Here is a 288,043-nt window from a genome sequence, read left to right as displayed (position 1 = left end):
AGGATCTGTCAGTGAGCCGGGGGGGATCTGTCAGTGAGCTGGGGGGATCTGTCAGTGAGGAGGGAGGATCTGTCAGTGAGCAGGGGGGGATCTGTCAGTGAGCAGGGGGGATCTGTCAGTGATCAGGGGGGATCTGTCAGTGAGCAGGGGGGATCTGTCAGTGAGCAGGGGGGATCTGTCAGTGAGCAGGGGGGATCTGTCAGTGAGCGGGGGGGATCTGTCAGTGAGCAGGGGGGATCTGTCAGTGAGAAGGGAGGATCTGTCAGTGAGAAGGGAGGATCTGTCAGTGAGCAGGGGGGGATCTGTCAGTGAGCAGGGAGGATCTGTCAGTGATCAGGGGGGATCTGTCAGTGATCAGGGGGGATCTGTCAGTGAGCAGGGGGGGATCTGTCAGTGAGCAGGGGGGATCTGTCAGTGAGCAGGGGGGATCTGTCAGTGAGCAGGGAGGATCTGTCAGTGAGCAGGGGGGATCTGTCAGTGAGCAGGGGGGATCTGTCAGTGAGCAGGGAGGATCTGTCAGTGAGCAGGGGGGATCTGTCAGTGAGCTGGGGGGATCTGTCAGTGAGGAGGGAGGATCTGTCAGTGAGCAGGGGGGGATCTGTCAGTGAGCAGGGGGGATCTGTCAGTGATCAGGGGGGATCTGTCAGTGAGCAGGGGGGATCTGTCAGTGAGCAGGGGGGATCTGTCAGTGAGCAGGGGGGATCTGTCAGTGAGCAGGGGGGATCTGTCAGTGAGCAGGAGGGATCTGTCAGTGAGAAGGGAGGATCTGTCAGTGAGAAGGGAGGATCTGTCAGTGAGCAGGGGGATCTGTCAGTGAGCAGGGGGGGATCTGTCAGTGAGCAGGGAGGATCTGTCAGTGAGCAGGGGGGATCTGTCAGTGAGCAGGGGGGATCTGTCAGTGAGCAGGGGGGATCTGTCGGTGAGCAGGAGGATCTGTCGGTGAGCAGGGGGATCTGTCAGTGAGCAGGGGGGATCTGTCAGTGAGCAGTAGGATCTGTCAGTGAGGAGGGAGGATCTGTCAGTGAGCAGGGGGGGATCTGTCAGTGAGCAGGGAGGATCTGTCAGTGAGCAGGGGGGATCTGTCAGTGAGCAGGGGGATCTGTCAGTGAGCAGTGGGGATCTGTCAGTGAGCAGTGGGGATCTGTCAGTGAGCAGGGGGGATCTGTCAGTGAGCAGGGAGGATCTGTCAGTGAGCAGGGGGATTTGTCAGTGAGCAGGGGGGATCTGTCGGTGAGGAGGGGGGATCTGTCGGTGAGGAGGGCGGATCTGTCAGTGAGCAGGGGGATCTGTCAGTGAGCAGGGGGGATCTGTCAGTGAGCAGGGGGGATCTGTCAGTGAGAAGGGAGGATCTGTCAGTGAGCAGGGGGATCTGTCAGTGAGCAGTGGGGATCTGTCAGTGAGCAGTGGGGATCTGTCAGTGAGCAGGGGGGATCTGTCAGTGAGCAGGGAGGATCTGTCAGTGAGCAGGGGGATTTGTCAGTGAGCAGTGGGGATCTGTCAGTGAGCAGGGGGATCTGTCAGTGAGCTGGGGAGATCTGTCAGTGATCAGGGGGGATCTGTCAGTGAGCAGGGGGGATCTGTCAGTGAGCAGGGGGGATCTGTCAGTGAGCAGGGGGGATCTGTCAGTGAGCAGGGGGGGATCTGACAGTGAGCAGGGGGGATCTGTCAGTGAGCAGTGGGGATCTGTCAGTGAGCAGGGGGGATCTGTCAGTGAGCAGGGGGGATCTGTCAGTGAGCAGGGGGGATCTGTCAGTGATGAGGGGGGGATCTGTCGGTGAGGAGGGGGGTTCTGTCAGTGAGCAGGGGGGATCTGTCAGTGAGCAGGGGGGATCTGTCAGTGAGCAGGGAGGATCTGTCAGTGAGGAGGGGGGGATCTGTCGGTGAGGAGGGGGGATCTGTCAGTGAGCAGGAGGGATCTGTCAGTGAGGAGGGGGATCTGTCGGTGAGCAGGGGGGATCCGTCGGTGAGCAGGGGGGATCTGTCGGTGAGGAGGGGGGATCTGTCGGTGAGGAGGGCGGATCTGTCAGTGAGCAGGGGGGATCTGTCAGTGAGCAGGGGGGATCTGTCAGTGAGCAGGGGGGATCTGTCAGTGAGCAGGAGGGATCTGTCAGTGAGCAGGGGGGGATCTGTCAGTGAGCAGGGGGGATCTGTCAGTGAGCAGGAGGGATCTGTCAGTGAGAAGGGAGGATCTGTCAGTGAGCAGGGGGATCTGTCAGTGAGCAGGGGGGGATCTGTCAGTGAGCAGGGATGATCTGTCAGTGAGCAGGGGGGATCTGTCAGTGAGCAGGGGGGATCTGTCAGTGAGCAGGAGGATCTGTCGGTGAGCAGGAGGATCTGTCGGTGAGCAGGGGGATCTGTCAGTGAGCAGGGGGGATCTGTCAGTGAGCAGGAGGATCTGTCAGTGAGGAGGGAGGATCTGTCAGTGAGCAGGGGGGATCTGTCAGTGAGCAGGGAGGATCTGTCAGTGAGCAGGGGGGATCTGTCAGTGAGCAGGGGGATCTGTCAGTGAGCGGGGGGATCTGTCAGTGAGCAGGGGGGATCTGTCAGTGAGCAGGGAGGATCTGTCATTGAGCAGGGGGATCTGTCAGTGAGCAGGGGGGATCTGTCAGTGAGCAGGGGGGGATCTGTCAGTGAGCAGGGGGGGATCTGTCAGTGAGCAGGGTGATCTGTCAGTGAGCAGGGGGGATCTGTCAGTGAGCAGGGGGGATCTGTCAGTGAGCAGGGGGGGATCTGTCAGTGAGCAGGGAGATTCTGTCAGTGAGCAGGGGGATCTGTCAGTGAGCAGGGGGGATCTGTCAGTGAGCAGGGGGGATCTGTCAGTGAGAAGGGAGGATCTGTCAGTGAGCAGGGGGATCTGTCAGTGAGCAGTGGGGATCTGTCAGTGAGCAGGGGGGATTTGTCAGTGAGCAGGGAGGATCTGTCAGTGAGCAGGGGGATCTGTCAGTGAGCAGGGGGATCTGTCAGTGAGCAGGGGGGGATCTGTCAGTGAGCAGGGAGGATCTGTCAGTGAGCAGGGGGATCTGTCAGTGAGCAGGGGGATCTGTCAGTGAGCAGGGGGATCTGTCAGTGAGCAGGGGGGAGCTGTCAGTGAGCAGGGGGATCTGTCAGTGAGCAGGGGGGATCTGTCAGTGAGGAGGGGGGGATCTGTCAGTGAGCAGGGGGGGATCTGTCAGTGAGGAGGGGGGGATCTGTCAGTGAGGAGGGGGGGATCTGTCAGTGAGGAGGGGGGGATCTGTCAGTGAGCAGGGGGGGATCTGTCAGTGAGCAGGGGGGGATCTGTCAGTGAGCAGGGGGGGATCTGTCAGTGAGGAGGGGGGGATCTGTCAGTGAGGAGGGGGGGATCTGTCAGTGAGCAGGGGGGATCTGTCAGTGAGGAGGGGGGGATCTGTCAGTGAGGAGGGGGGATCTATCAGTGAGCAGGGGGGATCTGTCAGTGAGCAGGGGGGGATCTGTCAGTGAGCAGGGGGGATCTGTCAGTGAGCAGGGGGGATCTGTCAGTGAGCAGGGGGGGATCTGTCAGTGAGCAGGGGGGATCTGTCAGTGAGCAGGGGGGATCTGTCAGTGAGCAGGGGGGATCTGTCAGTGAGCAGGGGGGATCTGTCAGTGAGCAGGGGGATCTGTCAGTGAGCAGGGGGGATCTGTCAGTGAGCAGGGGGATCTGTCAGTGAGCAAGGAGGATCTGTCAGTGAGCAGGGGGGGATCTGTCAGTGAGCAAGGAGGATCTGTCAGTGAGCAGGGGGGGATCTGTCAGTGAGCAAGGGGGATCTGTCAGTGAGCAGGGGGGGATCTGTCAGTGAGCAAGGAGGATCTGTCAGTGAGCAGGGGGATCTGTCAGTGAGCAGGGGGGGATCTGTCAGTGAGCAGGGGGATCTGTCAGTGAGCAGGGGGATCTGTCAGTGAGCAGGGGGGATCTGTCAGTGAGCAGGGAGGATCTGTCAGTGAGCAGGGGGGATCTGTCAGTGAGCAGGGGGGATCTGTCAGTGAGCAGGGGGGATCTGTCAGTGAGCAGGGGGGATCTGTCAGTGAGCAGGGCGATCTGTCAGTGAGCAGGGGGGATCTGTCAGTGAGCTGGGGGGATCTGTCAGTGAGCAGGGGGGGATCTGTCAATGAGCAGGGGGGATCTGTCAGTGAGCAGGGGGGGATCTGTCAGTGAGCAGGGAGGATCTGTCAGTGAGCAGGGGGGATCTGTCAGTGAGCAGGGGGGATCTGTCAGTGAGCAGGGAGGATCTGTCAGTGAGCAGGGGGGGATCTGTCAGTGAGCTGGAGGGATCTGTCAGTGAGGAGGGAGGATCTGTCAGTGAGCAGGGGGGGATCTGTCAGTGAGCAGGGGGGATCTGTCAGTGATCAAGGGGGATCTGTCAGTGAGCAGGGGGGATCTGTCAGTGAGCAGGGGGGATCTGTCAGTGAGCAGGGGGGATCTGTCAGTGAGCGGGGGGATCTGTCAGTGAGCAGGGGGGATCTGTCAGTGAGCAGGAGGGATCTGTCAGTGAGAAGGGAGGATCTGTCAGTGAGCAGGGGGATCTGTCAGTGAGCAGGGGGGGATCTGTCAGTGAGCAGGGAGGATCTGTCAGTGAGCAGGGGGGATCTGTCAGTGATCAGGGGGGATCTGTCAGTGATCAGGGGGGATCTGTCAGTGAGCAGGGAGGGATCTGTCAGTGAGCAAGGAGGATCTGTCAGTGAGCAAGGGGGGATCTGTCAGTGAGCAGGGGGGGATCTGTCAGTGAGCAGGGGGGATCTGTCAGTGAGCAGGGGGATCTGTCAGTGAGCAGGGGGATCTGTCAGTGAGCAGGGGGGATCTGTCAGTGAGCAGGGGGATCTGTCAGTGAGCAGGGGAGATCTGTCAGTGAGCAGGGGGATCTGTCAGTGAGCAGGGGGATCTGTCAGTGAGCAGGGGGGATCTGTCAGTGAGCAGGGGGATCTGTCAGTGAGCAGGGGGGATCTGTCAGTGAGCAGGGGGATCTGTCAGTGAGCAAGGAGGATCTGTCAGTGAGCAGGGGGGGATCTGTCAGTGAGCAAGGAGGATCTGTCAGTGAGCAGGGGGGGATCTGTCAGTGAGCAAGGGGGATCTGTCAGTGAGCAGGGGGGGATCTGTCAGTGAGCAGGGGGGATCTGTCAGTGAGCAGGGGGGGATCTGTCAGTGAGCAGGGGGATCTGTCAGTGAGCAGGGGGGATCTGTCAGTGAGCAGGGGGATCTGTCAGTGAGCAGGGGGGATCTGTCAGTGAGCAGGGGGGATCTGTCAGTGAGCAGGGGGGATCTGTCAGTGAGCAGGGGGGATCTGTCAGTGAGCAGGGGGATCTGTCAGTGAGCAGGGAGGATCTGTCAGTGAGCTGGGGGGATCTGTCAGTGAGCAGGGGGGATCTGTCAGTGAGCAGGGGGGATCTGTCAGTGAGCAGGGGGGATCTGTCAGTGAGCAGGGAGGATCTGTCAGTGAGCAGGGAGGATCTGTCAGTGAGCAGGGAGGATCTGTCAGTGAGCAGGGGGGATCTGTCAGTGAGCAGGGGGGATCTGTCAGTGAGCAGGGAGGATCTGTCAGTGAGCAGGGGGGGATCTGTCAGTGAGCTGGGGGGATCTGTCAGTGAGGAGGGAGGATCTGTCAGTGAGCAGGGGGGATCTGTCAGTGAGCAGGGGGGATCTGTCAGTGATCAGGGGGGATCTGTCAGTGAGCGGGGTGGATCTGTCAGTGAGCAGGGGGGATCTGTCAGTGAGCAGGGGGGATCTGTCAGTGAGCAGGGGGGGATCTGTCAGTGAGCAGGGGGGATCTGTCAGTGAGCAGGAGGGATCTGTCAGTGAGAAGGGAGGATCTGTCAGTGAGCAGGGGGATCTGTCAGTGAGCAGGGGGGGATCTGTCAGTGAGCAGGGAGGATCTGTCAGTGAGCAGGGGGGATCTGTCAGTGAGCAGGGGGGATCTGTCGGTGAGCAGGAGGATCTGTCGGTGAGCAGGAGGATCTGTCGGTGAGCAGGGGGATCTGTCAGTGAGCAGGGGGGATCTGTCAGTGAGCAGTAGGATCTGTCAGTGAGGAGGGAGGATCTGTCAGTGAGCAGGGGGGATCTGTCAGTGAGCAGGGAGGATCTGTCAGTGAGCAGGGGGGATCTGTCAGTGAGCAGGGGGATCTGTCAGTGAGCGGGGGGATCTGTCAATGAGCAGGGGGGATCTGTCAGTGAGCAGGGAGGATCTGTCAGTGAGCAGGGGGATCTGTCAGTGAGCAGGGGGGATCTGTCAATGAGGAGGGGGGATCTGTCAGTGAGCAGGGGGGGATCTGTCAGTGAGCAGGGGGATCTGTCAGTGAGCAGGGGGATCTGTCAGTGAGCAGGGGGGATCTGTCAGTGAGCAGGGGGGGATCTGTCAGTGAGCAGTGGGGATCTGTCAGTGAGCAGGGGGATCTGTCAGTGAGCAGGGGGGATCTGTCAGTGAGAAGGGAGGATCTGTCAGTGAGCAGGGGGATCTGTCAGTGAGCAGTGGGGATCTGTCAGTGAGCAGTGGGGATCTGTCAGTGAGCAGGGGGGATCTGTCAGTGAGCAGGGAGGATCTGTCAGTGAGCAGGGGGATTTGTCAGTGAGCAGTGGGGATCTGTCAGTGAGCAGGGGGATCTGTCAGTGAGCTGGGGAGATCTGTCAGTGATCAGGGGGGATCTGTCAGTGAGCAAGGGGGATGTGTCAGTGAGCAGGGGGGATCTGTCAGTGAGCAGGGGGATCTGTCAGTGAGCAGGGGGGATCTGTCAGTGAGCAGTGGGGATCTGTCAGTGAGCAGGGGGGATCTGTCAGTGAGCAGGGGGGATCTGTCAGTGAGCAGGGGGGATCTGTCAGTGATGAGGGGGGGATCTGTCGGTGAGGAGGGGGGTTCTGTCAGTGAGCAGTGGGGATCTGTCAGTGAGCAGGGGGGATCTGTCAGTGAGCAGGGGGGATCTGTCAGTGATCAGGGGGGATCTGTCAGTGATCAGGGGGGATCTGTCAGTGAGCAGGGAGGGATCTGTCAGTGAGCAAGGAGGATCTGTCAGTGAGCAAGGGGGGATCTGTCAGTGAGCAGGGGGGGATCTGTCAGTGAGCAGGGGGGATCTGTCAGTGAGCAGGGGGATCTGTCAGTGAGCAGGGGGATCTGTCAGTGAGCAGGGGGGATCTGTCAGTGAGCAGGGGGATCTGTCAGTGAGCAGGGGAGATCTGTCAGTGAGCAGGGGGATCTGTCAGTGAGCAGGGGGATCTGTCAGTGAGCAGGGGGGATCTGTCAGTGAGCAGGGGGATCTGTCAGTGAGCAGGGGGGATCTGTCAGTGAGCAGGGGGATCTGTCAGTGAGCAAGGAGGATCTGTCAGTGAGCAGGGGGGGATCTGTCAGTGAGCAAGGAGGATCTGTCAGTGAGCAGGGGGGGATCTGTCAGTGAGCAAGGGGGATCTGTCAGTGAGCAGGGGGGGATCTGTCAGTGAGCAGGGGGATCTGTCAGTGAGCAGGGGGGATCTGTCAGTGAGCAGGGGGGGATCTGTCAGTGAGCAGGGGGATCTGTCAGTGAGCAGGGGGGATCTGTCAGTGAGCAGGGGGATCTGTCAGTGAGCAGGGGGGATCTGTCAGTGAGCAGGGGGGATCTGTCAGTGAGCAGGGGGGATCTGTCAGTGAGCAGGGGGATCTGTCAGTGAGCAGGGAGGATCTGTCAGTGAGCTGGGGGGATCTGTCAGTGAGCAGGGGGGATCTGTCAGTGAGCAGGGGGGATCTGTCAGTGAGCAGGGGGGATCTGTCAGTGAGCAGGGAGGATCTGTCAGTGAGCAGGGAGGATCTGTCAGTGAGCAGGGGGGATCTGTCAGTGAGCAGGGGGGATCTGTCAGTGAGCAGGGAGGATCTGTCAGTGAGCAGGGGGGGATCTGTCAGTGAGCTGGGGGGATCTGTCAGTGAGGAGGGAGGATCTGTCAGTGAGCAGGGGGGATCTGTCAGTGAGCAGGGGGGATCTGTCAGTGATCAGGGGGGATCTGTCAGTGAGCGGGGTGGATCTGTCAGTGAGCAGGGGGGATCTGTCAGTGAGCAGGGGGGATCTGTCAGTGAGCAGGGGGGGATCTGTCAGTGAGCAGGGGGGATCTGTCAGTGAGCAGGAGGGATCTGTCAGTGAGAAGGGAGGATCTGTCAGTGAGCAGGGGGATCTGTCAGTGAGCAGGGGGGGATCTGTCAGTGAGCAGGGAGGATCTGTCAGTGAGCAGGGGGGATCTGTCAGTGAGCAGGGGGGATCTGTCGGTGAGCAGGAGGATCTGTCGGTGAGCAGGAGGATCTGTCGGTGAGCAGGGGGATCTGTCAGTGAGCAGGGGGGATCTGTCAGTGAGCAGTAGGATCTGTCAGTGAGGAGGGAGGATCTGTCAGTGAGCAGGGGGGATCTGTCAGTGAGCAGGGAGGATCTGTCAGTGAGCAGGGGGGATCTGTCAGTGAGCAGGGGGATCCGTCAGTGAGCGGGGGGATCTGTCAATGAGCAGGGGGGATCTGTCAGTGAGCAGGGAGGATCTGTCAGTGAGCAGGGGGATCTGTCAGTGAGCAGGGGGGATCTGTCAATGAGGAGGGGGGATCTGTCAGTGAGCAGGGGGGGATCTGTCAGTGAGCAGGGGGATCTGTCAGTGAGCAGGGGGATCTGTCAGTGAGCAGGGGGGATCTGTCAGTGAGCAGGGGGGGATCTGTCAGTGAGCAGTGGGGATCTGTCAGTGAGCAGGGGGATCTGTCAGTGAGCAGGGGGGATCTGTCAGTGAGAAGGGAGGATCTGTCAGTGAGCAGGGGGATCTGTCAGTGAGCAGTGGGGATCTGTCAGTGAGCAGTGGGGATCTGTCAGTGAGCAGGGGGGATCTGTCAGTGAGCAGGGAGGATCTGTCAGTGAGCAGGGGGATTTGTCAGTGAGCAGTGGGGATCTGTCAGTGAGCAGGGGGATCTGTCAGTGAGCTGGGGAGATCTGTCAGTGATCAGGGGGGATCTGTCAGTGAGCAAGGGGGATGTGTCAGTGAGCAGGGGGGATCTGTCAGTGAGCAGGGGGATCTGTCAGTGAGCAGGGGGGATCTGTCAGTGAGCAGTGGGGATCTGTCAGTGAGCAGGGGGGATCTGTCAGTGAGCAGGGGGGATCTGTCAGTGAGCAGGGGGGATCTGTCAGTGAGCAGGGGGGATCTGTCAGTGATGAGGGGGGGATCTGTCGGTGAGGAGGGGGGTTCTGTCAGTGAGCAGTGGGGATCTGTCAGTGAGCAGGGGGGATCTGTCAGTGAGCAGGGGGGATCTGTCAGTGAGGAGGGGGGGATCTGTCGGTGAGGAGGGGGGATCTGTCAGTGAGCAGGAGGGATCTGTCAGTGAGGAGGGGGATCTGTCGGTGAGGAGGGGGGATCTGTCGGTGAGCAGGGGGGATCTGTCGGTGAGCAGGGGGGATCTGTCGGTGAGGAGGGGGGATCTGTCGGTGAGGAGGTGGGATCTGTCATTGAGCAGGGGGGATCTGTCAGTGAGCAGGGGGGATCTGTCAGTGAGCAGGGGGGATCTGTCAGTGAGCAGGGGGGGATCTGTCAGTGAGCAGGGGGGGATCTGTCAGTGAGCAGGAGGGATCTGTCAGTGAGAAGGGAGGATCTGTCAGTGAGCAGGGGGATCTGTCAGTGAGCAGGGGGGGATCTGTCAGTGAGCAGGGATGATCTGTCAGTGAGCAGGGGGGATCTGTCAGTGAGCAGGGGGGATCTGTCAGTGAGCAGGAGGATCTGTCGGTGAGCAGGAGGATCTGTCGGTGAGCAGGGGGATCTGTCAGTGAGCAGGGGGGATCTGTCAGTGAGCAGGAGGATCTGTCAGTGAGGAGGGAGGATCTGTCAGTGAGCAGGGGGGATCTGTCAGTGAGCAGGGAGGATCTGTCAGTGAGCAGGGGGGATCTGTCAGTGAGCAGGGGGATCTGTCAGTGAGCGGGGGGATCTGTCAGTGAGCGGGGGGATCTGTCAGTGAGCAGGGGGGATCTGTCAGTGAGCAGGGAGGATCTGTCATTGAGCAGGGGGATCTGTCAGTGAGCAGGGGGGATCTGTCAGTGAGCAGGGGGGGATCTGTCAGTGAGCAGGTGGGGATCTGGCAGTGAGCAGGGGGATCTGTCAGTGAGCAGGGGGGATCTGTCAGTGAGCAGGGGGGGATCTGTCAGTGAGCAGGGAGGATCTGTCAGTGAGCAGGGGGATCTGTCAGTGAGCAGGGGGGATCTGTCAGTGAGCAGGGGGGATCTGTCAGTGAGAAGGGAGGATCTGTCAGTGAGCAGGGGGATCTGTCAGTGAGCAGTGGGGATCTGTCAGTGAGCAGGGGGGATCTGTCAGTGAGCAGGGAGGATCTGTCAGTGAGCAGGGGGATCTGTCAGTGAGCAGGGGGATCTGTCAGTGAGCAGGGGGGATCTGTCAGTGAGCAGGGAGGATCTGTCAGTGAGCAGGGGGATCTGTCAGTGAGCTGGGGGGATCTGTCAGTGAGCTGGGGAGATCTGTCAGTGATCAGGGGGGATCTGTCAGTGAGCAGGGTGGATCTGTCAGTGAGCAGGGGGGGATCTGTCAGTGAGCAGGGAGGGATCTGTCAGTGAGCAGGGAGGGATCTGTCAGTGAGAAGGGGGGGATCTGTCAGTGAGCAGGGGGGATCTGTCAGTGAGCAGGAGGGATCTGTCCGTGAGAAGGGAGGATCTGTCAGTGAGCAGGGGGATCTGTCAGTGAGCAGGGGGGGATCTGTCAGTGAGCAGGGAGGATCTGTCAGTGAGCAGGGAGGATCTGTCAGTGAGCAGGGGGGATCTGTCAGTGAGCAGGGGGGATCTGTCGGTGAGCAGAAGGATCTGTCGGTGAGCAGGAGGATCTGTCGGTGAGCAGGGGGATCTGTCAGTGAGCAGGGGGGATCTGTCAGTGAGCAGTAGGATCTGTCAGTGAGGAGGGAGGATCTGGCAGTGAGCAGGGGGGATCTGTCAGTGAGGAGGGAGGATCTGTCAGTGAGCAGGGGGGATCTGTCAGTGAGCAGGGGGATCTGTCAGTGAGCAGGGGGGATCTGTCAGTGAGCAGGGTGATCTGTCAGTGAGCAGGGGGGATCTGTCAGTGAGCAGGGGGGATCTGTCAGTGAGCAGGGGGGATCTGTCAGTGAGCAGGGGGGATCTGTCAGTGAGCAGGGGGGATCTGTCAGTGAGCAGGGGGGGATCTGTCAGTGAGCAGGGGGATCTGTCAGTGAGCAGGGGGATCTGTCAGTGAGCAGGGGGGATCTGTCAGTGAGCAGGGGGGATCTGTCAGTGAGAAGGGAGGATCTGTCAGTGAGAAGGGAGGATCTGTCAGTGAGCAAGGGGATCTGTCAGTGAGCAGTGGGGATCTGTCAGTGAGCAGGGAGAATCTGTCAGTGAGCAGGGGGATCTGTCAGTGAGCAGGGGGATCTGTCAGTGAGCAGGGGGGGATCTGTCAGTGAGCAGGGAGGATCTGTCAGTGAGCAGGGGGATCTGTCAGTGAGGAGGGGGATCTGTCAGTGATCAGGGGGGATCTGTCAGTGATCAGGGGGATCTGTCAGTGATCAGGGAGGATCTGCCAGTGAGCAGGAGGATCTGTCAGTGAGCAGGGAGGATCTGTCAGTGATCAGGGGGGATCTGTCAGTTAGCAGGAGGATCTGTCAGTGAGCAGGGGGATCTGTCAGTGATCGGGGGGATCTGTCAGTGAGCAGGGGGATCTGTCAGTGAGGAGGGGATCTGTCAGTGATCAGGGGGGATCTGTCAGTGAGCAGGGGGGATCTGTCAGTGAGGAGGGGTATCTGTCAGTGAGCAGGGGGGATCTGTCAGTGAGCAGGGGAGGATCTGTCAGTGAGCAGGAGGGTCTGTCAGTGAGGAGGGGGATCTGTCAGTGATCAGGGGGGATCTGTCAGTGAGCAGGGGGGATCTGTCAGTGATCAGGGGGGATCTGTCAGTGAGGAGGGAGGATCTGTCAGTGAGCAGGGGGGATCTGTCAGTGAGCAGGGGGATCTGTCAGTGAGCAGGGGGGGATCTGTCAGTGAGCAGGGAGGATCTGTCAGTGAGCAGGGGGATCTGTCAGTGAGCAGGGGGATCTGTCAGTGAGCAGGGGGATCTGTCAGTGAGCAGGGGGATCTGTCAGTGAGCAGGGGGGAGCTGTCAGTGAGCAGGGGGATCTGTCAGTGAGCAGGGGGGATCTGTCAGTGAGGAGGGGGGGATCTGTCAGTGAGCAGGGGGGGATCTGTCAGTGAGGAGGGGGGGATCTGTCAGTGAGGAGGGGGGGATCTGTCAGTGAGGAGGGGGGATCTGTCAGTGAGCAGGGGGGGATCTGTCAGTGAGCAGGGGGGGATCTGTCAGTGAGCAGGGGGGGATCTGTCAGTGAGGAGGGGGGGATCTGTCAGTGAGCAGGGGGGATCTGTCAGTGAGGAGGGGGGGATCTGTCAGTGAGGAGGGGGGGATCTGTCAGTGAGGAGGGGGGGATCTGTCAGTGAGCAGGGGGGATCTGTCAGTGAGCAGGGGGGATCTGTCAGTGAGCAGGGGGGGATCTGTCAGTGAGCAGGGGGGGATCTGTCAGTGAGCAGGGGGGATCTGTCAGTGAGCAGGGGGGATCTGTCAGTGAGCAGGGGGGATCTGTCAGTGAGCAGGGGGGGATCTGTCAGTGAGCAGGGGGGATCTGTCAGTGAGCAGGGGGGATCTGTCAGTGATCAGGGGGGATCTGTCAGTGAGCAGGGGGGATCTGTCAGTGAGCAGGGGGATCTGTCAGTGAGCAGGGGGGATCTGTCAGTGAGCAGGGGGATCTGTCAGTGAGCAAGGAGGATCTGTCAGTGAGCAGGGGGGGTCTGTCAGTGAGCAAGGAGGATCTGTCAGTGAGCAGGGGGGGATCTGTCAGTGAGCAAGGGGGATCTGTCAGTGAGCAGGGGGGGATCTGTCAGTGAGCAAGGAGGATCTGTCAGTGAGCAGGGGGATCTGTCAGTGAGCAGGGGGGGATCTGTCAGTGAGCAGGGGGATCTGTCAGTGAGCAGGGGGATCTGTCAGTGAGCAGGGGGGATCTGTCAGTGAGCAGGGGGGATCTGTCAGTGAGCAGGGAGGATCTGTCAGTGAGCAGGGGGGATCTGTCAGTGAGCAGGGGGGATCTGTCAGTGAGCAGGGGGGGATCTGTCAGTGAGCAGGGCGATCTGTCAGTGAGCAGGGGGGATCTGTCAGTGAGCAGGGAGGATCTGTCAGTGAGCTGGGGGGATCTGTCAGTGAGCAGGGGGGGATCTGTCAGTGAGCAGGGGGGGATCTGTCAGTGAGCAGGGGGGATCTGTCAGTGAGCAGGGGGGATCTGTCAGTGAGCAGGGAGGATCTGTCAGTGAGCAGGGGGGATCTGTCAGTGAGCAGGGGGGATCTGTCAGTGAGCAGGGAGGATCTGTCAGTGAGCAGGGGGGGATCTGTCAGTGAGCTGGGGGGATCTGTCAGTGAGGAGGGAGGATCTGTCAGTGAGCAGGGGGGGATCTGTCAGTGAGCAGGGGGGATCTGTCAGTGATCAGGGGGGATCTGTCAGTGAGCAGGGGGGATCTGTCAGTGAGCAGGGGGGATCTGTCAGTGAGCGGGGGGGATCTGTCAGTGAGCGGGGGGGATCTGTCAGTGAGCAGGGGGGATCTGTCAGTGAGCAGGAGGGATCTGTCAGTGAGAAGGGAGGATCTGTCAGTGAGCAGGGGGATCTGTCAGTGAGCAGGGGGGGATCTGTCAGTGAGCAGGGAGGATCTGTCAGTGAGCAGGGGGGATCTGTCAGTGATCAGGGGGGATCTGTCAGTGATCAGGGGGGATCTGTCAGTGAGCAGGGAGGGATCTGTCAGTGAGCAAGGAGGATCTGTCAGTGAGCAAGGGGGGATCTGTCAGTGAGCAGGGGGGGATCTGTCAGTGAGCAGGGGGGATCTGTCAGTGAGCAGGGGGATCTGTCAGTGAGCAGGGGGATCTGTCAGTGAGCAGGGGGGATCTGTCAGTGAGCAGGGGGATCTGTCAGTGAGCAGGGGGGATCTGTCAGTGAGCAGGGGGGATCTGTCAGTGAGCAGGGGGGATCTGTCAGTGAGCAGGGGGATCTGTCAGTGAGCAGTGGGGATCTGTCAGTGAGCAGGGGGATCTGTCAGTGAGCAGGGGGGATCTGTCAGTGAGCAGGGGGATCTGTCAGTGAGCAAGGAGGATCTGTCAGTGAGCAGGGGGGGATCTGTCAGTGAGCAAGGAGGATCTGTCAGTGAGCAGGGGGGGATCTGTCAGTGAGCAAGGGGGATCTGTCAGTGAGCAGGGGGGGATCTGTCAGTGAGCAAGGAGGATCTGTCAGTGAGCAGGGGGATCTGTCAGTGAGCAGGGGGGATCTGTCAGTGAGCAGGGGGGGATCTGTCAGTGAGCAGGGGGGATCTGTCAGTGAGCAGGGGGATCTGTCAGTGAGCAGGGGGGATCTGTCAGTGAGCAGGGGGGATCTGTCAGTGAGCAGGGAGGATCTGTCAGTGAGCAGGGGGGATCTGTCAGTGAGCAGGGGGATCTGTCAGTGAGCAGGGGGGATCTGTCAGTGAGCAGGGAGGATCTGTCAGTGAGCTGGGGGGATCTGTCAGTGAGCAGGGGGGATCTGTCAGTGAGCAGGGGGGATCTGTCAGTGAGCAGGGGGGATCTGTCAGTGAGCAGGGAGGATCTGTCAGTGAGCAGGGAGGATCTGTCAGTGAGCAGGGGGGATCTGTCAGTGAGCAGGGGGGATCTGTCAGTGAGCGGGGGGGATCTGTCAGTGAGCAGGGGGGATCTGTCAGTGAGCAGGAGGGATCTGTCAGTGAGAAGGGAGGATCTGTCAGTGAGCAGGGGGATCTGTCAGTGAGCAGGGGGGGATCTGTCAGTGAGCAGGGAGGATCTGTCAGTGATCAGGGGGGATCTGTCAGTGATCAGGGGGGATCTGTCAGTGATCAGGGGGGATCTGTCAGTGATCAGGGGGGATCTGTCAGTGATCAGGGGGGATCTGTCAGTGAGCAGGGAGGGATCTGTCAGTGAGCAAGGAGGATCTGTCAGTGAGCAAGGGGGGATCTGTCAGTGAGCAGGGGGGGATCTGTCAGTGAGCAGGGGGGATCTGTCAGTGAGCAGGGGGATCTGTCAGTGAGCAGGGGGATCTGTCAGTGAGCAGGGGGGATCTGTCAGTGAGCAGGGGGATCTGTCAGTGAGCAGGGGGGATCTGTCAGTGAGCAGGGGTGATCTGTCAGTGAGCAGGGGGGATCTGTCAGTGAGCAGGGGGATCTGTCAGTGAGCAGGGGGGATCTGTCAGTGAGCAGGGGGATCTGTCAGTGAGCAGGGGGGATCTGTCAGTGAGCAGGGGGATCTGTCAGTGAGCAAGGAGGATCTGTCAGTGAGCAGGGGGGGATCTGTCAGTGAGCAAGGAGGATCTGTCAGTGAGCAGGGGGGGATCTGTCAGTGAGCAAGGGGGATCTGTCAGTGAGCAGGGGGGGATCTGTCAGTGAGCAAGGAGGATCTGTCAGTGAGCAGGGGGATCTGTCAGTGAGCAGGGGGGATCTGTCAGTGAGCAGGGGGATCTGTCAGTGAGCAGGGGGGATCTGTCAGTGAGCAGGGGGATCTGTCAGTGAGCAGGGGGGATCTGTCAGTGAGCAGGGGGGATCTGTCAGTGAGCAGGGAGGATCTGTCAGTGAGCAGGGGGGATCTGTCAGTGAGCAGGGGGATCTGTCAGTGAGCAGGGGGGATCTGTCAGTGAGCAGGGAGGATCTGTCAGTGAGCTGGGGGGATCTGTCAGTGAGCAGGGGGGATCTGTCAGTGAGCAGGGGGGATCTGTCAGTGAGCAGGGGGGATCTGTCAGTGAGCAGGGAGGATCTGTCAGTGAGCAGGGAGGATCTGTCAGTGAGCAGGGGGGATCTGTCAGTGAGCAGGGGGGATCTGTCAGTGAGCAGGGGGGATCTGTCAGTGAGCAGGGAGGATCTGTCAGTGAGCAGGGGGGGATCTGTCAGTGAGCTGGGGGGATCTGTCAGTGAGGAGGGAGGATCTGTCAGTGAGCAGGGGGGGATCTGTCAGTGAGCAGGGGGGATCTGTCAGTGATCAGGGGGGATCTGTCAGTGAGCGGGGGGGATCTGTCAGTGATCAGGGGGGATCTGTCAGTGAGCAGGGGGGATCTGTCAGTGAGCAGGGGGGATCTGTCAGTGAGCAGGAGGGATCTGTCAGTGAGAAGGGAGGATCTGTCAGTGAGCAGGGGGGGATCTGTCAGTGAGCAGGGAGGATCTGTCAGTGAGCAGGGAGGATCTGTCAGTGAGCAGGGGGGATCTGTCAGTGAGCAGGGGGGATCTGTCGGTGAGCAGGAGGATCTGTCGGTGAGCAGGAGGATCTGTCGGTGAGCAGGGGGATCTGTCAGTGAGCAGGGGGGATCTGTCAGTGAGCAGTAGGATCTGTCAGTGAGGAGGGAGGATCTGTCAGTGAGCAGGGGGGATCTGTCAGTGAGCAGGGAGGATCTGTCAGTGAGCAGGGGGATCTGTCAGTGAGCGGGGGGATCTGTCAATGAGCAGGGGGGATCTGTCAGTGAGCAGGGAGGATCTGTCAGTGAGCAGGGGGATCTGTCAGTGAGCAGGGGGGATCTGTCAATGAGGAGGGGGGATCTGTCAGTGAGCAGGGGGGGATCTGTCAGTGAGCAGGGGGATCTGTCAGTGAGCAGGGGGATCTGTCAGTGAGCAGGGGGGATCTGTCAGTGAGCAGGGGGGGATCTGTCAGTGAGCAGTGGGGATCTGTCAGTGAGCAGGGGGATCTGTCAGTGAGCAGGGGGGATCTGTCAGTGAGAAGGGAGGATCTGTCAGTGAGCAGGGGGATCTGTCAGTGAGCAGTGGGGATCTGTCAGTGAGCAGTGGGGATCTGTCAGTGAGCAGGGGGGATCTGTCAGTGAGCAGGGAGGATCTGTCAGTGAGCAGGGGGATTTGTCAGTGAGCAGTGGGGATCTGTCAGTGAGCAGGGGGATCTGTCAGTGAGCTGGGGAGATCTGTCAGTGATCAGGGGGGATCTGTCAGTGAGCAAGGGGGATGTGTCAGTGAGCAGGGGGGATCTGTCAGTGAGCAGGGGGATCTGTCAGTGAGCAGGGGGGGATCTGACAGTGAGCAGGGGGGATCTGTCAGTGAGCAGTGGGGATCTGTCAGTGAGCAGGGGGGATCTGTCAGTGAGCAGGGGGGATCTGTCAGTGAGCAGGGGGGATCTGTCAGTGAGCAGGGGGGATCTGTCAGTGAGCAGGGGGGATCTGTCAGTGATGAGGGGGGGATCTGTCGGTGAGGAGGGGGGTTCTGTCAGTGAGCAGTGGGGATCTGTCAGTGAGCAGGGGGGATCTGTCAGTGAGCAGGGGGGATCTGTCAGTGAGGAGGGGGGGATCTGTCGGTGAGGAGGGGGGATCTGTCAGTGAGCAGGAGGGATCTGTCAGTGAGGAGGGGGATCTGTCGGTGAGCAGGGGGGATCTGTCGGTGAGCAGGGGGGATCTGTCGGTGAGCAGGGGGGATCTGTCCGTGAGCAGGAGGGATCTGTCAGTGAGCAGGGGGGGATCTGTCAGTGAGCAGGGGGGATCTGTCAGTGAGCAGGAGGGATCTGTCAGTGAGAAGGGAGGATCTGTCAGTGAGCAGGGGGATCTGTCAGTGAGCAGGGGGGGATCTGTCAGTGAGCAGGGATGATCTGTCAGTGAGCAGGGGGGATCTGTCAGTGAGCAGGGGGGATCTGTCAGTGAGCAGGAGGATCTGTCGGTGAGCAGGAGGATCTGTCGGTGAGCAGGGGGATCTGTCAGTGAGCAGGGGGGATCTGTCAGTGAGCAGGAGGATCTGTCAGTGAGGAGGGAGGATCTGTCAGTGAGCAGGGGGGATCTGTCAGTGAGCAGGGAGGATCTGTGAGTGAGCAGGGGGGATCTGTCAGTGAGCAGGGGGATCTGTCAGTGAGCGGGGGGATCTGTCAGTGAGCAGGGGGGATCTGTCAGTGAGCAGGGAGGATCTGTCATTGAGCAGGGGGATCTGTCAGTGAGCAGGGGGGATCTGTCAGTGAGCAGGGGGGGATCTGTCAGTGAGCAGGTGGGGATCTGTCAGTGAGCAGGGGGGATCTGTCAGTGAGCAGGGGGGGATCTGTCAGTGAGCAGGGGGGGATCTGTCAGTGAGCAGGGGGATCTGTCAGTGAGCAGGGGGGATCTGTCAGTGAGCAGGGGGGATCTGTCAGTGAGAAGGGAGGATCTGTCAGTGAGCAGGGGGATCTGTCAGTGAGCAGTGGGGATCTGTCAGTGAGCAGGGGGATCTGTCAGTGAGCGGGGGGATCTGTCAGTGAGCAGGGGGGATCTGTCAGTGAGCAGGGAGGATCTGTCATTGAGCAGGGGGATCTGTCAGTGAGCAGGGGGGATCTGTCAGTGAGCAGGGGGGGATCTGTCAGTGAGCAGGTGGGGATCTGTCAGTGAGCAGGGGGATCTGTCAGTGAGCAGGGGGGATCTGTCAGTGAGCAGGGGGGGATCTGTCAGTGAGCAGGGGGGGATCTGTCAGTGAGCAGGGGGATCTGTCAGTGAGCAGGGGGGATCTGTCAGTGAGCAGGGGGGATCTGTCAGTGAGAAGGGAGGATCTGTCAGTGAGCAGGGGGATCTGTCATTGAGCAGTGGGGATCTGTCAGTGAGCAGGGGGGATCTGTCAGTGAGCAGGGAGGATCTGTCAGTGAGCAGGGGGATCTGTCAGTGAGCAGGGGGATCTGTCAGTGAGCAGGGGGGGATCTGTCAGTGAGCAGGGAGGATCTGTCATTGAGCAGGGGGATCTGTCAGTGAGCTGGGGGGATCTGTCAGTGAGCTGGGGAGATCTGTCAGTGATCAGGGGGGATCTGTCAGTGAGCAGGGAGGATCTGTCAGTGAGCAGGGGGGATCTGTCAGTGAGCAGGGGGGATCTGTCGGTGAGCAGAAGGATCTGTCGGTGAGCAGGAGGATCTGTCGGTGAGCAGGGGGATCTGTCAGTGAGCAGGGGGGATCTGTCAGTGAGCAGTAGGATCTGTCAGTGAGGAGGGAGGATCTGGCAGTGAGCAGGGGGGATCTGTCAGTGAGGAGGGAGGATCTGTCAGTGAGCAGGGGGGATCTGTCAGTGAGCAGGGGGATCTGTCAGTGAGCAGGGGGGATCTGTCAGTGAGCAGGGTGATCTGTCAGTGAGCAGGGGGGATCTGTCAGTGAGCAGGGGGGATCTGTCAGTGAGCAGGGGGGGATCTGTCAGTGAGCAGGGGGATCTGTCAGTGAGCAGGGGGATCTGTCAGTGAGCAGGGGGGATCTGTCAGTGAGCAGGGGGGATCTGTCAGTGAGAAGGGAGGATCTGTCAGTGAGCAAGGGGATCTGTCAGTGAGCAGTGGGGATCTGTCAGTGAGCAGGGAGAATCTGTCAGTGAGCAGGGGGATCTGTCAGTGAGCAGGGGGATCTGTCAGTGAGCAGGGGGGGATCTGTCAGTGAGCAGGGAGGATCTGTCAGTGAGCAGGGGGATCTGTCAGTGAGGAGGGGTATCTGTCAGTGATCAGGGGGTATCTGTCAGTGATCAGGGGGGATCTGTCAGTGATCAGGGGGATCTGTCAGTGATCAGGGAGGATCTGCCAGTGAGCAGGAGGATCTGTCAGTGAGCAGGGAGGATCTGTCAGTGATCAGGGGGGGATCTGTCAGTTAGCAGGAGGATCTGTCAGTGAGCAGGGGGATCTGTCAGTGATCGGGGGGATCTGTCAGTGAGCAGGGGGATCTGTCAGTGAGGAGGGGATCTGTCAGTGATCAGGGGGGATCTGTCAGTGAGCAGGGGGGATCTGTCAGTGAGGAGGGGTATCTGTCAGTGAGCAGGGGGGATCTGTCAGTGAGCAGGGGAGGATCTGTCAGTGAGCAGGAGGATCTGTCAGTGAGGAGGGGGATCTGTCAGTGATCAGGGGGGATCTGTCAGTGAGCAGGGGGGATCTGTCAGTGATCAGGGGGGATCTGTCAGTGAGGAGGGAGGATCTGTCAGTGAGCAGGGGGGATCTGTCAGTGAGCAGGGAGGATCTGTCAGTGAGCAGGGGGATCTGTCAGTGAGCTGGGGAGATCTGTCAGTGATCAGGGGGGATCTGTCAGTGAGCAGGGTGGATCTGTCAGTGAGCAGGGGGGATCTGTCAGTGAGCAGGGGGGGATCTGTCAGTGAGCAGGGAGGGATCTGTCAGTGAGCAGGGAGGGATCTGTCAGTGAGCAGGGGGGGATCTGTCGGTGAGCAGGGGGGGATCTGTCAGTGAGCAGGGAGGGATCTGTCAGTGAGCAGGGGGAGATCTGTGAGTGAGCAGGGAGGATCTGTCAGAGAGCAGGGAGGGATCTGTCAGTGAGCAGGGGGGATCTGTCAGTGAGCAGGGGGGGATCTGTCAGTGAGCAGGGGGGATCTGTCAGTGAGCAGGAGGGATCTGTCAGTGAGAAGGGAGGATCTGTCAGTGAGCAGGGGGATCTGTCACTGAGCAGGGGGGATCTGTCAGTGAGCAGGGAGGATCGGTCAGTGAGCAGGGGGGATCTGTCAGTGAGCAGGGGGGATCTGTCGGTGAGCAGGAGGATCTGTCGGTGAGCAGGAGGATCTGTCGGTGAGCAGGGGGATCTGTCAGTGAGCAGGGGGGATCTGTCAGTGAGCAGTAGGATCTGTCAGTGAGGAGGGAGGATCTGTCAGTGAGCAGGGGGGATCTGTCAGTGAGCAGGGGGGATCTGTCAGTGAGCAGGGGGGATCTGTCAGTGAGCAGGGGGATCTGTCAGTGAGCAGGGGGGATCTGTCAGTGAGCAGGGGGATCTGTCAGTGAGCAGGGGGGATCTGTCAGTGAGCAGGGGGGATCTGTCAGTGAGCAGGGGGGATCTGTCAGTGAGCAGGGGGGATCTGTCAGTGAGCAGGGGGGATCTGTCAGTGAGCAGGGGGATCTGTCAGTGAGCAGTGGGGATCTGTCAGTGAGCAGGGGGATCTGTCAGTGAGCAGGGGGATCTATCAGTGAGCAGGGGGGATCTGTCAGTGAGCAGCGGGGATCTGTCAGTGAGAAGGGAGGATCTGTCAGTGAGCAAGGGGATCTGTCAGTGAGCAGTGGGGATCTGTCAGTGAGCAGGGGGGATCTGTCCGTGAGCAGGGAGGATCTGTCAGTGAGCAGGGGGATCTGTCAGTGAGCAGGGGGATCTGTCAGTGAGCAGGGGGGATCTGTCAGTGAGCAGGGGGGATCTGTCAGTGAGCAGGGGGGATCTGTCAGTGAGCAGGGGGATCTGTCAGTGAGCAGTGGGGATCTGTCAGTGAGCAGGAGGATCTGTCGGTGAGCAGGGGGGATCTGTCGGTGAGCAGGGGGGATCTGTCGGTGAGCAGGGAGGATCTGTCGGTGAGCAGGGGGGATCTGTCGGTGAGCCGGGGGGATCTGTCGGTGAGCAGGGGAGGATCTGTCGGTGAGCAGGGGGGATCTGTCGGTGAGCAGGGAGGATTTGTCGGTGGGCAGGGAGGATCTGTCGGTGGGCAGGGAGGATCTCTCGGTGAGCAGGGGGATCTGTCGGTGAGCAGGGAGGATCTGTCGGTGAGCAGGGAGGATCTGTCGGTGAGCAGGGGGGATCTGTCGGTGAGCAGGGAGGGATCTGTCGGTGAGCAGGGGGATCTGTCAGTGAGCAGGGGGGATCTGTCAGTGAGCAGGGGGATCTGTCAGTGAGCAGGGGGGATTTGTCAGTGAGCAGGGGGGATCTGTCAGTGAGCAGGGGGCATCTGTCAGTGAGCAGGGGGGATCTGTCAGTGAGCAGGGGGGGATCTGTCAGTGAGCAGGGGGGGATCTGTCAGTGAGCAGGGGGGATCTGTCAGTGAGCAGGGGGGATCTGTCAGTGAGCAGGGGGATCTGTCAGTGAGCAGTGGGGATCTGTCAGTGAGCAGGGGGATCTGTCAGTGAGCAGGGGGATCTATCAGTGAGCAGGGGGGATCTGTCAGTGAGCAGCGGGGATCTGTCAGTGAGAAGGGAGGATCTGTCAGTGAGCAAGGGGATCTGTCAGTGAGCAGTGGGGATCTGTCAGTGAGCAGGGGGGATCTGTCCGTGAGCAGGGAGGATCTGTCAGTGAGCAGGGGGATCTGTCAGTGAGCAGGGGGATCTGTCAGTGAGCAGGGGGGGATCTGTCAGTGAGCAGGGAGGATCTGTCAGTGAGCAGGGGGATCTGTCAGTGAGGAGGGGGATCTGTCAGTGATCAGGGGGGATCTGTCAGTGATCAGGGGGATCTGTCAGTGATCAGGGAGGATCTGCCAGTGAGCAGGAGGATCTGTCAGTGAGCAGGGAGGATCTGTCAGTGATCAGGGGGGATCTGTCAGTGAGCAGGAGGATCTGTCAGTGAGCAGGGGGATCTGTCAGTGATCGGGGGGATCTGTCAGTGAGCAGGGGGATCTGTCAGTGAGGAGGGGATCTGTCAGTGAGCAGGGGGATCTGTCAGTGAGCAGGGGGGATCTGTCAGTGAGGAGGGGTATCTGTCAGTGAGCAGGCGGGATCTGTCAGTGAGCAGGGGAGGATCTGTCAGTGAGCAGGAGGATCTGTCAGTGAGGAGGGGGATCTGTCAGTGATCAGGGGGGATCTGTCAGTGAGCAGGGGGGATCTGTCAGTGATCAGGGGGGATCTGTCAGTGAGGAGGGAGGATCTGTCAGTGAGCAGGGGGGATCTGTCAGTGAGCAGGGGGGATCTGTCAGTGAGCAGGAGGATCTGTCAGTGAGCAGTGGGGATCTGTCAGTGAGCAGGGGGGATCTGCCAGTGAGCAGGGGGGATCTGTCAGTGAGCAGGGGGGATCTGTCAGTGAGCAGCGGGGATCTGTCAGTGAGCAGTGGGGATCTGTCAGTGAGCAGGGGGGATCTGCCAGTGAGCAGGGGGGATCTGTCAGTGAGCAGGGGGGATCTGTCAGTGAGTAGGATGATCTGTCAGTGAGCAGGGGGGATCTGTCAGTGAGCAGTGGGGATCTGTCAGTGAGCAGGGGTGATCTGTCAGTGAGCAGTGGGGGTCTGTCAGTGAGCGGGGGGGATCTGTCAGTGAGCAGGAGGATCTGTCAGTGAGCAGGGGGGATCTGTCAGTGAGCAGGGGTGATCTGTCAGTGAGCAGGGGGGATCTGTCAGTGAGCAGGGGGGATCTGTCAGTGAGCAGGAGGATCTGTCAGTGAGCAGGGGGATCTGTCAGTGAGCAGTGGGGATCTGTCAGTGAGCAGGAGGATCTGTCGGTGAGCAGGGAGGATCTGTCGGTGAGCAGGGGGGATCTGTCGGTGAGCAGGGGGGATCTGTCGGTGAGCAGGGAGGATCTGTCGGTGAGCAGGGGGATCTGTCGGTGAGCCGGGGGGATCTGTCGGTGAGCAGGGGAGGATCTGTCGGTGAGCAGGGGGGATCTGTCGGTGAGCAGGGAGGATCTGTCGGTGGGCAGGGAGGATCTGTCGGTGGGCAGGGAGGATCTCTCGGTGAGCAGGGGGATCTGTCGGTGAGCAGGGAGGATCTGTCGGTGAGCAGGGAGGATCTGTCTGTGAGCAGGGGGGATCTGTCGGTGAGCAGGGAGGGATCTGTCGGTGAGCAGGGAGGATCTGTCGGTGAGCAGGGGGGATCTGTCGGTGAGCAGGGAGAGATCTGTCGGTGAGCAGGGAGGATCTGTCGGTGGGCAGGGAGGATCTCTCGGTGAGCAGGGGGATCTGTCGGTGAGCAGGGAGGATCTGTCGGTGAGCGGGGAGGATCTGTCAGTGAGCAGGGGGGATCTGTCGGTGAGCAGGGAGGGATCTGTCAGTGAGCAGGGGGGATCTGTTGGTGAGCAGGGAGGATCTGTCGGTGAGCAGGGGGGATCTGTCAGTGAGCAGGGGAGGATATGTCGGTGAGCAGGGGAGGATCTGTCGGTGAGCAGGGGGGATCTGTCAGTGAGCAGGGGGGATCTGTCGGTGAGCAGGGGGGATCTGTCGGTGAGCAGGGGGGATCTGTCATTGAGCAGGGGTGATCTGTCGGTGAGCAGGGAGGATCTGTCGGTGAGCAGGGGGGATCTGTCGGTGAGCAGGAGGATCTGTCGGTGAGCGGGGGGGATCTGTCGGTGAGCAGGGGGATCTGTCGGTGAGCAGGGGGGAATCTGTCGGTGAGCAGGGGGGATCTGTCAGTGAGCAGGGAGGATCTGTCGGTGAGCAGGGGGGATCTGTCGGTGAGCAGGGAGGATCTATCGGTGAGCAGGGGGGATCTGTCAGTGAGCAGGGGGATCTGTCCGTGACCAGGGAGGATCTGTCGGTGACCAGGGAGGATCTGTCGGTGAGCAGGGGGGATCTGTCAGTGAGGAGGGGGATCTGTCAGTGAGCATGGGGGATCTGTCAGTGAGCAGGGAGGATTTTCGGTGAGCAGGGGGGATCTGTCAGTGAGCAGGGGGATCTGTCAGTGAGCAGGGGGGATCTGTCAGTGAGCAGGGGGGATCTGTCGGTGAGCAGGGGAGGATCTGTCGGTGAGCAGGGGGGATCTGTCGGTGAGCGGGGGGGATCTGTCGGTGAGCAGGGAGGATCTGTCGGTGAGCAGGGGAGGATCTGTCGGTGAGCAGGGAGGATCTGTCGGTGAGCAGGGGGGGATCTGTCAGTGAGCAGGGGGGATCTGTCGGTGAGCAGGAGGATCTGTCGGTGAGCAGGAGGATCTGTCGGTGAGCAGGGGGATCTGTCAGTGAGCAGGGGGGATCTGTCAGTGAGCAGTAGGATCTGTCAGTGAGGAGGGAGGATCTGTCAGTGAGCAGGGGGGATCTGTCAGTGAGGAGGGAGGATCTGTCAGTGAGCAGGGGGGATCTGTCAGTGAGCAGGGGGATCTGTCAGTGAGCAGGGGGGATCTGTCAGTGAGCAGGGGGATCTGTCAGTGAGCAGGGGGAATCTGTCAGTGAGCAGGGGGGATCTGTCAGTGAGCAGGGGGATCTGTCAGTGAGCAGGGGGGATCTGTCAGTGAGCAGGGGGATCTGTCAGTGAGCAGGGGGAATCTGTCAGTGAGCAGGGGGGATCTGTCAGTGAGCAGGGGGGGATCTGTCAGTGGGCAGGGGGATCTGTCAGTGAGGAGGGGGGATCTGTCAGTGAGCAGGGGGGATCTGTCAGTGAGCAGGGGGGATCTGTCAGTGAGAAGGCGGGATCTGTCAGTGAGCAGGGGGGATCTGTCAGTGAGCAGTGGGGATCTGTCAGTGAGCAGGGGGGGATCTGTCAGTGAGCAGGGAGGATCTGTCAGTGAGCAGGGGGATCTGTCAGTGAGCAGGGGGATCTGTCAGTGAGCAGGGGGGATCTGTCAGTGAGCAGGGAGGATCTGTCAGTGAGCAGGGGGATCTGTCAGTGAGGAGGGGGATCTGTCAGTGATCAGGGGGGATCTGTCAGTGATCAGGGGGATCTGTCAGTGATCAGGGAGGATCTGCCAGTGAGCAGGAGGATCTGTCGGTGAGCAGGGGGGATCCGTCAGTGATCAGGGGGGATCTGTCAGTGAGCAGGGAGGATCTGTCAGTGATCAGGGGGGATCTGTCAGTGAGCAGCAGGATCTGTCAGTGAGCAGGGGGATCTGTCAGTGAGGAGGGGATCTGTCAGTGATCAGGGGGGATCTGTCAGTGAGCAGGGGGGATCTGTCAGTGAGGAGGGGTATCTGTCAGTGAGCAGGGGGGATCTGTCAGTGAGCAGGGGGGATCTGTCAGTGAGCAGGGGAGGATCTGTCAGTGAGCAGGAGGATCTGTCAGTGAGGAGGGGGATCTGTCAGTGATCAGGGGGGATCTGTCAGTGAGCAGGGGGGATCTGTCAGTGATCAGGTGGGATCTGTCAGTGAGGAGGGAGGATCTGTCAGTGAGCAGGGGGGATCTGTCAGTGAGCAGGGGGGATCTGTCAGTGAGCAGGAGGATCTGTCAGTGAGGAGGGGGATCTGTCAGTGAGCAGGGTGGATCTGTCAGTGAGCAGGGGGGATCTGTCAGTGAGGAGGGGGATCTATCAGTGATCAGGGGGGATCTGTCAGTGAGGAGGGAGGATCTGCCAGTGAGCAGGGGGGATCTGTCAGTGAGCAGGGATAATCTGTCAGTGAGCAGGGGGGGATCTGTCAGTGAGCAGTGGGGATCTGTCAGTGAGCAGGGGGGATCTGCCAGTGAGCAGGGGGGATCTGTCAGTGAGCAGGGGGGATCTGTCAGTGAGCAGGGGGGGATCTGTCAGTGAGCAGTGGGGATCTGTCAGTGAGCAGGGGGGATCTGTCAGTGAGCAGGGGGGATCTGTCAGTGAGCAGGATGATCTGTCAGTGAGCAGGGGGGATCTGTCAGTGAGCAGAGGGGATCTGTCAGTGAGCAGTGGGGATCTGTCAGTGAGCAGGGGTGATCTGTCAGTGAGCAGGAGGATCTGTCAGTGAGCAGGGGGGATCTGTCAGTGAGCAGGGGGGATCTGTCAGTGAGCAGGGGGGATCTGTCAGTGAGCAGTGGGGATCTGTCAGTGAGCAGTGGGGGTCTGTCAGTGAGCAGGAGGATCTGTCGGTGAGCAGGGAGGATCTGTCGGGGAGCAGGGCGGATCTGTCGGTGAGCAGGGAGGATCTGTCGGTGAGCAGGGGGGATCTGTCGGTGAGCAGGGGGGATCTGTCGGTGAGCCGGGGGGATCTGTCGGTGAGCAGGGGAGGATCTGTCGGTGAGCAGGGGGGATCTGTCGGTGAGCAGGGAGGATCTGTCGTTGAGCAGGGAGGATCTGTCGGTGAGCAGGGGGGATCTGTCGGTGAGCAGGGAGGGATCTGTCGGTGAGCAGGGAGGATCTGTGGGTGGGCAGGGAGGATCTCTCGGTGAGCAGGGGGATCTGTCGGTGAGCAGGGAGGATCTGTCGGTGAGCAGGGAGGATCTGTCAGTGAGCAGGGGGGATCTGTCGGTGAGCAGGGAGGGATCTGTCAGTGAGCAGGGGGGATCTGTCGGTGAGCAGGGAGGATCTGTCGGTGAGCAGGGGGGATCTGTCAGTGAGCAGGGGAGGATCTGTCGGTGAGCAGGGGAGGATCTGTCGGTGAGCAGAGGGGATCTGTCAGTGAGCAGGGGGGATCTGTCGGTGAGCAGGGGAGGATCTGTCAGTGAGCAGGGGGGATCTGTCGGTGAGCAGGGGGGATCTGTCATTGAGCAGGGGGGATCTGTCGGTGAGCAGGGAGGATCTGTCGGTGAGCAGGGGGGATCTGTCGGTGAGCAGGAGGATCTGTCTGTGAGTGGGGGGGATCTGTCGGTGAGCAGGGGGATCTGTCGGTGAGCAGGGGGGAATCTGTCGGTGAGCAGGGGGGATCTGTCAGTGAGCAGGGAGGATCTGTCGGTGAGCAGGGGGGATCTGTCGGTGAGCAGGGAGGATCTATCGGTGAGCAGGGGGTATCTGTCAGTGAGCAGGGGGATCTGTCCGTGACCAGGGAGGATCTGTCGGTGACCAGGGAGGATCTGTCGGTGAGCAGGGGGGATCTGTCAGTGAGGAGGGGGATCTGTCAGTGAGCATGGGGGATCTGTCAGTGAGCAGGGAGGATTGTCGGTGAGCAGGAGGGATCTGTCAGTGAGCAGGGGTGGATCTGTCAGTGAGCAGGGGGGGATCTGTCGGTGAGCAGGGGGGATCTGTCGGTGAGCAGGGGAGGATCTGTCGGTGAGCAGGGGGGATCTGTCGGTGAGCAGGGAGGATCTGTCGGTGAGCAGGGGAGGATCTGTCAGTGAGCAGGGGGGATCTGTCGGTGAGCAGGGAGGATCTGTCGGTGAGCAGGGGGGATCTGTCAGTGAGCAGGGGAGGATATGTCGGTGAGCAGGGGAGGATCTGTCGGTGAGCAGGGGGGATCTGTCAGTGAGCAGGGGGGATCTGTCGGTGAGCAGGGGAGGATCTGTCAGTGAGCAGGGGGGATCTGTCGGTGAGCAGGGGGGATCTGTCATTGAGCAGGGGGGATCTGTCGGTGAGCAGGGAGGATCTGTCGGTGAGCAGGGGGGATCTGTCGGTGAGCAGGAGGATCTGTCTGTGAGTGGGGGGGATCTGTCGGTGAGCAGGGGGATCTGTCAGTGAGCAGGGGGGAATCTGTCGGTGAGCAGGGGGGATCTGTCAGTGAGCAGGGAGGATCTGTCGGTGAGCAGGGGGGATCTGTCGGTGAGCAGGGAGGATCTATCGGTGAGCAGGGGGTATCTGTCAGTGAGCAGGGGGATCTGTCCGTGACCAGGGAGGATCTGTCGGTGACCAGGGAGGATCTGTCGGTGAGCAGGGGGGATCTGTCAGTGAGGAGGGGGATCTGTCAGTGAGCATGGGGGATCTGTCAGTGAGCAGGGAGGATTGTCGGTGAGCAGGGGGGATCTGTCAGTGAGCAGGGGTGGATCTGTCAGTGAGCAGGGGGGATCTGTCGGTGAGCAGGGGGGATCTGTCGGTGAGCAGGGGAGGATCTGTCGGTGAGCAGGGGGGATCTGTCGGTGAGCGGGGGGGATCTGTCGGTGAGCAGGGAGGATCTGTCGGTGAGCAGGGGAGGATCTGTCAGTGAGCAGGGGGGATCTGTCGGTGAGCAGGGGAGGATCTGTCGGTGAGCAGGGGGGATCTGTCGGTGAGCGGGGGGGATCTGTCGGTGAGCAGGGAGGATCTGTCGGTGAGCAGGGGAGGATCTGTCGGTGAGCAGGGGAGGATCTGTCGGTGAGCAGGGGGGATCTGTCGGTGAGCAGGGGGGATCTGCCACTCATTCTCTGCAAAATCCAACATCTTTTGGTGTATTGCCACTGTTAAAAAATTAACCCACCTTCCCCCCGCCCCAATGTGTTTAAAGGTGTTCTCATCCTAAATCTCTCTTACTGATCTTATATATCATTCATTGATGCACTTAAGGGGAAGCTAGATAAAGACATGAGGGAGAAAGGAACAGAAGGTTATGTTGCTAGGGTGAGATGAAGTCGAGGTGGGAGGAGGGGCGTGTGGAGCATGAACTCCAGCATAGACCAGTTGGGCCAAATGGCCTGTTTCTGTCCTGTATATTCTATGTAAGTCTAACATTTTCCTGATGTTGACAACTATGTAAGTGATATTTATGACCAGCAAGAATGAAACTGATGACCAACCAATGGACTATGCTGGTTTCTGTAAGATTTGCATTAAAATACCATGCATGCCAAATTTTTCAACATTTGCATTTAACCAGTTTAGATCTCAATTAATTTCCATTGTTGTAAATTCCCTATCTACCCAGTTAATCCCCTTCATTGTTTCAAACAGTTCAGATCATTCCTTAACTTCGTCATCTCCAGTGCATATAAACCAATTTAGTCAAGGTCTTATCATAACTCAATCCCTTCATCCCGATGAAGCACCCACCACTTGGTCTATCTGTAACCGCTGTTTACCTTTCTAAAGTGGGATTCCCAAAACTGAGCACAATATTCCAAATGAGGTCTGACCAGCTCGACGTATAATTGTAGTCGCACTTCCTTGCTTTTATATTCTATACCTCGTGATCAAGCCCAGCATCCAATTAGCTTGTTTAATCATGTTTTGTACCTGTGAGCTTTATTTTAAGTTTTGCCTTGTTCCACTGCACTGGTATTTGTGAATGTTAGATTTTACTAACAATATTTGCAGCTTGCGATGGAGTCTGTCTGTGATCTTTCCCTGCCAGCATTTAATTATTTGATGCCTGCAGATATATTTTTAAATTCAGGGCAGGGCACCCAGACTGCTGGCTCACTGGCCAGCCAGAAGTTTGCAGAGAATGTACACTGCGGTTTGGTGAGAGTGACCATAATTCGGTGAGATTTAAGGTGGTCATGGAAAAGGACAGGGAGAGGCCGGAAATAAAGGTTCTAAATTGGGGGAAGGCCGATTTTAATAGGATAAGGCAGGATCTGGCCAAAATGGACTGGGTTCAGCTGCTTGTAGGAAAATCCGCATCGGAGCAATGGGAGTCTTTCAGATGGGAGATTGAGACCATACAATGGCAACATGTTCCCGTAAAGGTCAAGGTTGGTTCCAAGAACTCCAGGGAACCTTGGATGTCAGGGGATATACGAGAATGGATTAGGAAAAAAAGGAGGGCTTTTGGCAGATACAAAAGCCCTAGAGGAGTACAAAAAGTGCAGGGGGATACTTAAAAAAGAAATTAGGAGATCAAGGAGGGGCCATGAAATAACACTGGCGAGCAAAATAAAGGAAAATCCTAAGATGTTTTATAAGTATATTAAGGGTAAGAGGATGACTAGGGGAAAAATAGGGCCCATTAGGGACAAAAATGGCAATCTGTGTGTGGAGCCGGCAGATGTAGGAGGGGTTCTAAATGAATTTTTTGCATCTGTTTTCACTATGGAGAAGGACGATGTAGACATAGAAATACGGCAGGGGGACTGTGATATACTCGAACATATTAACATCGAGCGGGAGGAGGTATTGGCGGTTTTAGCAGGCCTAAAAATGGATAAATCCCCAGGCCCGGACGAAATGTATCCCAGGCTACTGTGTGAGGCAAAGGAGGAGATTGCGGGGGCTCTGACACATATATTCAGAACCTCTCTGGCCACAGGGGATGTGCCAGAGGACTGGAGAACCGCTAATGTAATACCATTATTCAAGAAGGGGAGTAGGGAAAAACCGGGGAACTACAGGCCAGTGAGCCTAACATCAGTGGTAGGAAAATTATTGGAAAAAATTCTGAAGGACAAAATTAGTCTCCACTTGGAGAAGCAAGGATTAATCAGGGATAGTCAACATGGCTTTGTCAAGGGAAGATCATGTCTGACTAATTTGATTGAATTTTTTGAGGGGGTGACTAGGCGTGTGGATGAGGGTAACGCAGTGGATGTGGTATACATGGATTTCAGTAAGGCCTTCGATAAAGTCCCCCACAGGAGACTGGTCAAGAAGGTACGAGCCCATGGAATCCAGGGTGCCTTGGTACTTTGGATACAAAACTGGCTTAGTGGCAGAAGGCAGAGGGTGATGGTCGAAGGTTGTTTTTGTGACTGGAAGCCTGTGGCCAGTGGGGTACCACAGGGATCGGTGCTGGGTCCCTTGCTGTTTGTGGTCTACATTAATGACTTGGATATGAATGTAAAAGGTATGATCAGTAAGTTCGCTGATGATACAAAAATTGGTAGGGTGGTAAATAGCGAGGAGGATAGCCTCAGTCTGCAGGACGATATAGATGGGTTGGTCAGATGGGCGGAACAGTGGCAAATGGAATTTAACCCGGAAAAGTGCGAGGTGATGCACTTTGGAGGGACTAACAAGGCAAGGGAATACACAATGAATGGGAGGACCCTAGGCAAGACAGAGGGTCAGAGGGATCTTGGTGTGCAAGTTCACAGATCCCTGAAGGCGGCAGAACAGGTAGATAAGGTGGTAAAGAAGGCATATGGGATACTTGCCTTTATTAGCCGAGGCATAGAATATAAGAGCAAGGAGGTTATGATGGAGCTGTATAAAACACTGGTTAGGCCACAGCTGGAGTACTGTGTGCAGTTCTGGTCGCCGCACTACAGGAAGGATGTGATCGCTTTGGAGAGGGTGCAGAGGAGATTCACCAGGATGTTACCAGGGCTGGAGCGCTTCAGCTATGAAGAGAGACTGGGAAGATTGGGTTTGTTTTCCTTGGAGCAAAGGAGGCTGATTGAGGTGTACAAAATTATGAGGGGCACAGATAGGATGGATACTAAGGAGCTTTTTCCCTTCGTTGAGGGTTCTATAACAAGGGGACATAGATTCAAGGTAAAAGGCGGGAGGTTTAGAGGGGATTTGAGAAAGAACTTTTTCACCCAGAGGGTGGTTGGAGTCTGGAACTCACTGCCTGAGAGGGTTGTGGAGGCAGGAACCCTCACAACATTCAAGAAGCATTTGGATGAGCACTTGAAATGCCATAGCATACAAGGCTACGGACCAAATGCTGGAATATGGGATTAGAGTAGACGGGGCTGATGGCCGGCGCGGACACGATGGGCCGAAGGGCCTCTATCCGTGCTGTATAACTCTATGACGAAGGCATTGACACACAAATGCGTACCTGCTTACTGTGGCCATTGTGGATTCGTCAGTCATCAATCAGATTCCTCCTGTAACTATGTGATGGCCATTGTCTTAGGTCAGAGGTCACAGGTCATTTGAAGTGTTTGAAACAGATCAGTGGTTTTCCCAGGAAGGGGGTCAAGCCATTCAATTCAAACATCCTGTATATATATATATATATATATATATGATTTTATGTGGATCTTTTAAAATAACAGGTTTGATTGACTGCTATATCTAAAACTTGAGACAGGTCTGTGAGAGGGTCAGGGGTCATGATTCTTTGTAAACACTGTGAAGGACAGCTCTGTCATCAGAAGCTGCAAATTGTGGGTTTATGTTTGGCAGCCTGCGCTCAGCTCGCGTCGGACTGAATCTGTCAGGGGCACCAGGCTAGTTAGAAGATTCCACAATAGTGAATTGCCACCTAAGAAGTTAGTGGCTGCATTTCAAGGTCAGTTTTATGTTAAGGGTCACCACAGGGGATGCATTCATTTTTGACATTTTGGGGAGATTAGTGAAAGTTTGCAAATACTGTAAATATAATCTGTTTGTGCTTTTTTTTAACCTGTTTTATATGTACAATAAATGTAGCTAGTGGTTTACAGTCTGAGCAGTGATCTGTATAGTCTTCTGCTTCAGGAGATCATATGGTGTTACATGGTACATTCCAGTAAGCTAGAGTCCAGTGGCAATGGTTCTCTGTTTGACTCCTGGTTCTTGCTAGATATTAGACATGTAAAGGCACACTCCAGATCATACGGGATGTGAGGTCCATTTACGGGAAGGTTCAGTGATGCTGAACGACAGGTAAATAGGGTAAAAATGTAAACGTAACTATGCAGAAAGGTCCCCACTGTGTTTGACCACAAAATTAATCTCCCAGACATCCCTGCGAGGAACCCGAGGCATTTCCTTCTCCCATTTCGCTGCAGCCGGACTCACAACACACTCAAGATGCAATGCAGCCCTGGCACATGCGAGCTCCGGTAACACCACGTGATTTCTGGAGCACAGATGATTGTGGATATTGTAGCCGCCATTATTGACCGATTGCCATGAGGATTGACGTGTCAGGCGACCAATGGTGGGGAACGGGGCGGTTGGAGGCAGGAAGTCATGTAATGAAATCTCCCAGAATACGGTCCAACCAGTGTTGGCGACCCTACTAAGCAAGTGATGGGGGCGGGGGAGAGTGCCACAGCCAAGCCTGATCCTGCCTTTATCCACATGCACTTTCCAGCAGGGCTCACTGAATAGGGACTGGCGTCAGGAAGCATTACTGATTCTTCATATCTTGAAAAAAGCAATTCATAGGCAGGCACAATAGAAGTGTTAATGTATCAGCAAAATTCAGTTATGTAAACCGCAGCATCAACTGGGGCACGGAGTTCACCGATCCATGTTGTACCCACAAATACGTAAGTGTTTTACATACCTGTGCAGTAGTCAGATGTTACAGTTGGTTATAGCCCAATTAAACAGCAACAGAAAAGTTTAGTCTGTGTTGGAGAGAGTGAGAAAACACTGAAATTGAAGTAAATTTCAACAGATCCCTTATACAATAAATTTTTTTTTGACAAAAGTCAAGTGCCCTGCCTCGATTTCTATATCACAATAAAATATTAACCGAATCACTTCCAATAGGATCTTCATGGCTGGAAATGAAGGCAGCTATTTGCTAAAACATAGGTGCAACGCCATTTGAATGTCACTAGGTGTCTCCTGAGGACTTTCGTTGTAGGTTTAATCTGGTGATCGGCTCAGATTCTGCACAAACAACAACAACTTGCATTTATAGTGTCGTAAAACATCCCAAGGCACTTCACAGGAATGTTATCAAGCAAAATTTGACACCGAGTCACATAAGGAGATATTAGGACAGGAAGGAGGTAGGTTTTAAGGAGCATCTTAAAGGAGGAGAGAGATGCAGAGAGGTTTAGGGAGGGAATTCCAGAGCTTAGAGCCTAGGCAGCTGAAGGCACAGCCACCAATAGTGGAGTGATGAAAATCGGAGCTGCGCAAGAGGCCAGAATTGGAGGAGTGCAGAGATCTCGGAGGGTCATAGGGCTGGAGGAGGTTACAGAGATAGGAAGGGGCGAGGCCATGGAGGGATTTGAAAACAAGGATGAGATTTTTAAAATCGAGGCTACCCATGTCCTAACTTGACTGAGAGCCAATGTCGGTCAACGAGCACATGGATGATGGGTGAAGGGGACTTGGTGCAAGTTAGGACATGGGCATCATAGTTTTAGATGAGCTCTAGTTTACGGAGTCACACACATTCTACAATAAACCATTCTACAATTAGTCACTGCAGATTCAAAAGTTCAGCAATACCCAGACAATAGAAAGCACTGGACACTGGGGAAGGTGTTGCCCACCCATCTCCAGTCAATTCAGGTTGTATGAATAATTCGGCTCTTTGGTTTGGTAGCCATGTTTAACATGTTGAGGTAAACAGCTAGTGAAGTTGATGGAAAGCCTGATAGATGAGTAAGTCATTAAGAATATTTACCCTAATTGTTATCATGGGCAAGCTCAGTGTTCATCATCACCTTACATTTCTTCACAATAAATACTGGCAGCCTTGGGTTGGCCCATCGATTACATTTTTAAAAATTCGTTTATGGGATGTGGGCGTCGCTGGCAAGGCCAGCATTTATTGCCCATCCCTAATTGCCCTTGAGAAGGTGGTGGTGAGCCGCCTTCTTGAACCGCTGCAGTCTGTGTGGTGAAGGATCTCCCACAGTGCTGTTAGGTAGGGAGTTCTAGGATTTTGACCCAGCGACCATGAAGAAACTGCAATATATTTCCAAGTTGGAGGGGAACGTGCAGGTGGTGTTGCTCCCATATGCCTGCTGCCCTTGTCCTTCCAGGTGGTAGAGATCGCGGGTCTGGGAGGTGCTGTCGAAGAAGCCTTGGCGAGTTGCTGGAGTGCATCCTGTAGATGATATTCACTGCAGCCACGGTGTGCTGTGGTGAAGGAAGTGAACGTTTATTGCGGTGGATGGGGTGCCAATCAAGCGGGCTGCTTTGTCCTGGATGATGTCGAGCTTCTTGAGTGTTGTTGGAGCTGCATTTATCCAGGCAAATGCAGAGTATTCCATCACATTCCTGACTTGTGCCTTGTAGAAGGTGGAAGGGTTTTGGGGAATCAGGAGGTGAGTCACTCGCCGCAGAATACCCAGCCTCTGACCTGCTCTTGTAGCCACAGTATTTATGTGGCTGGTCCAGTTAAGTTTCAGGTCAATGGTGACCTCCTGGATGTTGATGATGGGGGATTCGGCAATGGTAATGCCATTGAATGTTAAGGGGAGACAGTTAGACTCTCTCTTGTTGGAGATGGACATTGCCTGGCACTTGTCTGGAGCGAATATTACTTGCCACTTATCAGCCCAAGCCTGGATGTTGTCCAGGTCTTGCTGCATGCGGGCATGGACTGCTTCATTATCTGAGGGGTTGCAAATGGAACTGAATACTGTGCAATCATCAGCGAACATCCCCATTTCTGATCTTATGATGGAGGGAAGGTCATTGATGAAGCAGCAGAAGATGGTTGGGCCTAGGACACTGCCTTGAGGAACTCCTGCAGCAATGTCCTGGGGCTGAGGTGATTGGCCTTCAACAACCACTACCATCTTCCTTTGTGCTAGGTATGACTCCAGCCACTGGAGAGTTTTCCCCCTGATTCCCATTGACTTCAATTTTACTAGGGCTCCTTGGTGCCACACTCTGTCAAATGCTGCCTTGATGTCACTCTCACCTCACCTCTGGAATTCAGCTCTTTTGTCCATGTTTGGACCAAGGCTGTAATGAGGTCTGGAGCCGAGTGGTCCTGGCGGAACCCAAACTGAGCATCGGTGAGCAGGTTATTGGTGAGTAAGTGCCGCTTGATTGCACTGTCGACGACACCTTCCATCACTTTGCTGATGATTGAGAGCAGACTGATGGGGCGGTAATTGGTCGGATTGGATTTGTCCTGCTTTTTGTGGACAGGACATACCTGGGCAATTTTCCACATTGTCAGGTAGATGCCAGTGTTGTAGCTGTACTGGAACAGTTAGGCTAGAGGCGCAGCTAGTTCTGGAGCACATGGCTTCAGTACTACAGACGGGATGTCGTCGGGGTCCATAGCCTTTGCTGTATCCAGTGCACTCAGCCGTTTCTTGATATCACGTGGAGTGAATCGAATTGGCTGAAGACTTGCTTCTGTGATGGTGGGGATATCGGGAGGAGGCTGAGATGGATCACCCACTCGGCACTTCTGGCTGAAGATGGTTGCAAACGCTTTAGCCTTGTCTTTTGCACTCACATTGCCCTTTTGAATGCGTCAATCAGCACATGGCGAGTGAAGTGACGGGGTATTCGAATATCGAAAACGGCTTGTGCAAGACACGCAAGATCCTAATTTAAATAAATGATTCTGCTCTTTAAATGTTCCCGACGTGTACTTTTGATGCCTGTGCATCTACCTTATCCAATATGGCGGGTGGGGCACTTCCTGTGCAGATTCTGGCCCACTCATTTCCTACAGGGACCAACCAAGTGCCCAATTTTAATAACTTATCACTGTGCTTGGCTGGACTTGTTGTTTGAGTTAGAGATATGTCAGCGAGCTTTCATCGATCACTCGTTTCTTCTCCTCGACTAAGTTACATAGATTTGGACGCCAGCTACTTTAACTGGTCTTGCCCGAAAGTACAGGTTCTATTTCCAAATGATTCTTCTTATGCCAGGAGCATCGGTGAATCTTTTGAACAAATGGTGGACAAGACTGGTTCAAAGGCCAACATCCGACAGTGAGAACTGCTGCCACTAATAACCGCTCAGATTGTACATGCAAAATTTCAGCAAAGACTGGTCCTTTCCATTTGGGCCCATTTTGAATAAATTGCATTACTATGATTTAAACGAACATTAAACACTTCACTCGTAGCAACATTCTCGTCTCTGAGTCAGAAGGTTGTAGGTTCAAGTCCCACTCCAGGGACTTGAGCTCAAAATCTAGGCTGACACTCCAGTGTAGTGCTGAGGGAGTGCTGCACTGTCGGAGGTGCCGTCTTTCAGATGAGACGTTGAGAGGGCAGATGGGGCCCTAGTTTATGTGGACGTAAAAGATCCCATGGCACTATTTCAAAGAAGAGCAGGGGAGTAAAAACAGAAAATGCTGAAAATACCCAGCAAGTCAGGCAGCATCTGTGGAGAAAGAATCAGAGTTAACGGGGCCGATTTTCGGATGGCCGAACGGGTGCGTTGGCGGCGGGGGGGGGGGTTCTGGAAAAGATGGAATCCCGGAGCAGGTTCAGAGCCCGGCTCCGCCCGCTCACTTCCAGGTTCCCCAATGACGCGTTCGGGTGCGCGCGCAGCTCCCGCATGTGGGACTCCCACCGGCAATTAAAGCCGGCGGGATGATAATTTAGATACTTATTTAGCTACTTGAGGTACTTGACAGACCTCATTAACAGGAGATTTTGGCAGGGGTGCAATTTTGAAGGACCCTCAGTGTGTTTCCCGTGCTGTGGGAAACATTCCCTGTTGGAGCAGACATGTTTCAGCCAGCAGCCAGTGGGAGATGCGAACGATTATTTGACAGTTGGGGGGAAAACCTCATTTATTGCAGCAGGGCACTCTGTCACTTCAGACAAAGTTTTGGCTGCAACACCTCGACAAAGGTGTTGCAGTCAAAATTATTAATTTATACCCTAAACTCTGCTGTGCAAACACATTTACCTACTTTGCGGACCCCCTCAATCTCACACCTCCAGGATGGGGGACGCCATAGCTGCATTCATCACTTCATCCGAGGACGAGCAACATCACCAGCCTCGCCAGGCACGCCGTCCACCTCCACCACGGGGAGCTCCACAACACAGTGCTGCGCCACAGGCACCTGCACAAGAGCAGGGAGGGCAACAACAGAGAGAGCGGCATAGAAGGCACTACCCTCGCTGCAAGGTCCACAGACCGAGGCTCAGCTTCCTGGACCTCTCTGAGGAGAAGTGCTTACGGAGGCTCAGAGTCAATCGCCAGGTAGTCGCAGACATCTGCAGCCTCCTTCATGCCAAGCTGGCCCAAGCAGCATCTTCTTACCTGTCACTGTCAAAGTCACCACTGCCCTCAACTTCTTCACCTCCAGATCGTTCCAGGGTGCCACCAGGGACATCGCCAGGGTCTCTCAGTCGCCTGCACACAAGTGCATAAGGCAGATCACTGACGGCTTGTTTCGCAGGGCCTCGCACTATATCAACTTCCCCATGGATGACCTCAGCCAGACGGAGAGGGCAGTGGGATTCCTCGCTATGGCTGGCTTCCCACGGGTGCAGGGTGTAATCGATTGCACCCATATAACAATATGAACACCTCCACATGAGCCAGGACTGTTCATCAACAGGAAGGGCTATCACTCCATCACCTGTGACCACTGCAAGAGATTCCTTCACGTGTGCGCCAGATACCCTGGCAGCTGCCACGATTCCTTCATCCTCCAGGAGTCCAACATCCCGTCCCTCTTCCACGCACCGAACACCTGCAAGGGCTGGCTCCTCGGGGACAAGGGATACCCCCTGCACATCGTCAGGATGGAGGGGGGTGGGCGCCATGGCTGCATTTATCACTTCATCTGAGGACGAGCAACATCACCAGCCTCGCCGTCCACCTCCACCACGTGGAGCTCCACAACTCGGTGCTGCACCACAGGCACCTGCTCAACAGCAGGGAAAGCGAAGAAGTTGAGGACAGTGGTGACTTTGACAGCGACAGGTAAGAAGATGCTGCTCAGGCCAACCGGGAGCAGCTCGGCATGAAGGAGGCTGCGTGTCTCATGACACCTCTGAGGAACCCCACCAACGAGCAACAGGGTCGATATAACGACAGCCACATCACTACCAAATCTACAATTGAGCATGCTATAGGGCTGTTCAAGATGTCCTTCAGGTGCCTTGATCGTTCTGGGGGAGCACTTCAATACGCACCAGACAGAGTGGGTCGCATTATAGTCGTCTGTTGTGCCCTGCACAACACGGCATAACAGAGAGGGGTGCCGCTTGAGGAGGCCCCATCCACATCTGCCACCCACATTGAGGAGGAGGAGGAGGAAGATGAGGAGGAGGAGGACGAGGAGGAGGAGCAACCCATGGGCAGAACAGCAGCTCACCTGGCTGTTCGTGAGGCCAGGGAGTCACTGATATGTGAACGGTTCTCCTCACATCAGACAGTGTGAAGAGTCCAGTCCTCATCACCTGGACAGAGCAGCGCCCACACCAGCCCCCTCCCCCGCCCCCTGCACAAAACAGTCGTGCAACTACACCTACACCCACTTAGAGTGACCCAATGAGTTGCATCAAGTGTGGGCGTTCATGGTGAACCTCATGAAAGGGACTTATTGCACAAGCCAGTCAAGAATGGCCAAGACGTGGCAGTAGTGGTGACAATAATAATATTTAATGTGAGTTGAACAAAAATCAAATATAAATAAAAAACATGTCAAACACCCTTGTGCATCCCCTTCGTGCTTACAAAACCTTCGCCTTTCTCTTCCGACTACTCCTACATGGTGCCTCCCCTGTGGCTGCAACAGAGGTAGTGGCAGGTTGCTCTTATTCATGTCCTGACCGATTAGATGCTTTGGGCCGATGCCCTCTGGGTTTCGGTGCCCGTGAGGGCCCCTCCAAAAACTGCTCCACTTGCACCTGTGCAGGGGCAGACTCGGCCACCTGGAGAGGAGGCAGCATTGCGGGTACTGGTTGAGAGGGGGTAACTAGTGAGACATGGTAGTGCTTCGAGTGGCGTCCCCACTTCCATGTCCCCTTTCGCCATCATCCCTCTCCTGGGCCCGGCCCACATCACTCCTACCACCCTGCTGGACGACAGTTTGGAGGACATGTGATAAGCCTTGTAAGGCCAGTGCTAGTGTATCTACCTGTCTGTTTAAGGCGGCAGAAAGCTGCTCACCCTGAGTCTGAAGGGCTGTTGTCAGGGCCTCAATGGACTCATTGTTGAGCTGTGCTTGAAGCTTGATGGAGACTAGCCTTCCCTCCATCGCAGACATTCCCGCATTTACCCACGACACTATCTCAGAGATGCCCTCACGTCCCTGTGACAGTATCTCGGAGATCCCCTCCTGTACCTGTGTCACCATTCCACTCATGCAGGAGTTGGACTCCTCCATTCTCTGCGTGATTGTGGAGAGTGTGTGTGGCACTTGTTCCAGCACCTCGCAAATGTGCTGCTGCCCCTCGATCATTCTCCTTTTTAAGGATGGCCCGCAGGGTTCAGCATCTGTGTCCAGCTGAGCACAGCCTGGAAAAGAATACTTCCACCCAGGCAGACTCTCCACAGCTGCCCCTGCCACCAGTGTCTGCTCGTGTTTACATGTGTGTGGTAACTCACCATGTGTGACCCCAACTAACTGTGGACTGGGACCCACTGAGGTGTGTGTATCTGCGCTGGTGGATGATTCACTCAGATGTGACGGTGCCCCCTCAGAGGCCGGCAAGGTCCTCTGAGGAATCACCCTGCACCATCACAGCGGTCGCTGAAGGCCCTGTCAGAGAACAGAAGGCAATATTAAGCGTGATGACAGATGTTGAGGTGCTGAAGATGGCAAGGCATCATTTGCTATTGTGAGTGCTGAATGTTAAAGTTCTGTCACTAGCCATTTGTCGGGTGGCAGTCTCGGCGTCCCCGACAGACAGGCACTCGAGGGTGGGGCTCAATTCAAGAGCCTCCTGTTCCGTGTCCGTGAGGACGACCTGATGTTGCGGCCCCACTCCGGTCTTCGCCCTCTCCCGTGCATTCTGGGCTCTCTTCTCTATAAGGGGAGAAAGTAGAGAGGCGTGAGTGAGGAATGAGGCTGACCGTGAAAGAGGTGCATCAGAGGGTGAGTATGAGACAGAGCCATGACATTGTATGAGGATTGGGTTGAGTGGTAATGGTGGGCTGAGTACTGGGGAGGTGAGGAAGTGCAGGTAAGTTGAGGATGAGCTTTGAGTGGGTGTGAGGAGTGATGTGATAGAGTAGTGTTGGCAGTGCCAAACGAATTGTGGGGTGGGGGTGGTGATGTGGAAGATGGAATGTAGGAGAATGAGTAAGTGTACTCACTTTGGCTGACTCGTTAGGTCATTGAAACACTTCCTGCTCTGTATCCAGGTGTGGGAGATGTTGCTGCTGCTGGTGACCTCCTCTGCCACCTCAAGCCAGGCCTTCTTGGTGGCAGAGACGGGCCACTTCCTCCCGTCCGCCGGGTAGAAGATCTCCCTCCTCCTCCTCACCCCATCCAGTAACACCTGGAGTGAGGAATCATTAAACCTGGGTCAGCCTTTCTCCTGGGCTGCTCCATTGTATAATTCTGGTTCTTTGCTCCAGGAGCAGCCACTGAAGGACTGCCCCCTTTAAATAGAGCTCCTCCAGCTGACAGCCTGTGATGCGGGTGCGCAGTCTGCCCGCTGCGCAGGTCCCGGAAGCCACGTTAAGTGGCTTCAATTTACCTGCAATCGCGTGGGGAACGGACGGACTTTACAGGGCGGGTTACCCACGCGCCCAGTCGCCCCCCCCACTGCCAACCTGCCTCGCTGGTAATATCAGGGCCAACGTTTCAGATTGATGACCTTTCAGAACTGAATTCTGACAAAGGGTCATCGACCTGAAACATTTCTTTCTCCACAGGTGCTGCCTGACCTGCTGAGAATTTCCAGCATTTTCTGTTTTCCAGCATCTGCAGTATTTTGCTTTTGAAGAGCAGGGGAGTGCTCCCTGGTGTCCTGGCCAATACTTACCCCTCAACCAACACCCAAAAACAGATTATCTTGTCATTATCACACTGTTGTTTGTGGGGGACTGCCGCGCTCCCTACATTGCAACACTGACTACATTTCAAAAGGACTTCATTGGCTGTAAAGCGTTTTGGGACATCCTGAGGTCGTGAAAGGCACGATTGAAATCTGTCTTTCTTTTTAGTGAATATTATTATTGTGCTGAGATGTTTGTATTTATGTGTGACCTGTTGTATAGACTACGGAAACTCGTACATTGGCAAACCATTTGGTGTGTGACGTATCCTGTTTTTGTAAATCTGCTATTTGCTAAGTTAGTTTTATTTTTAGCAGACTAATACAACTGTAACATTTTCAATAATACAGAAAACAACTTGGCTTAGTACACTGGCTAAATTACACTGGGGCCCCATGTTTCAGTAGAGAGGGAGCTTAGCTGTATTAAATGTATGTTGAACAGATCATTCTGCTTTTATTGAACTGCAGATAGGTTGGTAATAATAGCTCAATTTGGTTTCAGATGCTTTTTAGTTTTTTTAAATCTTGGGACCAATTTGTTTTTATTTGCGCAATTCCAACTCAAGTTGAAGCTGAGTATTTACTAAATGGGAGAGTTCATTGCCTTTACTAAGGTGGTTTTCTGTAAATGGATGCAGTGCGGGATGTTACGTTATTTCTACATGGTCTTTCTTTCACATTATTTTGCTGATGGGAATTTAATTCCTTCCGTTATTGTTTTGCAGGGTGGTGGGTCCTGGGATCAGGTCACATCCGAGGGCTAACAATCCTGAACACTTTGGGCTCAATTTTAAAAGGGCGACGGGATGGCAGTGGTCGTGGGGGGGGGGTTTGGTGTGGTGATTTACAGGTGCCAAATCCAGAAGGGAAGTCGGCAGGTTGCGGTCTACCCTAATGGGGCCAATTAAAGTCTCTTCTGGGTTTCGCGGCTCGGATTGACACGCTGGCTGCCGACAGGAGCTGCACTTCCGAGGTGGGGGGGGGCAGAGAAAGAGAGTGAGAGAGACCTCATTGGCCATTGGTGGCGGGGCGGGGGGGGGGGGGGAGAAGACATCGGACATCGGAAGGTGGGGGGGGTGTGCAGAAGACATCGGACGTCGGAGAGACATCGGAGCGGGGGGTGCAGGTGACATTGTTTGTAAGGTATATTTATTTTTTTACAATAGGAAATGTAATTTTATTTAATTTATTTTTGCCTGATCCGGCCCTTCACGCCTGCTCCATGAATCGGAAGCAGTGGGAAAGCCGCCCAGGTAAAGGTCAAAATCTTTTAAACTATTCAATATGCCAAAAATAAAAACGACCTTAAGTACCTGAAGAGGGAATAAAAACAGGTCAGCAGACTTCATTTTTAATGAATCACCTAAAAGGAAGATGTGCGCAAAAATATTAAAGAACAGTTTTAAATGGGGTTTCAATGGTAGAAAATCGGGACCCTTTTTTGTGTTTTGCAGTCTGAGAGAAAGTATGAAGGACACAAAGCAAGTTCATGGGTTACAAAGAATTACATAGAATTTACAACACAGAAACAGGCCATTCGGCCCAACTGGTCCATGCCGGTGTTTATGCTCCACACGAGCCACATCCCACCCTACTTCATCTAACCCTATCAGCATACCCTTCTATTCCTTTCCCTCTCATGTACTTATCTGGCTTCCCCTTAAATTCATCTCTGCCATTCGCCTCAACTACTCCTTGTGGTATTGATTGATGTCTGCCAGTGCATCGTAAGTACTCCCTTCCCTTCCAAAAAAAAGTCCACAGCAGGGAGGCAGGATGGAAAAGGAGAAATGTGCACAAATCTACTTACACCCGAACGCAGAGGAACAATAGCATGACCCCCAAGCTAGTAATTAAGCACAGCATGTATGACGGCATCTTCAGAAGATGAAAGTGGAAGCGAGAATAACAAATTGCCGCTGCCTTTTGTGCTGAGGCACAAGTGAATCCAGGAATGAATGAGCAACACATTAGCTTTTTCCCTCCACCCAGGTCAGCCAGTGCACACGATGCTGGGGAAGGCCTGCACTTTATGCAGGAGGTGATCGAATTGTCCAGTCAGCAACACAGGGGACAACCGCCACCCCGGCCTGTCCAAACCATCTCCTGTCCCTTCCTTGGTAGAGTGGTACGTCCAGCTGGACCAGCACAGTTTGGAACAGAACTTTCCACAACCACCCAGTGGGGTCTGGAACTACTCAAACCGATGGATCAATGTTTGAATATTAATACATTATACTTATGTCCCAGTTTCTTCTTTTAAATTGTACTTGAATTGTGCAACACATCTTATATTGTGTACGATAGCATACATATGGACTATGGGGAAAAAGCAGGGGAGTGGGACTAATTGGATAGCTCTTTCAGAGAGCCGGCACAGGCACAATGGGTCAAATGGTCTCCTTCTGTGCTGTAAGAGTCTTATGCTGATTTACCTAAGATAGCAATATATTGAGGAGAGCGGGACCAGCGACCGAGGGCGACGGGGGCAAGAAGCGCAGCCCCAGGGCCCGGGTATAAAGCGCGGCCTGGAGCCCGGGTATGAAGCGCGGCCCGGGGCCCGGGGATGAAGCGCGGCCCGGGGCCCGGGGATGAAGCGCGGCCCGGGGCCCGGGGATGAAGCGCGGCCCGGGGCCCGGGGATGAACCGGGGCCCGGGGATGAAGCGCGGCCTGGGGCCCGGGGATGAACCGGGGCCCGGGGATGAACCGGGGCCCGGGGATGAAGCGTAACCCGGCCCGGGCCCGAGGCCTCAGCTATTTACCATCTATATTAATGATTTAGATGAGGGGAGAGTGCTACCACTGAGCCACAGCTGATACTAAAGGGCAGCTGAACTCATAAGCTTTATTTTCTACCAATTCTCGACATAAAGTCCGTGAGCTTTCACTCTGAGGTCCTGACCTTGAACCCTCCATGTGAATTGCACACGTGGTCCTGTGACGTCCTCTTCAGGCACTATTGTTCCATCACAATTGACCTCAATTGAACAGATCCTGACAGTAACATTCCAGTGCACCAAAACAAAGCAAAATACGGCAGATGCTGGAAATCTGAGATAAAAACCAGAAAATGCTGGAAAACACTCAGCAGGTCAGTCAGCATCTGGGAGAGAAACAGAGTTAATGTTTCAGGTCTGATCAGAAACCAGTTCTGATGAAAGGTTATCGACCTGAAGTGTTAACTCTGTTTCTCTCTCTCTATAGATGCTGCCTGGCCTGCTGAGTGTTTCCAGCATTTTCTGTCTTTATTCCAGTGCACCACATCCATTGTAAAGCATTCCCCACCCCCCGCCCCCCTAAGTTCAAAATATTACCAGTTTTTCTTTGACACCTTTTAGCAATGGAACTTCATTTGCATTTGCTGATTAAATCTAAATAAATTAAGCTAAAATTTGTCTTAAAAGGTTTTACACTAAATTTCAAAAAGCTTTGAGTTATTCAGTATAATCCTTCCCTCTGCCTTTGATGGGATACATTATTTATCTACATATTCACACCTTTATAAGCTACATTTCTGCAAAAATGGAAACCACAGAATTCCCCAGAAGCGACTTGTTGAAGCAGTAGTTTGTGCCAACTTTTGACGCTGTCTACAGGTTCAACACTCCCCCCACCGCCATGCCCATGCATCCGTTTCAGTTAAGAAACAATAAGATGCCTAAAAGTAATGTAAACACTTTGGTGCAGTACAAAGGGAGTGCTGCACTGTCGGAGGTCGGAGGTGTAGTCTTTCGGATGAGACATTAAACTGAGGCCCCGTCTGTCCTCTCAGATGAACATAAAAGATCCCACAGAAGAAGAGCAGGAGATTTCTCCCCAGTGTCCTGAACTATAATTATCCCTCAACCAACATCACTAAAACAGATTATCTGGTCATTATAAGAACATAAGAAATAGGAGCAGGAGTAGGCCATATAGCCCCTCGAGCCTGGTCCTCCATTCAATAAGATCATGGCTGATCTTCAACCTCAACTCCATTTTCCTGCCCAATCCCCACATCCCTTGATTCCCCTAGAGTCCCAAAATATCTATCTATCTCAGCCTTGAATATATTCAACAATTCAGCATCCACAGCCCTCTGGGTAGAGAATTCCAAAGATTCACAACTCTATGAGTGAAGAAATTCCTCCTTATCTCAGTCCTAAATGGCCGACCCCTTAACCTGAGACTATGCCCCCTAGGTCTAGACTCTCCAGCCAGGGGAACAATCTCTCAGCCTCTACCCTTGTCAAGCCTCCTCAGAATCTTATGTGTTTCAATGAGATCACCTCTCATTCTTCTAAACTCCAGAGAGTATAGTCCCATTCTACTCAACCTCTCCTCATAGGACAACCCTTTCGTCCCAGGAATTAATCTAGTGAACCTTCGTTGCACCGCCTCTAAGGCAACTATATCCTTCCTTAGGCAATGAGTCCAAAACTGTATGCAGTATTCCAGGTGAGGTCTCACCAAATCCCTGTACAACTGTAGTAAGACTTCCTTACTCTTGTACTCCAACCCCCTTGCAATAAAGGCCAACATGCTATTTGCCTTCCTAATTGCCTGCTGTACCTGTATGCTAACTTTTTGTGTTTCTCATACCAGGACACCCAAGTCTCTCAAAACACCAATGTTTAGTTTCTCACTATTTAAAAAATATTCTGTTTTTCTATTCTTCCTATCAAAGTGAATAACCTCACATTTCCCCACATTATACTCCATCTGCCACCTTCTTGCCCACTCCCTTAACCTGTCTATATCCCTTTGCAGACTCTTTGGGGGTGATTTTAAAATGGAGCCAGGAAGGGGGCGGGGGGTCAAATTGAGGATGGGAAACCCATTAGTATGGGTTTCCCGGATTACCTTACGATTTTGACGTAAGGATGTCTTTTAATTTTTTTGTTGGTTTCCCATCTGACTGACCGGCCTGATTGACGGGCTGGTCTCAGTCGGACAGGAGAGCAGCTAGGGAGAGGATGTGTTCAGGTAAGTCTGAAGGTAAGTCTTTGTTTGCATGGATGAGGGGCCGGACACAGGACAGGGGGGCATGGGACAGGTGGGGGGGCATGGGTGGGCAAGGGGCATGGGTGGGCATGGGGGTCGCGAGTCATGGGGGATAGGATCGGGGGTCAATCACCGGGGGGGGGGATGGGGGGGTCATCGCAGGGGTCCATGATCGTTGAGGGGGAGGGTCAGGGGAGGGGGTAGAAGGGGGAGAATCGGGGGGGGGGGGGGTCGGAGGGGGAGGACCGGGGTCGGGGGAAGGATCGGGGTTGGGTGTCAGGGGTCCATGATCGTTGTGGGAGGTGGGGGGTTGATGCAGGTAGGCTTGTTAGGCCTGGGGGAAGCACTCCTGCTCCTCCGGGCCCACAAGCTGTGCCTTTCTAGGCACCTACTTGTTAGCCTTGGGCCTTCTCGCCTCCTTTCACGAGGCATAAAACAGAAAGTCCGGGAATCCCGGCCCCCCCCGGGTTAAAATCGGGAATTAGTGAAAAGTGAAGGCCTGAAGCCTCCTTCAAAGGTTTCAAGGCCCAACCTGCCTCCTGGGAGCGGATTGGTCGCCCGCCCCTCGTCCCGCCCCGGTGAAAACCGTAAATGGGCGGGTTGGAGGCGGTTCTGAAATGGTGGCAATTTTCAATGTCCCCCCACCCCATCCATTTTTAAATTTGAAAATCGAGCCCTTTGTGTCCTCTTCAAAGCTTACCTTCCCACCTAGCTTTGTATCGTCAGTAAACTTGGATACATTACACTGGGTCCCTTCGTCCAAGTCATTAATATAGATTGTAAATAGCTGAGGCCCCAGCACTGATCCTTGCGACACCCACTAGTTGCGCAATTTGGCTGCTGCGTTTCCCCACATCACAACAGTGACTACAATTCAGAAAAGTACGTAATTGGCTGTGAAGCGCTTTAGAATGCCGTGAGGTCATTAAATGCGCTGTATTAAACAGGAATAATGGTGGACAGGGAAAGACCCTCTGGTACATCCAGCCTGTCCCACACAACTTCGTGCATTGTGCATCGCAATATATAGACTCCGCACCCCTCCCGAAACCCATGTCATCTCCTGGGCGAGGTGAAAAAACAGATTAAAAACAGAGTGTCTATTGACACCACTGTGTCAGCCAATGAGTTGGAGGTGGGGCGGGACTTACAGTAAACAGTATATTTTACAGCAAACAAAGTCCATTTACTCAGCAAACAGCGTCTATTTAAACCGCACTACAGCAAACAGTCTATTTAATCAGCAGTGTCTATTTAAACAGAGTCTCTACGAACTACAGCAAACAGAACTCATGACCGAAACTACAGCAACATTGTTACATAGTAGAAATTATGTGCATAAAATCAATCCCAGTCACTTGCAGCAGGGTGGTCTCCAGGTGTGATTGACGGGGAAATTACCCAATCATCTCCATTCTGGCCGGGACTAGTGGTGTCACTTGATGCAGCCAGTAAAAACCCAGGTCAATTCGGGAGAAAAAAAATTAAGTCCTTTTCTTTTTCTTCCTGCCTTTCTTTCAAATGCTTTGATGTGTTCTTTGGCTCCTGTTTTTAGCTGTTTATATAGTATTTCTGTTACTCTGTATATCAGGAGCCATCCTTTGGGCCTATCTGCAGATATAATTCTTTTGTGTCACATGCATGCTGAGGGCATTAAAGACAGATCTGTGAACCCACTCAGTAATGTAAGTAACTCGAAATAACGGTTTGCAGTTTATAGACTTTAAGTTGCATGCATCCAGATCCAACAACAACTTGCATTTATATAGCACCTTTAACATAGTAAAACGTCCCAAGGTGCTTCACAGGAGCGATTATCAAACAAAATTTCACACCTAGCCACATAAGGAGATATTAGAACAGGTGATCAAAAGCTTGGTCAAAGAGGTAGGTTTTAAAGAGCATCTTAAAGGTGGAGAGAGAGGTGGAGAGGCGAAGAGATTTAGGGAGGGAATTCCAGAGCTTAGGGCCTAGGCAGCTGAAGGCACGGCCGCCAATGGTGGAACGATTGAAATCGGGGATGCGCAAGAGGCAAGAATTGGAGGAGCGCAGAGATCTTGGCGGGTTCTAGGGCTGGAAGAGGTTTCAGAGACAGGGAGGGGTGAGATCAAGGAGGGATTTGAAAATAAGGATGAGAATTTTAAAATCGAGGTGTTCCTGGACAGGGAGCCAATGTAGGTCAGTGAGCATAGGGGTGAACAGGACTTGGTGCGAGTTAGGATACGGGCAGCAGAGTTTTGGATGAGCTCAAGTTTATGGAGGGTGGAAGATGGGAGGCCGGCCAGGAGAGCATTGGAATAGTCGAGTCTAGACCACATACATGACCTCTTGATATAAAGGCCTTCCAGATTTATGGACATTCCTCACACCGTTATGCCACAATACATACAAATTATTTTTAAATCCCAGTTTTCCTTCTACCGTTATTATTGGTGTAGCCTGTCCTGGTTAGATGCAGCTGTTCTATCTCTCTACTTATCTAGTCCATGCACCAGAAGGTCTGCACTCAAGCACAGACGCTCACTCGCTCATGCACACTCACTCACTCACACACGCTCACTCGCTCACGCACACTCACTCACTCACACGCTCACTCGCTCACGCACACTCACTCACTCACACGCTCACTCGCTCAAACACGCGCACACACACACTCACTCACTCACACACGCTCACTCGCTCACGCACACTCACTCACTCACACGCTCACTCGCTCACGCACACTCACTCGCTCAAACACGCGCACACACACACTCCCTCAAACGTACACGCTCACTCGCTCACACACACTCACTCGCTCAAACACGTGCACACACACACACTCCCTCAAACGTACACGCTCACTCGCTCACACACACTCACTCGCTCAAACACGTGCACACACACACACTCCCTCAAACGTACACGCTCACTCGCTCACACACACACACTCCCTCACTCGCTCACACACACTCCCTCAAACACGCACACACTCCCTCAAACACACACACTCCCTCATTCACTCAAACACATACGCTCACACACACTCACTCACTCAAACACGCGCACACATACGCTCACTCCCTCATTCACTCAAACGCACACTCACTCAAACACGCTCACTCACATGCATACTAACTCACACACACACTCAAACGCACACACTCATTCACTGAGGCGCACACATACTCGCTCACACACATGCACACACACTTTTCCCACTTTGCAGACCCCAGAATCATGTGGCCTTTATCCAGTGTAAGGTTACAGATTTGCAGCTACTCTCAGAACACCAAATTGCATCATTTTAACTTTTCGTTTAAATCCCATAATTATTGATATGATTTCAGCCCTTTTGTTTTCTTTGCTTTTGTAAGGTATTTAAAATAATTCTTGGTAAAACTCTTTTGGCAGAATGATTTTTTTTTAGCTGAAGTTTATTAGCAACAGTTAGCAGTAACATCCCAATTAAATTGATAAAAGATAGAATCTTCCAAACATCCTTAGATATGGGGGTGGTGCCAGAGGACTGGAGAATTGCAAATGTTACACCCTTGTTCAAAAAAGGGTGTAAGGATAAACCCAGCAACTACAGGCCAGTCAGTTTAACCTCAGTGGTGGGGAAACTTTTAGAAACGATAATCCAGGACAGAATTAATAGTCATTTGGATGAGGGTGGATTGATTAGGGAAAGCCAGCACGGATTTGTTAAAGGCAAATCATATTTAACTAACCTGATAGAGTTTTTTGATGAGGTAACAGAGAGGGTAGATGAGGGCAATGCAGTTGATGTGGTGTATATGGACTTTCAAAAGGCGTTTAATAAAGTGCTGCATGGTAGGCTTATCATCAAGATTGCGGCCCATGGAATAAAGGGGGCAGTAGCAACATGGATAGAGAATTGGCTGAGGGACAGGAAACAGAGAGTAGTGGTGAATGGTTGTTTTTCGGACTGGAGGGAGGTGAACAGTGGTGTTCCCCAGGAGTCGGTGCTGGGACCACTGCTTTTCTTGATATATATTAATACTTGGACTTGGGTGTACTGGGCACAATTTCAAAATTTGCAGATGACACAAAACTTGGAAGGATAGTAAACAGTGTAGAGGATAGTGATAGACTTCAAGAGGATATAGACAGGCTGGTGGAATGGGCGGACACGTGGCAGATGAAATTTAACCCAGAAAAATGCGAAGTGATACATTTCAATAGGAAGAATGAGGAGAGGCAATATAAACTAGAGGGCACAACTCTAAAAGGGGTACAGGATCAGAGAGATCTGGGGGTATATGTGCACAAATCATTGAAGGTGGCAGGGCAGGTTGAGAAAGCGTTTAAAAACGCATACAGGATCCTGGGCTTTATAAATAGAGGCAAAGAGTACAAAAATATGGAAGTCATGGCGAACCTTTATAAAACACTGGTTCGGCCACAACTGGAGTATTGTGTCCAGTTCTGCGCACCGCACTTCAGGAAAGATGTGAAGGCCTTAGAGAGGGTGCAAAAGAGATTTACTAGAATAATTCCAGGGATGAGGGACTTTAGTTATGTGGATAGACTGGAGAAGCTGGGGTTGTTCTCCTTGGAACAGAGATGGTTGCGAGGAGATTTGATAGAGGTATTCAAAATCATGAAGGGGCTAGACAGAGTAGATAGAGAGAAACTGTACCCATTAGCAGAAGGGCCAAGGACCAGAGGACATAGATTTAAGGTGATTGGCAAAAGAAACAAAGGTGACATGAGGAAAAACCTTTTTTTATAAAGCAAATGGTTATGATCTGGAATGCACTGCCCGAGGGGGTGGTGGAGGCAGATTCAATCATGCCCTTCAACTGGATAAGTACTTGAAAGGAAAAAAATTGCAGGGCTACGGGGAAAGGGCGGGGGAGTGGGACTAGCTGGACTGCTCTTGCATAGAGCCGGCGCGGACTCAATGGGCCGAATGGCCTCCTTCCATGCTGTAACCTTTCTATGATTCTATGTGGAGTCAGTGTTGTCAAACAACATCCAACTCTATTTTCTACTTTCAACCTGTGTCTTAATTGTTAAAGTCTTGTTCCTCCATTCCATTCCCAAGCATTTCCACATTTGTTATCTTCCATTTACTCAGTCTTTGCAGGTATACAATGAGGATTGACATTATGGAGGCCGTGTTTTTACCTTGCGCCTGTTCTAATATTACATTGCACAGAAATCTGGACCCTTTGGAACATCCGTCTGTGCCGTGAGCATTAAATTAATAACTATCACTGTTGGATCCAGTAACAGTTCCAATGTTGGGCGGTCGGATGGTTCATCTTGATATATTTTCCGGCCACCAGGTGGCAGCGTCCCCATACTGCTTAAATTCTCCAGGTGCACTGCAGGCTGTTTTGGATGATAGTCAATTAGGAAAAGTGCCTGGTGCATCCATTGAGCTTTTTTATTTTAGAAATTAGCAATTGGCTCATTTAGGTTAGGTGACAACGTTGCAAAAACAAAGGTATTTTGTGTAAATCAATTCTAACTGAATTGTGTAAAACAAGACGCACATAGCTGAACAGAATGTTATTTGATCAATCATATCAGACAGGTAGTTTGAGGGGACTGAACACCACAGTGTAAAAATCTTTTTTCTTATTAGAAATGCTTTGCAACATTTTTGGTAGATGATCATACTGTGGCCGACTGTGGTAGTTTGCAGGAATGTTTCCCTACCACAGACTTTCTCTTTCTACTTGAAATGATGGGGATCATTCAAGTTATTATACCCACTGAATGTTTGCATAGAATTTACAGCACAGAAACAGGCCATTCGGCCCAGCTGGTCCATGTCAGTGTTTATGCTTCACACGAGCCTCCTCCCTCCCTACTTCATCTCACCCTATCAACATAACCTTCTGTTCCTTTCTCCCTCGTGTGTTTATCTGGCTTCCCCTTAAATGCATTTATGCAATTCAAATAATTTGATTTTTGAGCAACATTTGCTGCATCTTAGGATTTACAGCAAACATTTTTCTGGGTTTTTTTCTCTCTAGCTGGTACAATGGAACTCAATTAAGTGTTAACTATTACATCACATTGCCGTGCTAGCAGCTGTGGGACACGGCAGTGAGTCAAAATAGTTCAGTGGCACTAACTTAAATACCCCTTTAAAACAGGTCAGCACTTGTGCACTAAAACTAGAAACATCTAATTGATGAACGTGTTTGGGCATCTCACTTGTGTTTTTTCACTGGAAGCATCTCCAGATGCAGTCTTGGTATTTCCATAGAACAGACATCTGACGTTCTGCCTCATTAACACAGAAGCGGAGTTGGTAAATGGGCTGCCCAGTGTGCTACTGAGTCACGTAGAGCAGATTCCATCTGCTTGGAATTGGCTGATCTCAGCTGGAGCGTAACAATTGGACTCATTGTTGCTAACCCAGGAAAGGGGAAAACTGACCAGGGTCTCGGGGTCCCCCCACCCCCACATTTTGGAAAGTGCACATGTGTGACTTCGGGTGAGAAGTTCTGGCTCAGCCCATGTACTGCACAGTAAAATCTAAGGACTGAACCTTAGCACATCGCAAAATATGCACAGCTTTGTTGTATAAATACACCATTACCAAACCTATTTAGCACAATATTAAAATAGAAAGATTTCCATTACTATTTGTATTCCTTGAATATTCACAGCTTGTTATATTTCCCTTACAGTGCTGAAACACTACTGCAGTTTTCAAAGGGTTAAACTCCGAATGGTCCTTTTGTAATCTGAAAGCCAGGTACCTGTTTCACAGTACTGTTGAAGTGAAGATCTGTATGTCACTATTATTCAGTATCAGGTAGTTACAATCACAGTAAACCATCAGTTGTGCACTTTTTCAAAGTGTTCACCAATGTTAACTTAACATTGTTTATCACCGTTCATAATTAGCTGATATTATGGTTGATATTAAGTCTGTTTTGTTCTATAATTCCATTATAACTTGGAGCAAATATACAGACAGCATTTCTTTACACACTGCTGGAAAAGAATTTCTATAGCGCCTTTCACAAACTCAGGACGTCCCAAAGCGCTTTATAGGCAATGAAGTACTTTTGAAGTGGAGTCACTGTTGTAATGTAGAAAACACGGCAGCCAATTTGCACACAGCAAGCTCCCACAAACAGCAATGTGATAATGACCAGATAATCTGTATTAGGGATGTTGGTTGAGGGATAAATATTGGCCAGGACACCGGGTTCCCTTCTGAACACAGAAGGTATAAACATAACTATCAATTAGCCTACTAGAAAATACATTAGGGAAGGAAAAATATATTTTTTTGAATCTTTCTATTTCTGTACAGTCCAGTTTCAGTAACGACAAGTTTATATGCGATAATTAAATTGTTGTTTAACTGTTAAATGTGACATATAATTAGGGAGTAAAACCAATTTTATTTAATTAGAAAGAGCGAGTAAGCATACAATTTGGCTGCTCCTGCTGTTGTTGATCTGCTACTCAACCATCTGATTTCAACGTGAAGCAGTATGACTGCGTGTTAATATTTTTCCCAGATGAGTGTTATATTGACTGAGCAATTATTAAACAGCTAAACATGATCATCTTTCTCTCTCCCTCAATCCCACAAAGACAAAAGCCCAATATATACGAGCCCCACTAGACTTTAAAAATCATTACCTAAATAGGTATGCTTAATGGTTTATTGAGTTTAGAGTCCAGTAGGTGGCGGTGTCTTCAGGTTTCCTGCTCCACAGTGGTTCTGCAGTGTGGATAACCAGCACCAGTGGAATGGTCGAACACATGTTGTGGAGGGGAAATGTCAGTTTTACCTTAACATTGGAAATTTGCAAACAAGGCACTCCACACGTAAAACTGTTTAATTTAATGAAATGAAAATCTAGCACTGTGCAAACAAGAGAAATGGATGTTTGTGTTTGACTTTTATAAGAGGTTTTAATTTTAATGTAAAATTAGATTCAGCATTGAGATCTGTTCCTTCCTTCAGTGTGATTGTGGTATTTCTGCATGAATCAGAGGTGAAGTATGTGTAGAATTTACACAGCAGGTGTTACAGTGCAGTGTCTCTCTCTGCAAACGGTATACACACCTCAGAAAACCTTGTGAATAAAATGAACAGCTGTGAAACATAAGATGTGATGTAAGACAGTCTAGTTAATATTGTAGATAGGACCACTGTACATATTTGATCATTGTGATTACTTCTGACTGTAAAGATTTAATAAACAATATAATATAATGAAGATATCTTTCTGTATGTTGACCTGAAAATTCCTACCTCTTGCACTCAGGTCAGCCTGACAATTTCAGAATTTAACGTTTCAAATTTGGCCAATACTCAATTGAAAGTCAATCCCTGGAATATGATGCACTGACATCATCAGACATTTCAAATGCACAGGTAACTCCTGCATTCGAAGTACCAGGCCCGCAGTAGCAAGACAAACAGACAATTTAGGTCGAAATTTGTCTTTTTTGGCCAAAGTGCAACTGTCACGGTCACAGGCTCTCCCTTACTCTCCCCGGACAGGATGATTCAGTGGATTAGCTGTTGTTACATTTTTGCGTGAAATATTTCCTTGGGTGCATCATCCTAGGTCCCTCACATTAACAGACCTCGCACTCTGTACATAATTACATCGTATTTACAGCACAGAAACAGGCCATTTGGACCAACAGGTCTATGCCGGTGTTTATGCTCCACACAGAGCCTCCTCCCACCTTACTTCATCTCACCCATCCCATACGAGCCAGAGTGGGCCTTTAGCTGCCCAAAATCTATGTACATGTAGCGATACTCAGTGGCTGAATGAAGAATCCTTTGCGCTGGAATCTATGATACCACCTGGTGACCTCATGTACAGTAGGTGGAATATACACTCGATCAGTGGAAGGAAAGGGTTAATCAGACTGTCCTGGGGTCTGTTAATGTTATATTGATTTCTCTTTATATTGTAATAATAGTACCCCTTAGTGTTTGCCTGTTAAGTGCGGCAGTATAAGTCAATTTAGATGCAGTGACCACTGAACTGTTGAATTAAAGCAATGGTCAGTTTCGACAATAAACCGAATTAAAAGACATTCCAATGAATACTGCAGAGAACTTTCATTAGCTGATAACATGTCCTGCAGAAGATAAACATCTGCGACTACATCATCCTCTCCAGAAAGCCGGAGATTGGGATAGAGTGGTACAGGTTTATAATTAGAAGTTTCACTTGGTTGAATGGCAACAAGAGTGAAACTATAAGAAAACAAAGTAAGGGAGAGTTGTACCGATGGTGGGTAGGTGGCAGAGGTGGTTCAGTATGGAGAAACGTAAAGTAGTACAATATGGGAAAAAGAACAGTGAAAGGAGGTGTACCCTAAACAGTATGGCTCTTATCAGAGCAGAGGAACAAAGCGATTTAGTAGTGCAATTAATACAGAAAATGGCAAATGGGTTTTATATGCAGTGGCGTTGAATGTAAAAGCAGGGAAGCAATGTTGAATGTGTTCACGGCAATAGTCAGGCCGCAGCTGGAAGATTACATGCAGTTCAACGGGTATCCCATTATGGGAAGGACATTATGGAGAAGGTATCATAAAGATTCACTAGGATGATACCAGGCATGAAAATATTATGCTTAAGAAATTTTGTAAAATTGGAACCTTTACTCACTGCAACAGAGGTGATTAAAGAAGGAAGGGCTTAAACATAGGTTTTCAAAATGATGAAAGGGTAAATACTGGAAGATTGTTTCCAGTGCCCTAAGAAAATGCTGGTGTCCCCAGGAAGAATGTCTGGGGGAGTTTATTAATGGAATGTTCTCTGCAGGAGGTTAGGGGCTTTGTGTTTCCAGGAACACTCCTGGTGAGTGGGGGGGGGGTGGGAGTGGGGGGGGGGGGAAGAAACATCTCAGTGGTGGATGGGGGGGGTGGAGATTTCCCTTTCCCCAAGAAGGCTGTCAGCAGGGGACTGAAATAGAATTCCGCTGACAATCGAGACCAGTGGGGTACTGTGCTTAGTGATGACGGGATACAGTGTGGCATCAGAGGCTGGCTTTGTTGGCCCGTGATTTGACAGCTCCACCAAATCGCACCGGGACCAAGGAGGAAGGAAAGTCTGTGAACTTATCATGGGTAAGTCGCATTTGGTTAAGAGGGGGTTTAAAATGAGGAGCACTAATCAGGGAAGTGGAGGATAGTTACACAATACAAATTATGTGCGTAAAATCAATCCTAGTCACTTACAGCAGTGCGGTCTCCAGGTGTGATTGACAGGGGAATTACCCAATCATCTCCATTCTGGCCGGGAATAGTGGTGTCATTATATTCAGCCACTTTTAATTCCATTAAAAACCCTGATCACAGCAACCCCCTACAGGCATATCTTGTACTGCAGGTTGATAGCAACACTTTTATAATGGATTTTGCCATTGAGTGAGCCTGACATAGGAACTGTCAATGTATTTTGACATTGTGATTTACTTATCGATTATAATATACAATAGATTTATGGCATGTGCCATATCAAAATATGTTTATTTCACAAAATATCTTTTCAAGTAAAAGGCACCAGGATATTGATACTCGTGTGGCTGCTGTAATATTGGAGTTAAAGTACAAAAATAGTTATTTGCAAAATATAACCTTCAGACTTTTACACCAAGCTCCTCTTATTTCAGAAGGGTTCACTGAATCCAAACCTCTCATTGAGATACAGGCTTTTTTAATCAAGTCATTAACTTTGGTTTATAGAAGGCAGTTTCCGTAAGCAGATCCAATGACTCATGAACTAAATCTGCATTCTTATCTGTGCTGCGAATGGGACAGCATGCTACAGGATGAACAAGCCCCCTTTAATCACGGTGTGACTTAGGAGACAACGCGGGATGCCCATTACATTGTCCTGCCTACTCCGAAAGGTGGTAAATACCATATTGCCAGATCATTGGGTTCAAGCTAAAACTGTCAGCTCTGTTTAGAAGTAAAACAATTACACAGAACATGCGGAAAAACACTGCAAGATACTGATGGTTCAAATATCTGGAAAACAAAGACGAATTAGTCCACAAAAGTTTGAAGTTGTCTTCTTCAGAACAAGTTTCTTATACAGTTTAATAATCTCCAAGATTTTTGGAGGGAGCAGCCCAATGCAACATGTGTATGGGGTTGAGGTGATATTACTGTCACAAAGAGCCTGAGTGTCATTCTCAGAAACTTAAACAAAGCTGAAGATGTAACATCCATAACATCGTCCGTCTCCAACCCTGCCTCAGCTCATCTGCTGCTGAAACCCTCATCAATGCTTTTGGTTCCTCTAGACTCGACTATTCCGATGCTCTCCTGGCCGACCTCCCACCTTGCACCCTCAGTGAACTTGAGCTCATCCAAAACTCTGCTGCCCGTATCCTAACTCGCACCAAGCCCCTGTGCTCGCTGACCTACTCCTGGTCCAGCAGTGCGTCAGATTTAAAATTCTCATCCTTGTCTTCAAATCCCTCCATGGTCTCGCCCCTCACTATCTCTGTAACCTCCTCCAGCCTTACAATCCTCTGAGATCTCAGCACTTCCCGTTTTTCATTGCTCCACCATTGGCAGCCGTGCCTTCAGCTGTCTGGGCCCTAAGCTCCGGAATTCCCTCCCTAAACCTCTCTATCTTTCTCTCCTCCTTTAAGTCGCTCCTTAAAATCTACCTCTTTGACCAAGCTTTTGGTCACCTGTCCTAATATCTCCTGATGTGGCTCAGTGTCATATTTTGTCCGATTACGCTCCTGTGAAATGCCTTGGGATGTTTTACTATTTTAAAGGCACTATATAAATGCAAGTTGTTGTTGAGGCCTGAACAAGAGATGAGAAGCAATGGGAGTCAGTACCTTTATGCCAAGAAAAAAAGCTTTTCACGTCATAGGTATTAATTAGCTGTCCTCCTCTTCCACAATCCCATGGTGCGTCAGCCATTACAGATAATGAACTTGTCACCTTCCCCCAGTCTGCATCTTTGCATACACGAACATTTCATAGAAATAGTGGCCTGTCAGAGAGACAAAGGAAGATTTTTTTTTCCAGCTACATTTACTCTATCTAAAGACATGTTCACTACTTGACAAAGGACAAAAGCTCTCCTTTTCTCAGACTCCCATTCATGTAATTTCCCAGCTGTAATATTAACGTTCACCACCCATAATTCATCCACATGGATCCAAACCCATGAGTCAAGACTTCTCAACATATAACAGGCATCTTGTTCAAGACAAGAAATGAACTGATGTCCATGCAAACCAGCTCCGAAAGAAATATTTCAACTTGCCAGTTGTGAATACTTTTATAAGGATTTCCATATGCAGTAGAATACATTGTGTATAAAAAGATGATTGAAATGCAGATCACTGCCATAGCTGAATATGTTCCGTAAATTAAAAGACATATCTATCTACAGCCATGTTTAAAAGATTGTGATTTGAAATGGATTGTAGTCTTAGTCAAGTCACTTGTATTGCATTCACACAACAGGGTCAGACCTAATTAAAAAAGGCATGGATATTCATCCAATTGTGACTTTAGTTAAAGGTTGTATTAATAATACTTAAAAATAAATCTTCTGTGAGTGGGAAGCCTATCTGTTATTCTCTTGGCTCCTTAACTAATTCAGCAACAGTACTAAAGCTGCCTGTTACCTTAAACCTCCAGACACAGTTGACATAAAAGATTTGACCGTATTTGAAAATGGAACCCTGCACTTGATGGGAGGAAAAAATACCTCGGATTATCTATCTGACAGCACACCCTTGGCAAATTATGGGTACAGTGGATTCAGAAACACAAGGCATTGGGCACCCACCCATTCTATCGCAGCTGAATACTGTTTCATAAAAGGCTTTGTTTAAACTGGATGAATGTTAACAAGGGAAACTGGCCTGGGAAATATTTCTTTTGTGTCCCTTCTAATTTTTCACCTCTTCCTTGTTGAAGGTACTCACTGGGAGTATGGCCTCACCGATACTGAAGGTACTCACTCACAGAGGATGTGGCCTCACCGATACTGAAGGTACTCACTCACAGAGGGTGTGGCCTCACCGATACTGAAGGTACTCACTCACAGAGGGTGTGGCCTCACCGATACTGAAGGTACTCACTCACGGTGGGTGTGGCCTCACCGATACTGAAGGTACTCACTCACAGAGGGGTGTGGCCTCACCGATACTGAAGGTACTCACTCACGGTGGCTGTGGCCTCACCGATACTGAAGGTACTCACTCACGGTGGGCTGTGGCCTCACCGATACTGAAGGTACTCACTCACGGTGGCTGTGGCCTCACCGATACTGAAGGTACTCACTCACGGAGGGTGTGGCCTCACCGATACTGAAGGTACTCACTCACGGTGGCTGTGGCCTCACCGATACTGAAGGTACTCACTCACGGAGGGTGTGGCCTCACCGATACTGAAGGTACTCACTCACGGTGGGTGTGGCCTCACCGATACTGAAGGTACTCACTCACGGTGGCTGTGGCCTCACCGATACTGAAGGTACTCACTCACGGTGGGTGTGGCCTCACCGATACTGAAGGTACTCACTCACGGTGGGTGTGGCCTCACCGATACTGAAGGTACTCACTCACGGTGGGTGTGGCCTCACCGATACTGAAGGTACTCACTCACGGTGGCTGTGGCCTCACCGATACTGAAGGTACTCACTCACGGTGGGTGTGGCCTCACTGATATTGAAGGTACTCACTCACGGTGGCTGTGGCCTCACTGATATTGAAGGTACTCACTCACGGTGGGTGTGGCCTCACCGATACTGAAGGTACTCACTCACGGTGGGTGTGGCCTCACCGATACTGAAGGTACTCACTCACGGTGGGTGTGGCCTCACTGATATTGAAGGTACTCACTCACGGTGGGGTGTGGTCTCACCGATACTGAAGGTACTCACTCACGGTGGCTGTGGCCTCACCGATACTGAAGGTACTCACTCACGGTGGGTGTGGCCTCACTGATATTGAAGGTACTCACTCACGGTGGGGTGTGGCCTCACCGATACTGAAGGTACTCACTCACGGTGGCTGTGGCCTCACCGATACTGAAGGTACTCACTCACGGTGGGGTGTGGCCTCACCGATGCTGACCACCCTGCCATACCTTGGTTATTCTTCATGTGCGAGTGCCAATACATGCACTTTCCAGCAGGGGTTATTGGACTGTAATCAGGAGCAAAGCTCCTGGCTGATTGGTCCCCTCTTTAGCTCCCCTACTATGGCTTCAGCTGATATTAACTAAAGAGAGAAAGACAGAGAGAGAGAGACAGTGTGAGAGAGAGAGAGAGTCAGAGAGAGAGAGTCAGAGACAGAGAGACATGAGTGAGAGACAGAGAGACAGACAGACAGACAGAGAGTGAGACAGTGAGAGAGAGACAGACAGAGACAGAGAGAGAAAGAAACAGAGAGAGAGACAGAGACAGAGACAGAGAGAGAAAGAGACAGAGAGCGAGACAGAGACAGACAGACAGAGAGAGAGAGACAGACAGAGAGAGAGAGGCAGAGACAGACAGAGAGAGAGAGAGAAAGAGACAGAGAGAGAGACAGAGAGGCAGCAAGAAAGCCAGAGAAAGAGAGACATAGAGAGACATAGAGACAGAGAGAGACAGAGAGAGACAGAGAGAGAAAGACAGAGAGACAGAGAGAGACAGAGAGCCAGTGACACAGAGAAACAGAGCGACAGAGACCAGTCCAGAGAGAGACAGAGACAGAGAGCAGAGAGAGGGAGAGAGAGACAGAGGCAGAGAGCAGAGAGAGGGAGAGAGAGACAGAGGCAGAGAGCAGAGAGAGGGAGAGAGAGACAGAGAGCAGAGAGAGAGACAGACAGACAGAGAAAGAGAGACAGAGAGAGAGAGAGAACGGACCAGGAGGCTTCCTGAACTGTGTGTCTCGGTGTCACATCATGAAGTTACTCATTAAACCACCAGGAGAGCTCCTGGGTAATGTATCTTTGTGCATGTTCACATGGTGGGATCCTTCAGCATGATAATAAGCAAATAAATCAAAGGAAATTAGGTGAAGGAGCAGCAAAACTGCATTGAGCTCCAGTTACCAATAGCAACGAGAAACTCTTCAGCTTCTGCTACACATTGTAATGGACCAAAGTGGGAGTATGGGTGCCACCCCTCACATATATCCCTACAGATTTCAAACACCACCAATCACTGAGTGACAGACGCAATGAATTAAAATATTCAGAAAGACCATTTTAGATCAAGTGGCAATCATTCTCAACAAACCTTCGATTGCAGCCTTCCACCTGCCCCCAAGACAAACCTCCAAAAACAGCATCTTAAAGATTAAGTTACAGGAGGCACTAGCTGTGCTCTTAACATTTCATGCCTTTAATTACTGAACAGCCACCACTGTGACAATTAGCCCTGCGTTGCCATAGAGATTAGATAATGAGCTGACTAACCCTTTCCTTACTATTTTCTATTTTTTATTTTAAGTTGCAGTTAATTTCATTCGCTTTTTCTTTCAGTGTGACTGTTTGCCCCCTAAATGTCACTATTTCTTACCATAAATGAGTGTTCAATTAATCATCTGGAGTTTTATAATTTTTCGTATTCTGTCATGCTCCACACTGTTACAACGCACTTAGGGTGCAGTCAAAATGATAAGTATATCAATTCTGCCAAAATAAACTGATGCCTGAGCAGTGACACTGCAGCTACTTTGAACTAAAACCTTATCCTTTCTTATGTTTACACCTGAATAAGAGACAATCTCCAGATGGGATTTTAAAAGACATTCATTTTCAGTCCGTGTGCAGGTTAAGGCTGCACCGTAACATTATGGTGAACTGCAGCTTTAAAGAAAGCAACAGTCTTGATGACTGCAGAGAGCAAGCAAATTAATCAGCAAGAATTATCGCTAATTAAAATATATTACTTGCCTGCACAGGTCTATGTGCCCATTTAAAATCATTTCAGATTAACTATTGCAATATAAATGACATCATTACATTTTGTAGATTACACCAATTCCTAAATGGAAATACGACTGATTTTCTGGGATAATTCCCACCCCCAAACACCCGGATACATTAAGACCATTACAGCAGATGAAGATTTTTTGCCTAAATTCTACTGACAAGCATTCCCCAAGGGTTAAACGATGTTTTCTACAAAGTGAAGGTCACAATATGAAGAGAGTTCATTCACCAGAGAGAAAAGAAGGAAAGCAGAATCACCCATCGGTGCAGAGGTGAAGAATCGGTGTGGAGATTGGACCATTTGGCCTTCCCACTTGGCCTGTAGAGGAGATGCTGCTAAATGTCCTGCCTGGCGGAGAAGCTGAGCCAAGAGGAGTTGGAAGGCCCCAGGTTTGATTTGCTAGCCTGTGCTCAGTTAGCTTATCTTAGCCGGGGGGTGGGCTACAATTTGTGCTCAGCACCCCTGGGCTACGGAAGGAAAACAAAATCAGCCATTGTACTCCCATACTGATAATAAAAGCAGCTGTTTTGTTTTTGCATCATCTGAGGCTGTAATATGCCAGACAATTAATTTCTAGCATATCCAGGGGTAATAGAAAAACACTTTTAGATGCAGTTTAGCTGTTTAGGTGATTGACATATGGCACTTGATTTACTCTTCTATCTGAATATGACCAACACACATTAGTAACCAGCTGTTTGTAAGTGAACAAATTAGTACCCCCACACTAGCACCTGCTCCTGCGTGTCCCCGCTCTATCAATATGACACTGCTTTGTTTGAGAGGATTTAAGAAAAATTATGCTCCAAGTTGCAAGCAGTCAGGCTCACTATGGTGACCATCTTTAGCTTTTCTATGGTCTCATATATTAGCGAGGCAAGGCTATGAGAAAAACAACACTGCAGGTTAGGATCAATGCAATTCTTAGTGACTTTTAAAATTGATCACCACAGAATTAAATAAAGGTGATTGCAATGACACATCTTCTGCCAAGCAAACCAAGAGCGGCCATCCATTTCCAGATGTCTGGTCCTATCTGCCCATTTAAAACGTGATTAAAATGGCAATGTGTTTAATAGGGATGTACAATCCACAATAACAATCCACAAAGAGGTTTTCAATCTCACCTTTTATTTGATAAGCTTGAGTTATCCCGTGGGTAGTCAATGCAGCTCCACTAACAACATCGAACAATTCACGGCATTTCCCTGGCAATGATACAGGTTACATATAATCAAGGACGGGAGCAGAAATTCTTATTTATAAACCAGGCAGATGTGCATTTCTGCTAATTTACAAATAAGAAAGGTGTCTACATCTGCTACCTTAGAAATGAGATGGGTGTGCATGTCTGCTCGTTTAAAAAGTAGACAGGTGTGTATATGATAATTCATCAATAAGAATGGTGTGTACATCTGCTCGTTTATAAATGAGACAGGTGTGTCCATCTGCTCGTCTGTAAATGAGACAGGTGTGTGCATCCGCTCATCTGTAAATGAGACAGGTGTGTGCATCCGCTCGTCTGTAAATGAGACAGGTGTGTACATCCGCTCGTCTGTAAATGAGACAGGTGTGTGCATCCGCTCGTCTGTAAATGAGACAGGTGTGTACATCTGCTCGTCTGTAAATGAGACAGGTGTGTCCATCCGCTCGTCTGTAAATGAGACAGGTGTGTGCATCTGCTCGTCTGTAAATGAGACAGGTGTGTCCATCCGCTCGTCTGTAAATGAGACAGGTGTGTAAAACTGCTAGTTTGTAAATGAGACAGGTGTGTCCATCTGCTCATCTGTAAATGAGACAGGTGTGTACATCTGCTCATCTGTAAATGAGACAGGTGTATACATCTGCTCGTCTGTAAATGAGACAGGTGTGTACATCTGCTCGTCTGTAAATGAGACAGGTGTGTCCATCTGCTCGTCTGTAAATGAGACAGGTGTGTCCATCTGCTCGTCTGTAAATGAGACAGGTGTGTGCATCCGCTCGTCTGTAAATGAGACAGGTGTGTCCATCTGCTCGTCTTTAAATGAGACAGGTGTGTACATCTGCTCGTCTGTAAATGAGACAGGTGTGTACATCTGCTCGTCTTTAAATGAGACAGGTGTGTGCATCTGCTTGTCTGTAAATGAGACAGGTGTGTCCATCTGCTTGTCGGTAAATTAGACAGGTGTGTGCATCCGCTCGTCTGTAAATGAGACAGGTGTGTGCATCCGCTCGTCTTTAAATGAGACAGGTGTGTCCATCCGCTCGTTTGTAAATGAGACAGGTGTGTGCATCTGCTCGTCTGTAAATGAGACAGGTGTGTCCATCCGCTCGTCTGTAAATGAGACAGGTGTGTCCATCCGCTCGTCTGTAAATGAGACAGGTGTGTCCATCCGCTCGTCTGTAAATGAGACAGGTGTGTGCATCCGCTCGTCTGTAAATGAGACAGGTGTATACATCTGCTCGTCTGTAAATGAGACAGGTGTGTCCATCTGCTCATCTGTAAATGAGACAGGTGTGTAAAACTGCTCATCTGTAAATGAGACAGGTGTGTCCATCTGCTCGTCTGTAAATGAGACAGGTGTGTACATCTGCTCGTCTGTAAATGAGACAGGTGTGTACATCTGCTCGTCTGTAAATGAGACAGGTGTGTCCATCTGCACATCTGTAAATGAGACAGGTGTGTCCATCTGCACATCTGTAAATGAGACAGGTGTATATCTGCTCTTCTACAAATGAGACAGGTGTACAAGTCTGCAACAGTCTCTAGAAAAAATATCTCTTGTGGAAGATTTCAACTGTGCCATCTTCATATAATAAACTTTGCTTTTGGGACTTTCGAAAGAGAAAGATGATAGCACATTGACACTCTCACCATCTTTCACAAGTCAAATTGGCTCCTTTGTTTCCAAATGGGAATTCTTGGCTTGTACCCAGAAATTCCAGATGATGGTCAGTTCGTACATGGACTACCCGTTGTGGTACTGAGCTGGCCTCTACTGAGTTAGCTGATCTCAGCATGACTGGCAATGGGGGATACTATAATTAGTCTGTGTGTGTCCCTGGGTTAGGAAAAAAAAAGAAATTCCGGATGATAAATAGCCTTTGTCAAACCAGTGAACAGTTTTAAACAGTGAGCTCAGTGCTTCTTGAAACCACAAAACAACTTCATGTTAACTTAAAATGCCATTCCCATTTGTAATTTTTCAATTGTGCCTGTGTCAGTGTGCTGGCTTTTGGCTTCTCTGTGCCTCAGTAGGGTGCTGCGGTTTATTTCATGTTGTGCATTTTAGGATGAATAATTTAAGTTGAGGATGAGTGAACAGTTCCAATTGACCCATATTAATGTGGGACTGGGGAGCGGGGGGGGGGGGGGGGGGAGGGGAGGGGGGGGGAGAAAGAGTCCTTTGATGTGGTTCTTCTGATCTTTTCCCTGATTTTTCACTGAACTGGATTTCTTTCGAAGAGGATTGCTCAATCTTAAGCGAAGTTCAGATTCACACACATACGCACACACATGCAGACACACACACACGCAGACACGTGCACACACATACACATGCAGACACACATGCAGACACACACTCATACGTGCACACACACTCACACGTGCACACACACACATGCAGACACACTCACGTGCACACACACTCACATGCGCACACACACACATGCAGACACACTCACGTGCACACACACTCACATGCACACACACTCACACGTGCACACACACACTCACACGTGCACACACACATGCAGACACACACTCACGTGCAGACACACACACTCACACGTGCACACACACTCACACGTGCACACACACACATGCAGACACACACTCACGTGCACACACACACTCACATGTGCACACACACACACTCACACGTGCACACACACACACTCACACGTGCACACACACACTCACACGTGCACACACACACTCACACGTGCACACACACATTAGAATAAAGCAAAAAAAAAATCAAACAAAAACAAAGAATGCTGCAAATACACAACAGGTCAGCCAACATCTGGAGAGAAAAGCTGGACCAATGTTTCAGGCAGGGCCCTTTTCAGAACTGAAGACTGAACAACAGGCTAGCATTTTAATAGAGTGATAAGAAAGGGGAGGGTGTAGGGCAGGGTGGGGGGGAGATGGATGGAGTTAATGGGTTGATTCACCTACAACCTGCTTCAAAGAAAAAGCACACAATTATTAGATATTAGAAAAATATTATCTCAGTCAGGCAATAGGCTGAAGCATAAAATAAATTAAACACAAAAAAACAAAGAAACAAACAAATAACTAAGATAGTGAGGGACCTACCCCAGGAAAAAGGCAACAAAAAAAGGGGGTGATATTGAAAAAAAATGGAAAGCCCGTTGGTGAAAATTCTGGCTAACAGTGGGTGTGCTGAGGATTCCTGGGTGTCTGTCTCATTGGGAGATGGCAGGTTGGTAATATCATAGCGGCACCTTGGTGCTATTTTGTGAGGAGAGATAGACTGGTAGGTCTGACAACGATCACAAGGTTTGAAAGTCCTGCCCATTTTAAACTTTCCTAGCAGTTGATTACTCTGGGATTGATGGCCATGAGGTAAATGGTGTTCTTGGCCTCACTTGCACTGGATCATTTCATGTATGACTGCACGACGCAGATTTACATTCCATGAGGTGGGCGAGGAGGTGGAACTCGCAGGATTTCTGGTGGGTAACATCATCCTGACAGCTCCGCCTCCTCTTCTGATGTCAGAACAGAAGAAGACAGACACCAAAAGCTCACTCTCTCCATACACCCGGACCTATGCAAACACAGTCTTTCTGTTTTTAAAATAAACACTTATTGTGTCCTGGCCAATATTTATCCCTCAAGCAACAGCACTAAATCAGATTTACTGGTCATTTATCTCATTGCTGTTTGTGGGAGCTTGCTGTCCGCAAATTGGCTGCTGCGTTTCTCCACATTACAATGGTGACCACACATCAAAATTACTTTGTTGGCTGTAAAGCACTTTTGGGACATCCTGAGGTTGTGATAGGTGCTATATAAATGCAAGTTCTTTTTTCTCTTTTATAAATGTTACCTGACTATAGCTTTTGAAGTTTATCCTCTAGCTTTTCTTCAAATAATTTTGAAAAACAATTAGATTTTGTTAGCGACTGAGGTTGAAGCATTTAATAATTATCTTGCTTTAATGCTACTGAGCCATTCTGTGAAATTGTGCATACCGAACACACTCAGCTTGCTTTCTGTTAAGATTCACTGCTCTGGTCAAAAATATCAAGTCCAAGTTTAGGCTTTCAGGACAGCCTGACACCTTCAAGAAAAAATAACACAATTTAATGGATAAAATTTATTATGTTGTTGTGAAATAGGTAACTTAAAAAAATTGTTTAAAACCTTATTTTAGACATTAGAAATTTCAGTTATTGAGGAAAAATAGATTAAATCTTTTTCAACAAGCATTTTGAGTGATTTGATTAGTTCATCAACAAATCTTAATGGCAAAATAAATATAAATGGTTATCCCATTATAAAATGTTTACCTGTAGAATTTCTCTGCCCCCTTTGTCTGTGCCTCAGTGCTGTAAGAAAATATAACCATTTCAATTATTATAAACAAAACACAGGTAATAATTAGCATTTTTCTGCTTATTTTCAAAATTCAACTCTTGATTTGAAAAAAATCAAATTAAGATGAGAAAAACTTTCTCTCACTATCTAACAACTGTTAATAATTAAAATATTTACATTTTAACAAAACACAAGTGATAATTACAGGGTTGCTATCAGCATTCAAAATTCAGCTTTTTTAAATTAAAAAAAACTCAAATTAAGATGATGAAAGACACAACTGCATTCAACTTAATAGGCCTTCTGAGGAAAGATACTCATACTCTTCTCCCCCCTCTCTCAATGATGCCAGTAATTAGAATGTTTATATTTAGCAACTGGCAACAAAATACAAATGATAATTAGAGGCCATTTGCTTCAAAATATATTCATTTCATGTTTTTTTGGAAAATTGAACTCAAATTAGGATGAGGTAAGAAACAACCTCTCTGAGCTTAATACACTTTGATGTTCGTAGACCACACAGAAGTTACAACATACGTGTAATCAATATAGCCTGTCTTTTTTCTCACTCCCTCACATACAGACAGCTTAACTGTTTATTTTAACACTCAGATAAACTTTATCTGAATAAAGCTTTTGAAATTTGTACTCTAATTATTTCTCAAATAATTTGACCACAACGGAACAGAAACTGTTTAAAGCTAAATATTCCAGCAGTACAGCTGACTAAATGGCATTGATACATCCTGGGAAATTGAGCACACTGCACGGTCTACGTTCAACTAACAGAGACACAGCTCTGGGCAAAAATATCAAGTCCAAGCCTAGGCTTTTAGGAACTGCAGAGACTTTCAAGCAAAATCTTTAATATATGCATTAAAAGCAAGAAAAGACAAATGTGTAAATGTAATCATGTTATTTTGAAATCTACGATTTTTAAAAAAACATTTTTTTTTGTTTTCTTTAAAACCTTAGTTTGGGCATTAAAATTTTCAGTTACTGAGGGGAAAAAATGGAATGAATGTTTTTTAGAAAGCATTTTTGAGTGATTTGTGGGGAAAAGATAAAATGGCACCACCTCGTGGGCAGAGCCTGTAATTATATTATGATAGGTGATAGAGCAAAATTGAATGGAAAATAGAAATTTACAGTGGGAAATGCTGACACAAATCACACACACACGTAAATTGGTCGAGCAAACTGGCTCCCATGTAAGTGACTACCCTTCTAAAGTAATCCATTGGCTGTGAATTGTTTTGGGGCATCTTGAGGATGTGAAGAGTGCTATATAAATGCACTTTCTTCATTGAATAAGTCAAATTGCATTTTATTACAAAATGTTGTGGGAATGTTAGTGGTACTTTACGATTGCTTGGAATTTATACGTAATGGGGGAGAAACTCAACCTGTGCCTAAAAACGGGCACAAAGCCATTTGCCAGTCCAAGGCCCAAGCACCAAGGGCCTCATTTAAATGCCACTGATGAGTTGCGAGGGCCAAATGGATGCCATGCTGCAACTTGCCAGTCGGGGAGGGTGGGAAATTGACCAGCTCCCGTGTGGAGCCCACCAGCAGGTGGGGGGCCTCAAATACACCGGCAGCAGGCTGGCTTTTCTTGCAGGCCCAGGAGGAGCATTCCTGAGCACACAGAAAAAATAAATCAGAACGTTTCTTCGGCCTTTTTTTTGAGGCGTCGCCTTTAAGAACCGCTGGTTAGGCTGCTCAAGACCTGGTACATCCAGGCGAAGTAACGCAGAGCAAGATCCGCCCATTTGTACCTGAATTTCACGACAGAGAACTCCAAATTCGATATTTAAGGGGCTCAGTACCTGTTTCAGGCAGATGCCTTGGATGATTAGAAGTCATCCAAGCCAATATAGCCTCCAGCGTACTTCTGGCCCAGACTGGGCATGACAGATCGCAACGCAAAATTCAAAGCGTTAATGCCCATTTGATGAGATGAATTTCTTCCCAGATAAGGGGGATTACAAAGCGTAATGCAAAATCTTTAATTGGACTGGTATGTTCTAGTGTTATTGGAAATAAAAGTAATGTTGGTTAAAAAAAAATAAAGAAATTAATGTAAAATACAGTAAAGAGAAATTATGTAGACTTTGAAGTGGTTAATTGAAAAATAAAATAAAATTGTACATTGGAAGGTTTTTTTTTATAATTGTAGAGGTTATGAATAAAGATGTTGCAAGTTCAAACAAATTAATGAACATATGTCTTAAGTCTTGTGTATGTGTGCACTTCCTGTACGCAAATGTAACTTCCTACTGTCATAATCTTTTGTCACATCAACACTTAACAGAGAATTTGTAATTAAATTTCCCAACGCAAATAGTTGCTGTAACTCTGTTGATGAACCAAATGAATAGTTCAAAATGCTTTTCCTCATTAGCTGAAATTAACAATGTACAAAATAAGGTTTTAAACAAAATTAAAAAAGACATTTACATATTTCACAATAACATGATTAAATTTACCCAGTGAATTATCTTTTAATATCTTCATTACATTCTTATTTCACGGCCTCAGCCTCTCTCAAAAGTCTAAACTGTGACTGGATATTTTTATCTCAAAACAGTTGTCCAGAGCTCTCAATCACATCTGTGCATTCTGAGCACGTGCAGTTTGCAGTATTTCCCAACATGCAACCACTGCAGTCCGAGCAAGTGTAGTTTGCAGAATTTCTCAGCTTGCAATCTATACATCAACAGGAGTTGATATCAAATAAAAGGGTGAGTCGCCTCCTCCTGTGAGGGCTTTGAGAGCTTCCTGGCATCTTCCAAACAACTTTGAAAGAAATTGGAGTCTGAATTCTCAAAAGCTTTTACTTCAGGCACACGATGACGTACATATAAATGCATTTCTAGCAATGGATTTTCTTCTCCCCATTATCTCTGGAGTCCTCCAAGGATCTATCCTTGATCCACTCCTCTTGCCTTTGGCATCATCATCTGCAGGCGTGGAGTCAACTTCCACATATATGCTGATGACGCCCATCTCTCTTGACCCCTCCACGGCTTCTGCTTTAGACGTCTTGTCCAACATCAACTCTTGGATAAGTCATAATTTCCCTCTTTCAAACATTAGCAAGACCGAAGCTATTATCTATAGTCCCAGCCACAAACTCCGTACCCTTGCCACTGACCCCACCCCCTCATTGAGCCATGATTTTGGCCTGCTTGCAACCTCACCATTCTTTCGACATTGAGCAGAGTTTCCAACCTCATATCCTCTCCATTACAAAGGCAGCTTATTTTTGGAACATCACCCACCTCTGACTCCGCTCAGCCCATCTGCTGCTGCTTCATCCATGCCTTTATCACCTCCAGAATCGATTATTCCAATGCCATCCTCCACCTTCTGTAAATGTTAGTTCATCCAAATCTCTGCTGATCTTATCTTATCTATCACCAAGTCCCACTTGCTGATCAGTCTTGTCTTCGCTGACCTACAACAACAACAACAACAACAACAACAACGGCTTGCATTTATATACCGCCTTTAATGTAGTAAAACGTCCCAAGGAGCTTCACAGGAGCGATTATCAAACGAAATTTGACACTGAGCCACATATCAGATATTGGGACAGATGACCATAAACTTGGTTAAAGAGGTAGGTTTTAAGGAGCGTCTTAAAGGAGGAGAGGCGTGTAGAGAGGCAGAGAGGTTTAGGGAGGGTATTCCAGAGTTTAGGGCCTAGGCAGCTGAAGGCACAGCCGCCAATGGTGGAGCGGTTAAAATCGGGGACGTGCAAAATGCCAGAATTGGAGGAGCACAGAGATCTCGGAGGGTTGTAGGGCTGGAGGAGGTTACAGAGATAGGGAGGGGTGAGGCTATGGAGGGATTTGAAATCAAGGATGAGAATTTTAAAATCGAGGTGTTCCCGGACCGGGAGCCAATATAGGTCAGGGAGCACAAGGCTGATGGGAGAACAGGACTTGGTGCAAGTTAGGAAACGGACAGCAGGGTTTTAGATAAGCTCAAGTTTATGGAGGGTGGAAGATGGAAGGCTGGCCAGGAGAGCATTGGAATAGTCCAGTTTAGAGTTAACAAAGGTATGGATGAGGGTTTCAGCAGATGAGCTGAGGCAGGGGCGGGGACGGGCGACGTTACGGAGGTGGAAGTAGGTGATCTTGGTGATGGAGCGGATAAGCGGTTGGAAGCTCATCTCAGGGTAAAATAGGACGCAGAGGTTGTGAATGATCTCGTTCAGCCTCAGACAGTGGCCAGGGAGAGGGATGGAGTTGGTGGCTAGGGAACGGAGTTTGTGGCAGGGACCGAAGACAATGGCTTCGGTATTCCCAATATTTAGTTGGGAGGAAATTTTTGCTCATCCAGTACTGGATGTCGGACAAGCAGTGTGACAAATCAGAGACAGCGGAGGGGTCGAGGGAGGTGGTGGTGAGGTAGAGCTGGGTGTCATCAGCGTACATGTGGAACCTGACGTTATGTTTGCGGATGATGTCACCGAGGGGCAGCATGTAGATGAGAAATAGGAGGGGGTCAAGGATAGATCCTTAGGGGACTCCAGGGGCAATGGTGTGGGAGCAGGAAGAGAAGCCATTACAGGCGATTCTCTGGCTACGACTGGATAGATATGAACGGAACTAGGTGAGCACAGTCCCAACCAGCTGGGCGACGGAGAGGGTGGAGGAGGATGATGTGGTCAACCGTGTCAAAGGCTACAGACAGGTCGAGAAAGATGAGGCGGGATCGTTTACCATGGTCACAGTCACATAGGATGCCATGTGACTTTGATAAGGGCTGTTTCAGTACTGTGGTGGGGCAGAAACCTGATTGGAGGGATTCAAACTTGGAGTTGTGGGAAAGATGGGCACGGATTTGGGAGGCGACAACACGTTCAAGGACTTGAGAGGAAAGGGAGGTTGGAGATGAGCTGGGGGCAGTACTTGAGGAGAGGGTTAACAATATCAGCTAATACAGGGGCCAGGAAGGGAAGTTGGGTGGTCAGCAGTTTGGTGGAAATCGGGGCGGCATTGGCTCCCAATCCCTCAATGTCGCAAATTTAAAATTCTTATGCTCATATTTAAATTCCTTCATGACCACACCCCTCCCCGTCTCTATAATCTCCTCCAGCCCAACAACCCCTCGCCGAACTCTCTGTTCCTCCATCTCTGACCTTTTGTGCATCTCTCCCTTCCTTTAACTCCACCTTTGATGACTATGCTTTCAACTGTCTAGGCCCCACACGATGGGATTCCCTCCTTAAGCCCCTCTGCCTCTCCCTCCTTAAAACCCACCTCTATGACCAAGCTTATCGTCACTCTTCTTAATCGCTCCTTTTTTTGACGCCGCATCCCCCTGTTTTGATTACGCCTCAGTGAAGTGCTTTCTACAATAAAGGGGCTATATAAATGCAAGTTGTTATTCTATCTGTGTGACTATCAGCTTGTGTGCTGGTAGGAAAGACGATAGTTGTGTTGGTGAGTGTCTGACTGTGAGTATGTCAGCAGGCAGGTCACTGGGGCTTGGGGCCGATTTTATGAATGTACACTATCAGCAAAGAGCCTTTGCCTGCCAGCTGTGCACAGCAGGGAACTGCAGGCGCACTGCCCGTGAGTTTCTGTCCATTAAAATGATTGGGCAGTCACATTTCAGGAATTTTTGACTATTTTTCTGAAGAAAACATTTTGGGGAAAAAAAATTACTGTTAATGTTTATTTAAAGTATTGTATATTCAGAAAAGTTAACAATAGGGCTCAGAGACAACAGTTAGTTACAATGCTAACAAGCTAGCATTGATGACATTGTCTCACACACTGTAAATAATCATAAATTTGGTAGACTGTCTTGGCAATTGATAAACACCTCACACCCACTGCACTGGACCTCTTTCTAGCTGCGAACAGCGGGAGATAAAAACACGCGGACAATGGGATGGCGGGGGGGTGGGGGGTTAGAATTTTAATGGGAACCCACCGGTTTCTTGCAGGAAGTGGCTCTGGAGTTTGGTAGAAACGAAAAGGACTGTTGGTTTTGGCAAAGTTGAGGGTGTGATCCTGGGTTTGGTAGAACTGCAAGGGGAATGCTGGGGGGTTTGGCACTACCTGCAGGGGGCCTGGGGTTTTGCAGCACCAGGGATATGGTAGCACTTGGTCAGGGTACCAGAGCACGGCAGTACTGGGCAGTGGGATCACTGTCTTTCAGGGCTGTGACAGCATTGGGAGAGAGACCCAGGTTGCAGCAGCACATGCAGCTAGGGGAGCAACCAGAGAATCAGTATCTCCCTCCCCCAGATCTCATGTATCCACCCGACCTGGTCTCCGTTTGAATCCCCTGCTGCCTGACCGCGGATCTGCTCCTGTCCGATCTCCCCACCCAGCTTCCCTCCAATCTCCAGCTTCTGCCATTAACCTCTAAGCCACTTCTCAGTGCCAGCTGTGCACCAGGTGGACAGGCAGCTCGCATCGCAAAGCAGTGAGCAGGGCACCAGGACAATGGTGGCAGCAGTAAAGGCAGGTCAGGTGGGAAACAGGGCTGACTTGGAAAGATAAGCTGGGTGGCAGAGGGGTGGGGGAGTGCTGGTAGATGCAGGTTGCGAGGAGATACTTTGTTCCATTTCTCTCTAGTACCCCTTCCCTCCTTTCCCCCCAATATCCCTACCTCCTCTCCCGTTTTTCCACCTACCCCCTGTCCAAAAATGCAGCACTGAGCTGGGAAACAATTTTTTTTTAAAGTGCATATACTGTATTTGCTCTCTGTACATTCAGTAAATACAGTACAAGTGCTTTAGCCCTTTAAAAAGAAAACTCAATGCTGATTCCCTGCTCAGTGGCATGCTATGAAGGTTAGGCCACAACTGGTGAGAGATCCAACAGGGATAGGACTCCAAGACAAAGCCCAATCCGCAAGACTCCCAAGTTAGATTGGGCAGGAAGATAATGGTGGCAATGATTTACATGGTGGCAGTAGCAGGGGATGGGCAGGAGGGAATGAAGACAAGGCTGGGGAATGCCAATGGGGTGGTGGCAATGACAACAGGGCAGGGCTACACCAAACCTGGGAGGACCACAGCTGGAGTTGATCAGATCAATAACTAAGCCAGTCAGAGATAATACAATCAATAGATTTGCACCGTAGCACCATGTAGTATGGAGACTTGGGAGGGCAGAATTATAGCTCAGTGTAATAAATAGGAAAATTGAAATTGCATGACAAAATTATAAGAGGAAATGTGTTACATTTACAGGAAGTATGCACATATGCAAGACTTTTTATCATAGACCAATAAATATTTTCTGTGCCGACTGGCATAAAGTCTTTTGTTATGTATGTTTTGCTAAAAGGCAACTACTCCTTATAGTGTTAGGACACCACATGGACATCGTACAGAAATTTGCTGTTTAACTGTTGGAGTGGACAGTTTCAGATGTGAAAGAAATTTAAATCTTTAAAATGCACCCAAGACCTCTGCATTGACACAGCCCACAGATCAGATACACAACACTGATCTACTTAACATCCGAGCTCAGGCCATTTTCAATCACCTGGTGTTAATAACTAACTCAAGTGTAAACAGAAAATGCGGTTTTCCCTTGTGTATGTCTTAAGATGTTGAATTTAAATATAAAGCACAGATGCATTTAAGGGGAAGCTAGATAAGTACATGAGGGAGAAAGGAATAGAAGGTTATGCTGATAGGGTTAGATGAAGTAGGGAGGGAGGAGGCTCGGGTGGAGCATAAACACTGGCATAGACCAGTTGGGCCGAATGGCCTGTTTCTGTGCTGTAAATTCTATGTAATATATATATATATATATATATAGAACTGAATCTAAAATAATGTTACATATTTCAGGCTTCTCACAAACATCAAAGTATTTTAAATCAGCTGCAAAAATGGTAGCTATAATTACATGCTCATTAATTAATGGAACAAATGAATTCGTTTTGATAGTTTATGTACTTCATATTATACATATCTTGAATCAAAGTCCAAGAAGGAAACATGGGATCTTAAAGTATGAGTGTTCAAAAATCGCAGGGTCCGTTAAAATTCCCGGGTTACTTTCATGCTTGAATTTGCATTACTACAATTTAATGGCATCATATCAGATTCAGTATATGTCCATTCATATGCCCAGTAGTGTTATTTGTAAGACACACCTGCTGCTGAAAGGCACCTGGCTCGTTCCAGACATCCCCTACTGCTCAGAGGACAAAAGAACCCCTTTAAACAGTCACAGTTCCTCACAGCATTTTGAAAAGTGTCTTAAAGGTTACTTCTCCACCCAACAAAATTAATTTTTTCCTGTTCTTTCTTGTAGCTTTGTCTGAATTCAATGCAAGTGACACGTATAGTATAAGTGCAAGCTTTGTCTTCACTTTTCTGCTCTGTACTTTTCTTTCCTGGCACTTTAACTACAGCATTTAAATTAACATTCACCCATGAAGTTACTTACTTAAAATTGTATATGTTAATGTAAATCTTGCTTTTATAATGATATTGAAACACTACATAAAATGAAAGCTACAAAGCATGCTTCTCTTCACATCTCCCGTGGTTTCAAAAGGAAGTTATCTCCTCGGATGTTTCAAACAGGCATTTTCCTACCATTTGTGTTGGCTTTCCCTGGATCTTGCTTTTCGCTGGCTTATGTCCTTACCTTCACGAGACCACGTGTTGATAAATTGCTGAGTGGTGGGTGCTTTCTTGGCGTTTGTTACTTTCTTCCCACTGCGTCCCTTTTAAGGCAAATCTCAATTCACAACAAAGGGAATCAACCTTCCTGGTAGATTTCAGATCGCATTAACCTTTACAGAGCGGTTTCACTTGCACTGAGGGCTATGAAGATTCTAAAGTTCATCAATATCACTTCCACATCGTTCACCTGAGGAAGGAGGTAGCCTCCGAAAGCTTGTGAATTTAAAATAAAATTGCTGGACTATAACTTGGTGTTGTAAAATTGTTTACAACTACCCTGATCGACAAGGTATCAAATTTGCTTCGTATACCGTGCACTCCTTATTTGGGCTTCATTCTGTCACGCCTGCACCTCGTTAGGATTTCCTATTAAAATGCTACCTGTCAAGTCACACCTGCGGCTGCACAATTCAACCAGTTCCCCAACCCTACGGACATTTTCAGAGAGACTCTGCACCAACCCTCCCTTCCCCCACCACCACCTTGGTTTCTCTTCAGGTAATTAGTCATTTTACATTTTCTCTTTTTTTAAAAAAAAGTTTCTTTCAGGCTTTTTTTTCCCTGCTTGTTCAAGATTTTGCTACCCTCCAGCCTTCCCTTCCAAGATTAAAAACTAAATTCCCACCTGCTTCTGCTAGCCTCCGCTTCACCCACCCCTTGTGCCTGTAGGTTAGCATTTATTCATTTATTTTTATTATATATATAATTTTCCTTTTAAATAAACAATTAACCCCACTGCCTGCGTCACATTCCCTGCTGCTTGATACTTCCCTGGCTCACAGTAAGGCCTTCGACTGATCTCTTTAGCCCTCCCTTCACTCCACCATGTGTGTGTCACCCCCAATGACAAAAGCGTCACTGTATCTTGAGCACATAATCTAGGCTGACGCTCTAGTGCAGTGCTGAGGGAGTGCTGCACTGTCAGAGGTGCTGTTTTTTGAATGAGATGTTAAGCCGAGGCCCCGTCTGCCCTCTCGGGTGGATGAAAAAGATCCCACGGCACCATTTCGAAGAAGAGCAGGGGAGTTCTCCCCTGTGTCCTGGCCAATATTTATTCCTCAACTAAAATCACTTAGATAAATGAACAGATAAGCTGTTTTTTAAAAAAAATTGTTAGTTGCTGTTTGTGGGACCTTGCTGTGCTCAAGTTGGTTGCCACGTTTCCTACATTACAACAGTGACTAAACTTCAAAAAGTACTTCATTGGCTGTAAAGTGCTTTGGGATGTCCCCTGAGGTAGTGAAAGGTGCTATATAAATGCAAGTTCTTTCTTTCTTTAACCCTATGGACTGTTACATCGCCTTCCTCTGCCTGCTCGCCAATTACAATTGAAGGGTCTGGAGCTGCCCTGTATGCAATAAAGAACTAGCATTTATGCAGCACTTCTCACAACCTCAGTACATCTCAAAGCACTTTACAGCCAATTAAGTACTTTTTGAAGTGTAGTCACTGTTGTAACGTAGGAAACATGGCAGCCAATTTGTGCACAACATGGTTCTGCAGACAACAATATGATAAATTACCATATCATCTGTTTTTAGGTGTTGGTTGAGGAATAAATATTAGCCAGCATGCCGGGGAGAACTCCCCTGCTCTTTTTCGAAATAGCACCGTGGGATCTTTTACGTCCACCTGAAAGGGCAGATGGGGCCTTGGTTTAACGTCTCATCCAAAAGGCGGATGCCACAGGAGACAGACCAGCATATCAAGTAATTAAAACATATAGGCGCCCTGCACATACACTGCAGCCAGAGTTCTGCCATATAGGTTGTACCTTCAACATAAACTGATTTTTTTTTTGCCTAAATACCAGTTAGAATGGGAAAATACACCGCATAATTAATTGATGCCAAAATTTGCAACAAAAAAGAAAATTTCTACTTTAATTTAGGCTAAAAATTATCCTTTAAAACTTAAAGGAGACTTGACATGATGAATATGATCAGTGTTGCACAGGGTAAATGACAAACAAAACAAGTCCGAACTGTAACAATGAGTGATGGATCCATCAATATTGTGAACGCTTGGGCATCATCAACTCCTGCAATGATAGATGGCTGATCTCATCCCTAGGATTTTATTTACATGTTTAAACCAGGTCCCCTCCGGCTGAAAACTGCTAAGTTACAATTAGTATTTCATTACCTGGCTAGTATTAACTGAACTATACTCAAGATTCCGGACACGAGATATTCAAACTCTCAACTGCAAAAACGAAGTGGTAAAAGTTTTTAACTACACAATACTTTTTAAATGGGTCAGAACTGGTAACAGTATTTTATACTCTTTTACTTTTCCTGCATCGATTGATTCCTTTCTTTTCGCATTTACTTCTGGATAGTTGTTATGATTTGGTAAATTGAGTAATAGAATGCTACATCTGTGCTTTTCTTCCAAAAAAAACCCCCTATCACTTGTTTCTCCATATCACCAAGGTTTTCTGAAGCAACAATTAACCTTGGCTTCAAAGGTTAACCTTTTGTGATTGGCTCTTCATGTGGTCCATTAAAGTCAGTGGTGCGGAATCCTATAAATAGGAACATCAGTTCATAATCCTACTTCTGTTTTCAACATCACAAACCAGAGATGAAAAAGCAAAAGCAAAAGCAAACCACAGAAAGAAACTACAATGTTTTTATTAATAGAAAAAAAAAATTCAAAATGTCGCTGGGAACACCATTATCTGCTAAAAGCAACCATATTATCCAGCACCGAGACAGAAAGCTTTTTATATATATATATTTTTTTGGATAGGACAGGTGCTTATTGGTTCCAAGAGAGAATAAAAGCTTTCTATCCAACGTTCCGTGTCCATTGGTTGGATTTATTAGGCACAGTCTCCTTGTAGAAAGTAACAGGCCCTTGGACGCTTGCTGGACGTTTCATCCATTCACTGCTTGTAGACATGATTGAAGGAGTCAAGAAAAGGAAGAGGCCTGTTCATGGTAGCATCAAACCAAATTCACAAGATTTGACAGAGGTCTTTCACAGATTTCGAAAGTTCATCAGAGAAAGCTTGAGTTTCTAGCCATGATGGTCAACCATGCAGTGTTTTCAAGCAGACTTCCTACTATTTGTCACCAGCCGTCCTCCTTGGAGTTCGAGGCAACGTTCAAAGTTGCACACTCGCGGGCAAGAAAAGTAAGAATGCAGAAAGGAAATCTATAGCAGCAAAGAGCATTGATAGTCCTCAGCGGTGCTTGCATTTCCATTCGCAAGGAAACATCAGTCCCATAATGTAGCACGCAATGCCAAAAGGCTTCCACCTCCAATGTAGTCTTATTCGCAGTGGTAACTTGATCATACTGGTCTGGCTTTAGTCTATATACACAGTGGTAGTCGTACATTGTGTGAAGGGATTAGCACTATGTAATGTCCTCTTCTTCTGAACAGTAGTCACGCCCCTAAAAAAAATGTAAATGTTATTGTTATTTTAATTCAAAAAAGAATATTCTCTTACCCTAAACCAAGTCAGCTTTAAGGCATTTAATGCTCATGGAATTAATGCTGATGACAGCTGTCCTTTACTGCTCTCTTTTTATCTAGGGTCCAATGTGAGACTGCTTTGTTGGCATTCAGACATCGTTTTTACTTTTTACACATAACACACATCTTAGGATGCAAGCAAATTTTATAACAAAAATGAAACAGATTTGGTTATAACTGCACTGGTTGGTGAGTATATTGCAGTATTTATTTTAATAAAGTATATTGTATTTTTCAAATTCTTCAACCTTTTTAGTTTAACATAAAGTGACACAGAAGACATGGTAACCTTAAACAAGGAATACGGCAAAGACTCTAATGCATAATAGATGATGAAAAGGTACGGCGTCAGGAAGTATCAGGCATGTTCCACACAGTTTAATATTTATTAGCGGTACATAGATGGCCACAAAATACCCAAGCTACCCAAATGGTGATGGATTGAGAGAAAGAAAAATATTTTCATCTCTTAAATTACCAACACTAAATGATAAGATTAATGGCAAAAAAGCTGAAAAGGCAAATAGTTTACTTATTAGGATAGATTTTAGGAGTGCTTGTATAGGAACAGGAGTAGGCCATTCAGCCACTTGAGCCTGCTCCGCCATTCAATTAGATCATGGCTGATCTGTACCTGCCTTAGCTCCATTTCCGTTGACACTCTTACCTAACAAAAACCTATTGATTGCATGTCGCAAGGAACCTCCCACTGCGCAAGCCTGCGATATTCCATTTATTGATTTCAAATGGATGGACAATCACAGGTATCAGGCCTGTGATTTTCTGGTGTGCATTCATGGCCTGTGAGGAACCTCGTCATGTGTGAGGGCAGTCCAGAATGTCCATGAAGAAAGACTGAAATTTAAAAACTTTAGAACAGCTTTGAAGCATGAAACTATAATGGATTAATAAATTGTAAAAAGTATGCAGAAAAAGGACAACTGCATTCACATCCTTGTTGTTTTTCCTTCATTCTCCATACTTCTATTTCAAAGTTATATGTTTGGCTGAATTTTTGTAGCCGTTCATATTAATTTCAATACTGTGCAATGGAAAACGTAAAAAGAAACTTTTGGTGCCTAGTGTCATCAATAGCATGGGTCAGATGAAGGCTAAAGATCTTTTATACTGCTAAGAACCTGCCTTAATGCCAGCTTTGGAATAGCGCCCCTGAAACACTAGGGTAAATTTCTCCTGACACTGCCAATTTAATGGCAAATTGCGAGTTGTTTTGTGCAGTCGGTGCACATCCACATGGACTTAGTCAATGCAGGCAGCAAGAAAATATAACCCAAGCATTGCATTTTGAAATGTTAAATGTGTGCATTTCACTGGGCTATTGACCACACTATTCTGCAGCTCTACAGTGTAGCTGCAATGATCAAACCAACCAGTTTACAGAGTTGACTGAAACAAATTCACGATATGTTAATTAAACTAGCAGATGTCAAAGAGGAAGCAACAGGTTGCAATTCAAGTTTGTGACTGCTGATGTCAAGCATCAGACCCCTGGAAAAGTTATACCCTTACAACTCTCTCCCTATCATTGTGCTCCCTTTGTCTATTATTCAGTAGATTTGCAATTAAACAAACACTTAAACACCCCAGGTTAGCTTTTACAGATGGCCCCTTGTATTCCACCGTTCCAATTATGGTAATTGATACTTTAAGAACCTATTAGCTCTGTAGCACATGCAGATGAATGTAATCACCCTGCAGGCATCCAGCACAACAAGTCCTGAATTTCCTGGATCACCTTTACACAGAAATGATGCCGGTTTCTGTGACAACCTCGCTGACAGGATCTTATGCTGAAATTTCCCAGTGACTTAGAGCACCACACAAACAGGTTATTGCAACCCATGGCACAGGCTGACTAAAGATTATGTCTGTCCCTACACTCAAAGGACACTAAGTGACTGTCAATTTCTGAATCTATGCCAGTTTTACAATGAGCAGGTTTAGCCAGTGCCTTCGCAGATTAACGATGATCCATTTTTGTTTTTTTGATAGCTCATCCTCAGAGTCTACAATGGAGAACCGAGTTGGAGACTACAGAATGGGACAAGTGCATTACAAAAACCAAAGTCTGTGGAGATGGATCAATTCCCTCATTTAAGCCACTCCTTACTGTAAGGAATAATACCGGAGTTCAGTGAACCCAAATTGGTGTCTTACAGAAGATGTCACTGATCTACAACAGTACTGCTGCAGATGTCACTACCACTGGACTCAGACATGGGTCCTGATATTTACTTGCAGCCAGGAAGAGTGTGCACGGGGGTGGGGGATGCGGGGGGAGGGCAGTATTTTTTGGATGTGAAACATGTAAATGAAGTTAGCGGGTTGGATTCTGCGATCGCAACTTAATTGAAGGATTAATTTTTTTCTTCCAGGCTTCGGGCCCGGCAGCCAGCCAGATTGACAGGCTGGCTGCCTGTCAGGCGAGAAAACAGCCGGGGAGAGATCAGAGTCTTCGGGGTTTGTATGGGGGGGTGGGGGGGGGAGAGACCAGGGTCTTCGGGGTTTGTATGGGAGAGGTCGGGGAGAGACCAGGGTCTTCGGGGTTTGTACGGGGGAGGTCGGGGAGAGATCAGAGTCTTCGGGGTTTGTATTGGGGGGGGGGAGAGATCAGAGTCTTTGGGGTTTGTATTGGGGGGGGGGGGTGGGGGAGAGATCAGAGTCTTCGGGGTTTGTACAGCGGAGGGTGGGGAGAGATCGGTCTTTGGGGTTTGTATGGGAGAGGTCGGGGAGAGATCAGAGTCTTCAGGGTTGTATGGGAGAGGTCGGGGAGATCAGAGTCTTCAGGGTTGTATGGGAGAGGTCGGGGAGAGATCAGAGTCTTCGGGGTTTGTATGGGGGGGTGGGGGAAGTCGGACATCGTTGGGGTGGGGGAAGTCGGACATCGTTGGGGTGGGGGAAGTCGGACATCGTTGGGGTGGGGAGGGGGGGGGTTTTGGCCGATTGCAGGGTCTTTAAAAGGTAAGCTTGGTGAGCCGCGGGGAAGCGCTCCTGCTCATCCAGGCCCACTAGGAGTGGAATAAAGGCAATTACCTCATGATCTGGCCCTTCTAGCCTCCGTTTCACTGGCGAGATTCATGAGCCCCGGGAAACCCATGCTGGAGGCGTTAAATTTGAAGGTCGCTTAAAACCAATTTAAAAAGACCTACTTAACATCTCATAATGACGTTAATTGCTCCGATAACTACCCGCCCGTCTGCACTAATTAGGGGCTCGCCTCCAAATAGGTTACTCGCACACATCCAAACGCGCCTCCCTTAAACCCGGATGTGGGCGTGTTGGAGCCGGGTTGCGGTCGTGCTGGAAAAATCAATCATTTTAACTTCCCACCCGCCCTCAACCCAACTGTCCTTGGGGGTTAAAATTCCCATCATCTCAGCTGCACTACAGTTTATGAACAATGGTCGAGCACCTGCATCCACAAAGGCACGCTTCTGCGATCATTTAGTCTCATCTGATGCACCCCAAGTATCTGGGCTCAAAATATCTGCTTCAGTTTGGTGGGGACAAAATGCATCAGTGGATTTGAGTGAAACAGAGAACTCTGCTGGAGATGCCTGTTGTACTGGAGAGACTGGCTGGCCTGCAAAAAGATCGCACATATAAAATTCCTCTCCTGTACATTTCTGGTGTGCTTACCAGAGGACACAGGTAGAGTAGAAGCTATCTTACATTAGATTTGAGTAGGAGCTATTTTAAATTATATTAGATTAGAGTAGGAGCTATTTTGGTCACTTTACAGCACTTGATGTTTTGTCTTTCCTAATGCTGTTTTGCTTCCTGACTGTAACAGAAGTAACACTGGCTATGGTTGGAGGAATATTAGTTGTCTGACTTCTGCTTCCTGCATGTTGGGACTTTGACCATTCTTTTATCATCTTTTCTAAACACAGGAGCTACTGGTTCCTTGAACTTCCCTGGAAATGTAAACTTGGGTCATAGTTCATCAGCAGACACCAATTGTAGTGGTCTGTTTTGATGAAAGCCTTTTTGCACTCTACATGGATTTTAAAATGAAGTCAAGGCATACCAACAAAGAATTTCAGGCCAAGCAAATATGTTCAGTGAAAGGGAATTGTAATGTTTTCACTCAAAGAGGTACAGCACAAAGCAACTGATGCCAACAGCTGGAAAAAGAGAGCCAGAGCCAGCAGTACTACTGCTAACCCTGCATCTTTTTGGAAGCTACCAAAAACCACTGGCTTTTTTCTTTCTCTCAAGTAAACTGGTGGGAATAGTGCCACCTAATCCCCTTAAAACCCGTCCCACATTCAGCAAGGAGCATGTATTCATATTGCTGCCTACATACGTAGCACAATATTAAATGGAGCTTAGCAACACCTGGCTGTACATGCTAGATGTAGCATGCCAAATGTGCCTTCTCCTAAAACAACTTCAGACCAACAAACGGGATATTGTTTAAATCGTTGTGCAAAAATCATGAAAGTTCTTCAAAAAAAAGATAGAGGGGGAGCGGGAGAGAAAGAGGAGCGATGCAGAAAGGAAGATGGGCAGATATGAGCTGTTTTTCAACCATACGTTTTGTTTGCTGACTTCTAAGAGTTTCTATTAACACAATTTTTAGGACCAGGAGAAGGGTTTTTGGCCAACTGGCCTGTCCCTTTTTATTGTATGTCGACATGAAAAGCCAAGGACAGAAGTACCTTGACCTCCTGAGAAGAGGATGAGATGATGATGGCAAGTGATCAGAGTGGTACAACTTAACAAGTGGAAGGAAAGGGAAGTGCAGGGAGGAATCATTTTCCTAATAATAACTGCATCCTCAGAAAACCTATATAAAACATACATATTTCTGTCAACAGTTAATACAAAATCAAATGACATCGCTGTAAAATAAAAACTGCATAAAAATCTTTGCAAAGATACTTGGCATTGTTGTTACATTACAAATGACAATGAATTTACTGCAAACAGATATAGATAACAGGAAAAATTAATTGCTCCAATTTTTAAAAAATTTGTTCATGGGATGTGGGCATCACTGGCAAGGCCAGCATTTATTGCCCATCTCTAATTGCCCTCGAGAAGGTGGTGGTGAGCCGCCTTCTTAAACTGCTGCAGTCCGTGTGAAGGTTCTCCCACAGTACTGTTAGGTAGGGAGTTCCAGGATTTTGACCCAGCAACGATGAAGGAACGGCGATATATTTCCAAGTCGGGGGGTGTGTGACTTGGAGGGGAACGTGCAGGTGGTGTTGTTCCCATGTGCCTGCTGCCCTTGTCCTTCTAGGTAGTAGAGGTCGCGGGTTTGGGAAGTGCTGTCGAAGAAGTCTTGGCGAGTTGCTGCAGTGCATCTTGTAGATGGTACACATTGCAGCCACGGTGCGCCGCTGGTGAAGGGAGTGAATGTTTAGGGTTGTGGATGGGGTGCCAATCAAGCGGGTTGCTTTGTCCTGGATGGTGTCGAGCTTCTTGAGTGTTGTTGGAGCTGCACTCATCCAGGCAAGTGGAGAATATTCCATCACACTCCTGACTTGTGCCTTGTAGATGGTGGAAAGGCTTTGGGGAGTCAGGAGGTGAGTCACTCGTCGCAGAATACCCAGCCTCTGACCTGCTCTTGTAGCCACAGTATTTATGTGGCTGGTCAATGGTGACCCCCAGGATGTTGATGGTGGGGGATTCGGCGATGATAACGCCACTGAATGTCAAGGGGAGGTGGTTAGACTCTCTCCTGTTGGAGATGGTCATTGCCTGGCATTAATGTTACTTGCCACTTATCAGCCCAAGCCTGGATGTTGTCCAGGTCTTGCTGCATGTGGGCACGGACTGCTTCATTATCTGAGGGGTTGTGAATGGAACTGAACACTGTGCAATCATCAGCGAACATCCTCATTTCTGACCTTATGATGGAGGGAAGGTCATTGATGAAGCAGCTGAAGATGGTTGGGCCTAGGACACTGCCTGCAGCAATGTCCTGGGGCTGAGATGATTGGCCTCCAACAACCACTACCATCTTCCTTTGTGCTAGGTATGACTCCAGCCACTGGAGAGTTTCCCTCTGATTCCCATTGACTTCAATTTTATGAGGGCTCCTTGATGCCACACTCGGTCAAATGCTGCCTTGATGTCAAGGGCAGTCACTCTCACCTCATCTCTGGAACTCAGCTCTTTTGTCCATGTTTGGACCAAGGCTGTAATGAGGTCTGGAGCCGAGCGGTCCTGGCAGAACCCAAACTGAGCATCGGTGAGCAGGTTATTGGTGAGTAAGTGCTGCTTGATAGCACTGTCGACGACACCTTCCATCACTTTGCTGATGATTGAGAGTAGTCTGATGGGGCGGTAATTGGCCGGATTGGATTTGTCCTGCTTTTTGTGGACAGGACATACCTGGGCAATTTTCCACATTGTCGGGTAGGTGCCAGCATTGTAGCTATACTGGAACAGTTTGGCTAGAGGCGTGGCTAGTTCTGGAGCACAAGTCTTTTGCACGACAGCTGGGATGTTATCAGGGCCCATAGCCTTTGTTGTATCCAATGTACTCAGCTGTTTCTCAATATCACATGGAGTGAATCGAATTGGCTGAAGACTGGCTTCTGTGATGGTGGGGATATCGGGAGGAGGCCGAGATGGATCATCCACTCGGCACTTCTGGCTGAAGAAGGTTACAAACGCTTCAGCCTTGTCTTTTGCACTCAAGTACTGGACTCCGCCATCATTGAGGATGGGGATGTTCACAGAACCTCCACTGTGTCAGATGAAATGTTGACCTTGCTCATTTTGTTCTTACTTTTACTTTTTTGTCTTCACCCACTACAGGGTAGAATGATCAAGGCTAGGGATTTACTCCATAGCTCCAGTCAATCCCACTCCGAGATCAGCTGACAGGAAGTACATTTGTCACTAGTAATTCCATTTCCTCTTAGATGGTGTACTCTATTATGGCACAAGGTTTCAACTGGTGAATTGAGAACTCAGGACTGGTGAAATGTCCCAATCTTCAAGGGCAAATGGATTTGAATTACTGTTATTTTTGGGTTTTAAACTTGCTATCCCTGCTTTGGTTAGCTTCTTTAAACTTTAGGAGTAGTTGAGGCTGAGACCGTTGCATATTTTAAGGAAAATGGATAAACCTGAAGCAGAGGAATGTACAGGGTTACGGGAAGAAAGCAGAATAATGGGATTAGTTTTGGATTGCTCTAGCAAAAAACTGGCACAGACACGAATGTTCTCCATCTGAACACTAAGTTTTTATTGGTTCTATGGACTGCTGAAATTCTTTCTGTTTTCACATCTTTACTTGTAGTTAAATTGCAAGAATTCCTTCCCAATTCTATTACTGTTCAGTGCAGTAATGCCAGTGCCCTGGAGATGCAGTCTACTGATGCATCAATGCAATGCTCTTAAGCGTCTTGGAACGTTTTACTACGTTAAAGGTGTTATATAAATGCAAGTTGTTGTTGTTGCTCTGTACATTCCCCACAGAGTATCCTAAATCTTGAGCAGCTCGATTTTTTTGAGGGGTGGGAAGAAGAAGAACGCAACAGAAGGGAGTCCAGGATGGGAAGGAGGGAGAAGAAAATACAACGGTCAAGTCGCAGTCACACCAGGTCACTCTCACAAACCAAGGAGTTACAGAACGGCACAGTGGAGACTTGCGACAGAGTATTGAACTAAGCAATGAACAGGCCTCAATTCATAATATTATTCCAGCCATTGTATACCGAGGGGCTGCAATCAGGGAAAAACCCCTCAGGCAGAATGTAAAATGCAAATTGATGTAATGAATCTGTAATGTACCTGTAATGAATCTGTAATCAATAATCTGTATTGAGTGTAATGCAATGAGACACCCTAGAGTGTCATGAACTGTAATTATGTACAATGTGTTCATTGAACTGTACTTGATGTAACCTGCAAATTGTATAACACGTATTGTGTATGTTTGGAATGTGATATGACAACTGTATTGTATGTATTGCTGCAAATTTTATGAAGAAAGTATATTTTTTGATTAAAAAATAAGTGAAATAAAGAGGGAAAATGACTTCCAACAACTCCTGCAGGGAGAAAGGGGAAAGAGGTTCATTGGGATAAATATGAGAAAATGCAGAAACATTTTAAGAGGGTGACTGGAGGTGCAAAGAGAGACGTGGAAAAACGCACGGCAGCAGAAGCTAAGCGTAACAGTAAAACATTCTTTCAGTGCTACAATGGGAAGAGGGCAGTCAGAGAAAAGGTGAAAACCCCAAAAGGTGCTGACACACTAAGGGTGAAGACAAGAGAGTAAATATTCTGAATGATTACTTCCTCCAAGTATTCACAAGGGAAAACATGAGCAACAGGCCCAAACAGAGGCAACCCAGGTAAAATCAATAACTTGGATACTAATGGGCTAAAAGGGCTTAAAACAAATAACCACCAGATAATTATTCCCAAGTGCTGTGAGAAACCAGGGGGAGATTGATGAGGCACCGATGATCATTATGGGGAGTCAATGGAGCCTGGGGAGCTACCTATAGAATGGAAACTGGCTAATGTGATGCCCATATTCAAAAAGGAGAATAAGACAGACACTACAGCCCCATGAATCACCGTGTGTAAAATAATGGAATTGATCAAGAGTAAACTTGATTATCTGCACAATAATAACGTAGTCAACATGGATTCAGAACGGGAAGATTGTGCCTGACCAACTTTCTTGACTTCTTCCAAGTGGACTGTGGAAATCCCCACGACATGGTGCATCTAGACTATCAAAAGGCATCTGACAACATTTCACGTAAAAAGCTATTAGTTTAGCTCAAAGATATGAGCATTCAGAGTAAACCCTGGGAATGGATAGGAAACTGGCCGATGGGTACAAAACAAGTACTCTTTAGAGAAGTAATGTCGGGCTTGGTACAGGGGGGTGTATTGAGTGGGGTGCCACTCAGTGTTGGGGCCACTAATGTTTCTACTTTACATAAATGACTTGAATGCCAAGGTTCAATGCAAAGTCATTAAGTTTCTAGATGTTATCAAATTAGGAGGGGCAGTGGAATCAGAAGCGGCAGCTCAGAAAGTACAAAATGAGTTGGTAAAAAGAGTTGGCAGGGCAATCAATGTATGGAACAGAATTCCAGATAGAGCAATGGAGGTGAAAATCCTGGAGACTTTAGGATAAACCAGGATGGTCCAAATGTCGTTTCTCATCAGTAACTATCTTGTGAACATATGAAAATGATTGGAATCCTAGGCCAAACTTTCTTTTTGAGCAGAAATAGAGTTCTCAAAGGGTTTCATCCAATAGCCACGACAGCACCAAGGGATCGTTCACATTCAGAAATCCTAGACCAACTGTGGACCAGTTTTATTTCTTAACTGTAACTGACTTTAACATAAAGAACCTTTGTGAACGGCACATTTATCCGTTTAGCAATCTTTCATTGCTTTTTATGACATACTCTTGATAAAAGATCAAAAATGGGGGATGTCAAGTCGGCGAGATTTCATTGTTACATGATACTAACTACAAATGAGTAGGAAAAAACCCAGAGAAAATCCATCAACTGGAATATATATTATATATATATATATATATACACCCACACACACTACATATCCTAATCTTAAACTGTATCAGTTACACACAAAAATGACAATAACTTCAGGCTACTTGAGACTAAGGTTAGATTTCTTGTCAAACAGAATAAAATCCTCCCTGCCATCAAAAAAAGATTCAACCCTAGATCAATGTCATCTCATGGTTTGAAACATGTCTGGTTTAATACAGCAGTGTATAGTATTATTAATCATAAACAGAAGTAGTAAAACTGCTGGCACTGACTACCTTGCAGGTCTAAATGACTCTTACGCGCTAAATAAGCACAGGGTGCACAAGTCAATAACAACAGCTCGCATTTATACAGCGCCTTTAACGGAGTAAAAGGTAGGCCCAAGGCGCTTCAGAGGAGCATTATCAAAGAAAATTTGACATCGAGCCACACAAATAGGTATTAGGACAGGGGACCAAAAGCTTGGTCAAAGAAATAGGTTTTAAGAAGCGTCTTAAAAGGAGGAGAGAGAGGTAGAGCAGCAAAGAGCTTAAAGCCTAGGCAGCTGAAGGCACGGCCGCCAATGGTGGAGCGATTAAAATCGGGGATGCGCAAGAGGCAAGAATTGGAGGAGCGCAGAGATCACGGAGCTTTGTAGGGCTGGAAGAGGTTACAGAGATAGGGAGGGGCGAGGCCATGGAGGGATTTGAAAACAAGGATGAGAATTTTAAAATCGAGGCGTTCCCGGACCGGGAGCCAATGTAGGTCAGCGAGCACAGGGGTGATGGGAGAACAGGACTTGGGCAGCAGAGTTTTGGGTGACCTCAAGTTTATGGAGGGTAGTACAACAGTAGTTGCATTGCTATGTAAAATTGCTCAAAATCTCTAAACATTCAGCTTTCTGTCTGATTGTATTCGTTGGCTTTAGGAGCAGAAAGTGTGGCAGAGGTTGGAAGATAACTTAACATTTCCACATGAAGAAACATTGGGTACTGAGATCATTCAAAATACGAACAAAAAGCAAAATACTGCAGATGCTGGAAATCTGGAACAAAATGTTGGAAAAACTCAGCAGGTCAGGTGGTATCCGTGGAAAGAACAGACAAGTTGATATATCGGATGTGAGCCCATTGTCAAAACCAGAAGATACTACCAAAGAACAGCGTTTAAAAAGGGACAGAAATGAAGGGAAGGTGGAGGAAAAGGAAACAGAATGTAAAGTGGAAAATAGCCTGTAATTAAATGGCAGAAGTAATCTCGTCTCATGCCAACATTAATTCTGCCTGTTAACCATCTCCTGTTTTTCTACTTTACAGATCATTCTATTTGTGTGCGTGCGTGTGTGACTGACAGAGAGTTTGTGTTTCCCCTCCACGTTCCCTTCATTTGTTCTTCGGTAATATCTTCCGGTTTTGACAAAGGGCCCACACCCGAAACGTCAACTTGTCCGTACTCTCTGCAGGTGCTGCCTGGCCTGCTGAGTGTTCCCAGCATTTTCTGTTTTTGTGTCATTCAGAATACTGCAGTTTCCCCCCTGGCAACCTAAGCTATGGATTTTAACATCAAAATGGACGGCGAAAGAATGCACTCGTTATTGACTCAATCAAAACAAGGCATCTGGCTGTCTGAGGGTTGAGGGTTTTTGCATGGGTTGATGGTGTGTTTTATGCATGTAGTGATCTAAACTCACCATCTGTATATCAACAGAACAGTAGCAATAAAATTCATAGGCCAGCAATCCGTTGAGCAGCCTTAAAACTATAATTGAGTTTACTTAGCTAATGTTTAATTCTTTTGTTGATTCTTCACCATGCTATAAAGCTTTTAAAAAGCACAAGGGAACTAAAGACCAATTTTATCCCAGATTCTCTTGGTAAGCTGCTATGCTTTATGAATCATCATTCAAAGCTTCTTTTACTTGGGACTTTATTAATGTTTTTATTAACTGACAAAAGGAAGATGAGATTTGTTGGTAGGTAAAGAAAAATGAATTCATCGTATTGTCGCATTTTGATTAGCTAATCCTAAATCACAGGTACATACATGGGGGTATTTCTGAATTGTCTCTGGCCATACAAGTCTGCACACCATGTTAGAGAAATGCTAATCACTGCAATAAATCTAATCACGGCAACATTTTAAGTGCACATTTTACTCTCTTAGGAGATGAATTTGGCTATAGAGTTTATATAATCTTGTTGTAGATTGCCAAACTTTAAAAGGAAGGTGACTAAATTCTGACAGAATGTGAAAGAAAGACAGTTGAGGGAGGGAGGGAAAGAAATTTTAAACGTGAGAAAAGTAGATTATGCTTTGAAATTAATTAGCCAAGGAAAGCATCAAACACTGAACTTCACTTAAAATCTTACCCTTTCAATCTTTTCATCCAGCATCTTGAAGAACTCTTGCTGACTGTCTGAGGTGTGAATGCTAAAAGGGATGATATTTAAAAACAAGCATTACATTTAAACAAATATTAATATTCTGTGCAGTAAATGGAACCACACTGATAATTACTGCCATTTAAAATTTGCTTGTTGTTTTGCATAGACTGAGTACAAGTATTTGCATACACTTTACTGTATGCAGTAAGCACATACAAGAATCTCAAGACTGAAAAATTCATAATACAGTATTGTCACTAGGGTTATTTAGAGTGCCTGTACTTGCAGGGTTAACCAGGTTACAAGGCTATGATATTATACTAGCTCAGGGGGCACAGTGAACAGAATTGGCTGCCTCCTCCAGACAACAGGGAGTGAGGATGATACAAGCATGAAGTTGCATAGGAAGTTGAATGTCCTGTCTTTATATTATTAAACCTCGCTTGTTCATTAATCCATGTGACTGTGCCCGGTTAAAAGAATCCCCAAATGCCAGAGTACTAATACGCTTAAAGAAAATTCACACAAAATCAATATGCTTCTTGTGCGATACTCTTAATTCACCACCAGAAATTATTCTCATCTCAACCAACGGTGTCCTATAACCAGCAGTACTTCATGCTGGTACTATGCAGTTCAAAATGACCACTCCAAACAACCCAAGTTTGCAAGGACAAAATCTATACTTGTACAGCTGAATTTTTTAAAAAGTTTTTTTGTTTTTTTTAAAAACACAGTTCAAATGGACACAGTAAGAAAATATCACATGCCCATCATTAGACTTCACTACAATCTGAGTGGCAACACTTCTTTTCACACTAAGTATTCCCATGAGGGGAGTTAAATAATAGTTATCACTGATGTATTCAGAGTGTGTGATTGATCCAAAGTGGACACTGTTCTGAGAAAACCTAAGACTTAGTTATGTGCGTATGCCATATAGGTGGAGGACAGGTAAATAGCAAGAATGCAGAGTGCCAATCTGTTGAAAAATCATTTTTACTTTGGATACAAAGGCTGAAACAAAATGTGTTACTTTTACAGCACAGAAAGTCATGCAGCATAATACATTTACAAATCAAGAGGTACAGTACCAATGAACAAATCCTCTGATGATTCATTTTACTTTATGTCACGGCAATGGGGGGTGGGGTTTACTACAAAAAAAGTATTGCATTTATAAAGACCCCGATAACAACTTTCTTACTTTCTTATGTCAGTACCTGATTTCTTCGATTCTAACTTCCTTCAACGAATTAATCATATCAATGAGTCATGTATAAAAGGCCTTGCACCCTAGTGTTACTAGATTAAGTGACTACTGCATGGAGCTTAGACGAGAGATACTGCTGCACATTCGTTCATTTTGTCTGAAATTAATGTAGTAAGATATTTGTACTCATGCTATTTAAGCATGAAAGAATGTTTGATCAAAGGCAATTAACAGAAACAGTACAAGAGATCAAGTAGATACAACATAGATCAAACATGATATAATCTTTTTATCTTTTCAAATTTGTTAGTTCAGTACCAGTATCATTTTTACAACACTGTTCATTTAGAATTCATGAGATTGGCAGCTAACAAATTGACAAACTGTGACAAACAAATTATGTAATATTCGCTCTCCTCCCTCTCACACAAAAGAAGCCTTATCTTCATTTGTTTTCACTCTGGGGACATAAAAATTGCCTCCATTGTTACTTTTGCCATTGTGTGCATGCATGGACCTTAGTGATAGATGATCTTCTCTTAGGTAATCAGAGGCTAAATTCGTGGAACAACGACAATGTGCAGATCTTTTGTAGAAAGCGGAAGGCACTTTAAATTTAACAAATGTCATGTCTCTGTCGTTCAGATGTTGCAGTTTAGTATAATCCTACATGCGTTGTTTTGCAATATTGGACTGAACACAGTCTTCAGGCTCATCAAAGTAAGGAAGAATTAGTCCACTGCATATTGTGATTGCTGCTTTGTGTCCAAGACAAATCTGATGAATTTTAAGAGGAAGCAACAGCATGTGGTATTGTGTCTGAACGGTCATCTGGTATTGACGTACTACTGCACAATATCCTGTTACTTTATAAGTAAACTCCTGACTAAAGAAAAGCAGCAGATATTAATAAAACAACAAGTGCTTGAAGTGCACGTCAGATGGGTCAGCATTTGTAAGAGATTAATTGACATTTCAGGTGCAATCCTCCATTGTAACTGGTTTGGAATCCTCGTGAAAGGCTCACTGCATCATTCGCCCACCTTTCTCCCTCACATGTTGATTGACATGTCGATACATTTACAGCATTTTGACGTTTTTATTTTTACATTTCCAAAATGTATGCCGTTGCTTTCTTTTAAAAAACGCAACCAATTTTAAGGCTGGCTCCAAAGGAAATGTCATCAAATATTAAAGGCGCTGAAAGCTACCTACTGTTTCTGCATAATTATTTGTCTACATAATGTGCGCGAGTAATGCAATATCTTGAACTAGAAGGTTTGGGTGAGAGAAAGATATACTTCATAAATAAACTAAAGAGTGTGCAACAGATTCACTGGACCAATTACAAGGCCATGATCTCATTCAGGGGTTTAGATGTTGCCATAAACCACAAGAGCAGTTTATAATGGCAGCTGAACCCTGAGATCAGGTCACTGCTTTGTAGTTACTTGTAAGGCACAAAAATATTTATATAATTTGAAGCTGGTGGGGTGGGGGAGGGGGGCATCTTTTCACACAACTAGAATTGCCATCTTTTTGTCAAGTTGAGGATAGGGGGCAAGGCAGGGGGTTAATTCTGAGGTTCGCTTTACAGATGATCCAAACTCATTGAAAGCTTTTTGCAAGCTTAAAACCTCGTGCCTCCACAACATACCACGCAGGTCTGCTTATGGAAACTGCCTCCCTGACATATGAGCACCAGGGCAGTTTAGGGTTGCCAACTCTTGTTAGACATATTCCTGGAGGTTTCATCACATGACCTATCGCCTCCAACTGCCCCGGCCGGTCAAACAGCCTTTTTTTCCCCGCCTCTCCAATATTTTTTCTGGCTAATCAACAAAAGTTTTCAATGAAAATGAAAACACGAGTTTTTTTCATGCCCCTATGATTTTTCTCCTGGGTTGCTCACAGCAGTGACCAGGATATTAATCTTTAATTCCTGGAGACTCCAGGACAATCCTGGAGGGTTGGCAACCATCCGGCAGTTAGGTGAAAGTCTGACTTATCACGTTGCATCATCAAGGTGAGGCATTCCAGGGAATGGAGCACTTTCCACTTTTGTCACCCAATCAAGTACACCCAAAGTTAGCTGCAGCCCAGTCAAATAGAGTAAAGCTCCCATCACCATTTAAAAAAAAAGCAACCCCTGCTGCACCAGTATGTCACATTCACTCCCTGGCACCAGCCACCTGCTTTGCCTGAGCAGCAGTCCCAATTTATTGCTGATTATGGGCTGCTCCCTGAAGTGAATGGAAAGTAATTATCATTCCGAGATCCTGCTCCTCCCCCAGCGGGGAAGCCGTGCTCGAAGCGAGCGCTGGTCAGAGATACGACTACATCGTAGCTCCGATTCTCCGATCTGCGCTCCTCGTGACCTTCAGATCGTGGAATTACCCCGATGCAGTTCAACCATCTTAAGATCCGTAGAATTACTGCACACCACACAAAAGTATACAGACAACGAAAGAACAATAACATCTTTGAAAGAAATAATAGCCCCTTAAGGTCTACACCCAGGGAGCTTAAATCTTAAAGCTCCTTACTATCCAATTTTGTCTTGATTACGCTCTTGTGGAGTGTCTTGGGACGTTTTACTACGTTAAAGGCACTATATAAATGCAGGTTGTTGTTGATGCAACAAGCAATGTAATAGTGGGATCCATTAAAGAGAAAGTATAGTCTACTGAATTGTCTAATAACTGTAATTCTAAAGAGAAATATTTCTACTGTTACTGGGAGTTCTCAAATGCATCTTGTTTTATCCTTTAAAAATGCCAGTGTGAGGTAGTCTGGGTGTAGGCATATTAGGCCCATAAATCCGCATGCAATAATCATGGGATCATGCCCAGAGGTTGTGGGGGTCAGCGGGAGGACACACATGTCTGCACAGGGCTAGCAGGCACCTATGCCACTACGGACACAACTTGGGATGATGGGTGTCTGCCAGTCCAACGGTGCTGGAAAGTCCGGTGGGCACCCTGAGAATAATCTCTTCTATCCCCCATCTGACCTTCTTAAATGAGGGGGCTGACAAAATTATTTTGTTAAAAAAATCACCCTCTTCTTCTGGGGTCTTCTGCCGCTCCCCTGGCTGCAAGAGTGGGAACATCCGGTGTTGGGAGTCCCTGCCCGTCGGTGGTCTCGTAAGAGTCAGGAGGAGGTTCTGTCCCACTTACAAGACCAAGCAGGAGATCTCAGTTTAGGTGGGGACCCAGCGTATCCAGATCCTGGATTATTTCTAAGCCGTTCGGCCGGAGTAACAGCAAGAATCGGCTGGAACCCCTGAAGACATTTGGTTCCATTATACAGAAGTAATCCCTCCACCAGTGTGACACTGCAACGCTCCATTTTACAGACATCAGGAATGGAAACATTGGGGCCGAAGGCAGCACTCCCCATTCGTGTCGGCATACAGCACAACTCTCTGTCATCAAATAAGAGGAAGTTGCATGCCCCAAACACCCTTTTTGAAACTGATATTGATTCTACTCTTTCATCGTCGCTGGGTGAAAATCCTGGAACTCCCTACCTGACAGCACTGTGGGAGAACCTTCACCACACGGACTGCAGCGGTTCAAGAAGGCGGCTCACCACCACCTTCTCAAGGGCAATTAGGGATGGGCAATAAATGCTGGCCTTGCCAGCGACGCCCACATCCCATGAACGTCACCACAAATGAACAAATTAAATTTTACAAAATGAAATAAAAGTGCTACATTTTAAGGTGATAAATGGGCATAATAACAGTAAGCAAATTACAAAAAGCAAAGCAAGGTCATTGGAGCTGTTAAATGCAGTTTTATTTTTTACAGCAGCTCTATCCCATTAATCTAAAGAAAGCAACGCTAAGCATATGCACTTGCCATGCAAATAGGAAGCCAGCAGAGTGCCAGGCTTTATGATGTTTAATCAGAAGTTCTTGTAGCAGCAGAAAATAACACAAACACAGAGCTGTAGGTTGCTAAAGGTATCATTTTAAAGTCAATGAGATAATTACTGGAGAAAGAAACTTTGGGGAAGGAATTTCATTCAAAGTACTCCACTCTCCCTTCCCATCCACCCTTTTTTATAGAAGAAATGCAATTTTATATTTTCTTGCTGGCATGGAGCTCTCCAGTAGGGTGTCTCTTTACTTCCATGGCATCAATTACAGTGAACTGTCCCATGCATTTTGGAGCAGCTCCATTGCAAACAATAGGGGTGGGGACGGCACGCGATGCGGCGATGGCGACTGCACACGATGTGGGGGTGGGGACTGCAAACTGGCCTGACCCTTGTAAACCTTGCAACCAGTTGGAAAATTTGCATTCCCAGCTTGTAGCGTGTGTTTCTGGAGTTGGCGGCTACAGTTCGACAATCAAGGTGGTTTGAAATCACACCCCTGACTGTTTGCAATCGAGCCCCTCCAGGAAACTCCAAGTTGCCTAAGTGATCAAACAGGGAGGAAGACCCTACTTGAGAGTTTCTCCATGCTAGCAAGAAAATTGATGCTTTCAAGAAACATGAAATAATTTTGAGGCAAGTTTGTCATTTTCTTTCCACTTTAAGACAGCAAAATCTAGATTTCAGATCAGTTAAAATTGGGTACAAATTAATTAGATAACCAATCTGTCTAACAGTTTCATTTTTCTTGGTTTCTTTTGCTTATCAGACTGATAGACATGGTGCTGGGGAAATGGAACATTCCAAAGTGCTCCCACTTCACATACGGTGTAAAATTGACGTAAGATAACTCTCGCTCTTCAATCCCCCAACAACATACTTCAACCCCAACGTCTGAAACACCAAGGTTGCAAAATTCCTACTTCTGACACCAGCATTTCTTGAAGCTTCTTTGAGTGAAACGGACAAATTTAGTGTCTGTTTCAGCCAAGTTACGTGCAGTATTCTACTTCTGGGCTCTTGTAGACAGCAGAGAGACCATCGTTTCACCAGTTTCAGCAGGATTCAACTCAAGGTCACAGAGGTGAAAGGACAATGTTGTAACACACTGCACCAGCCAATTAATTAAATTTCTAAGCATTGTTTTAAGATATTTTGGACTCAATTCAACATAAATTGTTTTTTTTAGAAATTAATTCATGTTAGGTTACTAAAGGGTTCCTCGTGATAGAAATAGATGTGTATTTACATAACTCTCAGAAATATCTCAAAGTGCTTCACATACAACTTTGAAGATGTTATGTAGGCAAACCCAGTGGCCAATTACCGCCCCGTCAGTCTACTCTCAATCATCAGCAAAGTGATGGAAGGTGTCGTCGAAAGTCCTATCAAGCAGCACTTACTCATCAACAACCTGCTCACCGATGATCAGTTTGGGTTCTGCCAGGACCACTCGGCTCCAGACTTCATTACAGCCTTGGTCCAACAGGGACAAAAGAGCTGAATTCCAGAGGTGAGGTGAGAGTGACTGCCCTTCACATCAAGGCAGCATTTGACCGAGTGTGGCGCCAAGGAACCCTAGTAAAATTGAAGTTAATGGGAATTAGAGGGAAAACTCTCCAGTGGCTGGTGTCATACCTAGCACAAAGCCTTTCCACCATCTACAAGGCACAAGTCAGGAGTGTGGTGGAATACTCTCCACTTGCCTGGATGAGTGCAGCTCCAACAACACTCAAGAAGCTCGACACCATCCAGGACAAAGCAGCCCGCTTGATTGGCACCCCATCCGCCACCCTAAACATTCACTCCCTTCACCACCAGCGCACTGTGGCTGCAGTGTGTACCATCCACAGGATGCACTGCAGCAACTCGCCAAGGCTTCTTCGACAGCACCTCCCAAACCCGCGACCTCTACCACCTAGAAGGACAAGAGCAGCAGGCACATGGGAACAACACCACCTGCACGTTCCCCTCCAAGTCACACACCATCCCGACTTGGAAATATATCGCCGTTCCTTCATCGTCGCTGGGTCAAAATCCTGGAACTCCCTTCCGAACAGTACTGTGGGAGAACCTTCACCACATGGACTGCAGTGGTTCAAGAAGGCAGCTCACCACCACCTTCTCAAGGGCAATTAGGGATGAGCAATAAATGCTGGCCTTGAGAGTGACACCCACGCGCCACGAATGAATAAAAAATGTTTTCCACACAGCAAGATTACACAAACAGCACTAAGAATGTTGGCCAGCGCACCAGGAGAATTCCCTTCTCCTCTTCGAATAGCGCATAGGATTTTTAATATCCACCTGAACCACTGAACAAGCAAGTGAGACCTTGGTTTAATGTCTCATCCAAAAAAGACGGCACCGCCGATAATGCAGCATTCTCTTAGTATCATATTGGAGTGTCAATGTTGATTATGTACTCATGTCCTGAGTAGGACTTGAACCCACAACCTTCTGACTCAGAGAGTGCTACCAACTGATATCTACTGATGTACTTAGATGCAATCAGTTCTGTGGAATGATTGGATGTGGGTTCTACCTTGCAATTCCCTAAAGGAGTGACTCAAGAGTCAAATTACATCAGGGAGTGAATGAGGGTAAATAAAAGCAAAGGGACAGGCAAACTAGGATGCTCTCTTAGACTTCTCAACGACTGGTTCAATATAGCTTTTGCAAAGAGCCAGATGTATGCCGTCTATCTGTTAACTTGATCAGGAAAGAAGCAGGAAGAAAAGTCTGAATGATAATAAGACAAATTGTTGGGACAAGATGGAAAGGATATTATAAATTTGAAATGGATTATTCCACTTGCATCGCCAATATCATTTCAGATCTAATTGAATGATGGAACAGGCTCAAGGGACTGAATGGCCTACTCTTGTTCCTATGTTCCAATGAAACTGTCTTTCCTGGTAATAACTTCAGACACGTAGTGGTGTTTCTTTCCGGTTCACAACAAAAAAACATTTTTCCAGAGGGAACAAAATAGGAGCTTTAAAAATAAGTTTGAGCTACGTAAGCACAGCATCCAATCTCCCATACTTTCTCAGCTGACACACCATGAGGAGCCCAGAGTATCCCACACAGTGAGGGAAAAGCTAAAACAGTAAACCCTTCACGTGCTCTTGCATACTTCCTTGCACCTTGTTCAGAGTGGATTAAATAAAGGCTTGGAAACATGAAACTCTCTTGTAGCTGTTGTATGACTAGAGCATGAAGGGGGCAAAAAATCCCAGAAATTGTACCCCTTCGTTAAAACAAATATTCAGAGGCAATTAAATTACATCATTTATGTTATTTGCAGGGAGTAGAAGACATGAAGAAAAAGAAAGAACTTTAGGGCATTTCATGTCCTCAGTACTTCCCAAAGCAATGAAGAACTTTTTGAAGTGTAGTCATTGTTGTAATGTAGGAAACACTACATCCAAATTGCTCACAGCAAAATCCCACAAACAGCAATGAGATAATGGCCAGATATTCTGTTTTTGTTACATCGAGTTATAGCACAGAAACAGGCCATTCAACCCAACTGGTCTATGCTGGCATTAATGGTCCACATGAGTCTACTCCCTCCCTACTTCATCTAACCCTATCAGGATACCCTTCTATCCTTTCTCCCTCGTACTTATCTAGCGTCCCCTTAAAAGCTTCTATGCTATTTGCCTCAACTACTCCTTATGATAGGACGTTCCACATTCTTACCACTCTTTGGGTAAAGAAGTTTCTCCTGAATTCCCTATTGGATTTATTAGCGACTATTTTATATTTATGACCTCTAGTTTTGGACTCCCCCACAAGTGGAAGCATTTTCTCTACATCTACGCTATCAAACTCTATCATTATCTTAAAGACCTCTATCAGGTCAGCCTTCAGCCTTCTCTTTTCTAGAGGAAAGAGCCTCAGCCTTTCCTGATAAGGATATTGTCTCAGTTCTGGAATCATCCTTGTGAATCTTTATTGCACCCTCTCCAATGCCTCTATATCCTTTCCATAATATGGAGTCCAAAACTGTGCACAGTACTCCAAGTGTGGCCTAACTAAGATTCCATACAAGTTTAACATAACTTCTTTGCTTTTCAATTCTATCCCTCTAGAAATGAACCCCAGTGCTTGATTTGCCTTTTTTATGGCCTTATTAACCTGCGTCGCTAGTTTTAGTGATTTGTGTATCTGTACCCCGAGATCCTTTTGCTTTTCTACCCCATTTAGACTCTTATTAGCCAAGCAGTATGTGACCTCCTTATTCTTCCTACCAAAACGTAGCACCTCACACTTATCTACATTGAAATTCATTTGCCAATTACACGCCCATTCTGCAAGTTTATTAATGTCCTCTTGCATTTTGACACATTCTTCCTTTGTATTAATTATACCCAACAATTTGGTGTCGTCCGCAAATTTTGAAATTGCACTTCTGATTCCCAAATCCAAAGCATTAATGTAAATTGTGAACAACAGTGGTCCCAGCACCGATCCCTGTGGAACACCACTTCCCTTTTGCCAGTCTGAGTAGCTACCCTTAACCCCTGCTCTCTGTTTTGTAGCCAACTTTTTATCCATTCTGCTATCTGTCCCCAAACTCCGCATGCTCTGACCTTTGTCATAAGCCTACAAGGTGGTACCTTATCGAAGGCCTTTTGAAAATCCAAATAAATTACATCTACTGCATTACCCTAGTATACTCTTTCTGTTACTTCTTCAAAGAATTCAATAAGGTTGGTCAAGCATGACTTTCCCTTCTGAAATCCGTGCTGACTATTCTTTATTATAGTTTCAATCTCTAATACACCTCTGAGTAAAGATTCCATTATCTTTCCTACCACTGACATTGAGCTAACTGGTCTATAGTTCCCTGGACTTGTTCTATCTCCCCTTTTAAATATAAGAATAACATTAGCTGTCCACCAGTCTTCAGGCACTATTCCCTTTTCTAATAAATTCTTATATATATGTAATAGCACCTCCTGCTATCCCCTCCCTAACTTCTTTTAATATTCGTGGAAGCAATCCATCTAGATCGGGGTTTTATCCTCTCTAAGTTTAATTAGTTAATCAATTATCTCGCCCCTTTCTATTGTAAATGTTTTATATATTTTTTGATCTCTTCTTCTAATGGCATGTCCACCTTGTTAGTCTCCCTGTTAAATATGGAGGCAAAGTATCTATTCAATATTTCTGCCATTTCGCTATCATTACCTGTGAGTTTACCTTGTGCATCCCTTAGTGGTCCTATCCCTATGCTGATTTTTCTTTTGTTATTTATGTGTCTGTAGAATGCTTTACTATTTCTTTTTATATTCCTTGATAATTGAATTTTGTAGTTCCTCTTTGCTTTCCTAATTGTTTTTTTGACTTCTTTCCTAACCTCTTTGCATTCCTTTTTGTCATCCTCTCCTTTGTTGTCTATTTACTTAGTGTAAGCCTTTTCTTTAGTTTCAATTTTACCCTTATATCTTTATTCATCCATGCTGTTTTATTATTGGCTAGTACATTCTTGTATTTTAGTGGAATATATTTCTCCTGAACTGTATTGATCACCATTTTAAATATTTCCCACTGCTGTTCTTTCTCTTTTTCTGTCAACATCTTTTTCCAGTTTACCTTCCCTAGTTCCATTCTCCCACCCTCAAAAGTAGCTTTTTTTTCAATCTCTTACTTTGGTCTTTGGCTTTCTTATGTCTTTCTCAATCATTATTTTAAACCTTATTATGTTATGATTGCTACTGCCTAGATGTTCACCAATGCTTACTTCTCTTATCTGCTCTGGTTCATTTTCCATAACCAGATCCAGCAATGATTCCTCTCTAGTTGGGCTTCTCACATACTGGGTAAGAAAGGCGTCATGTACACACTGTAAAAACTCCATTCCCTTTTCTCCTTTCCCTACCTCTTCTTGCCAGTTTATTTGGGGGTAGTTGAAATTTCCCATGATTATTATTCAACATTTTTTACTCATTTCATAGATTTGTCTATATATTTCATCCTCCACTTCCCTTCCACTGTTAGATGGTTTGTAGAATATACCTATTAATATAATCGATCCCTTCTTATCCTGTCTTAATCCATGTGAATTCTGTTTCTATCTTAACATTACTTATGTCCCTTTCTTCTATTGCCATTATGTTGTCTCTAATTAGTACAGCCACCCTACCCTCCTCTTCTTCCTTCCATATCCTTTCTAAATACATTATATTCTGCAATATTTAACTGCCAGTCCTGTTCTTCATGTAACCATGTTTCAGTTATCCCTACTACATCTGGCTCCTCGCTACAAATTATTGCCTCCAGTTCCCCCATTTTGTTCCAGATGCTATGCACATTGCTGTACAGGCAACTTAATTTGTTAAAAATAAAGTGAGTAGAACAATTAATAAAAACAGTCATTTTGTACTTTTGTTCCATAACTGTATTTGTTCCCTGACCGTTTATGTTACCCTTATTCCTGACGTTGGTCTGACCGTTACTCTCATTTCCTATTTCTTTTTTCTTCAGACTTATGTTATCTTCACCAGATTCCTCCCCCCATCAGTGACATTGGTTGAGGGATAAATATTGGCCAGGGCTCCTGACCTTCTTTGAAATCATGCCTTGGGATCATTTACATCCACCTGAGAGGGCAGACAGGGCCTCGGTTTAACATCTCATCCAAAAGACGGCACCTCCGACAGTGCAGTACTCCTTCAGTACTGCAATGAAGTGTCAGCTTGGATTACGTTATCAGGAGTGGGACTTAAACCCAAAACCTTATGACTCAGAGGGTGACACCTTGGAGAAGGATTGGGCTCTGCTTTAGGTTATGTTTGATATCAAAAAGAACTGATTCCCAATGAAAGATGAACGAAATACAGGGATTTATAAATCATTTCTCTCAGAAACACCTCAAATACAATCTACCACTTGCAGTGCAATGACTGTGAGTCTAGTGAGCTTGATTTTATACTTGCTATTAGTAATAGCAGTGAAACCTATGCACCGGAGTGCAAATCTGCATATGGCATGCTATTAGTTGCTGCCACTTAACAATATTTTTCTATTGCGTCATCATACTTATTGAAAAATGTTATACCAAGAATACAGATGGCCCGGAGCGTCTAACAAACTTGTTGGAGGAGTTTGAAAGAAGTAAACAGCGAGCAAGAGTGAAGTAATTGAGTGGCATATTACATTATTCCAGCCCTACGAGTCTGTTAGCATTGAACACTCTTGAGAACAATGTTGCCTGTCCATAAATCTCAGAATCCATGATAACGCTGGACCAGGGTTCTAATGAGCTTATGGGGAATATGAGGTTTTAAAATGAAACAATGCACTACGTTTTACTGTGACAGGATACTCTTCTATAAAAAGTTTTGCAGAATACAGAGAGAAAGCAACAACAAAAAAAAACAATTTACTGCACAAGGAATCACATGAGCCTGTGAAAAAGCAGTGTACTCGTGTCTGCACAGAACAGGATAGCCTTTTTCTGGCACGTGTTTTGATCAAGTCTGTGCACTTATTTTCTCCACATCCCTTTACACTGGGATAAATCTCTGATCTAGGTCCAGAACCAATTCAGAGAATTTCCATAATTACCTTAACAAGGCAGATGCTATTATTCATCCAAATGTCGCTTCTGCACCGTGAATAAGGTATAAAAAAAATTAATTTGTGGTACTTCTGTATTGCATTTATCACTTTATAACACAGTGACAGTCGTTGAAAAACATTTTTAAAACGTCTCCATTTTCCAGGATGTTGGACAAAACAGGGCTCAGTGTTGGGTCCCTTGCTGTTTGTGGTATATATTAATGATTTGGACTTGAACGTAGGGGGCATGATTGGCAAATTTGCAGACGACACAAAAATTAGCCGTCTAGTTGACAGTGAAGAGGATAGCTGTAGACTCCAAGAAGATATCAATGGGTTGGTGGAGTGGGCGGAAAAGTGGCAAATGGAGTTCAACACAGAGAGGTAATGCACTTAGGGAGGGCAAACAGTAAAAGGGAATACGCAGTAAACGGGAATACATTGAGAGGGGTAGAGGAAGTGAGAGACCTTGGAGTGCATGTGCGCAGGTCCCTGAAGGTGGCAGTACAGGTAGATAAGGTTGTGAAGAAGGCATACGGAATGCTCTCCGTTATTAGCCGAGGTATAGAATACAAAAGCAGGAATGTAATGATGGAACTGTATAAAACACTGGTAAGGCCACAGCTGGAGTATTGTGCGCAGTTCTGGTCACCACATTACAGGAAGGACGTAATTGCTCTGGAGAGAGTGCAGAGAAGATTTACAAGAATGTTGCCAGGGCTTGAAAATTGCAGCTACGAGGAGAGATTGGATAGGCTGGGGTTGTTTTCCTTGGAGCAGAGAAGGCTGAGGGGTGACTTGATTGAGGTGTACAAAATTCTGAGGGGCCCAGATAGAGTAGACAGGAAGTATCTCATCTTAATGGGGAACTTTAACCTTCACAGAGATTGGGAAAAGCAGACTAGCAACTGTCAGAAAGGTAGTGAATTTCTTGAGTGTGTCCGGGATAGTTTTCTACAGCAGTATGTCCTACAGGCAACAAGGGGGCAAGCCATACTAGATTTAGTAATGAGTAATGAACCAGATTTAGGTAACAGCTTGACTGTGCGTGAACATCTATCCAATAGCAATCATAACATGATCGAGTTCAAGGTAGTGTTTAAAAGGGAAAAAAGTGAATCAGCTGCTAAGATTCTAGACTTGGGTAAGGCTGACTTCAATGGGATGAGACAGAGACTGTCCACAGTAAACTGGGCAAATCTGTTAATGGGTAAAACGACAGATGATCAGGGGGAAATGTTTAAAGAAACATTTAACGTGATACAGAATCGGTTTATACCCCTGAGGGGCAAGAACTCTACTTGCCAAAAAAAAACAGCCATGGACACCTAAAGAGGTAAGGGGCAGTATAAGACATAAGGTAAGGGCATACAAAAAGGCAAAAAATGGCACAGATCCTGGCGAATGGGAAAGATACAAAGATACAAAAGGTCATAAAACAGATAGTAAGAGCTACAAAAAGAGTGTATGAAAAGAAACTTGCAAGGGATATCAAAACCAATACAAAGAACTTTTATAGTTACATTAGGAAAAAGAGGGTGGTCAGGAGCTATGTTGGCCCCTTAAAAACTGAAAGTGGGGATATTGTCATTGACAATGGGGAAGTGGTGGACATGGTGAACGATTACTTTGCGTCAGTATTTACAGTAGAAAAAGAGGACAGCATGCCGGAAATCCCAAGAAAACTAATATTGAATCGGGGACAGGGACTCAATAGAATGAATATAAGTAAAGCAACAGTAATGAAGAAAATAATAGCACTAAAGAGTGACAAATCCCCAGGACCAGATGGTTTCCATCCCAGGGTTTTAAAGGAAGTAGGTGAGCACATTGCAGATGCCCTAACTATAATCTTTCAAAGTTATCTAGATTCAGGAACTGTCTCTCTAGATTGGAAAATTGCACATGTCACTCTGCTTTTTAAGAAAGGAGAGGGAGGGAAACCAGGGAATTATAGACCAGTTAGGCTAACATCTGTTGTGGGGAAAATGCTGGAGTCTATAATTAAGGATAGGGTGACTGAACACCTCGAGAATTTTCAGTTAATCAGAGAGAGCCAGCATGGATTTGTGAAAGGTAGGTCGTGCCTGACAAACCTGATTGAATTTTTTGAAAAGGTGACTAAAGTAGTGGACAGGGGAATGTCAATGGATCTTATTTATATGGACTTCAAGAAGGCATTTGATAAGGTCCCACATAAGAGACTGTTAGCTAAGATAGAAGCCCACGGAATCGAGGGAAAAGTACGGACTTGGTTAGGAAGTTGGCTGAGCGAAAGGCGACAGAGAGTAGGTACTCACATTGGCAGGATGTGACTAGTAGAGTCCATACAACACAATTAGTGATGTGAATATTTCCACGCGCGCACACACACACACACACACACACACACACACTAATCCACCCTCTCAGTGACGGAGCCAGTCGGCTTGTATTTAGAATTAACTGAGGCTCCTGGCATGTGGTTCCTTGGTTCATTTAGAAAATTTTGTTTTGAGGCTTGCCCAACGTTAGGCAATAATTCACTGTGTGGCCTGTTTAATAAGTAGCAGCTGAGGAACTGTAATCCAACCTTCTTCCATCAGTATTAATAATACTATCAGTGGCCCGTAGGGAGCTCTGTGTCAACAAGAGCTACCTTTTTTGTCATTTTTAATGACTGTAATTTGCACCTGACAAAAGTCTCATTAACTTGCTGACTATAGGAACAGGTGTATGGGAATACAATACCCTAACTTGCAGGGGAGAATTTTTCTTTTTAGGTGTAAAATTAAAAATGTCACATTTCAACCAATATAATTCATGACATTTATGTCTATATGAATGAGTGCTCACATTGAGCTATTCTCATTTTTAATTATTAGTATACAAATACTAGCAGTAACTAAATAATGATTACGGAGTAGTATCAGCATTGGGGTGGTTCGTAGCACTGTCACCTGAGTCGAGAGGTTTGTAGGTTCTAACCCACTTAAGGACTTGGCCATAAAATCCAGGCAAAAACCTCAGTGCAGCATAAGGGAGTTCTACGTTGTCAGAGGTGCTATCCTTTGGATAACACATTAAACTGGAGCACCATCTGCATATTCCAATCCAACATTACCAACTCCACTAAAAAAAAACATTAGTCATTCATCTCATTGATGTTTGTGGGATTACACTGTGCACAAAATGACACAACATACATTAACAGTCATTCCACTGCAAGTGGTTCATTGTATTTGAAGTCTTTCTGAGAGAAATGATTTATAAATGCCAGTATTTCCCTTTATCCACTAAACCATTCGTATCAATTTGCTCGATGACCTTTAAGTTATGGTTTGCAAGTGTTCCGACTGTCATACCTTCCTGTGCAGTCCAGTATGTGATGAAAAATGTCAACGGGTTGATCTCGCCAGGTCAGAAACAACGATGAGCTCTTGCCTTCTGCAGCAATTACATAGTCTCTGGAGGTGCTCATAAAAACCACCTCTTCAATGGGTTTCAACACCTCTGAGGTGCAACCGTGATGTCTCTTGAGAGTACAGCTCTTACAGTACATAGGAAATAGCAACATAGGAATAGGAGTAGGCCATTCAGCCCCTCGTGCCTGCTCCGCCATTTGATAAGATCATGGCTAATCTGTGATCTAACTCCATATACCCGCCTTTGGCCCATATCCCTTAATACCTTTGGTTGCCAAAAAGCTATCTATCTCAGATTTAAATTTAGCAATTGAGCTTGTATCAATTGCCGTTTGCGGAAGAGAGTTCCAAACTTCTACCACCCTTTGTGTGTAGAAATGCTTTCTAATCTCACTCCTGAAAGGTCTGGCTCTAATTTTTTAGATTGTGCCCCCTACTCCTAGAATTCCCAACCAGCGAAAATAGTTTCTCTCTATCCACCCTATCCGTTCTCCTTAATATCTTATAAACTTCGATCAGATCACCCCTTAACCTTCGAAACTCTAGAGAATACAACCCCAATTTGTGTAATCTCTCCTCGTAACAACCCTTGAAGTCCGGGTATCATTCTAGTAAACCCACACTGCACTCCCTCCAAAGCCAATATGTCCTTCCGAAGGTGCGGTGCCCAGAACTGCTCACAGTACTCCAGGTGCGGTCTAACCAGGTTTTGTATAGCTGCAGCATAACTTCTGCCCCCTTGTACTCTAGTCCTCTAGATATAAAGGCCAGCATTCCATTAGCCTTACTGATTATTTTCTGCACCTGTTCATGACACTTCAATGATCTATGTACCTGAACCCCTAAGTCCCTTTGGACAGCCACTGTTTTTAACTTTTTACCATTTAGAAAGTACCCTGTTCTATCCTTTTTTGATCCAAAGTGGATGACCTCATATTTGTCTACATTGAATTCCATTTGCCACAGTTTTGCCCATTCACCTAATCTATCAATATCGCTTTGTAATTTTATGTTCTCATCTACACTGTTTACAATGCCACCAATCTTTGTGTCATCGGCAAACTTAGATATGAGACTTTCTATGCCTTCATCTAAGTCGTTAATAAATATTGTGAATAATTGAGGCTCCGAGACAGATCCCTGCGGGACTCCACTAGTCACATCCTGCCAATGTGAGTACCTACCCATTATCCCTACTCTCTGTCGCCTTTCGTTCAGCCAACTTCCTAACCAAGTCTGTACTTTTCCCTCGATTCCATGGGCTTCTATCTTAGCTAACAGTCTCTTATGTGGGACCTTATCAAATGCCTTCTGGAAGTCCATATAAATAACATCCACTGACATTCCCCTGTCCACTACTTTAGTCACCTCTTCAAAAAATTCAATCAGATTTGTCAGGCAGTACTCATCAGCCGTGGCTCAGCGGGAGCACTCTCGCCACTGAGCCAAAAGGTTATGGGTCCAAGACCTGCTCCAGAGAAGTGAGCACAAAATCTCAGCTGACATTTCAGTGTAATAGTGAGGGAGTGCTGCATTGTCGGAGGTGCCATCTTTCGGATGAGATGTTAATCAGAGGTCCAGTCTGCCCTCTCAGGTGGACATAAAAGATCCCAGGGCACTATTCGATGAGGAGCAGGGGAGTTCTCTCCGGTGTTTTGGACAATATTTATCCCTCAACCAACATCACTAAAAACAGATGATCTGGTCATTATCACATTATTGTTTGTGGAACCTTGCGTGCAAAGTGACTATACTTCAAAAGTAATTAATTAGCTGTAAAGCGCTTTGGGATGTCCCGAGGTCATGAAAGGCGCTATATAAATATAAGTCTTTCTTTCTTTTTCCAACTGCCTATGCCATGACTGACTTCAGTAAAATTGCTGTAGGTAAAAGGTCATTGCAGTGAATTGCAGTGAAATGCAGAGAGTACAAATTCCAGTTATCCCCCACTGAGATCTGCAATTAAAACGTAACTCAGCTCAAAATGCAGAAAAAGTGTCAAGGAACCTACGCAACTTTACTGTAAGCCAAGTATTTCTGAATTAGCTGAAAATTTAAGAGGTCTAGCGATATTGGTACCACATTTACAGTTTGTTATTGTTTCTCAAGAGGTGTGAAGGGCTAATTTCTGAAAACAACTACTCAGGCTGGCAGCCACTTTGCACTTGAAAAAAAAATGATCGTATGGATTGGTAGGGAGAATCAGGGAATGTCAGTCACTCAGTTTACCAGTAGTTGTTCTTCAACATGAATAATAATTTAAGCGCCCACACCTCTCTACTCCCTCCAAAATTACAATCAGAATATTATAACAATTTTGTTTCACAGCATTTGATTTGTGAATCCTATAAATTCTACAGTTTACCTCCAGAGACTCAATTAAACACAAATCTTGTCCAGTGACATGCTGAATGTCTATCAAAATTATAGTTTCTAAATTTACATTTCTAAATGAATATGGAAAGTAATGGATGCCCAATTCCAAGCTGGATTTTTTTTTAATATAGCCAGGAGTGTTTACTGATGAGAATAATCATGTATTTAGTACTTTTAACACCACTGAATTACATTACATAGAATGTACAGCACAGAAACAGGTCATTCAGCCCAACAGGTCCACATGAGCCATCTTCCACCCCTCTTCATCTCATCCTATCAGCATATCCTTCTATTCCTTTCTCCCTCATGTTTTTCTAGCTTTCTACTATTCATCTCAACTACTCCTTGTGGTAGCTAGTTCCACATTCTCACCACTCTGTGGGTAAAGAAGTTTCTCCTGAATTCCCTATTGGATTTATTAGTGACGATCTTATATTTATGGCCCCTAGTTTTGGTCTCCCCCCACAAGCGGAAACATCTTCTCTACTTCAACCCTGTCAAACTCTTTCATAATCTTAAAGGCTGCTATCAGGTCACCGCTCAGCTTTCGCTTTTATTAGAATTTTGCTGCTCTAGTGGCTTATTGCTAGCTTCACAGCTGGTGTAAAATACTGATACGTGGTTCACTGTGTTCAGTGACAACAACTGTTAAACCTTTCAGAAAAAGTACTGAAGCAGACCAGGACTGATGGTCCACCACAGATTCCCATTTCAACCTGCTGTACAAGTAAGGACGATCTCCAAAGTCAAATCCGGATTGTTTCCTTATTACTGAATTTGAATTCTCTTATGCCAAGAAACGATGTTTGGTTTTCAGAGACTGTTAACTGGAAACTCATTCCTTGCCGCTGGAACTATTATCACCATGTCCACTCGATGGATGAAGACATTTTAGGATTTTGCTCCCCTAGTGGCTCAGTGCATGATGCATGGACCACTGCACCACTGATTGAGACCCAGACGGTCACATGTTCAGTGCCTGGTTTGCGCTGAGTTACCTGATCTCAATCAGCGTGGCAGTGGAAGTGATCCAGTTGGCCTCCGATCCTCTGAACTAGGGAGAGAGGGGTTAAAAAAATGAAAGTTGGCCAGAGTTTCACTGCTGAACGGTACCCTGTGAACTGGAGAACCTTCTGGGAAAATTGCACATGTGTATATTAGCTGAGGTCAAGATCAGGCTCAACTGTGACAATTAAAGAGTTGCCAGCACTCACTGCCCATGATCACATGAAGAATGACCACTTGGGTTAGGTACTCTCTACTCCCTCCAAAATTACAATCAGATTATAATAACAATAATATGTTATAGTACCCACAGAACCACCTCCCCCTCCCCAACTCCCTAGTTAACAGCACCGTGGGAGTACCTGCACCACATGGCATGCAGTGATTCAAGAAGGCGGCTCATTACCACCTTCTCGGGGGCAATGAGAGATGGGCAATAAACGCCGGGCTTGCCAGCAGTGCCGATATTCCGAGAAGGTCCTCCTTAAAACCCACCTCTTTGATCAAGCTTTTGGTCATCCCTCCGAATATTTCCTCCTTTGGCTTGGCGTCCACATTTGTCTGATTAGACCTCTGAAGCCCCTTGGCACATTTTATGTTGCAGGTGCAATATGAATGCAAGTTGCTGTTGCTTCAACAACTCTAGGTAGCACATATACAAAGGGCATGAATTTAGCATGGTGGCGAGAATTCAGCGGGTGGGTAAATAGTCAAGTGGGAAATCCAAAAATAATTTTAGCACGTTGGATTGAGCGATCACAACTCAATTGAAGGCACGTAATTTTACTTCCAGGTTATGCGTCTCCAAGCTGCGCAGCAGGTGTACCGCGCACCTGCATGACATGATGTAAACTGGAGTATTTAAAAGGGTCAATGCAAAAATGGACTTTGAAGGAGAAAGGAAGAAGAAGGGAAATGGAAGGACACAGAGCAAAGGCAGCACGCTTCCCTTGAGGTGCTACTGGCTGCTGTGCAAAGCAGGAGGGAGGTGCTGTACCCAGCTGAGAGGAGGAAAAAACCTATATCTGCCACTAAGAAAGTGTGGCTGGGGGGTGGCAGGAGAGGTGAGCAGCAGGAGCACGGTGTCCAGGTCCTGGGTTCAATGCAGGAAGCGCTTTAATGATGTAACCAGGTCAGGAAAAGTGAGTACATTTGCTGATTCACCCACATCTTGTGAAATGCAACACCGCCCCCCACCTCACTCTGTCTTGTCAAGCCTACTCCATCATATCACTTCTCACACCCACTTAAGTTTCAGCATCAACAAACCTTCACTTTCTATGTACTGCCTCACCTCCCCATTGATGCACCCACCCCAATCCTGATGCAATGTGATGCATCTGTCTGATAGTCACCCTCTGATGCATCTGTTTCATTGTCAGCCTCACCCAAAGCAGTGCATCAATCAGGTGAAGACGTCACCTTCAGTCTGTTATTTTTCCCCTTGTAGGAGAATAGAGCGCAAAATGAAAGGGAGAGTAGTAGAACTGGAGGTGGACCACCACAAATAGTCCAGTTGATAGATGCAGAGGTGGAGGTGATGGACATCAGTCGCACCGTAGCATGCTTATCCATCGGAAATGGAGAGACTGGCAATCAGCAGATGGCTGGCGACAGAACTTTATAACATTCTTCACACACATGATGAACTGATTTTGTCACCTGTTCCAAACCTCAGTACGGTCACTGGAAAGGTGGTCACTTTTCCGATGAATAATTAATATTGGTTTCTGATGTCTTCAAGGGCTTTCACAGATTCAACAACATTCAGCTGCAATGGAACAAGGTGATTCCTCAGAGGAGCTCATTCCTCCTGAGGAGGGTGCACCATCACATGACATATAGCAATGCACCAGTGCAGATACTGGCACAGCGGTGGGTCCTGTTAGCCAGATAGTTGAGTTGTCACCTGGTGATTCACAAGTGTGCACGAGCAGACAATGGTGGCAGAGGCAGCTGTGGAGAGTCTGCATCGGCAGAAGGGGGACACTCCTCTCCAAGCTCTGCTCAGTTGGACACAGATGCTAAACCCCGAGGGCCATCGTTGAGAATGAGAATGATAGGGTTATAGCTGCACCTTTGCGAGGTACTGGAAAACGTGCCACGCACACTCCCCGCAATAGCGGAGAGAATTGAGGAATCCACCTCCAACATTAGTGGATTGGTGGTGCAGGTAAATGTGGGAATGTCTGCAATGGAGAGAATGCTGTCCTCCACTGAGCTTCAAGCAAGGCTCTCGAATGAGTCCATGTAGGCCATGATAACGGCCCTGCAGAAAGTTATGCCAACATGTCTGCCGCCTTAAACAGGCAGATACTTTAGCCGTGGCCTTACAATGCGGCACATCTACTCACCAATCTGCTAGCCAGCAGAGTGGTAGGAGTGATGCTGCACTGGACCAGGAGAGCGATGATGGCAAAAGGGGGCATGGAAGTGGGGACTCCACTCAAAGCACTCCCACGTTTCACCCGTTGCCCCCCCCCCCGGCTCAACCACTACCTGCAATGCTGCCACCTCTCCTGATGGCAGAGTCTGCTCCTGCACAGGTGCAAGTGGAGCAGTCTTTGACGGGGCCCTCACAGGCTCCAAAACCCAGAGGTCGTCGGCTGAGAGCATCTCAGCAGTTAGGGCAGGGATTTGAGCAACCCGCCACTACCTCTGCTGAAGCCACAGGGGATGCACCACGTAGAAGCGGAAGGAAGAGAAAGGCTAAACAACTGTATTTCATCAAGGGTATGCACAAGGGTGTTTGACGAACTGTCATGTTGTTAATTTATATATTTTTTTGTTTATGTCACGTTAAATTTAATAATTCTCACACCAGTGCCATATCTTGATCATTATTAAGTCCCTTTTGTGAATTTGCCCTTTCATGTGCTTCATTATGAATGTCAAGACATGATGCCACCCATTGAGTGCATGTGCAATGGATGTATGCATGGTTGAAAGACTGTTTTGTGAAAACAGGGGGGGGGGGGGGGGGGGGCGGGGCGGGGAGTTGGTGATGGTTGTTCCAGGCAGCCGTAGTATTTCAAAGTCTTCAATTTGCAGATTTAATTATGAGAATCTGTTAGAGACGAGGGAATCCTTGGCAATACGGGAAGCAATGTGCGTCACTGCTCTGGCGATGGGTTCCCCATCTTCATTTTTCTCCTTACCCTCTTCTTCAATGTTGTCGGCAGATGAGGATGCTTCATGAACGCCTTCCACCTCCTCCACCTGTAACCCTCTCCACTGTGCTATGTTGTGCAGGACGGAGCACACGACGATCATTTTGCACACCCTCACTGGCGAGTACTGAAGGGTTCCCCAGATCTTTCCAGGCACCTGAAGCGAATCTTCAACATTCCTATGGCTTGCTCAATGATAGACATGCTGGAGATGTGACTGTCGCTACTGTGCCTCGTTGGTGGGGTTTCTCACAGGTGTCATGAGCTACATCTGCAGGGGGTATCCCTTGTCTCCAAGGAGCCAGCCCTTAAATCTGTCTTCTGTATGGAAGAGATTTGGGATACTGGACTCATGAACAAATCATGGCAGCTGCCAGGGAATCTGGCATTTGCCTGCAGAAACCTCCTCCGATGGTCGCGCACAAGCTGTGCATTGATGGAGTGATATTCCTTTCAGTTGATGAACAGTCTTGGCTCACGTGCAGATCCTCGGATTGCTACTTGTGTGCACTTGATTGCGCCCTGCACCCGTGTGAAGCCAGCCAGAGAGTGGAAACCCACTGCCCTCTCAGTCTGGCTGATATCGTCGCGGAGGAACTGGACGTAGTGGGATGCCCTGGCAAACAAGCCATCTGTGAACTGTCGAATACACTTATGTGCAGACGACTGAGAGACCCTGGAGATGTCACCGGTGGCACCTTGGAAGGATCAGGAGGCAAAGAAATTGAGGGCAGTGGTGACTTTAACTGCAACGGGCAATGCGTGGCCACCGGGCCCAGCCGGGAACAGCTCTTCATGAAGGAGGCTGCAGATGTCTGCAACCACCTGGTGACTCAATTTCAGCCTGCGTAGGCACTGCTCCTCAGAGAGGTCCAGGAAGCTCAGCCTCTGCCTGTAGACCCTCTCACGTGGGTCGTGCCTCCTGCGACCTCGGCCCCTTCATTGGTCTCCTCTCTGCTCTTCTCCAGGTCCTTGTGGTGCACCTCTGTCTTGTGCACTTGCAGCTCCCAGAAGTGCACGCGGTGCCTGCCGCGGATGGTGATGTGCCTCCTCCTCAGATGTACTGTGGAATAAATCCATTGTGCCCCCCCATCCTGATCTTATCAGTTTGTGGGGCTCCAAAATGTACATAAATTTACCTAAACACAAGAATTCTCAGTCTCAACAAAGAAATCTCAGTCTAAACACGAAGAACTCCCAGCCAAACGTTTGTCTGAGAGAACTGAGTGCCCAGCGGCAATACCTCACCTTTTATTGAGATGTGTCAATCACTGGTTTAAAAGGGCCAAATGAGCTTCGGCTGAAACTTGCCTCTGTTTCTATGGCACGTTTCAGAAGCCACGGGAGACACGTTCAGGAGAAGTTAAATTCATTTTCTGTTGCAGAATCCACAAAAAATTAATTAGCTAAAGTGTTTTATCTACCTGAATTGGCCCTTTAAATATCGGCCCGCTGGCTTTAAGTGGGGGCGGGACTTCTGGATGTCTGCTGCGCGCGCATCTTAACGCGCCTGGGCTAAACCTGGAAGTGGGCGCGTTGGAGCTGGGCGGCGGTCCCGCTCCAAAAAGCTGGTACTTTAACCTCCCACCCGCCCCCAACGCACCTATTCTTGGGGGTTAAAATTAATGTTCACGCTGACCATGCACCACTTCATATGGAAGTATTTTAACGTAGTGACGACACAAAACAAAACCATAATGGTCATTAGAGAGACTTCTGCGTGTTCAATTTTTAAATATATTTTTTGTGTAATACCTAAAGAAAGCATACTGGGAGTTCTCATGATGGCAAGACTATATAAAAAGCATCAATTATGTATTTACATACACTATTTCTACCCGAGTGTTCATCGCTGACAGCATGCTAACTCTGTAGATGATGATTAGCAACAATATCTATATTTTAAAACCATGCAAAAACTGAAATATTCAATTATGAAATAACGTGGGTGCAATTGATGAAAAGCTATCTTTTAAGGAAACGCACAATGACTGTGTTTGCAGCTTTCGAACGTCAATACTTAAATAAACAAACATTTAAAATACAAAAGCATAAGAAGCATATTGGCTCAGGTCACATAATTTAATTAGAACGAGCCGTTCTCATTATTGAATCGAACAAAATTGGACATTTCTTTTTCAAATTACTTTCAATACTCTTCCTGGTTTACTTATATGCTGTCAAGAGCTTGAGGACACTGGGTTTTTTTTCCCAGGTTACTGACGTGAAATAAAATGACATTTTCAAGTAAAGTTGATGCTAAATGGAAGGCATTAAACATCTTGAATTGAATGGCCGCTTGGAGAACAAAAACAAGATTATAACACTTTTTCCTATATAAAATAATTAATTTCCAATTTCAAAATTTTGGCATAGCAATACAAGCACATAATCCTCTTAGCATTAGATGGTTTATGAGCTTAGAAACAGCAACGCTCTTAAAACTCATTAAAAAAATTTGCGACTTACTTTGCTCTAGGTGTGTGTGTTAGTATCGGTGCCTCCTTGCTGAGCTTAGCTTTAGCATTTGGCAATGCACTCCTGTCCTGGAAACACAAAACGCACGACACAAAAGAATCAGTACGCAACATTTTAAACAGGTTATTTGTTTTTTTTTTAAGAGTTTGGGGTAATGGAAATTTTTCAACCTTTGATGTTTGTCTCTGTAAAATGTTAGAATTTCTTATTTTCCATTTTCTACCTCCTTCTTTACAAGTCCTGTGAATTGACATTATCAGCAAAATACGAGTTCCAAACAATTATGATTATGAAAAACGCATTCAAAAATCACAAAGCAAGAAAAAAGATGAGCTTTCTGCCCAAATCACTGCAAATGAGTAAAAGATTGAGTGTGAGCACAGTGGATCCCCCTGAATTACAGAGCAACGGCAGCCACGTTTAGTGCAGATAGCCACACAGGGCAGATTACCCTCTATTACTAGGTACCCTACTATTTGACACTGCAATGTAAGCAATCAACATGAATGCTCAATACTGTAAAGTCTGATCATTTAGATAATTCACCCAAATATGAAAATTATATGTTCATAACAAATGCTAAGTTTGCAATCAGGCAAGGTGCAGCATCACAGACACAGCTATGCTAATAAGCAGGTCACCTGATTGAGTACAAGACCATTAAATAGCATCTCTCAATTTAACCACTGAGCTCATCAACACAATTAAGCATTTTAAGATGGCACCCAAAAATGTTTGTAAATCACTTCCCGCCAACTTATTACATGGCTCATTATCAACTTGTTTTTTTTAAACTCCTACCGTGTTATTGGCTGGATCCAACTACTCCTGGACAAACAGCAAAAAGGGACCGACTAGCACAGTGGTTCAACACATTGACCTTTCACCTCTGACTCCTGGGTTTAAATGCAACCCAAACTCAGGGGGGAGGCTTCCTCTCTGACAGCTGCAAAAGTCCTAACTAAAATGATATTGGGCAGCCTTGACTCAGCTCCTAGTGGATGTGATGTGATGTGATGTGATGTGATGTGATGTGATGTGATGTCTCTCAGCTTGAAAACTATGAGAGGTACATCTTTTCATAACTTGAAAACGCATTGCAGTATAACCAATTCTATCGAACACAGCTCAAAATACGGCTTTGCTTCAGTGGTTGGTCACGAAAATAACAAGTAAATAATTCTGGCAAGCTAATAACGTTTCAATTTGATGCCCCAACAATTTCAATCAGATGCTGCTGGTGATCATGTAGCTCTTCTTTTTTAACAAAAAACCGTAGACATCTTAAAAGATACAGAGTTACTGTGCTGAACGTTGGTGAGGGCAGGATTGTTTATTTTTAATGTACTTGTTAGGTTAGTAATGTTAGGCTAGAAATTCCCGTCAAGCCACAATGGTGGCAGGTCCTCAGCGGGACAAGACTTCCAGCTGCCAGTCCTGACACGTCCCCACCCGCACCCGCAACCTAAATCCGAGGGTTTCCATAAACAGAGTGTGTGTGGGGGGAGGGAAATGTGGGGGTGGCACCTGACTCCAAGGATGGCAGCTATGGCAAGGATACCTAAAATACACACTCAAAAAATTCAATCTTGCCGCTTTTGCAACAGTGATAGGTCGTCCTTGGTAACCGGCGTTTCACGCACTCGTGGGTTTAACTTCCGCCAGGATCTGATCCTCACCTGCATGATGCAGGCATACGTAGCACTGGGGCCTACTGTGGCAGAACTGGAAAGAAAAAAGACTTGCAGTTACATAGCGCCTTTCATGACCAAAGCGCTTTACAGCCAATGAAGTACTTATTTTTTTGAAGTGTAGTCACTGTTGTAATGTAGGAAACGCAGCAGCCATTTTTGCGCACAGCAAGATCCCACAAACAGCAATGTGATAATGACCAGATCATCTGTTTTCGTGATGTTGGTGGAGGGATAAATATTGGCCAGGACACTGTGGGATCATTTATGCCCACCTGAGAGGGCAGACGGGGCTGCGGTTTAACATCTCATCTGAAAGAGGGACAGTGCAGCACTCCCTCAGTACTGCACTGGAGTGTCAGCCTGGATTATGTGCTCAAGTCTCTGGAGTGGGACTTGAACCCACAACCTTCTGACTCAGAGGCGAGAGGGCTACCGACTGAGCCACAGCTCACACAACTGGTGGGAATTCCAGCAGATGAGGGCATCCCTGGGTGGGCAGGTGTGGGGGGGGGGGGGGAGGGAACTGGTACGACAGAGGCCGGGGGGTGGGGGGGGAAGAATGGTGAGGGTGGGGGGGGGGGGGGAAGAAGAATGGTGTGAGGGGGGGAATGGTGTGAGGGGGGGGAATGGTGTGAGGGGGGGTGGAGAATGGTGTGAGGGTGGGGTGGAGAATGGTGTGAGGGTGGGGTGGAGAATGGTGGAAGCCAATTCAAAAAAAAGCATCTGCCCCACTTCCAGTGGAATTTGACAGCACACACTAGAAAAGGGATGGAGACCTGATGGAACTGGGTCCCGCCTCAAATCCTGGCCAGGAGGCCGCCATTTCACCGTGATTGCGCCTGTCCCAGGCCCAGGAATTTCAGGCCTGTTATTTATAACTGTGCACAGTCACCTGAGCAAAGAATAACTATGTAAGTTGGAAAAAAATTTAAAGAAAGACTTGCATTTATATAGCACCTTTCACAACTTCAAAACGTTCCAAACTATGACCAGAAAATCTGTTTTAAATGTTGGTTAAGAAACTAGTTAAGCAATTGGGTCAGTTTTGTGGTCCTCCCTGGTCCATAAAGTGGGAGCTGAGGAATTTAATTGCTCAGTTTTGACCTGGTTATTCATTACTTGTTGCTACTTTTGATTAGTTAACATTCAGTCAGGCATTTTATGGGTAACAACAGAGAACTTATTATTTGAGCGAATCAGGATTTTTCTGGCCTGGCTTTCACGTGTGACACCATTGAAAGTTGCGACAAGATGGATACGTGCTGGATACAATACTTTTTCACGATCTCAGGATGTCCAAAAGTGCTTTTCAGCCAATGAAGTACTTTTGACGTGTAGTCACAGTTGTACTGTAGGAAACATGGCAGCCAATTTGTGCACAGCAAGGTCACACAAACAGCAATGTGATAATGACCAGATCATCAATTTTAGTGATGTTGGTTGAGGGATAAATATTGACCAGGACACTGAGTAGAACTCCCCTACTCTTCTTTGAAAGAGTGCCATGGGATCATTTACTTCCACCAGAGAGGGCAGATGGGGCCGCCGTTTAACATCTCATCTGAAAGATGGCACCTCCCTCAGTACTGCATTAGAGTGTCAGCCTAGATTATGTGCTCAAGTCCCTGGAGTGGGACTTAATCCCACGACCTACTGACAGAGAAGAGAGTGCTCCCCACTGAGCCATGGCTGACACCACATAGACATTCCCTTCTCTTCTCACAAAGGCTCAGATTCTAGCTGAGGTTGAGCCTCCGCAGGCACCAACCACCCTCCACTTACATTGTCCAAGTGGCCACTCTTTATGTTGGAAGCCTGGACTGTGGGTGTCAGCAACCTAGTCAACCATGGAGGGCACTGGAGTCGAGCCTGATTCAACGTCCACAGGTAATGCACAGAGGAGTCCTTCCACATCTAACAGCAATTCATGCCCAAGCTGAATTTTCTTCTTCCTAGACCAAAGTACTCGAGGGCCAATGGTACTGCCCTTTCTGCTGCCCGTGCTGCAATCAGCTAACTCAGCACAGGCCAGGGATCAAACCCAGGCAGAACCTTCGAGGCTGTAATGATTCATTTCAATTCTACTTAAAGCTGCAATGCCCCATAACTCACACAGTAAAGGCTGCTACTAAATAAATCTGCCTATTCCCCATCCCCTACAGGAAAAGAAGCATTTCAACATTGAAGGTATTTTATAGCAAGGATTCAAAATCAGGAAGCAGCTGTTTGATATTATGTTGATTACCTCTTGTTCCCTATAATCAAAGATGAACACAAGGGCGAAGAACAGATGCCAGCACCACAGGTACACGAACTGCACACTGACAGTAGCAGCAATGTAGTGAAGGGGGAGGATGCATTTTTAATTTAAAGCACACCCAGAAAGTTTGCAAAAGAGATTAGAGAATGTCCCCATCCTGAGCGTTTAGAGTTCAAACTGTGGTATAACGGAAATCCATCACATTGGTCTTCCATTTTAATGGTACATATCTCTTAGTGGATTCTGTTGAACTGAACCCGGATTAGCTTTCCTCCTACTCCTGACCAATAATTTTCCTTTGTCTTACGTTCCAGCACCAGGAATGCTGCTTGATCCAACTTCCTTACATTATGAAGAGAACTGATAGCGTAGATGTTGACCATTATTTGTGCTGATCTAGGGTGTATACTTATGAGCCGCAGTAAGCTTATAACTGTATACCCAAACCACCTCGCAGCATTAATGGCGACTTGGGTGAAGCATTCACAAAGGAAACTGATGGGTTCCTGAGTCAGCAGGGACCCAAGTATGGCAGTCTTAAACGAGGAACCAGACAGCAGATCAACTTGGACAGGCTGGAGGGCTTCTTCTCATTCAGACTTTCTGATGCTCTCATGGAGCAGGATTATTCCCTGTGTTAATTCTTTGGGCTGGTAGCAGCTGAATTCCATTGGAAGTCAAGTCCTGGCAAAACTCTAATGTTGGTACTTGGAAAAACTTTTTTTTCTATAACAAGTTCCCTCCTGCCTTCTTTAAAGCACGGCCCATCCAAGATCCCAGTGTGTCAAAGAGCATTGGTAGAAGATCACGGCGCAGTCACCAGGCGGTTGGCTCTGTGCCACTCTTGATGTATTGTGGGCTGTTGCTGCCAAGCAATAATGCTGGTGGAGTTGTGCTTTCAGTTGTCACAAGTCCAAACGAGACATCAATGACCAGGTTTAGTAAAAGACTCAAATGATGTCTTTGAAGAAAACAAGCTGAAGGAATGTACCAGCATTCACTGTGTTAATTATTTTGTACACTGATAGTGGAAAACACCATTTAGCATCTTTGAAAATCAAAATATATACAAGTATGAATTGATTGAAGACAGCTGCTTTAGTCAGAAACACTTATGACTAAATGCTGTGGTACTTTCTTTAAAAAGCACACATACATGAGGGGCTGATTCAAGAAAAAAAACACACACCCACTGATTTAACTATTTTCAGTTGGCTAGTAAGCTTTACAGTGGAAAATCGTAATGAGCGCCGCAGATTCCTCATGTAAATCCCAAAGAGTTCTGCAGTAGAATAACGAATGCATCATTTCTCCGCTCCAGATAGTGTTAATAAAGCAAGGAAATCAGAAAAACATATTTTACATGACTATATCAAACTAAGAAAAAACAGAATAGGTGGGATTAACATAAGCAACACAACAGACCTGTCAACCAGGTTTTTCTGTCAGAATATTTGATTAATCAGCCTCCCCAATACTTCTTCAAAGAACAAATTCAAATAGTACAAAGGAGATAGAAACCAGAGCTAATGCAGGGCATTTAAAAAATATTATTCTGGAGTTGTTTGCTTAGATACCCGAGATTTAAATCCTTGTGGAACAGTTCCGGGTCACAATCAGCTTTAGGGTCAAGACAAACTGCGTGTTGTCATTCTTGAGTTGTGACATACAGAACAAAAATACGCGATAAACAGCACGCAAAGGATATTAAATTCTTGGAAGATGAGTACAATGATAGGATGCAAAATAAACAACGTTCTTTGTGACCTCTGTCAGAAAGAACAGAGTGTTTGGAATGGTTAACCTTGCGTAGAAGTGATTATAAACTAGCAGGAGTTACCTACTCTTCTGCAAGACAGGCAACATAATGAGGAAATAAGCTGACATCTGCGGAGGCGTGACAGCTGGTGGCAGTGTTAATTATTACTCATTCCTGCACAACAACATCAAAAGACAAAAGAAGTCGTATCTCTTCCAATTCAGATCGTTGAATGCTTTGGGTAAAATCAGAAAGTATTGTTATTGTAAGAGGAATTGCCAGTCAACAGGCCAGAGAAAAGCTTTTCAAGATACCTTTATTATTTTTTGAAGGTAGAGGCAACAGCAACAACTTGCATTTAGATAGAGCCTTTAATGTAGTAAAACGTCCTGAGGCTTTGGGTCACTCGTCACTTCCTGGGCTGCACTGCTGGCATCATTGTGGGTTGGGGGGGAGGAGAATGTGTATATCCAAGACTGATCTACACTGAGTTGAATGGGTGTTAGTACTTTGGGACCAACCGGGGAGGCTGATTGGCAGGTTCCTACTGAACAGTGGGTGTTGGTGGTAGTTTTGTTTCACGAGATAGGGCGAGTAATTTGTATAGAAAACACACTAACCTTTCCTCTTTCAATTCTGCATTTGCACTTCAGTTTTTCTTAATGAATGCTTCCTTTGTACCATGCGCTGACCAAGTAGGCAGGTCAGAAAAACCTGCACCTTTTAACCAACATTTGGGAGACAAAGACAGACAGGTGTGCAGTAAAGGTGGCCGGGAATTCTCAAGATTGGTCTTTCTTGTCACTATTACCAACTTCAGCTTTCTTTGAAACTTATATCCTTCAACTGATGGAATATTGCAGCTTCATTTGACAGCCTGCACCTGTTGCTCCTGGAATCAATACAGTCCAAGTCCAGACACACTAACGGACTGGGTGAGGATGTCCTGCTCCATTCCAGCGCTCACTATCTGAACATTGGGAAAATGGCTGTCGTGACAACTCCTCGGATAGACTGTGACCTTGGCAGCAGTGCAGGAAGTGCTAGCAGTTACATCAGACATTTCACGCTTATAACTAGCATCGTTGTATCTGCACTTCAACATTCTGTATCCACTGACGTGGAATAGCAAAGGTGAAACTCCACATGCACCTTCCCTTGTCTGTGGGGCTCTCAGACAACGATAGGTCCTGGGGTGGAAAAATTAAAAACAGGGGCAAGACAATTCCTTTACTGATTTACCCTCCCTCCAAAGGGAAGTGCTGGACCTCTGCTTGGATCTCTTCTTAACGACCTGCCAAGGACTTGGGAATTGATTGCATCGAAAAATGCAGCTACAAATTCACGCCCACAGGTAAGTTGTTGCACTTCGTAGTCGCGGCCTCAAACAAGGATCGGGGAGCCTGGATCTCAGGACCGGGAGTACGGCGATTGGGATGGTAATTGTGCTAAGTACTTACCTTATTTTTATTCATGCGATGCTTAGGGATGATTTTCCCAGCACTGGCACCGGCTGCCTCAGGACAAACCAAAGTTGCAACAGGGACCTGAAGCAGGCATTATGCAAATAAGGGGCCCTATGTAAAGGGCCTATGCCTGCTTCAGGCGTGGGTGAAGGATGCCTCTTGCTTGTCCTAACCCAATATGGCGGGTGTCGCACTTCCATTTGGAAGTGGGCGCATGCTTCCTGCCCACCATTTTGGTGCCTTTGGAGGCTGCGTAGCGCCTTAAAAGCGGGCACTATGAGGCCTAATTTAACCCCCCATACCGTCACAGCAGAGCATGGTACAGCAAACTAGTTGTTCACAGCTCTGCCCTAGGTTTCACAACTTAAATACAGCGCAAAAATGCTAACCATGTACAAAGGAAAACTGAAACCCGGCCAGTTAAGAGTTAGGTGCTGCATTTTGTTTACTGAAATGAACATGTGCCACGGGCAAGTCGATTTTTTTCCCAATCATGCGTTTCTTAAAAATCGATGAAATCGTGACCAAGATGCTTTGTGTCCATTAGATCACAAGATGAATGCAAACGTTCAACAGGCAGCAACGATTATCTTTGCTGGAATTAAATTCATTGCAATAATATATGCAAATACAAAGTGATAGTAGCATTGCTGCTGGCACTTCAGCAAACTTTTTTTAAAAAGGTAACAATGGTACTGTAGCCTTTAATCGAAGTCAGCAACCATTCCGGCAACAACAAGCCCTATCAGGGCTCTTCGTGATGTCTGAACTACCAGTATGAAGCCAGCTCTGCATCAGCATATAACATGAAACTATAATTTAGGAAACAATAGCATGTGTAAGACTCGTATATCGGATGCAATGAAGGTTGCTGGTGAGCATAGAGAGGGAATCATATGACATGAACTGTCACCGCTGTGTAATTGCCACTGCCCTTTATTCAAGAGGTAGCATGAATTGGGAAGAGGCTTGTGTGGAGCATAAACACCGGTGTAGACCTATTGGGCCGAATGGCCTATTCCTGTGCTATAAAATTGTATGTAATTAAATTAACACAGGGAAACAATTATCTGGGGATGTCTGCCCCCTCCCCATTTAAACGGCTCCCTGATTGCTTATTGCATTACCTCCACTGAACCCTGGGTTGTAAAAAAAAAGTTCCACTTCACCCAGCCCTCACCTACTCTCAATTTCATCGGTTTCCTTTGGTACCAGAACTTTCTGCCATAATGAACAATTTGCTCACATCAACTTTGTTAACTCACTTTGCAATCAAGGAATACTTCAAAGTCTTCTCTTTTTCAAAGAAATCAAGCCAAAGTTCTTGAACCATTCTTTAACATAACGTAGATTCCCTATACCCGTAGTCACCTTTGTTCTTGCCACTGTGATTTTGGAAGGGCAGTAATATTCTTTCCACGATGAGGTGAGCAGAATACATGTGCTATTCCAAATGGGCTCCAATCACCCCCACTTGTCTCACTTTTCTCGGCATGGATTCAGGCCCCAAAACAACCTAATAACAAGCGCTTCACAAATTCAATGAATATTTTAAAATAGTTTATTCCAGAATCAGATGCATTTGTTTGGGTTATTTGCAAACCCAATAAAAAAAATAACACGTGAAACATAACTTGCAAGCTCTTGATCATACAAAAACCATTTCAAGAGATCTTGCTATACTGCGAAATTTACTCTATTTACATTATGACTGAGTGTCCTACCTCAGCCATACTGGGAGACACCAAAGACAGGCCATTCACCTTCCCAATGAAAACTGGAGTAAGAATAGCTACTGTCTTGCCCACTTTTGGTGGTAGGATCACAGAAGCACCAGAGGTTTGGAAACAGGTGAGTCTCAGATGTATACGGATTAGGAGAACAGAGCTTCACACCCTCACAAAACAAAGGTAATTATAGGATCACAGAAAATTTACAGCACAAAAGGAGGCCATTCGGCCCATCGTGTCCGCACCGGCCGAAAATGAGCCACCCAGCCTAATCCCACTTTCCAGCACCCCTGGTCTGTAGCCTTGTAGGTCACGGCACTTCAGGTGCATATCCAGGTACTTCTTAAACGAGTTGAGGGTTTCTGCCTCTACCACCTTTTCAGGCAGTGAGTTCCAAAACCCCCACCACCCTCTGCGCGAAAAAACTTTTCCTCAGTTCCCCTCTAATCCTTCTACTAATCACTTTAAATCTATGCCCCTGGGTTATTGACCTCTCTGCTGAGGGAAATAGGTCCCTCCTATCCACTCTACCTTGGTCCCTTATAATTTTGTAGACCTCAATTAAATCACCCCTCAGGCTCCTCTGTTCGAAAGAGAACAACCCCAGTCTATCCGATCTGTCATCATAGCTAAAATTCTCCAGTCCTGGCAACATCCTTGTGAATCTCCTCTGCACCCTCTCTAGTGCAATTACATCCTTCCTGTAACGTGGTGACCAGAACTGTACGCAGTACTCAAGCTGTGGCCTAACCAGTGTTTTACACAGTTCCAGCATAACCTCCCTGCTCTTATATTCTATGCCTCAGCTAATAAAGAAAAGTATTCCATATGCCTTCTTAACCACCTTATCGACCTGTCCTGCTACCTTCAGGGATCTGTGGACATGCACTCCAAGGTCCCTCACTTCCTCTACACCTTTCAGTATCCTCCCATTTATTGTGTACTCCCTTGCCTTGTTTGCCCTCCCCAAATGCATTACCTCACATTTCTCCGGATTGAATTCCATTTGCTACTTATCTGCCCACCTGACCAGCCCACTGATATCTTCCTGCAGTCTAAGCTTTCCTCCTCACTATCACTAACACAGCCAATTTTTGTATTGTAAACAATTTTACAACACCAAGTTATAGTCCAGCAATTTTATTTTAAATTCACAAGCTTTCGGAGACTTCCTCCTTCCTCAGGTAAATGTTCAATTTTTGTATCACCTTCAATCTTCTTAATCATGCCCCCTACATTTAAGTCTAAATCATTAATATATATCACAAAAAGCAAGCGACCTAATACTGAGCCCTGCGGAACCCCACTGGAAACAGCCTTCCAGTCACAAAAACACCTGTCGACCATTACCCTTTGCTTCCTGCCACTGAGCCAATTTTGGATCCAACTTGCCATTCTCCTTTTGTGAAGACAGACGCAAAGTATTCATTAAGAACCATCTTACGCCTCCACACATAGGTTACCTTTTTGGCCCAACCCTTTCCTTAGTTATCCTCTAGCTCTTAATGTATTTATAAAACATCTTTGGGTTTTCCTTGATTTTACTTGCCAATATTTTTTCATGCTCTCTCTTTGCTTTCCTAATTTCCTTTTTAATTTCACCCCTGCACTTTTTATATTCCTCTAGGCTTTCTGTAGTTTTGAGTTCTCGGTGTCTTACATAAGCTTTCCTTTTCTGCCTTATCTTACTTACCATGTATGCTCCTTGACATCCAGGGGGGCTCTAGATTTGGCAGCCCCACCCCTTTTATAGTGGGAACATGTTTACTCTGCACCCCTTGAATCTTCCCCTTGAATGCCTCCCAATGCTCTGACACTGATTTACCTTCAAGTAGCTGTTTCCAGTCCACTTCTGCTAAATCACTTCTTAGCTTAGCAAAAGTGGCCTTTCCCCAATTGAGAACTTTAACTCATCTCTCCACAATCTTGTAAAACTTTGCAACTTGATTAGAATTCCCCTCCCCCACCTCTCCAGCCCATTAATATACTGGAGTCTGCTCAATTCAGGTTGATTTGATTTCAAGAACAGGCTTTGGTGCTCAAACCTACACGAAAATCTAAATTTTTCATCTGCATTGAAAAGCATGCAAAAATATTAACCATAGTTTGGGTGTCGTTCTCTGTTCTGGTCCAAGTCAGTGATCCATGCTTCACTCTCGCTACGGGGAACGGTAGAAAAAATTTATTCTATAAAAACAAGTGGATAACTTACAACTGACAGGGTTTGAAGTTCTTCACAGTTTGAAGTGTCAGCTGTGGCTAGTGTTAGCATTCTCACCTCTGAGTCAGAAGGTTGTGAGTTCAAGTCCACTCCAGAGACTTGAGCACAAAATCTAGATTGACACTCTAGTACTGTACTGAGGGAGTGCTACACTGTCTGAGGTGCCGTCTTTCGGATGAGACGTTAAACCGAGGCCCCGTTTGCCCTCTCAGGAGGAAGCAAAAGATTTCAAGGCACTATTTTGAAAGAAGAGCTGGGGATTTCTCCCTCGTGTCCTGGCCAATATTTATCCCTCAACCAACATAACCAAAAAACAGAGCATCTGATCATTATCTCACTGCTGTTTGTGGGACCTCAATGTGTGCAAATTGTCAACTGCGTTTCTTACATTACAATAGTGTCTATACTTCAAAAGTACTTAATTGGATGCAAAGCGCTTTGGGATGTCCCACGATCGTGAACAGCGCTATATAAATGCAAGACTTTCTTTTCTCTTTTTCTCCACTTGTTAAATAGAGTGGATAGTTTACACATTGACTGGGTATTCTGTACAAATGTAGACTATCAAATATTTTAGAAAAGTATTATTTACTCATTTCATTTCAATGGTAATAATTACATGCTGATAGTGCTTTAATACTGATCAGACAAGACTGACTTCTACTTTAAGGGAGGCATTTATTAAATTCACACTGATATTATCATTAGCAAGTCAGGAAGCTCGTATTCACATTTAGCAGGGCAACTGGACGTAAATGCAGCCGTTTTAAAAAAAGAACTAACTTCACCACTTGCGCGTGAATTGAAATAGATGGCTCCACGTCAGTTTTGTTTTTGGCAACAGGCTGTAAAATATGTGGGTATAGAAGATTTATAGAAGTAACAAAGGTAGATGTGGAATCTATTAATATGTATAAAATGTATAACCTGCATGGAAAATTCTAAAAACTTATTATTTCCCATTTAAAAAAAAATCTGTTCTTGGCACATAAGGCTATCAGGAAGAGTACACTATTCTTTCCTATCACATGATCTGTGAAGAGACTCTCTTGAATAAGCATGTAATGGCAGTTTTTTTGCACTGAAGCAATAGCCAGAAACTACAAGACATGGGACTAAAATCTCAAATAATAACAGAAGACGTGGGTTACATAAAACAGAACAGGACAGACAGCATCACAGAACGACAGCGTAATGAAATTCTGAGCTCCACGTAATGTGATATCAGGAAACATGAGATTGCAAAACAGACTGAGAATGCATCTTCAGAGACCATCACCTACTTAAACATTTAATTACATCTATATTAATACATTCAGCATTTTACATCTCTGCGCTTTTCCTGTCAACTTTTTCCATTGTAAATTCTACTGCCCACATTTAGAATGAGAACTGCCTATGTAAACTTGTCACATTGTAATTACACTCTCCTGTCAACAGAGGTACTTCAGCACTACCATTAGCAGGTGGGTCCAATAGTGGTGTGACAAGTTTACATAGGCAGTTTCCATTATAAATTTGGACATAGGAATTTCCAACTGAAATACATAAAAACAAGGACAGAATGTATGACGTTAAAGTAGAGACGGAATTATATCTGCATGCCCTGGTCCAATCATCCATTGCCCTCGAATCCTGCTTCACCTGAAGACTACAATTGGTCATGTTGGTCTTGACTTCCCATGTGCAATGCTGCAGTAAATGGAACAGTGAGTGAGTGTGTGCGTTTTGGAGCAATCTGCACCTGTATATATTGTAACACATCAGGATTCAAGAAATGCTGATGAACATCCAGGTTACATTTTCACATCAATTAAACTTCATTAAATTATTGCTGCTTGATCTACATCTTCACTTTTTGATATTGCATAATAAGATATAAAATCACCTGAAAGACAAATCTGTTTTACCCACTAGTGTTAATTAATTTACTTTTGTAATTACATTGCATCTCAAATAGATTGAAATTCCTTCAAAAATGCATTTACAAATTGAGAACAACAGATACATTGGTTCAATGAGGAGTGTAGAAGAGCATGCAGGAGCAGCACCAGGCGTACCTAAAAGTGAGGTGCCAAACTGGTATAACTGCAACTCAGGACTACATGCATGCTAAACAGCAGAAGCAACATGCTATAGACAGAGCTAAGCGATCCCAAAACCAACAGATCAGATCAAAGTGCTGCAGTCCTTCCACATCCAGTTGTGAATGGTGGTGGACAATTAAACTAACGGGAGGAGGAGGCTCCATGAACATCCCCATCCTCAATGATGGCAGAGCGCAGCACGTGAGCACGAAAGACGAGGCTGAGGCGTTTGCAACCATCTTCAGCCAGAAGTGCCGAGTGGATGATCCATCTTGGCCTCCTCCCGAGATCCCCACCATCACAGAAACCAGTCTTCAGCCAATTCGATTCACTCCACGTGATATCAAGAAACGGCTGAGTGCACTGGATACAGCAAAGGCTATGGGCCCCAACAACATCTCAGCTGTATTGCTGAAGACTTGTGCTCCAGAACTAGCCGCGCATCCAGCCAAGTTGTTCCAATACAGCTACAACACTGGCATCCACCCGACAATGTGGAAAATTGCCCAGGTATGTCCTGTCTACAAAAAGCAGAACAAATCTAATCCGGCCAATTACCGCCCCATCAGTCTACTCTCAATCATCAGCAAAGTGATGGAAGGTGTCATCTACAATGCTTTCAAGCGGCACTTACTCACCAATAACCTGCTCACCGATGCGCAGTTTGGGTTCCGCCAGGACCTCTCAGCTCCAGGCCTCATTACAGCCTTGGTCCAAACATGGACAAAAGAGCTGAATTCCAGAGGTGAGGTGAGAGTGACTGCCCTTGACATCAAGGCAGCATTTGACCAAATGTGGCACCAAGGAGCCCTAGTAAAATTGAAGTCAATGGGAATCAGGGGGAAAACTCTCCAGTGGCTGGTGTCATACCTAGCACAAAGGAAGGTGGTAGTGGTTGTTGGAGGCCAATCATCTCAGCCCCAGGATATCGCTGCAGGAGTTCCTCAGGGCAGCTCTTCATCAATGACGTTTCGTCCATCATAAGGTCAGAAGTGGGGGATGTTCGCTGATGATTGCACAGTGTTCAGTTCCATTCGCAACCCCGCAGATAATGAAACAGTCCGTGTCCGCATCCGCATGCAGCAAGACCTGGACAACATCCAGGATTGGGCTGATAAGTGGCAAGTAACATTCACATTAGACAAGTGCCAGGCAAAGACCATCAACGAAAGAGAGTCTAACCACCTCCCCTTGACATTCAACGGCATTACCATCACTGAATCCCCCACCATCAACATCCTGGGGGTCACCACTGACCAGAAACTTAACTGGACCAGCCATATAAATACAGTGGCTACAACAGCAGGTCAGAGGCTGGGTATTCTGCGGAGAGTGACTCACCTCCTGACTCCCCAAAGCCTATCCACCGTATACAAGGCACAAGTCAGGAGTGTGTTGGAATACTCTCCACTTGCCTGGATGAATGCAGCTCCAACAACACTCAAGAAGCTTGACACCATCCAGGACAAAGCAGCACGCTTGATTGGCATCCCATCCACCACCTTAAACATTCACTCTCTCCACCACAGGCACACCATGGCTGTAGTGTGTAATATTTACAAAATGCACTGCAGCAACTCGCCAAGGCTTCTTCGACAGTACCTCCCAAACCCGTGACCTCTACCACCTGGAAGGACAAGGGCAGCAGGCAAATGGGAACAACACCACCTGCAAGTTCCCCTCCAAGTGACATACCATCCCGACTTGGAAATATATCGCCTTTCCTTCATCGTCGCTGGGTCAAAATCCTGGAACTCCCTACCTAACCGCACTGTGGGAGAACCTTCACATGGACTGCAGCGGCTCAAGAAGATGGCTCACCACCACCTTCTCAAGGGCAATTAAGAATGGGCAATAAATGCTGGCCTTGCCATGAATGAATAAAAAAAATACCTGAGACTGTTTACGAGGGCTGTTATCTAATCACAGACTGCAGATCATTTTTTAAACTACAACAGTGAAGTTCATGTGCTTTATAACAGTTATCTAAATCCCATAATTAGATTACTGCCTTGAATCTACTTTTAATTGCATCAATTATTGAAAATGTGTGATTTGACAATTTTCATCCTTTCAAAGTTGTCGGCTTCTGTCGGGATATGGTTCCAATTGCTACCATCACCCTCTGATAACTTTCCATTGTACCTGTGTCAGCCCAGTTTGTACTGCCATGTTGTTTGCCTGTGACCGGCATCACAGTCAAACCTGATTCTGTCCTCGCCCTCTGTCCAATGTTGACGATTCCAGTAGTGGTCACCGGACAGCAATCAGGACCAGGAGTCCTGGCTGGATTCCCCCTCCCACCCCCTACTACCAGTGCAGTTGCGGTCAAAGCAAGAGTAGAATCCTTGGGGGCAACTGTAACCTAACTCGCCTGGCGGGAAACCCACGGGATCGGGTGGGACGCTGGATTTACACCCTGACCAATATTACTCTCCGTTGACTTCAGTGGAGAATAAAATCGGGCATGGTGTAAAACCAGTGTTGCACCTGATCTCGTCTGTTTCCTGCCAGGCGAGTTAGGTTAAAATTGCCCTCCCTTGACTTTCTAGTCTGTATGAATCCCTTAGATACTGCCCTTACTAATTGAGCCACTAGGGGAGAAATCCATTGTTTTTTTAAAACAAATATGCACTGTTAACGCTACAGGATAGTCTTATGCTGTTTGGGATATATTTGTGCCAGCAGTGACTACTGGTACTGTCACAAAATGTACCTATATTCCAGATTCTTGACGCATGATGATATTCTGAAGGAGTAATGGTGAGGATTCATTATTGGAAGATGATACAGACCTCAACATGGTGAAGATTACCAGAAAAGTATCTATGTACACATACAAACATTTTGTATCTAACGCATTTCAGACACCACACTTCTTACAAATGCAAAATAATCTTTCAATAAAGTATTCAAGAGAAAGTGAGATACCATTTCCTGCTGTGTTTCTTTTACCTTGGGCAAGAGCCAGACATTAACAAGCAGTTGCCAATTTACACAAACAATTAACTAATCGGGTCCCAATGTGCCGAAGAGGAACTAACCTCAACTTGACCTCAGGATGTGCCTATTCAGAGAATCTAGACCTTGTGGCCTGAAAGGGATACGTCACCTTACACAGATCCACCTTGGAAGCAGAATAATACATTGTGTATTACATAGTATAAAGCACTTAAAACAACTTATTTTCCAACTTATTATGAGCAACGCAACAGATCTGCTGGGATTACATACATTGACGGCAATGCATTAATTTCAGTGAGGGGTTCAGATGACAACATTAAGCCTCGAAAGCAAAATGTGAGTTGTTCCAAGTGTAAACTGTACCTCGAGGTAAGATTACAGTTTTTAAATTACTTTTAAAAAAACGTACTGTGGAAATTATGGGGGTCCTTTCATTCCACTTTGGCTCCTTTTTATTTTGCTTTTCAGTCTGTCTTCTATAGAGACAGGAGGCCGAATAAGGTGGCAGGTGCGATATTACAGCAGCAGGCTTACACCACAAGGTTTCTATTTTACAATCCCTGCGTCATGCTATCAGTTAGATATCACTAGGTATTGAGCAGTAAAGGGTGCCCTCCAAATCATAGGGGATGTGAGGTCTGCTTACGCAAGTGACCAGTGATGTGGAACCCAAGAAAATAGCTTGTGCAAACTCGAAAATGTGTAACAACACGTGAAGGCAATTCATTAGTACCTTACACCAAGCTGCAAGTCTTGGCTCAGTGGTAGCACTCTTGCCTCCAAGTCAGAAGGTTGTGGGTTTAAGTCCCACTCCAGAGACTTGAGCACAACATTATCTAGGCTGACACTTCAGTGAACTACTGAGGGGAGAGCACTTTGACAATTACTGTTGCTGCAATCAAAATTCAAACAGTTCACCTTTAAGAAAGGACTTTCTGAAAAGACAGAATGTGACTGATCTGGGCAGGATGAACACAGTGCACGAATCAGATCATAACATCATGAAATTACACAAGTTGATTTGCATCAAACGTGGACTAAGTTCTCCCACCATTCATATCCAGATTAAAGGAACCCTAGAAAATCACACAATTGAACAGTGGAACAGGGATCTGGTGAAATGTATCCCCACAATATTCCGGCCCGCAAAATCCACTGGCAGTAATAAACTGGCCACTGGGAAAAACCATCTATTAGAAACTAAAATAAAACTATTACAACTGGGGACAGAAAAGTGATCACCATTTCAATTGACAAAAATAAATTCAGAAAGCATTTTGAATGATTTGTGGGAACCTGGGAGAAATTTGTAATTTAAAAAAAAAATCAAATAACTTCAAGTTGTGCTCTGGAAGATTTAATTTTGAAAAGCTGTACTTTGAAAAATCTTTATTTGCCTATTTAGTAATTACAGGTCGATCTCCTGTGGCATTTCAAACCGGTCAAGAACACCTGCTGTCATCACGTGAAGTGGGTGGGGATAATTCAGCTGCCATTTTAAAGTCATATATTCTAGTCTTATTTTTATATAATAGTTCCAATTTTATATTATTTACAGTTAAATGTACGGTGATTTGGGAAGCGTCGACGTAGAGCTGGCTGGAGAATAGGAGTTTCATTCTTGAGGATCTGCGAGACACAAAGCTGAGCCAACACAGCGCCACCACAGGCAGGATGGGTGGGGTACAGCTGATTGAAGGGCACTGACTCATTGTGGGAAATTAAGTAATCAATTTGCACGCAGCAAGGTCCCACAAACAGCAATGTAATATAATGACCAGATAATCTGTTTTTTTTTCAAAAGTGATGTTGGTTGAGGGATAAATATTGGCCACGCCACCGGGAGAATAAGTAGAAAATGTAATGTCATGGCTATTCTCTAATGAGATAGTAAATATAGCTTTAATATATACGAGTAGACCTCCTATGGTGTGGTTTACGGTGAGTCAAAGGATATGCTGTTTTAAAGCAATATGAGTTTATTTTTCAGAATGGTTCGTTTGAAAATCCCTTTCAGTCTAAGTGCAACCGGGGCCAAAGGGAGCCGTGGAATTTGGGACGGGGCCTGAAAAAGTGAGGAATGAGCAAAATTTATCAGTGGGGCTGGGGTCAGAGGCCTGAGAGAGCGGCAATAACATAAAACTGGGGCTGGGAAAGTCATAAACGAGTAGGTTGGCAGGCAGTAAGATCAAACCAGGGCTCACAAAATCATAAACCAGTGGTGTAGGGAAACAGTAAAATACAACCGAGGACGAGGGAGCCATAAACCAGGGAAGCAAGGAGGCACTGAAATACAATGAGTTACATCAAGTCTGCAGCACAGACACCCAACAGGTCTATGCCGGCGTTTAAGCTCCACAAGAGCCTCCTCCCTTCCTACTTCATCTAACCCTATCAGCATACACTTCTATTCCTTTCTCCCTCGTGTGTTTATCTAGGTTCCCCTTAAATGCACCTATGCTATTTCCCTCAACTACTCCTTGTGGTAGTGAGTTCCACATTCTTATCACTCTTTCGGTAAAGAAATTTCTCCTGAATTCCCTATTGGATTTACTGGTGACTATCCTATAATTCCAAAAGGCATTTGATAAAGGGTTGCTATGCAAGATAACGGTTCACGGAGTTGGGGGTAATATATTAGCATGGATAGAGGATTGGTTAACCGACAGAGTAGGGATAAACAGGTTGGCAGGCTGTAACTAGTGGGGTGCTGCAAGGAACAGTGCTTGGGCCTCAGCTATTTACAATCTATATTAATGACTTAGATGAAGGGACCGAGTGTAATGTATCCAAGTTTGCTGATGATACAAAGGTAGGTGGGAAAGTACACTGTGAGGAGGACGCAAGGAGTCTGCAGAGGGATATAGACAGATTAAGTGAGTGGGCAAGAAGGTGGCAGATGGAGTATAATGTGGGGAAATGTGAGGTTATTCACTTTGGTAGGGAGAATAGAAAAACTGATTTTTTTTTTAAATGGTGAGAAACAAGTAAATGTTGGTGTTCAGAGAGATCTGGGTGTCCTCCTACAAGAAACACAAAAAGTTAACATGCAAGTACAGCAAGCAATTAGGAAGGCAAATGGAATGTTGGCCTTTGTTGCAAGGGGATTGGAGTACAAGAGTAAGGAAGTCTTGTTACAATTGTACTAAGGGCTTTGGTGAGACCACACCTGGAGTACTGTACACAGTTTTGGTCTCCTTATCTAAGGAAGGATATACTTGCCTTAGAGGTGGTCCAATGAAGGTTCACTAGATTGATTCCTGGGATGAGAGGGTTGTCCTATATTGAGAGATTGAGCAAAATGGGCCTATATCCTCTGGAGTTTAGAAGAATGAGAGGCGATCCCATTGACACATATAAGATTCTGAGGGGGCTTGACATGGTGGATGCTGAGAGGTTGTTTCCCCTGACTGGAGAGTCTGGAACCAGGGGGCATAGTCTCAGGATAAGGGGTCGGCCATTTAAGACTGAGATGAGGAGGAATTTCTTCACTCAGAGGGTTGTGAATCTTTGGAATTCTCCAAAGGGCTGTGGTGCTGTGTCATTGAGTATATTCAAGGCTGAGACAGGCAGATTTTTGGGCTCCAGGGGAATCAAGGGATATGGGGATCGGGCAGGAAAGTGGAGTTGAGGTTGAAGACCAGCCTCCTCCTGCTCCTATTTCTTATGTTCTTATTAATGACCTCTAGTTTTGGACTCCCCCTCAAGTGGAAACATCTTTTTTACATCTACCCTATAGACATAAAACCAGGGCCAATGGAGCCATAGCCGGGTGGCAGCAAAACAATTAGTAAAGCAGCGAAGTCAAAGCAGGCCGGGACCAGAGGCTAGCCGGGTGAGTAAAATATTTGCATAAACGGGGCCAACTCAGTAAATCCCAGGACCAGTCGAGCCGTGGTGGGGAGCCAGTAGAAGAGGCAGGCTCTGGAGGTTGGGATGCTGAGCGAGTCGGCCAAAATCACAAAGAGATGTAACAAAATGAAAGTGGGCAGACCGGAGCCAAAACCTCCCAAACAACTTTCATGAGATGGGAAAACTACGCTCCATGCCAGCAGCACAATGGCAAACAACTTACAGGAGAGGGGCAATGGAGGGGAGCAAGAAAAGGAGCAGAAAAGCGTACAACTGCCAGCAAAACACAGCTTCTTGCCAGCAGCACACTTCAGCAAGAGCATAAGGGCCGAAGGAGATATCAGAACACCAGAGGAAGAGCAGCCTAAAATTGGACAGAGAACAGAGGGGCAAGCAGGTGATCCGCAAAACATAGTTCCACGCTGAAGCAAGTGGGCAGCAGGCCAAAATTAGACAGCAGCCAATCTTACATGTGATAGGCGACAGGCTGGGGCTAGAAAATAGCGAGGCAACCAGGCAACAGTAGAGGGGGGGGGGGGGGGGGGGTCATAGGTCAGCGGGTGGGCCAGAGAGCAAGCAAACCTTTACCAGAAATATCTCAAAGGTGAGAAAATCTTTAACAGGAACACAAATATTAAAAATAATTTTAAATGGAAAGAGTCTTACAGACAATTTTGCACAGCGCAGATGGTGCAGAGAAGAACGAGATGTGAATGTATTGTTCGGGGCAGGCTGAGCAGTTGGAAGAAGGGAGCAAGACGTGCTACACAGTGCAACTAGTTGTAGGATGGCTGTAAATGTAATCATTTGTAGTGTAAATGTAGCCTGAATGGCAAGTTCACCGTCGGTAACTGCCAACTTAGGTTTTAGAATTATCTATTACTGTGTGAGTCAGTTTGTGGTCATCTCTTCCCTTATTAAAAATAAGCCGCAGTTTTCTGTCAGACATCTACAGAAATGATTTGCTCTACATTTAAAATCATGAATGCTATCTGTGGAATTACAACAATGCAGTCCCAAGGAATATATTCAGGTATCCATAGCTCTGGTCAATCCTAATTTAGCACTAACCATGAGAGGATGAATGATTACAACCTAGATGAATCACCCTCCAATTTTGCCTTCCCTCTGCGCCCTATGGAGAAGTGACTCCCTGATGGACTACAATCGTGGAGAATCATAGAATCATAGAAGTTTACAACATGGAAACAGGCCCTTCAGCCCAACATGTCCATGTCGCCCAGTTTATACCACTAAGCTAGTCCCAATTGCCTGCACTTGGCCCATATCCCTCTATACCCATCTTACCCATGTAACTGTCCAAATGCTTTTTAAAAGACAAAATTGTACCCGCCTCTACTACTGCCTCTGGCAGCTCGTTCCAGACACTCACCACCCCTTGAGTGAAAAAATTGCCCCTCTGGACCCTTTTGTATCTCTCCCCCCTCACCTTAAATCTGTGCCCCCTCGTTATAGACTCCAAGAAGATGACTTTTAGGGAACTGGGGCTGTAAATTCAAGTTGTATAAGCCTGCCTCACCACCTTTTTTATTATTTGTGATTCATATGCAGGAGAACGACAGCAATTCCCAGCTATGCAACATGACAGTTAAACATTAGTTATGTGTGTTGGAAGCACCCAATAAATCCACCCAAGTCTAGCTAAAGCTATTATTTGTATCACGCCTGGACACAGTTTTGTAATTGTTTAGATTCTAAAACAAAAAAGTCCTAAATGGCCCATGTTGGGAATTAAACTCTCAAATGATGGTATCAATTTTACGTGACTGGGGATCAATGGGTTTGGTAATCAAACAATATTTGGCTTTGGACTAGAAAAAACAAGAAAAACAATTTACACTTCAGTTCTTCCATGTTATTACAGCCAACAGAGATTCCCCCTCCATCTCAGCTGGTATGGTGCTTGCAGCTTCATTTAAATGTCTCTGGTGTGTAATTTTGTACTTTAAGCAGAAAGGTCTGAACACTCCAGAATTCTGATTGTTCAATGAGTTGAGACAGTATTGTCGTTCAAGAATATTTGGGAACACATTTGGTTGCAGTGAAATGTCTGGAGTCTTTCCTGTGCTGACAGCCAGCAGCTATTTCCAAGATGAAATGCAAATTCACTGACAAGCTGCCATGACACATTGGAATTCATGTAGTAAGCCACATTACTCACTAATGCTTGCGCACCTCCATCTAACAAAAGGTATAAAGTAAACAACTTTGTGGCTCGCTGTCATCACACCAGAGTTCTGCTTGTTAAGCAGCAAAAACACACAAGTCATATCTCTTTATGATGAACACAGGATGACTGGCGAAGTACTTTGGCCTTGGCTCAGTTGTACTCTCACCTCTGAGTCAGAAGGCTTTGGGTTCAAGTCCCACTCCAGAGACTTGAGCTCATAATTTAGGCTGGCACTTGAGTGCAGTACTGAGGCAGTACTGCATTGTCGGAGGTGCTGTGTCTCAGGTGAGGTGTAATACCCATCTACCCTCTCAGGTAGAGATGGCACTATTTCGAAGGAGAGCAGGGGAGTTCTGCCCGGTGTCCTAGCCAACATTCATCCCTCAACCAACACCAATAAAAAATGAAATACCTAGTCATTTATCTGTGCTATTTTTAGGACCTGGTTGTACATAAATTGTCTGCCGCATTTCCTACATTACAACAATGACTACACTTCAAACATAGTTCCTTCAGCTGTGAGGTGCTATGGGACATCCTGGGGACACGAAAGGAGCCATATAAATGCAATTCCTTTCTTTTCTCGACCAAGATTCAGAACAAAGAGAAAAGACCATTCAAATCATCCAATTTGGAATTACCAATTAGATTATCTCGGGATCTGAACTACAGTCGACTACTGCTAATTCAAAGCCATTTTTAGTTCTCAAAAATTTGAATTATCCAGAAATTCAAGTTAATCAATTGGATTAAAATTACACATACATTGCGAAAAAAGTCAAGGATGCAACTTTTAAACTTGCGACTTTAACCATTTTTCCTGAAAAGACATTCTTTACATAATGTGTGACTGACAACTTCTTTAAGATTGCAGTAATGCTCCCTGGTGATCTTATCCTAGCTTTGCACACAAATTGTGTCATTATTCTCCTCCCAGCATCATCATCTTTATTCCAATGAGTAGGGTTTCAGCTATTTATCTCTCCTCGTAGCTCATTAACCTAGAGCAGTGTCATTTGTTTCTCTTTTCTAAATCCTTTGTACAACATGTATTTTTTATATATTGGCATAATACAACACATGTGGTGTCACGAATGCTTTAAAGAGTGTCAATATATTTTTCCTTGCATTGATTGAATTCTATTTAAATAGCCCAATTTTTCATTTGCCCTTGCAACCACTGCCACCCACTGATTACACTTTCAATACTTGGTTAACGAAAAGGTCTATTCATTTTGTTTTGATCTAGCTCATATAATTGCATACTCTACATTTTAACAAAGGCCTCTTTGGATTAAAACACAGTTTCATTCAGGACCTGGGGGACAAAAAGTATGTTAGAATGGAAAATGTGGTGATATTTTAAGTGTGATTTGATTGTATTTTCAAGTTGATTGCGAAGATAGTAAACAAAGCAAAAAGATCACACTTGAAGCTCCACGACTGTAAACTCAACACGCTGATGCTCCAACACGCTGTCAAAGGTTTATACCTGCAATTTCTCATGTCGCAGGTTTCTGGCAACAGCCAGGCTGCTAGGATTAAAGCTCAGGCCAGGCAGTTTCTGTAACGATAGAAGGTAAAATGAAGGAGGAAAAGTTACTTTGGGCCACTTCCCCTGCGGTCAACCAGCTCAAGTTTGACCTGGGAGCAGTCCTCTCAGGTGAGCTCACATCCCACTCCAGAGACCTAAGCACAAAATCTAGGCTGACACTCCAGTGCAGATCTGAGGAATGCTGCACTGTCAGAGGTGTCGTCTTTCAGATGGGACGTTAAACTCAGGCCCTGTCTGCCCTCTCAGGTGGACGTAGAAGATCCCATCGCATTATTTCAAAGAAGAGCAGGGGAGTTCTCCCTGGCGTCCTGGCCAAAATTTATCCCTCAAGCAACATCACTGCAAGAGATTATCTGGTCATTGTCTCATTGCTATTTATGGGAGCTTGCTGTGTGCAAATTGGCTGCCGTGTTTCCTACTTTACAACAGTGATTAAACTTCAAAAGTACTTAATTGGCGGTAAAGCGCTTTGGACGCCCTGAGGTCGTGGAAGGTACTATATAAATGCAAGTTCTTTATTTCTTTTATGAGTGGCCCAAGGGAGACCTAAAAAGGCGAACAAAATGTAAATTATCTAAAACATCTCATCCCACAAGTTATTTTTTTTCAAAAATCAATAGGTAACTCAGTTGATTAACAGCTTGATAAAATACACAGTTTATTTTATTTTTTCAAAAAACGATTGCTTTTTAATATTTGTGCATTATGAACACACCAGCCAGTCAATAGTAGCTGAATCCACGTTGAGGAACTTAAGTTAACATCAATTTTAAATATTAAAAAGTCACATTTTCTAGATGTTTTCTCAGGGGTGAGGAATCCTTTAGGCATTATTTGAAACATTTAATGGTGATTTTCGTCAAAAATAATAGACTGGGGACAGTGGGTCACACAACACATGTGGAAATTGTTGTGAACCTTTATTTCATCACAATGGGCGTTGGTGATCATCTTATCAATGTCACAAATGACGTGACTGTGACCATGGTAAACTATCCCTCCTCATCCTTCTCGACCTGTCTGCAGCCATTGAAACGGTTGACCACACCATCCTCCTCCAACGCATCATTCTCCATCATCCAGCTGGGTGGGACTGCGCTCGCCTGGTTCCATTCCTATCGATCCAGTCATAGCCAGAGAATCACCTGCAATGGCTTCTCTTCCCGCTCCTCCACCAGTACTTTTGGCGCCCTCAAGGATCTATCCTTGACCTCTTCCTATTTCTCATCTATATGCTGCCCCTTGGTGACATCATCCGAAAACAGAATGACAGGTTCCACATGTACGCTGGCGACACCCAGCTCTACTTCACTACCACCGCCTCTGATTTGTCACGCTGCTTGTCCCACAGCAGAAATTTCCTCCAACAAAATATTGGGATGACTGAACCAATGGTCTTCAGTCCCTGCCACAAACTCCATTCCCTAACCACTGATTCATCCCTCTCTGTGCCCACTGTCTGAGGTGGAACCAGACCGTTTGCAACCTGGGCGTACTATTTGACCATGAGATGAGCTTCCGACCCCATATCTGCTCCATCACCAATGCTGCCTACTTCCAGCTCCATAATACCACCCATCTCTGTCCCTGCCTCAGCCCATCTGCTGCTAAAACCCTCATCCATGCCTTTGTTACCTCTAGACCTGACTATTCCAATGCTCTCCTGGCCAACCTCACACCTTCCACCTTTCATAAATCTTAGCTCATCCAAAACTCTGCTGCCCGTATCCAAACTCACACCACGTAAACATCCCCATCCTCAACGATGGCAGAGTCCAGCACGTGAGTGCAAAAGGTAAGGCTGAAGCGTTTGCAACCATCTTCAGCCAGAAGTGCCGAGTGGATGATCCATCTCGGCCTCCTCCCGATATCCCCACCATCACAGAAGCCAGTCTTCAGCCAATTCGATTCACTCCACGTGATATCAAGAAACGGCTGAGTGCACTGGATACAGCAAAGTCTATGGGCCCTGACAACATCCCGGCTGTAGTGATGAAGACTTGTGCTCCAGAACCAGCTGCGCCTCTAGCCAAACTGTTCCAGTACAGCTACAACACTGGCATCTACCCGACAATGTGGAAAGTTTCTCAGGTAATGTCCAGAAAAAGCAGAACAATCCAATCCGGCCAATTACCGCCCCATCGGTCTAGTCTCAATCATCAGCAAAGTGATGGAAGGTGTCATCGACAGTGCTATCAAGCGGCACTTACTCACCAATAACCTGCTCACCAACGCTCAGTTTGGGTTCCGCCAGGACCACTCGGCTCCAGATCTCATTACAGCCTTGGTCCAAACATGGACAAGAGAGCTGAATTCCAGAGGTGAGGTGAGAGTGACTGCCCTTGACATCAAGGCAGCATTTGACCGAGTGTGGCATCAAGGAGCCCTAGTAAAATTGAAGTCAATGGGAATCAGGGGGAAAACTCTCCAGTGGCTGGAGTCATACCTAGCACAAAGGAAGATAGTAGTGGTTGTTGGAGGCCAATCATCTCAGCCCCAGGACACTGCTGCAGGAGTTCCTCAAGGCAGTGTCCTAGGCCAAACCATCTTCAGCTGTTTCATCAATGACCTTCCCTCCATCATAAAGGTCAGGAATGGGATGTTCGCTGATGATTGCACAGTGTTCAGTTCCATTCACAACCCCTCAGATAATGAAGCAGTCCAAGCCCGCATGCAGCCAGACCTGGACAGCATCCAGGTTTGGGCTGATAAGTGGCAAGTAACATTCGCACCAGACAAGTGCCAGGCAATGATCATCTCCAACAAGAGAGAGTCTAACCACCTCCCCTTGACATTCAATGGCATTACCATCGCCGAATCCCCCACCATCAACATCCTGGGGGTCACCATTGACCAGAAACTTAACTGGACCAACCATATAAATACTGTGGCTACAACAGCAGGTCAGAGGCTGGGTATTCTGCGGCGAGTGACTCACCTCCTGACTCCCCAAAGCCTTTCCACCATCTACAAGGCACAAGTCAGGAGTGTGATGGAATACTCTCCACTTGCCTGGATGAGTGCAGCTCCAACAACACTCAAGAAGCTCGACACCATCCAGGACAAAGCAGCCCGCTTGATTGGCACCCCATGCACCACCCGAAACATTCACTCCCTCCACCACTGGCGTACAGTGGCTGCAGTGTGTACCATCCACAGGATGAACTGCAGCAACTCGCCAAGGCTTCTTCGACAGCACCTCCCAAACCCGCAACCTCTACCACCTAGAAGGACAAGAGCAGTAGGTACAAGGGAACAACACCACCTGCACGTTCCCTCCAAGTCACACACCATCCCTACTTGGAAATATATCGCCGTTCCTTCATCATCGCTGGGTCAAAATCCTGGAACTTCCTTCCTAACAGCACTGTGGGAGAACCTTCACCACACGGACTGCAGCGGTTCAAGAAGGTGGCTCACCACCACCTTCTCAAGGGCAATTAGGGATGGGCAATAAATGCCGGCCTCGCCAACGACGCCCAAGTCCCACAAACGAATAAAAAAACTCACACCAAGTCCCGTTCACCCATCACCCCTGTCTCGCTGACCTGCATTAGCTCCTGGTCCAGCAACGTCTCAATTTTAAAATTCTCATTTTTCTTTTCAAATCCCTCCATGGCCTCGCCTCTCCCTATCGCTGTAACCTCCTCCAGCCCTACAACCCTCCGAGATTCCTGTACTCCTCCAATTTTGGCCTCTTGCGCCCCCCCAATTTTAATTGCTCCACCATTGGTGACCATGCCTTCAGCTACAAAACCCAAAGCTCTGGAATTCCCTCCATAAACCTCTCCACCTCTCTCTCCTCCTTTAAGACATTCCTTAAAACCTACCTCTTTGACCAAGCCTGTGCTAATATCTCCTTATGTGGCTCGGTGTTAAATTTTGTTTGATAATGTTCTTGTGTTAAAGGGATGATATAAATGCTAGTTGTTGTGATATGTGCTAAAAATTTATAAATTTATCAAATAAAAGAATATCCCTATTTTCCTATACATGCTTGATATCAACAACAATATCCGCCTTTCAGAACTGTAATGAATGAATCACAAGCGCCAAAACGACGTACAGCGAGTTCTTTTCATCAAACTTAAACTACATACGACATCAGCAACACCAACCCAGCATGCATTACTTAGGAGAAATCTCTAAATAATGGCTGCACACAATACAGCAATACAAGGCAGAGATCAGAACGTTCCTGACTTAGCCTAGCAATTTCAACAAATCAACATTGCATCAACTGCTCTCAATGTTCAATCCCATGTGGGCTGAATGTTAGGTTAGCATATCGCTCCCTGGAAAACCTAATTCGCAAAGAGCATAAACTGCGTAATTGGTTTAACCTCACAAATCCTTTTATATGGGATAAATGATTACAGGAAGAAGCTTTGAGCTCCTACTAGGTCAATCATTTAAGAGCAGGTGTGGCAATATGAAAATTCTACAAAAAAGTAGCCCTGTTGGATAGAAAAGAAAAGCAGCATGTTTCTCATCAGTGCAAGTAGGTTTCCAGATGTATGATACACACAGCTGATTAGATTACTCCCATTGGATATATTCAATGCTTTTGTACGAAGAGATAAGATCCTTAAAATTAATCCTACGTACAGTGGGGACAAAGTGATTTGGCTTTGGAATCCTAAGCTTTGTCTGTTACCTAAAAAGGGCATAGATGGACTTGAATTAACCTTTTCTGTAACAAGGCTCCTAGTGTTTCGATAACCTATGTCTTCCAATGCATTTAATTCAGTGACAAGTTACATAGTTTGCTCTTTCCAAAACAATTTTGATACTGATAATTAAATATGGTAAATATGACAGTGTACCAATTTTTCCTACTGGTGAAGCACAGCAGCGCCACAATCTAATCTCTTTCAAAAGATAAGCACTGTAGGCCAGAAATTGCTTGGAGCGGCAAATCAACAATGCTTGCTGCTCAATAGATTTATACTAACCCACTAACTTATCGCTGTCTTTACTTAGGAACATAGAAACATAGGAACAGGAGTAGGCCATTCAGGCCCTCGTGCCTGCTCTGCCATTTGATAAGATCATGGCTGATCTGTGATCTAGCTCCATATACCTGCCTTTGGCCCATATCCCTTAATACCTTTGGTTGCCAAAAAGCTATCCATCTCAGATTTAAATTTAGCAATTGAGCTAGTATCAATTGCCGTTTGCGGAAGAGAGTTCCTAACTTCTACCACCCTTCATGTGTAGAAATGTTTTCTAATCTCACTCCTGAAAGGTCTGGCTCTAATTTTTAGACTGTGCCCCCTACTCCTAGAATCCGCAACCAGTGGAAATAGTTTCTCTCTATCCACCCTATCTGTTCCCCTCAATATCTTATAAACTTCGATCAGATCACCACGTAACCTTCGAAACTCTAGAGAATACAACCCCAATTTGTGCAATCTCTCCTCGTAACTTAACCCTTGAAGTCCGGGTATCATTCTAGTAAACCTACGCTGCACTCCCTCCAAGGCCAATATGTCCTTCCGAAGGTGCAGTGCCCAGAACTGCTCTCAGTACTCCAGGTGCGGTCTAACCATGGTTTTGTATAGCTGCAGCATAACTTCTGCGCCCTTGTACAGTAGTCCTCCAGATATAAAGGCCAGCATTCCATTAGCCTTATTGATTATTTTCTGCACCTGTTCATGACACTTCAATGATCTATGTACCTGAACCCCTAAGTCCCTTTGGACAGCCACTGTTTTTAACTTCTTACCATTTAGAAAGTACTCTGTTCTATCCTTTTTTGATCCAAAGTGGATAACCTCACATTTGTCTACAGTGAATTCCATCTGCCACAGTTTTGCCAATTCATCTAATCTATCAATATCGCTTTGTAATTTTATATTTTCATCTACACTGCTTACAATGCCACCAATCTTTGTGTCATCGGCAAACTTAGATATGAGACTTTCTATGCCTTCATCTAAGTCGTTAATAAATATTGTGAATAATTGAGGCCCCAAGACAGATCCCTGAGGGACTCCACTAGTCACATCCTGCCAATGTGAATACCTTCCCATTATCCCTACTCTCTGTCGCCTTTCGCACAACCAATTTCCTAACCAAGTCCGTACCTCTCCCTCGATTCCATGGGCTTCTAACTTAGCTAACACTCTCTTATGTGGGACCTTATCAAATGCCTTCTGGAAGTCCATATAAATAACATCATTTGACATTCCCCTGTCCACTACTTTAGTCACCTCTTCAAAAAATTCAACCAGGTTTGTCAGGCACAACCTAATTTTCACAAATCCATGCTGGCTCTCCCCGATTAACTGAAAATTCTCGAGGCGCTCAGTCACCCTAGCCTTAATTATAGACTCCAGCAATTTCCCCACAACAGATGTTTGGCTAACTGGTCCATAATTCCCTGGTTTCCCTCTCTCTCCTTTCTTAAAAAGCAGAGTGACGTGCAATTTTCCAATCTGGAGGGACAGTTCCTGAATCTAGAGAACTTCGAAAGATTATAGTTAGGGCATCTGCAATCTTCTCATCTACTTCCTTTAAAACCCTGGGATGGAAACCATCCGGTCCTGGGGATTTGTCACTCTTTAGTGCTACTATTTTCTTCATTGCTGTTGCTTATGTTAATTTTATTGAGTCCCTGTCCCCGATTCAATATTAGTTTTCTTGGGATTTCCGGCATGCTATCCTCTTTCTCGACTGTAAATACTGATGCAAAGTAATTATTCAACATGTCCGCCATTTCCCCATTGTCAATGACAATATCCCCACTTTCAATTTTTAAGGGGCCAACACTGCTCCTGACCACCCTCTTTTTCCTAATATAACTATAAAAGTTCTTTGTATTGGTTTTGATATCCCTTGCGAGTTTCTTTTCATACTCTCTTTTTGTAGCTCTTACTATCTATTTTGTGACCCTTTGTTGATCTTTGTATCTTTCCCATTCGCCAGGATCTGTGCCATTTTTTGCCTTTTTGTATGCCCTTTCCTTATGTCTGATACTGTCCCTTACCTCTTTAGTTGTCCATGGCTGTTTTTTTTGGCAAGTAGAGTTCTTGCCCCTCAGGGGTATAAACCGGTTCTGTATCTCGTTAAATGTTTCTTTAAAGATTTCCCACTGATCATCAGTCGTTTTACCAATTAACAGATTTGCCCAGTTTACTGTGGACAGTCTCTGTCTTAGCCCATTGAAGTTGGCCTTACCCAAGTCTAGAATCTTAGCAGCTGATTCACTTTTTTCCCTTTCAAACACTACATTGAACTCGATCATGTCATGGTCGCTATTGGATAGATGTTCACGCACAGTTAAGCTGTTACCTAAATCTGGTTCATTACTCATTACTAAATCTTGTATGTTGCCTGTAGGACATACTGCTGTAGAAAACTATCCCGGACACACTCAAGAAATTCACTACCTTTCTGACAGTTGCTAGTCTGCTTTCCCCAATCTATGTGAAGGTTAAAGTCCCCCATTAAGACCACAATGCCTTTCTTACATGCTTGTCTAATCTCTGCATTTATACAATCTAGCACTTCAGAGCTGCTGCCAGGGGTCCTATATACAACTCCCACTATAGTCTTAGATCCTTTCCTATTTCTCAATTCAACCCATAAGGTCTCTGTTGGCTGCTTACCTCTCATTATATCCTCCTTTAGCATTGAATTGATTTCATCTCTAATCACTAAGGCTACGCCTCCCCCTCTTCCATTTTCCCCATCTCTCCTGTAGACCTTATAACCCGGTATATTTAGTTCCCAATCCTGACCATCCTGCAGCCATGTCTCAGTAATAGCTATCATGTCATACCCTCCAATTTGAATTTGAACCTGTAGTTTATTCCTTATACTCCATGCATTTGTATATAGAACTCTTAGTTGGGCCACACACCCTAGCCTGACCTTCAGCTTTGATGCTGGGTTAATCGCCTTACGCCTTCTAGTTTTCACTTTATCTGTAGTGCCTAAAGTACACTTTGTTTCCGCTGCTCTACGCTTTTCCCTCTCACTTGTTCTTGAACAACTGTTTGTACTATTTGTATTGTAAATTTCCCCTGGGTCTTCCCCTCTCTTGCTGCTCTCAACTTTACTCCCTTCTGACTCCCCGCTCAGGTTCCCATCCCCCTGCCACTCTAGTTTAAACCTTCCCCAACAGCACCAGCAAACAGCCCCGTGAGGACATTGGTCCCGGTCCTGCACGGGTGTAACCCGTCCCGCTTGTACAGGTCCCACCTTCCCCAGAACCGGTCCCAATGTCCCAGGAATCTAAATCCCTCCCTCTTACACCATCCCTGCAGCCACGCATTCATCCTGTCTATTCTCCTGTTCCTATACTCGCTAGCACGTGGCACTGGTAGTAATCCTGAGATCACCACCTTTGAGGTCCTGCTTTTTAATTTATCTCCTAACTCCTTGAATTCACCTTGCAGGACCTCATCCCTTTTTTTAACCTATGTCGTTGGTACCAATATGGACCACGACTACTGGCTGTTCACCCTCCCCCTCCAGAATGCCCTGCAGCCACTCCGTGACATCCTTGATCCTAGCACCAGGGAGGCAACATACCATCCTGGAGTCACGTTTACAGTCGCAGAAACGCCTATCTGTTCCCCTTACAATTGAATCCCCCATCACTGTAGCCCTGCCATTCTTCTTCCTCCCCTCCTGTGCAGCAGAGCCACCCGTGGTGCCACAAACTTGGCTCTTGCTGCTTTCCCCTGATAAGCCATCTCCCCCAACAGTATCCAAAGCAGAATATCTGTTTGAGAGGGAGATGACCCCAGGGGACTCCTGCTGTACCTGCCTAGTCCTTTTACGCTGCCTGGCGGTCACCTATTTCATTTCTGCCTGCGTAATCTTTACCTGCAGTGTGACCACTTCACTGAAGGTGCTATCCACGATAGTCTCAGCATCGCGGATGCTCCACAGCGAATCCACCCGCAGCTCCAGCTCCGAAATGCGGTTAGCCAGTAGCTGCAGCTGGACACACTTCCTGCACACGTGGTCACCAGGGACGCTGGTAGTGCCCATGACTTCCCACATAGTGCAGGAGGAGCATATCACGAGTGCGAGCTCTGCTGCCATGACTTGCCTTAGATTTACACTGCGTTCACCTCTCAGACTCTCCTCCCGCTCTCGGACTCTCCTCCCTCACCTGTAAGGTCTCACAGTACTTGTCTCTTGTTGCAGGTCTGCTGCTGCTTCTATCCCCACTCTCAGTCTTCTGCTGCTCAGGTCCGCCGCTGCTCTGCGGGCACTTCCTCTAATAGGAAGCGGAGAAGAGCCCAGCGTCAGTTCAAGCGAAGCCAGGACCCCTGGGAGAAGTAAGAGGAGCGATCTCTCCTATCAACCAATGAGATCGCAGCATTTTTGACAGGCTGCGTTCACTGTCCCTGCAGGCTTCAATTGTTAAACCAGGAAGTGAAAGGTACAACATTAAAATCAATGTAAAACGAGTTACAGATAGTGAAAAAAGAGAAGGTAAGAAATAATTGAATTTAATGAAAGAGACAGATGGGGAAAGTAAAAAAATATTTAATTTTCAAAAAAATTTAACGATCAAAAACGATTAAAATAATGAGTAATGAGACTCCACATTTTTAAAAGTTAATTTTTAGTTGTTTAGCAGTCATTAAGACTTACAGCACTGTTAAAACTTAGTTCCAACCTGGTATTTTTAAGCGTACCTGTTTTGTGGCATAATTAGTTACTTTCCAGTTGGGCAGATATGCAAGTTTGCTCTTTTTCAATGATTTCTCTAATTGCAGACGGTGATGTCCCTTTAATTCGAAGCTGTCATATCACCGGCGAACCAGAAGGAGCAAGTTCCGGATTTCCGATTTCACTGCGCACATGCTAACGCGGGAACTTGCTCCTCTATTTCGCCAGCTCACCGTTATTTCGCAAGCAATTTCTGCCCGTGCCATCGCTATAGAGTCTGCACAGAGCACTGAACTTAATGGCTTGTGCCGCATTTGAATGTATCACATATCACGAGAGATTCACGTTTGCAGTAAATTTGCAGCCAATTAAAAAACTCAATTGCCTTCTCTGATTTGCCCCTGGAGCAGAAACTACACCTCTGTGTACCAGTTTAAACCTTCTATGGATCAGTTCATTTGAATTGCATTGGTTTAAACAGTATTATTTAAACTGGTAACATTATACTGTCTGCAGCATGCTCAGGACCAAGGCCTTATGAGATTAAACACTATGAGATTGTAATTGGACGAATCTGAATGGAACAATCTACAAACATAAATGGCACAATAACTATGGTTTACAGGCTAAACTACCGAAATAGAGGTAGATATATTTAACTATATACACACACATTTTAGGGAGGTAGCAGTGTGGTACAAAGCACTGGATTGGTACTCCCTGCACCTCCAATGTTGTCACTCGGCTCATTTAGTGTACACCATAGAAAAAAATGGACTTACGCCACTTAACTTTGCATGATACTCTTAATTCATCTGCTCAAGTTGCTACCACCACCAGTAACAGCCTTATAATGAGGAAAACTTCACCCTAGTGTTGTCACTCTCTAATCCCACCTTCTAGCAATGTTGTCTTTGCGAATGGAAATCTGTTTCCAGTGGTGTGCCACAGGGCTTAGTGTTGGGTCCCTTGCTGTTTGTGGTATATGTTAATGATTTGGACTTGAATGTAGGGGGCATGATTGGCAAATTTGCAGATGACACAAAAATTGGCCATGTTGTTGATAGTGAAGAGGATAGCTGTAGACGCCAAGAAGATATCAATGGGTTGGTGGAGTGGGCGGAAAAGTAGCAAATGGAGTTCAACCCGGAGAAGTGTGAGGTAATGCAATTCGGGAGGGCAAACAGTAAAAGGGAATACGCAGTAAACGGGAATATATTGAGAGGGGTAGAGGAAGTGAGAGACCTTGGAGTGCATGTGCACAGGTCCCTGAAGGTGGCAGTACAGGTAGATAAGGTTGTGAAGAAGGCATACGGAATGCTCTCCGTTATTAGCCGAGGTATAGAATACAAAAGCAGGGATGTAATGATGGAACTGTATAAAACGCTGGTAAGGCCACAGCAGGAGTATTGTGCGCAGCTCTGGTCACATTACAGGAAGGACATAATTGCTCTGGAGAGAGTGCAGAGAAGGTTTATGAGAATGTTGCCATAGCTTGAAAATTTCAGCTATGAGAAGAGATTGGATAGGCTGGGGTTGTTTTCCTTGGAGCAGAGGAGGCTGATGGGGTGACTTGATTGAGGTGTACAAAATTACACCTTTTTTGTACAGGTGTAGAAAGGGGCCCAGATAGAGTAGACAGAAAGTGCCTGTTTTCTCTAGCGGAGAGTTCAAGAACTAGAGGACATAGATTTAAGCTGATTGGCGGAAGGATTAGAAGGGACATGAGGAAAAACTTTTTTCACCCAGAGGGTGGTGGGTGTATGGAATTCGCTGCCCGAATTGGTGGTCGAGGCAGGGACCCTCAACTCTTTTAAAAAGTACCTGGACCTGCACCTAAAGTGCTGTAAGCTGCAGGGCTACGGAGCAGGTGCTGGAAGGTGGGATTAGAATGGGCACCTGGTTTTCATTCGAGCCGGCACGGACACGATGGGCCGAATGGCCCCCTTCTGTGCTGTATCTTTTCTATGGTTCTATGTGTTCTAATGTTCTTTCCAAAGACAACTGAGGCTTCAAAGGACAAAATCTATAACTGTACTGTTGGGTGTTTTTTTTTGCAGATCAAATGGATACGGCATATAAAAATTTTCATGCTTTACCAAAATCCTAGTGACAACTTTAGGGAGAGAGACAGCAAAGCAGGGTGAGGGGGGAAGTTGTGATAAGAATGACAGAATATGGGGGCAAAGATTATAGCTCACACTTCCTGTTATTTCTGGAACATGTCACAAATACCTACATACAGAAAGCAGTTATCCACATGAGTTCCACTTGAAGGATTTTTCCCCAATTTCTGATTATAAATTGTTAAGAGATAAAAGGAGGGAAAAGTGAACTATCTACTGGTGTTTCCATCCTTCCTTCAATTTCTTTGACACACATACAAGAAATGGCAAGAAGACTCGTCAAATTTGAATTGTTGAATGGTTCTGGTTTATAAATGTCATGGGACAACTGACAGAAAATGTGTTCATACAAAGGATAAAGCACATGATGGAACAAGTGTCAACTTATGCCTTCAGCCAGTAATTACAGAAATAAACGTGTGGTTATGTGCTCCAGTGTCACTAAATCAAATGTGTGTTCTGCCTACACAGCAGAACAAAAAGCTCATCCTCATTTTAATAAAGGGAGGCAAAGTTTTTTTTTTCTTCTGGTGTCATCCTGACCCACTTCAACAACAAAGATAACAGAATTGAGAGAGGAATTCCATTCCTTCTAAAGGCCATTTCACATTTTTAATTGTTGAAAGAATGCATTATACAATCTCTTAAGCAGCCAGTCTTCATATGTGAGCACAGAGACACATTTGGCATCTCTGAGCTTGTAAAGTACAAAACACTTCGGGACTCCCACCTTCCTCAATACGTACAGTATCTCCGATTACTGTAGTACTTTGCTTGCTCAAATATAAAAGCAGAGAAGGGAGAATTTTCTCAGAGTATGCCCCATCTCCTGCCATAACTTCAGCTGAAGATTAGAGGGTCGCCAGGATAAACAGCACACACTCAGCCGCTTTTAGCTATTCACACCGATTTTTCATGGTTTGGTGTTCAATGTTCTGCTAAAGTTATGACAGTAAATTGGGAGAACTGCCATGGAAATGTCAGGCGATACTATTTGCTTATATATTAAAATAGTAACACCTAACAAATGTTTAAATGAAACATCTAAATAAAAAAAAAGTCACTAGAGCTAAACTTCATGCTCTAACGTCAAGAGAAGTTGTTGACTTGGCTCTCGGCTGCCCCATGATACTGAGAGACACTAGTAAGCCTACACATGTTCCCCCTCTTCTAGATAGTAGGATCTGTGACATTTCAACAACAAATGCTTTGAAGAAAGGAAAGGTTTATGATGTCATGGGGAAGTTGCTATGACCTCAGGACAATTGGTACCTCAGAAAGAAAGGGGTAAATTTTAACCCCCAAAAGATGGGTGGATTGGGGGCGGGTGGGAAGGTAAAAATTGTAAGAATGTAAAACCCACCTCCAACCCGCCCACTTCTGGTTTTAACAGAGGCGGGCGACCTATTCGTTCTCAGGAGGCGGGTTGGTCATTGAAATCGTTTAAGGAGGCTGCAGGCCTCCATTTTAACAGCATTTTTTTTAACTCCTGGGGGCTGGGATTTCCAGGCCTTCTGCTTCACGGCACATCAGAGGAGAGTAGAAGGCCCAGATCAACAGGTAAGTGCCTTTATTGTACTGCTTGTGGGCCTAGAGGAGCAGGAGTGTTTCCTCCAAGTCCAACAAGCCTACCTACCGAGATCCCGCACACGTGATCAGTCGACCCCCACCCCCCATGTCTCTGCCCCCCCCCGATGATCTCCGACCCCCCCCACTGATGACCGTTGACCCCAATGTCCAAGGACCGCGCCACCCCCCACCCGCCACAGATGAACGGCCCCAAGCCCCAGATGTCAGACTTACCTATTGGCATCCACTCCCTGGCTGCTTTCCCGTCCAACTGACAGCCAGCCTGTCAATCTGGCCAGCTGTCACACAGGAAACCTACAGAAATAATTTGAAAGACGTCCTTACATCAAAATTGTAAGGACTTCCAGGAAACCCATACTTCTGGGTTTCCCGACCGGAAATCCTTCCACCCTGCCCTCTTCACGGCCCCAAGTAAATCATAGAAAGGTTACAGCATGGAAGGAGGCCATTCGGCCCATCGAATCCGGGCCGGCTCTATGCAAGAGCAATCCAGCTAGTCCCACTTCCCCTAATGTAGTAAATATCGGGGCCAAAGTGTCTGCACTGCATTGAGTGGATAGAAATAAAGATATTCCATGAAAAAGAACATCAGTTGTAGAATGGTAAACACAGCACACATCTTAAAATTGTTCTATCTGCAGTGTTTTGGGTTTAGTTACAAACTGAACCAAATTCAGACCATTCGAGCTCTCAGCAGCATCAGTCCTGTTTGTAGGATTGATGAAGGTGGTGTGGTTGATGTGTATGTGGACTTTCATTGGCATTTGATAAAATACCACATAATAGACTTGTTAGCAAAATTAAAGGGACAGTGGCAGCGTGGATACAAAATTGGCTAGGGGACAGAAAACAGAGAGTAGTGGTGAACGGTTGTTTTTCAGGCTGGAGGGAAATATACAATGGTGTTCCCCAGGGATCAGTATTAGGACCATTGCTCTTTTTGATATATATTAATGACCTGGACTTGGGTATAGAGGGTGCAATTTCTAAGTTTGCAGATGACACGAAACTCGGAAATGTAGTTAACAATGTGGAGGATAGTAACAGACTTCAGGAGGACATGGACAGACTGGTGAAATGGGCAGACATAAAGGCAGATGAAATTTAAAGCAGAGAAGTGTGAAATGACACATTTTGGTAGGAAGAATGAGAAGAGGCAATATAAACTAAATACTACAATTTTAAAGGGGGTGCAGGAACAGAGAGACCTGGGGGTATACATACACAAATCTTTGAAGGTGGTAGGACAAGTTGAAAAGGCTGCTAAAAAAAATGCTATTAATCCTTTATTAATAGATTGTAAACAATTTTACAACACCAAGTTATAGTCCAGCAATTTTATTTTAAATTCACAAGCTTTCGGAGGCTTCCTCCTTCCTCAGGTGAACGTTTGTTGGAAATGAAATCCTCGAAATGAAATCATTTCCAACAAACGTTCACCTGAGGAAGGAGGAAGCCTCCGAAAGCTTGTGAATTTAAAATAAAATTGCTGGACTATAACTTGGTGTTGTAAAATTGTTTACAATTGTCAACCCCAGTCCATCACCGGCATCTCCACATCTTTATTAATAGAGGCATAGAGTTCAAAAGCAAGAAAAGTATGCTAAACCTTTATAAAACACTGGTTAGGCCTCAGCTGGAGTATTGTGTTCAATTATAGGCACCACACTTTAGGAACAATGTCAAGGCCTTGGAGAGGGTGCAGAAGAGATTTACTAGAATGGTGCCAGGGATGAGGGACTTCAGTTATGTGGATAGATTGGAGAAGCAGTGGTTGTTCTTAGAACAGAGGAGATTTAAAGAGGTGTTCAAAATCATGAATGGTTTTGATAGAGTAAATAAGGAGAAACTGTTTCCAGTGGCAGATGGGTCAGTAACCAGAGGACACAGATTTAAGGTGATCGGCAAAAGAGCCAGAGGCGACATGAGGAAACATTTTTTTAACGCAGTGAGTTGTAATGATCTAGAATGCACTGCCTGAAAGGGTGGTGGAAGCAGATTCAACAGTAGCTTTCAAAAGGGAATTGGATAAATACTTCAAGGGAAAAAATTTACAGGGCTATGGGGAAAGAGCAGGGGAATGGGACTAATTGGATAGCTCTTTCAAAAGGGCCAGCACAGGTACAATGGGCTGAGTGGCCTCCTCCTGTACTGTACCTACTATGATAAGCTAGAAATGACAACACACACAGGCAAGCAAATTATCCATTGACAGCTCCATTACTGAGCAGCCACTTTGCAAAATAAACCTAAAAAGGCACTCTGGTTTTTCAAAGGGGGAGAGCCGGGGGTGGGGGGGGTGGGTGGGGGGGCGATGGGGGGAGCCTCTGTGTTGACTGATGGTCACCTGTAGGCATCTTGCAGTCTCTTAATGGACATGCCTTCCTGTTTTGTGGTAGCCTTGATGGACCAAAGTAGCAGGTTAGGATCTGACCCCTGGTGGTCTCAGGCAGGAGGAATGCATCCTAATTATCCAGGAGTAGGATTGTCCATCAGTCTGAATTATTGGGATCAGTATGTGGCCGTGCAAGTATCAACAAAGTAGAATCCTGAATCCCTAGTCTGTGGTTTAACCTGAGATTAAAGATGAAACACAATGGCATCATAAAGTATGATATTTCAACATCACATACCTGGTTTCTGGAATGTCTTGCTATCTCTCTACTTTCTTTCAAAGTCTCTTCAACTTGTCCCTGTGACAACAATTTTAGTCCCCACTCCCTCTTAATCTTTCCTATTTCCTGCCTAGCTACCTCTTTTCCCTTCTCTAAAGCACTCATGATATTGTTACAGGTGAAGGATGCCATAAATGCAAGATTGATTTTATTGAGAATTTTAAAATATTCACGTCTGAAAAATCAATCATTTATTTTTCACTTTTAACTGAGAACGGTTATCACGGTTACAACTGAATAAAAGATCTTTCTTTTGGTACCAAGATGCTTTGAGGAAAAAGCTGTACTTAAACCAATGCACTTTAATGAATGATCTGCTTCTAATGTGACACTCTAGTTCAAATATGTTCCCGCTACCAGTGACAGAGCTGTAATCACCAGTACTTCAACATCGTGCTGCATAGCTCAAAGTGCTCTTCATAGACACAACCCAAATTTGGAAGGATATAATCTTTAACTATAGTGGGGAGATATTTTTTTCACATTCATGTGGATACAGTACAAAAAATTAACACTTTACTGAAATCCTAATGAAAACACAAGCAGTTAACTGAGCGTCCAAAACTGCCCTTTTAAGCAACGTGATAAACATATAGGGGTTGAAATTTCTCTGTGTGCTACTTTTAGAGTACTGGTTAATGTGTCAAAATCCTGTGTATGCTATTTTACTGATGTTGTCAAGCTAGCTTTATGACTTTACTAAAATAGCCCACACAGGAACTTGATGCAAATGTGTTATGATGAGTGAGCTAAAATTAGCTCCAAGTGGAGTTTCAACCCCATAGTGTGGATTTATTAAATGGAAACGTCAACTCTTTGCAGGTTTCAAGTAAGAACACATATCCCACCACACTTTTGTAAATGCTATTACAAATACAGAACGCTCCTTTAAAAAAATGCAACGAATCACGGCAGTTCTAATTCACAGCAATCTCCAAACAAGCTGATGTAACCGTGTTATGGTGCAAAAATTCTACTGCAGCACTCAAGTGTAAAATCAACATCATTGTATTTGCCAGAGGCACACACACAAGTTCAACAATACAATGTAGGTACAACACCTATGTAGGGAGAATAATGCTGGGCAGCCTGCTTGGTTCAGGAAGATGTGGGCTCATAATTTACGAGAATTTAAAACATAAATGAAGATGAAAGCCAACTAAAAGAAAATTAAATTCACAATAACTCTGAATCATGGAAAAAGAGATAGATCAAATCTGAAAAGCTCTTCTAAAAAGTTTTCTGCACCAAGATTCACTCTTTGAACATTGTGCTTTGTTCTTGTACAATCCAAAAGCTCAATCACCCAGTGCTTTCACGAAGAAATGTACAGCTCATCAATCATATCTATCATCAAGCAAATTCTACCTTTTAGATTCTTCCAACTGAACCTTCCACAACACTGAATTCACAGAGCTTGTGTGAATGAAGTCTTTCCTCCAGCACTACAACCCTCCGAGTTCTCTGCATTCCTTCAATTCTGGCCTCTTGTGCATCCCCGATTTTTCATTGTTCTACCATTGGTGGCCATGCCTTCAGCTGCCTAGATCCTAAGCTCTCAAATTCCCTTACCAACCTCTCTGCATCTCCACCTCTCTCTCCTTTAAGTCACTCCTTAAAATCTACCTCTTTGACCAAGCTTTTGGTCACCTGTCCTAATATTTCTTTATGTGGCGCGGTCTCAAATTTTATCTGGTAACACTCCTGTGATGCGCCTTGGCACGTTTTTGCTACGTTAAAGGCGCTATATAAATGCAAGTTGTTGTTGGAGAAATCCCTTGCGGACCGGGGAGGGGGTGTAAGGAAGGCTAATAGGGGCCCTTGCCTGAAATTGTCTTCGTGCCATTCACCTTCTGCATTAAAAAAATCCATCCAATGCATTTGAAGATTTATTATTCACGTGGATTCTTTTAACTGATCAGTCCAAGATCAATCCACAGCTGCATTAAAATCACCAACTCACAAAACAGAGCCTAGTCAAACTGAGATAAGAAGTCCACGCTGCAAGAAACAGTCCAATTCGTTTGTCAATGGCATCCTAAACTACTAGCAGTTTCCTTCTTTTTTTAATAATATATTTATTCTGTACTTTTGCAAACTCTTTTTTAAAAAACAGCCCATTGTTGCTGTGCCAATTTCTCCTTTCACCTCAGTTAGCACGTTCCTCATCTTTCCAAAATTTGCCCTAATCCAATCTGCTGTTCTAATTTTTGCACTGACCTCTTCCTTTTCTAGTTGGATCTAAAACTTTATCATATTGTGGTCACTACTGCCAAGGTGCTCACCCACATTTAGGTGATCTACTTGATTTATTTTAACTGCCCTTGTAGACCTAACATACCCACATGAGGAAGGAGAACTGTACACATTTTAGGAATTCTATTCCCTTTTCTCCATTTACTCTCTCTCTGTACCAATCAATAAATGGATAATTAAAATCTCCCAGATCAATAATTTTGTTATTCCAACTGATCTCTATAATCTCACTGCAAATTTCCTCTTCCATTTCTTTCTCACAATTTTGCACTCTATAATACTTCCCTACTAATGTAAGAACCATTTTTATCTTTGAGCTCCAACTGTATTGACTGTCTGTACCCCTTTCTTCTCTACAGCAACCCTCTCTACAACATGTATTCCCGCTTTTACCAACATTGTCACACCACCGCCTCTCATCTTTTCGATCTCTGCTAAATATGTTATAGGATTCTTCTCCATTCTTGTCCAGTTTGCAGCCAATTTGACCCAGAAAAGATGAAAACTATTTTTTTTTTAAATGACCACAATCAAACAAATTTAAGCAACTGTCTGTTATGCCTCATAAGAGTTGCCAAGCAACTATATAGTCAACCCAATCCCGTAAAATGTATTTGAATAGAATGGTTCATATGTGTGGCTCAGACAAACGACTGATTTGGCAACAAGTGTATCCAAATAAGCTGCGAGTGAAGCTGGTTTTTGATTCCTTATGTCCTGTGATAGAAAGAAAGAAGCAAATACCATGGTATATCTTGGACAAAAATGCTTCATTTTTAACACTTGCTTTCCTTAGGGGTCTTATAGAGTGTTGTCTGTTTAAGGCTCACCATCTTAATTTTAAGTGAGCTTCTTAACAAAACAGCATCCTCTCTGCTTCTAGACTTGCAAATAGATGTTTGCTGAACCTGTTTTTCTATCATTTGTTCGCCTTTGTTCCTGAAAAATAGTTCCGTGTAAAAGGCTCATGTCATATTTAATTTTGTTGGAGTTTGAATTCTCCTCATATTCATGGAAATCCAACATTTTATTAATCATCATGTCTAAAATAAGATTTATGTGCACTAAAAACACTTTAAACTATGCTAAACAATGACTTGCATTTACATAGTGCGTTTATCACACTCACACAGCACTTTATAGAGGCAGAAGGAAAAAATGGACGTTGACCAAAGGAGATATTAGGAGGGATGACTAAAAGCTGCGTCAAAGAATTTTAAGGTGCGTCTAAAAGGAAGACAGTGAGAAGGAGAGGCTGAGGGAATTAGAGAGCATGGGGTGTAGGCGGATAAAGGTACGACTACTAGCGGTGCAACAGACAAGAGGTAGGAGTCAGAAGAACAAAGAGTTCGGTGGTGGGGGGGGGGGGTGCGGGGAAAGACTGTACTGCTGGAGGAGCTTACAGAGATAGTAAGGTACAAGGACTTTAAACACTAGGATGAGAATTTTGAGGCATTGGGGGACCGAGAGACAACGTAGGTCAGTGGGGACAATGGTGATGGGTGAGCGGTGCTCGGTGCGGAGTTCTGGAGGTGCTAAAGTTTATGGAGGTTGGAGGATGGAAGTCCGTCCAGGAGAGCATTGGAACAGTCAAGTCGGGAGGCGACAAATGGCATGGATGAGGGTTTTATCAGAAGGGCTGAGGGTGGAAACAGGCAATGTTACAGAGGTGGAAGTAGGCAGTCTTTGTGATGGGCAAGAAATGGGATTGAAAGCTCAGCCTGGGGGTCGAATATAACACCAAGGTTGCAAACAATCTGGTTCAGCCTGAGATAGTGGATGTGGAGAGGAATGTGGCGAGGATACAGAGATTGTGGTGGGGGCTGAAGGAGTTGGCTGCAATCATTCCAATGTTTAGCTGGAGAAAATTGCTGCTCATCCAACACTCGAAACAAGATGAACAATCTGGCTGTAGAGAGGCAGTGGAGAGATCGAAAGGTGTGGTGGAATGGTACAGCTGGGTATCATCAGCATACATGTGGAAGCTGAATCCACGTGTGCAGATGATGTTGCCAAGGGTCACCATGTAGATGAGGAATAGGGCGGGGCCAAGGATAGATCCTTGGGTACTCTTACAGTAACGGTGTGGAGGTGGGAAGATGTGGAGATGCTCTGGCTATGATCAGATAAGAGTCCAACCCAGCAAAGGCAGTCTCACTGAGCTGGAGAATGGAAGAGTGGCATTGGAGGAGAATGGTGCGGACAACCACGTCAAAGGCTGCAGCAAGACGGAGGATGATGAGAAAGGATGACGCACCAAACTTACAAAAAAGAATGTCATTTGTGACTTTGATTTGGGCCCCAAGCACTGGAATTCCCTCCCTAAACTTCTCCGACCCTCAACCTCTCTCCTCTTTTAAGACACCTTAAAACCTACCTCTTTGACCAATCTTTCCTGTCCCAATATCTCCTTATGTGGCTCAGTCTGATAATGCTCCTGTGAAGCGCCATGGGACATTTTACCATGTTAAAGGTGCTATATTAATGCAAGTTGTTGTCGTTTAGTCAAGGGGTGCACATCTGATTGGAAGAATTCAAACAGGAAGTTGCGACAGAGATAGGCAGGGATCTGGGAGGTAACAACACATTCAAGGACTTGGCAGTAGTTTGCAAGGAATGAGCAGTCAAGGGTGGCATTTTTTGCGGAGAGGAGTGATAATGGCAGTTTTGAAAGGGAAGGCGACAGTTCCTGAAGAGCGGGAACCATTGATTTACAGGTCTTCATTTTCAACATGTTTATTAAGGTCCTAAAAAATATTTTAAAAAGACCTTTCTCTGTCTCTTTCCTATCAGATGTGCCAACTTTGAGACTTAGCTTGGAGGCTCGGTTGCTTTATATATAGAATTAGTAATCATAAAATTCATAACCTCGTCCCGGGCCCTGCTTCCCTTTCTCGAGGGATTTCTCTTAAAATAATGTTTTTTTAAAAAATGGGTTTCCCTGATGGCTCAGCTGGTTAAAGTAATGAGTAGCCGAGCCACACAAACTAACAAGGTCCCAGGTTCGATCCCAGCCTGTGCTAAATTTGCTGATCTCAGACAGGGTGGCAGTAAGGGCACTACAACTAGCTTCAGAGCCCTGAGTCAAGAAGGGTTTAAACAGCCAGAGTTCCCACTCCTGAATGCCATCCAGAACTCCTGTTCTGTGTGTGTGTGTGTGTGCACGCGCACACACGCAAATACTAAGCAAGACAGGATCCCTCATGGTTGAATCGATGACTGACACTCACTGCCTGGGTTCACAGATGCAAGATAGCCATTTTGGTAAACTAACAGGTGTCCATGACACAGTACAAGGGGGAACCAACACCTACAGGAACAAAGTAGGACAGAAAATTGGCTGAAAAAAGAAGTATATTAGAAAATCTCTTGCAACCAAATTTGGTGATAGTAATTCTGTCTTTGTTTCAAATCTGAACAGAGTGACTTTATTTCCAATATTATAATACAGATTGCCATCATCATTCAATTTTGTGAAAGTTTGGAAAACACAAGGTAAATTACATTAAAACTACATGTATATCCAAATAACAAGTATGAAAGGTCATCGACCTGAAACGTTAACTCTGTTTTTCTCTCCACAGATGCTCCCTGGCCTGCTGAGTGTTTCTAGCATTTTCTGTTTCTTTAACAAGTGTGAAACATTGTGTCACTATTATTTACACATATAATAGGTTGACTGTATTAAAATTAAAATGATCACAAGTGATTTTATATAAGAATTCATTAATTCCCAAATAGAATTTATATTCTATTCAATATAGCAGGATGTTAGATCTTGTTGGGAGGTCATCTGTTGTGAATTCTAAAATGGATTACTTACGGTGATACAAGATCCTCCTTCGGATTTTGCTCTGAAAAAACAATTTTATCCAAACCGAGTTTATTTCAACTGGTTAACTGGTTTGAGTCATCAGAAGCCATCCAAAGTCAAAGACCTGATATCTCACCAGCAACTACAATGAAATAATTAGTCTTTCAGAGAATTGGTCCAGTCTTTTCTTAACTGGTTTACACTACTTTTGGTTTAGAATTACTGTAACACTGGCCATGGTTTCAAAAAAGCAGCATTATTCTTACCAGGTTCTCCTGGTTCCTGGCAGCAACCTTCTGTTCATCTTCATGACCAGCATGTCCTTTCTCAGACCAATCAGATTCTTCCCGATTAACATTCTTCATGTATTTCACCTCTTCAACTGTTCTAATCCTGAACTCCTCTGTAAAATGGCAACAGCAGAATTAGTAAGAAAACCAACAATGGATTAAAACAAAGGCAACCTGGGACCAGAATAGTAATAGTCTCAAAACAATAGTCTATTAAAATAGCAACATTTATTTTTGATGAAATGGCACTTAAAAATATAAACCTTATTAATACTGGATTGATTCATACCAGTTTGTCACAGTCAACAGCTCATTTTGAGCAGATCAATAAGGCATAAGTTACTGATTGTCACATTTAAGGATTTCTACACCGCCATAGAATAATCTTAGTGTAATGTATGTTAAAACTGCTACCAATGAGCTAAACCTAGCTCTTGCGGGGTTAAATTCACAGGGTGGAGATACAGATTAAGACACAAACAGGATGTCTGAACCTCCATGCTGCAGACAATGAAAGATAGTTTAACATTCAAATGATTGTTCACACTCATTGTTGCTGCAACAATTCCATTCGTTTGAAGTCAGCACGGGTGATTGCCAAGTTAGGCTGCTGGATTCCGCTCTTTGGTTGGGGTTAGATCAATTTGACTAAAAGGTGACACTGGACAGAGGCATTTTGGAAAACAGGAAAGCTGTGAGACAGTCAGGTTGGTTAAAGGGAAAGCTATGAGAGCTTTTGCAGACAGGTTAAAAATGCTGGAGGAACGCACTGCCTGAAAGGGTGGTGGAATCAGATTCAATAGTAACTTTCAAAAGAGAATTGGATATGAACATGAAAAGGAGAAAATTGCAACACTATGGGGAAAGAGCAGGGGGAGTGGCACTAATTGGAAAACTCTTGCAAAGAGCCGGCACAGACACCGATGGGCAGAATGGCCTCCTTCTGTCCTGTATGATTCTATGATAGTTTTGTTCAAGTAAACTAAGACGATCCACTGACGCGGGGAAGTGTGGTGTATTCCTTCTTTTGTATCATTACATGAAGATAAGTTGCACAGAATCTGATTACAACTATTGTTTTTATGTTCATGTTCTGTCAAATAAAGCAGCTTAACAATTTGCATCAAGTCTTGACTCACATAGCATTAACTCAGTCCTCCTTTGGAGAGATGGAAGGACCACATGTGTGAAAGACATAATTATCCAGTTAAGGACACAAGAGGCATTATTATTACATTCCCGGGTTATGCTAACGTACAAGTAGATATAGGGCACAGTGAGTGCACTCCCCATGAAAAGTAAGATAACTAAACCACTTATGGGAGCTACTGAATCAGTAATGGTAATTAGTTTGTATACATCTGTATATGCCTCACATAAATTACTTCCAGACTACTATTTCAACTAGGACCTAGGACTCACAAGCAAGAGAGAGTACACCCACTACTAATAAAGAGGCCTGCTTACCAATCCTTTGCCAGACAGTTGCACCATACTACGTGCACAATAGAGGCGGCAAGTCTCCCAACTGGAGCCAAAGGATCTTATGCCCATAGTCAGCTTTTTCTTGGAGAGGTGTACTGCAGCAACAAGTAGAATTATACTAGGTGTATTGGGTGACATTTATCTACCAACATACACTTCTATCCATCACAGAAGATGCTTTTTTAGACATGAGAGCCAGGTCAGCCAATCTTTCACAAGCATTTATCTTGCATTTGGAAATAAATATTTTGGGGGAAATTTTATCTGGCAGCTTCCTGTCTGAAACGGGCAGAAAGAGGCAGCAGGCTGGCTTGGGGCAGCTTAAAATTCCAGGGCCTGGAGGCCGCCCGCCAGCACCACGGTAAGTTGCAATGGGGTGGGGGGGGACAGTAGAGGCTCAGACTTTTTTTTAGTGTCACCTGGAGGAGCACTCCTGCCCCTCCTGGTCCCACTAAGAAAAGTTTCTGACTCACCTTCGAGGGCCTCCTCTTCTTCCTCACCAGGTTTAACTGAGTGAGGTGTTCATGGCAGGTGCCCCAATCTGTGGACCATTAAAATGCCATCAGAGTCCTAATGACATTGTAGGAACCCGATTAGCATGAGTCAGACGGGTGCCTTAGCCATCTAAAGAAACAACCCAGTTAAGATGGTGAAGGGCGGGAATCAAGCAGGAAATGGGCTGGGCTAAAATTCCCTCCACCATCGTGTTTTAAAAAATGACATATGACTTGGAAAAAAAACTCTCACTAAACATTGTCCCAATTTTGGGTATTTTATGAAACTGTTTCTCTCTCAACATTAATTCCTGTATGCACACTATTATCCAGAAACTATGTTCTTATTTATAATCTGCCCTGATTTGAGGGTTAGCGATTACCTGCTTTTTAGTAATCTGCTAACTGGATTAATGGGAGTCTATGACTACGACACTACACTCACTTTAGATTGGTGGCTACGAAATAGAGATCAGAGTTTTCACGTACTAGAGACACTAATGTATATGAAACACAAAGCATCCAATAAAATACTAAGCACAACTCTGTGATGGGCTAATTAACTTTCAAAAAAAACATCTGGATAAAAAAACAAAGTTATCTGGTTTCCTGATTGCTGCGGAGGTGAGTTTAACTGGTTCTGTTTTCTTATCCCACTCTCAGTATCAGCTTAATGTCTTTCTGAAGCAGACAATTTTCCATCTGATTGCAAGAAGTGCAGTACTTTTCTCAGCGTCTTGCTTTTAAACCCACATCGGAGCCGACCATTCGAGGAAAACTCCACTGTTGCCTTTCCTAGGCCACATTAAAAAGTTATTTAGGCTTTTGGAAGAGACTGGAGATGGCTTGTACATTGTATCCTGAACAGATACCACCGTTCCTGCAAGCAACATTACAAACATTTACAGATACAAGTGAGGAGCCAGATAAAAATTTGCACTATCCCAATTGGGGTGCTATTTTTAGCTGCAACGGTTTACTCAACATGCATGTTTTGCAGACAACGACATCGGTTAGCTTGGGTGTAAGCATAAACTATTAACTCGTCAGCTCACAGGAATCCCATGTGATTTACAGTAACGTGTCGTTAGCAATTTAAATCAGTGAACCAATCTGATCGTGGATAAAATCTATCCTTTGATCAGCAAACATCATCTGAACCTTAAATAAAATGAAGCCGTAGGACCAAGAATCTTGGAACATAGAAGGATGCCACTCAACCTACCGTGACTGTGCTGAATCTTTGCTAGAACAAGCCAAAACTCATCCCACTGCTGCACTCTCGCTCCCCATAGCCCTGTATAAGAACATAAGAAATAGGAGCAGGAGTGGGCCATACGGCCCCTCGAGACTGCTCCGCCATTCAATAAATCATGGCTGATCTTTGACCTCACCTCCACTTTCCTGCCCGATCCCCATATCCCTTGATTCCCTTAGTGTCCAAAAATCTATCGATCTCAGTCTTGAATATACTCAGTGACTGAGCATCCACAGCCCTCTGGGGTAGAGAATTCCAAAGATTCACAATCCTCTGATTGAAGAAATTTTTCCTCATCTCAGTCCTAAATGGCCGACCCCTTATCTTGAGACTTTGACTTCTAGTTCTAGACCTCTCCTCATAGGACAACCATCTCATCCCAGGAATCAATCTAGTGAATCTTCACTGCACCCCCTCTAAGGCAAGTATATCCTTCCTTAGGTAAGGAGACTAAAACTATACACAGTACTCCAGATGTTGTCTCACCCGAACTCTATATAATTGCAGCAAGACCTCCTTACTCTTACATTCCAAACCCCCTTCCAATAAAGGCTAACATAACATTTGCCTTCCTAACTGCTAGCTGTACCTGTATGTTAACTTTCTGTAATTCATCTACAAGGACAACCAAATCTCTCTGAATACCAACATTTCTTAGTCTCTCACCTTTTAAAAAATATTCTGCTTTTCTATTCTTCCTACCAAAGTGGATAATTTCATTTCCCCACATTATACTCCATATGCCACCTTCTCGTCCACTCACTGAACCTATCTATATCCTTTTGCAGCCTCTTTGCGTCCTTACAGGTTACTTTCCCACCTAGCTTTGTATCATCAGCAAACTTGGATACATTGCACTCGGTCCCCTCATCTAAGTCATTGATGTGGATTGTAAACAGCTGAGGCCCAAGCACTGATCCTTGCGGCACCCCACTAGTTACAACCTGCCACCCTGAAAATGGCGCATTTATTCCTATTCTCTGTTTTCTGTCCGTTAACCAATCCTCAATCCACACTAATATATTACTCCCAATCCCATGAGCCCTAATCTTGTGTAACAACCTCTTGCGTGGCACCTTATCAAATGCCTTTTGAAAATCCAAATGTACTACATCCAATGGTTCCCCCTTATCTACCCTGTTAGTTACACCCTCAAAAAACTCTAATAGATTTGTCAAACATGATTTCCCTTTCATAAAACCGTATTGACTCTGGCTGATCATACGATGATTTTTTTTTAAGAGCCCTGTACTACGTCCTTAATCATAGATTCTAGCTTTTTCCCTACTACTGATGTTAGGCTAACTGGCCACTGTTCCCTGCTTTCTCTATCCCTTCTTGAATAGCAGGGTTACATTTGCTACCTTCCAATCTGTCACTGCTTCAAATATTTAAAAATGCAATGGCCGCTGCAGAACTCCATTCCTCAACAGCCCTCGGCGTAAAGAGCTTTCTGCCACTGCTCTCTCATAGTACAAAAATACAATGAAACTAGGTTCAGTCCACAAGAGGTTAATGTACTTGTTTTTTTCCAGAATGATGGTGTTTTACAGAACCTGATGAGCAACAACAGGACTTTTGAATAAAAGAGTTGAGTTTATCTCTTGTTTGATCTTCCAATTGAGGTGTTGTATGTGGACAATGCGGTTTTCAGTTCATCCCTGGAGTTCAGATGCCTTTTGTCAGTACAAAAGGCTCTGCAGCCAAAGCTGCAGTTTATGTCTTGGGATTCCTTCCATGTTATAGCTGATTCAGTACAAGTAAACAGAGAGTTTATAAGTTTTACACCTTGCAAGGTCTGGAGTGATGTCTAGAAATCGCCATTGTCTCTGTATGTTTCTTCTACATAGAGTTTCAACATTTATAGAGGATTTTCCAAAAGGGTCAGTATTCAGAGGGAGTAGAGTTGTCCCCATTTATATTTACCCAGCGGTATATATTACTAGCACCTGAAGATTCATTCCCAGCCCATAAAAGGAGTCCTTTTCCAGTATATTGAATCTTTAACTTTTGATTACACCTTTGTGAAGCGCCTTAGGACATTTTTATAGGTAATAAAAAAGCAAGTTGCTGTTGTTGTACAAATGTAGGTGCATACGCCTTAAATAATGCAGAGTGTTTATGAAATACACCCTGTCAAATGATTGTTTTGCATTCTTTTGGTAACACAGATGTGAGACGTTTAGGACTCAACACAAGGTTTAATTACTTTACGTATGTAAAAAGATTTATAGAGCTTACACAAGTAACAAATAATTGATTTCTTTATCGCAGCTATACAACACCAACCTTCAGAATTCTTCATCTGTCAGCCTGGCTCGCCAATTAAAGTACTTTTGCATCTGAAGTTAAATTGCGTAATTACTAACTAAACAAAAGAGAAATGAGAAAATAGCATTTGCTTCGTCAAGCTGGCATCTTCCACAGACAGTGTCCTATCTGCTCTATCCAAGACTTAGCCTAATTTAATATCCTGAAGGCGACTAATCAGGTCATACTTTCAAGAACAAAAATAAATCAAGAAATTTCATCCCTGACATCCTGAAGATAATCCAGCTAAACTCCAGCATATCAATCCAATATTACAATTAATAGTTTTTAACCACAATCTGTTCCATTCGATGTATATTAGACTTAGACGGTCTCAAGTAGCACCGGAACTGCTGTGCTTGAAAGCGCTTTTCATTATCTATGTCTAAATACAGGATTGTAACCTTCAATTTTGTTCTTAAGAGTGTCTGTTGACTGCAACTTTAGAGAGGTTTCAGATTGGTTTCCATGGTGCTGCAATTCTAAAGTTGCAGTGTAACTCCAGGTAAGAGCTCACCAAAATTCCACAGGCCAGCAGTGCAAGACTCCTCCTACAGGAGGTACTGTTTTGGCTTGACATTGGCTTAAGTATAACTTGAGTGCAGTATTAAACCTGCTTTAGTATGTGCCCTGGGAGTTCTTTGGATGCTTTGTATGCCTCCCTGGAGTTGATTTAAATGTTTAGAGTGCGTGGATGCTCCTGCCACATCTCTCTAAACATTTAAATCTCTACTCCTGGAAGGGGCCTCAGTTCATGTCAGTAAGTGCAGGAGGAGAATTGCATTTGAAGCCAGACAGTAAAGAAAGAATTTGTATTTATATAGCACCTTTCATATCCTCTGGATGTCCCTAAGTGCTTCATAACTACTGAATTATTTTTGAAGTGTAATCACTGTTGTTACGTAGGTAACACAGCAGCCAATTTGCACACAGCAAGGTCCCATAAACACACATACATAAAAGCACACATCAGTTGGTTGTAAGAGTAAGATGGAAATAATATCTCCTTCAACACTGTTTCATGTCTTAACTTCAACCTCAGAATGGCACTTCCGACTGCACTACTGTGAATACTTCCATTTACCACATCAGCCTACCCTGAAGATGCTCTGAGTGACATGATCAATTCCTGTCAAATTACAGGCAGTTGTGTGTGGTGGGGCCCAGACACTGAAGCCCAAGTTGATACTGCACAAACTCCTTCGACTTCAATGCTTTACAGCCAGCAGATAAGTGAGAAAAGGAGACTTTCATCCATTTAGCTTGTGCTGCATTTCAACCTTGGAGCCAAAGGTGCGAGAACTGTGATGAGAGGCACATCATCACCGACCTGCTTCCAAAGCTAGGTATCACAAGATGGCTACAGATGAGGAGGACCATTTGGTCCATCCTAGCTAGTCTATCCAAAAAGAATCTACAGTCCCCCAATCATGAGCATCCAGTCATGACTTAAATTATTTCAGGGTTTTTATCTACACTAACCTACCCAGAAGCCCATTACACATGTTAATCATTCTGTTGGTAATAACTTCCTGACATCGGTCCGAAATTTGACATTGGTTTGAACCTGTACCCTCTTAGCCGATAATTCAAGGAAAGGACTTGCATTTTTATAGTGCCTTTCACGGCCTCAGGACATCCCAAAGTGCACCATAGCCAATGAAATACTTTTTGAAGTGCAGTCACTGTTGTGATATAGAAAATGCGGCAGCCAATCTGTGTACAGCAAGGTCCCACAAACAGCAATGTGATAATGACAAGATAATGTGATTTAGTGATGTTGGTTGTGGGATAAATATTGGCCAGGACATCAGTGAGAACTCTCCTGCTCGTCTTCAAAATAATGCCATGCCATTTTTTACGTCCACCTGAGAGGGCAGACGTTTAACGTCTCATCTGTTCAATTTGAAGTAGTATCCCAAGATTTATCCTTTCAATACCATTTGCAAATTTACATATCTCTACATGAAGTTCCTTCTCAATCGTTTCCTTTCAAGTTTAAAAAACCTAAGTTTCTTCAGTTTTTCCTCATAAATCAGTCCTATCACCAATCTCATGGCTGTTCTGCACTCTGGGTTTAGGGCTTCATTGTCTCCCTTGTGTCACACTGACCAGAACTGCAAACATTCCTCATGGTGTCACCTGATCAGAGCACTGCACATCTCAAGCATGACTGCTTCAGACTTACTCTAATGTTCAGTATTTTTAAAATTTGGGTTGTTAATTGCTGCTCTGCAGTGACAGTCCATGTTAAGCATCTGGTCTACTTCAGACATCCCAATTTTCTGAATCCCACTGCATGCCAGAGGAGTAACTTTGCCAGCTACCGATGTATGAAATGGCTGAAGAAGGCTTTAATTTGGGGAAAAATTGGACCAGTCTGTGATGCAGGATGACCAACAAAATGTAGTCCTTCCCAAAGACTAGCAGGTAAATACAATGCCCTGTGTGACACTAAGCTACATACATATTAGGACGGTCGCAGGTTCAATCCCCAGCCTGTGCTGAATGGGCTCATTGCCATGATGGCAATTGGAGCTCTATAACGAACCACAATGCCCCAGGCTAATGAGGGCAGGATTTTTTAAAATCATGTAGGGAACCGGGTCCTTATCACTAATGGAGATGCGTGCGTGTATTAATTGGGCTTGACTGTGAGGTCTTTCATCGTCATGCGGCCCATATAAAATAACAACTTGAGCGTTTCATACAAGCAGGGGCAGCAAGCAATCTAGGAACTATAGCACAGCAAGCGCAAGGAGAAAAAAAAAAGTGAAGGAAATAGTGAGAAAAATTTTAAAAGCAACTAATGGTCCTTAGGAGTTAAGACACATGCTATACTTTCTTTTAAGAAAAGACAACTGAATAAATTGAACAGCTGATTTTAAAAAAATTAATAATTCAAGTAATTAAATAGTTGTCTGGTCAATGTCACTTCAAAGCTTAGACTGAGCAACCATGTGAAATGGAGGAAATGTAGCAGGAGCAGTTTTTAATAACTATAAAATATTCTCTCGAATTGATATTTTGCCCAAGTACTATTTAATTATGCGAGCCATGCAATTAAAATAAGTCACATGTTGTTAACCAATTACTGCGCTAATGATAATAAAAAAAACTTCTCAAAACTTTGTTACTTCTTTATTGGAACATTAAGTACAAGAAGAGAAAAAAAATCACCATATCATAATACCAAAAATATTTTCATGCTACTGCCTCCTGATTCAGTCTAATGGCATTGCTATAAGTCATTGTGCAGCCTAGCTACATGGGCTTTGTCAATACGACATGAGTAATCATCTTATATATTTATTTTAGGGGTGGAATAAAACTGTCTTCTGACTTTGAACCTTCACTAGTGCAGAATTCTACATGGCAAGCCTCCAATTGCCATTTCAGATAAAGAAAGCCAAATGCTGGGGTGGGGTGGGGTGGGGTGGGGGGTATTTAGGTAAAATGATGTCCACTTTAAAGCCAAGATTCTTCTATAGTTTGTTACACCTTTCTTAGCAAGAGCAAAATTATGGTGAGCCGAAAGGAAATGTACAGTATACAGAATTTCCATGAAAAGTTCATTAAGAAAAATAACATTACTGCTTATCAAAAAAGTAATAATTTTGGACAGAAATCTGCAAGGCAAGTTGAGGGGACACTCCAATGCACACCAGTAGATTTTCCATGTCATTGTGCATGGTGAGTCAGGGCGAGTCAGGGCTTAAACTATTGCAAGGTGGGATGTGGAAGTGAGTGAAGGGTGTACATTTCCAATGAAAGAATTTGGAAAGGAGTTTCTAAGAGATCTCCTCAGAGACAGAACAGTAGGTGCCTTTTGGATTGATTGCTGAAAATAAATGTTTTTGTCATGTTTCAGGATTTCTATTTAGCTACAGATGGATTGGTGTAAGTTATATTAAAATGAGGACTTTAAGCTAAATACAGCTCACAAGAGGTTAAATCCACAACACATAGCTTTCTGGGAATTCTCGATTAGACAATGCATCTGTCCAGATTGGCATTGGAGGATTAAAAACATCCCAGTGTACATTCATACAAGGTGTTGAAAGAATTGCAGAAAACGATCTTAAAAAACGGATTGCCCTCGCTTGGTTCCACTCTTACCTATCCAATCCTAGCCAGAGCACCTCCAGCACTGGCTTCTCCTCTTGCCGCTGCACGGTTACCTCCTTGGCCCCAGTTTTCCTCCTCAAAGAATGTTAACTTGAATCAATTCTAGCTTTCTGGCCCTAACCATCTCCTATTCACTATGGACGTACAGACCCTCTACACCTCCATCCCTCACCAGGACAGCCCACTGGCCCTCCGCTTCTTTCTTGACTAGCGGCCAAACCAGTCTTCAAACACCTCCACTCCCCTCCACCTGGTTGAACTTGTGCTCATCTTGAACGACTTTTCCTTTAACTTCACTCACTTTCTCATGATAAAAGGAGTTGCTATGGGAACCTACATGGGTCAAGATACGCCTGTCTTTGGGCAGGATATGTTGAACATTCTTTGTTGCAGTCCTACTCAGGTCCCCTTACTGATCCCTTCCACACCAGAGCTTCTGAAATGTCCTCCTTTTTCCTCGGCCATGGATTCCCCTCCACCGTGGCAGACAGGGACCTTCAGCGAGTCCATTCCATTTCCCATACTTCAGCCCTCACCCTTTTCCCACCCTTGCAGAACCATGATAGGAACCCCCTATCCTCATCTTGCACCCCACCAGTCTCCGCATTGGACAGATCATCTTCCTCTATTTCTACCACCTCCAACGTGACCCAACCTGCAAACACATTTTCCCTTCACCTCCCTTTTCAGCATTCCAAAGGGACCGTTCCCTCCGTGACACCCTAGTCCACTCTATCAACACCCCCAACACTTTCCCTTGGCATCGTCCCATGCGAGCGCAGGAGAGGCAACAACTGCCCGATCACACCCCTCAAAACCTCTCCGGAGCCCCAAACACTCCTTCCAGGTGATACAGCGATTTCCTTGTACTCCAATCCATTGTAATGTATTTGCTGCTCACAATGTGGTCTCCTCTACGTTGGGGAGACAAACGCAGATTAGATGATCGCTTTGCTGAACACCTCCGTTCTGTCCACAAGTGTGACCCTGCACTCCCTGTCACTTTCCACTTCAATTCTCTGCTCCACTCCCAGTCTGATCTCTCTGTCCTCGGCCTTCCACAATGTTCCAGTGAAGCTCAATGCTGGCTCAGTGAACAGCACCTCATCTTTCCACTAGGCACTTTACAGCCGTGTGACCGCAATATTAATTTCAACAACTTCAGACCTCAATCACAGATCCCATCTTCTCTCTGACAGTAGGGGCTAGTAAAGTAGGATGGACGTAGAATGGGTTGATACTTGGGATGGGGATCCCCCAACGACACACTGCCAGTGCGATGGTCTGCAACCCAGGTGTTGACCTGCCTTGTTCTTCCATCAGACTGCTGCCCCATTGGAGCCTGCTCCCCTTTGCCAGGTTTTAATGCTCTTCCTCTCCAACTTAGCTAACCTGCTTTGACTATTCATACATTCTCTGAGTCTCGTGTATGTCTTTTATTTCTCCAGTTTCTCTCATCTTGCCTCCTTTCGTCGCATGCTATTATCACTTCTGCCAGTTGATCATCTCATGCTCTCCACCTAATAACTTTACAGCTCATTCATTTTCTTTTCTTGTGCATGTGTTTTTTCTTTTCCCCTTTCCCTCACTCTGTTTCTTCTTATAAGCTGTCCATCTGTAATATCTTCCTCTTCTGAAGAAGCGTTATACCTGAAACATCACTTTCCTGTCTTTACAGATGCTGCCTGACCTGCTGAGCGTTTCCAGCATTTTCTGTTTTGTTCCATCTCCGTATCATCACCAGCCTCCGCCCCTTCTCAGCCCACTTGCATCAATGCTATTTTCACCTTCAGACTCGATTATTCCAATACTTTCCTGGTCGGCCTCCCATCCTCCACCCTCCATAAACTTCAGCTCAGCCAAAACTTTGGATGTCCATATCCTATCCACTTCCAAGTCCCACTCACCGATCCCTCCTGTCCTTGTTGACCTACATTGGCTCCCTGTCCCTCAATTTTAAAATTCACATCAGTGTGTTTAAATATCTTAACGGCCTTGCTATTCTCTATCTCTAATCTCCTCCAGCTCTACAACCTCCCCCCAGAACTCTCTGTTCATCTGACTCTGGCCTTTTGTGCATTCTCCATTCCCTTTGCCTCAACACTGGCGATTGCGCCTTCAGCCATCCAGGTTCCATGCTCTGGATTACCTCCCTAATCCCCTCTGCTTCTCCACCTCTCTCTTCTCCTTTAAGGCCCTCCTTAAAACCCACCTCTTTGACCAAGCTTTTGGTCACCCATCTTCCTATCTCCTTCTTTGGCCCAGTGTCCACCTTTCTCTGATTACACCTCTGTAAAAGGTGCTATATAACTGCAAGTTATTGTTGTCACTGATGAACCAATCAAGTACAAGTGCGACACATACTTTGCATTTCTAATATGACAGACTATATGTGCACTAGATGCAAAGTTTTTTTAAGACAGAGGAGAGCATTCAGCAAGGAAACATATGCAGAGCCACCTCTATATTAGAAAGCTGCATGGACACAGTGCTGGCCTGGTAGTACATGTTGTTGACATACCAGCGTAGCATGTGCCTTAATAGCATTTGCGTCCATGTTCCTTGCGGTTAAGACTGTACCCATGGCAAAGGGGGGAAAAAAAAATCAGAATAGTTAGGGGGTCTTCCACACCTCCAGGAAAGCAGCTAGAAGCAAGTTTCATGTTCAGTAACACAGTTATGTTCTTATCATTTTCTTTATTTGCCCAATTCAATTTACAGGCTTCTCATAAGGACAAATGAATAAGTCCATGGAGCGTGAACATGGCCAGTGAGTACAGATTACCACAAATCACAATCAGTGCTGGTAGGAACAGTTTGCCTTGTTAATGGTTGCTCTCAAGCAGAATCTGCTACTAACTGTGCCGTTGACACCAAAAGGTGCCCTTACCTGACACTAAGGGGTTTCTCTCTCTTCAGGTGCTCCCCGCAGCATAAAACAGCTTAAGGTTCCAAAGTCATAAATCCACAAAAATGTAGCTGCTGCCATCAGGGTAAGGAAGCTGGATTCAGTGAGGTAAATGTGGGGAGCGGGTTGTAACTAAGGCGGAGCCCAGTGAAGCTTCAGAGAGTAGCTGCTGCGCCTGAATGTAGAAGCAAGAGAGCAAAGACCCCTCTCCTGAGACAGGATATAAGTTAAATTGACAAATAAAAGCACTTATAGTGATCCATCAATCTGCCATCAATCTCTCAAGGGTCTACCATGGAACAGACAGATCCAACTCCCGTTCCACTCTTGCCATCTGACGATACCCCAACAAATAAAACATTTTAGACTATAAATCTTACATAAGCCATGGGAGGGGACGCTTGTTAAGCTATATGTTCCTCACTCCACAGTCCTTAGTGCTTTTACCAAAGTGAAAGACTCACACTGTATAACAATGTGCTCAGAGTGTGTTTTATAAAATCAGGTAGGTTCCTACAGACAGTTTCATTCAGTTGGGTTATTTTGGTGAATTTCTGTGCTTAACAAGCTGATGAATAAGGGACTTCGATTGCAATACAGCCAAATCATGAATGAACACTCAACGCTGTGCCTTGTCCTCAACCTCAAAAGAATAAGTCCAAATGCACCAGTGTGATATTTCCATTTCCCAGATGAGTTATCCCTGTGGTTTACTGAATTGAAGCTGTTAATTTAGTGTCAATTAATGCCAAATAGGGCAATTTTGTACAGTGGGCCACCTCCTATTAGTAAATAGTTTGAGACTACCCAAATCCCTTACAGCCATTACAGAGAGGACAGTTACATCCCATTAGTCTGTTACACATTTATTCGCAGTAAGCTTTTAATACTACAAAAAAGCATCTACAATTTGACACTAAAAGTGCACTCGAGGCCATATTGCTGCTCTACTTCTGACAAAAGGTCTTTGAACTGAAACATTGGGGGTGATTTTAGGAGGCAAATGTGGGTGCGTGGGGGCTCCGAAAATCACGGGATCAGAAGCCGGCTCCAACCCGCCGGCTTCCGAGTTTCCCAGGGACCCACCGATGTGCGCGCGGGCGATCCGAAAACGGAAGTCCCACCGGCAATTAAAGCCAGCGGGATGAGCAGTTAAAGAGCCAAATGTACCTCATTGAGGTACTTAAGGCACTTTACCTGTGACAGATGACGGGATTGGAAAGGTTTTTGTTTTAAAACTTACCCGGGCGTCTTGCCCACCGCTTCTGATTCACGCCTGGTGAAACCTGGCATGAAGGGCCGGATCAGGGAACAAGAAAGTAAAGAAATTAAATTTAAAAAAACATGCAATGAAGTGAAAACGCGAAATGCATCTCCCTTTGAAACCTGCTCCGATGTCACCCCAATCTCTCCAACAGCCCCCCCCAACCCCCGGTCTTACAGTCCAGCGTCGGATCTTCCATTCCCCCCCACCATCCCCCCCCCCCCCCCCCCAGTTTTCTGTTCCAATACCGGATGACGTCTCGCTCTCTTTCCCGCGCGCCCCCCCCACCACCCCCCCCCTCAAGTTGCAGCTCCTGATGGCAGCCAGCCTGTCAATCAGACTAACTGCCGGGCGCAAAACCCGGAGAGGACGTTAACCACCATCAATCAACGTGCGATCGCGTCGTAAACGGTAAGTTTGGTTCATGCGGGTTTGCCACGCGTCCAATCGCCTCCCCCCCCCTCCCCCCTGCTGCCATCCCGCCTCCCCACTAATAATGGGGCCATTAACTCTGTTTCTTTCTCCACAGATGCTGCCTCACTTGCTGAGCTTTTCCAGCATTTTCTGTTTTTATTGCTGCTCTACTCTTGTTCTGAGTCTTCTGGAGCAGGATCTCCACAAAGGTACTGCGGCACTGCCAGCTCACACTGACGCACTGTGCCACAAACAGACCTTACACGCCATAATTCTTTACAAAGAGATATTATTGGAGCAGGAGCAATCCGGGGGCGGGGGGGGGGGGGTGGGGGTGGGGATTACAGAATAGAAAGGTTACAGTCATAGGGGATTTGATAATTAGGGGGATAGATAGCTTTTTCTGCAGTCGGGACCGAGAGTCCAGAAGGGTGTGTTGCCTACCTGATGCAAAGGTAAAGGATATCTCAGAGCAACTGGAGAGGAACTTGGAAAGGGAGGGTTCAATTCTGTTGTCGTGGTCTACGTTGGGACCAATGACACAGGGAAGAAAAGGGAGGAGGTCCAGCTAGGTGAATATCAGAAGTTAGGAACCAAATTTAAAAAAACTGGACCTCACAGGTGGTAATCTCGGGTAGGACAAATGGGTATTTGGTCTGTAAACTCCAACTACTGTTTACCATGCTTTCTCTGCTGGCACATCTCATAGCCTGTGAGCTTATAAATAAATTAATTACATCTTAAATGGTCATACATTCAAGGGAGTGTGTTTTAGGAATTGAAATAGATAATAGGTATAATATTTAAAATATTAATGAACCCTGGGTGAAAGAGTCAGTGTGAGTCAAACTGCTCATTAGCATGAAATGTAAATGTAAACAAATCCTATCAGTGTATGTTTGATTTTGATGGATTGACAGCTCTTTATTCAGATGCCTTTTGGTATGGAATATGCATGGCAGACAACTTCAATTCTGTTTTGTTCAGTTTCTGGAATCAACACTTGGGATTCCATGGGCCAATTTAGGAGTTGCATTACCCATGTGTAACTTATCACTGGGCAATCTACAAAAGACTGTTTCCTCTCAAAACCTTTTAGGTTGTTCTACTGTGTAAGAAGTATATTCTGAAGAAAATATTTTCACCCTTCGTTACATATTGTTTTCGAAGTATTTGTACCATCGGTAACTTGCTGTGTATTCTGTTCCTGTGTTATTAGCTTACTTGTAAATAAATCTATTTGTTTACCTGACAGTGCAGTATTAACCATCTTCCAGAGTGGACAGAATATGGTGGGCTTCCCATAGAGTGTCCCTCATATGCATCATACTGTAGATATGGGCAACTGGTAGTCACCATGTCACATTTAAAGAGTGCAAGTTTCAGTTCATCAGTGACTTGGTCTGCTTATGGAAACAGCACTTTTTGAGCGACAAAGTGTCGAGAAAGCCCCAAGCCATAACATTGACAATGGAATGAACTGCCTCCAACAAATGCATCCCACATTTATATGGCTACCCATTCATCCAAAAGTGGAGGTTGAATAAATGAGGAAGAATTAACATCGGCTTCATGAAAACATGCTCAATAAAACCGGTTTCTTCAACGTTCAACGAACAGAAAAACCTAAGAGCCCCTTTAAGAAAGCTATCTTAACGTAGATATCACTACCGGGGAAGGTAGGTGACAAATGAGTTGTTTTGTGATTCACTGTTCCAATGGACTTTTCCAGATAGCGGATTGGATTCACTTGAGAACATTTAGGATTGATGTCACGGAACAAACAATCAATAATTAAAATGGTCTTCAGGAAAGGAGACAAAAACTCTGGAATCATTGAGTTAAATTAGAGAAATGTAGATTTATTTGAAAGGCTGAGCTCGATGGGCCAAATGGTTGTCTTTATTTCTTTGATCTTTGTGATTATGAAAGTAACCTCGCACAGCCAGGTGTACATCTAGCAATCTAACCACAACATAATTGAGCCCAAAGCATTTTCATTCTGGAATTAAGTCATTTTTTAACTGGGCCAGTCTGAACACAGCACAGCTTTGAAACAAGCATATGGTTTGGTCACAACAAGCAGAGCTTTCCACGTACAAATTTGCTGCAAGCTAAAGTTGTTTTGCAAAATTCAAAAAGCTTCAAACTCATTTTCCAAGTTGGTTCACTGTGATAACGTTAACAGAAGTTAATGGGGCATTTAATGGGAAAACAAAATGAAGCAAATCAAAAAAGGTGGGACTGCATGCTGAGTCCTGAAATGTTTCATTGTTGCAGAAAATGTTGGGCCTCAAGGTTCAGGTAGCTTTCATTTAAACCGCAGACTTAAATTGTTCCAATGCAAATGAACAATTCCCCAAATGATTGCCTAATTTTCCTTAAACCGGTAAGCTGGTGTGGCTTTCCTTACTTTAGTGCCTTTTGGTAGGATTAGCAAATAGTTGAGAACGAAATCTAACCAGCCTCGTGCTCTGCAAACCGTGCCAAATGTCAAGACAGTACAAGCATACAAGAGTTCAAATGAAAGTGTATTTTAAGCATTAATTGTGTCTCCAGTCAGTCAGCTTTGGATGAAAATAAAATGTCAGGAGCTCTAGAATGGAGTTTTTAATATCAGTTTTTATTTTTTGGCCTTTCCGAATCTGAAGAGATCTGAGTATTGTTGCATTTTATCCAGATGATTGATCTGGTTGACTGTGTGGTAAATGCTTGGGAATCCATTAAAAAAAAAATGAAAAATAGCATACGGGCTGAAAAATGAGGATGGATTAGCAATGACAAAAAAAAATTGCATGCCCCAAGCTATAAAAAACACTGCTTCTTAGGTTTTATTTGACAGAAGCTGCCACTTCTGCAGTACTGTAGCTGTGCCCGCCCAACCGTTTTGTTGTATTATGTCAGGTGGTGATCCAAATGTTCTGTTGCAACTCCTTCCTGTACTTTACGTTTTCTTTTGTTTAAAGGCAAACCTACCTAATTTAAAAGGATATTTGTGCCTTTCCAACCACTCCCTTTGGGTGTCCCATCACCAAGCAGCCAAGAGGGCAGGCAAACTACTTCATCTCTTCACCAATGTGGCTCAGAGACCAGTCACCAAAAGGTACCGTTAAGCATGACCTAGGGTGACTTGCCCTCTCATTTGCCCTTTCTTTCTGTGGAGACATGCCTAGTCTTTATTAAGCACCTCCTCAAATAGCTGAAATCAGAATGTCCTTGTATGAGCAATTGTACATATGAATCCACATCACACCACTCTTCAAAACAAGTCTAAAGGTTTTTTTTTTAATTCAAAAATAGGTGAACAAATCAGAAGAAAGTTTTCAAAATTTATAAACAAGTTTACAGTTTTTGTTGTGTTTTAAAATAACTCATTACTGCTTCATTTTTCACACCAACTATCTTTATGGCCTGTTTCGGTGACAGGCATTTTAGATACTTTCCCATATAGCAGTCATTACAGAGACTTGACTATTACCTGAGCATGACTGAGAGCTAAAGGCTATAGGATCTTTAGGGAGGGCAAATAAATTAGGAAAGGAGGGGGAGTAGCAATATTGATAAAAGACACAATTACAGCAGTAGAAAGAAGGGATTTCAGTTAAGGACGATTAGGCAGTGGAAACAATGTGGGTAGAGTTCAGGAACAGCAAAGGATGCAAGATTCTGGTAGGAGCTGTCCACACACCTCTTGATAGTAGTGATATAGTGGGGGCATGTATAAATACAGAGATCAGGGAAGCATGTAGCGAAAACAAAGAGGTGATAATGAGAGATTTTAATTTTCATAAAGACTGGGAGAAGCAGTATTTTTTTAAATTCGTTCCTGGGATGTGGGCTCAAGAAATAAAGGCAGTGAATTTCTAGAAAGTATTCAGGACAACTTTCTAGAACAGCATATTTTAGAACCTACAAGGGAACAGGCCATATTAGATTTAGTGATGAGAAATGAACCAGAATTAGTTGACAATCTGACTGTCAGAGAACATCTTACGAGCAGCAACCATAATATGATTGAATCTGATATCAGGTTTAAGAGAGAAAAGTTGAGTTACATTCCAAGGTTTTAAATTTAAGTGAGGCAAACTTTGAAGGGGGGTGAGAAATAAATTGACCACAGTAAACTAGCTGAACTGTTAATGGGTAAACCTACAGACAAACAGTGGGAAGTATTCAAAGTCGTATTTGGCATGATACAAAACCAGTATAGACCCCATAAAAGCAAGGGCTCCACTTGTGTAGTTAAGCAGCAATGGTCAACAAATGAGCTAAGAGACAGTATCAAGCTAAATGAAAAGGCTTACACAAATGCAATTAACAGTGGAAATTCAGCAGACTGGGAAAGCTGTAAAAAGCATCAAAGGGATACAAAAAAACTAATACGAGGTGAATAAAGCTTGCCAATGATATCAAAGCTACCAGCAAAAGTTTTTATAAATATATTAAGAGAAAAAGAGTGGCAATGGGGACTGTGGGTCCATTAAAGACAGATGCAAGTGAGACTATAAAGGATAATAAGGAAATGGCAGACTTGGTAAATGAGTACTTGATACCCATTTTCACAGTGGAGGAAGTGAATCAATAACCAGCAGTACAAAGGGGAGGAACTTTGTGGATAAGTTTTTTTTTAAATGGTAATGGAGAAAATAATGGGACTGAAGATAGACAAGTCTCCAGGACTTGATGGTCTCCATCCCAGGGTATTAAAAGAAATAGATGAGGACATTTTCCAAAGCTCTCCAGATTCAGGAATTGTGTCTTTGGATTGGAAATTTGCTAATATCACTCAATTATTTAAGAGGAGAGTCAAACCTGTCAGTTACAATTAGAAACCTGTCAGTTTAACATCAATTGTGGGGATGTTATTAGAGTCTATCAGCAGAGGCTGAGTGAATAAGCACTTGTCAACAGGTAGCAAGTTGATCAAAGAATGTCAGCATGATTTTGTGAAGGCTAGGTCATGTCTGACTAATCTAGTTGAATTTTTTGAACTGATCACTAGCATGGTGCATAGGGAGCTGTCGATGGATTTTTAAAAATATTCGTTCATGGGTGTGGGCGTCGCTGGTGAGGCCAGCATTTATTGCTCATCCCTAATTGCCCGAGAGAAGGTGCCTTCTTGAACCGCTGCAGTCCATGTGGTGAAGGTTCTCCCACAGTGCTGTTAGGAAGGGAGTTCCAGGATTTTGACCCAGCGACGATGAAGGAACGGCGATATATTTCCAAATCGGGATGGAGTGTGACTTGGAGGGGAATGTGCAGGAGGTGTTGTTCCCATGTGCCTGCTGTCCTTGTCCTTCCAGGTGGTACAGGTTGCGGGTTTGGGAGGTGCTGTCGAAGAAGCCTTGGCGAGTTGCTGCAGTGCATCCTGTGGCTGGTACACATTGCAGCCACTGTGCGCCAGTGGTGAAGGGAGTGAATGTTTAGGGTAGTGGATGGGGTGCCAATCAAGCGGGTTGCTTTGTCCTGGATGGCGTTGAGCTTCTTGAGTGTTGTTGGAGCTGCGCTCATCCAGGCAAGTGGAAAGTATTCCATCAAACTCCTGACTTGTGCCTTGCAGATGGTGGAAATGCTTTGGGGAGTCAGGAGGTGAGTCACTCGCCACAGAATACCCAGCCTCTAGCCTGCTCTTAGAGTCATAGAGTTATACAGCACGGATAGAGGCCCTTCGGCCCATCGTGTCCGCGCCGACCATCAAGCCCTGTCTACTCTAATCCCATATTCCAGCATTTGGTCCGTAGCCTTGTATGCTATGGCATTTCAAGTGCTCATCCAAATGCTTCTTGAATGTTGTGAGGGTTCCTGCCTCCACAACCCTTTCAGGCAGTGAGTTCCAGACTCCAACCACCCTCTGGGTGAAAAAGTTCTTTCTCAAATCCCCTCTAAACCTCCCGCCTTTTACCTTGAATCTATGTCCCCTTGTTATAGAACCCTCAACGAAGGGAAAAAGCTCCTATCCATCCTATCTGTGCCCCTCATAATTTTGTACACCTCAATCATGTCCCCCCTCAGCCTCCTCTGCTCCAAGGAAAACAAACCCAATCTTCCCAGTCTCTCTTCATAGCTGAAGCGCTCCAGCCCTGGTAACATCCTGGTGAATCTCCTCTGCACCCTCTCCAAAGCGATCACATCCTTCCTGTAGTGTGGCGACCAGAACTGCACACAGTACTCCAGCTGTGGCCTAACCAGTGTTTTATACAGTTCCATCATAACCTCCTTGCTCTTATATTCTATGCCTCGGCTAATAAAGGCAAGTATCCCATATGCCTTCTTTACCACCTTATCTACCTGTTCCGCCGCCTTCAGGGATCTGTGAACTTGCACACCAAGATCCCTCTGACCCTCTGTCTTGCCTAGGGTCCTCCCATTCATTGTGTATTCCCTTGCCTTGTTAGTCCCTCCAAAGTGCATCACCTCGCACTTTTCCGGGTTAAATTCCATTTGCCACTGTTCCGCCCATCTGACCAACCCATCGATATCGTCCTGCAGACTGAGGCTATCCTCCTCGCTATTTACCACCCTACCAATTTTTGTATCATCAGCGAACTTACTGATCATACCTTTTACATTCATATCCAAGTCGTTAATGTAGACCACAAACAGCAAGGAACCCAGCACCGATCCCTGTGGTACCCCACTGGCCACAGGCTTCCAGTCACAAAAACAACCTTCGACCATCACCCTCTGCCTTCTGCCACTAAGCCAGTTTTGTATCCAAAGTGCCAAGGCACCCTGGATTCCATGGGCTCGTACCTTCTTGACCAGTCTCCTGTGCGGGACTTTATCGAAGGCCTTACTGAAATCCATGAATACCACATCCACTGCGTTACCCTCATCCACACGCCTAGTCACCCCCTCAAAAAATTCAATCAAATTAGTCAGACATGATCTTCCCTTGACAAAGCCATGTTGACTATCCCTGATTAATCCTTGCTTCTCCAAGTGGAGACTAATTTTGTCCTTCAGAATTTTTTCCAATAATTTTCCTACCACTGATGTTAGGCTCACTGGCCTGTAGTTCCCCGGTTTTTCCCTACTCCCCTTCTTGAATAATGGTACTACATTAGCGGTTCTCCAGTCCTCTGGCACATCCCCTGTGGCCAGAGAGGTTCTGAATATATGTGTCAGAGCCCCCGCAATCTCTTCCTTTGCCTCACACAGTAGCCTGGGATACATGTCGCCACAGTATTTATATGGCTGGTCCTGTTAAGTTTCTGGTCAATGGTGACCCCCAGGATGTTGATGGTGGGGGATTCGGCAATGGTAATGGCGTTGAATGTCAACGGGAGGTGGTTAGACTCTCTCTTGTTTGAGATGGTCATTGCCTGGCACTTGTCTGGCACCAATGTTACTTGCCACTTCTCAGCCCAAGCCTGGATGTTGTCCAGGTCTTACTGCATGTGGGCACGGACAGCTTCGTTATCTGAGGGGTTGCGAATGGAACTGAACACTGTGCAATCATCAGCAAACATCCCCATTTCTGACCTTATGATGGAGGGAAGGTCATTGATGAAGCAGCTGAAGATGGTTGGGCCGAGGACACTGCCCTGAGGAAATCCTGCAGCAATGTCCTGAGGCTGAGATGATTGGCCTCCAACAACCACTGCCATCTTCCATTGTGCTAGGTATGACTCCAGCCACGGGAGAGCTTTCCCTCTAATTCCCATTTACTTCAATTATACTAGGGCTCCTTGGTGCCACACTCGGTCAAATGCTGCCTTGATGTCAAGGGCAGTCACTCTCACCTCACCTCTGGAATTCAGCTCTTTTGTCCATGTTTGGACCAAGGCTGCAATGAAGTCTGGAGCCGAGTGGTCCTGGCGGAACCCAAACTGAGCATCGGTGAGCAGGTTATTGATGAGTAAGTGCCGCTTGATAGCACTGTCGATGACACCTTCCATCACTTTGCTGATGATTGAGAGTACACTGATGGGGCGGTAATTGGGCGGATTGGATTTGTCCTGCTTTCTGTGGACAGGACATACCTGGGCAATTTTCCATAGTTCTGGAGCACAAGTCTTCAGCACTACAGCCGGGATGTTGTCGGGGCCCATAGCCTTTGCTGTATCCAGTGCACTCAGCCGTTTCTTGATATCACGTGGAGTGAATCGAATTGGCTGAAGACTGGCTTCTGTGATGGTGTGGATATCGGGAGGAGGCCGAGATGGATCATCCACTCGGCATTTCTGGCTGAAGATGGTTGCAAACACTTCAGCCTTGTCTTTTGCACTCACGTGCTGGACTCTGCCATCATCGAGGATGGAGATGTTTACAGAGCCTCCACCTCCCATTAGTTATTTAATTGTCCACCACCATTCACGACTGGATGTGGCAGGACTGCAGAGCTTTGATCTCATCCATTGGTTGTGGAATCGCTTAGCTCTGTCTATAGCATGTTGCTTCTTTTGTTTAGCATGCATGTAGTCCTGAGTTGTAGCTTCACCAGGTTGGCACCTCATTTTTAGGTAAGCCTGGTGCTGCTCCTGGCATGCTCTTCTACACTCCTCATTGAACCAGGGTTGATCCCTGACTTGTTGGTAATGGTAGAGTGTGGAATATGCCAGGCCATGAGGTTACAGATTGTGCTGGAATACAATTCTGCTGCTGCTGCTGATGGCCCACAGCACCTCATGGATGCCCAGTTTTGAGCTGCTCGATCTGTTCTGAATCTATCCCATTTAGCATGGTGGTAGTGCCACACAACACGTTGGATGGTGTCCTCAGTGCGAAGACGGGACTTCGTCTCCATGAGGACTGTGCGGTGGTCACTCCTACCAATACTGTCATGGACAGATGCATCTGCGACAGGTAGATTGGTGAGGACGAGGTCAAGTAGATTTTTTCCTCGTGTTGGTTCGCTCACCACCTGCCGCAGGCCCAGTCTGGCAGCTATGTCCTTCAGGACTCGGCCAGCTCGATCAGTAGTGTTGCTACCGAGCCACTCTTGGTGATGGACATTGAAGTCCCCCACCCAGAGTACATTCTGTGCCCTTGCTACCCTCAGTGCTTCCTCCAAGTGGTGCTCAACATGGAGGAGGACTGATTCGTCAGCTGAGGGAGGACAGTAGGTGGTAATCGGCAGGAGGTTTCCCTGCCCATGTTTGACCTGATGCCATGAGATTTCATGGGGTCCGGAGTCAATGTTAAGGACTCCCAGGGCCGCTCCCTCCTGACTGTATATCACTGTACCACCACCTCTGGTGGGTCTGTCCTGCCGGTGGGACAGGACATACCCAGGGATGGTGATGGAAGAGTCTGAGACGTTGGCTGAAAGGTATGGTTCTGTGAGTATGGCTATGTCAGGCTGTTGCTTGACTCGTCTGTGGGACAGCTCTCCCAAATTTGGCACAAGTCCCCAGATGTTAGTGAGGAGGACTTTGCAGGGTCGACTGGGCTTGGTTTGCCTTTGTCGTGTCCGGTGCCTCGTGGTCCGATGCCGGGTGGTCCGTCCAGTTTTATTCTCATTATGACTTTTTTTTTTAAGCGAGATTGTACAACTGAGTCGCTTGCTTGGCCATTTCAAAGGGCAATTAAGAAGCAATATGGATTTCCAGAAGGCATTTGATAAGGTTCCACACAAGAAATTATAAGCAAAAATGAGAGCGCATGGAACTGGAGGTAACCTTGTGATGAGGGTTGGTAATTTGTTGGGAGGTAGGAGACAAAGAGTGGGGATAAAGGGTAGGTACTCTGATTGGTGGGATGTAATAAGTGGTGTTCCCTAGGGATCTGTTCTGGGGCTTTAGCTTTTCACCATGTACATCAACGACTTGGCCTTTATCTCAAGGGGGCTGGAATTCAAACGTGAGGAAGTGATGGTTCAGTTGTACACAGCGTCGGTCAGACCTCATTTGGAGTATTGCGCTGTTTTGGGCAGCGAACCGCAGAAAAGATATATTGGCCTTGAAAGGGGTACACAGAGAAGATTCATCAGAATTATACCAGGGCTTAAAGGGTTTAATTATGAGGACAGGCTGCATAAATTTGGCTGTATTCCCTTGAGTTTAGAAGGCAGAGGGGTGATCTAATTGAGGTATGTGAAATGATTAAGGGATTCGATAGAGTAGATACAGAGAAACTACTTCCTCTGGTGGGGGAATCCAGAGCAATAGGGATAATCTTAAAATTAGAGCTAGGCCAGTTAGGAGTGAAATCAGGAAGCACTTCTTCACACAAAGAGCAGCGGAAATGTGGAACTCTCTCCCCCAATAGGATGTGAATGCTGGGACAATTGAAATTTTCAAGACTGATATCGATAAAATTTTTGTTAGGTAAGGGTATCAAGGGGTATGGAACAAAGACTGGTAAATAGAGTTGAGGTACAGATCCGCCATGATCTGATTGAATGGCGGAACAGACTAGAGGGGCTGAATGGCCTACTGCTGTTCCTATGTCATATAGACATGCGCTATAAGCACGAGCTTCAATATTTGGGGTTTTTGTCCAAGCAGCAGCTCTCTCTTGTTAGCAATGAAGAACTACACAGCTCCCCAGGTTCAGGCACTTAAGACTTGTTGTGGGAAATAATGGTTACATGGATATTGTCCTTGCAGCACACTATCACTGATATCAAAATGTCTTTAAGAAACTTCATTCCTTGGGATTGTTTACTGTGGATAAACTAATTGAATTCTGCAGTAAGGAAAGGATGCGTTAAGTGGCAGTCATCCAATGCACAACACTTAAAATGCATTCAATAAATAGGCAATTAAAGTAAACCTATTAAGTAAACGGTATTAAAAAAAATCCCTGGAAAAATCAACTGCAAGGAGTTTCTTTTTTTTTGACAGTTACATATTTATTTGCCACAATCAAAAAAACATTTAACGGTAAGATTTCTGGTAACGTGCATGGGCACCAGGTCCACCAAGCTTTTTGGCCTCACAACAACGAATATCAGTAACCAGCAAGGTCCTGTTATACTGTATGAGAATGTCCTTGATCTCCTTCTTGGAGGCTTCATCTACATATTTCTGGTCGTATGCCACCAATGCTTTAGAAATGGATTGATTTCAATTCTCAAATGCTGTTTTATAGACCAGAAATAGTCACTTATTTAATAATATGAGTAGGTGTGTACTCATCCTGGGTTTTAACAAGAGACAGAGGCAGAGACTTCAAAACAGAAAACAAGTGGCTGGGAGTGCATTATAAGCCTGTAAGAACACAGAAATCTTTTGCATAATATAATATACAATGACAGCAAACCTCAATACTTTATCATTTGACAAGAACCTCCTAAAATTGTGTTGGAACCAGGAATATACTCCCACGTTTTTGAGTGCGTTACACACAGATTTCATTTCATGTTGCACCGGTGAATTTCTCATTCAAGTTTTGTCACTGGGAGTTCATATTTTTCCTTATTACCTATTCTTCCACCCCCCACATCAGGAAAGAGGATTTTACTAACACACCATTACCAAATCAGATTGGCCCCTTACACATTTTTTATCTCTTCATAAAATGCTTATTGCCATCTACACAAGTTTCTTAGACTTCTTGGCAACAGTCCAAGCAATGGAATTTGCTGAGAAGCACTGAATCATACAGCACAGAAGGAGGCCATTCGGCCCATCGTGCCTGTGCCAGCTCTTTGAAAGAGCTATTCAATTAGTCCCACTGCCCTGCTCTTTCCCCATTACCCTGCAAATTTCTCCTTTTCAAGTATTAATCCAATTCCCTTTTGTTAGTTACTATTGAATCTGCTTCCACCGCCCTTTCAGGCAGTGCATTCCAGATCGTAACAACTCGCCAACCCCCTGCCCTCCCCTGGATTTTTTTGCCAATTATCTTAAATCTGTGTCCTCTGGTTACCAACCCTTCTGCTACTGGAAACAGTTTCTCCCTATTTACTCTATCGAAACCCCTCATAATTTTGAACACCTCTATTAAATCTCCACTTAACCTTTTCTGCTCTAACGAGAACAACCTCAGCTTCTCTAGTGTCTACTTTTTTATCCAGAGCGTGGTGGGTGTATGGAATTCGCTGCCCGAATTGGTGGTAGAGGTAGGGACCCTCAACTCTTTTAAAAAGTACCTGGACCTGCACATAAAGTGCTGTAAGCTGCAGGGCTACGGGCCGGGTGCTGGAAGGTGGGATTAAAATGGGCACCTGGTTGTTCTTAGAGCCGGTGCGGACACGATGGGCCGAACGGCCCCCTTCTGTGCTGTATCTTTTCTATGGTTCTATGGCTGCAAAGATTCACTCACTAACTAACAGTGTAGATTTGTTTCCCAGCCTCCTGAGGACAGAAAAACAAAACAACGCACCTAGTAGCTGGCAGTATCAGTTCCTGCCTAGCCACTCGTGTTGACACAGGTCATGGGAATAGACTGCCTTCCAAGCGTGACTCCACTGATTTCATTTGTGAGCCAGAAGTTCCCGATTCTGGAAAGTGGTCAACAAGCTAAGTAGCATTGCTCAGTTAGTAGGAATGTCAGGTAGCCCCAGATCATGCCCCATGGTTGGTCCAAAATGCCAGTTCCAACTGAAGTCAGTGGAGTTGTTCCAGAAAGATGGGGGGGCGGGGAAGACATAACCTACGGTAGAGAAGAACGAATACAAATGATCTATCTCCACAAGTGCAAAAACATTTACTGAAGCGTACCAGTTGTGCTTATTTATTTTTAAAATTACATATGTGTGCCTTTAGCAGGAGAAAGTTTTTTTTTAAGAAACAGAAACTACATTCCCAATCTTTTCTTCTCCTTCAAGAAAGCTGAGTTGTACTTGTCACAAGAACCTAAGAAGAAATAGGAGCAGGAGTAGGCCATATGGCCCCTCGAGCCTGCTCCGCCATTCAATAAGATCATGGCTGATCTTCTATTTCAACTCCACTTTCCCACCCGATCCCCATATCCCTTGATTCCCCCAGAGTCCAAAGATTTATCTTTCTCAGCCTTGAATATACTCAACGACTCAGCATCCGCAGCTCTCTTGGGTAGAGAATTCCAAGGGTTGAACCAGACTGTTCATAACCTTGGTGTCCTACTTGACCCAGAGATTAGCTTTGGACCCCATAATCCACTCCATCACCAAGATCGCCTTTCACCTGCGTAACATCGCCTGTCTCCGCCCCTGCCTCAGCCCATCTACTGCTGAAACCCTCATCCATGCCTTCTGTTACCTCCAGACCCAACTATTCCAATGCTCTCCTGGCCGGTCTCCCATCTTCCACCGCTCGTAAACTTCAGCTTATCCAAAGCTCTGCTACCCCTATCTTAACTCACACCAAGTCCAGTTCACCCATTGCCCCAGTGCTCGCTGATCTACCTTGGCTCCTGGTCCGGCAATGCCTCAAATTTAAAATTCTCATCCTTCTTTTCAAATCCCTCCATGGCCTCGCTCTTCCCTATCTCTGAAATGATATAACGCCTTACTACATTAAAGGCGCTACATCAATGCAAGTTGTTGTTGTACCAAACCTGGAACTTCCACCACCTAGAAGGACAAAGACAGCAGGTGCATGGGATCACCATCACCTCCAAGTTCCCCTCCAGGTCACACACCATCCCGACTTGGGCATATATCGCCGTTCTTTCAAAATCCTGGAACTACCTACCCAACAGCTCTCTGGGAGTGCCTGCAGTGGTTCAAGAAGGCAGCCCACCACCACCTTCTCAAGAGCAAGTAGGGATGGGCAGTAAGTGGTGGCCTTGCCAGCGACGCCCGTATCGCGAGAATGAATAAAAGAGTGATTCAACCCCTAGTCTGTGCCAAATTATCACCTGTCAGTCAGGGCACCAACAGGGGCATTATCTTTGGCCTCAATGGCTTTGCACCAGTGAGGAAGGAAATAAGAAAATGAGCCAGGTTTTCCTCTGTTGATTACTATCCTATGGTCCCATCTGGAAATACACACATGAGTGAACATTGGCTGAGCACTGGATCAGGCTCATCTGTGATGTCTTCCGTTGTCAAAAGCCTTTCCACACTCACTACAAGCTTACACATGCCCAAATGGCCATGCGAGTGCAGGAAGGCCACTGGCCTCGGCGGAATCGAACCCTAGCACGCATCAGCAGAGCTTTCAGACCAGATGGGGAGGAGAAAAATGGGGGATGAAACTAAAAGGAATCATGAAGGAAGACAGAGCCTAAAGCCGGGTAGGATTTATATCGTCGGGTTGGTCAGTATGGAATTGAATGCTGCAAGAAATGGAATCAGAAATGCATTTAGTGGTGAAAGAATTCTCAGCAGTTTATTTGCACAGCCACAACGATGATGCCATTTCAACAGCATAACCTTGTATAATGGGGCAAAATGAACTCAGCTGGAGGCTTTGCATTCTATCATAAAATTCTCTTTTATCTTAGCTTTCCAATTTCCAGCATTAACAACAGAAATATCAATGGGATTGAAGCAGCCCTGGGCTTATGGCACTTGCAAAAAACCCAAACTGCTCAGCAGCATAAAAGCCTCTGTATCAGGTAGAGTAAAACTAAACATTTTGGGAATTAGCTAACTGGAGGCACTGAATTCAAGATCATTTTATGACCATGCAATAATTCTTTTTAAACACAACACTGATCAAGATACACAAAATTACTGCACTTGCAAGGCAATGTATGACACATATCCTCCTCCTCCCCCACTCCCTCTCTTTGGAAGACAGTATATCACGATAAGACGGGGGTGTCCAGATCTTTGGGGCAGTAAGCCAGATCTTTATGATGCATCGGTGAGTGGGCTGTGTCTGATTAAGGGTTTATTGACACTACAACTTCAGTGCACAGATGCTAAAGTGATCCTGTAAATGCACCCTAAATTGCTCATCCTCTTCTCTCACTTCAGTTGCTCTCCCCCCCCCCCCCCCCGTTCTCTCGGTGTCAGCTTAGCTCAGTTGGTAGCACTCTTGCCTCTAAATCAGTGGTTTCTGAGATTCAAGCCCCACTGGAGATTTTATCTAGACTGACATTTCAGTGCAATACTCAGGGATTGTTGCGATGTCTTTTGGAGGAGATATTACGTTGAGACAACAACTGCCTGTCCAGGCAGACACAGAAAAACCCACTGGCACTTTCAAAGCATAGCAGGGAATTCTCCTAGTCCTCTGGCCAACATTCTTCTCTCAATCAACACCAACAACAAATTATCTGGCCATTCATTCATTTGCTGTTCGTTGGACTTACTTTACTGCATTTGCCTTCATAACAACAGTGACTGCACTTCAAAAAGTAATCCACTGGTCATAAAGTTAGGAGGTCCCGAGGATCTGATAAGGTGCTATATAAATGCAAGTATTTCTCGCTCTTTCTTCCTATGCATCACATACATTACCCTCTCTGTCGCTACCCTCCTCTGCTTTACTTGCTCTCTTTCACTTTATTCATTCTCTCTCTTTCACGTTGTTCACTCTGTTTCACCCCTCCTCCACTTTACTCTATCTCTCACTCCTCCTCCACACACTCGCTGCTCCTCCTTTTCTCTCTCTATCTCTCTCTCTCTCCCCCTCTCTGTGTCAACTTGGTTTAGTTGATAGTGTCCTTGACTCTGGATCAGAAGGTTGAAGGTTCGAGGCCACTACAGACTTGAGCACATAGAGCCGGAAATTGCTTTCAAAATAATGGTGAGCTCAGCAGCGTTCAGTGCGAAATCGAAAAGCAAGTTCTAGCAACCACACATGCGCAGTCGAACGCGGAAATCCGGAACTTGCTCTTCCTGGTTTGCTGGCGATATGACAGCTTCACCCTAAAGGGATAGCGCCGGCTGCAATCAACAGAATCAAGGGACCAGCGCCAACTTGCTCTCCTGCTCAGCTGGAAACTAACTAATCGTGTCACAAAACAGATGCGCTCACTTATATCAGGTCTAAGTTAAGTTTTAACAGCGTGTTAATGACTGCCAAACAACCTCTCTAACCCTACAAATTAACTTTTAAAAATGTTAAGTATCATTACTCCTGATTTTAATAGTTTTTGGACATACAAAAAAAAATTAAAAATCTTTAAATTTTTTTAAAAACTTTTTCCTTCTGTCCCTTTTATCTCAGTCATTTAATCTTGCCCTTTCTTTATTTCGCTTCCTCTGTCATTTTATAATTCCTTATTGGACACTTCCTGGTTTTTAGTCTGCGCTGTTCCTCTATGAGCTGCAATTCCTGGTTCTCTCAGCGTTGGTTGAGGGGCCTTAGAGATCCTTTCACCAGTCACACAACCCGGGAAAGAACACTGATGTTATTTGAACTCACAGTTCAAGGAAGTTGCCGCCAAAAAGAATGTGGTAACTTAATGGGTGAATTTAAATCTAATGAGTGGCGAGCACTGCTGGTTCGCCGCTCAGAGCAATTTGTGGCTCATACTGTTCCGTTCAGTGCACCACAGGGGGAATGCTGCATAATGATGTTGCCACCTTTCGCTAAATCGGGGCCCGGCCTGCTCGGTCAAGTAAATGTAAAAGACACCAGAAGAGCAGGAAGTTCTCCCATATGCTGAGCAACTTTCTTCCCTCTACCAACGCAACCAAAAATAGAATACAACTTGAGGGCAGCACCTCACTACCAACATGTAGTGGCACCCATGGCAAATGGACTAAGTTTGGAGAACCACATGGTCCAATGATTGGTGTTTAAAACTTCAAAATTATTGAGTCATTGCTTCAGTTTATGTTGAGATTGTAGTTCTTTATTTAAATTATATAGATGGAATGAGGCATTTAGAAACAAAATGTATTTTTCTTGAATGAAACCATAAGTCAGTTTAAGACATTTTCATTGAATCATAGACTGAAGGAGGCCATTCGGCCCATCTTACCTGTGTCAGCTCTTTGAAGCTGTTTGGCTTTAATCCCCAGTGGCCCACTTAATACAGCATTGATACTACAGGCATTTGACCATGATACTGGCTCAATGAGATCTCCTGCTTAACAGATGTACTTAGGACACACCCAATCAACCCAAATAATACAATTAGTCCCAATCCCCTGCTCTTTCCCCAAACCCCTGCAATTTTCTCCCCTTCAAGTATTTATCCAATTTCCTTTTAAAGTTACTACTAAATCTGCTTCCACCACTCTTCTAGGTAGTGCACTGCAGATCATTACATCTTGCTGAGTAAAACAAATTCTCCTCATATCACCTCTGGTTCTTTTGCCAATTACCTTAAATCTGTCTCCTCTGGTTTCTGATCCTTCTGTCACTAGAAACAGTTTCTGTTATTTACTCTATCAAAACCATTCATGATTTTGAAAGCGTCTATTAAATCGCCTCTTAACCTTCACTGCTCTAAGGAGAACAACCCCAGCTTCTCCAGTCACTCCACGTAACTGAAGTCCCTCATCCCGGGTACCATTCTAGTAAATCTCCTCTGCACCCTCTTCAAGGCCTTGACATCCTTCCTAAAGTGTGCAGGTTCAATAAAAATGAAAGCTGCTATTGTAATGTGTGTGTGTGTGTGTGTGTGTTCAATTTTAGCATACTATAGAACACTGGCTGCTTGTTTTTTTTAAATCCTGAGTGACTTATTACTTGGGTTGATTGGATGTGTCGTAAGTACATCTGTTAAGCAGAAGATCTCATTGAGCCAGTATCATGGTCAGATGCCTGTAGTAGCAATGCGGTATTAAGTGGGCCACTGGGGATTAAAGACAAACAGCTGTTGAGTAACTGGGATTCTGAGAAACAGGTTAACTTTTAACACAACAGTCTCAGAAAATGCTCCAAATGTACAGAAGGTTAAATCAGCTTCTGAACAAGAAAGCTAGGTTCACAGTTCAGGTGGGACTCAGCAGAACCGAGGAGGAGTCCCGGCCAAAATGTTAGCCTGTCTTTCTTTTCAGATGCTGACTGACCCTTCTGCACATTTGCAGAAAATTGAACTGCTATTTTGTGGAAGCACGAGAGTTACCTGACTCAGAATCCCATGGCTACATGGTTTAATCCACAATTTCTGTTCATTCGCGCTTTTTAATCTATTGCGACAGCTTTCATAATTTCTGTTTGGTTGAAAGTCAATTCATATCATGCAGGCAAATCCTGATCATCACCCTATGATCAGTTTAAAAAGAAATTAGGATCAGGAATGTGGTACTTAGATTAGGGTTTCTACGAGCTGCAGATGAAAACTGTCAATCCATAAAATTCTCTGTGCCACAGCTGATTTGATTATTCATTCGGAAATCAAAAACCCATTGAAACACTCCTTCACAAAAAATTAGACTTTTAAATCATGCCGCTGTGTGGGGGGGAAATTTTGAAGTAGGCTGCATGGTCTGAGCATCAGGAAACTATATGGCAACAATATGACTACTTTCATCAGAATTTTACATAATCAATTTTACATAATCAGTCTTACAATGGGATCTGGAGTTCTTCTATAACAAGGGAGTAAATAGGCAGTTTTGCACACTAATATTTTTAGCTGGGTTCAGTCATTGCTGTTGAATGATTTGTTGGCTGCATAACTAAATCTATAAATATGTCTTCAAATGATAATTTGGTCTAAAAAACTTGCCTGACAGGCAGAGCGGGATATGCAGAGAAAGGTAATTTCGAATTCATCACTTTAAAGCAGGCGTCAGTAGTTTCACTGAACCAATAACAGATAGAAATTTCAGAAAACATCACTTTAAATCTTGCTAATTTTTGTTGAATTTGCTCACTAACCAAGCAGTGGTTTGGCAAGGAGGTTAGTACCAGCCAATATATTGCAGATTTGAAATGGAGACATGTTCACACTAACAATCAGAACAAAACAGCCTACGATTCTACGCATCAGAGGTGCACTTTTCCCTCTCAACACAATTAGAAAGTTTACAATAAACGCACACAAAGATAGACGCCGCACACACAGACAAAACTGACGGGCAGAAAAAGACTATCTGGTCCATCAAGCCTGCCCAAACCTCATGTGACTGGAGCATCATCGCTAGACTTTTCCTACCTCCCCCCGCAGCCATGTAATCTCCTGGGGGAGGCAAAAAATGCACAAACATGCATAGCTCTTGTAGAAAACTTCATCCAAGTTTTAAAAAAATTGAATTTTCTCATATCACTCTGTTGTAGCAGAAACTCTAAGCAGCAAAGATTTGCATCAGCGATTATAGCAGATTTGTTCCCCAATTAATGTCCCACAACAGTGCTGTACTCTACCACACAAAAGCTAATAGAATTTTAAAGTGATATACTTTAAGGCTCCAGAAGTAGTGACTGAATTTAAAATCCAGAGAAGCCACACAGAGGGCACCAGGACCGATTGATTGATGTAAACAGAATTGTCACTAGTATAATAGATGGTGCTCTTCAGAGCTGGATTTTAGGGCTCGTTGGAGAGTTTAGAAAGAATTAAGCTGCATAATACCAATCTAGCCTAAATATGCATCCCCTCCATCACCAGTGCACCGTGGCTGCATCCGACCTACAGGATGCACTGCAGCAAGTCGCCAAGGCTTCTTCATCAGCATCTCCAAAGCTGCGATTTCCACCACTGAGAAAGACATGGGCAGCAAGCACATGGGAACACCACCACCTCCAAGTTCCCCTCAAAGTCACACACCACCCTGACTTGGAAATATATCACCGTTCCTTCATCGTCGGTGGGTTAAAATCCTGGAGCCTCCTACCGAACAGCACTGTGGGAGAACCTTCACCACACGGACTGCAGCGGTTCAAGAAGGCGGCTCACCACCATCTTCTCAAGGGTAATTAGGGATGGGTAATAAATGCTGGCCTTGCCAGCAATGCCCACATCCCAAGAATGAAAAAAAAATCAGTGCTTAGTATTAGCAATGGGTAAGAGGAAAATGCTCCCTTCTCCAGAACAACCATGCATCACTTTGATAAGCAAAAAAAAACCCATAAAAATGACTGAATACAAATATTTTTAAATTACTATCACTAAACCTTTCACATATGCCCAACTGAACAGTCAAATCATCCGACAATAACCAATTTCTAGTTTTATAAATCAAACATAATGTGTTGAACTAGACAGACATTTATCTGTACCTTCTGAGGTGACCTACACTTCAGACCTCAAATTGAAAACAGCCTTTGGATAAAACAGACATTATTAATAAATAAAAGAAACACAGCATGCAAAGCATTCTTAAAATGCCATGTTTCAGTTTCCTTGTCTGCAGTTTGCCTGTTGACATGTCAAACAAACCAAACCAAACCAAGGTTCTGACTTGCAGCCTTACCTGCATCTGACCCCTGTGTTCATCTGGAGAATGCAGATGGCTTAAAATAGCACACACCTGCATTCTATTTAATCGGGCATATTGCTCCAGTGCTTGGAGAACTTAATGTGAGCCTGCCCACACCACAGTCACTCACCATAATTAAAAACAGTACAATGTGTATACAATTCCTCTCCCTCCTGTCACACTTCCTGTGCCTCCAATTTATTCAAGATAAATATCTTGTAGCTGATTGGAAGAAATTCACATGAACCAATAAGGAAGAATCGTATTGATGAATGCTGGGATTTCTCCAGTCCACACACTCCCAGACTGCAACATCTTCGGGACTGCAGACACTGGTTTAGTTCTTAACTCTCTTCAACTGACCGAGTGATAGGTCTGGGAAGAATATCAACATAACCCTCGGCTTTATTTTAATCAGGTTAATGGGTTCAATGTAGACTTTTTATATCTTTTATTATGTTACGAGCCTTATTTACAACATTATGATATTTCAGTTAGATGAAACAAAAAAGGATGGCTCAAAGGATTTTGAATTCCCTTTGAATGATGTGATTGGTTCAGTCTGTGCTTTTTTTAAACTGGTAGATTTTCCTCACTGCTCATTGTTAGATCTCTGATTTGTTGTTTTGCAAATGCAAAATTTAACCTATTACCCGCAAGAAGGTTTGCATATAATTTGCCAAGTTGACATCTGAAGTGTGACAGCAATTACACACAAACACACCAATTTTACACGACTAGTGATCTCCCATAGCATTGCTCACAGTGAGTCACTGAAAGCAGGGGCATTGTGTCACGTAACACACAATGCATTATCAGGGCCGTTGATTTACTGTAACTGAATATGTCAATTCTATTTGTACTCCATGGTATTCTGTAATTTTACTGCTGTTTTGAGGATCAAATTGAGCAATTTTACTTAATTTTCAATGAAAACTGTTAATCAGTGGCCTTCGATAATTATTATATGTTACTTTGCCTAATTAATTATCTATTGTACCCTTTAAAGCCCAGGGTGCAGAGTAATTTGATAAGAAAGATGTACCAGGTTGGAAGTAAGTATCTGGCAATTATTGACACTCAGGAAGGGGCATAGATTTAGTAGCATTTATGGGGTCCTAGGCTTTGGGAGGTGGGGTGGTCCTAGAACTTGGCAGCACTGTGCCAGGTATCCAATAGTTTAGCAACACAGGGGATTCGGGAGCATAGAGGGGTTGCTACAGTGGCTTACATTGAGGGTCCCAGACAGGTGTCACTAAACAGGAGGTCATGGTGTTTGGGCCATAGCAGGTTTTGGTTCACTTGGGAGATTCCTATCGTCTAGCAACACTGGTGAGGAGGACATGAGGGAAAGAACGTACAGAGTTAGGCAAGACTGGTGGAAAGGGGTATCACTCCTGACTTGTGCCTTGTAGATGGTGGAAAGGCTTTGGGGAGTCAAGAGGTGAGTCACTCGCTGCAGAATACCCAGCCTCAGACCTGCTCTTGTAGCCACAGTATTTATATGGCTGGTCCAGTTAAGTTTCTGGTCAAGGGTGACCCCCAGGATGTTGATGGCGGGGGATTCGGCGATGGTTACGCCGTTGAATGTCAAAGGGAGGTGGTTAGACTCTCTCTTGTTCGAGATGGTCATTGCCTGGCACTTGTCTGGCACCAATGTTACTTGCCACTTCTCAGCCCAAGCCTGGATGTTGTCCAGGTCTTGCTGCATGCGGGCTCGGACTGCTTCATTATTTGAGGGGTTGCGAATGGAACTGAACACTATGCAATCATCAGCGAACATCCCCATTTCTGACCTTATGATGGAGGGAAGGTCATTGATGAAGCAGCTGAAGATGGTTAGGCCAAGGACACTGCCCTGAGGAACTCTTGCAGCAATGTCCTGGGGCCGAGATGATTGGCCTCCAACAACCACTACTATCTTCCTTTGTGCTAGGTATGACTCCAGCCACTGGAGAGTTTTCCTCCTGATTCCCATTGACTTCAATTTTACTGGGGCTCCTTGGTGCCACACTCAGTCAAATGCTGCCTTGACGTCAAGGGCAGTCACTCTCACCTCACCTCTGGAATTCAGCTCTTTTGTCCATGTTTGGACCAAGGCTGTAATGAGGTCTGGAGCCGAGTGGTCCTGGCGGAACCCAAACTGAGCATCAGTGAGCAGGTTATTGGTGAGTAAGTGCTACTTGATAGCATTGTCGATGACACCTTCCATCAGTTTGCTGATGATTGAGAGTAGACTGATGGGACGGTAATTGGCCGGATTGGATTTGTCCTGCTTTTTGTGGACAGGACATACCTGGGCAATATTCCATATTGTCAGGTAGATGCCAGTGTTGTAGCTGTACTGGAACAGTTTGGCTAGAGGCGCAGCTAGTTCTGGAGCACAAGTCTTCAGCACTACAGCTGGGACGTTGTCGGGCCCATAGCCTTTGCTGTATCCAGTGCACTCAGCCGTTTCTTGATAACACGTGGAGTAAATCGAATTGGCTGAAGACTGGCTTCTGTGATGGTGGGGATATCGGGAGGAGGCCGAGATGGATCATCCACTCGGCACTTCTGGCTGAAGATGGTTGCAAACGCTTCAGCCTTGTCTTTTGCACTCACGTGCTGGACTCTGCCATCATTGAGGATGGGAATGTTTACACAGCCTCCTCCCGTTAGTTGTTTAGTTGTCACCACCATTCATGACTGGATGTGGCAGGACTGCAGAGCTTTGATCTCATCCATTGGTTGTGGAATCGCTTAGCTCTGTCTATAGCATGTTGCTTCCGTTGTTTAGCATGCATGTAGTCCTGAGTTGTAGCTTCACCAAGTTGGCACCTCATTTTTAGGTACGCCTGGTGCTGCTCCTGGCATGCTCTTCTACACTCCTCATTGAACCAGGGTTGATTCCCTGGCTTGTTGGTAATGGTAGAGTGAGGAATATGCCGGGCCATGAGGTTACAGATTGTGCTGGAATACAATTCTGCTGCTGCTGATGGCCCACAGCGCCTCATGGATGCCCAGTTTTGAGCTACTAGATCTGTTCTGAATCTATCCCATTTAGCACGGTGGTAGTGCCACACAACACGTTGGATGATATCCTCAGTGCGAAGATGGGACTTCATCTCCAGGATTTCTAAGGACGGAGTGTTGTATGATGTAATGCGCAATGTATTATTCAAGGAACATTGCAAATTGGACTGTGATTGACAGCTTAGAAGCATACAGCATTTTATGATTGCTTTGCATCTGTAACCCAATGTGATGTCTGCAAATGCAGACGTACTGTTTTAATATATCTCCCATGACATTGATCATAGTTGGATAACATACAGCTTTATAAGAACGAGTACTATACCATGTAATGCACAATTTATTATTCTTCTGTTAAGTTGGAGTTCTGTCCTTTTACGATCACAAGGTCAAATATCAAGGTCATTCAGAGTTTAATTGTTACTTGGTTAGGAAACTTTGCAAATTGAAAAGTGCTCATCAGTTGCAGGCTTCAGCTCAGAAGCACATTGCATTTTAAAATTATTTTGCATCTGTAACATAGAAACAGGAGTAAGCCATCAGCTTCTCGAGCCTTTTCCGCCATTCAATTCGATCATGGATGATCTGTATATTCATTCCATTTACCCGCATTGGTTCCATAACCCTTAATACCTTTGCCTAACAAAAATCTATCAATCTCAGTTTTGAAATTTTCAATTGACCCCCAGCCTCAACATCTTTTTGGGGTGAGTTTTCCAGATTTCCACTACCCTTTGTGTGAAGAAGTGCTTCCTAGTATCATCCCTGAACAGCCTGGCTCTAATTTTAAGGTTATACCCCCTTGTTCTGGACTCCCCCACCAGAGGAAATAGTTTCTCTCTATCTACCCTATCAAATCCATTAATAATCTTAAACACAACCATTAGATCACCCTTTAATCTTCTATACTCGAGGGAACACAAGCCTAATCAATGCAACTGGTCCTCATAATTTAACCTCAGTATAATTCTGGTGAATCTATGCTGCACACACTCCGATGTCAATATAATCTTCCTGAGGTTTGGTGCCCAGAACTGAACACAGTACTCCAGATCCAGTCTAACCAGAGCTTTATACAACTGTAGCGTAACTTCCACCCCTTTGTTTTCCAGCCCTCTTGAAATGTTGGCCTTCGTCTCATTAGTCATCTTAATTATTTTTTGTATCTGTCCACTAGTTTTTAGTGATTTCGGTACTTGGACCTCTAAATCTCTCTGCTCCTGGTGTGACAAATGAAACGTGACTTCAGTGTGCATAGATGTACCATTTTTAAAATATTAATAAATTAAATCCAACCAAATATCTATCTGAGAAAACGTGTTTGGGAATTCTCAAAGATCGATATATTTCAAAGACCGCTTGTTATCTGCAAATAACCAACCAACTGGGATTCCGAAAACTTAGAGTTTCTGGACCTTCAATGTGGCCCAATTTTACGTGACAGTTACGTCATACAATCACAAGATAATTACAGATGAGAAACGCCATTTGGCCCAACTTAGTTCATCCATCTAGAAAGTATCTTGTGTACCTCATAAAATCACCCCTCAGAACAACCCCCTTTTTCAGGCTGAAAAAGCCCAAGTTTCTCCAGTTTTCCTTCATAACACCTGACAAATGGGATGAGCTTTGTGGCTCTCCTCTGCACTGCCTCCAGTACCTGAATATCTCCCTTGTATCTCAGTGACCAGAACTGGACATGGTATTTAATGTCCGAGAACAATAATAATGCATTTAAAATACGCACGGCTTTCCCAAACCATCAGAGTTGACAATAGAAAAATGAAAAATAATGCAAAGTGCTGGTACAAAAGATTGATATTACCAATGTGCTGTGCAAGAAAGCAGTAGAACACCAATTATGCAGGTAACTCCTCACAGTAAGTTTCTTATCTCATTCAAATTGCCAATTTAAGGTGATCGGCAAAAAAGCCAGGGCGACATGAGGAAACTTTTTTTAAGCAGCAAGTTGTAATGATCTGGCATGCACGGCCTGAAAGGATGGTGAAAGCAGACTCAATAGTAACTTTCAAAAGGAATTTGATAAATACTTGAAGGGAAAAAATTTACAGGGCTATGGGGAAAGAGCAGGGGAATGGGACTAATTGGATAGCTTTATCAAAGAGCTGGCCCAGGCATGATGGGCCGAAAGGCCTCCTCCTGTGCTGTACCTACAATGGAGGGAGGTTGTTACAAATTCGGGTCTGCCAGAGATACCTTCTTGGGTTCAGTGGCATCAGTTGCTCCTCTAAGTGGATTCCATGCCCCTTATATGCTAGAGTTGACTCACGTGCCCAATATTTATTTATACAATAGCGTAACCCAATAATGCAACAAGGATACTTCTTTATGATCTGAACTGGATATGTACCATGCAAACACATCTCCCCAATCCTTTTGAAGGTGGACAGAGCAAATACTTGGTAAGGCGAGGTCACATATGAATTGTTATGCTACTTTACCTTCAAGCATTGAAACATACAGAGTAACATTTATAGTCTGACTCACCTAACTCAATCAGCACAACATGTCCTTGCAAAACAGCACAAAAACAATGGATATGCTACACTTCCCCACATCAATGAGTCTTCTTGCTTGACTACAAACAAAATAACTCCCAAGTACTCTCCTACATTCTTCTTTTGAGTCTGGACAAAGCTTACTCTTGCAGCTTTCTGTTTAAAACCTGACCATCAGTGAGTGTTTCTGTCTCTTTTTTGTTCACAGCCAGGAGGGAAGGCCTACCAGACAACCCCTGTCGAGTGCACAGGACCAGAGACTCCCAATACAATGGGCATTAGGTGTTCACCGATTACCAAGACGGTCTAATGAGTTCCTTATTGTGCACAGTCTTTGGGGAAAACAACTTCTAGTCCATTAGCATAGTAACCGCCTTTCGGACAGAACAATCACAGTCAAATGAACCATGAATGTAATCAGATGATAGCTGCAAACATTTTTATTCTGGTTTTCCTCATGTCACTATGTTAAGGAAGCATTACTACACTTGAATGGAGTGGTGGGGGCAGAAAAGATGTTGTCTAGCTGGTTCTGCCCGGGAACATCTTGCTGAAGAAAAGAAAGTCACAAATTTTGGGATCACACAGCGTTACCATTTGCAAATGCTTAACATATTACTTGCTAAGTACCAGTATCTACATTGTGTAATGTCATACTGCCCTTTTATTGTAAACATAGAAGGGTGTTTTTTCTAAATAAATTACAGTGAACATGTTGTACTTCTTAACATTTAATATTTTTGGCATCACTAATGTGAAACTTGTATCCCGGATAGAGAGGTGTATACTAGATTATGAAAAGTCAGTTTAACACTTGAGATGCATGGTTAACCATTTGGCAATTAAGCATGATTGTGTGCACTATAAATTACTTAAGATTCTGCGCCTGATATTAGGAGGGAGGCAGGTTGCCAGTGGGGGGTCGACTGGGCACGTTGGTAACCCGCCCAGTAAAATCGGTGGGTTCCCCACGCGATCGTAAGTAAATTGACGCCACTTACCTTGGCTTCCGGATTTCGTGCTGGAAAGCTGCGCAGCGGGCGGACTGCACACCCGCATCATAGGCTGTCAGCTGGAGGAGCCCTATTTAAAGGGGCAGTCCTCCACTGACTGATGCTGCAGAAAGGAGCCAAAATGATAGTATGGAGCAGCCCAGGGGGAAGGCTGCTCCCAGGTTTAATGATGCCTCACTCCAGGTCCTACTGGATGGGGTGAGGAAGAAGGGAAGGACAGAGATCTTCTCCCTGGCGGACGGGAGGAAGTGGCCTGCCTCTGCCACCACGAAAGCCTGGCTCGAGGTGGCCAAGGAGGTCACCAGCACCACCAACATATCAGGCACCTGAATACAGTTTAGGAGGTGCTTCAATGACCTAAGTAGGTCAGCCAAAGTGAGTACAATTACTCATTCCCCTACACTTCGTCTGCCACATCACCGCCCCCAGCCCACAACTCCTTCTGCATTGCCAACACTACTCTATTACATCACCCCTCAGACCCACTCAAAGCTCATCCTCATCTTACCTGCACTTACTCACCTTGCCAGTACTCATCCCGCCACTACCACTCAACTCAATCCTCATACAATCTCATGGCTCTATCTCATACTCACCCTCTGATGCATCTCTTTCACGGTCAGCTCATCCAACCTGCCACTACCTGTGCTGCAGCCACCGGGCATGCATCATATATGTGCAGTAGGAAGCATAAGGCAAACGTGTCGTGAGCTTGAAGGGGATGCACAAGGGTGTTTGAGGGTTTGTCATGGTTTTACTTATATTTGATTTCTGATCAAGTCACATTACATATTATATTGTCACCACTACTGCCACGTCTTGGCCATTCTTGACTGGCTTGTGCAATAAGGCCCTTTCATGAGGTTCTCCATGAACACCCTTGATGCCACCCATTGGGTCACCCTACAGTGGGTGTATGTGTAGTTGCACGACTACTTTGTGCAGGTGCCTGTTGCGCAGCACTGTGTTGTGTAGCTCCACGTGGCGGAGGTGGACGGCATGCCTGGCGAAGCTGGTGATGTTGCTCATCCTCCAATGGAGTGAAGAATGCAGCTATGGACCCCCCCACCCCCGCCGCCCGTCCTGACGGTGTGAGTGTGAGGGAGTCCACAAAGTAGGTAAATGTGTTTGGACAGCAGAGTTTAGGGTATGATTTAATAATTTGGAGTGTGGAGACAACGGTGTGGCAGGCAAAACTTTGTCTGAGGTGACAGAGTGCCCTGCTGCAATGAATGAGGGTTTACCCGACACCTGTTAAATGGACCTTTGCAGCTGCCACTGGCTGCTGGCTGCAACACGTCTGTTTAAACAGGGAGTGTTTCCCCCAGCATGGGAAGCACGTTCTGGGTAGTCCAAAATCCGAATCCTCCTAAAATCTCCAACCAATGAGGTCTGTAAACGACCTCAAGTACCCAGATAATGACCTAAAGTGGGATCCCGCTGGCTTTGATAGCCGGTGGGAGTCCCGCATGAGGGGGCTGCGCGCGCACCGATTCGCGTCATTGGGGAACCCGGAAGTGGGCGGGTTGGAGCCGGGCTCCGGGAATCCCCAATTTTAGGAGCTCCACCCACCCACCGCCACAAACGCACCCGCTCGGCCATCTGAAAATTGACCCCTCTGTTTCAATTATATCAAAAAGAAAGGCAAGATCCTACACAAGGCATCGAGAGAACTTTTGCTTCAGCACACAGTCCATTGCAGCAATGATGCGGAACAGAGGTTTCAGGAACAGCAGGCTGTTCCATCTTCTGAGCCAGCTTGAAAGCTACCCGCTGAGGTGTTTACCACACTTTACACAGCTTCCTTGTGGCAAATGCTTCTCGAGCTTTCACCTATTCGCTAAAATCTTTCACCTATTTCTCTAAAACAGATTATCTGGTCATTATCACATTGCTGTTTGTGGGCCCTTGCTGTGCGTAAATTGGCTGCCGTGTTTCCTACATTACAAGTGACTACACTTCAAAAACTACTTCATTGGCTGTAAAGCACTTTGGGGCCTCCTGAGGTCATGAAAGGAGCCACATAAATGCAAGTCTTTCTAACTTTCTTTATTGGTGGTTTGTGAAGTATCATTTATGTTTTGGCAGCAAAACAGAAATAATCCAGGTAATGGCACCATTGTTTTCAATGAGAGAGGCATCATTATGATTTGCCTCTATGACTGAATCACTGACAAAAAAAAAATCCCAGCCTAAAACATCAATTTTATGCACACAATTCACCCATCACTTACCTGTACAGAACGTTCAACTGAATGCCTCCGAAAGACATTGCTAACTAAGTGCTGTTTATAGTATCCTCAGTGCTAAAACTGTATCTTGGTCAATAAACTGTTACTGGAAGTATTGTATTAGTTTCCTCTCAAAGTCTTTTTTGAACTCCATTTGCCCTTTCATTGTTCAGTGGAAGTGATGTGTGGGGCTGGATTATCAAAACAGTTTCACACAGGACTGGTTTTAAATTTAAACACTCTGCTATGGTTTCACTTAACTTTTCTTTTCCGTATTTTGCCCGATTGATTATTCATACACTCAATCCTTGCCAGTTTTTCCCTTCCCCCCGCCTCTCCTGAAGGGTGTGGTTCTCTAGGTGTTGGGCACCCTCTGCTACTTGGTTCAAGTGGCCAATACTCGGGTGCGTTCAGATAGTGAGTGTTGACAGGCTGTTCGAAGAGGCGTCGAGAGGCCAGCCCAATCCTGCCCTCGTCCAACATTTACACGTGAACACTTCCCGCAGGATAGCAATCAGAAGTGGGGGGTCTTGGCCGATGTTCCCTAAATACGGGGGGGGGGGCAGAGGCCAACTGTAGCACCCACAACTATCACCCCATCTGAGATCAACTAATTCTACACAGACCGGGCACCAAACTCCCGACCTTCCAGATCTGTATGGCTATTAAACCCACCAGGCCATCAGGAACGCTGCCACTTAGCTCTTTATCAAAATGTTTTAACAACTGTTTTTTATGATTTGTATTTGCTTACTAACTTGTAACTTTGTACAATGATCAACAGATGGTTGATTGAAACAAAAACAAATTGGGAAAAAAAAATCACAATGGGCTATGCTTTTTTTTTGCCAATGAGACAACACTGGGAGTTAAGATTCTCACAGAACTGTTCACCCCCCACACCCCACCGCCCACCACTAACCAGTCTCCTTATGCTTGAAATCATGCCCTCTGTTAAGTCTAACACGCAGCAAAACATATACGACCATGTATGCACTCCTCCTCAGGGCATGCATCTCGTGCATCCTGTGGGTGGGGTGGATGGTTTGTTCCCTGAACAATACCCACCATTCTCTTGACAAGCTGCCAAAAAGACTGGGAGAACAGCCTGGTTCAGATTCCACACCCAATAATATGCCTCCTCCCTTTTGAAGGGGAATATTTTTATGATAAACACAAGTATTAATAATATAATAACACCTGCATATATGTAGTCTGTTTCATGCTGCAATATTTCAAGAGACGTTCTAGATTTTTTTTCAAATTGCAGTGACTGTCAGAAAGAAAAAGAACCTGCATTTATATATTGCCTATTAAGACAACAACTTGCATTTATATAGCACCTTTAATGTAGTTAAATGCCCCAACGGACTTCACAGGAGCGTTATCAGACAGAATTTTTCACCGAGCCACATAAACAAAGATTAGGACAGATGGGTCAAAGAGGTACATTTTAAGCAGCGAATTAAAGGTGGAGAGAGAGTTAAAGAGACAGAGATGTTTAGGGAGGGAATTCGAGAGCTTGGGGCCTAGGTAACTGAAGGCACGGCCGCCAATGGTGGAGTGAAGGAAATCGGGGATGCGCAAGAGGCCAGAATTGGAGGTGCGGAGAGATCTGGGAGGGTTTTATGGCTGGAGGAGGTTACAGAGATAGAGAGGGGCGAGGCCACAGAAGGATTTGAAAACAAGGATGAGAATTTTAAAATCAAGGCGTTGTCGGACCGGGAGCCAATGTAGGTCAACGAGCACAGGTTCTGGCTGAGCAGAACATGATGCGAGTTAGGATACGAACAGCAGAGTTTTGGATGAGTTCAAGTTTACGCAGGTTGAAAGGTGGGAGGCTGGTCAGGAGAGCATTGGAGGTAACAAAGGAATCGATAAGGGTTTCAAAAGCAAATGGGCAGAGGCAGGGGCGGAGACAGGCGATGTTACGGAGGTGGAAGTAGGCCGTCCTGGTGATGAAGGGGCTATGGGGTCAGAAGCTCAATTCAGGATCAAATAGGCCTGTCAGAAATCTCCCAAACCACTTCACATACAACAAACTGTGTTGGAGTGCAGTCAACATGGCAATATAGCCAAATGCAGCAGCCATTTTGCACACAACAATGCCCGACAAAAACAACGTGGTGAATGACCATTTAATGTGTGCTGGGGATGTTGGTTAAGGGAAGAATATTGGCCAGGAAATCTCCTTGATCTTCTTCAAAGAGCATCATGAGATTTGTACGGTCTGCCTGAACCACCAGAAGCCTCATCTAAAGAACAGCGCTTCCAACAATCCAGCACTCCCTCAGTACTGCACTGGAGCGCCAGCCTAGACCATGTGCTAAAGCCACGGTGTGGGCCTGAACCCACCATCTTCAGACCCAGAGGCAAGAGCTACTAACTGAGGCAAGCTGACACACATTTCAGCTCTGCTTAGCTTTTCTGGCTTAACTCAGAAACACAATGGGTATGAACGTGTGACCCTGCCCATCAGTGATCCAATATGAGTCATTCAGTCTGACATTTGTACTTCCATTTTAAATGTAGCTAACTGCATATGACACAAGACCTCTCATGGGGCTCAATTTTGAAATGGTGGCAGGTTGGCAGCGGGGGGCTGAAGGTACGCGTGGCAAACCTGAATAAAGAAAACTTACCGTTTCCGACGCGATCGCAATGTAATTGGTGGTGAATAAAGTTGTTTCTGGGTTTCGCGCCTCAGTTAGTAGCTCTTGCCTCTGGGTCTGAAGATGGTGGGTTCAGGCCCACACCGTGGCTTTAGCACATGGTCTAGGCTGGCGCTCCAGTGCAGTACTGAGGGAGTGCTGCATTGTTGGAAGTTCACGAGATGCATGCCTGTCAATCAGACTGGCTGCCAACAGGAGCTGCAACGCCGAGGGTTGGGGGGGGGGGGGGCGAGAGAAAGAGAGAGCGAGATGTCATTGGCGTTGGAACAGAGAGTGGAGGGCACTGAAGATCGGGGGTGGGGGGGGCTGAGAGGGACATCGGAGAGGGAGACATCGGGGGCTGAGAGGGACATTGGAGAGGGAGACATCGGGGGCTGAGAGGGACATCGGAGAGGGAGACATCAGAGCAGGGTGGAAAGGTAGGTTTATTTTGTTTTTTTTAAAAAACTTTGTGCAATAGTTTTTTTTATTTAATTTATTTTTGCCTGATCCGGCTCTTCACCAGGCATGAATCGGAAGCTGTGGGAAAGCCGCTGAGGTAAGTTTAAAATCGTTTTAACTATCTACTATGTCAGAAATAAAGTGCCTTAAGTACCTCAATGAAGTACATTTGGTTCTTTAACTATCATCCCGGCAGCTTTAATTGCCGGCAGGACTTCTGCATTCGTGAGGCGTGCGCGCGCACACAGGCGCGTCTGTGGGAAACCCAGAAGTCGGCGGGTTGGAGCCGGCTTCCTCACCCGCTCGGGATTTCCCCGATTTTCGCAGCCCCCCTGCCCCCAACGCACCCGCAATTTCCTTTGAAAATCAGGGCCATGATTTCCTAGATTTTGGAAAAAGGAAGAATGGACACTGTCAAGACTCTGATTTAGGTTATAAACTACAGATTTATTCAACGTGATGGATAAGACACAATGCAGCAGCTCCTTGCTCAAAAATAATCAAAGACTTAGCAAACTGAAAATATTAAACCTGAGCTTTAATCTTTGCTGTAACTCTCATACATGGGAATTTATAATAGCCCACAGAACTCCCTGTGAAAGCACTCTACACAAATTGTACTACACTAAGAGCTGCCGAGCAAGGTGCGCACCATCCAGAATACACCCTCTGAAGAGGGAAACTGGGATGCAAGAGAACAAAAAGTACCTTCCACAATCATAACAAATTTATCAAATTAAGGAGGAATTGAGGAACAGCACCTCATCTTCCGATTTAGGCACTTTACAGTCATCCGGCCCAAACACTGATTTCAATAACTTTAGATCATAACCACTGCTCCTATTTTCTCGGACATCAGGTGCTGGTAATGGTTCTGCTCTTACGATTTACACCTACCTCTTATAGATCCATATTTTTGTTTCTTTACTTGTCCACCTCCTTTTGCCATTTAATCACTCCTGCCCTCCACCCTATGCTCTTTCCTTCCCCACCCCCTCCCACCCCACCCCTTTTCACTGGCTCGGCACTTGCTTTTAAACTGTTAAATCTCTAACTTCTTCCACTTATGATGAAAGTTCATCGACCCGAAACGTTAACTCTGTTCCTCTCTCCTGGCCAGCTGAATATTATCAGCATTTTCTGTTTTTATTTCAGATTTCCAGCATCTGCAGTATTTTGCTTTTGTACCAAATTAACATGATAGTTTCCTGAGCTCCAGCCAATTTTAAGTGTTACCCAGTATTTCACCTTGATTTTACTAATTAAAAGGACAAAGTAAGCAGTAAATGTTTAAGGGTTCTTATTTGCTTTGCAATCAAAATATATCTGCATCTGAATAATGTCTTTGAAGTTATTATCACACCACTGGTCACCATTAGGGTTGCCAACTCTGGTTGGACATATTCCTGGAGGTTTCATCACATGACTTCCCACCTCCAACCGCCCCGTCCCCACGCTTCCGCCATTTGCCACCCCACATATCCATCCTCAAGGTGCACCACCTCCCCATACCAATTGGGAAACAAACAGACTCTTCGTTATCCAACCGAATGATTCTTGACTCTCAGTCAAACAGCCTTTTTTCCCCCACCTCCGATATTTTTATAACTAATAAGCGAAAATGTTCAAAGAAAATAGAAAAAAAACCCAATTTTTTTTAATACGCTGGTGATTTTCTCCACAGTTGTTCCTGTTGCAGTGACCTGGAGATTAATCTTCAATTCCTGGAGACTCCAAGTCAATTCTGGAGGGTTGGCAACCCTAGTCACAATTCACCATTCTCTATGTAACAAGCAATTTAGTTTTATGTTAACATGCAACAAAAATCAATTAACACCCAAAAATCAAGCTTTTCTTTCACATTTTGCACAATTAACGTACACTTGACTTCGTTCAATAGGTAACTATTGACTTCCAATAAAAGTATAAATATTTTGTAACTAGCACAACTGCAATAACCATCAGTAACATCAGGTTTTGGGAAAACCACCTTTCGATTACAACTGCTGCGACTGGTATATATTTTCGAAGACAGCAACATCAGGCTTACACACACTGTCTCAACCTGGCATGACATCATAGGGACCTGTGCACTTGAAGCAATATATTAAAAGCAACATCTTGGCAGCCGATTAAAAGAGAGCAATGGACGTTTAAAACCTAACACCAGTGGAAAACTATAAATATTTAAGTTTTGCTGCAAAATATTTAAAAGGAAAAGAGCTGAAGAGATTAAAAAGAAACACACAAACTTCACTTTAGATATCACACAACAGCCCTTACTGTAACATATAAATGGTGGGCTGCTCCCTCTTAGCCAAAAAGCCACATAAAAACATCCTTTTTTTATAGTGCATGTGTAGCTTAAATAGGTTATTTATTCCTGAGGGAAGGTCTAACACAGTATAACAGCAGCAATAAAGGTCTGGAAAACACTTCAAATGCTGAACAGACCAATTGTATATTAAAATAAAACACACATCTCCAGTTCTATACATCTACGATATTTGCCAAATTTCCCCCAAGTACCTTAGCTCTTGTTTCAATTCTGCTCTTATTGCAAACAGTGCTAATGCAGTCAAGCAGTCAATGGTTAACATTTTAATGCCCCTCAAGCCATCCTCGGTACGTACCCCCAAAGACATCGCCATTTTGGTAGTTCTTTCCCTTCTGCGCTTCCTCCTCGTTTTGAACAGTAGAGACATGCTTGGCTGAGGCACAGCCCATAGTTCTACGCAAATGGCTTCAACGTGCACTGCCCACAGATCATCTCTAAGATGAAATCTCCTCCCTCCCCGTTAGATGGTTGCAACCTGTGGACAAATGAATTGAACAGTCTTAAAATCTCTATGTTAAACATGTTCTCCTTCCTTTCCTCTTTGCCAGAATAGGATGGCGGACATCACAATTTTGCACCCCTTGCCCTTATCCGAACGACATTGTAAATGAAATCACCAGTTCAGACTGTGGAAAGTTCTTCTGGAACAGACAGGAAGCAGGTGAGAGATCCTGGCTTCTAATGATCCATCAGTCAAGCCCGTGGCACTGACAAGCAGTTAGTTATCACAACCTGCTGCTCTCCATTGAGAACTAATGCAGCAGACTGATACAGCGGCCAGTGTTGTGCAGAGAAACTCTTTCACGATGAGATGAAAAAACTGATTGTGGACCAAAAAGGCAGCATTAAAGAAGCTGTAAAAGTAACAAATGAAGAATGCACGGATATTTCACATTTACAGGCACAGTGAGATACGAATAGCCACTGCGTAAGGATATATACTGTACAACGTCTGGCCAACATTGGTGTTTGCTGTGCTGACAGCTTTTGTATCTGACAAACATCTGGATATGAGTAGCTCATAACTGTTCCGTTACTAGCCAGCTGTCACTTAGGTTTACTTGTGGACACTAGAGAGGACGCATGTGTGATTGATTCAGTGTATTTCTTGTGCTTTGGCTTTGCACTAATGGTACTGTTTTCAGGGAAAACTCCAACATCATTAATGGCAATGAGGTATTTTTTGTTACTACACATATACTATATTGATGGTGATGCTTCGTATCCATTGACAAACCAGCAACACCACAAATGGAATAACAAAATCTATTTAAACTACTTTAAAGTCACATTCAGTTGTTTGATATGCAAATAAAAAAGTACAACAGATCTGTTTATCTATCGTCTTTTGCCATCCTTTTTGTTGGGGAAAGGAGCAAAGGTTCAATTGCAAATAATAGAGCAAACACATTTTCTCATTCCAGCTTTGTCAATTTGCATCAATTAAACTTCAGAGAAACGCATTCCAATAAACTGCAAAAAGCTTGGTATATCTGTCTTAACACTTAGCCCTTATTTCAACATACAAATGTATTGGTGTGCTGAATGTAACTGGTCCATACATCATCCATTTCCAGATCTTCTTGTCCCTTAACCATTTTCAATACGTAGACCTGCCTAAAATGTCTTCTTTCATACAGTGACTATGGAAATGCAGTGTTTATGATTTTAATTGATGTGAAGTGTGTAAAAATAAAAAGACTGCTCGATTAGATTTTATGCACAAGTCCACACTTTATCCCTCCTCCAAACTTTCTCTCCTTCGTCCTACAGTCCTGAGGAACAATTCATCTTGAGCTAAGGTTCCATAAGCAGCAGCAGCAGCAGCCGTCCAATATCTCACCCAACTGGTCATCTTAATGTGCGAGCTCCGACAGAGTGCTGACAGGCTAACTGCCCACAGGGGGGGCATTGCCATGAAGCCCAGTCTTGCCCGTATCCAAAGTTGTAAGTGTGCATTTCCAGATAGGAACAGCATAGTAATCAACAGCATGAACTGTGATCCATTCCCCCTCAATCCAAGAAAAGAGACTAATTAACACAACACTAACCAGGATCAAGCCCGGGACCTCCCTGTTCAGTACAACTCAGTCCTATACCATCTGGTGCTTTTGCCAATCGGGACGGGAACTCACCCACACTTCATGTGACTATGTTAAGATGTGTTAAAATTTAAACAACAGGGTGGTAGTTAAAAGCTGACTAATCAGAAATGTTAACATACTCTTGACTTCCTTCTCCCTACATGGGCAATAGAATTGGAAAAGAAACTAAACTCCAGAGGTTTGAATATTCCCTTCATTGTCATGTTAACTCTTTTCATTTACGAAGAGCTTTCTGTTCACCGTTAGGGTTGTGATCATCTTTTTCGACTTATGTATATTATGGAGATAATCAAAGACACGTAACGTTTGTGCTTGCACACCCATCCTAAAAGAGGAGGCAGCTTAAATGGTCTAGCAACATCTGGAACCCACCGCATCAGGGGATGTAGATGTAAACCTCATTCTATTGCATTGCTGATCCGAGTTGCATTGGTGAGGGAAGGCAACAAGCAGAATCATGCACCTCCCCAACGGGACGGGCAAGAGAATGAGACTAATTAGATAGTTCTTTCAAAGAGCCAGCACAGGTACGATGGGCCGAATGGCCTCTTTCTGTGCTATGTCATTCTAGTAATGACATAGCACAGAAAGAGGCCATTCGGCCCATCGCAGAAAAATATTTTTGCCGACTCCTACTCTTACTCCTAACTTTGCAACTTTTAACTGTGTCCTCTGGTCGTTGAACCACTCTGAACTTTGACCAATCTGCTTCACAATCTGGAAAACTTCAAATGGGTCACCACAAATTTTTGTGTTCTCCAGAGTGAACAAGTTTTGTGAACCCTTCCTCATCACTTAATACTTTTGATAGCTGGAATTTAAAGAATAGCCTTGCATTTACATAGCACTTTTCACAACATCAGGCCATCGCAAAACACTTCACAGCCAATTAAGTACTTTTTTCTTTAAAATGTAGTAACTGCTGTAATGTAGGAAAACGCAGAGAATTTAGACACAGCAAGGTCCCACAAACATCAATGAGATAAATTAGTAGATAATCTCTTGTTAGTGATGCTGACTGAAGGATAAAATATTGCCATGGGATCTTTCACATCCAGCTAGGAGGGCAGTGGGGGCCTCGGTTTAACGTCTCATCCGAAAGACGCTATCTCTGACACTGTAACACTCCCTCAGTGTGGCAGTGAAGTAACAGCCAGGATTATGTGCTCAACTGAATCTGCGACCTTCAGACTCAGAGACGAGAGAGCTACCACTGAGTCAAAGAGCAATTGCCTCTCTACCCTCTCAATGACAATAATATCCTTGCTATGATCAGGTGACTGAAATTGCACACAATACTGCAGATAGCATGTGACCAGCTCCTTAATTGGCAACAATATAACACTTTTTATTTGTATTCTCTGCTGTTGCGACCCAATTTGGCATTTCTACTGCAGCCAAGCTGGGCTGATAGCTTCATAGATTTATTCACATTAACCTACAGATTTGCACAGCTATTCCATTTAATAGACTTCCTCTTTCAGTTAGTTCTTCCCATACTAATTATTATACACATTACCCATACTAAATCGCATCTGCCAAATTAGCTACAAGTTCTAAATCCTTCTGAATCTAGCTATCTATGTGTCATGATTGGACAGCATCCTATTTTGGTATAATTTGATAACTTGGATACTTGGTTACAATATGCTCATCCAAAACACTTATGTTGAAAACAGTGACTGTCTCAAAACTGATCGCTAGATTGGCCTACTCATAATGTTGTACAGCTTGAAATGTTTTCATTTTGGGTACACTTTGTTTCCTGTTTCTAAGCGACTTGCTTATCCAGTACCATACTATAATCCTTATTCCATGACTCCTTACCATAGCTATTGATAATCAATGCTGAATTTCAACAAAAACATTCTGAAAATCCAAGCATGTAGTATCACTTGGGCTTCTCTTGCCCACTATGTCAGTTACATCTTTGAAAATACTGCCAGTTCTTTAAGCATCTCCTCCCTTTACCGAACGTATGCTGACTGAATTTGTTATGCTTTTCCAAGTGTTCATTCATAAGAATCTTTAAAATTCATTTGTAAATTTGAGGCTACACATCCTCGGCCAGCTGATGTATATATTAGATAGATATACATACAACTCAGGGCCAAAGAGAGAAGTACCTTAGTTCAGGAAGGCCTCAATATGTCTGGATCAATTGCTGCCAATATTCTTGAATAGAGGATTATCGAAAGGTGTTTGAAAGTGATCAATTACAAGCATCCTTTTGGGCTGTTTACACTCTAGGTTTCGTTGGCAGCTGTATTTGTGTGGGCAAATACAGTTTTCAATCTTGTGAATTGCTGGCCGTCTAATGTAGTGAACAGCAATACAGTTTTTAATTCCCATTGTTCTGGGATTGGTTCAAAGAGATTTCAAGCTATATCTGGGCTGTATTACAGCCAGACACCAGCCAGTCTGAAGCCAGCAAACAGAAGGGGTGGGCCATGGTTCAGTACAATTCTTCATGGTAGTATACATTCATGTTAGAAGTAAACAAACAGTGTTTCAAGGATTAGCAGAGAAGCAAGTATCTCTGTAGTTTTTGACATTAAGTTTGCAATTACTGCAATGAGTACTGTTCATCAACCTGTTTAATGTTTAATAAATCTGGCCAGTGGTTAACAGCCTGAGCTGTGATCTGATGGATTGTATATTCTTCCACCTACCGAAGTTTGAAACAAAGTGAAAATGAGAGTGTTATAACGTAGTCCCCAAAGGTAACTACGTATCATTACTTAGCACATTATAGACATGTCAGTGTTCTTTCAAAAGGTTTCACAAACAACCTACAGCTAATTGATATACAAAGTTGCCACGTTTACGGAGCAGGAACAATGAAAAAAATAAGCACTCCTGCACACCGAATAAAATAACGTGCAATAGGCCAAGATGTTTGCGACTCTGCAGCATTAAGATAATTAATACTGCACCACTGGTCCTTCCTGTAACAGGATACAATAATACAGCTAAATAAATCCCATTTCCCACAATTAAGTTTTTTTGTTGGGGGGGGGGCGGTGTTGGGGGTGAATTTTTGCACCATCAAGTTAAGTGCTGATAGTACTGGAGAATGGAGTTGCTTTCTAGTTTGGGCACCTTAGAGTCGGCATCAAGCAATCCCACTCAAATACAGAGCAAAACTCATCAGATTCTACTCCCAAAACAGGCCTTATAATATGGCGCACAGAAGAGTGCGCTTTAATGCATCCGTACGAATTTTCCATTTCTTCTACCTTTATACTCTTCAAGTAAAATTGCCAATTTCATGTCAATCCGTGGCAAATTTAGAAGTTTTATACGTGGGGGTCCATACCTACTAAAAACTAGTTAAACTCCTCGGCCTTTACACCTGACACAGAGAGGAGACATGCATTCCATAAGTTTGGACAGGATTCACATTTGGGTTCAAGAGGTTAAAGGACAATATGTTATGACATGTAATCCCCAAGGTATCCAAAGACAACAACAACTTGCATTTATACAGCACCTTTAGCATAGTAAAATGTCCCAAGGCGCTTCACAGGAGCATTATCTAACAAAATTTGACACTGAGCCACATAAGGAGATATTAGGACAGGTGATCAAAAGCTTGGTCAAAGAGATAGGTGTTAAGGAGCATTGTAAAGGAGGAGAGAGAGGTAGAGAGGCGGAGAGGTTTAGGGAGGAAATTCCAGAGCTTTGGGCCTAGGCAGTTGAAAGCATGGCCGCCAATGTTGGAGCGATGAAAATTGGGGATGGGCAACAGGCCAGAATTAGAGGAGCGGAGAGATCTTGGAGGATTGTAGGGCTGGAGGAGGTTACGGAGCTAGGGAGGGGTGAGGCCATGGAGGGATTTGAAAACAAGGATGAGAATTTTAAAATCGAGGCGTTGCCGGACCGGGAGCCAATGTAGGTCAACGAGCACATGGGTATGGGAGAACGGGAGTTGGTGCAAGTGAGGATACGGACAGCAGGGTTTTGGATGAGCTCAAGTTTACAAAGGATGAAAGATGGGAGACTGGCCATGAGAGCATTGGAATAGTCAAGTCTAGAGCCAACAAATGCATGGATGAGGGTTTCAGCAGCAGGTGGGCTGAGGCAGAGCCACAGTCGGGTGATATCACACTAGACATTTTCAGCAGTGGCGGCTTTGTCAGAGTCCTCAAAGAACGTTTGTCTCTGCATTTCCCGTGAGCAACCGGCATGCAAAAGAAGCTTCCTGAGTGTTCCCTTCTGTGGTACTGAACGCAGACACGAGGACTTCCCAAATGAATTGGCATCATAATCTCACATACCGTCAACATCTGACAAAGACCGCAGCCAAAATAAAGACCAGGATCAACTTAATCCACAAATTAGCTGGGGAGCAGATGCTCGCACCCTGCAGACAGCCACCGTGGATCTTGTTTTCACAGTAGCTGAATACTGCACACCAGCATGGGCAGAATGTACACATACAAATCTTGTGTGGACGTACAACTGAACTATGATAATCATCACAGGAGTGCTGAACACAGCACTAACAGGCTGGCTCCTTGTCCTCACATATATCTTGCCACCACCTCTCAGAGCAGCTGTAGCAAACCCAGGTCTGCCTGTTAATGAAGATCTCCAGAAGCTCCTGAGATGCCGCCTTAAGCCCAAGAAGCCCTTCTGGTCAGCGGCCGAATCTCTCAAAACCTCAGAGCTCTCACCTAAAGACAAGTGGCGGAGGATGTGGGAAAGCAGCGGGGTCAAGAATCAGGACTTTGCGGATTAACCGCCAGGCTTTTCCCTAAGCCATGTAAAATATGGGTCACTGCAAACCACATCAGAACTTCACATGGGCACTGAAACCACCTGCTACACCAACAGATGGCGAAGGATGGCCCCATGTGCGACTGTGGAGAGACGTTCCAAACCGTGCAGCATCTTGTGAACCATTCCCTGGGTGAAATAGCTTCTATTCACTCCATATTATCAGAGGCCATTGAGCGGATGGCCAAATTGGACCTCAACATTTAATGTTGCTTTTCAAGCTGCCATACGAAAAGAAGAAATGCTGTCATATACCACCTATTCAATCGCGACAAAACCACCAGTCCTCAAGAGGCTATTTTGGCCCACGTATATTAAAAATGAATGCCACGACCATCCAGAAGTAATCTAATAATCCTGGGGTTCTGGTGAAAGGAAGAGAAAAACCTCAATGGCTTATCATCTGAAGCTCTTTGGCTATGGTACGACCAGGCAGCACTTTCCAACCCATCACATAGGTGAGAGATTTTATTTTCCCCTTATTCCCATCTTTAACGCTGTGTAGCAATCCCACAAGGAGGTTTTGACTTACTGCCTCAAGTCCTCAAATGCTTCTTAACGAGTTTCAATATCTGTCACCAGGCGTTAACATTCCTAAGTGAGGTAGGTGTTCGTTTCTGACACATATCTTTAATTATCTGGTTTAAGTGTACATGCGTTACAGGCTGCTGGTACCAGATTAGATAACACTGTTTTGGGATTGGAATGGAGATCTGTGGTTACTGCTTTTGAATTAGGTGGGTTTGTTCATTGCTCTTTTGTACAGACTACCTGAAAAGTAGCATTAATAGTTGCCTCCTTGTTAGTCCTTGGCGGTGCTGAAAGTGTTCTGAATTTGGATCTATTTAACTGTTGATTTTCTTCCCTTTGTTTTGTTGCGTTTACACTGAGATAGGCCTGATGAAAGAATGTTCAAAACAGTGGGCTGGATGGTTTGGGGTACTTTTCCATCATTGTGTTTTGGTCCAAGTCTCTTTACAACTGTTATTCATGCTGCTGTGGAGGGCAATTGCTATACTGCCCATCATTTTTGGTGATGTGTACGTGGGACATTAATCACAACTTTATTTTTTCCCTCAGCAAAAAGTTTTATGTTGCTTGTACTGATAGTGTGACTTGTTTCAAGAGCATTTCTTAACTGGGGACTTCAGCTATGTCCCTTCATTCATTCATGATCTGTCGACTGGTTCTTATTCAGAGTTCCTCTTCATTACACTGGATCACAAGGGGATCATATAAACCAGCTTTCCATAGTTTAACACAGTCTGCCTTAACTTGTGGAGGATGCTACACAGATTGATTTTGCTTGTGCATTGCTCTATATCATAGGTTTTCAAATCGAGCTCTGCGACAAGATCCCAGAGAACCTGTCAACAGATTTATGTCCATCATCAAATTTCTGAATTTTTGTGCATTTATTGACTCAGTAGTACATGATTTCCATTGCTGTGTACGTATAAAACACACGTTTTGCAGTGGCAGTGTGATTTTCCGCTGGATAGAATCATAGAAAATTTACAGCATAGAAGGAGGCCATTCGGCCCATCATGTTGCACCGGCTGAGAAACGAGCCACCCAGCCTAATCCCACTTTTCGTATTTGGTCCGTAGCCCTGCAGGTCACGGCTCTTCAGGTGCACATCCAGGTGTTTTTTAAATGAATTGAGGGTTTCTGCCTCTACCACTCTCTCAGGCAGTGAGTTCCAGACCCCCACCACCCTCTGGGGGAAAGTATTTTTCCTCATTTCCGCTCTAATCCTTCTACCAATCACTTCAAATCTATGCCCCCTGGTTATTGGCCCCTCCGCTCAGGGAAATAGGTCATAGAAACATAGAAAATAGGAGCAAGAGTAGGCCATTTGGCCCTTTGGGCCTGCTCTGCCATTCAAAATGATCATGGCTGATCGTCTAACTCAGTATCCTGTTCCCGCTTTTCCCCCATATCCCTTGATCCCTTTAGCATTAAGAAATATATCTATCTCCTTCTTGAATACATCTAATGACTTGGCCTCCACTGCCTTCTGTGGTAGAGAATTCCACATCTCGGTTCTAAATGGCATACCCCATATCCTGAGACTGTGACCCCTGGTTCTGGACTCCCCAGCCATCGGGAACATCCTCCCTGCATCTAGTCTGTCTAGCCCTGCTAGAATTTTATATGTTTCGATGAGATCACCTCTCATTCTTCCAAACTCTAGTGAATATAGGCCTAGTTGACCCAATCTCTCCTCATACGTCAGTCCAGCCATCCCAGGAATCAGTCTGGTAAACCTTCGTTGCATTCCCTCCATGGCAAGGACATCCATCCTCAGATAAGAAGACCAAAACTGCACACAATACTCCAGATGTGGTCTCACCAAAGCCCTGTATAACTGCAGTAAGACATCCCTGCTCCTGTACTCAAATCCTCTTGCAATGAAGGCCAACATACCATTCGCCTTCCTAACTGCTTGCTGCACCCGAATGCTCGCTTTCAGCGACTGGTGTACAAGGACACCCAGGTCTCATTGCACCTCCCCTTTTCCCAATCTATCACCATTCACATAATAATCTGCCTTTCTGTTTTTACAACCATTTATACTGCATCTGCCATGTTCTTGTCCACTCACCCAACTTGTCTAAATCACATTGGAGCTCTTTGCATCCTCCTCACAGCTCACATTCTTCCTCAGCTTTGTGTCGTCTGCAAACTTGGAAATGTTACATTTAGTTCCCTCATCCAAATCATTGATATACATTGTGAATAGCTGGGGCCCAAGCACTGATCCCTGCGGTACCCCACTAGTCACTGCCTGCCACCCAGAAAAAGACCAATTTATTCCTACTCTCTGTTTCCTGTCTGTCAACCAATTCTCAATCCATGCCAGTATAGTCCCCCAAATCCCATGTGCTTTAATTTTGCACACTAACCTCTTGTGTGGGGCCTTATCAGAAGACTTCTGAAAATCCAAATACACCACATCCATTGGTTCTCCCCTATCTATTCTACTAGTTACCTCCTCAAAAAACTCCAGTAGATTTGTTAAGCATGGTTTCCCTTTCATAAACCCATGCTGACTTTGTCCAATTCCGTTAATGCCCTCCAAGTGTTCTGTTATCACATCTTTTATAATAGACTCTAGCGTTTTCCCCACGACTGATGTTAGGCTAACTGGTCTGTAATTCCCTGTTTTTTCACTCCCTTTTTTAAATAGTGGGGTTACATTTGCCACCCTCCAATCTGTAGGAACTGTTCCAGAGTCTACAGAATTTTGGAAGATGATCACCAATGCAACCACTATTTCCAGGGCCACTTCCTTTTGTACTCTGGGATGTAGATTAACAGGCCCTGGGGATTTGTCAGCCTTTAGCCCCATTAATTTCCCTAGCACTATTTTTTTTTACGAATACTGATTTCCTTGAGTTCCTCCCTCTCACTAGACCCTTGGTTCCCTAACATTTCTGGCAGGTTATTTGTGTCCTCTTTTGTGAAGACAGAACCAAAGTATGTGTTTAATTGTTCTGCCATTTCAATTTCCCCCATTTCTGACTGCAAGGGACCTACATTTGTCTTCACTAATCTTTTTCTCTTGACATATTTATAGAAGCTTTTACAGTCAGTTTTTATGTTCCCTGCTAGTTTACTCTCATACTCTATTTCTCTCCTCTTAAATCAATCTGTTTGTCCTCCTTTGCTGAATTCTGAACTGCTCCCAATCCTCAGGCTTGCCGCTTTTTCTGGCAATTTTATATGTCTCCTCTTTGGATCTAATACTATCCCTAATTTCTTTTGTAAGTCACAGTTGAGCCACTGTAAGCCTATCCACTCTATCTAGGCCCCTCATAATTTTGTACATCTCAATCAAATAATCCTTCAGCCTCCACTGTTCCAAGGAAAACAACCCCAGCTTATCCAATCTGTCATCATAGCTAAAATTCTCCAGTCCTGGTAACATCCTCGTAAATCTCCTCTGCGCCCTCTCTAGTGCAATTACATCCTTCCTGTGATGTGGTGACCAGAACTGTGCGCAGTACTCAAGCTGTGGCCTAACTAGTCTTTTATACAGTTCCAGCATAACATCCCTGCTTTTATATTCTGTGCCTCGGCTAATAAAGGAGAGCATTCCAAATGCCTTCTTAACCACTTTATCAACCTGTCCTGCGACCTTCAGGGATCTGTGGACACGCACTCCAAGGTCCCTCACTTCCTCTATACCTCTCAATATCCAATCATTTATTGTGTATTCCCTTGTCTTGTTTGCTCACCCCAAATGCGTTACCTCACACTTCTCCGGATTGAACTCCATTTGCCACTTTTCTGCCCATCTGACCAGTCCATTGATAGCTTCCTGCAGTCTCCAGCTTTCCTCCTCACTATCAACCACATGGCCTATCTTTGTGTCATCCGCAAATTTCTTAATCATGCCCCCTATGTTTAAGTCCAAATCATTAATGTATACCACAAAAAGCAAAGGACCTAGTACCGAGCCCTACGGCACCCCACTGGAAACAGCCTTCCAGTCGCAAAAACACCCATTGACCATTACCCTTTGCTTCCTGCCACTGAGCCAATTTTGGATCCAATTTTCCACATTCCATTGGATCCCATGGGCCTTTACTTTTTTGACCAGTCTACCATGTGGGATAATGACAGTCTTTCAAAAGTTATGACAGCTGGATCCTTGGGAGTATGTCACTGTCCTCTTGCAGGTTTTAAAGAAAGAACTTGCATTTATATAGCGCCTTTCACGACCTCAGGATGCCTCAAAGCACTTTACAGCCAATGAAGTACTTTTTGAAATGTAGTCACTGTTGTAATGTTACAAAAAGCGGCAGCCAATTTGTGCACAGCAAGCTCCCACAAACAGCAATGAGATAAATGACTAGATATTCTGTTTTAGTGATGTTGGTTGAGGGATAAATATTGGCCAGGACATCAGGGATAACTCCCCTGCTCTTCTTTGAAATACTGCCATGGGATCTTTTACGCCCACCTGAGAGGGGAGACGGGACCTCAGTTTAATGTCTCATCCAAAAGACAGCACCTCTGACAGTGTAGCACTCTCTCAGTACCGCACTGGAGTGTCAGCCTAGATCGTGGTCAAGTCTCTGGGGTGGAGCTTGAACCCATGATCTTCTGACTCAGTTGAGTGTGCTCCCAACTCAGCCACAGCTGACACCATCTATGACGACTTATACCTATGCAGTTGCTATGAAGATAGTGAACTGTCTGCCACCCCAGTGGAGATCAGCTCTCTCAGCACAGGCCAAAGATCAAACTCAATTAGTTCCTTACTGTGGTGAAATCACTGCCCTCTAATTGTGAATGTATCACAATGTACAGCAATGAGCTGTTCACAACACGTGAAGCAGATTATATAACCAATGTCAAATCCTTTAATGATAGCCACAGATGTGTCCACTGGTGTCACGTCATCAGGACAATGCCCCTGCCTCCACAGTCTACGCCCAGACCATTCCACCGCATCACAGCGAGGCCTCTGATCAGTAGGTGTGTGTGTTATAATTGGTTAGGTTTGAGTTATTACAACTCTTGGTAGGATTGAAAAAGCAGACTGCAGTGAATTTAGAATCTAGCATCAAAGTAGTTAATAACTTTTATTTAAAAAATGACTTTTTGTTGCTTCTCAATTTAATATGCAGTAGAATGAAGCAATAAAGCGATGAATTGCAGAGGGTAATTGACCAAACAGCTTCAGTGGAGCATGATGACCTATATCTTTCCCCAGTGCAGAGGCTACACTTTTATATTCCTAACCTTACCGTTTAATTTTGCGTCCATTGAATATTTAAATAGTTTTGATTGTCCGACATTTGTCATAGATGCATTTTTTCATTAGCTATTCGACTAAAACTGTAACCAGTATTTGAACAAATACTTCTACACAATTTAAGCCACAAAGATAAAAACAGCAGCTTCTAACAGAACCTTCACTAAAATCATCATCCCTTGGCCACTAGCTCATCATCATCCTATGTCAGAAAGGACGATGAGGAAATTGGCAATCTTCTGTACCTCTTCACACTGAGTCCCCAATCTCACTCAAGTCAAGTGCTTCACCTCAGTAGGGAGGTGCAAGAGTAGGAAAAGGAAGATGAGCACATTTAGATTGATCTTGGGCATCCGAGCAGTATTTTCCTACATTACAACAGTGACTACATTTCAAAAGTACTTCATTGCTGTAAAGCACCTTGGGTTGTCCTGAGGTGATAATTTAAATGCAAATTATTTATTTATTTAATAAAGCAAAAGAAGTTATTTTTGTCCATGCATTTGACTGAAGATTGTTGGGAGAGGCCTGAAAGTCTAGCAAAGAATAAGCCAACAAGAAGTATTCGTAAAGGGTAGGCGTGAGAATTCAAAATCTCTTGAGAGCCGGAGAGCCGGGGAGGGAGCGAGCGAGCGAGCGAGCCGGAGGGGGAGCAGGGTGGGGGGGGGGAGCGAGCCAGAGGGTGAGCGAGCCGGGGGGGGGGGGGGGGGGGGAGCGGGAGGGGGAGGGGTGGGGGGGGGGGGGGAAGAGAGGGAGGGAGCGGGGTGGGGGGGGGAAGAGAGGGAGGGAGCGGGGTGGGGGGGGGGGGGAGAGAGGGAGGGAGCAGGGGGGGGGAGAGAGGGAGGGAGCAGTGGGGGGAGAGATGGAGGGAGCAGGGGGGGAGAGATGGAGGGAGCAGGGGGGGAGAGATGGAGGGAGCAGGGGGGGGGGGGGGAGAGAGGGAGGCAGCAGGGGGGGAGAGAGGGAGGGAGCGGGGGGGAGAGAAGGAGAGAGCAGGGGGGGGGTGGAGAGAAGGAGGGAGCGGGGGGGGGGGGGGGGGGAGAGAAGGAGGGAGCGGGGGGGGGGGGGGGGGGGGAGAGAAGGAGGGAGCAGGGGGGGGGTGGGGGGGGAAGAGAGGGAGGGAGCGGGGTGGGGGGGGGAAGAGAGGGAGGGAGCGGGGTGGGGAGGGGAAGAGAGGGAGGGAGCGGGGTGGGGGGGGGGGGGGGAGAGAGGGAGGGAGCAGGGGGGGAGAGAGGGAGGGAGCAGTGGGGGGAGAGATGGAGGGAGCAGGGGGGGAGAGATGGAGGGAGCAGGGGGGGAGAGATGGAGGGAGCAGGGGGGGGGGGGGGAGAGAGGGAGGCAGCAGGGGGGGAGAGAGGGGGGGGGGGGGAGAGAAGGAGAGAGCAGGGGGGGGGGGGGAGAGAAGGAGGGAGCGGTGGGGGGGGGGGGAGAGAAGGAGGGAGCGGGGGGGGAGAGAGGGAGGGAGATGGATTTTCCACTCGGCACTTCTGGCTGAAGATGGTTGCAAACGCTTCAGCCTTGTCTTTTGCACTCACGTGCTGGACTCCGCCATCATTAAGAATGGGGATGTTTGCAGAGCCTCCTCCTCCCATTAGTTGTTTAATTGTCCACCACCATTCACGACTGGATGTGGCAGGACTGCAGAGCTTTGATCTGATCCGTTGGTTGTGGAATCGCTTAGCTCTGTCTATAGCATGTTGCTTCCGCTGTTTAGCATGCATGTAGTCCTGAGTTGTAGCTTCACCAGGTTGGCACCTCATTTTTAGGTACGCCTGGTGCTGCTCCTGGCATGCTCTTCTACACTCCTCATTGAACCAGGGTTGATCCCCTGGCTTGTTGGTAATGGTACAGTGAGGAATATGCCGGGCCATGAGGTTACAGATTGTGCTGGAATACAATTCTGCTGCTGCTGATGGCCCACAGCGCCTCATGGATGCCCAGTTTTGAGCTGCTCGATCTGTTCTGAATCTATCCCATTTAGCACGGTGGTAGTGCCACACAACACGTTGGATGGTGTCCTCAGTGCGAAGACGGGATTTCATCTCCACGAGGACTGTGCGGTGGTCACTCCTACCAATACTGTCATGGACAGATGCATTTGCGACAGGTAGATTGGTGAGGACGAGGTCAAGTAAGTTTTTCCCTCGTGTTGGTTCGCTCACCACCTGCTGCAGGCCCAGTCTAGCAGCTATGTCCTTCAGGACTCGGCCAGCTCGGTCAGTAGTGGTGCTACCGAGCCACTCTTGGTGATGGACATTGAAGTCCCCCACCCAGAGTACATTCTGTGCCCTTGCTACCCTCAGTGCTTCCTCCAAGTGGTGCTCAACATGGAGGAGGACTGATTCATCAGCTGAGGGAGGACGGTAGGTGGTAATCAGCAGGAGGTTTCCTTGCCCATGTTTGACCTGATGCCATGAGATTTCATGGGGTCCAGAGTCAATGTTGAGGTCTCCCAGGGCCACTCCCTCCTGACTGTATATCACTGTACCGCCACCTCTGGTGGGTCTGTCCTGTCGGTGGGACAGGACATACCCCGGGATGGTGATGGAAGAGTCTGGGACGTTGGCTGAAAGATATGATTCTGTGAGTATGGCTTTGTCAGGCTGTTGCTTGACTGGTCTGTGGGACAGCTCTCCCAATTTTGGCACAAGTCCCCAGATGTTAGTAAGGAGGACCTTGCAGGGTCGACTGGGCTTGGTGTTTTGCCGTTGTCGTGTCCGGTGCCTAGTGGTCCGTCCGGTTTTATTCTTATTATGACTTTTCGTAGCGAGATTTTACAACCGAGTGGCTTGCTAGGCCATTTCAGAGGGCAATTAAGAATCAACCACATTGCTGTGGGTCTGGAGTCACATATTGGCCAGATCGGGTAAGGACGGCAGGCTTCCTTCCCTGAAGGACATTAGTGAACCAGATGGGTTTTTACGACAATCCGGTAGTTTCATGGCCATCATTACTGATACTAGTATTTTAATTCCAGATTTTTATTTAATTCATTGAATTTAATTAATTAATTGAATTTAAATTCGCCAGCTGCCGTGGCGGGATTTGAACTCATGACTCTGGATTTTAGTCCAGGCCTCTGGATTACTAGCCCAGTAACATAACCACGATGCTATCGTACCCCGTGGGAGAGAGGGAGGGAGCGGGGGGGGGGGGAAGAGGAGAGGGAAGGAGCGGGGTGGGGGGGGGGGGGGGGGGAGAGGGAGGGAGCAGGGGGGGGGGAGAGGGGGAGGGAGCAGGGGTGGGGGAGAGGGAGGGAGCTGGGGGGGAGGGGGAGAGAGGGAGGGAGCTGGGGGGGGAGGGGGAGAGAGGGGGGGAGCTGGGGGGTGGGGGGAGAGAGGGAGGGAGCAGGGGGGAGAGAGGAAGGGAGCAGGGGGGGGGGAGGGAGGGAGCGGGGTGGCGGGGAGAGGGCGGGGTGGGAGGGGGAGAGAGGGAGGGAGCGGGGTGGGGGGAGAGAGGGAGGGAGCAGGGGGGGGAAGAGAGGGAGGGAGCAGGGGGGGAAGAGAGGGAGGGAGCAGGGGGGGAAGAGAGGGAGGGAGCGGGGTGGGGTGGGGAGAGAGGGAGGGAGCGGGGTGGGGTGGGGAGAGAGGGAGGGAGCAGGAGGGTGGGAGAGAGGGAGGGAGCAGGAGGGGGGGAGAGAGGGAGGGAGCGGGGGGAGAGAGAGGGAGGGAGCGGGGGGAGAGAGGGAGGGAGCGTGGTGGGGGGGGAGAGAGAGGGAGGGAGCCGGGGCGGGGGGGAGAGCGCGAGGGAGCAGGGGGGGGAGAGAGGGAGGGAGTGGGGGGAGGGAGAGAGGGAGGGAGCGGGGTGGGGTGGGGGGAAGAGAGGGAGGGAGCGGAGTGGGAGGGGTGAGAGAGGGAGGGAGCGGGATGGGGGGGGGGGGGTGAGAGAGGGAGGGAGCGGGGGGGGGAGAGAGGGAGGGAGGGGCGGAGGGGGGAGAGAGGGGAGGGAGCGGGGGGAGAGAGAGGGAGGGAGCGGGGGGAGAGAGAGGGAGGGAGCGGGGGGTGAGAGAGGGAGGGAGGGGGGGGGGGGGAGAGAGGGAGGGAGCGGGGGGAGAGAGAGGGAGGGAGCGGGGCGAGAGAGAGGGAGGGAGCGGGGGGAGAGAGAGGGAGGGAGCGGGGGGAGAGAGAGGGAGGGAGCGGGGGGAGAGAGAGGGAGGGAGCGGGGGGAGAGAGAGGGAGGGAGCGGGGGGAGAGAGAGGGAGGGAGCGGGGGGAGAGAAGAGAGGGAGGGAGCGGGGGGAGAGAGAGGGAGGGAGCGGGGGGAGAGAGAGGGAGGGAGCGGGGGGAGAGAGAGGGAGGGAGCGGGGGGAGAGAGAGGGAGGGAGCGGGGGGAGAGAGAGGGAGGGAGCGGGGGGAGAGAGAGGGAGGGAGCGGGGGGAGAGAGAGGGAGGGAGCGGGGGGAGAGAGAGGGAGGGAGCGGGGGGAGAGAGAGGGAGGGAGCGGGGGGAGAGAGAGGGAGGGAGCGGGGGGAGAGAGAGGGAGGGAGCGGGGGGAGAGAGAGGGAGGGAGCGGGGGGAGAGAGAGGGAGGGAGCGGGGGGAGAGAGAGGGAGGGAGCGGGGGGAGAGAGAGGGAGGGAGCGGGGGGAGAGAGAGGGAGGGAGCGGGGGGAGAGAGAGGGAGGGAGCGGGGGGAGAGAGAGGGAGGGAGCAGGGGGCGGGGGGGGGAGAGAGGGAGGGAGCAGGCTGGGGGGAGAGAGCGCGAGGGAGCAGGGGGAGGGAGAGAGGGCGAGGGAGCAGGGGGAGAGAGAGGGAGGGAGCGGGGGGGGAGAGAGGGAGGGAGCGGGGGGGGAGAGAGGGAGGGAGCGGGGGGGGAGAGAGGGAGGGAGCGGGGGGGGTGAGAGGGAGGGAGCGGGGGGGGTGAGAGGGAGGGAGCGGGGGGAGAGAGAGGGAGGGAGCGGGGGGGGGGAGAGAGGGAGGGAGCGGGGGGGGGAGAGAGGGAGGGAGCGGGGGGGGGGAGAGAGGGAGGGAGTGGGGGGAGAGAGAGGGAGGGAGCGGGGGGGGTGAGAGGGAGGGAGCGGGGGGAGAGAGAGGGAGGGAGCGGGGGGGGGAGAGAGGGAGGGAGCGGGGGGGGGGGAGAGAGGGAGGGAGTGGGGGGAGAGAGAGGGAGGGAGCGGGGGGAGAGAGAGGGAGGGAGCGGGGGGAGAGAGGGAGGGAGCGGGGGGAGAGAGGGAGGGAGCGGGGGGAGAGAGGGAGGGAGCGTGGTGGGGGGGGGAGAGAGAGGGAGGGAGCCGGGGCGGGGGGGGAGAGGGAGAGAGCAGGGGGGAGAGAGGAAGGGAGCAGGGTGGGGGGGGGGGGGGAGAGGGAGGGAGCAGGAGGGGGAGAGAGGGAGGGAGGGGCGGGGGGTGGAGAGAGGGAGGGAGGGGCGGGGGGGGGGAGCGAGGGAGGGAGGGGCGGGGGGGGGGAGAGAGGGATGGGGGGGGGGAAGAGAGGGAGGGAGCGGGGGGAGAGAGAGGGAGGGAGCGGGGGGAGAGAGAGGGAGGGAGCGGGGGGAGAGAGAGGGAGGGAGCGGGGGGAGAGAGAGGGAGGGAGCTGGGGGAGAGAGAGGGAGGGAGCGGGGGGAGAGAGAGGGAGGGAGCGGGGGGAGAGAGAGGGAGGGAGCGGGGGGAGAGAGAGGGAGGGAGCGGGGGGAGAGAGAGGGAGGGAGCGGGGGGAGAGAGAGGGAGGGAGCGGGGGGAGAGAGAGGGAGGGAGCGGGGGGAGAGAGAGGGAGGGAGCGGGGGGAGAGAGAGGGAGGGAGCGGGGGGAGAGAGAGGGAGGGAGCAGGGTGGGGGGGGGGGGGGGGGGAGAGGGAGGGAGCAGGAGGGGGAGAGAGGGAGGGAGGGGCGGGGGGTGGAGAGAGGGAGGGAGGGGCGGGGGGGGGGAGCGAGGGAGGGAGGGGCGGGGGGGGGGAGCGAGGGAGGGAGGGGGGTGGGGGGGGGGGAGAGAGGGAGGGGGGGGGGGGGAAGAGAGGGAGGGAGCGGGGGGAGAGAGAGGGAGGGAGCGGGGGGAGAGAGAGGGAGGGAGCAGGGGGAGAGAGAGGGAGGGAGCTGGGGGAGAGAGAGGGAGGGAGCGGGGGGAGAGAGAGGGAGGGAGCGGGGGGAGAGAGAGGGAGGGAGCAGGGGGAGAGAGAGGGAGGGAGCGGGGGGAGAGAGAGGGAGGGAGCGGGGGGAGAGAGAGGGAGGGAGCGGGGGGAGAGAGAGGGAGGGAGCGGGGGGAGAGAGAGGGAGGGAGCGGGGGGAGAGAGAGGGAGGGAGCGGGGGGAGAGAGAGGGAGGGAGCGGGGGGAGAGAGAGGGAGGGAGCGGGGGGAGAGAGAGGGAGGGAGCGGGGGGAGAGAGAGGGAGGGAGCGGGGGGAGAGAGAGGGAGGGAGCGGGGGGAGAGAGAGGGAGGGAGCGGGGGGAGAGAGAAGGAGGGAGCGGGGGGGGGGGGGGGGGGGGGGGAAGAGAGAGGGAGGGAGCAGGGGCGGGGGGGAGAGAGCGCGAGGGAGCAGGGGGAGGGAGAGAGGGCGAGGGAGCAGGGGGAGAGAGAGGGAGGGAGCAGGGGGGGAGAGAGGGAGGGAGCGGGGGGGGAGAGAGGGAGGGAGCGGGGGGGGAGAGAGGGGGAGAGCGGGGGGCGGGGGGGGAGAGGGAGGGAGCGGGGGAGGGGAAGAGAGGGAGGGAGAGGGGGGAGAGAGAGGGAGGGAGCGGGGGGAGAGAGAGGGAGGGAGCGGGGGGAGAGAGAGGGAGGGAGCGGGGGGAGAGAGAGGGAGGGAGCGGGGGGAGAGAGAGGGAGGGAGCGGGGGGAGAGAGAGGGAGGGAGCGGGGGGAGAGAGAGGGAGGGAGCTGGGGGAGAGAGAGGGAGGGAGCGGGGGGAGAGAGAGGGAGGGAGCGGGGGGAGAGAGAGGGAGGGAGCGGGGGGAGAGAGAGGGAGGGAGCGGGGGGAGAGAGAGGGAGGGAGCGGGGGGAGAGAGAGGGAGGGAGCGGGTGGAGAGAGAGGGAGGGAGCGGGGGGAGAGAGAGGGAGGGAGCGGGGGGAGAGAGAGGGAGGGAGCGGGGGGAGAGAGAGGGAGGGAGCGGGGGGAGAGAGGGAGGGAGCAGGGGCGGGGGGGGAGAGAGGGAGGGAGCAGGCGGGGGGGAGAGAGCGCGAGGGAGCAGGGGGAGGGAGAGAGGGCGAGGGAGCAGGGGGAGAGAGAGGGAGGGAGCAGGGGGGGAGAGAGGGAGGGAGCGGGGGGGGAGAGAGGGAGGGAGCGGGGGGGGGGAGAGAGGGGGGGCGGGGGGGGGAGAGGGAGGGAGCGGGGGAGGGGGAGAGGGAGGGAGCGGGGGGGGAGAGAGGGAGGGAGCGGGGGGGAGAGAGGGAGGGAGCGGGGGGGGAGAGAGGGAGGGAGCGGGGGGAGAGAGAGGGAGGGAGCGGGGGGAGAGAGAGGGAGGGAGCGGGGGGAGAGAGAGGGAGGGAGCGGGGGGAGAGAGAGGGAGGGAGCGGGGGGAGAGAGAGGGAGGGAGCGGGTGGAGAGAGAGGGAGGGAGCGGGGGGAGAGAGAGGGAGGGAGCGGGGGGAGAGAGAGGGAGGGAGCGGGGGGAGAGAGAGGGAGGGTGCGGGGGGAGAGAGGGAGGGAGCAGGGGCGGGGGGGGAGAGAGGGAGGGAGCAGGCGGGGGGGAGAGAGCGCGAGGGAGCAGGGGGAGGGAGAGAGGGCGAGGGAGCAGGGGGAGAGAGAGGGAGGGAGCAGGGGGGGAGAGAGGGAGGGAGCGGGGGGGGAGAGAGGGAGGGAGCAGGGGGGGAGAGAGGGAGGGAGCGGGGGGGGAGAGAGGGGGGCGGGGGGGGGAGAGGGAGGGAGCGGGGGAGGGGGAGAGGGAGGGAGCGGGGGGGGAGAGAGGGAGGGAGCGGGGGGGAGAGAGGGAGGGAGCGGGGGGGGGAGAGGGAGGGAGCGGGGGGGGGGAGAGAGGGAGGGAGCGGGGGGAGAGAGAGGGAGGGAGCGGGGGGAGAGGGAGGGAGCGGGGGGAGAGAGAGGGAGGGAGCGGGGGGAGAGAGGGAGGGAGCGGGGGGAGAGAGGGAGGGAGCGTGGTGGGGGGGGGGGGGGGGGGGGGAGAGAGAGGGAGGGAGCCGGGGCGGGGGGGAGAGGGAGGGAGCGGGGGGGAGAGAGGAAGGGAGCAGGGTGGGGGGGGAGAGAGGGAGGGAGCAGGAGGGGGAGAGAGAGGGAGGGAGCGGGGGGAGAGAGAGGGAGGGAGCGGGGGGAGAGAGTGAGGGAGCGGGGGGAGAGAGGGAGGGAGCGGGGGGAGAGAGGGAGGGAGCGGGGGGAGAGAGGGAGGGAGCGGGGGGAGAGAGGGAGGGAGCGGGGGGAGAGAGGGAGGGAGCGGGGGGAGAGAGGGAGGGAGCGGGGGGAGAGAGGGAGGGAGCGGGGGGAGAGAGGGAGGGAGCGGGGGGAGAGAGGGAGGGAGCGGGGGGGGGGGGAAGAGAGGGAGGGAGCGGGGGGAGAGAGAGGGAGGGAGTGGGGGGAGAGAGAGGGAGGGAGCGGGGGGAGAGAGGGGGAGGGAGCGGGGGGGGGGGGGGGGGGGGGGGGGGGAGAGAGGGAGGGAGCGGGGTCGGGGGGGGAAAGAGAGGGAGGGAGGGAGCGGGGTCGGGGGGGAGAGAGGGAGGGAGCCGGGTGCGGGGGAGAGAGGGAGGGAGCGGGGGAGAGAGGGAGGGAGCGGGGTGCGGGGGAGAGAGGGAGGCAGCGGGGTGGGGGGGAGAGAGGGAGGGAGTGGGGGGGAAGAGAGGGAGGGAGCGGGGTGGGGGGGGAGAGAGGGAGGGAGTGGGGGGGGAGAGAGGGAGGGAGTGGGATGGGGGGGAGAGAGGGAGGGAGCGGGGTGGGGGGGGAGAGAGGGAGGGAGCGGGGTCGGGGGCAGAGAGGGAGGGAGCGGGGTCGGGGGCAGAGAGGGAGGGAGCGGGGTAGGGGGGGAGAGAGGGAGGGAGCGGGGTAGGGGGGAGAGAGGGAGGGAGCGGGGTAGGGGGGAGAGAGGGAGGGAGCGGGATGATGGGGGGAGAGACGGAGGGAGCGGGATGGTGGGGGGGAGAGAGGCAGGGAGCGGGGTCGGGGGCAGAGAGGGAGGGAGCGGGGTCGGGGGCAGAGAGGGAGGGAGCGGGGTAGGGGGGAGAGAGGGAGGGAGCGGGGTAGGGGGGAGAGAGTGAGGGAGCGGGGTAGGGGGGGAGAGAGGCAGGGAGCGGGGTGGGGGGGAGAGAGGGAGGGAGCGGGGTAGGGGGGAGAGAGGGAGGGAGCGGGGTCGGGGGCAGAGAGGAAGGGAGTGGGGTAGGGGGGAGAGAGGGAGGGAGTGGGGTAGGGGGGAGAGAGGGAGGGAGCGGTGTTGGGGGGAGAGAGGGTGGGAGCGGGGTAGGGGGGAGAGAGGGAGGGAGCGGGGTAGGGGGGAGAGAGGGAGGGAGCGGGATGGTGGGGGGAGAGAGGGAGGGAGCGGGATGGGGGGGGAGAGAGGCAGGGAGCGGGGTGGGGGGGGAGAGAGGGAGGGAGCGGGGTGGGGGGGGAGAGAGGGAGGGAGCGGGGTGGGGGGGAGAGAGGGAGGGAGCGGGGTAGGGGGGAGAGAGGGAGGGAGCGGGGTGGGGGGGAGAGAGGGAGGGAGCAGGGGGGAGAGAGGGAGGGAGCGGGGGGGGAGAGAGGGAGGGAGCGGGGTGGGGGGGGAGGGAGAGAGGGAGCGGGGTGCGGGGGAGAGAGGGAGGCAGCGGGGTGGGGGGGGAGAGAGGGAGGGAGTGGGGGGGAGAGAGGGAGGGAGCGGGGTGGGGGGGAGAGAGGGAGGGAGTGGGGGGGGAGAGAGGGAGGGAGCGGGATGGGGGGGAGAGAGGGAGGGAGCGGGGTGGGGGGGAGAGAGGGAGGGAGCGGGGTCGGGGGCAGAGAGGAAGGGAGCGGGGTCGGGGGCAGAGAGGAAGGGAGCGGGGTAGGGGGGAGAGAGGGAGGGAGCGGGGTAGGGGGGGAGAGAGGGAGGGAGCGGGGTCGGGGGCAGAAAGGGAGGGAGCGGGGTGCGGGGGAGAGAGGGAGGGAGCGGGGTCGGGGGCAGAGAGGGAGGGAGCGGGGTGCGGGGGAGAGAGGGAGGCAGCGGGGTGGGGGGGAGAGAGGGAGGGAGTGGGGGGGAGAGAGGGAGGGAGCGGGGTGGGGGGGAGAGAGGGTGGGAGTGGGGGGGAGAGAGGGAGGGAGTGGGGGGGAGAGAGGGAGGGAGCGGGGTGGGGGGGGGAGAGAGGGAGGGAGCGGGGTCGGGGGCAGAGAGGAAGGGAGCGGGGTAGGGGGGAGAGAAGGAGGGAGCGGGGTGGGGGGGAGAGAGGGAGGGAGTGGGGGGGAGAGAGGGAGGGAGCGGGGTGGGGGGGAGAGAGGGTGGGAGTGGGGGGGAGAGAGGGAGGGAGCGGGATGGGGGGGAGAGAGGGAGGGAGCGGGGTGGGGGGGAGAGAGAGGGAGGGAGCGGGGTCGGGGGCAGAGAGGAAGGGAGCGGGGTAGGGGGGAGAGAAGGAGGGAGCGGGGTAGGGGGGGAGAGAGGGAGGGAGCGGGGTAGGGGGGAGAGAGGGAGGGAGCGGGGTAGGGGGGGAGAGAGGGAGGGAGCGGGATGGGGGGGGGAGAGAGGGAGGGAGCGGGATGGGGGGGGGGGAGAGAGGGAGGGAGCGGGATGGGGGGGGGGAGAGAGGCAGGGAGCGGGGTCGGGGGCAGAGAGGGAGGGAGCGGGGTCGGGGGCAGAGAGGGAGGGAGCGGGGTCGGGGGCAGAGAGGGAGGGAGCGGGGTAGGGGGGAGAGAGGGAGGGAGCGGGGTAGGGGGGAGAGAGGGAGGGAGCGGGGTAGGGGGGAGAGAGGGAGGGAGCGGGGTGGGGGGGAGAGAGGGAGGGAGCGGGGTGGGGGGGAGAGAGGGAGGGAGCGGGGTAGGGGGGAGAGAGGGAGGGAGCGGGGTCGGGGGCAGAGAGGAAGGGAGTGGGGTAGGGGGGAGAGAGGGAGGGAGCGGGGTCGGGGGCAGAGAGGGAGGGAGTGGGGTAGGGGGGAGAGAGGGAGGGAGCGGGGTCGGGGGCAGAGAGGGAGGGAGCGGGGTAGGGGGGAGAGAGGGAGGGAGCAGGGGGGAGAGAGGGAGGGAGCAGGGGGGAGAGAGGGAGGGAGCGGGGGGGGGAGAGAGGGAGGGAGTGGGGGGGGAGGGAGAGAGGGAGCGGGATGGGGGGGAGAGAGGGAGGGAGCGGGATGGGGGGGGAGAGAGGGAGGGAGCGGGGTCGGGGGCAGAGAGGAAGGGAGCGGGGTAGGGGGGAGAGAGGGAGGGAGCGGGGTAGGGGGGGAGAGAGGGAGGGAGCGGGGTCGGGGGCAGAGAGGGAGGGAGCGGGGTGCGGGGGAGAGAGGGAGGGAGCGGGGTCGGGGGCAGAGAGGGAGGGAGCGGGGTGCGGGGGAGAGAGGGAGGCAGCGGGGTGGGGGGGAGAGAGGGAGGGAGTGGGGGGGAGAGAGGGAGGGAGCGGGGTGGGGGGGAGAGAGGGTGGAGAGAGGGAGGGAGCGGGATGGGGGGGAGAGAGGGAGGGAGCGGGGTGGGGGGGGAGAGAGGGAGGGAGCGGGGTCGGGGGCAGAGAGGAAGGGAGCGGGGTAGGGGGGAGAGAAGGAGGGAGCGGGGTAGGGGGGGAGAGAGGGAGGGAGCGGGGTAGGGGGGAGAGAGGGAGGGAGCGGGATGGTGGGGGGAGAGAGGGAGGGAGCGGGATGGGGGGGGGAGAGAGGCAGGGAGCGGGGTCGGGGGGGCAGAGAGGGAGGGAGCGGGGTCGGGGGCAGAGAGGGAGGGAGCGGGGTCGGGGGCAGAGAGGGAGGGAGCGGGGTAGGGGGGAGAGAGGGAGGGAGCGGGGTAGGGGGGAGAGAGGGAGGGAGCGGGGTAGGGGGGAGAGAGGGAGGGAGCGGGGTAGGGGGGAGAGAGGGAGGGAGCGGGGTGGGGGGGGAGAGAGGCAGGGAGCGGGGTGGGGGGGGAGAGAGGGAGGGAGCGGGGTAGGGGGGAGAGAGGGAGGGAGCGGGGTCGGGGGCAGAGAGGAAGGGAGTGGGGTAGGGGGGAGAGAGGGAGGGAGCGGGGTCGGGGGCAGAGAGGGAGGGAGCGGGGTAGGGGGGAGAGAGGGAGGGAGCGGTGTTGGGGGGAGAGAGGGAGGGAGCGGTGTTGGGGGGAGAGAGGGAGGGAGCGGGGTAGGGGGGAGAGAGGGAGGGAGCGGGATGGTGGGGGGAGAGAGGGAGGGAGCGGGATGGGGGGGGAGAGAGGCAGGGAGCGGGGTGGGGGGGGGGAGAGAGGGAGGGAGCGGGGTGGGGGGGGAGAGAGGGAGGGAGCGGGGTCGGGGGCAGAGAGGGAGGGAGCGGGGTCGGGGGCAGAGAGGGAGGGAGCGGGGTCGGGGGCAGAGAGGGAGGGAGCGGGGTCGGGGGCAGAGAGGGAGGGAGCGGGGTCGGGGGCAGAGAGGAAGGGAGCGGGGTAGGGGGGAGAGAGGGAGGGAGCGGGGTAGGGGGGAGAGAGGGAGGGAGCGGGGTGGGGGGGAGAGAGGGAGGGAGCAGGGGGGAGAGAGGGAGGGAGCGGGGTGGGGGGGAGAGAGGGAGGGAGCAGGGGGGAGAGAGGGAGGGAGCGGGGGGGGAGAGAGGGAGGGAGCGGGGTGGGGGGGGAGGGAGAGAGGGAGGGAGCGGGGGGGAGAGAGGGAGGGAGCGGGGGGAGAGAGGGAGGGAGCGGGGGGAGAGAGGGAGGGAGCGGGGTGGGGGGGGGGGGGGAGAGAGGGAGGGAGCGGGGGGAGGAGAGAGGGAGGGAGCGGGGGGGAGAGAGCAGGGCGGGGGGGAAGAGAGCGACATTTCAAATGAAAGAGAGGAAGGTGGTTGACAAATGTAGAATATAAAAACCATCATGGCTGGTCGAAGAGGAAAAGAGAAAAGTCAGGGAACAGCCAACTCAAGAAAAACCTAAAATAGTTTGAGCAAAATCAGACCAGCTACCATGGGTAAGTTCTATCCTTTGGGCAAAAGTGGCACCTCCTCAACTCAAATTGCAGTAATTTACTAAAACTTCTCTTCAGAGCAACCGCTAACAAGCTGTCATCACGCTGAAATGTAAAAAGATTTTTTTTGAACTGATGAACAGTTCCTTCAGATCAAAAGCAAAACACTGCAGATGCTGGAAATCTGAAATAATAACAGAAAATTCCCCTGTTCTGACGAAAGGTCATCGACCTGAAACATTACCTCTGTTTCTTTCTCTACACCTGCTGCCTGACTTGCTGAGTATTTCTAGCATTTTGTGTTTTCTTCAGATCAACATGGGTCAGATAATTCATTACTAAAAAAAATGCCAATTTAAAATTCCATTGTCCATAACTAGCTTGTGTCTAAGAGTTTGATTAATGGCACTAGGACATACTCCATCTTTGATGACACCAAGCACCCATTTTTCTTCTCTCGTTTACTCAAGTTCCATGGCCAGCCCTTGAAGACTTCACCCATGTGGTCATTCCTCATGTGTGAAACTAAACAGTGAGCATCAGCAAGGTGGAATGGGAAAAAATACATCAAAGTCTGTTCACATCCTCACCCACTATCAATGTTGTACACACACGCACGTACACATGTGCATGTACACACACGCACGCGTACACACTCAAGTGGGGATTGCTGAACAACAATTTGGAATGAGAACCCTGACTGCTTTTTCCCCTCTGGCCCTGGGAACATGAAGGCTAACTAGCAACCTAACTCCCGTTTCCCTCGCTAAGATCAGGTAACTTTCGCAGAGAGCTGGGATCAAACCCAGGACCTTGCTCAGACCTCAAACTACATGACCAAGTTGTATGGAGGTAATAATGGGCAGCCACCTAATTACATACTCCAAAATATAAAAAAGTTATCCAACACAAAAAAAATTCACAGTCGAGAAATCAAACTCGCCTGTAAACTTTGAACAGTATGATATACCTGGCCAAACTTCAGAACATCTCATACTCTAGCTGTATTCCCTGCTCTGCTCTCCTAGTCCCCCCCACACACTTCACAATTCCCATTTGGCCAGCTGACTACTCACATTGGGAGGCCCAAAGTATCAGCACTGATATAAACAAACAGCATTGCAGGAGTCGACTTGCAGTGCAAATAAAATACAACTTTGGCACTCTGTTGTTAAAAAAAACCTAGTAGGCCCACAGGCCACCACATAGGATTCCAATACATGTGCAAAAGAATTAGCTTCTTTCTTCATATAAGCAACAACAGGCCCAGTGTGCACATACACAGGGAGTGAGTCGCCAATGAATGATTCATCTCACCAGTGTTGCAAACCAGGGAACAAGAAAAGACAAGGACCCAGCGAGGGGCAGATAAGACAGGGTAAAGGGTGTGTGTGCGCGCGTCTAGCTGTGTGTATTTCCGTGTGCGTTTGCGCATTGGCATGTACGCATGTGTCTGTGCATGCGTGTGCGGTGTCTGCATGTGTGCATGCGTGCAAGAGATAGATAATATGAATGAGTGAAACTCCGCTTCACCATGAGTAACACTGCAGGACATCCACCAGTTTACATTTTTAAAAACACATTAACACTTTTTTTTTAGAATTATTAGAATTTTGGGGTGGTTCGTGCATCATTTTTGAGATCAATTAAATTCTCAGTTTACCAAGCAGCAGGCTCAAAATCTCAAGCAAATTTCTTTCAAAGGCCTACTACCTTCATGAAAAATATTTGTCAAAGCTTTCATTTGTTTGCCAAACACATACTATAAAAAAAAAGCAAATCGTGCCGAGTGCACCACAGCAGACTGCCCCGACTGCTCTGACTGATAGATCACTGTCCCCAATGCAGGCCAATTAAATTTCAGTTTGAGCAAATGAAACAGGATGGGATTGGCCTCAGCTGTGATATTCTCCCCAGTCACAGTCGGCCAACACTCACTGCCAATTCTCACACATGAAAAATGGTGACTTGGGTAAGGCAAGGGAGGGGCGGGGGCAGGCGAAGAGTAACACCCATAAAATCATACTTAGAGAGAAATAAAAATACTGCATTGGGAAATAATCACCACTTTTGTGAAACATGGCAACAAAATAACAATGAGTGTTTCTCCTTCCTTGTCAATGATACAAAGTTTCTCTCTAAGATTCTCACAGACAAAACAACTTCCAGTGTTGCAGCAATTAAATACGATATGGATACACTTATCAAAGGAACAGTGAAACATTCCAATTAATTCTAGTTAAAGATGTAAAATACACTTCAATGCCATCTATAATTTAAAAATCTCATCTCTTTTCTGTGATCAAATGGGTAAAGTAGTGCAACTTATCCATATCCGCCAGTATAATATGTCAATTAAAAACTAACAGGGCATCTACCCATTGAACCATCAGAGAAGCGTCTGCCTGCTACTGAACTATTCGGACTTGGATCCATGGTTTGAGCTTGGTCTCTTGCCCTGAGCAAGTGGTAGAAGCACGATGCTTTGCTGGAGTATACTTGGGGGTAGGGAAGAGGAAAAGTATCAGCCCAAGTTCTCATTTTTGATCACTATCCAGGGAGCCCTGTTGGAGGACAGGGTCAGATTTGACCATGATGCCCTCTCTCCCACAGTCAAATGGCCACATTTGAAGAACTGCTACTTGGGCAAGCTATCAGAGTTACCGGCACCCATGGAACTAGATCCCAGAACAAATCACAACCTTCAGGAGAATAGCAAGTAAACTTGTTGCTCTGTGGTACAAGTCGGAGGGGGAAAAGAGAATTACATTGCACTGATCTGTTTCAGCACCATCCTTAAAGCATCAACACCTGCTACAGTTTCTCTTGCTCAGCTCAGAGTTGCTGGACAAGTCTGGTTCAACAGAATTGAGCAATATAAATATAAATCATGGTTACCTTCCACTGAAAAATTATTTATTTTGAAGCAAAATGGAAGTTCAATGTTTGCCCTGGTGTGTTACAAATGTGGATATAGTACACACATGCAATGCATTACTGTATTCCTATAGATCTTTTAAAACTAAACCATCAACCTTCTCTTATCTCCCTTTATTGATAATCCTGCCCTTGATTTCTAGAATTCCTCTGCCTCAAATTAGTGTTACACTAACAATAGTGGGCACCAATTGTAACATTACTTTGTTCAATAATCTATTGCGTGGTGCTACAAATATAACCTGAACTGGTGAGAGTGACAACATATTCTGCAAGTCAGCAAGGCAAGATAATGGGAATTTGGAAGAATGACGAACGCAATGCTTGACCATATGCAATGTCACATACTTGTAATCTTCTTACTTTTTCTAAGGAAGGAAGACTTGCATTTATATCGTGCCGCTCATGACCACAGGACATCCTAATGCGCTTTACAGCCAATGAAGTACTTCTGAAATGTTGTCAATGTTGTAATGTAGGAAACCCGGCAGCCAATTTGCGCACAGCAAGGTCCCACAAGCAGCGATGTGATATTGACTCGATAGTCTGTTTTAGCGATGTTAGTTGAAGGATAAATATTGGCCAGGCCACTGGGGAGAACTCCTTTCCTCTTCTTCGAAATAGCGCCATGGGAACTTTTACATCCATCCGAGAGGGCACACAGGGCCTCGGTTCAACATCTCATCCGAAAGACAGCACCTCAGGCAGTGCAGCACTCCCTCAGTACTATTGAAATGTCAGCCTAGATTTTATGCTCAAGTCTCTAGAGTTGGACCTGAACCAAAACCTTCTGTCTCAGAGACGAGAGTGCTACCAACTGAGCCAAGCTGACAAGTTTGTGCATCCTTGTAATTCAACCAGTTTGAAAGTTACTTATGATGCAGATTCTCAGTCTTTACTGCAAGTTCCAGATGACAAAAAAATTATTGTACGCAAGTTACTCATTGTGCTTTAAAAATTTTGCACAACAGCATTTTAAATCTATATACAATTCAAAGTTCAGTGCATAAAAATGTTGAGATGTACTGTTATAGAGAAAGTATAGCTGGTCAATGCATGGCAAGTTATTGATCATATACTTAGCATAGATCAATCACATCCAGCCTACTTGCTGCCTTGTTCAATTGTGCTCCCGGGCCAGACACAGCTCCTTTCTTGGCCTCCCCCTAACAGGTCTCAGCCTTTGCCTGCAACCCCTCAGTCTATGAGTATGGCCTCAGGAGATATGCTAGTAAATACAATTATAAGTTAAACAGTTGCTTAGTGTTCCATTTAAGATGCTTTTGTGTATGCTTCAAGTCAGTCCAATGCAACCATCTCTGGACCTTTGCAGCAGAGTGCTAAATTATTTGAGAGCAGAAGAGATCTACTGAGGAGTATGAATTACACAAGGGAGTACTTCAAACCGAAGCTCCTATGAACTGTTCACTTCACAGGCAAACACTAACACCTAAACTAATTGAGTAACAAGTGCTCAGTAAATGACTTATGTAAATCTCAAAGCTCCTTCGCTATCATTATGTCTCTGACTAAATTATCCAGTCCAACTCTAGCAATCCAGCCATATACACAGATGAACCCTTGAGAACCGAATTTCATTACACAGCAGATTTAAATATTACAGTATGGACTACTGACTTAATACAATAACTTCAACCCTCCGTCAACAATTAAGGCCATTCTGTTCTCAATGCTATGTACCACACGTACTGAGGTAAATAATAGGTTTTACAAGCCATTTACTCAAAGTAACACAAATACATAATTAGCCAAGAAAAGCTTGGCCCCATATATGATTACATATATACATAGGAACATAGGAACAGGAGTAGGCCATTCAGCCCCTCTAGCCTGCTCCACCATTTGATAAGATCATGGCTGATCTGTGATCTAACTCCATAAACCTGCCTTTGGCCCATATCCCTTAATACCTTTGGTTGCCAAAAAGCTATCAATCTCAGATTTAAATTTAGCAATTGAGATAGTATCAATTGCCGTTTGCGGAAGAGAGTTCCAAACTTCTACCATCCTTTGTGTGTAGAAATGTTTTCTAATCTCGCTCCTGAAAGGTCTGGCTCTAATTTTTAGACTGTGCCCCCTACTCCTAGAATCCTCAACCAGCGGAAATAGTTTCTCTCTATCCACCCTATCTGTTCCCCTTAATATCTTATAAACTTCGATCAGATCACCACTTAACCTTCGAAGCTCTAGAGAATACAAACCCAATTAGTGTAATCTCTCCTCGTAACTTAACCCTTGAAGTCCGGGTATCATTCTAGTAAACCTACGCTGCACTCCCTCCAAGGCCAATATGTCCTTCCGAAGGTGCGGTGCCCAGAACTGCTCACAGTACTCCAGGTGCGGTCTGACCAGGGTTTTGTATAGCTGCAGCATAACTTCTGCCCCCTTGTACTCTAGTCCTCTAGATAAAAAGGCCAGCATTCCATTAGCCTTATTGATTATTTTCTGCACCTGTTCATGACACTTCAATGATCTATGTACCTGAACCCCTAAGTCCCTTTGGACATCCACTGTTTTTTAACTTTTTACCATTTAGAAAGTACCCTATTCTATCATTTTTTGATCCAAAGTGGATGACCTCACATTTGTCTGCATTGAATTCCATTTGCCACAGTTTTGCCCATTCACCTAATCTATCAATATCGCTTTGTAATTTTATGTTTTCATCTACACTGCTTACAATGTCACCAATCTTTGTATCATCGGCAAACTTAGATATGAGACTTTCTGTGCCTTCATCTAAGTCGTTAATAAATATTGTGAATAATTGAGGCCCCAAGACAGATCCCTGAGGGACTCCACTAGTCACATCCTGCCAATGTGAATACTTACCCATTATCCCTACTCTCTGACGCCTTTCGTTCAGCCAACTTCCTAACCAAGTCCGTACTTTTCCCTCGATTCCATGGGCTTCTATCTCAGCTAACAAAGTGCACAAAAATTTACATAGAATCGTAGAATGATAAAGCACAGGAGGCCATTTGGCCCATCGTGCCTGTGCTGGCTCTTTTAAAGAGTTATCCAATTAGTCCAAAGCAAAATACTGCGGATATTGGAAACCGAAAATAAAAACATAAAATGTTCGAGAAGCTCAGCAAGTCAGGCAGCATCTGTGAGAAAGAAACAGAGTTAACGTTTCAAGTCGAAGACCTTTCGTCAGAACTGGAAGATGAGTTTTTGAGCAAGTACAGAGCCAGGGAAAGGGTGGGGGGGTGGGGGAGGAAAGAACAACACTCGTGCCCTCTATCCTATCAGTCTGTGATAGAGTAGAGGGCACAAGTGATTAAATGACAAAAGAGATGATGGCGTAAGGTAAGGAAGGTGGTAATGGGACTGGTTAAGAATCAAAAGATTGACCAGGAGTAGCTGTAAATGGAAGCAGCAGAACCATTACCAGCACTAACTGACCGAAAAAATGGGAGCAGTGGTTATGATGTGATGTTATCAAAATCAATTGTAATCCAATTAGTCCCAATCCCTAGACCTTTCCCCAGAGCTCTGCAAGTTTTTCCTCTTCAAGTATTTATACAATTCTGCTTTGAAAGTTACTGCTGAATCTGCTTCCACCACCCTTTCAGACAATGCATTCCAGATCATTACAACTCGCTGAGTAAAAAAAAAATTCTCCACACTTTATATAAATGAAGTATACAAAAATGTGTTTCAACTAGCTGTTGTATTTATGGAGAGCCATTTTAAATTGATTTGGATACGGGCATGAAAAGAGTAACAAATTTGCTGACAAGGGTATTTAGGGGATGATGAAGAGTGAGGAAAAATGCAGGAGACTGCAGAGTGTTTGGGAGGGGCAAATGCAGTTCATTGGGGAAAGAAATGTGAAGTTTGGGAATCAGAACAGGAGAATGGAAACATCCCCTAAACAGCATAAATCTCAATGAAGTGGAAAAACAAAGCGGGGCAAATACACAGATCTTTAAAGGCAGATCACAGATGGAAAATCTATTAAAAAGGGCAAATATACATGTATTATTTAGATAGACAGATCGTTGGACATCAAGACCAAATATTGTTCTAAAGTGAAGCGGAATTAGAGGACCAGGGATAATTGGACCAGAGCATGCAGATGTAATTCAGTCATTATTTTGAAGTCATACATTCTGTCCTTATTTTTATATTTGCCATTGGAAATTGCTATATCCACATTTATAATCGTAACTGCCTATGTAAACTTGTCATTTTGTAATTACAACCTTCCACCAGTGTTGGTGTTTCCATTATTATTGGGTACATAAGAATTTATAATGGGAAAGATTGACAGGAAGCACACACAGATGTAGACATTTTTAATACATTATAGTATTGAATACAAAAATTAAAAAGCTAATGATTAATCTACACTACTTGGGCCACAACCGATTTTAGTGTGCAGTTTTGGGCACCCCATTATAGGATATTGGAGCTATTGAAATGGTGCAAAATGAATGGTACAAGGGGTAACTCAACATAGTTATGATGACAGATTTGAAAAATTAGGACTGTATTCACTGGAGTAGAGAAAGCTAAAGTTAAAAAAGGGGGCAACCGAAAAGAAGTGTTCAGAAAAAATGTTTGAGATAATATGGTGGTTAAATATTGCCATTGGTCAATGAATCAGTAACAAGGGTGCACAAACTTTGGAACAGCACTAAGAAATGTCTTTATGCAATGGGTCACAAGAGTATGGAATGTATTACCGCCAGTGGCTATCGAAGCAAAGTCAATCATAACATTTAAGAGGGAATTGGATAAACCCTTGAGGAAGAAAAATATTAGTGGGTCTGAGGAAAGAGCAGGGAATTGGTTAGAGTAGGTGTCTGCTGTGGCTCAGTGGTAGCATTCTCACCTGAGTCATGGGTTCAAGCCCCACTCCAGAGATTCGAACACATATTCCAGGCTGACATTTCAATACAGTACTGAGGGAATACTGCACTGTTGCAGGTGCTGTCTTTCAGATGAGACATTAAACTGAGGCCCCATCTGCCCTCTCAAGTGAAGGTAAAAGATCCCATGGCACTATTTTGAAGAAGAGCAGGGGAGTTCTCCCCAGTGTCCTGGTCAATACCAACGCCATTAAAACAGATGATCTGGTCATTATCACATTGCATTTGGCAGGACCATGCTGTGCGCAATTTGGTTGCAGGGTTTCCTACATTACAACAGTGATTACAATTCAAAAAGTGTTTTATTGGCTGTAAAGCACTTTGGGACGTCCTGAGGTCGTAAAAGGCGCTATATAAATGCAAGTTCTTTCTTTTTAGATATAATGATGAGCTGGCACAGACATAATGGCCTAGATGGTATCCTAATGTGTTTAAATGTCCATAGTTATAATCTTACTGTGACAGGTGGAGGTACATCATTCTAGAATGTTGATTATAAAATCAAAATACGAATGGACCTCAGTCTGCATGAATTCATGGAAATGCAGGATTAAAAGATTCACATGGGCTCATTTATTTGTGTTTTAAAAAAGCACACAAGCAAACATACACTTGACATTTTCTTATTTTAAAAATGAACTCCCCCCCCACCCCCCAACCCCCCACCCTCTCAATCTTCTCCTAAGGCCAGGCAGTCCCATTCCATTAAAGTTTGAGCAAAACTGCCACGTTGCCAGTTCCAGGCATGGGCATGGAAGACTTAGCCATCAGGCTGGTGGTGGCCATGTCCTTTTTGAAATCTTTGCATTATCTCCTCCTATTGGTTAAACTATGCCACACATTATAAAGCCACCTTTCAAAGGAGCTTCTGAAAGGACTATTTAAAAGGAAAGAATAATCAAAGTCAAACTCAGTTTGAAAGCTTCCTGATTATAAACCAAAGATTCTTTGAAATGGACTCCACTACCTCAGAGTAGAACAAAAAAAAACAAGACTTACGCACAACAGGAACAGCTGTACCAATACCAATTCACAAACATTACAAAGGATGGAACAAAAAAATCACCTAGATACTGGAACCCTTTCCTTCCAAGAAACCATGTATAATTTGCACTGTGCAAACTGACAGTCATAATTTCCTCATGTCTGGAATTGGTTTCCATTAGATTTGCTTTAACAGATCCATTGCAAATTTGGCCATATTTTGCCAATGACTCAGTCATGATTCAGCTAATGAGCATCACCATCTGCATTTCTGAAGTACATATTCTATGCTCCACTGTAGACAGTCATCAATGTTGTTTCTCTAGTTACAGGAGATGAACCTTATATTCCTATAAGTGAACAGGAGTAGCCATTCAGCCTCTCGAGCTTGCTCTGCCATTCAATTAAATCATGGCTGATCTGTACCTCAACTCCATTTCTCTGCCTTTGTTCCATATGTCTTGATACCCTTGCCTATCAAAGATCTATGTATCTATCTATCTCTGTCTTGAAAGCTCCAATTATCCCAGCATCTGTAGCCTTTTGGGGGAAGGGAGTTCCAGAATTCTACTACTCTGTGTAAAAAATGCTTCCTGATTTCACTCCTGGACAACCTAGCTCTAATTTTATTATGCCCCCTTATTCGGGATGCCCCCACCAGAGGAAATCATTTCACTGTATCTACCCTATCAGATCCTTTTAACATTTTAAACACCTGGATCAGATCACTCCTCAATATCCTATACTCAATGGAATACAAGCCAAGTTTATGAAACCTGTCCTCATAATCTAACTCTCTAAGCCCCAGTATCATTCTGGTGAATCTGTGCTGTAGCCCCTCCAAGGCCAATATATCCTTCCTGAGGTGCGGTGCCCAGAACTGAACGCAGGACTCCAGGTGGGGTCTAACCAAAGTTCTGTACAACTGACAAATAATTTATCAGTTACAGAGACTGAAATATAGATAGAATTTTTTAGAAAAACAGGAGGAGAGTAAAATTCAAGATGAAGAGAATTTTGGGTGAGGCATAGCATACCAAATCCATGTGCAGATTGGATTCTATAGATTCCAAAAATGTGCTATTTCCCCATTCCCCACACACAGATTCTTTTCATTACTGCAGCCATTTAAAAAAAAACGCTTTGTCGAGTAGCTTTCAAAAAGCTCAGATGGTTAAGTGTGGTCTTCAAACTATAAAATTAAATAGACACAGATTTACAGTTTATTCACATACGACCCTGCATTTAGAAAACGTTTTATGATGCTGGAGTATTTATTTTAATGAAAAGCAATCCTCTTCAAGCCTTGAAAATGTCTTTGCCCTTGACACCAAAGGAAAAGGCAAGTTACTGTGCACATATTTTATGGCATACGAATTCAATTCAGCTTTATAATATCCAAAATTAGAAAACTTTTTTTAAAAAAAGGCTGCAGATGATAGAAAATTCAATTTTTAATGCTACAGAAAACATTTGATTGATATATAGAGCACATACTAGAATCCAAACCAGTAAGCTTTAATTCTGAGTAGCATCTTGTGCATCCCCGATTTTCATCGCCTCCCCATTGACGGCCGTGCCTTCAGCTGCCTGGGCCCTAAATTCTGGAATTCCCTCCCTCAAACTCTCCACCTCTCTCTCCTCCTTTAAGACGCTCCTTAAAACCTACCTCTTTGACCATGCTTTTGGTCACCCGTCCTAACATCTCCTTCTGTGGCTTGGTGTCAAATTTTGTTTGATAATCGCTCCTGTGAAGAGCCTTGGGACATTTTACTACATTACAGGCGCTATATAAATGCAAGTTGTTGTAGTTGTGGCAGGTATTCAAATAATAAGACTGTCAATTTTAACTGGTCACCTCTTTGACAGGAAGTAAAGATGCAGCACTCTGAAGTCAGTGCAGCTCAGCAACAGTGTTAATGTGGTTTCAGTGATTCAGCCTTGCAGTGTAGCTGGAATTGGCAAACATCAGCTTAAGGACAGGAGTGGCAGCATGCCCAGGAGATGATTACGTACTGATTGGTAGTGCTGCTAATGAAATTGAGGACGGACAAGAGACTGAGAATCGAAATCCATAGAACAAATGATAAACATGCTTGAGACTGGGCTGGCCGTACACCTTGTGAGTTTAAAGGTCAGATTTAGCAAACTCGTTCGAGACAACACCACCACTGAACTTTTACAAGTAAAAAAAGGTCCGTCAGTCCTCACTTGGCAACTCCACTCAAAATTATACAGTAGCTTATTTTAAACCAGTGCATTGGACCTGGGAAACCCAACTACTTAAATAAAAGAGGCACAACAGCATTACTGTTCAACACATGATTTATTCATATCTACTACAGAATCGTGTTTGTTAACATGCTGTAACTACACATTTTTAGATCAGTGAAATGTGCCACGGATTTTAACCTATCATCACCACAACTGCATGCTTAAGTTCAAGAAGCTGAATCTTGCCAAATTATTAACATTTTAAAAAAAATGTTGAAAATGGCAACTCCAAAACAGCTAGCGCATGGTGTCAAATGATATCCAATTTACTGCAGTAAGCAGGAGCTGAATCATTCAATGCACAATTTAGCTCCTGAAAATATTTGATTCTTTCATTTCAAAAGCCACTTTCCAGAGAGTTGGTTGCCAATATAGCAGTATTAATTTTGCCTTACTGTGATTATGAACCATGGTGATATAAAAAAAATGAAGTGCACTCCAACCAAAAGACATGGCTATTGCCAGGCCAACAGCCTCCAGGCTATCTCCAACATTCGCCACTCCTGTATCTAACGCATCTAAAGTGATTTTAGGAAAGCTTCCTGGCACTGGACTCTTCGTTCCATGAGTAAACATGCCCTTGATTTTTTTTTGAAGTTTTCAAAATTACACTTGTGCCAACAGGCAGTGTGCAGACACAGCAGTTGGTGCAGTTTATTTATTTATTTAATTAAAAAGTGTTTTACGTGAATAGACAGAGCAGCCACAGTCCGCTAAAAATGCTTCAACTATGGTGTGGAGATGCCGGTGATGGACTGGGGTTGACAATTGTAAACAATTTTACAACACCAAGTTATAGTCCAGCAATTTTATTTTAAATTCACAAGCTTTCGGAGGCTTCCTCCTTCCTCAGGTGAACGTTGTTGGAAATGAAATCCTCGAAATGAAATTGCATTTATAAATCACAGAACAATGCTTGGTGATTACAGACAGTTTTTTCAACTGCCCGTTGCCAAGGCAATCAGTGTGCAGACAGACAGGTGTTACCTACAAGGTCTCCGAATATACAAATCACCAAAAAAAAAACAGAGATAGAGAGGTAGAAACATAGAAAAGACAGCAACTGACCCGTTATATTAAAAACAGATAACATTTGTTCGCTGGTGGGGTAACGTGTAGCGTGACATGAACCCAAGATCCCGGTTGAGGCCGTCCTCATGGGTGCGGACGGTGGAGCAGGAGGGCTTAAGTTGGAGGGAAGGTCGTCAAGGCAGGCTGCCAGCAGATCAACAAAAAAGGCACCAAGGACATCTTTTTCTCATTGAAGTTGGTATGTTATCTACCGGGTGGTGCCTTCCTCACTAGAGGGGGGAATCCTTGCACTGGAGTCATGCCATCAGTTGAGAACACAATGCAGCTGTTTCCTACAGGGACATTATGTGAACCAGAGACAAACTGGCAAGTCGTGGATTGTGTTTTGGCGACAATAATGTAATGCAATGATCCTGAGTGCCAGAAATCATGAATGAACAACTGTATTATGCACAGTATTTAAATCCTTTGGCAGGTGTTCATGTTGACTTATTAACTAACTATGGAGGCACCAGTCTGTTTTGAAACAGGCAAGGTGATTCATGGACAATGCCAAAGGACATAATGTAGGACCATATCCCACTTGTGACATGCTAACCAAGCTGAGTTTAAAATTTAATTTAACACCTTTTTATGTTGAGGCTCAAGTATGATACCATACATAGCTGCTCTTCTTTTTATATGCAGTTGCCAATTTGCACACAACAAGCTCCCACAAACAGCAATGAAATAAATGACCAGATCATCTGCTTTAGGCATTGGTTGAGGAATACATGTTGGCCAGGACACCGGGGAGAACTCCCCTGCTCTTCTTCAAAATAGTGCCTTGGGGTTCTTTACGTCCACCTGAGAGGACAGTCAGGGCCTCGGTTTAACGTCTCATCTGAAGGACAGCACTTCCAACAGTACAGCACTCCCCTAGTACTGCACTGAATAAGAACTTACTTATACATTATAATGACCTGTGAACAGGTTCTCCCAGCTCTGTCTCCAAGGCTGGTGGCATTGTTTTCTCCCATAACACACCTATTAAAATGAAGCATGTGGCCTGACTGTGCCCCATGCTGCCCTGAGCTGCCCTTTCCCCCTCTCCACTCTTAGCAGTCTTTCCCTTCTTCCATGCTGTTACCCACACTGCACCCCCACAACCCCACCAAACAAACTTTCCTCCTGGTCTTGCATTTCCAACCATGACTGAGAACAGGCTTTTCAAGTTCTTTTTAAGGCTTTCAGCTGAAGTTGGCCATTGGAATGTACGTGTGTTCAGTAACAGTGCTGGGAATTCTGGGAAGGAGGAGAATTGATGAAGACTTGCAGTTTTCAATCTCCACTAAGAAACTTATAACTGTTTCTGAAGTCACAGGCACAAACATATCCCATAGCACACCTCCTCCACATTGTCCCCACCCCTTGCTATTACCATGCCAGTGCTCCCACATTCCAAGACCACCTTCACACCACTGGCACAATGCAGCTGGCACCACTTCCACATTCCCAACACACCATTCCTAGTGCTCCTAGACACCAGGATCCCTTCCCACTATTCCAGCAATCAAGGATCCTCCTCACTAATACTCCGACACCCCAACATCCCTCTTCTCCTCATCCTACCATCTCCCTCCCACTGATTTCTACATCCCTAGACCACACTTCGAACACTAATAACATATCACTCATCCCCCCTCCTCAGCTACATCACCTACCTATGTTGAATCTGCAGCAACTTCCCCACCATCTTCCTCTTTATTCTGAACTTTAAAAGGTAAGACATAAAATTAAGCACGGGTTAGGAACACCTCTATTAAATCTTCTGTTAACCTTTTCTGCTCTAAGGAGAACCATCCTAGCTTTTTTAGTCTCTCCACATTTCAGAAGTCCCTCATTCCTGGTATATTTCTGATAAATCTCCTCTGCACCCTCTCCATCCTTCCTAAAGTGTGGTGCCCAGAATCAGACACATTACTCCAGCTGGGGCCTAACCAGCGATTTATAAAGATTTAGCATAAATCCTTACTTTTGTATTCTATGCCTCTATCTATAAAGCCAAGGATCCCGTATGCTATTTTAACAGCTTTATCAACTTGTCCTGCCACCTTCAAAGATTTGTTGTGTATGCGACCCCCCAGGTCTCTCTCTTCCTGCACCCATGTACAATTGTACCACATACACGTTTCCTACTCAAAATAAGGGGTGGAAAATTTGGAAGCCAAGTTAGTAAATTGCAGTAGGGCGGTGGCTGGCCACCCTGAAAGCCCTCACGGAGAACACGTCTTTACAAGCAGCTCACTGCTATCAGTATCAGCAACATGTGGTTTTGGATAGAGCACTCAAAACTGCCAATTACCAGCCCCGTCTGGAATGCCCTTTTTCCAGGCTGAATATAGGGGAGAGAAAAAGCTTAAAAATAAAAGAATGCTCAAGCACAGTTCTGATCCAAGATTTACATGCTTATGTCGATTCATGAAGCTTAGTTGTGAGGTCTTCCATAGTTCAATAACCCGAAACCTGGACTCACATATAAAGAATGGTCACTTGGGAGAGGTACCATAGGGCAGCTGATAATTGTAGAACTGTGGCCTTCAGGAGAGATGGGGGGAGGCAGTGGGGTGGGGGGTGGAGGGTAGCTAAGCAAAAGCATTTACACGGAGAGATAAAAGAGCCACGGGTGTTAGGAACATGAGTAGCCACTCAGCCTCTTGAGCCTGTTCCGCCATTCAATTAGATCACGGCTGATCTATATCCCAAATCCATCTACCAGCCATGATTCCCTAACACTTAATAACCATGCCTAACAAATATATATCAATTTTTCCCTTTCAAGTATACATCTAAACCCCTTTTGAAAGTTATTATTGAAGCTGCTTCCATCACCCTTACTAAAAATAATTTTTTTAAAAAGTAAACACATATATTGCACACAGAATAAATTATTATGAGAAGCAGCACAAAATAAACCACTGAGCAAAACAACTCATCAAACACATGGGTCTAGAAATCAGACATTCTTCCTTTCCAATAACTCAACGCTGATGTGTTCACCTTATCCTTGCAGTCTACTCCTGTTAATTTGAAGTAGTGTTTTGCTCGAAAAAATGTGAATAATCCAGTAATTCAAATTAAGCTGTTTAAATAAAACAGAACTGGAGGTGTTTTTTTTTCCCTCAAAAAAAAATGTGAATTGACAGATGATTCAAATGAACTCACTGTGGAACCTTTCAGATATAAAACCGAAACCCTTGTGTCACATTTCCTATTTTGAACACAATTATGGCGCAGAAGATCAAGTGAACACGCAATAACAAGCCTTGACACTGGGTGAAGAGGGTGGAGACTTAATTTACATGGCTTGTGCCCTGATACGAACTTGTCAGCAGTCAAGGAGGAAAAAGCAACAGCTGTTTACCAGCCAGACATGAATTAGCAAAAGCAACAGCGTCAAAAAACCAACTTATTGTGAATAAGCTCCGAACAACAACACCTGCTATATCTAACGCATCACTACTGACTAACACCTCAAATGATTATTCGATAAACTCCCAATGACAACATTGTACCTGTTGATTATTCATTGAGGATATCATCACACAACAATGGAGGAGAGGCATTGGAGGAGGCTGGTGTGGCTCCAATGTGTCGAGGCTGCAGAGAGGTAGAGAAGGACAAGGAAAGATAGTGCACCACAGTCACAGTTACAGAGGATGCCAGTTGTGACTTTGATTAGGGCCATTTCAGAGCTGTGGCGTGGGCGAAAACCCGATTGGACAGGTTCAAACAGGGAAAAGATGGGCACAAATTTGGCAGACAACGAGATGGTCAAGAATTTTGGAGAGGGATTGGATATTGGAGATGGGGTGGTAGCTTGTAAGGTCAGAGGGGCCAAGAGAGGGGTTTTTTGAGGAGGAAGGTGATGATGGCCGTTGTGAAATGGAGGGGAACATTAACCGAGGAGAGGGAGCCATTTACATTATTGGACTGGTACTCCAGAGGCCTGGACTAATAATCCAGAGAATGTGAGTTCAAATCCTACCATGGTAGTCTGAGAATTTGAATTCAGTTTAAAAAAAAATCTGGAAATAAAAATTTGGTACCAGTAAAAGTGACGATGAAGCTGTCAGATTGTAGTAAAAACCCAACTGGTTCACTATTGTCCTTTACGGAAGCAAACCTGCCGTCCTTACCCGGTCTAGCCTATGCATGACTCCAGTCTCACACCAACTCTTAACTACCCTCTGAAGTGGCCCAGCAAGCCATTCAGTTATATCATATGGATGGGCAATAAATGTCGGCCTTGGCGACAACGCCCACATCCCGAGAATGAAAAAAAATCTTGGTCGGAAACTCGGGGTGCAGTTCGAGGGAGTGGTAGAGAATGGGGATTTTAAAGGAGAGGCGAGAGGAGTGAACAAGGTGAGGTGTTCAATGGAAGAGAAAGTACCAAAGGGGTAGGGGGAAGAGATCAAACTGTGATTTGGTGGTACAGGCCATACGGCCAATTGGTTTGAACAGAGTTGGGAGATGGAAGTAGGAGGATCAAAGAGGGAATTGGTCATGCGTAATCGGGAGTTCCACCACACTTCCGGCAAAGTTACAGCGACGGGAGCAGCTCCAAGAAGATTCCCGGCCAAGGCGTCACAGCCAAGTTTCAGCCAAAGCCAGGATGTCATTGCCATCGTCAACACTAAGGTCGTGGAAGGCAAAGGCGAGCGAGGAGGATGGGGCAGCTTGGGGTTGCTGCTTGTAAGGAGATAGTGACAGATGCCTCAATGGGCCCTTTGGAGAATGCCAAGAGAGACAGACACAGAGGCTTACTCAACAGCACTCAGTCGCAAGAGAATGGGAAGGCAGAGGAGTAGTGAAGGCTTGGAGTAGGGAATGGAGGAAGGTGTAAAGCATCTGCTGGGGGCGGGGGGGTGTGGGGGAAAGAAATGCAGAAGTTTTCTCCCCGGTGTCCTGGCCAATATTTATCCCTCAACCAACATCACTAAAACAGATGATCTGGTCATTATCACATTGCTGTTTGTGGGATCTTGCTGTGCACAAATTGGCTGCCGCGTTTCCTACATTACAACAGTGACTACACCTCAAAAAAGTACTTAATTGGCTGTAAAGCGCTTTGGCACATCACCCGGCTCCTCATGCTTTTTAATAATCCCCATTAATTTGAAATACATTTTATTTAAACACTGAAGAAATAAATGGGGAATCCAGTAAGCCAGGTTTGTTCGCTTACGACTTAATCAATGGTCAATTATTCGGTCTTTCTCATTCTCACATGATCTATCCTGCTGCTACATAAAGACCCTAAATATTTTGTCAAAATATTTTCAACTACCTTGAGAATTATTTTAGGAAAACATGTTGGTCAAAACAACTATTTTTCTTTGCAGCTTAAGGTTTGTTGTCAGAGAGTAGTTATTCCACCTATCGCTTTGCTTAGTTGAGCTCCTGCAATGGTTCACTTGGTAGATTCACTGCCTGGTCTGACTTGCAGCTGCACAGGCCAGTAAGGTCCGAGGTTTGTACCGAGTTACCCGATTTCAGCCACAGTGGTAGTAAGCGTCCTGGAATTGGTCTGGGTGTCCCAGGGCCAAGGAGTGAGAAGAAAATTAACCAGGGTTGCCACTTGTGATTATTACCCATTAGCCCCTTTCTGGAAAATGCACATGTGGGTGTCAGGTGAGGATAGGATTAGGCTTGGCCGTGATGCCACCGTGGTCCAACAGCTTGCTGACATGCGCTGTTGAGGGTAACACATTAAGAATGTTAACTCGGAGAAAGTACTGGAGGCTGGTCTGCCCCTGTAAAGCCACACACCCCAGCATGATTGCAGTCACTCCAGGAGAATTACAGGTAAAAATTAGAGGAAAAATGTGTTTAACTCTTCAGTTTAAGACCTGTATAGTTTCTTCTTTTTTTTAAGATTTGCTGATCTCTATTCCCCCCGCCCCCTCCTTTTTCTATCCCTTTCCTAAAGGCACTGACTCCTTGCTGGAGTACAGTCCCATCTATATTAATTGCCCTCTGGTACCTCACACAGGTGGCCATTCTTCATATGCATAGCTAGACAGTGAGTGTAACCAAGCTATTCAACCAAGAGGGAGAGGGTGGGGGAGAAGGGCACAGAGTTGAGCTTGATCCAGTCCTCACCGATCATTCACAGTGAGTCACTGGATAGCAAAGAAGAGCTGGGGGGGGGGGGGGGGGGGGGGGGAGAAAAAATAGCATTTGTACAGCACCTTATCCCATCTCTCAGAAACATCCCAAAACACTTCACAGGAATTGCTTTCAACTGCAGTTACTGTTACACGGGCAAATGCAGCAGCCATTTTGCACATAGCAAGTTCTTACAAACAGCTATGAGCTGAATTACCGAAGAATCAGCTTTTTGATGGCATTGATTAACAAAGGAACGGATATTGGGAGAACTCCCTGCCATTTTCTGACATAGTGCCACAGGGTCTTTAATGTCCATCTCGGCAGGCAGTTCAATATTTCATCCAAAAGACTCCATCTCTGCACTCCCTCAATACTGCACTGTAGTGACAGCCTAGAATATGTGCAAAAGGGTTAATATGGGGCTTGAACCCGCAATCTGCTGCTTCAGAAGTGAGCGTCATCAATTAAGCCAAGCTGACACTACCCTGCACAATTTTCCTCTATCTAACCCAGAGGCTCCAAGACTAAAGAAAGACTTATATTTATACAGCACCTTTCACGACCTCAGGATATCCCAAAGCCCTTTACAGCCAATCATGTACTTTTTTTTTGAAGTGTAGTCACTGTTGTAATGTAGGAAACGCAGCAGCCAATTTAAGCACAGTTTGGTCCCACAAACAACAATGTTACAATGACCAGTTAATCTGTTTTTAGATGTTGGTTGAGAGATAAATATTGGCTGGGACACCGGGAAGAACTCCCCAGCTCTTCTTCAAAATAGTGCCAGCAGATCTTTTACATCCACCTGAGAGAGCAGACGAGACCTCGGTGCAAAGTCTCATCCGAAATACGGCACCTCCGACAGTGCAGCACTCCCTCAGTACTGCACTGAACTATCATCCTGGGTTATGTACTCAAGTCTCTGGAGTGGGACTTGAACCCACAACCTTCTGACTCAAAGGTAAGTGTGCTACGGAGCCACACCTGACACCAATTGTAGCACCCCAATTGAGATCAACTCAGCAGGGGACCAGGGATCTAACCCGGAACCTTCCTGGCTTGTACAACACATCTACTCACCGAGCTATCGAAGGGCCAATGTGCTGCTACTCTACTCAAAACCATGCACAATGAGTAATCATTCTTCACATACTGGAGAAGAATCAAAAACGGACAATGATAAAATAATGTGCTCACGTGGAATAACAGAAAATAAATAAATAGCGAACGAAAAAAATAACGAACAATAAAACGAGAGAAATTCCATTTCTATATCACCTTTCATGACCTCAGGACGTCCCAAATCACTCTACAGCCAATGAAGTATTTTCCAAGTGCAGTCACTGCTGTAATGTAGGAAACAATGTCGAAATGCAGAAAATAAGACCATGTCTATATATAAACACAATCTAACATTTCAGTAGAAAAATAAATAGGTTTCCTGGGAATAAATAAACTTGCGTGCGTTAGCCATGCATTATTTAAATTTCCAGTTGATGTGAACCCCCGTAACTTGGCCCACACCTCCCTAGACTCCCGCTTCTGTGTGGGAGCGACTGAACAGTGCAAACAGGACATGACAGTGACGAACGCAAAACAACTGTTTCCATAACAGAATGCCTCTTTCATTTAAGGCCATCTGTGGTAATTTCAAACCCAGTTTTTTGCAACTGCAACATTCCAACACGAGCATCCAAAGCTCAGCATTTATCCAGCAGTTGTCCTTTTTAAGTGGCTTGGGTTATAAACTATGAATAATCTGTACGCAACAGTAATCCGAATGGAATGTACTTTTAACTGATAAAAGGCAACTAAGTTTTATTTTTCCATTCATATATTTGACGTGATGACTATTATGAAAGCAGCTGCAAAAACTAATAGTTAAAATTGCAAGGCCACCGACCCATATTTAGATGCAAAGGAAAATACTCCCTTGGCAGAAGACACGGGCTATGCCTCTGGAAAAAGCATCACAATTGACAAATAAGGCTGCTAAAAAGAATGATTCTAATTTCCTTTTAATTTCTAATTCCCTTTCCCCCACCCCCACTTCCGCCCCTCCCCAACATTATCTTACCCCCTTCTCTACTGAATGGGCTGACTTCAGTGCAGTACTGAGGGAGTACTGCACTGTCGGAGGTGCCTTCTTTCAGATGAGATGTTAAACCGAGGTCCGCTCTGTCCTCTCAGGTGGATGCAAGATCCCATGGCACTATTCAAAGAAGAGCAGGGAAGTTCTTCCCGGTGTCCTGGCCAATATTTATCCTTCAACCAACAATAAAACGGATTATCTGGTCATTTATCTCATTGAGGTTTGTCTGCTGTGTTTCCGACATTCCAACAGTGACTACACTTCAAAAGGTACTTCATTTGCTGTGAAGCACTTTGGGACGTTGAGGTCATGAAAGGCGCGATATAAATGCAAGTTCTTTCTTTCTTTATGCTCAAGTACAGTTCCATGCGTGCTGGCAGCCCTCTGGTAAGTCAACCAAGGGGCCATTTTTCAGTTGAGAGACAAGACAGTGAGGGATGTCCAGCTATTCAACCCTGTAAGGAATTACTGCTAAGCTTGTCTTCACTTGATGTCCTCATGCTTATGCTTTGCAGCTGGAGTCACTGGGCAGCAATGAGGAGCCAGAACCTTGGCCGATATTTCATCTCCATTGCCCAGGATTACTAAGACCATTGTAGAGTCCCTACTGTTGTCCCAGGTATGTCAGCCCGAGGCTACCCTGTTCTGTATGCCTCAGCTCCACTCCTGGTGATGCATTCACACCCAATGCCGCTATGGGGCTGCTTTTCTTTGTTTTCTGTTTTTAAAAAAAAGTCACTTGAACAGTAAGTGGTGAGGATGTCATTGAGAGTACTCGCTTGGCGTCATTGAATCAGCATCAACAAAGATACATTAATTAGCTCCGGGTGCTTCAAATATAGTGTGGGCAGTTAATTCATGTCCTTGCACTGTTGAGACTCCCTCTTTCAGAACCGGTTTAATCAATGTCCAACTTTTCAGAAGAATCAGAAGTTGGGGAGAAACGCACAGTTTGATCCCATACGGCCGAGTTACTAATCTAAATCAGAGGTGCCGTTGAGTGTCCGACAGGGTCGTGTTTGTCTCAGTCGGTCACATGCTCATCCAAGCCAGAAGATTGGGGATTTGAGGCCCACTGCAGCATTTGAGCATATAACCCAGGCTGACACTTCAGTGCAGTGCCATCTTGCGTTGTGGCAGGAACCATCTTTCAGATGAGACATCAAACCAAGGCCCCAAGTAAAAGATCCCCTGGCACTAATGGAAGAGTAGGGAGCTCTCCTAGTGTTCTGGCCAACATAACTCTCTCAACCAACACCACCAAAAACAGCTTAACTAGTCATTCTTCCATTTACTGTTTGTGGGATCTTTGTGTGCAAACTAGCTGCTGCCTTTGCCGATAATAACAGATAATACCCTTTATTGGATATGAAGCACTTTGGGACATCCTGAGGGCTTGAAAGTCGCAATATAAATACAAGTTCTTCCGTTTTCTTTCATAAGAGAGAGAAAGAACTTGCATTTATACAGAACCTTTCATGACCTCTGGACTTCCCAAAGCACCAATGCAGTACTTTTGAAGTGTTGTCACTGTTGTAATGTGGGACATATTGACCAATTCTAGAGGAACACTGGCGGAGCTCAGGAACCAGGTTGTCTGCTTCCTTGACTGTAGGTGGTATACCAAGGGAACCAAGGAGAAAACAAAAGGATTTACACCACAAGAAAATTACCTTTTTTTTTAAAAAGACTATTTGTTCTTATGTGTGCGTGTCTCAGCCACTCAGTAATTAAAAACCAGTTTCAGTCCCATGTCCTGGCCTAGTAGTCGCCTGTTAGTAGGTAATCTAAATGAACCAAGAAATCCAGTTGGCAAAAGACCACCCATTAGTAACATGGTAAACCGGTTTTTGAAATTCCTATTGTTTCCACAGAAAAGGCATGCAGATAATCTGTAGGACGCATCAAAAATGTGTAGCGTACCTGCCCCTTAGCATGTTGTGTGGGAGGGGGAAAATGCCTGCAGCTTGCTGACAACATTTTCTTTAGAAATTACTGTCTCAGTCTGGAGTGCGCAAGTTTTTTAATTTACAGAATACAAATAATACCAATAATAAAAAACTCACATAACCCAGCAGACAGGGCTCAAATATACACATATCCAGGCACCAAGGTCGTATCAATCTTGTTGTAATAAGCTACTTTTTCTCAGAGAAAAACAGCAAGAAACCAATATTGAAATATGCATTTTGAAACTTTCACAGAAAGTCCTACAATAAACGTTGGTGAAACCACTGCCATACAGGTACAAGGAACAGCAAGATAGTTTGATGCCCTCAGACTGGCACCTGCCACGTTTGGCACATTCTTTTCTTCCCCCTCCCTCTACTGCTGAAGTTGCCCTGCAATGTAAAACTGGATAGATTTGCCCGCAGGAGGGCAAAACTACAAATTTACAGAGCTGCTTCCAAAAGTGACTCTGCAATATGAATTACTAGTCTACGAGGTGAGTGGAAGCTCATGGTCATCTCATTTCCACAGCACAGCTCTGGATACTTGGGTTGGATCCAGTGAGATATTTATCTGCTAACAAGGTTACGCCTTTCTAAAAAAAAAATATGGCTTCAGTGCCAATTGACACCCATTTTGGGAACAATTATTGAAAATAAAAAGTTACTGGTTGTGTCATTTTTTTTTGTTTTGCTGGAAATTTCTGACAGTGGAACCTCCGTTATTCGCTATATTGGAGGGGATGCCCTCTCGGTAGGTCAAGGTAATTGGCAGATCATTTTGGTCTTATTCATATAGTGCACTAGTACCATGAACATGGGAATGAAAGTTTTTACAACAGAAATAGTCACATTTTATGTCGTTTAATTCAAGGGGAAAAAAGGGATGAAGCACAAAGCACAAAGGAAGCCAACTTGCAGAAGACTTTGTGCCTGCAAAAATTCTGGTGGATAATCAAGATGATGGATAATAGAGATTCCGCTGTGCTCTGCAAGGACTATCCTAAGGAAAAATCTTCCTCCTCAGTATTTTCCTGAATAATAGTATCATAGTAGGTACAGCACAGGAGCAGGCCAGCTCTTTGAAAGAGATGTCCAATTAGTCCCATTTCCCCTCTGCTCTTTCTCCACAGCCCTTATGGAGGCTTATTGTGGTAGTTGTTGTTGTGATATAAATATAAAATAGTCGCTAATAAATTCAATAGGGAATTCAGGAGAAACTTCTTTATCCAGTTGGGCTGCACCCCTTTAATAACAGAAAATTTCGTAAGAGGCAAAAAAACTCTAACTCTCACTACATAGTGGCTCAACATTGGGCCAAAGGAGAGACTGAGCAGAAGGACACAGCAAAGTGGAAGGGCAGACCAGGAATAGGGCTCGAACCTCATTCGCAAAAACGAATCAAGACGGAACAATCTTAGCAAAAGATATTAAAAAATTTTAAAGATTCTGTCAGCCTGTTTTTCTTAGAGAGAGAGAGAGAGAGAGAGAATGAGAAAAAAAGTCAGAGATACAGACAAGAGAAGCTGAGTGAAAAGGAGAGGCAGAATGAGTTAGATAGTGGGAGATAAATATAGAAACATAGAAAATAGCAGCAGGAGTAGGACATTCGGCCCTTCGAGCCTGCTCCGCCATTCAATATGATCATGGCTGATCCTCTATCTCAATACCATATTCCCGCTCTCTCTCCATACCCCTTGATGCCTTTTGTGTCTAGAAATCTATCTAGCTTAATCTTAAATATATTCAGTGACTTGGCCTCCACAGCCTTTTGTGGTAGAGAATTCCACAGGTTCACCACCCTCTGAGTGAAGAAATTTCTCCTCATCTCAGTCCTAAATGTCCTACCCCGTATCCTGAGACTGACCCCTCGATCTGGACACCCCGGCCAGGGGAAACATCCTCCCTGCATCCAGTCTGTCTAGCCCTGTCAGAATTTTATATGTTTCAATGAGATCCCCTCTCATTCTTCTAAACTCGAGTGAATACAGGCCGAGTCGACCCAATCTCTCCTCATATGACAGGGTCGACAGAAAGCTGGTTATCGGAAGAGAGGATTCCTTTTAAACTTCTGTCAATGAGTTACACCACTGAGGAGGGTCAAAATCTCTGTATACATTTAAAATCTTGCAAAGAGTGTGCACTTCCCTGTTGTCATTATTATGGGTTATGCTTTTCTTAACCACTATAAATTGCTTCATCAATATTTCCCATTCAATTTTTCATGTCAACTGTCAGCCTGTATATACCCCTAAAGGGCCACTGCTTTTTTGGTATATGTTAATGACTTGGACTTGGGTATAAAGGACATAATTTCAAAGTTTGCAGATGACACAAAACTTGGAAGTGTAGTAAACAGTGAGGAGGATAGTAATAGACTTCAAGAGGACATAAACAGGCTGGGAGAATGGGCGGACACAAGACAGATGAAATTTAACGCAGAGAAGTGCGAAGTGGTACATTTTGGCAGGAAGAACGCGGAGAGGCACTACAAACTAAATGGTACAATTCTAAATGGGGTGCGGAAACAGAGACACCTGGGGGTATATATGCACAGGTCGTTGAAGGTGGCAGGGCAGGTTGAGAAAGTGGATAGAAAAGTATATGGGATCCTGGGCTTTGTAAACAGAGGCACAGAGTACAAAAGCAAGGAAGTTATGTTGAACCTTTATAAAACACTGGTTCGGCCACATCTGGAGTATTGTGTCTAATTCTGGGCACCGCACTTTAAGTAGGATGTGAAGGCCTTAGAGAGGGTGCAGAAAAGATTTACTCGAATGGTTCCAGGGATGAGGGACTTCAGTTACGTGGGTAAACTGGAGAAGCTGGGGTTGTTCTCCTTAGAGCAGAGAAGGTTAAGAGGAGATTTGATAGATGCGTTCAAAATCATGAAGGATTCAGATAAAGTTGATAAAGAGAAACTGTTCCCATTGGCGGAAGGGTCGATAACCAGAGGACACAGACTTAAGGTGATTGGCAAAAGAACCAAAAGCGACATGAGGAAAAACTTTTTTTATGCAGTGAGTGGTTATGGTCTGGAATGCGCTGCCTGAAAGGGTGGTGGATGCAGATTCAATCATGGCTTTCAAAGAAGAATTGGATAAATAAATGAAGAGAAGAAGTTTGCAGGGCTTGCTCTTACAAAGAGCCGGCACAGGTTCGATGGGCCGAATGGCCTCCTTCTGTGCTGTAACAATTCTATGGTTCTAAAGGGCAAGAGCTCTACTTGTGTAATTAAACAACCTTGGCCAACAAAAGAGGTGAGAGAGCTAAACTAAAAGAAAGGGCTTACACAAATGCAAAGAATAGAGGAGGTCTCGTGGACTGGGAGAGGTATGAAGAACTGCGAACGGATACAAAGAAAGTAGCAAGGGCTGCAAAATGGGAATACAAGAAAAACTCTGCAAGGGATATCAAGGAGAACATAAAGTTTTTACAAGTATATTAAGAGAAAGAGGGTGGCTAAGAGTAATGTGGGCCCCTTTAAGACAGACACAGTTGATATTGTAATTGAAAATAAGGAAATGGCAGACTTGCTAAATAATTACTTTGTATCGGTCTTCACATTAGAGGCTGAGGATAAAGTACCAGAGGTACGAGAGAAATTAAAAATAAATCAAAGGGAGGAACTTACTAGATTTAATACAGGTAAAATAATGGTAATGGAGAGAAAATAATGAGACTGATGATTGACAAATCTCCAGGATCTACCTGATGGTTTGCACCCCAGGGTATAAAAAAAAAAGGAAAATGCAAATGCTTTAGTCATGATCTTCCAAAACTCTCTTGAATCAGGAATTGTCCTCTTGGATTGGAAAATTGGCAATGTCACTCCATTATTTAAGAAGGGTGGGTGTGAGAAACCAGGAAATTATAGGCCTCTTAGACACCACCCACCAGGTGCATGGTTCATACTCCTGTAACTCGGCCAACGTTGTCTACCTCATACGTTGCAGGAAAGGATGCCCCAGAGCATGGTACACTGGCGAGACCATGCAGACGCTGCGACAACGGATGAACGGACACCGCGCAACAATCGCCAGACAGGAGGGTTCCCTCCCAGTCGGGGAACACTTCAGCAGTCAAGGACATTCAGCCACCGACCTCCGGGTAAGCATACTCCAAGGCGGCCTTCGAGACACACGACAACGCAAAATCGTCGAGCAGAAATTGATAGCCAAGTTCCGCACCCACGAGGACGGCCTCAACCGGGATCTTGGGTTCATGTCACGCTACACGTAACCCCACCAGCGAACAAAGGTTATCTGTTTTTAATATAACGGGTCATTTGCTGACTTTCTCTTCCTTCCGGATGTTTCTATGTTTCTGCCTCTCTCTCTCTCTCTCTGTTTTTTTTTTGGGTGTTTGTATATTCGGTGGCATTGTAGGTAACACCTCTCTGTCTGCACACTGTGATTGCCTTGGCAACGGGCAGTTGGAAAGACTATCTGTAATCACCAGGTATTGTTCTGTGATTTATAAATGCGAAGGGTTCGAGGATTTCATTTCCACAACATTCACCTGAGGAAGGAGGAAGCCTCCGAAAGCTTGTGAATTTCAAATAAAATTGTTGGACTATAACTTGGTGTTGTAAAATTGTTTACAATTGTCAGCCCCAGTCCATCACCGGCATCTCCACATCATTACTTAAGAAGGGTGGGTGTGAGAAACCAGGAAATTATAGGCCTCTTTGTCTAACCTCTGTTGTGGGGAAGTTACTAGAATCTGCCTTTAGGGACTGAGCACTTAGTCAAATATGAACTGATCAGAGAAAGCCTGCGTGGATTTGTAGCAGGTAAGTCATGTCTATTTAACCTAGTTGAATTTTTTGAGGCAATCACTAACATGGTAGATAAGGGAGTGACTATGGATGTTATTTATATGGACTTCCAGAAGGCATTCAATAAGGTTCCACACAAGAGAAAATGAAAGTGCATGGAATTGGAGGCAATCTATTGACATGGGTAGCGAATTGGTTAGCAAGTAGGAGAGAGAGAGAGAGAGAGAGAGAGTAGGGATAATGGATACGCACTCCAATTGCTGGAATGTGACTGGTGATGTCCTCCAGGGATCTATTCTGGGGCCTCAGCTTTTCACCATATTTATCAATGACTTAGGTGAAGGAATAGAGAGCCGTATATCCAAGTTTGCTAACGTCGCTACGTTAGGTGGCACAGTAAGTAGTGTAGATGGGAGCAGAAAGTTACAAAGAGACATTGATAGATTACTGCATTACAATGACTTCATTGGCTGTAAAGTGCTTTGGGACGTCCTGAAGTTGTGAAATGCACAAGTGCTATATAAATGCAAGTCTTTCTTTCATTAAGTGAGTGGGAAAAACTGTGACAGATAGAGTTCAACATGGGGAAGTGTGAGGTCATCCACTTTGGACCGAAGAAATTGGTCCTAAATAGTGAGAAGTTAGGAACTGTGGATGAGCAGAAAGATTTAGGGGTCCAAGTACAGGAATCACTAAAAACTAGTGGACAGGTACAAAAAATAATCAAAAAGGCTAATGGAATGTTAGCCTTTATCTTAAGGGGGCTGGAATAGAAAGAGGTGGATGTTATGCTACAGTTGCATAAAGCTCTGGTTAGACCACACGTGGAGTGCTGCGTTCAGTTCTGGGCACTGCACCTCAGGAAGGATATATTGGCCTTGGAGGGGGTGCAGTGCAGAGTCACCAGAATGATATTGCAACTAAAAGGGTCAAGTTATGAGGACAGGTTGAGTAGATTAGGCTTGTATTCCCTTCAATATAGAAGATTAAGGGGTTCTCTAATTGAGGTGTTTAAGATGACTAAAGGATTTAAAAGCGTAGGTAGAGAGAAACTATTTCCTCTGGTGGGGGAGTCCCAAACAAGGGGGCATAACCTTAAAATTAGAGCTCGGCCGTTCAGGGGTGAAGTCAGGAAGCACTTCTTCACACAAAATATAGACGTCTGGAACCTTCTCCCCCAAAAATCTCTTGAGGCTGGGTCAATTGGAAATTTCAAAACTGAGATTGATAGATTTTTGTTAGGCAAGGGTATTAAGGGATACTGAACCAAGGCAGGAAAATGGAGTTATGATACAGATCAGCCATGATCTAACTAAATGGCAGAACAGGCTTGAGGGGCTGAATAGCCTACTCCTGTTCCTATGTTCCTAGCTGCAGGCTCTGGTCATGAGGCTGGCTCTGTGAAGTGAGTTTCTGAGATCTTTCTCCCAACTCTGTTGCCATCTAGTATACAGAAAGATCACAATCATCAACTAACAATGAGCAAAATATATTGGAACAGATAGTAGATTTGTTATAGAAGCAGTAACAAGAGGAGAAAACAGTGAGGCAGACTAGAGTAAATCAGTGTATAACAAGGCAGTGAACACAGAAGAGAAGATAACCAACAAAGAAATAACACCAACAAAACAACAGCACATGAAACAAAAGCATCATTTTTTGTTATATTAATACGTCCTTCTTCCAACTCTGCATTGTGGTGAGGTAACAATGGGTTGTGCATCATTTCTCATTTGTGTGGGATGAGACTTATTGCACTGAGGTTAGCACAGTCATGCAGCCACAAGCTCACTCCGCTCCCAGGCTACCACAATAAAATGGAGCATCATTGCGATATGCCCATGGAGCAATAGGTCACAGGCATCTGGCAACGCTTCACATGGTGTGTTTTATTCCATCTCTCAGCGCCGTGGCTGTGGGAGGTGCTGAGTTCAGGCCAAACCCTTTCCCTCTGGGAGTGGAAAAAACACAACACCAGAAGTCACCCACGCTGCTCTCAAGACACCTCCCGACAGCCAGTTATAGAGCTGCATTGGAGGTGATCTCAGAGCAAGTCTTCTATCCATCTTCTATGCCAGCAGCTGCACTTCAAAGGAAAAGAAAGCAAAGAAGAAAACTACGGGAGGAATAAAAAAGCATTGAAAACTCTGTTGGGTTTCCAGTTCTGTGGTAAGGAATACTAAAAGACTTTGTGACAGATACAGACCACAAGAGCAACTGTGTGAAAGAGACAGAAAGGCATCAAGACACATGGAAACAGTTTACCTATCTCAGCGGGTCTTTTGACCCATTTTTTTTTTACAGCAGCAACTACTTTTCCATTGTCGACCTCACGTAGAAAAACATATCTCAGAGCATTAAAAGAATGTAAGAGTATGAGGAAGCGAACAAGAGGAAACACAAAGTTGAGGGCAGGGTGACAAAACAGAAGAAGTGGATCAGCGACTCATCAGTTGAGTCGGCCATCGGCTGAATGGGAAACGAGAGGGAGAAATGGGAAGAGAAGAAATGTGCGACCACTATTCGGTCGCCATATTGGCACGAACCCAGAAGTCCACGCCTGTCTAGGAAAAGGATCAACTCCTTTAATTACCCCCCACCTTTCAAAAAAAGTTATTTATATATTAAGTTCAATGTTAGAAATTTCTACCATGACAAGCTTACAGGAATCAACAGTTAAAGTTGATCATCTGAACAGAATTAAAGATTTAAATTAAAAACTGAACTTTTAAAAAAAATCAATTAAAATTAATCTTAGTCTTAAGAGTTAATCATTTTGCCTAGAACAAATTGCTCAAATATCCTGACTTTAAAATGAATACAAAAATGCACCGTACCACATAAGGAGTCTTCACACAAGTTACTGCAGGTTTCAAGGAACCAGCAGATGACGACAATTTTTTGGCAATAAAAGTGCTGGCCAAACCGAGGCCTCTTAGACAGAGATTCAGGATTCACAAGAAAGTATTTGGTAAACACATTATTTAGGCAGGAAGAGCCAGGCCTCAACTTTCTCTTGATGATGTCACACACCAGTGACTTCAAAGATGTTATGACACCATCTACAATCCTGTATTATGATAAGTTTGTAAACAAAGAAAGCTTTGCCAAACACTTCTGCTCCTTTGAACCCCGCAACAAAGGAAAATTCGGGTACTTCTCCAATTTGCTCAAGTTGCAAGGCACAAAAACAACTGACGTTGAATTACTTGGAATCTCAGAAAATCTATAACAATCGGGTTTTTCTCCCCCCAAAAAGAAAACTTAAATGTCCTTGTTGAGATGCTCTCTGAAAATTCCTGAGCAATTTTTCAAGGAGATTTGGGCAGAGACCACAAACCACTTCACAAATTACGATACAAACATATATTTGTATGATGAATACATCTTCAAATAAGGATAGAGGCCAAATGTGGAATGATATCGCAAAGAGGAAACAAAATAGCTTTCGTACAATTGCTACAAATGTAATAACATTAATATTATTTAAGGGGGGAATTTAGTAAATAGTAACAAGATAACAAAAGCATAACTTGGCGATAATGTGCTTTCTGAAACTCATGGTAGTTTTCCCAGATCAGAATGTTTCCCAGCAGCAAACAATTACAGATCAGGAGTACAATCCACTCTGAGTTACAATATGAACATCTACTGTACAGCAATTAGCATAACTTCAAACATTATGAATAAACTAGCAGACACCTCTGACGCAATACTGAGGTTAAATTTACCCACACGGGTGTACAGTGATGTGTCATAAATTTGTCACGAACAAGACTTGTGCAACTCACTCATAACTTGACCATTCAACTTCAGTTGGACCCCCCTCACTCAGACATAAATTACGTTTTCCAGTTCTGCATGGAAACCTGTGTACACCACACATCCAAATACATATTCAATTGTAACTGGTACAAACCATCACTCAAGTCATTCCTGCAGTCGTCTATTTGTTTCACGTAGTAAAGACAGAACCTCTTTATATTATACCATACAAATGAGTGGAAATCTGAAAAATGTGTTGTGGAAATAATTTATGCCTTTATGGATTTTCACATCTGCATTTAGTTTGTTTTCCCCACCCCCCAATTACACTAATGAACTAAACATTTAAGTGGAGTTCTGTGAACCTCTCTCTTTTCTGCAGCTTAAAGGGGCCAGGGACTTACAGTATTCGGATTCTGTGCTCATTTTACCGGGAATCTCATCAACTACAAGGCAATCGACTCCCAGAGGGCTGCTAAGGACAGCCCCACAGGAAACCACTCGTCATAAGCTCTCCAAAGAATCATATTCTCCCACATAAACACTGCATGGAAATGTTATGACCTGTGCATTAATGCACTTAAAATCATTGCTAATCTCTTAACACGCTTCCGATGCTGTACTAATGCTACGTGCAAATCAAGTCATTAACCGTGATTTTTATATCAAATAAATCATTTTCCCTTCTGCTCTAACAAGAAACGTTTTTGCAATTGCAGTTTAAAGAAATCAGTTGACGTGCGACTCAATCAGAACATTTTTTTCACATGTTTTGTATGATGAATACGAATTCGGTTGAGGGAAGAATGGAAGATGGAGGGATTTGATAAAGAAGCAACAAAGTAGATCGTTCTTAATCGTTGCAAATACAGTAATGCATTTATGAGGGAAATCTCATAAATAGTGCAATCACTTACTCCCACCTCCCCCTCCACCCAAGCTGCAAAAAGAGCCAGAAAGAAACAGCTTCCAAACACACGAGCCACAGGACAAAGGAGTTTAAGGTTAAAAAAAACATAATTTCTTTTTAAAAAAAACTCACCGTTCGCTGCTTTTATTCTTTTGCAAAAAAAGTACTGTGTGTTTTTATGGTGCTGTTTCACAGAGAGGTTGTTGTATCTGTCTGTCTCTGTCTGTGTGTATCTCTCTCTCGAGCTGTACCAGGCTGCGTCTCGCTCGGTCTGAAGCTGGCTCGCGGCAGCAGCGCCCGGCGGGCGGGAGACCAGCACCAGACCTGAGCAACCGACAGCAGAGACACCAATCACAGCAAGGGGAATGCCATGCAACCATGGAGACAAAGCCAGAACTTACTGTACCCTGCAACCAAAATAACATGGCTCTTTTCAAACCTCAGCTGCAGCTGCTTAAAATCTCCAGCAATATTTTAAAATAACCAACACTTAATAAATATTCGAAATCCTTGTTTTTGACAAACAGGGCAGGACAATGGCATAATTCGGTCCTCTCTTTGATGCTGCTGGCTTCAAACAAATTAGCTGACAGCAATACAAAAAAGATGAAGTGGAGCAATACCAACCAAGACAAAACACTTGAACTAATTACAGTATAGATTCCTTCAAATGCAAGATCCCCTGGGAATTGTGATCCTTCAGTGCTATAATTATTTGGTTGAGAGAGATGGTTTAGCCATTGTAATTGCAATCTTAGTTGCAGTTTATTCTTCAAACGTGAACAATGGCATATATTTTCCAACTGGTTTGGACAAAGTATAACACAATTGCTTGTTCCGGCGGGAGTTTCGCATCAGTTGTCTTAGCGTCCAAGTCAGCAGGTGTCAATAGAGGCCTTGGACTTTGGGAAAGCGTTTGGTGTTTAAAACTTGAATGGCATTTATTATATTGGATTCTTTAGCAGTCCGATATAGCAGACAAAGCAGTTCAAAATGCTGTGAACTTGTGTTTAAAGCAAGACATTAGACAACGGGAATTGTATTGCAAGATAAGTGTATTTGTTTAGAGACACTACCAAGGTGGCCTCTTCCACATCCCCACCATTGGTGGCCGTGCTTTCAGCAGTCTAGACCCCATGCTCTGGAATTCCCTCCCTAAACCTCCGCATCTCCTCCTTTAAGATGCTCCTTAAAACCCACCCCTTTGACCAAGCTTTTGGTCATCAGTCCTAATATCTCCTTGTGTGGCTCAGTGTAGCATTTTGTCTGATAACGCTCATGTGAAGCACCTTGGGACCTTTCACTATGTTAAAGGTGCTATATAAATGCAGGTTGTTGTGAAGATGTTCCAGGAGAATGCATTAGGATCAAGCCACCATCCTGTAATTGGAAGAAAGCAGCTCAAGTCTGAAAAGTATCTTTTTTGTGGGTTTCTGTTTTTTTTTATTTTCAAATTGAAGAGATGCATACCATATGCTTGCTATTGATCAAATCATCAAAACCTAATGAACACATCAAGCAAGCAGGAGGAATCAAAACACAAATGTATTGACCAGAGCTATAGCTTCCTAAGTTTCTGCTGGTAACAATGACGCGATAATAGCTCAGCATCACCACCACTAGCAACGTAGCAGTACTGCAGCTGTCCTGCAAACTATTAAACCCCGAAGAATCTGATCGTCATACATTTATTTTAATCTGCACAAAGTTAAACGTAATAGTTCTGGGAATTAAAGGCCTTACTATAATTCCTTCCATCTGCTTTTCAAACAAAGTTTTGAACCTTGTGCCATTCTGCTCAGTGGCGACATTATTGGTCAGTTTGGGCATTGCTCCCTTCTCCAAGAAAATTCCTGCTTTACACGTGACTTGCCATGTAAAAATTGATACAGCCAAGGAATGCTGAGATCATCCAGGGATTTCTAGTCCTCACTAAACTGCAAAAATCCCCTTTAAAATCTCAGAGTGTATATGTGAGGGCATATTTTCTCTGAGACTCAGTCATTTTCTTGCAGTGTGGGCATGTACTTTGGATATCTTTGGGAAGACAGGAAATTCTTTTAAAAGGTGAAGAATAGAGGGGAAGAGACAGCGATACAAGCAAAGAGTGGCAAAGGAAGAAATTAAAGAGAAAGGACAGTGCAGAGAGACGGAAAATGTCAAAGATGAAAACCCAGAATCAGTAGAGACCCAAAGAAACAAAAAAAAACAGGAGAGGAGAAGTGCCAAAAAAAGAAAACCAACAATGGGAGGGACAGAGATGGGCAAAGAAGTAACATGAGAGCAAACAGGAAGTTAGAAACGTAGCAGAATAGATTTTTAAAATCCTGCATGTACATGAATGCGAACATAAATAAGGGTATAGAAAATGGTTCAATTGGTGCTGTACTTGATGCATTTATATAAATTTAATTTGCAAACAGAATGAAAGTAGAGGAAAGTGTGACATATCGCCCTAGTACCGCCATTGTTGGTAGGGGAAATGTTCTATTTGGCCTACTGTTGTGGCCTTACTTCCCTTTGACAGGGACCTGTCAATGGCTCTCTAATTGGCTATTAGGAGATTCATCTGAATGGCACATCTCCTGATCAGACTCTTCTGTTGTTTTTTTAGTCATTCATGGGATGTGAGCATTGCTGGCATCTATTGCTCATCCCTCGTTGCCCTGGTTTGGATACAACAGAATGGCTTGCTAGGCTACTTCAGAGGGCAGTTAAGCGTCAACGATGTTGATGTGGAACTGAGGTCACATACAGAATTAAGATAACACGGGTTGAGAAAGTATTTTTAAATTTTGTTACATTCCTTGATCCCCATTCCCTTCAATCTGAATTTTCCCTCATTGATTATGACCAGACAGGAGCCTATCAGTTTGCCATTCCAGTTGCTAGGAATATATTATTACTTTTCTAAATTTAATTATAATTAATCTTTTCATTTATGTATAACTGCCTTTTTCGGCAAAGAACTATTCTGCGAATGAGAACAAGAGTCAAAGGAAAGTGCAGAGTTTCTGTAATGCAGTTAGTTGTGTGTTTTTTTTACACTGATGATCAAAATTTAGCTGGTGTGCAAAAAGTTGTGGTGGCAACTTTACAGAAGCAACAGGCTTGTTTTTTTTTTAGAAAGAGATAATCAGTATAAGTGTGATTCAAGCAGAAATGCAATGAGAGATCCAGTAATAGAGCAGAAGAACAGAAGTGAGTAACATACAGGTTAATCACGAGTTAAGTATTTAAGATAATTGGCAAAAGAACCAGAGTGAAGATGAGGAGATTTTTTTTTAATGAAGTGAGTTGTTATGATCTGGAATGCCTGAAAGGGTGGTGGAAGCAGATTCAACAGTAACTTTCAAAAGGAAATTGCATATATACTTGAAAAGGAAAAATTTGCAGGGCTATGGGGAACGAGCAGGGGAGTGGGACTAATTGGATAGCTCTTTCAAAGAGCTGGCACAGCAGCGATGGACCGAATGGCTTCCTACTGTGCTGCATGATTCTATGAAGTAAACACAGAAGCAGACAAATAGGCAGAACAGTGGAGTGTCCAAACTGACACAATTTGACAGGGGGAATAAGAAGTAACATAACAAGGAAATTAAATGCCTCTTACTGCGATTTTAAAGTAATCTCTACAGTTCTGAGTTACAACATTAATTTCTTAAGCCTATAGAATATAGTCAAAATCTTTCAAAAGACAAAATTACTTTAAGAAATTTCTCTAATCAATTTTCTTCTACAGCATTGAAAACCCTGCAATTGACCATGAAAGATCGAATACGCTCTTAATCAAGTCTACTGTTACTGCATTAACCTATTTATGGTGACTGTTTATGTGACATAACTACTATTGAAAGAATAGACCAAACCTAGATTCATTATTGGACTTTTCCTTTTAAATCTGGCTATCATGTCCTCCAGCGCTATGCTCTGCATCCAGTTCAATACATTTAACACTTTTATTTTGATCAGATCCTTCCATTAATTTAAATAATTGCACTGTCTCCCCTCCTCAACCTTCCTTGCTATAATGAGAACACCTAAGCTCCTTCAATCTATCTTTGTAGCTTATGAACTTTATCCATGAAATAATCATAATTACTCAACGCTACATTCCCTAGAGCAAATATGTCCTTCTGTAGGTACAGTGATGAAAATCACACGCAAGTGTACTAATGTATATATTTAGGATTATTTTCTTTAGTTTATAGTCAAGGCTTCCTATAATCTGTTCTTAATTGTGGCATTGCAATGCTAAGTAGTACTCAATGCTCTGTTAGCGATAACTTGTAGATCCTTTGCATATTGTACTTTCTGCCAGGGTTCATAATTAGTATTACTAGATCAGTCATCTAACCGTACATTTTTGAACAATAATACATAGAATTACATAGAATGTACAGCACAGAAACAGGCCATTCAGCTCAACTGGTCTATGCCAGTGTTTATGCTCCAGATGAGCCTCCTCCCACCCCTCTTCATGTAACCCTATCAGCATAACCTTTTAGTCCTTTCTCCCTCATGTGCTTATCTAGCTTACCCTTAAATACATTCATGCTGTTCGTCTCAACTATTCCTTGTGGTAGCAAGTTCCACATTCTAACCACTCCTTGGGTAAAGAAGTTTCTCCTGAATTATAATAAAATACCAATCTTTGACTTACCAGAACTCCCTGTAAAATAATAAATTCCTCATGAGAGTTAGTCTGCCTACATAATGTATTATCTGCAAATACTTAAATTTTATAAATCATCTCTTCACCCAGATTAATAAAGATTAAGAACAGTAGGGAACTCATTACTAGCTACGAGGAAAGAGTAGTGGAGTGAGACTAATTGGATTACTCTTTTAAAGACCCGGCACAGACATGATGGGCAGAATGGCCTCCTTCATTGCTGTATGATTCTATGATTCTATGGTCCCGATAGTAACTTAGAGTCAGGAATAGAGTGGGAGTGGGGTTTGAGAATGGGAAACCCAGAGGTCTTACTGAATTTAATGGTAGGTCCAGTTTTAAAATTTTTCTAAAGGTTTCCCGCCCGATAGCCAGCTTGATTGACAGGCGGGCGGGAAAGGAGCTGGGAGGCGGCTACAAGGAGATGCTGGAGGGCTGGAAGGTGGATAAATGGTCATAATTATATTTGGGGTCGGACATCGAGGTCTCGGACACCGGGGGGGGGGGGGGAAAGAGGTCTCGGACACTGGGGGGGGGGGAAAGAGGTCTCGGACACCGGGGGGGGGGGGAAAAAAGAGGTCTCGGACACCGGGGGGTGGGGGGGGGGGGAAAGAGGTCTCGGACACCGGGGTTGGGGGGGGGGGGGGGGGCGTGGGCCGATTGCGTGAGTCCCATCATAGCAGTCAAGCTTGTTGGGCCTGGAGGAAACATTCTTTCTCCTCCTGATCCCACAAGAAGCGCAATAAAGGCACTTACCTCACGATCCGGCCCTGTTCCCAAGGTTGGGTGAAACTAGAACTGGGGGGCATAATCTTCGAATAAGGGGCTGCTCTTTCAAAACTGAGATGAGGGGAAACTTCTTCACTCAGAGGGTGGTAGGTCTGTGGAATTTGCTGCCCCAGGAAGCTACATCATTAAATAAATTTAAAACAGAAATAGACAGTTTCCTGGAAGTAAAGGGAATTAGGGGTTACGAGGAGCGGGCAGGAAATTGGACATGAATTTAGATTTGAGGTTAGGATCAGATCAGCCATGATCTGATTGAATGGCGGAGCAGGCTCGAGGGGCCGATTGGCCTACTCCTGCTCCTATTTCTTGTGTTCTTATGCTCTTATGCTCACCTCTTTTTCGCTGGCGAGATTCATGTGCCCCGGGAAACCCGCGCTGGAGGCGTTAAACTTGAAGGTCTGTTAGTATCAATTGAAAAAGACCTAATTAATGTCTCAATGACTACTCCCCCCACCCCCGACCCCCACCTGCACTAATTAGGGACCCACCTCTGGCGAGTAGGTTACTCGGATGCATCCAAAGGCACCTCTGTGAAACCCGGAAGTGGGCGCGTTGGAGCTGGGTTGTAGTCGTGCTGGAAACATCAATTATTTTAACTATCTACTTGCCCCCAACCCACCCGCTCGAGGGTTAAAGTTTCCTCCTATGACTCCCGAGATCCTCCATCATCATCCTTCTCCAGCAATAACCAATTTTTCACTTATGCCTTTTGCCCTTCAGCTTTTATCTTTTAACCAGTTTTGTATTGAATTGGCTACCACATCCTAAATTCCACATTCCCTGTATTCTTGACAAATTTCCTGTGAAGGTTTTATCATGATTTTTGTGGAAATCAAAACGTACAGCATTATTGTCTAGGGTTCATGACAACAACAATTGAATCCTCCCTTCAATTCCATTTTTTAAAGTCATGACTTACCTTCTCTAAATCGCAGTGTCTGTCATTTATCACATTCACTTAACATTTTATCAAAAGAGAAAAGATTACAGCATGAACTGAACATCTTTCTATTAAAATAGAGTTCAAGGATTTCCTATGCAGAAAATTTACACGTCCCTGTAGGATTCACGAATCACGAAATTTTGACGCCTGAAATAACTGAGAATTTACCATCATGTGAGAGATCCTTCTGGTATCACAATTCTCCTTTTGTCCCAAATATAAAATGCAATTTTTTATGTGTAACTGTGAGTACGAATTTTCTTCACTTCATTTTATCTAAAACGGTAGAAGTGATTTGGACTAGTCTCAATCCAGTTCTCAGTAAAGATAATTCCATAAAACTACATTCACAGTTTACTATCCACGATTGGCATGTAAAACATATATAGAGGTTTCAGAATCTATCTATATATCTATGATATATGTATGTCTGAGTGCACTAACAGTCAACTTTTTCCATTTTAAATTCCTATGTCCAAGTTTATAATATAAATGCCCTATGTAAGCTTGTCACACAATAATTACATCCTCCCCGCCGTAATGATTTTGCAACATCAACACTGGTGGGAAGGAGTAATTGCAGTGTGGCAAGTTTACATAGGCAGTTTCCATTATAAATGTCGACATTGGAATTTATAATGGAAATATAAAAAGATAAAGACAGAATTTATTGCTTTAAAATGGGAACTGACTAATGTCTGCTCATCCTGGTCCAATTATCCCCACATCTAAATACTGTTTGCCTGAAAACTATACCTGGTCTTGACTCCCTGTGCGTAACGCCATGACAGGTTGACTAGTACTACTGAAATGCCACAGTGTCATTCTCTGCAGTAGTCCTGATTCGATGGGCTATTCATTCTAGTAAGTAGACAGGAAAGTAGGGTTGAGGTCACAATCAGATCAGCCACAATCTGATCAAATGGCAGAGCAGGCTCGAGGGGCCGAATGGCCTACTCCTGCTCTTAATTCATATGTTTGTATGTATGGTCATATGGGCTGTTGAGTAAATATTAATTCCCAATGTAACCTTGAATGACAAGATAATTTAAATTTCAATAGTGATGCAATACATTTTCTTAAGCACAACCAGGTGTCAAAGTAGCTATGAATGATTATACTGTAAGAAAGTGTAGCATTCATATTTTAATTAGGTGTCAGCCATAGCTCCATGGTAGCACTCTGGCCTCTGAGTCAGAAGGTTGTGGGTTCACGTTCCACTCCGTAGCCATGAGCACAAAATCTAGGCTGACATACCGGTGCAGTACTGAGGGAGTGCTGCACTGTCGGAGGTGCCGTCTTTTGGATGAGATGTTAAATGAAGGCCCTACCTGCCTTTTCAGGTGGACGTAAAAGATCCCACAGTTCTATTCTCCTCGGTGTCCTGACCAATATTTTTCCCTCAACCAACATCACTAAAACAGATGATCTGGTCATTATCTCTTTGCTGCTTGTGGGACCTTGCTGAGCGCTAATTGGCTGCCGTGTTTCCTACATTACAAGATTGATTACATTTCGAACGTATTTCATTGGCTGTAAAGTACTTTGGGATGTCCTGACGTTGTGAAAGGTGCTATATAAATGCAAATTCATACTTTCTTTCTTTGTCCATCCCTTATTCTAGAATAAAACCTGTGTGTTCTTATTAGTAATTATAATCAAGTGATATTTAACTTATGGGCGCAGCTACAGAGTACATAATTCACTCATATAAGTGATGTATTGGGGATTGGCACACTGGACTTTTACCTTCAGGATTGGGTTTATATCAAGCTCAGAATGATTCGACGAGAGTCTCCTTTCATTGCTGGCTGTAAGATTCCTCTGTGAAGAGTTGGATTAGTTAGAATTTCATATCTAGTGGACACAGGCCCACAGCAGAAAGCTACATAGAGTTCGTCACTAAATTTGAGGTCTTATCCAGAGGTGGCTGGTGTAGTACAAGAGGTTTTTTTGAGGTTTGGGTAAAGGTAATATCCATTGCCTGTAACCCTTACTATTTCTCGCCTGGTAATGTTTTATGCTGACAGTGGGTGCAAAAAGTTGCAAAATGTCCTCTTTCTCAAAACTAACAGCTCTTATTGCAATATGAGCAAATACTCACCAAAAAAGAAAATATTTTTCGTTGTGATGATCACTTATATGAAACCAGATTTTTCTTCCCCTATTTTTTCCCTGTATTGGCAGGCTGTTTGACCATGGGTCGTCATCACAACTGAGCCCACTCTTATCCTCACCCGATGACCACATGCTTCCTGGATAGCGATCAGGAGCAGGAAGCCTGGATGGTTTTCCCCTTCTTTTGCGTGTTGCCCGGCCGGGCGGGGGGGGGGGGGGGGGGGAGGGCGGAGATATCACTGTTTCTGACTGTTGTGGCGGACATCAGCTAGCTCAGCTCTATTGAGAGAGTGAATGTGGGTATCTTCCTGGTATGTATGGCTCAGTGCTGTACCAAACACTGTGATTACCATCTCACCTTTGGGGAAACTGGTGTACAACTGGTTTCAAATTCTAAAAGTGACTCTGTTCCAACTAACTACATATTCTTCACCAGTGAGAAAACCTCCTGATTTACATACCTAACATACAGAACAATGAGATGTTCTCAGCAGAATATTCCCCACACAGAAAGGATTGTGGCATCTGGTGGTGCAGAAGGATATGGGAGTCAGGAGTACCAGTTTTGAATTTTATCACCTTTTATGGTTTCTCCTCCAATACACAGTATCATAAATGAGATAAATGATTTGTAAATGTACAAAAAATATAAAATGCCTGAAAATGTCAAGACGCATTTGTTATGTATAGTCAAGTGGCATTCCATTTTTTGTATACACCGTCTACACCTGATAATTCAAAATTGTATTTTTTGCGTGAAATATTTGATTTTTCCAATAATTTGAATTAAGCAGCACAGAAAAGTGGATATTTAATGTCAAAATTAGTGAATTATCAGATAATTTCAATGAAGTGACTTTTAATTAAGAGGAGTATATTGTAGCCCCAATACAGTGAAACAATATAATGTAATTTTTTTTTACTTCATATTTTCAGTAGAATTCAACTAATTTTAGATCTGATTTTGTGAAATTCATTGTTCATTCCTTCCATTACAATAATCAATAATGGGATGTTTACATTTTTTTGGCACTTCGGGATAGTCAGTATCAACCAACATTTATAGAGATTAAATAGAAAAACCTGAAAAACTGGAAATCCTAAATCAGGGCAGACACATGGGATTAGAGACACTGCTTACGTGAAGGGTAAACACCAACACAGACTGGCTGAGTCGAACAACCTGTTTCGGTGTTTACGTTCAATGTAATTCTAGATCAGAAGATGATGGAAAGTTTGAGCAACAACAGAAAGAAAAAGTTAAAGATAGACAACAACAACTTGCATTTATACGGAGCCTTTAATGTGATAAAACGGCCCAAGGCACTTCACAGGAGCGTTTTCTGACAAAATTTGACATCGAGCCACATAATGAGATATTAGGACAGTGATCAAAAGCTTGGTCAAAGAGATAGGTTTTAAGGAGTGACTTAAAGGAGGACAGAGGTGAAAAGGCAGTGAGGTTTAGGGAGGGAATTCCAGAACTGAGGGCAGCTGAAGGTTTGGCTGCCCATGGAGGGGCAAAGGAAATCAGGGATACACAAGAACATAATTAATTCGGTGAATTATAGGCTGCACCATTTTGGGAAAGGGTTAGTAGGGAATAAAGAGCAAGCTACAGAAAAGAGGTGAGGCAAATGAAGAGATAGTTGAGAGCATGTGGGAGTGAGGGAGTAACATTAGTGTCAGAATTGGGATTTGGTGAATGCTATTCTGCACCACAAGCTTTTTCAGCATTCAAATACATCCAGCGCAGGTTATTGGTTGATTTAGCAGGTCAGGTCATTCCAGATTAGAGATTCATTGTTACTACTATCAGAAAAGGAATCATAAGGGCACTCACAAAGGATTGGTGACCTTCCAAACTTGGGGGGATGGAGGCGGGGGAGCTCTAAATATAGTTTTTTCTAGTTTTAAAACTGTTGCTTTGCTTAGTTTTGGATGGTCTTATATATTATTTGTGAAGGATACACAATTGTGGCTTGTCTCTGCCGTGTCAAATGGTATATAATATTTGCTCTTTGAGAGTTAAAAGTTTAGCTTCCTTACTGGGAACTTGCAGTCTGAGAATTTTTTTGTTCCCATTGGAACAATTTAAAAAAAATGTTTCTAATCAAGTTAAAAAGTAAAACATTGCGAATTTTGCTTTGAACTCATCAACCTTGTACCCTCCCCACCCATGGGTGCTGCAACCAACTTTGACAATACACCCATATCGCTCGCCCTCCCATTAACCCGTACCGCTCGCCCTCCCATTAACCCGTACCGCTCGCCCTCCCATTAACCCGTACCGCTCGCCCTCCCATTAACCCGTACCGCTCGCCCTCCCATTAAAATGTGACCCTTGTGATCAACATCCCTTAAGAAAAGTGACTGACTCAAAAATGTCCTTGGCGGCAATAAAATCTTATTTCGTCCCTACCCCGCAGTGATCTGCCTCCACATACCTTTGTGATTGTTACCTCACTGTAGACAACATTCAGTAATGTCACAAACAGTCTTGGGTGATTAATGGTTTGCAATTAATTAATTACTGCAACACACAATGTGCCTGTGGGACTCATTTGCACCAGCCCATACAAAATAAGCTTTTGTTTATGTTGCCCTGTCATTAAATTGTCCACAATTTACTGACAGGCAAAGGCAAACCCATACAATATTCTGGTTTACTCTCAACCCATTCCCCCCAATGTCAGCTTAAGAGTTTTCAATTGCTTCACTAAGAGTGCGGATGGGTGCAACAAATGTAAGGCTGAAGGTGTCCCTCAAGCAAAATAAAAATTTACATAAGCTAGGTGCTATTTTGTGAGAGATTTTCTCTCTCTCTGTTCCTCAATGCCATGATTGGGGAGGAGGCAAATGGAGGCAAATGGCCCTTTAAATTAAGGCTATTTCCAATCTGCGCTCATTTCTAATTCCAGGGTAGAAAAATGAAAGCAGGTCAGAAAGATTCAAATTGCACCATGAATATTAATTTGGTACTAAGCTTTGGTATAAATAATATTTTTGCACTACTGAACATGGAATTTATACTATATGTTAGTGTTAGTCCTGATGCAAATTCTGTGAATCAAATTTATTCCTGCCGTCTGTGCAGAAATATAAATTGTCCTCCTGGTGTGTGATGCTCACAGTGATCCCATTTTCACCTTACTATAAACAATATAACAGTAATTATTACAAGTAAAATTAGATTTCCTCTGTCATTAGTGTTTAAAGTAACATTGTACAAAATTCTCCCTTCTAATACTCAGAAGTTCTAATAAATATTTTGACCAACAGGTTGATGGGAGAGGGGATGGGAAGGGACCCACTGAAGGACACAAGCCAAATTTTACCTTCAATTCCCACCAGAAAATGGTGCTCCTTCCCTCACATCTTGTTACAACACCCACTGTCTCCCACCATTAAGAAAGAAAGAATGAAAAATGGAAGCAAAAAGAGTTTGGGAGACAGAAGGAGAAATCAAAGGGAGAGAGAGAGAGAGAGAGAGAAGCAGAAGCAAAGTAAGAAAGAATGAAACAGCAATACAAAAACAAGAGAGGCAGGTGAGAGAGCATGAACTCCAAATTAACATGAGAGCATGTTATATAGCAGTAGTATATTAAGAGCATGCATCTGCGCACTCCATGTAAGTGTAACATTTACTTCTGTCACAATTTTCAGTCACCCTTCTGTCACTCATAATAAATTTGAATATAATTAAAATGATCTTCTAATTTATTCTAATGTATTAAAATTTATTTTAGTTACCTCTGATTGGCTGATACTAAGAAAATTGACACCCAACTTTTTCTTAAACTGTTACAGCAGGTGCAGCAAGCCATGCACAACTAAATTAAAAACACAACTGAACTGTTCCATGTTAGGTGTAAATGTAGCAAATTTCAAATGTTATTCTTACAATTAGGATAAATTACACTTTCTGCCACCTGCATTCAGCTCTCTTTCTTAGAAGTGCAAAGCAATCTTAAAATACTACATTTCAGCTCCCTTTCTCCAAGAACATGCTGATTTCACACTTACCTTTAAATTAGTAATTGACCCATCAGGCAAACAAACTCATCAATCTCATCTGCAACCTAATCTGTAAATGAACCCACCATTCATTTCATTTAATTGCTTCAAGAATGCAGAGCAACTACACTTTCTAGCCTTAAAAGGATCCAACTTACACTCTACTTTACCTAAAATAATGCCCCTGCAATTATGAAGTAGTGCATCTTCCAGTCTACCATGAACAGTGCCATGGGCAATTCACAAGTAATATTTGAAAAATGCTACAATGGTGTGCACTTTCTGCCTGTCACATCACACTTCCTGTATTGAGTTTCGGCATCACACTTTTTGATTTATTTGAGCTTGAACATCACACTTTTTGAATCAATCAAGTTTTAGAATCAACAGTTCTTAACTCAATAGCTGAGAAATGCAGCCAAAATCCACCAATAAGGCAAAGCAGAACTCGAACTCGGGTGGATAGAGAGAAACTATTTCCGCTGGTTGGGGATTCTAGGAATAGGGGGCAAAGTCTAAAAATTAGAGCCAGACCTTTCAGGAGTGAGATTAGAAAACATTTCTACACACAAAGGGTGGTAGAAGTTTGGAACTCTCTTCCGCAAACGGCAATTGATACTAGCTCAATTGCTAAATTTAAATCTGAGATAAATAGCTTTTTGGCAACCAAAGGTATTAAGGGATATGGGCCAAAGGCAGGTATATGGAGTTAGATCACAGATCAGCCATGATCTTATAAAATGGCGGAGCAGGCATGAGGGGCTGAATGGCCTACTCCTGTTCCTATGTTCTTATGTTCCTATGAACCGGTGAAATCACAAAAAACAAAATTCCAAATCCTTTTGGCCTCAATCAATCAAAACTCAGTAACTGAGCAAAATTTACCAATTAAGCAACTGAAGCAACCAAAACACTCAAAATACTTTTGAAAATGGTTTCTCTCACTTTTTTTCTCCTCAGCCTGCTGATTTCCACACCAAGTTAAAAAAAAATACAACTTATAATGTAATAAATATGTAAAAATTTAATTTTAAAAAAAAAATTAACAATAAGACTTCCACTTCTGTCACTCGGGTTACCAACTCTGGTTGGAGCTATTCCTGGAGGTTTGGTCAGTCACATGACATTCGTTGCACTTAATGAAGGGCTTGATAGCTGTGCTTTGCTGAGGGTGCCAATGACTGCCATTGAAAGCTATCGTTTTAAACGACTGGACTGAGAAAGATGGTGCTGACATTGAAGCTCACAAGGATGGCAATGAACATTCTGTTACATCGGTACCCTGAGAATCTAATACCAATCTTGCAAATTCATCATCACTGGACTCGCCTTCAGAGCTGGAAACCACGCGTCCTCCTCATCTTCTCCGCCACGCACGGGTCATCCTGCTCCTGCTGGTAAGACAAGCGAGGCAGGCCCAGCGAATCTCCTGGTGGCTGGTCCCGCTCCACTGCCAACTTAACAGGAAGTGTGGCGATCCACCTCTCCGGGTAACTTGGAGGCGGGAGCCACCCATGAGGGATATTCCAGCAGGGGAGAATCCTCATTCTGGTGTTGGACAGCGTCTCCCACTCCACGGAGGAAGGCAGGATGGTGCAGGGTGAAGAGTTGACAGATTGGGACGGGAGTTGATGGTTCGGGCAGTCACAGGTGGGTAGGCGCGAAGAGGACCGTGGAGGAGCTTTTCTCCTGGGTCACTAGCAACAGTGCTCAGGAGAGAGCAGCATCCGGGAGATCGATTGTCCAATCCGGGAGATCGATTGTCCAATCCGGGAGATCGATTGTCCAATCCGGGAGATCGATTGTCCAATCCGGGAGATCGATTGTCCAATCCGGGAGTCTCTCGCGGGATCTTGGAAAGTTGGCAATCCAGCCTGTCACAAATGCATCTATTAAGTTTTACACACAGTCAACAAATACAGTAGAAGTGCACTTACATTGAGTTACATCAAGTCTACAGCACAGAAACAGGCCAATCGGCCCAACTGGTCTATGCCGGCACTTATGCTCCTCACGAGCCTCCTCCCTCCCTACTTCATCTAACTCTATCAGAATACCCTTCTATTCTTTTCTCCCTCATGTGTTTATCTAGCTTCCCCTTAAATGCATCTATGCTATTTGCCTCAACTACTCCTTGTGGTAACGAGTTCCACATTCTCACCATTCACTGGGTAAAGAAGTTTCTCCTGAATTCCCTATTGGATTTATCTTATATTGATAACCTCTAGTTTTGGACTCCCCCACAAGATTAGCTCTCGAAGCCATCTTTAAGCTGGTAATGAGTAGAAGGTGCAAGGAATAGGTTGGGGGCTAGATAAATGTAGCATCAGGGTCAGTGGTGGCATTGAAGAGCTGGATTGGTTGGTTGGTTGGTTGGGGGGGGGCACGCGGGGAATTGTCTTGGTCCGTCTCTCCCCAGTGCTGACAGAACCCTACACCCCCCTCTATGCTACCAAACACCAGAACTCACCTCCTAGAGCTCTCCAACGCAGAGATCTCTCACAAATCCTGAGATCCACTTTCCAGTGCTCCAAGATCCAGGGACCCCTCTTGTGCTCCCAGGACCTCAGGAACAGCCCTCCCCCTGCAGTTCTGATGCAGCATAAAGGCCTTCCCAGCGCTCCAGACCATGTCGTCTTCATGGGTTGTCACACCCCAGGACCCTCTGCCCCCAGTACTGATACACCTCCATACCTCCCTCCAGTGTTCCCGGACAGTGGGACCCTTCCCTCAGTGCTGCCATGCCTTGGGAGCCCCTTATTTCTGCCAGACCTAACACATTCCCCAATGGTGCCAGACTTTCAGATCTTCCCAGAGCAGCCAAACACTTTCCCAACCAGGTCTCCCACAGTTTTGGATACTGTTGGGGGAGATGGCTCACCAGGGGAAGGTGGCAGTGGCCAGGTTCATGGCACCGTGGCTGGCTCTGCTGCACAGGAGGGCAGGAAAAAGAGTGGCAGAGCTATAGTGATAGGGGACTCAATTGTAAGGGGAATAGACAGGCGTTTCTGCGGACGCAACCGAGACTCCAGGATGGTATGTTGCCTCCCTGGTGCAAGGGTCAAGGATGTCTCGGAGCGGCTGCAGGACATTCTGGAGGGGGAGGGTGAACAGCCAGTTGTCGTGGTGCATATAGGCACCAACGATATAGGTAAAAAACAGGATGAGGTCCTACAAGCTGAATTTAGGGAGTTAGGAGTTAAACTAAAGAGTAGGACCTCAAAGGTAGTAATCTCAGGATTGCTACCAGTGCCACGGGTTAGTCAGAGTAGGAATGACAGGATAGCTAAGATGAATACGTGGCTTGAGAGATGGTGCAAGAGGGAGGGATTCAAATTCCTGGGCCATTGGAACCGGTTCTGGGGGAGGTGGGACCAGTACAAATTGGACGGTCTGCATCTGGGCAGGACTGGAACCAATGTCCTAGGGGGAGTGTTTGCCAGTGCTGTTGGGGAGGGTTTAAACTAATGTGGCAGGGGGATGGGAACCAATGCAGGAAGTCAGTGGGAAATAAAGTGGTGACAGAAACAAAAGGCAGTAAGGGAGAGTGTACAGAACATGACTGGACAGATGGTCTGAGAAAGCAGGGCAAAGACCAAGGGAAGTCTAGATTAAACTGCATTTATTTCAATGCAAGAAGTCTGATGGGCAAGGCAGATGAACTCAGGGCATGGATGGGTACATGGGACTGGGATGTTATAGCTATTACTGAAACATGGCTAAGGGAGGGGCAGGACTGGCAGCTCAATGTTCCAGGGTACAGATGCTATAGGAAAGATAGAGCAGGAGGGAAGAGAGGAGGGGGAGTTGCGTTCTTGATTAGGGAGAACATCACGGCAGTAGTGAGAGGGGATATATCCGAGGGTTCGCCCACTGAGTCTATATGGGTAGAACTGAAAAATAAGAAGGGAGATCACTTTGATAGGATTGTACTACAGACCCCCAAATAGTCAACGGGAAATTGAGGAGCAAATATGTAAGGAGATTACAGACAGCTGCAAGAAAAATAGGGTGGTAATAGTAGGGGACTTTAACTTTCCCAACATTGACTGGGACAGCCATAGCATTAGGGGCTTGGATGGAGAGAAATTTGTTGAGTGTATTCAGGAGGAATTTCTCATTCAGTATGTGGATGGCCCGACTAGAGAGGGGGCAAAACTTGACCTCCTCTTGGGAAATAAGGAAGGGCAGGTGACAGAAGTGTTAGTGAGGGATCACTTTGGGACCAGTGATCATAATTCCATTAGTTTTAAGATAGCTATGGAGAAGGATAGGTCTGGCCCAAAAGTTAAAATTCTAAATTGGGGAAAGGCCAATTTTGATGGTATTAGACAGGAACTTTCAGAAGTTGATTGGGAGAGTCTGTTGGCAGGCAAAGGGACGTCTGGTAAGTGGGAGGCTTTCAAAAGTGTGTTAACCAGGGTTCAGGGTAAGCACATTCCTTATAAAGTGAAGGGCAAGGCTGGTAGAAGTAGGGAACCTTGGATGACTCGGGAGATTGAGGCACTAGTCAAAAAGAAGAAGGAGGCATATGACATGCATAGGCAGCTGGGATCAAGTGGATCCCTTGAAGAGTATAGAGATTGCCGGAGTAGAGTTAAGAGAGAAATCAGGAGGGCAAAAAGGGGATATGAGATTGCTTTGGCAGATCAGGCAAAGGTGAATCCAAAGAGCTTCTACAAATACATAAAGGGCAAAAGGGTAACTAGGGAGAGAGTAGGGCCTCTTAAGGATCAACAAGGTCATCTATGTGCGGAACCACAAGAGATGGGTGAGATCCTGAATGAATATTTCACATCGGTATTTACGGTTGAGAAAGGCATAGATGTTAGGGAACTTGGGGAAATAAATAGTGATGTCTTGAGGAGTGTACATATTACAGAGAGGGAGGTGCTGGAAGTCTTAACGCGCATCAAGGTAGATAAATCTCCGGGACCTGATGAAATGTATCCCAGGACGTTATGGGAGGTTAGGGAGGAAATTGCGGGTCCCCTGGCAGAGATATTTGAATCATCCACCGCTACAGGTGAGGTGCCTGAAGATTGGAGGGTAGCAAATGTTGTGCCTTTGTTTAAGAAGGGCGGCAGGGAAAAGCCTGGGAACTACAGACCGGTGAGCCTGACATCTGTAGTGGGTAAGTTGTTAGAGGGTATTCTGAGGGACAGGATCTACAGGCATTTGGAGAGGCAGGGACTAATTAGGAACAGTCAGCATGGTTTTGTGAGAGGAAAATCATGTCTCACGAATTTGATTGAGTTTTTTGAAGGGGTAACCAAGAAGATAGATGAGGGCTGTGCAGTAGACGTGGTCTACATGGACTTCAGCAAAGCATTTGACAAGGTACCGCATGGTAGGTTGTTACATAAGGTTAAATCTCATGGGATCCAAGGTGAGGTAGCCAATTGGATACAAAATTGGCTTGACGACAGAAGACAGAGGGTGGTTGTCGAGGGTTGTTTTTCAAACTGGATGCCTGTGTCCAGCGGTGTGCCTCAGGGATCGGTGCTGGGTCCGCTGTTATTTGTTATTTATATTAATGATTTGGATGAGAATTTAGGAGGCATGGTTAGTAAGTTTGCAGATGACACCAAGATTGGTGGCATTGTGGACAGTGAAGAAGGTTATCTAGGATTGCAATGGGATCTTGATAAATTGGGCCAGTGGGCCGATGAATGGCAGATGGAGTTTAATTTAGATAAATGTGAGGTGATGCATTTTGGGAGATCGAATCGGGCCAGGACCTACTCCGTTAATGGTAGGGCGTTGGGAAGAGTTATAGAACAAAGAGATCTGGGAGTACAGATTCATAGCTCCTTGAAAGTGGAGTCACAGGTGGATAGGGTAGTGAAGAAGGCATTCAGCATGCTTGGTTTCATTGGTCAGAACATTGAATGCAGGAGTTGGGATGTCTTGTTGAAGTTGTACAGGGCATTGGTGAGGCCACACTTGGAGTACTGTGTACAGTTCTGGTCACCCTATTATAGAAAGGATATTATTAAACTAGAAAGAGTGCAGAAAAGATTTACTAGGATGCTACCGGGACTTGATGGTTTGACTTACAGGGAGAGGTTAGACAGACTGGGACTTTTTTCCCTGGAGAGCAGGAGGTTAAGGGGTGATCTTATCGAA

The 288,043-nt window shown here is 46.1% G+C and overlaps 1 protein-coding gene across 1 annotated transcript; it reads right to left on the bottom strand.

The window, feature by feature from the left end:
• Positions 1-79,376: 79,376 nt before the first annotated feature.
• Positions 79,377-269,673, bottom strand: LOC137325529 (uncharacterized protein C1orf21-like). The gene is made up of 6 exons (XM_067990733.1): positions 269,505-269,673; positions 212,345-212,524; positions 163,390-163,526; positions 117,239-117,315; positions 92,124-92,184; positions 79,377-80,160 (listed from the first exon to the last, which is right to left on the bottom strand). Exons 2-6 carry the CDS (start codon positions 212,436-212,438, stop codon positions 80,122-80,124), a joined length of 408 nt encoding a protein of 135 aa, XP_067846834.1. The 5' UTR covers positions 212,439-212,524; positions 269,505-269,673; the 3' UTR covers positions 79,377-80,121.
• Positions 269,674-288,043: the final 18,370 nt, after the last annotated feature.

This window comes from Heptranchias perlo, chromosome 9 (genome assembly GCF_035084215.1).
Source record: "Heptranchias perlo isolate sHepPer1 chromosome 9, sHepPer1.hap1, whole genome shotgun sequence".
Lineage (NCBI taxonomy): Eukaryota > Metazoa > Chordata > Chondrichthyes > Hexanchiformes > Hexanchidae > Heptranchias > Heptranchias perlo.
Note: the sequence above shows the minus strand (reverse complement) of the source record. Positions and strands in the feature narration are given on the sequence as shown.

Excerpts from the sequence above, each read along its gene's own strand:
- LOC137325529 (XM_067990733.1), bottom strand. The coding sequence starts at position 212,438 with ATGGGCTGTGCCTCAGCCAAGCATGTCTCTACTGTTCAAAACGAGGAG. Across the intron at positions 117,316-163,389 it reads CCAGGAACCAGGAGAACCTG|GACAGGAGTGCATTGCCAAA; the intron begins GTAAGAATAATG and ends TTGTGTTTCCAG. Across the intron at positions 80,161-92,123 it reads TGGATGAAAAGATTGAAAGG|GGGCGTGACTACTGTTCAGA; the intron begins GTAAGATTTTAA and ends CATTTTTTTTAG.